At 38.9% G+C, this 288358-nt stretch overlaps 1 protein-coding gene across 3 annotated transcripts; it reads right to left on the bottom strand.

Annotated features, from left to right (window-relative positions):
• Positions 1-134879: 134879 nt before the first annotated feature.
• FUT8 (fucosyltransferase 8) lies at positions 134880-257641 on the bottom strand. Of its 3 annotated transcripts, XM_062635907.1 has the most exons (12): positions 257419-257641; positions 233514-233590; positions 208256-208350; positions 195213-195638; positions 187975-188090; positions 187681-187849; positions 180668-180782; positions 172842-173079; positions 149723-149969; positions 148318-148494; positions 140753-140903; positions 134880-135934 (listed from the first exon to the last, which is right to left on the bottom strand). In XM_062635907.1, the coding sequence occupies exons 4-12, from the start codon at positions 195413-195415 to the stop codon at positions 135617-135619; spliced, it is 1734 nt and encodes a 577-aa protein (XP_062491891.1). In that variant the 5' UTR covers positions 195416-195638; positions 208256-208350; positions 233514-233590; positions 257419-257641; the 3' UTR covers positions 134880-135616. The 3 variants fall into 3 exon arrangements, with proteins under 3 accessions (XP_062491891.1, XP_062491890.1, XP_062491892.1); XM_062635906.1 differs by lacking the exon at positions 208256-208350; XM_062635908.1 differs by lacking the exon at positions 208256-208350 and having other exon boundaries at positions 187681-187846.
• Positions 257642-288358: the final 30717 nt, after the last annotated feature.

The following is a 288358-nucleotide window of genomic DNA, read 5'->3' as shown; positions in this document are numbered from 1 at the left end:
TACCAAGGGCAATTTTATCTTATAGTGCTTAAAAATGCAAAAAAAATAAAGTGAGAATTTGACATTTTAGAAAGGGCACTTGCAAGGTTTTTATCATGTTGCTCCAAATGATGCCACTGATCCTCAGTTGGAGCTGGGAAATGGTCAGGGCAGCTAAGAGCTGAGTGCTGATTTTGACAGTAGCCTGTTCCGAGCTCATCTCCAAACCCAGTTTAGAACAGCCATGTCCCTATCTTAAATGGGCAGCTCTGCAACACAGACCACTGTGACAACCCAAACTCATGTAATAGATGTCCTTGCCATGTCACCTGCATTCTCTGCCAGCTGCAAGGAGGTGGTTTGGCATAAGAACCAAGGCTACCAAGGAACTCCTAAGCACATCCCTTGCATAAACTTATCATCCTTCCTATTTATTAAAGAGCACTGTGCTTTCAGATTAATCAATGGCCTTGTAATAAAGGAACAGGAATTATTCATCCCAGCTGTTGTGCAGACCACTGCAATCTCCCTGCTTGAATGTCCCTGTACCTTATGCTGTCTGCTTTGACTTGTCAAGAATGTTCTTGTCTGCCTCATCCTGCATCACTGGCAAGCACTGTTTTGACTGTCTGTACAATGTTGAGAGTCCCAGCCGTAAGATTGTTATTATTTACACTTTTAGACTTTCTTATTTTTGTCTCTGTAGCTTTACTCTGAACTTCTTATGCTGGGCTCTCTGGATTATCAGCTTCTTGTTTTCAGCAAGGATATTTATTCTAGTATGCTTTGTGGCAATAGCACAGGCCAGCTTATGGATCCCAATGGGAACATTCACCTGATTAAGGTCATTCATTTGCTTACATATTTGGCTGAATTGATGTTTCTCAGCATTCTGTTTATCTTGACCATTTGCATAGAGTTGAGCACACAGTCCTGGATTCATTAGTTTGACCAGCAAGTTGATTAGAGCATTTTCCCTGTTGCCTTAGCCCCTTTACCTGACTCCAGATTCACCTGGGAATGTTTCCAAGAGACATATGTCTACACTGTGCTGTACAGGTCTTGCAGCTTCAGCATAAGATATATACCTACATTACACATTCCTGGCAGCTTACAGAATTAACATTTATTTCTGAGCATTGGAAATGAAGCAAGTTAAGAAAAAATGCATTTTTTTTTTCTTCACACTTTGACCCATACTCTCTTTAATTTAGAAATGCTTTTATTTCATTTTTCTTTGGCTGATTAACCAGTGATAGGAATGTGAAAGCAGCACAAACACACCTATATATGTAATTGTCTTCCTATACTCCCCTCATAAAACCCAGCCTCACAACAGTTGACTTGCTGTTCATCACAGGTAAGGGGTAGAAACCCATGGTAGGAACGTGGGAACAAACATCCGAGTTTCCCCATCAGAAAAAGGTTCTATTCAGTTAGCTCCTGCTTCTTCCTTCCTGCCTACTCACCCTCTGCTCGCCTCCTCCCCAAAGTGACTTCTTGCCTTCTCCATGGAGGGTCCTCCTCCTGCATTTACACAAAAGCCAATTTATTGCCGTACACGAGGTAAAAGGGGTGAAGGAGGGAACAGGAACTTCTTAAAATGATTACAAGAGAGTAAACTATTTGCCACTCATGAAAAATGAACAAGATAATCTAAAATGAAGTATTGTTGTTTAGATAAAAAGACAAATGTGTACAAGTCTGGTATTTGTGAAGTGTAAGCAGCATGTTGATATATTTCTTACCAATAAATGATTTTCTTGTTCATTTTGACAACCAGCTACTGGTGTATCTTGAGAAATCAGTATATTCAGTGTATTTCATAATGGTACTTCAAGTGGTCAGCAAGTATATTTTTTAGTCCACCTTTATTTCAGAGAACACAGTACTACCTAATAATATTTTCTTGTGATAAGTTTTAGTAAATCTTCAGGGCTACCAGAGGGAGCTCTGAGATGCAATTTCAGTGTTTTATCCAAGCATTTTAGGTCTGAATGTAATTGTTAAAACACTCTGAGTTTCAGAGTGCATCTTTCTACTTCCATTTCCTTATGTTGCATCATCTCCGATGAGTGTAGTGCAGTTTCCATGTTCAGGATGTCACCATCTATAACTCAAATCCTACAGATGATAGAGGTATGCTAAAAGATTCATTGCTTTTGGCAAATTTGGATGGGGAGATCTAGGAACATATCAGATAAAAGCACTTTTCCCTTTCATTATTTTTATGTTCATTAGACTTTATTGCTGGTTATGAAATATAACCACGATCTTATTCTAGCTTTTCTGAGTCCCCCAAGATTTTTCTCCCCCAAGATTTTCTCATCTCTGATAACAGAACAGACCAGCTGTGTCTGATAATTTTATTTACTTCTTTTTTCAGTTTCCTGAAGAAATGCTATCACCTTGGGAAAACCATTTAATTATTCTGTATCTGAACTACTTTATCCACAGAATGGGATATTTCATACTATAGAGAAGCGCTCAGGAGATGCGGCTGTTAAACATATTTATGGTGGGAGCATGAGAATCAAGAGGTAGGCAGACCATTCTCTTTTCACTTTTTATTTTAGCAGCCTGACAGGAGAGTTCAAGAACACAATTGATCAGCAAATCTTCAGCAGCATTTCATGGAAATCTTTATTGGATATAAAATGTTTCCAATAAAACATATTGACTAATGTTTCTAGCATGGAAACACCCCTGGATTCTTAGTAGGCTGCTGAGATCATGCTGAACACAAACTGCGTGCACTGGGACTCAGCTTCTAAATTCCCTTCGAGTGATCTAACACTTGAAGCCTGAAAGTGTTGGAAGAACTTTCCAGAGTCTGCACAAAAGCCAGTTGGAAGCAGAGGAGTCCAGTACTTCCAGGACACTAAATTTATGAGCAGTCAACGAAATCCAAAGTGCGGAGGTATAAAGATGTGGGTTGCACTTCCAACCAAGTCCTGGGTGGAAAGTTCTTCCAGGAGGCAAGCAACAGTCTGAGAGTTGGTTGTATTAGAGCTGGAGAGGCTGGGAGCTTCAGCCGTCATTAGCCTGACATTAGACTGACAAAAATCTTAATTTGGAAGCATATTTCAGCATTTTATTAAAGGCATCCACCATCCAAAGCCCTATTTCTGTGCTGTAAGAAATATAGAATATTAATTTTATTAATTATCTATTAAATCAAACAGGAATCCAAAGAGATTGTCTAATGTTTTTAAGGTTCTTCTAACTGTTTATTGTTTTTAATTATTGACATCTTCTGATTTATAACCTTCAAGCTGCATTTCTGTTTATGAGCTCATAAAGGTACAACTAATCTAATTTGCTTATGTCATTATCTTCAGTGAATATTCCAGCACTGCTTTCTCATAATGCATCAGAGATTGTCATGGCTTTATCCAACAGCAGCCCTGTCACTCAAATAGTTTTGTATTAGTCATGGTTTTATGACTTTTCCTCACAATGAAAGGGTTAGATCGACCTACTCCTCTTAAGTCAATCTCAGAGACAGAAGAGGATGAGCAGGGCAGAACCTCTTAGGACCACTATTAGCTGCTTCTCCAGCACTGATGTTCAGTCTTTATCTGAAGGAACTGACCAGTACTACAGCAAAACTTCTGTAATAGTGTTTAAATGCACTGTTGCTTGTCTGAGGTCAGAAAAAATGTCACCCAGGGTCAAGTTGTTCATTTTGTGGTTATTCATATATAATCACTCGTGCTGTTATAGACTTTGTCCTGCTTCCAGTTAACACACAAAGCAGGGTTGAAGAAAACATGTGCAAAACAGTTTTTAAGGCGAACCATGTTCTTGTACTGAACTAAGAGGGATTTGTTTCAAGCTAGGAACAAGACATAGAAATATGGCACTTCATGTGGCATGTCTCAGATATTTCCCAGTTCTTGTACAGCTTGATATTTAATCCTACATTCAACTACTGCTGTTTCTTCTACAACAGTTTGTAAGGTCTATAATATTCTTTCCTCAAACACCCAGTGTGTAACCTTTGTTTGCCAGCACAGTAGTTACAAACATTATGTATATACCCCTTCACATTGCTGTCGTCATGAGTTGATGTATCTTGTGCAGGAATTGCATTCTTATCTGTCAGAGAGCAAAACCACGAGAGCGCTGTAAACATGGCAGTGTGGTGATATTCAGCATTAAATATTGATAAATAGATGTAACTCAGCTTTACATGACTTATTCAGAATTAACAAGCAAAAAGAGAGAACTAGGAAAATGAGATATCTCTTCTCACGTCCAGGAATGGGGGTTACCCAGCAGCTTCCATGCCAGAATGGCCACTATCAATCACAACCCCAGCAAAAGGAAGGCACTTAGGCTTTTTCACTGTCACATATTCGACCAACACTATTACACGCAGATGCAAAAAAGGAAAAGAATTTAAGAGTTTACATAGCTCTCCAGGAGGTATCTGGCAGTAGACAACCAACAGATAACCCACTGGGTTAACTGAATCACTATTCATTTGGGATTTGTCTTGTTTATCCTAAGAAGAGATAATGAAAGCAATTGCTTCTGTTTAACTGGCAGCTCCAAAAGCCAACACAAGATTTCTTTCTTATGTTTATTTGGGGTTTTGACTGTTTACCTAAGAAACTGTTGCCTTAACTAGTTAAATACAGAAAAACCTATTTATTCTGATTCTGAAGCTCAGAAGTCTTTAATAAAAGGTTTTTAAAACCCCTAGATCATGGTATCCTAGAACTAAGGAAGCTGTATTTCCTATAGATTAATACCTTGTGGTAAATTAAGTCTGCTCTCTAAAAGTTTGTGAGTAGCTACTACTGGGGATGTTAATGAAGCTTCTCTCCAATGTGGATTGCCTGGTGTTAATAAAAGGTCACTTTGCAGCAATTCTTTGCAGAGCATTAATGCTTTCATGACATTTTTAGGTGCCTAATTACATTTGTGCTACCTAATCTTCTCTTAAATGTGGTTGAAATCAGCCAAGTGATTGCAGGAAGGTCCCTCAGCTTGATTACATGAGGGAAAATAGAAAGACTAAAACTGTTATCTGTCGGTATGTGTTGCTGTCTAACGGTGTTTCGTGTTGCCTCAACAGTGGTGTACTTACACTTACCAGTACCTCACCAGTACCAGAACCTCACAGTGACACGCTGGACTACAAGTACAACAGGTCTCAGCTCAGGGACTGCAACCAGTCACAGTAGGGCTGTTGTGAAACCTAAATCCAGCTCACCCTCCTTGAATAGTATTGCACTGTGGGCAGCTATACAGAGATTAAAGCTGAATGATTTTTACTTCATGGGCAAGCAGGCGTTTTACCAGACTGTCCCAGGAACAGCAAAAGGGACAGGTGATGCCTCAACAGCAGTGATGGGCACATGTGTAGCTTATTGCCTAATCAGCTTTGATCACGAAGTAGAAACAGCTTTTACACTGAGCTCTGGTGCTCAGTGAAATCAACTTTTCAGTTTGGAGCAGGAAAGTGGAATATTGTCACAGGTTTTTTTGTTTTTCCCTGGTTTTTGAGCTGTAGATGAAGGAATCTTTTGGAAGCCAGTCCTGGAGCCTAAAACTGAGTTGTTTCTTCATTACTTTCTCTTGCCCACCAAAGATGGCTGAGCAGCAATCCAATTTAGAGCATGCAGGTTATGGGTAATACAGAGTGATTCTGTACTGAGAGCTGCTTGTTGCCTCTCTTGCTGTACTGGCAATTGCACAGAAAAAGTATAGTTTCAGTCAGAATACTGTGTCATAAAATGTTCACCAACTGGACTATTGTCCAATAAACACATTATGATTACCCTTACTATAGGACCTACCTTGTGGTTGCACTGTATCTGAAATGATTAGACATTAGCTAAAAATGCCAGCACTTTCTCCCTGAAAAAAGACGTGTGTGGCTACTCTGATGGGAGTTTGAATGCTCTTGTCGTGTGCTTGTATTGTTGTAACACCTAAAAGCTCTAATAAAATCCATTGTTCCACTAATCACTGACCAGCTCTAAAACAAAGCACTGTTCCCTGTCTGAAGTAATTGCAGTCTGTGATAAGAGAATGAGTGGATTTGAATAAAAGAGAAAGAGGGTTGAGGGCAAAAATTTCTTGTCAAGTACGCAATGAACAAGTACAGCCTGTGTTCAGCCCCGTTAGAAAAGCAAACAGAACTATACCTGCAACCATCCCCAGCTAACATGCTGGAGTTCTTTACCTATATCTCTTAATAACTTAAACTATATAAATTTATGTAAGTGCTACTCCAAGACCACGGTTCTCTACCAGAAGATCATATGTTTCATCTTGCCATTGTTTCCTACCCCAATGCAGAATAATCTAAAACTGAATAAAGTGCCCAGTGAGCAGTGGGGATGACCTGGTCATTCAAGGTCTTCTGAGCAGAAGCTGTTTCTAAATCAACAGCGAAAGTCTGTGATTCCGCATACTTTTGATGAGGAATTTCGCTAGGGAGAAATCTAGTTGGAAGAGCATATGTAGGATGGTTGTGTCTTTCCTGACACCCTTCCCCCAGGTCTGCTGTGGTCCCAGCAACAGTAAGAATGGGGTTTAAATAACCAATATTTGTGCTTAGAACTACATGCTTCTAAATACAGTTCAGAAGAAACCATGAAGTAGCAAAGAACTTGTGAGGCGCTCTAATTCTTGAAAGATCAAGAAAATAACCTCTTATGTGCTGTAAATGGTTTTCTTTGCACAATGCTTTTAATGTGACAGATATGAGATTTATCCTGTCCTATTTTTGGAACTGTTTAAAGGTCAGTTTGTATATCTCAGGTGGTTAAGAAATTAGGCTGAAACACACTATGGCTATATATCAGTCTTCAAGCTCCGCTTGTGGTTGTGAATGTTGATTTGATTTATAAATGACACTGTATCATGGGTTCTGTCTGGACATTTCTTCCTGCTGGATTGTACGGTGCTAGCTTGAAATGCAGACTCCGCTTTGCTGTCCTTGACCAGTGAGTTAGCAGCAGCCTATGGGGGATAGTTGGGACATAGGTGGGCTGCAGCCAAACAAAAATATTGATTGTCTTGTGCTGGGAGTGGGAGAAAAGGTCACTAAGAGCATCACTGAAGGGGAACTTCAATAATAGGTGTTTCAGAGAGATGAGGAGGTTTACACAGGAAAATAAGGGAGGACCAAAAGGAATGAAAGGGCTGCCTACAGTAAAGACAGGGAAAGGTGGTTACGTTTGGCTGTTTATTTTCACAGGTCTAATTATACCGTGTGTGGTGTCCATGTGTGAAGCATGATTTATTTTAGGAATCCCATTGGGAATATCCTCCAAGTCATTATTTTTAATTGGTGAGAAGCTAAGCCCCGAAATCCAGGAACTGGGGAAGTGTGCAGTTGCTCCTGAAAAGGGTCTGGAAGAATAACACTTTCATGTCACTATGGGCTGTCAGACTGTAGAGTCCTAGTTTTCAGGAAAGAACAAAAGTGAAAACATCTGAATCCCAAAAAGCATGATCAGAGGCGCAGAGCTTGTGCGATACCATCGCAATCTCGTTACTTCCTGCAGTTTAAGGGCACGAGATATGCAGAGAAGAGAGATTCTTGCTGAAGTATGGTAAGCATCTCAGTTGGGTGCCCACTAGGACTGTAGAAATAATGCTTCTGAGTTTCATTTGTGCAATGCTGCCTTCTAATTTTGCTCTTCATAGAGCAAAGATTTTTGTCGTCGTCCCGTCCTGTCCCCCCCAAAAGAAAATATTCTGCCTGCATGGGTGCACAGAATGTGTTTTCTTGCATTCCTGCTAACAAGCATCTTCTTTAATAGTAGCTTTCTGTGGATATTTAATGTATATATTATGGAACTGATTCTAAGATACATCTTGTGAAGCCCATGATTGCAAATCCTGAGGTATGCTGTGCATTTCCTACTCTGAGCAGCCGTTTACACTTGGACTTTATTTATTATCTGATGTTTTAAAAATTTACACTCTCATGCTTTTTTTCCTACTGTTCTTTGTCCGCTGTAAGTAAAGAGGTTTCTGGAATTTCCAAGTTTTCTGTCTCCCTCTGGCTCTTCCAAATAATTTACAAGCCCCTCAAAAATATCCATGGTTTTGTGTGTGGGTATTTGGTTTGGGGTGTTTATTATTATTATTAGTCTTTAGTTCTGGTTTGTGAAGTTTTCTGAACTTAGACCTGCCTATTTGAAGTTCTCTTTATGGACAATTGGCATTTTGTATATGGAATGTAAAGATCACATTTGTTTGTGATCCTAGTAGCCTATTACAACACAAGCAGAAAATGAACAGTTTGTTATATGCTCTTTATGAAACATGTGAAAATGGGATATTGTTTTGATGAAAGGCACACTGGAGGGAAGGGATTGAGCTTTTACTTTGTTTCTCTGCCACTGCTTGATTATTTGGGAAGGCTTTCTCTAAATCTCTGACACTGATGAGAGCCATTTGAGAAGTTCCACTTAGGCAGGCCAAGTCTGGGAGCACCAGCACAATTCCATTATTTCAGCTGGATTTTATTACTGGAAGCATCTTACCCAGCTGCATAGCAGGAATGTTTAACCAGAACAAGGCAAACTTCCATAAGCTGCTTAATTCTGACTTGGGACTGTTCCTTCAAATCAATTGATATTGAAATAATTACTTCTCAGAATCTGTAGAGGAAAAGGACGTAAAAAAGAAAATTAAAATCTAATTAAATGGAGGTAGGAAGCAGTGTCTGAGTAGACAAGTCTTAAGCCTTAGCAAATTTTCAAAGGTTACATTATCCTTTTTGTCCCTGGAAATCTTTCTTTTTCCTTTACTCCCCTCCTCTTGCACTTCTATCATTAGTTTTTAAGTGATAGGAAAAAAGCATTTTGGTTTTGTTGATTCTTTTTATTTGATTGTTTTGTTTTTAAAAAGATTTTTTTATCTCTATTTACATTATTAGGATATTAAAGTGCTTTATGTATTTATTATTTTTTTGTATATATAAAAAGAAGTGATCCAACAGAGCTGACTGAGCTACTCAGGCAGTGTCAATGTCTTGAACAAGAGTAGAGCATCGCTGCTGTTCTCTCAAGAGCACAGGTTTTTATGTGTAGTGTTTGCAGCCAAATTTCACAGCTTAGGCAACTGTTCTGCTTCCTCTAATGCCCTTTTTATAAACTGTGTAGTTGTTCTCCTCTTCATTATTAAACTGCAGGCCTGCATTATAAATTCACTGTGGTGGATGAAATAACTTTCTGGAGAAGAAGCTTAGCCCAGACTGTACATTTCATGAATTTTATAATAGTTTAACTACTTCTCTTGATGGAATTGTACCTTCTGGATAGCAGAAGTCCTGATATTTTGGGGGGTGGCTCCCTTGAGAGTGCATATTTATAATATAGAGATAAAAATACTTACAAAAAGAGCTTTGATTTGTCTTGAGGATGGGGAGTTATGTTTTAAGTAAGGTTAGATATGAAATTGGAAGTATGGAAACTTAGGTTTTTGTTTAGTGGAAATCTAGCTTGAAAGCACAGATATTGAAGCCCATGAGGCAGGAGAATAGGCTCCAACTTTCCCTGGGGGAGATAGGGTGTTTGCTGGGGTCAGGGTGTTTAAAAGCACTTTTCTGAAGTGAAGCAGTTAATCACTCAAACAGCAAAAATGAACGGCACCCATATATAAATATCGAAGAAAAAGTAAAAATGGGCAAGCATTTACAAGGCTTGATACACATGTGCCAGCCCTCTAAACCTCTGGCTTTATTCTGTTCAGGGGATTTCCTGGTTCTGCTGTGGTTTGCGAGTCTGTTATTTGATATATAGAATCATAGAATAGTTAGGATTGGAAAGGACCTTAAGATCATCCAGTTCCAACCCCCTGCAGTGGGCAGGGACACCTTACGCTAAATCATATCACCCAAGGCCTCGTCCAACCTGGTCTTCAACACTGCCAGGGATGGAGCATTCACAACCTCCCTGGGCAACCCATTCCAGTGCCTCATCACCCTAACAGGAAAGAATTTCCTTCTTATATCCAATCTAAACTTCCCCTGTTTAAGTTTTAACCCGTTACCCCTTGTCCTATCACTACAGTCCCTAATGAAGAGTCCCTCTCCAGCATCCCTATAGGCCCCCTTCAGATACTGGAAGCCTGCTATGAGGTCTCCACACAGCCTTCTCTTCTCCAGGCTGAACAGCCCCACCTTTCTCAGCCTGTCTTCATACAGGAGGTGCTTCAGTCCCCTGATCATCCTCGTGGCCTCCTCTGGACTCGTTCCAACAGTTCCATGTCCTTTTTATGCTGAGGACACCAGAACTGCACACAATGCTCCAGGTGAGGTCTCACGAGAGCAGAGTAGAGGGGCAGGATCACCTCCTTCAACCTGCTGGTCACGCTCCTTTTGATGCAGCCCAGGATACGTTAACACCCGATAGATCTCACCCCTCAAAGCATTTGTCCCGTCTTTCCTTGAACCCATGTAAACATCCTTGCATTCACAACTTCCTTCAGCAAGGTATTCCAGGGTCATGCTACCCTGTGCCTTGTTGGTTATTTTGAACATGGCTCCCTCCAGTTTCATTTATTGGACTTCTTGAAAGGACTGTCCATCCCTATCCATCCTTCCTATGTCACTCATGGTTTTGCACACCCGTCATACCCTGCCTAAATCCCTGCAACAGACTGGAAAGTTTTGCCTACCTGTTGTCCCTCATGGAAGCCGCTTCATGCTTTTGACAATCCTTGTTGTCTTCTTTCTGAATGCTTTTGTTTTTATAATGATAGATGATTAGGTTTCAAGCCAAGGGGTTCAGCAATGCACATGCTGTTCACAGGTATGTATATATATGTTCAGTAAGGTGACCTGTCAGTTTAAACAGCAGCATAGTGACCTATTCTTCAGTGTTTTCTTAATTCCAAGTGTTTCTCTAGTTTTTTTCACTGCTATCTAGCACTGGCTTGTTACATTGTGGAACCAATTATTGATGCCTCCAATTCCTGCTATAGTAATGGCCAGCTCAGAACCTTCATTCCACGTATAAAGCTGAGATTCATTTTCCTTGTATGCAGTGCTTTATGCTTATTTCTATTGGTTTTCACCTGCCACCTGTATTATTGGACAGGTTTGTAAGGTCCTTCAGTTCAGTCTCATCTCTACTCCTCTGTATACACTTTTTTTATCACTGGCATACATCTTTCAAGGTTATGTATTACTAAAATGAACAGCACAAATCCAATAGATTCCACTAATTCCCTTCACTGCAAAAACTGACATGTTATCAATACCCTATCTCCTCTGCCTTCCATCCTTTAGCCAATTGCTTCCTCATTCCTGGGCCTTCCCAATTACTCCGCTGCTGCTTAGTTTTCTTAAGAGCCTATGCTTAGGGAGTTAGTAAGAAAACCTTTTTGTTATATCAACCATTTTTTCTGTTCTTGCTGGTTAGGGCATTGGAATTAGATGATGTTTAAGGTCCCTTCTGACTCTAGCCATTCTATGACTCTGATTTCTTTAAATACTTCAAATAATCAGAATGGCAAGACTACCCTCTATAGAGTATTTGTGTCTGATACATAGATCTAAGGAGATTTTATTTTTGTAGTTTCCCACTAATTCTACCTAGTGGAAATTGCTTTCAGTTCCTGATTTGATTTTCATCCTCTGACCTATCATTTACCTAAGGTAAAGAACTTTTACATTTGCACGGTAAGAAAGACTATTGCAAAGTGTGCGTCTTCTGCACTCCTTTGGCTTTTTCTCATCTATCAGTTTGTAAGTTCACTCATAGTCTTTGTTTAAAGTACAAGCAGCTTGTCCCCCTTACAGCTCTGATGAAGTTCAACTCTCTTGTGCAGGCTTCTTCCAGATGTGTACCTAGGTAGCTTTATAAATTGAAGAAAACAGCTTCTTGGAGTTTCATGCTTCAGATAAATTTGTACTGGCTTCACGTTCCAACTATATCAAATAGAAATGTCCTAGGAAAAGACACACTTTAATCACAAAAGATTGACTTTTGCTTTAATGTGAAGAAGAGACGAGTTGTCACAATTGAAAACATTTGAGATTGGGTTTTGTGTTTAGTGCTTTGTTGAAGAGATCTCATACAGCAAAAAAACATCCCCAATTCTATATTGATTTGTTTGTAGAAACATGAGATTTCTTTCTTTTTAATTTTTATATTTTTCAATAATAAGATTATAATGGATCAACAAATTTATCCAGCTTCTGCTTCTGAATTTTTCAAGTATTAATGAATATATTGAGCTGATGATGGGGGTTGGTGATGCATTGTAGAAATGTTGAAACGTCATATAGTCCTGCTCTGTTCATATAGCTATAATGACGAAGGCTGTATTATGGATAATTTAGATAATCTGCAGGGGAACTAAACCAACGCCTGTGAAGGAGAATGTGGTGTGTTATCCCCCTAGGCCATGGAGCACTCCATTTGCTGGAATTGCTTCTAACTGCTATTTAGTGGGCAGCTAGTAGAAAATAAAATTGCTTTAGGCAAGTGAGAATCCTATTCTTTATTATTAATGTTTGCACTCTGGGTGAAGAATAGGATAAACTAACTCCATTTGTACTAATGGGAGAAAACTTGAGGCAAAAAAGAAAAGGAGGGAAAGATCAGTATCTTCTTTTAGCAAAATTTCTTTTGGATGTGGGGGATTGTTTGGTTGGGTTTTGTTGAGGGTGAAGTGAGGTGGTATTGCTGGTCAGTAGAAGTGGTAGGTAGGACATCTGTTGCTGCTTTTGTAGATGGTGACTTCTGCTGTCTAATGGTCACCCCCAAATGTCTTGTTGATCGAGATGATAATCCCTGGTTTGCAGGAACTTCAGTTATGAAAAACTGAAGGTAACAGAAGAGCATTTTGTGAGGGGAACATTTCTCACCCTAGAAACTGGCTGAGTTCATATAGAGTGCTGAAATCCTCTGGCAAAATGAGAACATAAATGGTGTACGCTAGAAAGCGATGGGATTAACAGAGTAGGTTTTCACTAGGGAAACTTGAAAGTTTTCCAGTTCTCTGGATTTGTTGTTTTTTTTTTTTTTTTGGGGGGGGGGGGAAGACAGGTTTTTCTTTTGTTTGGGGTTTTTGTTTTTGGGGGTTATTTTTTAGTAAAGAAACTAAAAGCCAGTTTTATAGTGTTGAGATTATGAAATGTTATTAATCTATACAAATATGATCCAGAGGAGCTTGTTGATCTGGGAATCCATGTGTCAATTTATACCTAAACCTTTCAGAGGCATACCTGAATATGATGGTGAGAACAAAGACAAAACAGTGATGTATAAAAGATCCTGGAGTCCATGAGGGCTGTGGGAGGAGTTCAGCAGGAAAACATTTCTTCCAAGTTCCCCACACAGTAGCCCTGGAGGAGATTTTCATCTCTTATAAAATAGATTTCCCATAATGGTGTCATCTGCTGCCCTTAGGATAGAGAGAGGAATGTTTTGGAGACTACACAATGTTTTCGGGAGGATGGTATGATGATCTTGCCTCAGGCAAGTTTTTCTTTCCCTTCCCACTCCAGCTCTGTGTCAGCTCTTTTCTCAGCGTGCCACCTGCTCTCCTGCAGACTGGATGATGCACATATGCAGTGCGTATGGTATAGCCCTTCTTGGAAATAACTTCCAAACTGTGCATGGCCTTCCCTCCTGATGCTTCTGAGTTTTTTACCATATTGAGTAAGAGTCTCCACGATTTAATCAAGAAGAGATAACAGTATGGTTTAGAACATCTGAATGAGGGAACTTATTAGCACTCCAATCCAACATGTGAATAAACTCTTAATATCCTTATTTAGTGCTATGTTTCCTTCCCGAACAAAAGTCATGCTGAAATCACTGGGTTGGAGTGGGTGGTGGTGTCTGTTTGCTTGCAAAAAAAGCACATATCCTGCTGGGCAGGCACATTATCCTAGAGAGCCCTCAAAGTTTTGCAGAACCAGTATAAATCTTTGGAAATATTTTTGATCATGGTGTCTGGATTGAATCCATAGCTCCCACCTGCAGCGTTTAATTCTAAATTCAGTGTGATTAGTTTTTTATATTAGAGCGTATTGACTGGGCATATGCAAGTGTTTAAATTCGTATTAGCAGATGGTAGTTGGAAAACACATGAAATGAAATTTAGTAATAAATCAAAGCTGGAAATCTGTATATTGGGATTGCTGGGAAGCCACAAGCAGCAAACTGCAACTTCTGTCAGCATCCTGACTGGTTTTAGGTTTTGTCTGGGAGAATGTGGAAGGGGAAGATAAGAACTCTGCCTCCAAAAGCCATCAAGAAAAATAGTAAGGTGACAAGTGAGATAACAACAACATGTCACTATGAGAGCTTTTCTTTGGTTTCCCAGTAGTTTAGCTTTGAAGCACTATATATAGGCAATGGATATCAAACAAATGTTTAGATATGAAGGAGGCATTAACTGGCATGATTTTCTCCCTTCAAACCCTTGCCACCACAGAGGTAAGGCTGTACTGTCTAATTATTCCATTGCCACATGATTTTCCATTTGAGTAATTTCCTTTGCATTGGCTGTGGTATATTGTGCTATTCTACAGCACCTAATTTGTTGTTTAAATTTAAATGTACTTACGCATATTGCTGGAATGGAAACAGCTTGCTTGAAAATATTCATCCATTCATCCCTGACTTTCAGTACTCCCTTCTGCAGTCACACCTTTGATATTGGTTATTGGAGGTTGTATGGTTTCTCATTATGATGCTTTAATAATTCTGTTTGGGAGGACTATTCCTGCACTTATTGCAGTTTATTTTAATTCCTAAAGCCTTCACTGATCTTTTATTTTTTTCCTCCTCAATTTAGCTCTATTGCTTTATTGTTAGGATGTTCTGTTTGGGTTTCTTAGAATCACAGAATCATAGAATAGTTAGGGTTGGAAAGGACCTTAAGATCATCTAGCTCCTTCTTTAGAGGACAGAAATGTCTTTAGTAGAATTCCGTGGCATAATACCACTTCCTAGCTGGTGTTGCCTTCTAAAGCTTGATCTTAGCCTTTGGGGAGGCCCACAGATTTTCTCCCCTCTGTTTCCTAAACACTGTCCCATGGTGTGCTGTGTGACCAGTCAGATAACGGCCAGCTGAGAATTCTCAGGACTGAAGCAAAAGGAACAGACATAGCTAATGGTGGTTCAATGAGAAATTAATCCACTGTCTGCTGATAAGGTTTACCTCATCCTTTTTCTTCAGGGAAAAATTGATCCCTGGTGTTCTTGATGCAGCTATGTCTCTAGGAATCAGATTGCTGTGAATGAATAGCATTCAGTGCTAATGAACACAATAGTTGTATGTACATTGACTGTTCCATGTCTCTAATTTGCTTCGAAAGCGTGGAGGGGCATTGCTACTTCTTGGCAAATGGAAAAGCTGTTTCAAAGATTAATGCTTGACTTTCTGTTTGGAATAGGTCTCCAGACCTCTTGAGGTAGGTTATGTGGCTGAAATCATGGCTAAAAGTCAATCTGCAGAGGCAAGAATCCTATTCAGCTGATATTGATGGAGGAGAATTGGCTGGTCCTGTTTTTTTTAGCCACAAATCCATCTTGGGCCTTTCTGACAAGACAAGCTTCTGCCTGTCCCCAGAAGCAGTCTTGGGAACCCTCAAGAGGCATTAATTATGATGCTGCGGAGGACAGGAAATAAACTACTTGGCTATTGGCTTTTCTTAGGTTTCATTTTATAGGTTAACTTTACAAGGAACTGTTGGTTTTGTGATGCTGTTGGGCTTGTTTTAAACTGAAATCTGAGGTTTTCCTTTAAACTGCTAAATTGCACATTTAGCATCACATGAGCATATCTTTGATGGCTAAAGACCAGCTTTGCTCATGTTGGGTATTTACTAACCATTCTCTCTTTCCATAGTATCACAGAATAGTTGAGATTTAAACAAACCTCATGGGACTGTCTAATGTAGCCTCCCCTGCTCACACATAATCAGATGGAGAAGGTGCCCAGGACAGTGTGCAGTTAAGTTAGGAGTATATCCAAGCCATTGGAGACATTACAACCTCTATGGGCAATCAGTTTCAGTGTCTGACTTCTGCGCTCACATGGAATTTCCTGTGCTTCAATTTGTGCCCATTGCCTCTTGTACTCTCAAGTGGCACCACTTATGCAAGTCTAGCTCTATCTTTTTAACACCTCATGTTAGTAATTTATGCACTTTCCCTTCCCCCCTTTCACTCCCCTGAAGTTTCTCTTCTTCAGGCAGAAGAGTCCAAGATCTCTCAGCTTTTCTTTGTATGAGACACTCCAGTCCCTTTACATCTTGGTGGCCTTTTGCTGGACTCATCCCAGGAAGTCCATGTCTTGTGTTGGGCACCCAGAATTAGAGACAGCAGTCTCAACAAGGCCTCATGCATGCCAAGCAGAGATGGAATCACCTTCCTCAACCTGCTGGCAATGCTTTTCCTAATGCAACCCATTAGGAAAATGTTCAAACTCTCTTTGTGGCAGTTGAACAAAAAAATTACTTGCAGAAGGGAGTAAATACATGTCTAAATGTATTTGATTTCAGTAAAAATAGAACACTGGTGTCACACCAGGTGAGACCTTCAGCACTTGTAGTTTAGAAACCAAGAGACACATCTATGATTATCAAGACCTGGTTCACTAGCTGAGGGGATGTGCTCTTGCTGCATACTTTTAAAAGCAGGGTTGGGGATGGCCTGCTTTTTGGGTGTTCTGTGAAAATGTGCTGCATTTGAGCATTGTCGTGTTAGAACTGGGCATGTGGACTTAGGTAAAACTGGCAAGCACACTACAAGGTCTTTGTTATGTCAGAAGTCAAATTCTCCCTGGATTCCTTGTGGGATACCACAAAATGAAAACCACACTGACTTCCCTTGATTCTAGCCTACAGAGACAAGGAATACAGGGTTGTTGGGCCAGTACTATCCCATTACATCTGCTAGTCACAGCGAAGATTCAGGATGTAGACACTGATATACAAAATTAAAGTACAGAGAAAGAAGGGATATAGTCTGGTTTTTATTGAATCATGGTATTTCAGGTTTGAATTCACGCTTTATTTTTGTTGTTTAAATAATACCTAAGAACAAGAAGTACAATTTCCATCCTTGGTAGGGTTACCAACTCTTCTATTGTCTGCAGTATGGGATGTGCAGTCTCCTTGTTAGTGAGAACAGAGCGTCATTACAGGATGATCATACCGGAAAATTATGCTGGAGCAGTTCCAAACTGAGAGTGTCCTGGTATGGTGCAGCATTCCTGTCTGAGTGTCTTAAACTCTTAACATACAAAATATTATCACTGTACTAACAGAAATATCAAAGAAAATATCTTTAAAATGTTAGCCTATAGAAGAGCCTTGCTGGGGGCAGGTAATAGCCAAGAGACTGTGGCTATATGATCTGTTACTTTTAGGCAGCATGCAGTGACTAATCCACTGGGCTTTATGGGTCTATTTAAATTAGATATATGCAGGCAGTGCGTTATTTATAACCAAATGCATGAATAATTCAACATGCCCACTCCTAGCAGGTATCCAGCTTGTGCCAGAAGCCTGCAGTAGATGCTTGCTTTCAGAATTATGAAGAGATTCAGATACAGTCTGTTTTACTTGTAAGCTCCAGTTTGCTCTGTCTGCTCTTTCTTTTGTATCTTCATAGTTTGGCTCTATCTTTTGTCTGGGGAAGAAGAGATGATGTATTCTTCACGTTATTCCCTTCACCTGGAGATGACATACTATGTCTAAAACAAGTTCTGTAAATCTTTTTAGGATCCATGCATTAACTTCATTTCTGTTTCACTGTGATGGAAACAGAGGAATGTTCGAGACAGGGGACTTACAGTCAGCATGGCAAAGGGATAGTACAATTCTGGTCTAACAAATCTAGTCCACTGCACTGCACTGCACAGCATGGGCTCAGCTGTGTCCTGAGACTAGTTGTGGCCCCTACCTTTGCAAAATGTGTGTCACAGCACCCTCGTGCTCAAATAATTTGGTCCGTGTAGCTTAGCCTAAACATGGTAGGGACGGTACCTGTGTAAAATGTATATAAAGACTTGGACACCTGATGTGGAAATACTCTGTGTGTGCAGACTGCAACCTAAACATTGCTAACAAAAAAACCCAGGCATTCAGACCACTGTATTGTACAGTCATGCAAGGCCATTCTCAAAGGTGTCAGTGCAAAACCCATCGCACTGGAACACAGAAATGTGGTTATTACCAACACAAGTTGTTATTTCTCTGCCAAACTTTCCTTTCCTTCAGTCCCACCTTTAGTGATATCTAAAATCCAGAGCTGGAGAAAGAATTCAGGCTGCCTACTCTCTGGCTGTTGCCTCCTTACAATCAGTAACCTCAATTAGGGCCTTCAAGTAGAAGGTTTGCTGCTGCTTGTTGTTCTTTGACATTCAGACACCAAGCCCAGTGCAAGAATACAGTACACTAAACTTATCTGTCCATCAGTATGAGTTTCTATGAGTGAGCTTACCATATTATTACTTGTTTCTGCTTAATCCCAAGGGCAACCCGTTAATTCAGTTTTATTTGCAAAGCCTAGACATCCTGAACGGTTCTGGAAAGAAATAATAATTCTTCAGAAGACACACTGGCTTGTTTCACACAGAAATAAATGCAGCAGGGATCTCAAGATTCCCTGCAGCTGAAAACAGAATGCAAGTGCTTTAGCTGTCAGCATCATTATAAAATCCTTATTTGACTGTTACTGAATCATTGAAGAACTGTTGAGGTGCTTTGCTGGGAACTAAAAATATTGATTCAAGCTCCCTGTCTGTGTGGCTACAGGTAATTCATTATTTTCTGTATCTCGGGTCCCAATCTGTACATCTGCACAATAACAACTCCCTAATCAAAGCAGTAATATGAAGGGGAAAATGCACCAAAGTTAGTGAGGCACTTGAGTGTCATGGTTTGGGAGAGTTGGCTAAATATGATAAATACAGTACTTCTCCTGCAACAGCTCCAGCGAGATCGCTTCTGTAGCCACTAAAATACAGCAGTTAGAGAGTACAGCCAATTTAAATAGTGTATAGCAGCATTACACAAGTTTAGGTGCAAACTGGGATTAAAGCATCCTGTGAAGATGCTGCACAGCATTGTTAGATCCGGTGCTTCCAACAGCTCAGGGTGAAAGACTGCAAATGTTCAAGATCTTGGTGTGTCATAGGACCTTTAACAATGCAAGATCTTAGTCAATTCTTTGCATAAAGCTGTCGGGTGTTCCTTCAGGACTAAGGAAGAGATATGTCATTGATATGTACCTAGATGTCTTCTAACCTCCCTTCCCCACACCCTCCTAAATCTGTTATCAGAGCACTGATATTAGCTGACATGGCTTAACAGAAGAAAATATATGACAAAATCACAGAAGGGATAGAAAGTACCTACAGGAAAAGACAGTATTCTTTGGCAATATGGTAGTATTCTTAACTAGGAATAAGCAATAAGATCTGTTTCAAATCCTATGTAAAAAATCCAGACAAACTTGTGTGAGTTCTTCATATTACCTTTTTCCTGCCTTAGCTTCTTAATGACTGCTTTTAATTCCCCTGTGCATATTCAGTCAGTCAATGACAGAATTGTTTCGAAATCTCCTGTTGTTTTGCTCCATTAGAAGACAGGTTCTGTGCTCCAGTGTGAGGATTGAGCTTACTGTGGTAAAAACACCAAAAGATGAAAGCCTCACAGAACTGTGGTATGCTGTCTAGATAAAGTTCTTGATGATGGTATCAGGCTAAGAATGGAAGATTTTTCCCATGTACAGCAAATGATCAAAGAACTAAATTCACTTCACAGTGTGTGGTCTGAAGCTGAGGTGGGACATAGGCATAAAAGACTTACAATGGAATGAGAAGTATGTGTTGTAGCATATAACTTTGGTCACTGAGTGACCTCAGTGATTCTGCTGTAGGTTCTGCTTTAAGATCCTCCTGTCCTACACCCTGATCAAATAAGGGGGAGAAATTGTAGTCCAGTGATGGCAAGCATATGAAGTTCATGGTCTGACAAGCAGAATCTGAAAGTCTGTTCATGAGAGGAGGCCTGAACTTTCATTAAACCTTGTTAAAAGTTCAGGATGGCCAATGGCAGCTAAAACACTGATGTGAGGTTCTCTGCCCATGTAGAGCAGTGCTGATTGATGCACTCTGGAAGTCAAATCTCTGGTAACTCTGAGCTTAATTTCCATCTACTGCCTGTTTGGGGTTTTTTAAGGTACTTCTAGAAAACATAAGTCATGTGCAAGTGATGAAGGAATGTGGGGACTAAAAGCTATTTTGTTTCCTGCTATTCTCCACAAACTTGACTGTCTGCACCGTAGCCAGTGCCGGTTATTACCTGCTTGGAGGGGGAGAGAGGGAGCTTTTCTCAAAACTGTACTTGCAGGATATTTACTGCTCAAACTCCTGCTTCTTATAGGCACTTGGGCCCCCAGTAGCATACTGTGATGGATTTGTATGTCAATGTTGCCACCATAAATCCAGAATAAAGTTTTGTAAAGAACTGAGAAGGGAAGAGATGGGGAATTAAATGTATTTGTGCACTGGTTTGATTTAGGCTATGTACATTTAGCATCCTCTGATTACTACAGAATGAAAGTAGTTTTTTAAATAATGGGATATTTATTCCCATAAACCCTATCTGTAAAAATGAGATAGTGCTCCTCTGCTTATCTGGGGAACCAAGGCACAGCAAGATTAATGCAGAAATTCTTTGAGTGGAAAGAGCCTGGTTTTAGCATGTGTTTCCAGGGTAGGCTTCATGGAATATGAAGTATCTAGAAGGCATCGCAGACAGAGATTTGTATTAGGCCCAGTAAAATCATGCCCCCGTTTCTACAGTTTCTGACACATATGAACGATCAGGTTACGTGTAGAAGCAAACAAGTTGGAAGATACCTATGCATAAATGCAAATGAAAGAGGAAGTGTATCTAGATGACTAAGAACTATAAATGAGTAGATGAACACAGCGATTCAGCAAAGTTTCTGCATCTGATTTCTTTACTGACAAGAAGAACTGGGTTGGATATTATAGATGAGAAAGCCAGTGATTTGTGATATTACTGTATCAGATAATCCTGTACCAAACAGAGATTTGTTTGAAGTTTCTGAATGAAAAATCTAAAGCAAAGTATCAGCTGAAGCCAAAAGTTTTATTTAAAATGTAACTGCTTCAATTTTAAAGCAATTGCTTTAAATGAAGGAAAGAGTTCTCCATTTTTTTAAAAATGTCAAAACAAAATATTTAGGTGACTTTAAAATGCTTTCAAAATGAAAACTTAACAAAACCCACTGAAACTCAGCCTTCCCCACCAAAAATCTCTCTGCAAATCAGTGAATTCCCATGAAGCATTTTATGGGAATACTTTCTGACCCGTTTTAGCTGTCCTTACTTCCTCCTGTGATGGTCATCCTGGAGCAGTATAACCATTTTAGCTTCACATATGCCTGGTTAATTCCATTTTGCATCAAGCTCTGTGGGTGAAGAATATTAGGTGCATTGATATAACACAGTGAGGGGTCAAGCAGAGCTACTTGTTGCAGTTACAGTACCAGCAGAGCTGTGTTAGTGCTGTGCTCTGCTTTCTGAGCAGAGCACACTGGTTTGTGCAGAGTGCCAAGTTAACAGAGGTAGGCTCTTTCTGATACCGCAGGTGATGTGCAGGTATTGAATACTCACTTGTTCTGTGACAGTACATCCTTTCTTTGTACAGTGGGAGACAGCTGAATCACAGCTTTGTATGTCTGCAGGTATGAGGAAAATTTGAGCTGAAATCAAGTAGGGTTCCAGCTCCCTTCTTTCAATGGGTATGCTGTTTAGCACACCTTGAATTTCTTGATACATGCCAGACAGAACAGAGCCTTCTCTTTCCCTGTTCTGGAAAGTATTGTGTATAGTTGCAGTACAGTAACAACCACGCTTAACAAACTGGCACAAACACAATACTTACTGAAGAATCACTGTCTAATGCTTTGAGAGAAGTGCTGGGAACCCCCACCTAGGAGGCGGCAGGGACAAAGCCAAACAGCACAAAATGATTCTTCTATTTAGCAAATGGCAGAAGACTAATCTGCTACGAGGTACTAAACAAAAGCCATGCCAGTGTATCTGGCAGCACCGGGTCCTTGGAGGGCTGGAGTACACCAGTAGTACAGTGGCCATTTTCAGAAGGGTTTGTGGTGTCAGAACGAGCTGCAGTAGACTGCAGTGAAATACATGATTGCTGTGAGCTGAATTCAGACTGGACTTCTAAAATGTAGCATCATTTTCCTGTATTTACCTAAGACTGGCTGCATCTCGCTTTTCTAATTCCTTTCTTGTCTGCTGGCAGCATCTATTGAGAGCTGATACGGCCAAAGAGGGAGCCAATGAACAAAAATTGTTCAGTTCTCCCATTTCTCATATCTCACCAAATGAGCAGAAATGAGGAAGGCAAGAGACTGAAGACACTACTGGGGTCTAAGTGTTGCACAGTGGGGACTATGATTGCTGGGGGCCATAGAGACATTACTCAAGCTAGTACTAATATCTATCTCTTTGCAGCAAGAGAGGTTCTGAGGTCCATTCACCTTAATTGACTGGTGTTCGTTGGACTCTAGGGATGTTTTTGTTGGGGTGGGTTTTTTTTTGTTATGCCATGATGCCAATGTCGTGGTTTAAACCCAGTCAGGCAATTCGTTCGCTCACTTCCCCCCCTTTTCTTGCCCTCCCCCTGCTCTCGGAGGGACGGAGAGGAGAATCGAAAAGAATGCAACTCCCACGGGTTGAGATAAGAACAGTTTAATAACTAAGGTATAACACAAATCACTACTGCTACCACCAATGATAATAATGATAAAGGAAATAACAAGGGAAGAGAATACAACACCTCAGCACCAGCCGACCGATAACTCGCCCCCCCAGCCCGACCAAGCTCTGACCGATACCTCCTCCAACCCTGCAGTCCCCCAGCCCTTCCGCCTAACTCCCAGTTCCATCCTGGCCATGACGTGCTGTGGTATGGAATACCTCTTTGGTCAGTTTGGGTCAGGTGTCCTGTCTCTGCTTCCTCCTGGCTCCCCCTCCTCCCTGGCAGAGCATGAGCCTCACAGAGTCCTTGGCCAAACCAAAACATCGCTTGTTATCAGCTCTGTTCCCGAGCTGAAAGTCAAAACATTGCACTGCACCAGCTACCAAGAAGGGGAAAAATGACTGCTACAGCTGAACCCAGGACATTATCCACCCCTTATTCCATACCACTCACGTCATGCTCAGATCCCACATTTTCAATATACCATCACTCTTATCTCGGTGCACTCTTAACTTAGTGCATGGACCAGTCCCTATAAAGCTGCTGCGTCCATCTGGTCCATGTCAGGCTCCATCTCTTGTAACAGTCTTCCAGAGCAGGAGAGACTGTGTGCAGTGTTCACACTTGTGAATAATCTGGGCAATAGTGTCCATTGCTAGGTCCACCCCTTGATCATGAGTCCATCTCTGTGTTGCATCTCTGCTCTGATGGCCTGAAGTGCATTGGGCCCACCAGGCTCAAAATAATTCACTGTCCCCTTAAGCAGTTTCTGCAGCTTGTTGCTGGGGACTCCACACAGCTGCCTTCCATCTCCGGTGCTTCCAAAGCACTGGAGGGGCCCAGTGGACTAGATACTTGCCCATACTGTCCCACACACCCTGCCACTCCTGGCTGTGCAGCCTTGGGGAAAACCTCTTGGTCCCCCTATATCCTCGTCTAACCCCAGACAAGACCCAAACCTCACTCTGCTTAACTTTTGAGATCAGACAAAATGGTTGTGGGTAAAACACAGTCTGTGTGTGTGCCAACATGCTGATCCCCATCACAATCAGCAGGCAGGTCCCAAGGATACCCAAAGGCCATTCAAAACCTTCAGAACTCTCAGTTGATGCTGCTGTGCTTGTCACTGGGGCTGGTGTAGCTGCTGTACTTGTCACTGGGGCTGGTGTAGCTGCTGTACTTGTCACTGGGGCTGGTGTAGCTGCTGTGCTTGCCGGCTCTCCCACCGCCAGCTTCTCTTTTCCTGAGTCCAGCTCTTCCTCCTCTGCCTTGCTGGGAAATGCTGCGTGGTCTCCTGCATCCTCCTGGGGCTCGGCGGGCGGCTTCCGGGAAACGCTCTCGGCCGTCGCGGGGCTCGGCTCGGCCGCGGGGCTCGGCTCCTCCGCGGGGCTCGGCTCTTCCGCGGGGCTCGGCTCTTCCGCGGGGCTCGGCTCTTCCGCGGGGCTCGGCTCTTCCGCGGGGCTGGGCTCTTCCGCGGGGCTCGGCTCCTCCGCCGCCTTCTCCCGCTGCTCTGCAGCCCCTTCCTTCTGCTCCTCGACCGCCCCGACCTCCTCCACCGGCAGCCGTCCCCTCGCGGCCTCCGGCCCCGCTCCCGCCGCCGCTTGGTCCCCGGGGCCGCTCTCCCGGGCCGCTTCGGCTGCCGCCGGCTCCCGGGGCCGCTCCCCCTCGGCTCCCCGCAGCCTCACGAAGATGGAGAGTAGGGTGACGGCCAGGACGGTGAAGAGCAGCCGGACGGCCAGGTACAAGTCCACGGCCACGTCCGTCCCGCCCTGCTGCTGGAGCCCGCCCGTATTACAAGCCATTGCCATAAAGCACAGTGAGACAAGAACCTTAGCCCAGGCCCCACACTTGATAAACACTATCACAGCAAATACCGGCTCTACGTAAGTTACAACATTCTGAAGCTGTGAGATCAACAAGAACAACTCTGAGAGCCAATAAATCAGCATTGTGACAAATGACTATTAATCCAGTCAGATCTGTCGTTATCTCAACCCTTCGTGCCCCACGTTGGGCGCCAAAAAGAACTGTCGTGGTTTAAACCCAGTCAGGCAATTCGTTCGCTCACTTCCCCCCCTTTTCTTGCCCTCCCCCTGCTCTCGGAGGGACGGAGAGGAGAATCGAAAAGAATGCAACTCCCACGGGTTGAGATAAGAACAGTTTAGTAACTAAGGTATAACACAAATCACTACTGCTACCACCAATGATAATAATGATAAAGGAAATAACAAGGGAAGAGAATACAACACCTCAGCACCAGCCGACCGATAACTCGCCCCCCCAGCCCGACCAAGCTCTGACCGATACCTCCTCCAACCCTGCAGTCCCCCAGCCCTTCCGCCTAACTCCCAGTTCCATCCTGGCCATGACGTGCTGTGGTATGGAATACCTCTTTGGTCAGTTTGGGTCAGGTGTCCTGTCTCTGCTTCCTCCTGGCTCCCCCTCCTCCCTGGCAGAGCATGAGCCTCACAGAGTCCTTGGCCAAACCAAAACATCGCTTGTTATCAGCTCTGTTCCCGAGCTGAAAGTCAAAACACTGCACTACACCAGCTACCAAGAAGGAGAAAAATGACTGCTACAGCTGAACCCAGGACAGCCAAACATCTGGCTTTGCACAGTGAGCTGTCTGGCAGAACCCCTGTGTTCTGGTCTTGAGTATTTCTCTGTGTGAAGTAAGGTGGGAGAACAGGGGTAGAGGAAGAAGGAATAACCTTAAAACCCTTTGGGAGTTGGTCATGTGTTGATACGTTTTCCTTCTCTTCTCTTTCTCCTGTGCTCTGTCCTAGTAGTGGAGGCACACTGGCACAAAGTGGCTCAAACTGAGGTTTACCTATGTGCATACAAAGCTTTTTTACTTTGAAAAGTAAACACAAGAAAGCTGACTCTTGCCCATAAGGACCTTAAGTCAATCTAAATATCTGAAACTTATTGATATCTTCTATTACTATTGCAGTGAAGTAAATTTCTTTTATGTGTTAGCTCTGATACTGCAACAGCTTGTGTTCTACAGGATAACCACAGGATGCTGCACGAAGCGCTCACCCTCTTGTAGGTTAGTCAGTATTAGACACTGATACTGGATTGAAATGATGAAAGGCTCTGATGGAGGACAGGGTTATTAATAAAAAATATGTAATGTTTCTGTCACCACAGCTCTACTTGGATCGGAAGTACAGAAGTAAGTGGTGGAGGGGGTAGGATAAAGGCGAGCAGGGGTGAAAATTGAGTAAATGATTGGTTTTCCTTTCTTGTTTCTTGCTCTTTGTTTCCCAGGTTTTATTCTGGTTGCCAGCCTTGTAAAGAGAGAAGACACAGAGCCCTATACAAAGGTTTATATAACAAATGTGATTTTTAAAGCTTCCTTCAGTCACTTTGACCCACGGCTCACAGAGAGTTGAAGTGATGTCTCATTGCTGCGACTTGGCAATTTTCTCATGGTTTTATGTACCGATGCTGCATGCTGTTTAGATCAGTGGTACCCTTGTCCTTAAGCTCAAACCCTGGCAACACTGATGATGGAAATGCCAGTATTGCCTCAATATGTCACTTCACATTGGTCTCCTGAGACAGGAAGGCCACTTGTTTCCAGAAAGGCACAATAATATGTGTCAGCTCGTTAAGCTGGCATACTGCTGATTCAGGCACTGAACTCTAACAGAGCACTTTGTCCCAGCTCTGCAACGCCCTGTCCCTTGCATTCCCTAGGGGGTAACTGAGGTAAATTCCTGGAGGAAAAGGTCAAAGAACTCAGGAAAGACTGTTATTGTCAATCCGAATTAAAACTGATGTTGGGAGAGTTGAATACATCTTTGAACAACTGGAAGTGAAAAATAGAATCTATGTCAGGCAGTATATGTAAGTGTTAAGTTCAGGGCAGACTACAGTTTCTGCCTGTATCCAAGTCCCCTGGAAGGAAGGATTTAATAGATTAGGAATGGAACTTGACACAGCTTTATTAATTAATTTTCAAGACTGAGATATTAAATCTTTATCAAAAATACCATAAGGAGAAACTATTAAGTGGCCAATGCAAGCTCTTAGGCCAAATAATACTGCAAGAGGCAGTAGATAATACAAAGAGCTGATTCAAAGAGGTCAAGCAGAACTAAGTTTTGAAGGATTTGTCTGTGGCTTTGGATGATGTGCAATATTAGGTGGCTTCTGGAGAAAGTATGTAGGGCAAATATTTGGGATGGTGAATCCTGGTGTGTACTGCTTTATATGACTAAGGAGGCGTGGGTGCAGGGTTTTCTTTGCACTTCTTACGTGCTTAGGTTCATTTAATCTGGTTGCTTTTCATAAGCCAGAATAGCTGAGACGAGGAGAGTGTCAGAGGGGAGAGAGCAAGTTTGTCCCTTGTGAGCCAAAATGACAGTGAAGAAATCTGGACAAGATGCCTCAATTTTGCAGAGAGATCCTAACATTTCAGGATTTAGGGGTTTCATTGATGGGAAGGAGAGACTTGCTTCACAATAAGATTCCTCTTGATCTCTCTATACTAAACCCCCTAACTTTTGTAGACAAAAACTGCAGCACCACTTAATGTGCTTAATTGGATGAAGGACTTTAATACAGCTGTAACTTTTATAACTTACCTCTGCTTCACCTGCCTCTTCACCTGCCGTTTTACTTTAAATAGTTGCAAACACGTCTGGAGAAGCTGAAAATGGTCTCACCTTTCAGTTTTCCTATTAACTGGCAAATTGAAGCAACTTCCACCTTCGGAGTGCTGTATTTTGCTGACCGCTTGCCTCACTTTGGTAGTTCAAAAGGATCCATATAAACCCCGCTCATTGATTGCAATGATACAACTATTGAGTCACGCTTCTATTTTTCTATACCAAACAAAAAGCCAAGGAGGTTGAGCAGCTTTTGTTTGTGGGTTTATACACCTTTTTCTTTGGTGTAACCATGAACCAGTTAGGAAAACAGGCTTTTGCTTTTATTGCAGAATCAGTTGAAACTGAGTAACCATTTTGGGTAAAGAGCTGTTGCAAAACAAATCCTGAATTAACTTGGTTTTGAGATTCATGGTTCCATCCTGTGCCTGCTGCGCCAGAAACCATTACTTTGTTCCACTTACACCTACAAAATGCCAACCCTGCTTCTTTCTGGGACCAGAAAGTCCAAGATACCACCAGCAAAAGTGAGTTGGGCAAATTTTCCCAACTTCTTGCCAGAGTTACACAGGAAAGTTGAGATTTCTAAATGAATATATCCCCAAAATCATTCAGCTGACAGCCTATGAGTTAGTTGTTCTGAAAACACATGCAGAAGCTAGTGACAGTCATCTCCTCCTGTTTTGAACTGCTGGTAAAGTTTACATTTACTCTATGGAAGTTTTGGTCTTTACAACCAGAAAGAACTGCTTTTACTAGACCTTGATTGCTACAGCAGCATCATTAAATCTTCTACAAATTGTTTCTGACAGCGCTAGTGGATACTGAATGGGCTTCTAAGTGCCATAAGTTTTCTTAGAGGAAGTGTAACTGAAGATATATAATGCTGTTTAAGCCTCTTCTAGATTCCTACACAGTCCACACAGAGTTTCTTTTCCTCCTCACCTCTCACCCTAAGAAGCAATATGTTTCCCTTGCATTTTGTATTGAAAAGATATTGGTGATGTTTCTTATGCAGTGTTTAATTTAAACAGAAACTTCTGACTCGACAAAGGTGATTCTTCTGACATAATGGACTTCCAGTAAAAGTAAAGGGTGTCTGATATTCTGCTTTGTAGGCATTTGCATTACTTAGTTGCTTTAATAGGTATGTTCTCAGCACTTTGTTGCTGAATGAGTCAAATTTCTATCTTCTCTACTCTTCATTTAACTCTGTTCTTTATATTTTAATAGCAGACACCTGTATAAGCCTTTGAGTAGCATTCGATTGTTTCATCAGTTAATAAGTTTGGAGTAGCTCTTAATCTTTGAATTCAGGCATGAAATGGCCTTCATGAGCAAATTCTGGAAATGGATATATGCCCTGTAAATACTGACTACCCTTAGCAAAGTGACGGAGGAGGCCTTCCTGGTCCTAGCACTAGATTCCACACAGAAGACAGGGTGGTCACCTGTATGTCTTGTACAATGGACTATGTTAAGCTTGCCAAAAGCTGTTAGAGGTGGTGCTGCTGTGTGCGTTATCTCATAATCCTTAAAATGCCTACCAGAGAGTGTCATGTGCCCTACAGCAAAGTCCATGTTAAGTGTAGTTTTCTCTCTGGTAGTTGCAGTGACTGGAGAAATCAAGTCAGAATTGAAGTGTTTTTTACAAGGTCTTCTGATTCTCATGGCATTCTGTTTTTTTTAAAAATAAATATTCTTAAATTTACAGATATATTTTGGTTTCTTTGTTCGAGATGACTGATTTAGGTACTTCTTTTATAGGCAAAACCACTTCCAAACACCTTTTTAACACTTTTACACTTATTTCATGCAGTGAAATAATTGTCTGGTGATGCTATGTAACACATTTTGATCTGTCTCTAAATTGGTGTACATTAGCATGTTCTAAAGGTTGAACAGGATTTTGCTGGGGCAGAAGCATCTGCTCCATACTCTGCAGAACTGTAATTATAGGTTCAGGTTTAGATTAACAGACTCTAATGGATGTAATCCTGCAGAAAAATATAAAGATTTTTCACTCAGGGCCATTATCTGAATGTCTCTCTACCTGGGGTTGAAATATTTAGTAATGAGATAAAAAACATTCAGAAAAACTCTCAAATACTGGATATAAAATAACTTTAATCATGTTATAATAGACAATATGATGCAGATAAACAGCTTTACTCTGTTGAAAGGTACTTACAAAATTTCTCTTCTGGCTCATGTTGAGAAACCATCTCTTTAAGGGAGATGATTATGGAAGCCTACCAGTAGCAGATGATTATGTGCAGCTCAGTACTATCATGTATGGATTTGTTAAAATGGTTAAAGTATCAACAGTCTGTTTTCAGGTATGAAATTGGACTACAGATCCAGATGAAAGCCCAAACCAATATGTTGGTTTCCAGCAAAAGGCTGAAATTACTATTAGCAAGAACATATGCTACTAACAGTGAGACTGTGTGTAAAATTGACATTCTGAATCATGTGCATATAAAGTAAATATGCTCATGTCCCACTGCAGTATTCCTCATTTTTCTAGTGAATTCAGAAGGATTAAGACTTTTAATTAAAGAAACCAGAAAAAGGAATATTTGGCTTTGTTAGTGCAAATTAGTTTGAAAGCAAAGCTTCTGCTACTCCGTTTGCTTGTTAGAATACAGTTTGATTTAATAATTTCCTTGAGACAAAGAATTAATACTGCTTTTAAGAGGGGAAGGGGACACACAATGTGTATTAGCTGCATATCCAAGAGGCAACAAAAATCTTCTCTTTGGGAAGGGAGAAAGGATCTGATTAAATTCTGTGTCTTTGCGGAGGCAAAAATATCTAGTATATATGAGAGCAAAATTGTTGAGTTTGTTCCTCCATGGGCTAAACAAGGTTTAGCCATTTAGAATTCCTAAGGGGTGTTTGTAAATTTGGGAAGCTATGAGTGTTTTGTGTGACACTGTTTTTCTGTGAAACACTGCTCTTCACGTGCCCCCAGCTTTGTCAGGTTTGAGATGGTAAAGATACAGTGTGATTTAAATTCGAATAAATCTGGATGCGTATTTCTTACCTTAAGCTTCTCTAAACACAGTGCTCAAAAGTAGAGGAATTAAAGCAAAATGTTTTTTTTTCCCTGTCCTTTCCATAGATTATCACTGTTCAAATGTTGGTAGAATTATGCCGTTCCCTAGTGAATTTAAAAGAAGCAAACAAAGCTTTGGGTTTATCCTCCATCTACATTCTAAGATTAAACTGGATTTTAAACATACTGAGACATCTAATACCTCATGGGGTCTTAACTGACATTTGTAGCAATGCAGCCTTCATGATAGAAGGTGGGGAGGTACAGTGTGGCTAGCAGTGAAGTACAAAGCTCTGTAGTCTCAGTTGGCACAAACGAGCATTCACTGCAGAGGGGCTGCTCTGCCTTGCACTTACTGAGGATTTATGTAGAATATTCTCAATCAGATGTTACGTTCAGTTTTTCAGGTAAATAAGAACAGCAAAGCTAACTTGAACAATAAGAATTGGTAACTTGTATGTCATTTTACAGCAACAATGGGAACTTCGTTTTTTAATGCAAGCCTATTAAGAGGTCAGGGTAACTTTTCAGGTTATCATATAGGAAGGCTGCACACTGATGGGATTACACCAGAAAATTCACCAGGATCCTTCCTAAGCATGTTTTCTTGAACTGTTCTTTCCAGACCCAGGCACCTAACCTCATAGCTCAGGAATTATCCCATCCAACTTCATAACTGTGAGCTTTCTCCTGAAATTAGGTTCATTATAAAAAGAGAGATGGGCACCAGTGCCTCACTTAGATTTAATAGCTAATACCTAAAATATACATATGGTTGGTGAGAGACCAAAATTAATCTTTCTTTGTTTAACTTCAGACAATGATAGATGTATTGTTCAGGAGAGAGAATCCTGCTCCAAAACGTCATGTGGTCACTGGCTAAGCCTCTGCCTCTCTAGTATGATTTCACAAGATGCATCAAGAGTATTACTGTATAGTATGTTTGTTTGAAAGACTTGTTTAAAAGACTAATTGTTTGTCAATCCACATTTCAATATGTTGTGGCAAGTGAAAGAACTTCTATAGTGATGCTGAGATTCCACTGAATATCCTGAAATTTAGAGTACGCTGGGAGAAGAAATGGGATCTTTACACATCTTTTTACTTGGGATTAAGTTTTAACTTGTCTCCTATATGGAGATGGAGAACATTCTCTCTATTTCAATACTAAAAGTTTAAGGTAGGATGCCTTATTTTGCTATGCTACCTGTGAGGAAGATGTGCTCTCGAAATGGCAAATATTGCAGAGAAGTGTGACATAATGTGCATTCCTGCCAGACAGTTGCAGCAAGATGAAAGCCCCTCAATTTGTGTTACTGTGTGTTCGCTAGCAAAAAGAATGAAAAAAGAGGACATAGGGACATACAGAACTAGTGAAAAAGAAACTCATAGTAGACTGACCCGTTTGCAACCATAATCCTTTGCACCTTTCCTTTGTTTTCTTGTTGTCTATGCATACCTAAAAAGGGATGCTCAGGTTGAATTTTAAGTGACAAGACCCAGTCTGTACTGTAAACTATCGGTAGCTCAGTGTTTTCTTGGTTGAAAATTGGCAATGTGGTATGCAGAGAGCCATGTTGCTTCTGCTTCTGATCTGGCAAAAAATAAAATAGACCACGAGTAGTAGTTCACTTGAAATGTGGTAACAATCCCCAGGCTATAACTAAAGGGTGTGTTTGGAAGGGACTTAATTATACATGCTGTATTTCCATTTGAGATTTTTGTGGCTATAACACACTGGCAGATACTTCAATATTACACTTAGGCCGAGTGAATTTAATTGAATAAAAAGAAGCTTATTTCTAAATTATTGTCTATAACAGGGTCCAGTATGTACTAAATGTAAAGCTTTGGAAGTTCAGCTTGGTTCTCCCCAGAGTTTCCTCATGCAAAAATCATCTCAGTTACTCTGTAGTAAGGTGCTCAGCAAAACAGGGTGCCTTGTTTCTGGTCAGCTCTGAGAAAACTACTATAATAAATAAAATAAATGCTAATAAAAGACCAAACAGCAGAGGTCTGGGCTCCTGAGATTGCTCTACTAATCAGACATTCATAGTCCTTTCCCAGTTATATCAGTGCATCATGGCTGATGGACTTTATGGGCACACTCAACAAAATATGCATCTTTTAAGTGGGAAACAAATGCATCTGTATTAGTGTATGCTAGGATATTGGTTTCCCAGACAATTTCTCTGGAAGAACTCTTGCAAAGAGCTGCTGTGGCATGGATCAGATTTACTTAGTTATGGCAGATGTGTGTATTGTGTGTGTGTGAGCAGGAATACAGTTGTGTGCATGCAACCTAATTTGGGATTTCATCTGGCTATGATTCAGTTGTGTCACTTAATTACTATATCCTCAGGTCTTCTGTAATAAATGCATTTTCTTAATCTACAGTCTCTAAACTGCTAGACTAAGAATTCTGTTATAATTGAAATGCTATTTGGGAACACTCCAATCTTTTCTTTTTTCCAAGTGAAAACTGCAGAACAGCATACTAAGAAGGCAATTTGTTAAAGTCAGAGGGGTAGGTCACTCTGTTTCAGAGTGTCAGTGTGGTTTCAGTAGGTTTGGGTCTTTTTGATTGGGGCTGGGGAGGTGATTGGCACTTGTTTTTCATGGATCCTGTAGGAGAGGATCTGGTTCGAGACCATCTTAAGAACCTGAACATACACAAGTCCATGGGACCTCATGAAATCCATTCACAGGTCCTGAAGTAGCTGGTGAATGAAGTTGCTAAGCTGCTATCCATCATATTTGACAAAGCATGTGCCCTGGGTTAAGCAGTAGCTTAACAGACCAGTCAGTCTCACCTCTGTGCCTGGCAAAATCTTGGAGCAGATTCTCCTGGAAGGCGTGCTAAGGCACATGAAAAACAACAAGGTGCTTGGTGACAGCCAGCATGGCTTCACTGAGGGGAAATCCTGCCTGACCAGTTTGGTGGCCTTCTATGATGGGACTACAGAACTGATGGACAGGGGTAGAGCAGTTGATGGCATCTACCTGGACTTGTGCAAAGCGTTTGACACTGTCCCACACAACATCCTTGTCTCTAAATTGGAGAGACATCAATTTGGTGGATGGACCACTCGGTGGATAAAGAACTGGCTGGATGGCCTCACACAAAGAGTTGTGGTCAATGGCTCAATGTCCGGCTGGAGACCAGTAACGAGTGGCATCCCTCAGGGATCAGTGTTGGGACTGTTGGTGATGACACCAAGCTGTGTGGTTCGGTTGATATGCTGGAGGGAAGGAATGCCATCCAGAGGGACCTCGACACGCTTGTGAGGTGGGCTGATGCCAACCTCATGAAGTTTAACCATGCCAAGTGCAAGGTCCTACACCTGGGTCGGAGCAATCCCAGGCACAGCTACAGGTTGGGCAGAGAAGAGATGCAGAGCAGCCCTATGGAGAAGGACTTGGGGGTGTTGGTCAATAAGGAAATGAACATGAGCCTGCTTCAGTGTGCGCTCACAGCCCAGAAAGCAACCGTATGCTGGGCTGCATCAAAAGAAGCGTGACCAGCAGGTCAAAGGAGGTGATCCTGCCCCTCTACTCTGCTCTCATGAGACCTCACCTGGAGTATTGTGTGCAGTTCTGGTGTCCTCAACATAAAAAGGACATGGAACTGTTGGAACAAGTCCAGAGAAGGGCCATGAGGATGATCAGGGGACTGGAGCACCTCCTGTATGAAGACAGGCTGAGGAAGTTGGGGCTGTTCAGCCTGGAGAAGAGAAGGCTGCATGGAGACCTCATAGCAGCCCTCCAGTATCTGAAGGGGGGCTACAAGGATGCTGGGGAGGGACTCTTCATTAGGGACTGTAGTGATAGGACAAGAGGTAACGGGTTAAAACTTAAACAGGGAAAGTTTAGATTGGATGCAAGGAAGAAGTTCTTTCCTGTTAGGGTGATGAGGCACTGGAATGGGTTGCCCAGGGAGGTTGTGAATGCTCCATCCCTGGAGGTGTTCAAGGCCAGGTTGGGCAGAGCCTTGGGTGACATGGTTTAGTGTGAGGTGTCCCTGCCCATGGAAGGGGGGTTGGAACTGGATGATCATAAGGTCCTTTCCAAACCTAACTATTCTGTGATTCTATGACTTCAGGTTGTGGGCTATTTCAATTGAAATACTCACTGTTCACACAGCAGTTGAGTTGAAGCATGTAAGGTACATGGCAGATGTTCATACAGAATGCACATAATCTAAACATTACAATAATGCAGAGAAGTGTTGTGCAATGGGATCTGCTATTTTCTGCCTCTTCCAAAAGTCAAGAAAACACAGAAAAACAGTTTGTATGCCCTTGGGATATGACTTCACTACTCATCTCTAAAAACATTATAAAATCTGTAGTTTTGGGAAAGGCACTCTAGCATGTAAACATGTTTTATTTTCTTTTCAGCTCTTACAGTTCTAAGCAAGAATCTATAAAATTAAGTGCCTTTATGGAAGTAGGAATTTAAAGATTTCCCTTTATTAGACAATGAAATCCGTGTAAGTACAATTTAACCTGTAAAAATGATTCCTATATTAATTATGAAACCCTACTTTGGGAAACTGAAAATGTTGGTTTATAAAAACAGTTCTCAAACACATTACAGCTACAGCATGGCTGGTGTGACACATTAAACAGAAAATCATAACATCCATATTTGAGAATAGGGAGAAACAACATTTTGCCAAGCTTGCTTAGTGATTTGCATCCCAACGGGTAGTGGTTGTTCCTTGATATTGGACACTAATATCTGGACATTGTCACCTGATTCACTGCTTATTGCATGTGTCTAGAAACTGATGCTGGTTGTGACTCAACTTTGTTTTGTGGCATTTATCCTTCTATAAGTTGTTAAGCTGTTCAGGAGAATTTTGCAGATGGAAGATTGAAGTCATTGGGATTTGAGGTAGACACGACTGAAAAGCAGGAGATTCACCTTTTTTCCATCCAGTGTGTCCATCCTGTAAAATGCTGTTCTGTGTGTAAAATAGTAAATCAAAAACCATGAGACAGAAGAGATGTGGGGCCCAGTTGCAAAAGAGCCCTCATTGGCACCCCAGTTTAGGTGCTGTCCAACATGCCTCTAGGGGCAGGATTGATCTTGCATATTGACACGGGGCTGTATGCCTTGAGGAGGGCTGATTAGGAAGACAGCATGAATCATGGTTGTCTTGAGAATGGGACAAAAGTGAAGCATACTGACTTTGATAGCTGAAGAATAATGAATAGTACGTTCTCTTTAGTGAAAGGTGACTAGTTCTCCAAATTGTGTACAGGAGTATGTTGGTGACAGAAATAATAAAGCAAAGGAGAATATCACAGCCAGCATGTCTTTTCTGGGAGGTCAAAGGCAGCTGGAGTATTTGAACCAGGAATGTTTCATCGGGTCATCCCTCAAGCTAGGAGGAGGAATGTCTAGGGTGGAGAATGCCCCAGCGTTAGACACCAAGCATATTTACCACCACCAGGGCCCTGGCTGTGCCTATTGGAAAACACAAAGTTTAGTTATCTCTGAGTGGCAGCTGAGCAGGGGTGATGAGGATCTAAATTACGGGTTTATGTGTTTAAAGTGGTACTTAATTTGTTGGGTCCCTGTGTGAATCTAGCTGATAGTACACTAGACTTTGATAATGTTTACATTACAGCCTCAAGAGCTTAGCATTTGACACCTTCTAACTGAACTAGTTTCCTATGTAAATTTACTACATAGGAAATATAAATTATTTTCTATATATGTTTCCCTATGTAAGGGAAGAGGAGAAATAAAGAATGTGGGGTGGCTTTTCCTTTAATTACCTCCTCCTTTTTCTCCTTATTTGTAAAAAGCAAACAAAAGCTTACTGTAGAAGTACAGATTTAAAAAATATATACCTCTATATACTTATTTTCAGGATACATTTGATAACAGTAAACTTTAAAATGATGATTTGTATGAATTTATATTTGTGATTATAGTTTTTTGGAACAGCTATCTAATGCCATAAGTATGAAGCTTTTGTAAATAAAAGGAATGGGAAGGAACTACAGGCTTTTTCTTAGTAGGAAGTTTTATGACTTCTAAAGAATATGTTTTCTTACATTTCCAAACAGAAGGTGTTACAGGCTTGCTGTAAACTGAAATTCATGTAGGGAAGTTCTGAGGTCTTGGGCAACAAATTCTTTGGGTTTAGATTAAAATCAAAACTTGTCAACCCTGTTTGACCTTTTATGGATTTTATAGAACTTTAGAAATTAATTTAATTTAGGCATGTTTCTTTGGACTAAACTCAAAATGCTCTACTCAAAAATGTCAAATAGGATGCTTTGAATCTTCATCTATCTTGTGTTTCCAAAATAAAACTTCTTTGAAATAGCTTAAATATAAAGACTGATGAAAAAGTTTTCCATATGAAAGCCAAAGCTGTCAAATCTTTCAACCAGTTCTCTCCAGAAAATTTTAGTCTTGCACTGTTATTTTGGCATGGTTTTTAAGGTCATAAAACTACAGGGAACAAAACCATAATGTAGCAGTGGGGGATTCAAACTCAGTGAAACAGTTCTGCAGCACAACTATAATGCATAGTGTAATTCAAAGAACATTCCATAATGTGTGAGAATGCTTGTTCAAGGCTTTTCATCACCTAGGCAAAAAATAACTTTTTCTCTTTGCATACGAGCCCATCTACAGGCTAGCAAACTTCAGTTTGGTAGTGATGGCAGAGTGATGTCCAGGAATGGGAGGTAAGCATCTCTTCGCCTTCTATACCTTGCCTATTCCCTTCCTTGTAATCCACAGCAGGTGGCCCTCTTGACAGGTATCACAGAACCATAGAGGATGGAAGGAACCTCTGGAGATCTAAATTCAACCACTAGTGGATTAAGCAGGGACGGCTAGAACAGATTGCCTAGGATCCTCTGTCTGTGGGTTTTGAGTATCTCTGAGGATGGGGATGACTCAGTCTCAGGACAACCTGTAATAGAATTATGGAGGGATTTTTAAAGGTCATCTAATTCCAATTAACTGCAATAAGCAGGGACATCCTCAACCAGATGAGGATGCTCAGAGGCCTGTCCAACCTGACACCAAATGTTTCCAGGGATAGGGACATGGACCAACTCTCCAGGCAACCTGTTCCAATGTTTTGCCAACCTCATTGTAAGCAAATTCTTCCTTATATCTAACCTGAACACTCATCTAGTTTAAAACCATTGCTCCTTGTTCTGTGACAACAGGCCCTACTAAAAAACCCGTCCCTGTCTGCCTTATAAGCTCCCTTTAAATATTGAAAGGCCACAACACCGTCTCCCTGGAGCCTTCTCTTCTCCAGACACGACATCATTCAATCCAGCACTGACCAGTGTTATCTCACTGATCTCCACTGTGGCATGGAGATAAAATCCTTTGTTAGCAAAGCAACAGCTCTCCTTAAAAGGCTGTTTTCTTATTACAAGAATTTATTATCTTGGCTGGGGTAATTGTATTTAAACAGAATCAGCCTTAAAGTAATGATTCGTTTAGTCCCATTAAAATACCTGTTAAAAAGTCAGTACTTCATGGAAGTTTGAAACAAACACCCCTCACTTCTCCTCCCTCTCAAAAAATCACATTACCTACCAATCACATAATCTAAATGCAGTCAAAACAGAATTTTGACTGGTATCAGTTCCTGCAGAGACAATAACTTGTCATCAAATCTTCCATTGAATAGACTGAGCCACCAATTATCACAGACAGCTCAAATACTAAGTTTAGCATCAAATTTGTGCCTACACATTTTTAACAGAGTTTTAAACCAGATATTTTGCTTATTTCTTGAATTTCAGAACAGGGAGAGAATCAATTTGCAGTGACTGGCTCTAGAATTATACCTTGAGCTCCTGCCTGCCCACCTGTACTTCCCCTTTTCCCTAGAAAAGGGGCTTGACCCAAACTGAGTCTCAGATACGTTTTTAAAATGCAAACCAAATGCCAAACCAAAACTAAAAATGGATTCATGGCTAAGCACTTCTTTAAAGGATGCTCTAAAGAAGTCTGTACATATAGAACCCAAATCCAGCCTGAATGATTTCAAGGTTGGTGGAAGTTTGATGTATTGTCAAAGCTGAAGGGTGATTTGAAATGTAGTTTCGTCCACTGACACGTAGAACTAACTAGGGTGAGATTTGGGTCTGAATTACAGTTTCCAAATTCAATTTTTTTCCCAGCACGTAAGACTACATTTGTGATTTACTCCCAGCAGTACTGAGGTCAACTCAGACTTGCACCAAAACCATCATATGGTTCATTGTGAGGACTTGTTCTTAAATCCAAACCATATTGTTTTCCACTGACGTTTGCTTTCAGATTTGGATTTGTTTGGAACCAAAACCAGAATGAGAAGTTCAGGCAAAACAGATTTTAGAAAGCTGCTCACAGTGTGAGGATAGAAGCTCAGAAACAAAGGAAAGTGCTTTATAGATACCCTTTAAATGTAGAGTTTATGCTGTAGAAATAGAATGAACTGCAAATTTCATAAGTCATGCACAGAATACGCATCATGTTGTTTACTAAATTATGTTTATAATTACAGCTATGTATAGGTATTAAATTACAGTACTACAATTTGCTCTAACCTACACTATTTTGCTATTAAGAAGAAAGCCCAAAAATCTAGAAGAATGGTATCATTAAATAATTAAATGCAATTCTGGTGTATTTCCAAATGAAATCCATTTGAGGAATAATGAAGTTAAGAAGAGAAGCTTATTTTTCTGTGGAAGAATAAGCCCATGAGATGGTAAAACACTAATGAGACAAAGCAAAAGACGTTCCACTGTGGCTGACAAGGGACAGACAGCACCAGAACCGTTCACGGCTGCCAGAACAAGCCCAGATCCTTGCATCTGAGGCTTGTAACATCTATCCTCATTAAATGCTTTGTGATGACTACATTTTACGTATGAAATCACCATGCTGCTGCAGAAGGCTAATTAAGTTGTGGGTTTATTTCCTGTCTTTTTCACTGGCTCTGGTTTTGTAGGGTTTGTTTTCCCAGTATAGCTCTACTAACTTAATTTGAGTTGTTCCTGACTGATGTGGGAACACAAGGAGGGGTTTTATTCTGAACTGTGGATATTAATACAGACATTAAAAACTCTATAATAGGAACACATTAGTCTTAGTAATAATTCATCCTGATGTAGTGACTGTGCTGTTACAATTATGATAATCAAGCTGACAATTTAAACTTGTGATTAACACTGCAGATCACTAATAATTAACGGTAAAGGTTATCATTAATAAAATTATTTCCTTCCAATTGTCAAGGTCCTATCAGTTACCAGGAATACTTTTCAAACAGTGGAACTTGGGCCAGACTTGGACCAGTTCTCACGTGCTTTATAATTTTAAGACTTTGATGAAGTTACGAGGAGAGTCTGTAAAGGCAGAATGAATACAGAACCTACCATAGTTGTCAATAGTGGCTTTCCAGAACAAGTCAGAAGAAGTTGCATGTCCTTATCAACTCCAAGCATTAATTTTGCTAAAAGGCTTCCCAGACTCTTGTATTTTCACCACAATTAACAGCTCATGTGACTGTATGCTCTAGGAGACACCTATAATCCAGTAATGGAATCAGACACAACTGGATCACTCCTATTTGCCCTTGCCAAGATGTTAATCTGTAGGGTTTGAAATTCACCTAAAAGCCCACAACTAGGGCAAGGCCAATCTGTTACAGATTTTAAAACCAGATTACAAGTATTCTCCAGTGATCCTATGGGCAGTGTGGTTCTCTAGTAAAGAAACACCATGCTGATGATATTATTTAATACAAGATCAGAAGCTAAAGGGAAATTACCTGAGGTGAAATTAGGCAGAAACCAAAGCTACTGTAGGATATCGAATAAATGGCAGATCAGGAGCAAAGTCATACTTCACGAGGGCAGTTCTGCAGCAATATCACATCTCCAGGCAAAGCGTTTCTGACTTCAAGTGTGACGACTGGAGTTGTCTCCTCTTTCCGTATAGTAATTTTGGCTTGGCGTTTTGCTTCTGGGTTGGTGTGTTGCTTCTTTTTCCCACAGTGACTAAGCATCTAATTTGAATCAGCTGTGGGAGAAGACAGGACTGAAGGTAAAGTAGTGCTTTTTATTATTCAGGTTATTGTTAATTGCTGTTTTCAGTTCACAACATTTAAATGAAATATTTACGCAATTGGACCAGCTGTAATTCACTCAGAAACCCATCCAAGTACCCTGAGGAATCCCATCAGGGCTCCTTACGCAGCAAGAAAGAATTCTAATTAGAAATGTGAAATAAGCTTTTCTTCCAGTTTTGCCAGGAACAAAATGGGCTGATGCTTAGTGTCTCCATATGGGGAATTAAAGCCTTTGCAAAAAATCACCACTTAAAGAAACATCTAGATTTTAATACTGTGATAAATAAGTCTATATTTACACTTTTTTGGTAAGTCCTAGTGAAGAATCTGAATGTTTTGCACACACATCTCATAGAATCACAGAATGGTTTGGGCTGGAAAGAATCTTAAGATCGTTTAGTTCCAAACCCCTGCATGGGCAGGGGCAACTCACAAGAGACCATGTCACCCAAGGCTCTGTCCAATCTGGCCTTGAACACAGCCACTGATAGAGCATTTACCGTTTCTTTGGACAAAATGTTCCAGTGCCTCACCACCCTCACAGTAAAGAACTTCCTCCTTATATCTAACCTGAACTTCCCCCGTTTAAGTTTAAACCTATCACCCCTTGTCCTATTGCTATCATTTCCAGGTGCTACTACTGCTGTGCCTATCTGTATTTTAATTTCTCTTACTGATACTTTTATCTCTGAAAAAATAATGAATTATTTAGTTGCATACATGGCTATCTCTGAAGATGCAGCTAGTAAAAAAAAAAAAAAAAAGGAGTTAGAGAGCAATTTAAATGGAAAATTACAATGTAGGCATTTAGACAGGTCACATGATGTTAGTCCTGAGAGGTAGTTTGAACTGTAAGAATTCCAGTAAGACTCTTGTTCCAAGCCCATGGCAAGAGATATAGCAATAGGGCCAGCTCCTATCATTTAGAAATCATGACTCTTAAACTCATCACTACTTTAGAGGTGTATAATTCACTGTAATAAACTGGGAGAGGATGGCAGGGGCAAGTTCCTTGACTGCATTAAGCAGCCATGGTGTCAATCAGGCTTTCTACTCTTTAGTGACCTTGATAGGATGGAAACTATCAGAACTGGTTTTGTTCAGGAAATTGTGCAGCATTTGGCATCTACCATAAATGTGAGTACAGTGCAAGGCTTGACTCTTCTACAGTAACACCTCTCTCCTTACTCCTAAAAGAGAGCAACATAGTCAGTAGATCATAGACTAGGTAGTCACAAGGTGTGGGGTGTTTGGTTGGTTTGGGGTTTTCTTTCTTTTTGTTTGGTGGTTTTTAGGCTGAGGTGTGGGAGGTTGTTTTGTTTTCATTGAGGATTTTTGGTTTAAAGGTTTGTTTTGGTCTTGCTTAACAGAGCTTGGAGGGAAACGAAATAGCCACTTCACCTTAGACTGCTTTTCCTTTTGACTCCTGACCTTCACATCCATGACTTGTTTTCCTTCTGTTGTTATCTTTGTCCTGGGTTCAGCAGTAGCAGTCATTTTTCCCCTTCTTGGTAGCTGGTGCAGTGCAGTGTTTTGACCTTCAGCTCGGGAACAGAGCTGATAACAAGCGATGTTTTGGTTTGGCCAAGGACTTTGTGAGCCTCATGCTCTGCCAGGGAGGAGGGGGGGGGCAGGAGGAAGCAGAGACAGGACACCTGACCCAAACTGACCAAAGAGGTATTCCATACCACAGCACGTCATGCCCAGGATGTAACTGGGAGTTAGCCGGAAGGGCTGGGAGACTGCAGGGTTGGAGGAGGTATCGGTCGGAGCTGGGTTGGGCCTGGGGGGCGAGTTATCGGTCGGCTGGTGGTGAGATGATGTATTCTCTTCCCTTGTTATTTCTTGTATCATTATTATCATTGGTGGTAGCAGTAGTGATTTGTGTTATACCTAGTTACTAAACTGTTCTTATCTCAACCCGTGGGAGTTGCATTCTTTTCGATTCTCCTCTCCGTCCCTCCGAGAGCAGGGGGAGGGCAAGAAAGGGGGGGAAGTGAGCGAACGAATTACCTGACTGGGTTTAAACCACGACAGTTCTTTTTGGCGCCCAACGTGGGGCACGAAGGGTTGAGATAACGACAGATTTGACTGGATTAATAGCCACTCATCACAATGACGATTTATTGGCTCTCAGAGTTGTTTCTCTTGATCTCACAGCTTCAGACCGTTGTAACTTACGTAGAGCCGGTATTTGCTGTGATAGTGTTTATCAAGTATGGGGCCTGGGCTAAGGTTCTTGTCTCACTGTGCTTTATGGCAATGGCTTGTAATACGGGCGGGCTCCAGCAGCAGGGCGGGACGGACGTGGCCGTGGACTTGTACCTGGCCCTCCGGCTGCTCTTCACCGCCCTGGCCCTCACCCTACTCTCCATCTTCGTGAGGCTGCGGGGAGCCGAGGGGGAGCGGCCCCGGGAGCCGGCGGCAGCCGAACCGGCCCGGGAGAGCGGCCCTAGGGACCAAGCGGCGGCGGGAGCGGGGCCGGAGGCCGCGAGGGGACGGCTGCCGGTGGAGGAGGTCGGGGCGGTCGAGGAGCAGAAAGAAGGGGCTGCCGAGCAGTGGGAGAAGGCGGCGGAGGAGCCGAGCCCGGCAGAGGAGCCGAGCCCCGCGGCCGAGCCCAGCCCCGCGACGGCCGAGAGCATTGCCCGGAAGCCGCCCGCCGAGCCCCAGGAGGATGCAGGAGACCACGCAGCATTTCCCAGCAAGGCAGAGGAGGAAGAGCTGGACTCAGGAAAACAGAAGCTGGCGGTGGGAGAGCCGGCAAGCACAGCAGCTACACCAGCCCCAGTGACAAGCACAGCAGCTACACCAGCCCCAGTGACAAGTACAGCAGCTGCACCAGCCCCAATGACAAGTACAGCAGCATCAACTGAGAGTTCTGAAGGTTTTGAATGGCCTTTGGGTATCCTTGGGACCTGCCTGCTGATTGTGATGGGGATCAGCATGTTGGCGCACACACAGACTGTGTTTTACCCACAACCATCTTGTCTGATCTCAAAAGTTAAGCAGAGTCAGGTTTGGGTCTTGTCTGGGGTTAGACGACGATATGGGGGGACCAAGAGATTTTCCCCAAAGCTGGACAGTCATGAGTGGCAGGGTGTGTGGGACAGTATGGGCAAGTATCTAGTCCACTGGGCCCCTCCAGTGCTTTGGAAGCGTCGGAGATGGAAGGCAGCTGTATGGAGTCCCCAGCAACAAGCTGCAGAAACTGCTTAAGGGGACAGTGAATTATTTTAAGCCTGGTGGGCCCATGGCACTTCAGGCCATCAGAGCAAAGATGCAACACAGAGATGGACTCATGATCGAGGGGTGGACTTAGCAATGGACACTATTGCCCAGGTTATTCACGAGTGTGAACACTGCACACAGTCTCTCCTGCTCTGAAAGACTGTTACAAGAGATGGAGCCTGACATCATGGACCAGATGGACTCAGCAGCTTTATAGGGACTGGTCCATGCACTAAGATAAGAGTGCACTGAGATAAGAGTGATGGTATATTGAAAATGTGGGATCTGAGCATGACGTGAATGGTATGGAATAAGGGGTGGATAATGTCCTGGGTTCAGCAGTAGCAGTCATTTTTCCCCTTCTTGGTAGCTGGTGCAGTGCAGTGTTTTGACCTTCAGCTCGGGAACAGAGCTGATACCACGCGATGTTTTGGTTGGCCCAAGGACTTTGTGAGCCACATGCTCTGCCAGGGAGGAGGGGGGGGGCAGGAGGAAGCAGAGACAGGACACCTGACCCAAACTGACCAAAGAGGTATTCCATACCACAGCACGTCATGCCCAGGATGTAACTGGGAGTTAGCCGGAAGGGCTGGGAGACTGCAGGGTTGGAGGAGGTATCGGTCGGAGCTGGGTTGGGCCTGGGGGGCGAGTTATCGGTCGGCTGGTGGTGAGATGATGTATTCTCTTCCCTTGTTATTTCTTGTATCATTATTATCATTGGTGGTAGCAGTAGTGATTTGTGTTATACCTAGTTACTAAACTGTTCTTATCTCAACCCGTGGGAGTTGCATTCTTTTCGATTCTCCTCTCCGTCCCTCCGAGAGCAGGGGGAGGGAAAGAAAAGGGGGGGAGTGAGCGAACGAATTACCTGACTGGGTTTAAACCACGACAATCTTCTTTAAAAACTCCTTTCAGTGAGCACAGAGAACAGAAGTCTTTTCCTCACCTTAGAATACAATGGCTTAAAGTTAACACTTGCAGAGCACAGTCCAGCTCATTTTGTTATGTTTTTTTGAGCTTTGTTACCTTGGAAAGCTAGTGCTTTGTTTATACCACTTGCATTAAATGAGTGAGAAGCACAGTATGATCCCATTTTGGAGACTTCTCAAGGCCGTGTGCTCAAGGCTGCTCAGTTTGGCAGTGAGATACAGGACTTGCACTGCACTTCTAATTTCCAAAGCAGACAATTGCTCCAGAACCTCTAGAAGGGCAGGTGGGAAAAAAAAATATGGAATTATATGAGGAATCATTAGCTTATCTAAATTGGCAGTGGCTCCATTGACTAGACTTACACTACCAGCTGCTGATTATTTGGATACTCTCCAAATAAGAAATAGCCTGGTGGTGTAGCCTTATCCCTAAGACAAGTGTCTTTTCCCATGCTCCAATATTAAGTGTTTGAAATCAAACTTCCACTTGGAAACTTTTCCTTGCACTGCTAAGGATCCCTAGACCTCAGTTAGGGTTAGGGTGAGCCTGATTATATGCAGGATGTGTCTGAACATACAGCTGAAACAAAAAAAAAATTGGTTCAGCACAAATAAAGGCTTCATTTGTAGAGTGGGCTGGATTTGGGGTGTTTTTCTTCCCCCTTCTTCATGCATTGTAAGACTTGCTGGCACGTGGGCCTCAAACACACACTCATGAAAGTCAGGAGCAAGGTCTTGTGTGAAGTATGAATTACAGTATTTAAGATATTAATCTTGTTTTCATGTTTACAGAGTTTCTAGTATAGCTGGATAACAGCTGTTACATAAAACGGGGTTTTCTGACTAGAAGTATTCTTGTTTCACAAGGATCATGCAGCTTGGTTTTGGATAGAAACAATATTAGCTAGAAAAACGTTAACCTCTTGACTGAGGAATTAATGTATTTGTTTGGCAATTGCATCGATAAACAGAATATATTTTCCTTCAAGGCCATCTCACTGGTTTTACAAACAGTTCCACATTTGATTCAGGTTCTTTGGCGCATGTTAACTCGGACACTTCATGGAAATGACTGCACAATGTTTAGCAAGTTGTGCTTGAAAATCAGCGTGTTTAGCTCTCCCCATATCAAGAGACTTAAGATAGTACTGAAATGGTAGTTAAAGTAGCACATCATTTATAGCAGTCTGAACTACAGCAGGTGTCCCAGTTCAGTATTCAGAGCAGATGATCAGGTCATAATCACTACTACACTCCAAAGGCTGGTTTTAATTAACAAGAGCCAAGTGATTTTAATGAAAAAGGGGAAAGTTTATTTAAACAAAAGCTTTTAAACTAAAAAGAGTTCAAACGTTATAATCCCAAGGGAGTTCTTCAAAATCCTTAAGGAAATAAAGAAGAGAACAGGGTTCAAGGGTTTAAGGAAATTTTCTTCTGAAATGTAGCACTTTGTAAAAGAAAAAAAAAATGACAGTTATGGAACTAGAAGTTCTCTACTTGTTTTCCCTTAGTCAAGGACCTCTTTTGCTCTTTTGCCTACCAAGCATCTCTGTTTCCTGCAGGGGCTCTCTAGATTTTGTAGAATGGGAATTTAATTACAATAGTCTGCTATCAGAACCGTCAGTCCCTGTCAATTATACTGGTGATTTAAGAAATAAAGGAATCCTTGTGAAGGATCTCTGACTGAGGGAAATGAATAATTGGCTAAAAAGACAACTTGCATCTTACTAAAACTGGAGTTTTAGTCTTTTTCCTTAACCTTTTTATCTGTAGTACAAAATGGTAACACACACAGTGTTACAGTTAAAATCATTGCAGGTTCCATGGGTATTGGATCAATTTGCTTTCCATCCTCACACAGCAATGGCTTTTCATCCCTACAAGAGAGATAGATTCAATGTTTAGCTGTATATGAGGCTACAGGATATAACTACATAAAAGGTAAACATTATTGTTACTTTTGGATCACTGCTTATCTTCAGATAATGTGATGTGACAAGTACTCACTTTATATGCAGAGAAAATGCTATTAAAGTAGCAGCATACTAATTCTGGACTGGATTTTTTTCCAGCAGCAAAACCACTTTTTAGGCTGAATACAAAACCTTTTCTCTGCTTAGGAAACCTTAAAAAAGGGAGTAGGTTGTCAGTTCCTACTTTCCTCAATATATGTAAAGTCATAATAGTGATATGCCTAGAGATTATCATACAGGGATTTCTTTGACAGCTGGGAGCAGCTACACTATAAACAAAGGGCACAGGAGTAAGGCTGTTTAGCTAGACCGATGCACACTGTGTGTTCCCTGGAGAAACTAATCTCTTCTGATACTTCCCATTGCTCAGCTTACCCAGCATGTCTCAAGTCATATCCAATTACCATTTCTAACTCTCATTCAGTCAAAAAAGAGGCACTGTTATATCAGACAAAACATACATCCTATTTCTGTGTTGGTCATGTATTACTTCTTCCCCTTCCATCTGAGCTCTTACCAAATCTGTTCCTTCAGCTGTATCTCACTTGACTCGGAGCTTTGCATGTGAACGCACATTTTCAGCTCACTGAAGTAGCTTCTGGTGTGTCCTAGTGCTTTCTTACAACTTGGAAAACATGCTTACTATTTGAGTTTCTATTATTTTCTTACTACTTTCCATTTTCTCTGCTTTTCTTCCTCACCCTGTCACTGGTTTAGAGATATTGTAGACACGAAAACTTGAATTTACTCATTTCTCTTTCTATTTAACTATGCTTTTTAAGTGTGGCCTGTACAGATGTACACAAGCAGCAGCATTTATGAAAGAGGAAATATGCTGAGTAGATGTTCCATCACTTTATTTTTCTGGCTATCCTCCAGTTGCTAAACCTACCCACTTTACAAAACAGCATACCTGTTCTTTCAGAGATACTTGTTTGAGAGCTAGTTGATGTGAAGGACAGTGCGAGACTAGGATAACTGCATTTTGAGGTCTTGAACTGCCAAAGCTATCCAGTGTACTGCTTCTATACAAACCTGCAGTTATTTGCTATGATTGAGAAAAAAAATAGATGAGAGAGAACACCTCTTTGCACATCAACTGCCTTGAATCATTCTGGCTCTGGGCCTGGGTCACCTTTCATTATTGTGAATTCAGAGTGGGCAAGTCTGAAATACCTCACATTAAAGACAGGCATACAAAGCTCTGTCATTGTCATTGAAAGGAACGGGTATTAATCTTCTCTTTTTGAATGCCAGAAGTACCTTCAATGTCCTGTTTTAGCTGTATTTAGAAGGAAAATGTCAGTGAGGAGGATCAAGAAGAGACTGGAATTAAAGTAATTTTAGGATTTCAAAGAATCACTGGCCCTGGAAAGATTCTGCTCTGAGTTACTACCAGGAGGTAGATCTATAACACAGAATAAAAGCAGCCGATCTCCCATACTGAAATACCTCCTTTCTTCACCATATCCAGTGTTTTCTGGAAAATTAAAAGGAAGTAAGCCTGCGCATGATGATATTTTCAGGCTATGAGCCTTCTTTTCCTAAAGCCAGTCTGGTGTCTCCCAAAAGATGCAAGAAACCTTCCGGCTTTTTCAAGGAATTAAGAGTATCATTTAGTTAAGCACTGTAAGTTTCAACTGTAAGAGATCTCTGCATTGTCTTAGGTACCTGAAAGGGCTGTAAGCAACTAAAGAGTCAGCATGAAGTGTATTAAGCTGCATCTTCCATATCTAGCTTATAATTTTAGAAACAGCTATTCATTATTTTTGTGAAGTTTTCATGGATTGTGAATCTGAACAATGAATTACTTTAACAATGACACTTGATGCCATGTACACTAGGAGACTTCTTGATCTTAGGAAAACACATAGACTTAATTAAGACTCCTGCGTACAAAGTCATCTTGCTCAACTTCACCATCTTAATCTAGATATCTGGTCTATGCTATGTCCTGTAGCCTCCCTTCATGAAGGGAGACAGACTCCTTAAACAAGTGTCTCAGACCTGGAGGTAAGTTATTAAGTCTCAAAATACTCTGTACTTGTGCTAAGTGACATAGCTATGGACCACACTCCGAGAACGCTCGATGCTTTCCTGTATGAAGTTGGTATCAAAGATGAACACTTTTAGGTAAAGAAATATACCACCCCTCCCACCAAAAAAAGAAGCAGATGTTGTAAATGTTTTCTAGCAAACTTTCACTAAACTTGATTAGTACACAGTGTTTCTGGAGTGTTAGAATGTTTTGATCAAAGGAAGGTGAAAATTGTGCATGGCAGTTTCTCGTGTGTGACAGCTTTAGCCCAGCAGTTGCTCACAGCTTTTTTTCCTCTTTAAGGTGTAATAACTTCCTGTACTCTTTGGTAGGTGTAATAGCACCATCTAAGTTTTCATTCTGCAGGTTACTGTATTGATAAGTCATGTGGATTGCACTTCTTTCAGTCCTGTTTGGACATGGTTGTTCCTTAAAACACTCTCCAAGAAACAGTAACTCTGCATTCCCTGTCACAGATGAGTGTGAAATGTTCGCCGACTTCTGAAATTTCAGAAAATTCTGTAAACTTGTACTTTTCACTTACCTTAATAGTTCAAGGAGTATCTTGAAGAGATGAGAAAGGTGCGTTGATGAGAAAGAAACTAATGATTGATACTTGATCTCCAGAGATAGCTGCTCTTCAAGCCACACTTGATTTCAGCAGGATTGTACTAGCTGATGTCTTGAATAGCCTTTGGAAAGGAAGGAAAATCAAGACACAGTATGTAAGGAGACTTCTTCCTAGATGGATGCATATCCCCACCCATCCCAAATTGGTTAAAATATCATGACATACAGAAGATATTTAAGACAGGAAAGTGGAGGCCCATGGTTGTTCTGACAGTCCCTGGATGGACCCAAACTGGTAAAATTTAAGAAGGGGATAGAGATATGAAGTGTGTATCTGTCCTCTAAACTCTGAAAACCAATTGATCCTTTCCTCAGTGCAAAGAGCCGTCCATCAGTTATCATGAGGTCATCTTTTAACACAGAGAGAACTAAGGTAAGGTAAGGAGTCCTGCATTTAGTGGGTGCCATAAGACTACATAGTTCTTACAGGTCTGTGCTTTTTCCTACACACATGCACTCTTTGTGCCATTCCTTTCGTAGCACCATGGTCAATCTGTGGCTGTGGAGGAGTGAGTCCTAGAAAACTTTTCAATGGGGGAAACAAAACAGCTGTCTTCAGAGCAAATTTGAAACACAGTGGTTTAATTCCTCACTGAGGTTTATGCACTAAAACCAAAACACCCCCAACCTCAAGATTTAGGAAAATTTATTCCCTGTTCATCTGAAACTTGTTCAAAAAAATTTTTTTTTTCCTCTCCCCCTCAAAACCAAACCCGACTTTATAATAATTACAAGTAAATCTGCTACGTGTTCAGCAGCCCCATTTGGATCTTCCACTGCATTAAGAAGATGCATCTGCTCATAGTTTCCTGTACTAGAAGGAGTCAATTACAGAAGGAAATTAGAAGCTGACTTAAAGGTCAGAGAGTAGGTGAACAAGGGAAGGGAAGTTCTGAAATTACACAGCTATTGCAATTAAGGTCTGATAGTCGTTCTTCTACGGGTCGTAGGATTGGTGGCAGTTTTGATGAATGTTTTAACTTCTATAAGGATCTATCAAGCACAGCAATGGCAGAGGAAAAAGTTCTTTTTACAAAATCACTTACAAAAAAAAGGAGTCAAAAAGTTCCTTCAGCTTCCTTAACCTCATTGAGTCTGGGTAATTCGACTGCCACTCTCAGCCTCATAGGTCTTGTTCTAGGAGCACTTCTAATATTTGTGAAGCTACCGGCTAAATCTATCTATCTATATATATACTGTCACCTTTGACAGATGATTTAAAGTTTCAGATTTCAGTATGAGTAACCCTTGGTTTAGGATGCAAAATCATAAAAGCATTCATCACATTAGATTTCATCTAGGACAGATTTAATGAAAATCGAACCCTATTGAAATTCTAAGCCTTCTTCGTATTCAAAATCTTCATATTTCAGTCGTGTGCTGTGTAAAACACTCCCCATGTTCTAAACAAATAACTAGGCTCGCTCTGTTTATAAGCAGGTGAAGGGACACCAAAAAGGTGATGTACAAGACAGTGAGATCAAAAGCCTTTTAAATGATAAAAAGGAATTAAAAATAATAGCAGTCTTACACTATTATGGTGGTCTTAGTTTGCATTCATGTCACTACTGAAAGGAACTGGTTGCTGGATCATATAATAAATTATGGTTTTCCATTATTACAAAGGCTCCTGACAAACAGAACTCTGGATTTCTTTCTGAATGAAAAAAGAAAAGGAGTGGAGGGTATAAAGAAAGGATTCCAGTTAAAGAAATCCTTCCTTTCCCTTGTAGCTGAACAGGATAATCTGTGCATTTTCACAGTAAACTGTACTCACTTTTGCAGGATTGGTGTGTGGATTATGCGCAAATCCCTTTCCCAATAAAAAGCCAAAAAAGGAAAGCCTATCAAGCCCAAATAAAGCATAAGGTGTATTATTGTAAGACAAACAACTAAGGGAAAGATCCTGACTACAGTGAAAGAGAAGGCACAGAGTGGTTACATTTGTAGATTTGCCATCTGGAGGGCAACTGATTTTTTGTAAAGCATCAGAAAGTAGAATCAGAGGAAAATGTTATAAAATGGTACCTAAAAGTCTTTAGGATACACCAAGCATGAAAGGTAATGGCTGCTTTGAGCAAATAGTTAAGATTCCTGAACATGGAAACAAAGAACAGGCAGGCACCTCTCCCACCTCCAAAAACCTCACAGAACAGGAGAAACTGGCTCCCATAAGAACATAGACTTGGAGGAGGAACACAAATGGAAATCTTCACTGTCTCCAAGCAAAACTGTTCTGGGCAAATAAGAATTTGGGATGAGAGCAGAGTCAATTGTTTGACTATACCATTCAAGTCCATTTTCTATATATGTCCTGTAGCTACCACCAGATGAGAACTCAACAAGCATGACCTCATAAATACCGTATGGCTTTAGGAATATCACTACCATTCTTAAACTATGTTTTTCATACACTCGTCCACTAATGCATTTAAACATGTCCTGCAAGAAGAAATGGTGAAGAATTAATCCCATGCCTTTATAAAATTATCACCCCAAGTGATTACTGGTAAAAGTAAACTGGGTATAATTGTTTTATAGTAAGTATCTAAGTTTGTCATTATATCCCTTTATAAAAGCTTTTTTTATCATGCCTTCAAATGTTATGACACAAGACGTAAGCTTAATTTGTACTCATCTACACAATTATCCTTTTTCTCACATCTGTATCTGTCCTACTTAAATGTATAGAGAAATAGGTAAGAAAAGTCTTTCCTTTGAACTTGAGTCTTCTTAAGACCCACAACTAATGCATAGAATGATCTCTCTTAAAAAGTTATTTTAAATTATTTAGTGATTATGACTTATTTTAAGTAAAGCACACTTTGTGTGTTTTACTTCAAAGACAAAAGACAAAACACCAATCAAAAAACATCTGTCAGAGAAAGATGTGTCTATGTACAGCAATACCTCTCAAATAAGATTTGTCTGTGTCGTGTTGTAACCACCACTCATATCTTCATGGTTATATTCTGTGACTAAATAGGAATAGAATAAGGTCAGTGCCTTACCAATTGGCTACTGATGCACCTTCCCTTTTTGCCATGTTCTGTTAGCCTCTCCACAGACACTGTCTTTTGACTTGACCCTTCTGTGTACCAATGCTGAAGTTCTCATAGGTGAAACACCATGCAGCATTTCCCACAGAACTTACGGACTCCTCACCACTCACCAGAACTATCTAGATGCATCGACTACTTCAAAGAGCATTGAGACCATCTACATTTAGTTGTAAATGCTGGGTTTCAAATGTGTATGATCCTCTGTGGAAGAGTGATTGAGAGTCCTTGTGTATTTGTTTATAGAGACCATTCTCCTCTGAAGCAGAACCTCTGAGCTGGTTAAGTCCAAGTGCCCCAGTTTCTTGAGGCAAAGCCCCAGAACTGCATTTTCCTGATACCTTCCTTAATGTTCTGAGTGAACACTAGAAGACACTACACGGCAGAAAGAGCTCATCTTCAAGAGCAGTTGCCGTCTTAAAAGCCAAAACACGGGAAAGCGAAAAACCACCTTACAGCTGATTTGGAAGGTCAGCTGTCAAGTCTATGGAGACTCTTCCGGTTCATGGTGTCTTTGACAGGTAACACACAGAGCATTTAAAAGCCTCCTTTCTCTCGCCATTAGTCTGCATGCTTGTCCCTAGAGCCCTTTCTCCTCAGGAAGATGGTAACAGTTTTCTAAAGCCCTTAGACCACATTAGAAGAGGGAGATCAAACATATCCAGTGCGTGATAAAGCCAGGGGCAATAAGAGGACACTTTCTGTCAGTGGAGCCTGCAGAGCATCCCACTAAGAAATCAAACAGGGGAGTAACACAAGAAACAAACCTCATTTCACTGAGATGCAAACACCTTAGAGCAGGAGGCACAGCAGATTTGGTAGTTGCTGGAAAAGTTAAACTGAGGTTCAGGAGATAAAAATGCCTCCTGGACTAATTCTAACATTCCAAAAATATTACCTAACACAAAAATATATCAGGGCAGAATGATTCTTCACAAGACTGTGTTATCCCCCCACCTCCCAACACACACCTGTAGAGAGATCTGATTTATGCAATGAAAAATTAAGAGGGGAGTTTCAGAACTAGAGAAGGATGATCATATCCCACACTCCTATGGCAGCCACATGGATATACTCAGTATAATGGGAACGTGCAGGGATGAGAGAAAGTGTTACACAGGCACAGCTGAAACTACTATTAAATAGGTCAGATTTCCACATATGGGTTGGTCAGAATTTTTCGTTCTACATTGGAATAAACCAGTTTAATTCCTGCACAAAGTCCTAATCCCTCCTTTTAGAACTTGTCTTGGCCATGGCACCTCAGCCACCAAACCTGTCAACAAAAACTTTTAAAAAAGCATCATTCTATACCAGAAGATTATAGTGATTCACTAGGTACCAAGTGCTCTCTGCCATTCCCTGGTACCTAGTTTAAATTGTGATTAAACAGAGAGATCCTCATTTTAGATAGATCCTTCTTTGAGGGTTAACTCTCAAAATGAGTTCTTCAGTAATATGCAGGCAGAAGAAATAAACATTGAAATAAAAAGCACCTTGTCTGTTAATGGGTTAGTATTCAGAGCCCCACATGAGGCATATACAGACCTGAACAGTGGATTTCTCCACCTAATCTTGTATTTGACTTTGTGATGTGTCAATCTTGTTTCAAAATCAACCCTGTGCAATTAGAAATGGTTAAATAGCGTAGATTCCTTTGCTGGCCCAGGACCAGAAAGTCACTTCTCATCTCATACAGACAAGCCCATTTTGTCAGCTCTGTAATTCCAATTAAGATTTATAGATATTAGTGACAATAGAAATAGGATGAGGGCAGGGGGAAAGTACTCAAACTACTGTGCAAGCCTCCTTACCAAGCTCTAAATATACCCAGGCTCACATAAAAGCATTTAATTTACTGAGTGAATGAATTCTCATATATGGCTCTAAATTCTAATTCAACAAAAGCTGCTTTAGGGTCCAGAGTGGCAGCACTAGAAATGCTTTATTCTCTCTACATTCTGCAGAGGTGGGAAGCCCGCTGAGGTCTGTCCAAAGCACATAGCCTTCCCACGAATCAAACTTCTTTGTCCTGCGATATTGCTGTCCTTCAATCTCAGATGGGAGCAGTACATGTTTTTCTCAAAGCCTTGACATTTTAATCAATAGAAAAACATAGGTTCGATCATGACTACGGTGCCATAGCAATAAAATCTTCCATGAGTAATAAAGATTTCTGTTTCTGTGTTGAATGAAGAAACTCAGAAAAGAAAAAGCAATGTGAAGCAAACAAGATTTTGTTCTCTGGTTAAAAGTAAGATCATTGTGCGTCTGAGGGCTCACAATGGGGAAAGCAGCAGAACAGACAGGTGCAGATGTGACAACTGTTAATATTTGATTAATACTGCAATTCCAAATGGAAGAAACAATAAAAAGGATTAAATTAGTCTCAGTGGATCAAGAGCCAGTAAAATAAAGTACAGCCACATTTTTATGAATACTGGCAGGAACCCATCATTCATACATTTTTAACTGTCCATGGATGTGACAAACCTGTGATGAGGTCTAACTAACTTCATAACTAAATATATAATATATAATATATATAATAAATATATAACATATATAATATAATATAATATATATCTTCATAACTAAATGATATGAAGATGTTATGAAGAAAAAAATCTAAAACATAACTAAATGTTATGAAGATCATTCTGCCTTTAAAAAAACTCCAATAACAAAACCCAAACATGTCCAACTGAACAGAAAGAGCGTAAAGAGACCAATATATGTTCTTGGAAATAACACTTAGTGTATCACAGAAAGCATGTAAGCAGCACATGCCATTGTGTTCAATGGGTAAGCTTTATGTAAAGAAAAGGGAGGAAAAAATTCATGTGGATGAAGGTGCATGAAATGTGAGCACTCCAGCAACCATGTTCTGCAGTGCAAGATAATCAAAACAGGAAGGATATTACATATCTAACTGTAACCCCTTCAGTCTGTCTCAAACACACCCATTAGCCAACAAGTCCCTGATCCTCCCTTGCCAGACTGTATGGTCTTACTGCATTTGTCAATCACAGTAAGGCCAGCAAGATAATACATACACCACTTTTCAGGCTTCTTTCCATGGGGATCCATAATCTTAACTAGAAAAAACTTCTGCTTTCCTTCAAAAACAGAGTTTATTCAATGATCCAAAGGATCCATAAATTCTGAATATTGGCTTAATACAACAGACCTTTACACAAAGTTTCTTACAAAAGCTGTCTCTAATGATAAGGTTTCACTGTAGTGACAGGACAAGGGGTAACGGGTTAAAACTTAAACAGGGGAAGTTTAGATTGGATATAAGGAGGAAATTCTTTCCTGTTAGGGTGGTGAGGCACTGGAATGGGTTGCCCAGGGAGGTTGTGAATGCTCCATCCCTGGCAGTGTTCAAGACCAGGTTGGATGAGGCCTTGGGTGATATGGTTTAGTGTGAGGTGTCCCTGCCCATGGCAGGGGGGTTGGAACTTGATGATCTTAAGGTCCTTTCCAACCCTAACTATTCTATGATTCTATAATTTGGGTAAGATCAGCTGACTCACGCCTTTGGCTTGAATGACAGACACTTGCTGTTCCTATATTTCTTTATTACCTTCAATTTGCTCACAACCTGTTTGTTCCCTTTCTTGTTCAGTCAGCATCTGCAGTCACTAGGATCTCTCCAACCTGGGGTTTGGTGCAGAAATGATGCAGAGTCAGGAAAGGCTGCTTCTAATCAATATTTCTCCTGTTGTTTTCTAGAGCCTTGCTATGCCTTTCCTTGTGATTTTCTATTTTAACTCCTGTCAGCTAAGCAGACAGCCCAAAGGGAACAGGATACAGCAACATGGTTCTTTTTAAGTGTGCATAACTTACATTCCCTGTAGAGGTCAAAAAGTACAGACCAGACATACAAACCCGGCAGGCAGTAGGGCAGACTATAGATTTCTGCATACTCTGAAGAAAATGTGCACTTAAACTAGCAACTGTTAAGCATATCAAAATACTCTTTCCAACAGCATTGCAAAAACACATCTAGTTAGACGCATTTGGCTGGGAAGTGAGATGTTACTTTGTCAAGCTTAGCAAAGCTCAGTGTTTTCTCAGCTGGAGCTCTTAAAAGGAAGTACTAAATGGATTTTGGACTGTAGAGTTTTATGAACAGTGGCTCTCTTTTGCAATCCTATTTAAAGACATTAGTTGTTATAAATACCACTGGGATTATACTGATTTCCAGAGATGTTTCAATAGAAACTGTTGCAGGTACCTGAATGATGGTTTGTAGGGGAGTGACTGCCAGAAAACTTCCATTACTGAAGAAACCACACACAAAACATTATTCACAACAAAAAACTGTGGAAAGAAACACCACGATCTACAAACATTTCCAAAACAAATTAATAACAGAGAAAATACCATTCACTGTGACATTTACTAACATCCAAAACCTGCAGGTTGGATGGGCAAAACCCAAAGTTACCCCTACTTGCTTAGCAAGTTGTGGTCAGGTGTTAGCCCTCTGGAGATGCTGTTTACAGATACAGTATGCAAGATTCAAAGAAAGAGCAAATTTAGCCTTCCTTGGTGGAAAAAAACCAAAGCTTTTTAGACAACTGTCAAATTATATCATTAGAGCAGGAGTGAGCAAGATTACAGAAAGCCTTTTGAAGGTACAAAAGAACAGCACAAATATTGCAGTACTAGAATCTGAAATAGTATATAACCCAGAGAAAAGGCTGGTCTTTAAAGAGGATGCATTATGGACAGGAGTGGAATAGTACAATTGGGGTGGCTGCTCACATCTACAACACACTAGACACAGAAGTAAAATTAATTGGAGTGAAAATCTGTGCTAACTAGAAAGAGCTTGTAGCAGTACCACTGGGATAAACATTTCATCAGAAACTTATGCCCAAATTAAATTAAAAGCATTATAAAAAAGGCAAACCATTGAGAGTAAGATGAACTCCCCTCTCTGTTTAGAGGCTCCAAAGAACATGCAATGGATGCAACTATATAGAGAGTAATACAAAGCAAGGGGCAGTACACATCAAGCAAAAACATGTTAGCCATCATTTGCTGTACCTGATTCAAGCTTTTGGTTTCTCTAGCTCAGTATTCTAAAGCTGACAGACAGCAACACCAAATGCTTAAGAAGGAACATTAAAAAAAACTGAATAACTTTAGTAACCAGATATAAGATTATCTGTCCCTGATGCATGTCTCAACCTACTCCCTAACACCGAAGAACAGGTTTAGACTAGCTACCAGCCTCAGGGTGTCACTGGTTGACAATTAGCAATGACAGCAGTGGAATCAGAAGTATGAAACAAGCCTTCTGCCTTCCCTCTACTTCTCCCAGATATACTCTTTCCTTTTAAATTACAATACATTATGGATACAGCAATAAAATTCCCAGCTCAATAGGCTAAACAGGGTGGTTTTTTTTTATCTTTCCTGAACTGATATTTTTAATTTAGGCTCCTATAAGAAATACTAAGAGTAGGTCATAGACAAGGATATCATCAAGCAAATACGATACTCTAATGAAAATGATTTATAGCACATCTGTTATTACAGTTGCCTAAGCTCCAGCTCTGCAAGAAACTGAAAATGCTATTACCACCTTCCCCATGCATCATTAAGGGCCATTCCTGCAAACATTTATTCATTTTAACCAAAATCTGCACACAACAAACCAGAGTTTCTCTCTTCTTAACCATAAAAATGCCTCAAGTAGCATCTAGGTGCCTAGACATCATTCTGGCTGCATCATTAACTCTTACAAGCATATTATAATAGTTTATACACAATTCACACCACACAAAGAGGGGCAGCAGAAGATGAGTTAAAGTTATTTATGGAATCGGCACCATCCTTTGCCATTCTGCCAGTCCATCCAATAGTCTACCCGGGTCTTGTTTGATTCAACTTGAATTAAATCTCAACACCAAACATTTTTTAAGGGTATTTTTAGCTTTTAGCTGAACAGATAATGACAGCCTTAAATGAAACTTAAAACATTCTGATTTTCCTATGCATTCATGGTAAAGCAGTCTTACAGGGCATAGGGAGGTTGGGAGAGTTTTTGAGGGTTTATTGGGTTTTTTTAAGGATTCAAGTGGCTGTGAAAATGTAAGACAAATATTTCCACATCATTTAGACTTTAATTTTGAGAATAAATTTCTTCAGAGACATCCTTGTTATCTGCTCTTTTTTATCGTTCCTTATCAAAATGACAAAAGCCTAACTTTTGTAAATAGGTAGAAGTGATGGATACTCCTTCCCATGAAATGTCAGACAATTTTGTTGTAATAAAAAATATGAAGTTTTCTTGCTTTCCTTGATAGCTGAAGAGAGAAGCTGCAATTCACCAAGGAGCTGAAACAATATTAGTTGATCAACAGACTTCTATCTGATGTTGCAAAATTACAAAGCCTCTTTTCAAAGGCTTAAATCAGCAAAGTGGGAAAACAGAATAAAAGAGCATGAAGAGAGACAGTAACTACCAAAAGCACAGTAATTAAAACCGACCTGAGATTGGTTGAAGCAATCTTGAATACATTGGCCAGAACAGGTCTGCTAGGACAGATTCATTCTAATAAGGGTTAACAAATGAAGGGAGAGAGGAAGTCTGCGAGGTAAGCTCAGCACTGACATGAAAAATCTGCTATGGGAGAGGAGGGAATTGAATGGTTGGGTGTACAGCGAAACTCTGATTTATGAGCATGAAAACAGTTGCAGAAAAGTTCCAGCACAGGGTGCCCAGAGAAGCTGTGGCTGCCCCATCCCTGGCAGTGTTCAAGGCAAGGTTGGACACAGGGGCTTGGAGCAAGCTGCTCTAGTGGAAGGTGTCAGGGGGTTGGAATTGGATGAGCTTTAAGGTCTCTTCCAACCCAAACCATTCTGTGATTCTATGCAGCGCAGTACACCCTAGGACCATTCAGTAACTGGCACTCACCTGACATGTAACAAGCAGAAGAGAGACAAAATTATTTAATAAAACAGGCATCATCCACTTCCCAGTTATTATAGGTGATAGATTCCTTTAGAGTGGGCAGGCAGGCTCTGTCCTGCCTATACTGACCATCCACCATCTCTAGATACTCATGGTTTTGTACATATCACCATTTCACCCTGGTGATCCATGTCAGGATTTCCATGTGTGTCATTTAGTTGTGTAAGATTTTTGCCTCATAAGAAAGGGAGGGTTAAAATGAAATAGTGAATGAATGAATAAATAAATAAATGAAGTTCATGGGAAGTTAAATGTTCCACAGGATTTCTGAAATGTAGCTTAGCTGAAAAATTTTTCTTCCCTTTCTGCATATTGCCCATATGCTGCTCTCAAAACAGATTTTACTGGCAGTGTAGAGACGTGCATACTGAGTATATGCGGGCAACATATACCAAGACAGTGCATGTTTAAGACCTTAAATGCTGGAGATGCTATAGGAAAGTAAAGAGAAAATTCAGATGGTTTAGTTCAAATACTACCTGTCTCACAGACAAAGCACTACAATAGATGTGTCTCATACTGTTTATGCCTCATTTTGCCCACCAAGAAATTAAAACCAAAACCCAATAACCTCTTACTAGCCTTGCAATATACAAAACAAACCCACTAATGTTTCCAAGGTGAACAGATTCTGTGAATACATAGGATGCATTTCCTTTTTGTAGTGACTATTAAGCTTATTGATTTTAGTGATTTTTAGGCTTATTCATTTTAGGCTACCACTGGCTTTTTATTGTGATAACAATTGAGAGCCAATATGGCTAAGGGAAGTAAACTGAAGTGAGTTCTTTTTGACCCTGAATCAATGTAGCTTTTTGCTTTCAGGCAATGGAATGAGACAGGTGTTGGTTTTAGTAGGACAAAAAAAGAGTCTTTTCAGAAGTCTTATTTAGTTCCACACAAGTCTCTAGTGCATTGATGGCGATACATATTTTACACATAAGAACTATTGAAATTTAACACTGGACAAACTGTGGATTTCCCTCAGTCAGCTAAATACACCCGAATTGCCCATCACTTTGTCTACATTAAGATTTTTACATAAACAAATGTTTGGTGAAAGTAGGAAAAACCCCATACCTGTTCAACAAATAGGTAGAGCATTAAAGGGTCCAAACCTAGGGAGTGTGCCTTTGTAGCAGGTGAAAGCCAGAGAAAGTTCAGCTTGAACATTCAAAGAAACAGCAGGAGAAGGAACCTTTTTCTAAACTGAGCATATTTCTCTGAGAAATAACAGGCACAGAAACCTTAAAGCACAGGCAAACTTTGAAGTTTTATCCAGAGAACCTATACACAAAAGATACGACACAGCCTGGGGTAGCAAAACCATTCTGCTTTGCCAATGCATGATTCGCCTGCGACCATCAGAGTGGGCCAGCACAGTTCTTCTGCTGAGGGATGTTTCAGGCAGCCCCACAACTGCTGCTGCCACCTTCATTTGCAACCCCATAAGCACAAGCAGAAAGAAAGCCTGATTCTCCAGGACCCTCCTGCAGAATTTCATCTTTGCCCTGTCACTTAGAATCACAGACTGGTTTGGGTTGGAAAGGAGCTTAAGACCTAGTTCCAATCCCCCTGCCAAGAGACACCTTCCACTAGACCAGGTTGCTCAAAGCCGCATCCCACCTGGCCTTGAACACTGCTAGGGATGGAGCATTCACAACTTCCTTGAGCAGCCTGTGCTAGTGTCTCATTACTCTCATAAGTAAAGAATTTCTTCCTTATATCTAACCTAAATCTCCCCTGTTTAAGTCTGGCTTCATCACACAATTCCTACTTGCAGAAGTGAGGAAAAGGGCAGGGGAGAAAAGGGTATGTAGGAAAGAGAGAAAAGAGAGTAACACCCCACCCTGCTGACTCCTCCTTATCACCTTCCAGACTAGCTATTATTAAACATTTTGAGTCACCAATACCTTTGCTAATCCCTGACATCCTGCTGTAATGTCCTAGCTCTGTCCCTGCACCAAGCTCCTGTGGTTATGCAGCTACCTTTCCCTTGCCCAGGCCCTGCATCCACCTGGAATGCTGTTGAACCTTCCTGTTAATCCTCCACCCAGCCTCAGCAGCCCACTCCTCAGCCACCCTGGGGAGAGCAAACCCGAGTGTTGCTGACCCTACTGAAAAGCTTCCTGCTGACGCTGGCTTCATCCTCTCTAGATTTCTTCTTTAAAAATTAAATAACTATATGTATTTCTTTAGCTTTAAGTCTCTTTAGGTTGAAGAGCAGCTTCAGAAGGTAATGCATTTTTAATGAAGGGTAGAAAATTGACAAACCATTTTTAGACACAGCTGCAACAAATATTTTTATCTTTTCAAGGTTTGGGATTGGGTTTTTTTGCTGCACAGTAACTTTAATGCAGTTGCTTTTACAGCTACATACATATTGGTATACTAAGTAGAAAGAATTAATTTCTGGAAGAATATTAAAAATGAGATTCATTAGATTAACGCAGGTTTCCGCATCTTTTTTTCCCACTATTCGTATGATAGGAAAAGAAGATGGAGAAAAACCTGCATTTTGAATGTGGACCAGCAGAAGCAGTCCCTAGACTGTAGTTGTCCTGGGGCCAGTTCTTTCCATTTTTGTGGATTACCATAAACTCACAGACTTCAGTAGAAACCACATCTGCTTGCGTCAACTGAAGATCTAGCCCCTGCCTTCTATGCTAAGCCATATTCCCTTCACAATTGTACCAGCATAACTCTGTTAATTGGAAATAAGCTTGTTCAACTGAGCATACCAGTGGTCCTACTGTATTTATATTTCCACCACAGGAAAAAATATTTCTGGTTTCCACCCCCCACATCCCCCCAGCTCTGTTTTCAAAGCTATTCTGCTTTCATTGCCTGTTTCCCAGCTAGAACATGAGGTTCCAAGTGGAACCTGGCTCTACTTTGCAAGTGCATGGTGAGTCCGTGGTCATTTCCAAGAGTTTTGGAACAGAACTGAAGTCCTGTGTCCAACTCTTATATTTACCTATCAGCAATCACTTGCTCACCTTTGGCTATGTTAAAACAACCACATCCAAATATAAAGATGCATCTTATTTAAAATGCAGAAAGAAACAATACATAAGAGAAGCAAAGGTTATTAGGTTGCTTGCCTGTCCTCCTGGGCCAAGCAGAGTGCACTCCCATATACTTTGACCACAGATACACAAATGCAGCTAATGTAGCACTAGTGCTTGAACCTAAAAGCTGATCGTAAATAACTCTGCCTCACAATTATTCTCCCACTGCATGGGAGCTCAGCCTGGTTATGAGCCAATGCAGGAATTCGATACAGACAGGGTACTGGGACTGTTGATCTATTATACTAATTTCTTGCTTTCCTTACGGACTAAATCAGGCTTGGCAATTCACTCATGTAGAAGACAGATTTGGTATTCATTATAAAGCAAATGTTTACAAAGAGCAAAACATTTCCTTTTAACTTATCCCACCTTCTCCCAACGGGGCCCATCCGCCGCTATCTTGGCTGTACAGAGCGCGTGCACCAGCGGCGAGTGGTTTTGTTCTTGCTGATTAACCAGATTTGCAATAGAGGAGGAGTCAAGATGAATGGCTGCTTTCCTGCCACCGTCATTCAATCATCTGGAAATCTAATTTGTATCTTATTTGGCAGGCAAGCAGCCATCTGCTCCAAGGATATGCTCCAAGGGCAGCTGCCAAATACTGAGCAGGCTTTTTGCCATAGGGAAAACTACTTGCCTTTATTGGACTAATACAGGTTGAGAGCTAATGATAGAGGATGTTTCTTCACAAAAGAAATAACTATATTTTAAAAACGCCATACTTCTAAAGAATTACATTAACTTCTATAAGAGCTAAGCCTTTCAAATGACCGACATCCATTATGACTCAGTGTTGTGTGGGCCAGAGAAGCAGAGGAGGTTGTCAGCCCCATAGGACTATTTCTGCCCTATAAATGCAATGTGCGTGCGCAGATGCACCCTGCCTAATCTGCAGCCATAATGCCAGTGGAAACAGATTAGTTACACACAGAACACAGGCAGCTTGAAAAACATCGCATCCCATGAGAGCATTATGTGGTTTACATCTTAGATCATCTGCTTTTGGGACATCCAGTCTCAACCAGATCAGAAAATGAAGTTTTCTTTGTATTGCAACACCGTTCTTTGAGATTTTAAAAGTATTTCCATTCTGCAACAGAATGATAATGGAGTTTTAAAGAGAGGGGAAGGAGGAACAGGGGGGGAACCCTCTCAAATATAGTCATCACATGGTTAAGTTCATCATATGCAACAAGCATGCAAAACTCAAGCAATTACTGCAGTCTCAAACCCTCCCTGGAATTCATTCTGATTCGAAAATATTCTCGGTAAGTTGGAACAGAACTCGTACATTCCTAGAAATTTCTAGCTGTTCTAAACAGAGTATTTTTCCAAGGAAACTGTGGGGAGTAGGAAACAAAGGGGGGACGGGGGACACGCAGGGGAAAAATCCAGTTTTAATCACAACACAACCCTCACTCTAAAAATTCTTTTTCTGTTTAGGGGAGATACCCAAGAGGTCATTTGCTATTTCCAGAAATGCTGCCTCATTGCCTACATGTCGTCAGCCTTCCACCCACTGTATTTTCCAGATACAGCAACCACTTCCTTCATGACTCAGGAGCTGTGTGAGGCATCTAATGAATCTAACAGGCAGGATAACTGAAAAGTATTTCTCTGCATTTGTTCAGTGCTGTCACTGATGAAACTCTGAATAAGCAGGGACCAGATTACAGAATAAACTGTTCACAAAACATCCTCTGCTCTGAACATTCCTCTCAAACTAATGCTGCCAAAATACCTGGGTGGGCAGTTGTAGGACCTGCCGTGTTTTACTTGTCTGTGGCAAAAGATACAACATGGTGACCTCATACCAGCCTTCTAAGACCTGAAGGGGGCTTACAAGGATGCTGGAGAGGGACTCTTCATCAGGGACCACAGTGATAGAACAAGAGGTAATGGGTTCAAACTGAAACAGGGGAAGTTTAGATTGGATATAAGAAGTTTTTCACAGTGAGGGTGGTGAGGCACTGGAATGGGCTGCCCAAGGAAGCTGTGAATGCTCCATCACTGCCAGTGTTCAAGGTGGGGTTGAACAGAGCCTTCGGTGACATGGTTTAGTGCAAGATGTTCTTGCTCAGGGTTAGAATGGATGATCTTAAGGTCCTTTCCAACCCGAACTATTCTATGATTCTAAGATCTTAAGGTCATTTCCAACCCAAACCATTCCATGATGCTATGGCTATTTGTAGTATCTCTAAAAGGGTTACAAATGCCATTTAGCATCAGTTTTAAGGTGCATCTTATAAACTGAGTCAATCGAATCTACGACGATTGCTATAACAATCTATACAGACATAGACAAAGACATATAAAGGTATACCTGTTAAAAATTCCCCTAGAGTCAGTAAAATATTCATGTCTCAGATTCCAATAGCTATAAAGCAACCTTAAGGATGTCAGAGGGTTGTTTATACCAATACTCTTAGAAACACACATTGAAGAGGAAGGCTTCTCTTGTAGTGAAGACTTCTCTCAGTGGTAATGACACCAGAACCTCGTGGAGGATAATATTGCTTTAACAACAAGGTGCTGACAGGCAAGGGTATGCACTCCAACAAACACAGAACAAAAGAGCTAGGGAAAGAGCAGCCCAGAAAATGTGAAAGGGGGAATAAAACACTAACTTCAAAACTGATAGAAAGCAGGGAAAGGCATTCTGTAGGTGACTGCTTTTTCTCCCACATACCAGGCAAGAAACTTATATCCACAAGCACTACCATCTTTTCTACTGATTTCTTCCATTACAGTGATCTTTTCCTTACATATATTTATTACTGGTAGGTTAATTTCATCTCTAGGCCCTTTAGTGGAGGAGGATGTTCCAATTACTACACACAGCAATTATTTATTTCATCAGCTTCCGAGTGTTGCAAACCACAAGGCAAAAAATTATGAGCCACACTCCCCCTTACACATCATTGCCAAAATATTGTGAAAAAGCAACAGTAAAATTTATGCTATACAGTTACAATCCAAAACCCAAAAGTTTGGATCCTCATTCCTCTTTTTTCTTGGAATTTATTTTCTATAATTCATCTTCATATGGCTCTTTATTCCAATTATTTCTAGGTTTTAGCCTAGAAATTAATTAATTGGTGCTGTATATGTGTTCTTCTGAAATGAAGGAATTAAAAAAATAGAGAGGTAACAAGAAGCATTTCACACACACTGACTGCTATTTTCGTTATCTGCTCATGTCCTTTGGTGAGGGCTAAAGTATGGCCAGTGTTTGCTATTCTTGTTTTCCCTTGTTGTACAATATCCACTTAAACCCTAAAACCTTAGGGCTCTTCACTCACTTTGCCATAGCTCTGCAAGACCTTATGGATGGTTCTTGAAAAACTCAGTGTAGGATCAGGGATCAAATTATAAATCTCTTTGAATGATGACCTAGAAGTACCTGCAAAATGCCATATGTCTCTGTAGCACTCCTGTGATAGTAATAAGACCGTTGCTCAAAGGAGGAAAGTATGAGTTATTCTCTTTAAAAGCAGATGACCTCTCTGTCTCAAAGAAGGTTAGATAAGGACACAGGTTAAAAACAAAAAACAACAACGAAACCCCAAAATTAAATGTCACAGCAATATTTCCTGGAAGAGTCGTGTAAATGTTATTTATTGTGCCAAATACATTTCCAAAGCAGAAGTCTTCCACAATCTATTTTACTCAGCCAAATCAGAATAAAACAGTTGCAGTTTCAGCCTTCTAGGCAGTCTTACAATTCACAGGTCTCTGTAAGGCCAGCTCATCCCAGCACGAGACGAGTAATTTGGCTTGTTCTTCCGTGCTGCCCTTCAGCCTTCCCTCAGCGATACAACATGCCTAGTCTAGCACAAAACATAGCTGTTTGGGGCACAAAGAACTAGCCTTTATAAGTTAACAGATAAAAATAAAGCTCCAAAACAATCTTTCCCCAGATGAACAAGTCAATTTACAAATATTTCTATTTATAATAATGATGAAGCTACGGGATCTCACTTGCCAGAACTTGTCACTGTCACACATACCATTGATACATTACAGCTTCCCAACTTCTATAAGTTTGCCTTCTTGACTGAAACCCAGTTGCTACATAGATGTACAACTGATCAGCCTTTGAAATTACAATCTGACAGCACAACCAATAACAGGAAGAATTTCATTTGTCCACTGCTAAGAAGCTTCAAGATATGTTACGTTCTCAAGAGCCTGAGCCGAACTGCGCACCGTTCAATAATCCTCTAATCTGAATAAAGGTCCTCATGGCCACTGTCAGCCTGCAGGCAGGCACTGATACAGCACCAGTGAGCATCACTGTGCAGGGAAATGGTGTTTTTTAATTTACCACATCAACAGTGAAGTCCCAATGCAGCAAGGCGTACAACTCTACCTTATTAACTGTACACAGCACTGGGTGGAAAGTCTCTTCCAATCTGATTAGACTGTTTTTCATTCTTTGCTTTACAAATGCCTCCTCTCCATCTTGGTACGTTCCCCTTCAGCTTTGCTTAAGCCTGGAAATTGTAATATAAACTAACAAAATATAACATTTACCCTGAATTTAGCTCTAAGGAAAGAGCAGTGATTCAACTCCTCTATTCAGAGTCTCAACTACACAACTGCGTAACACCCAGACATAGCTCTTCTCATCTGTGTGTTGGTGCTGCTGTTGTAGAGGGCAAAAAGAGAGGAGAAAGGAACAAAAGTTGTTTCTACACGACATTGAGTCCTTTAGCACAGGGTGTTCAACCTTATTGAAGGGGTTTTTTTGCAACATAGACTCCAGACCAGCCTTAGCTAGGCCAGATCCACCCAGTCATTTACAGACACCACTGAGCTGCCATCTCAAGACAATACAGTTTATGCTTAAGAATGCAGTGCACATTATGCTAAGAAATAGAGCAAATTGATTGTTTTCAAGTATTGCCAGAAGCAGCTCAATTCAGTTCAGTCAGAAAGACACTGACTGCAGCACAGCATTGGTCACACTGCAATATGAAAGAACATTTCCCCCCACAAAATAGTTAATACCTGCTAGTTCTCCTCTCTCATTTTATTAATCAACAACTTCCGTTTCTTCAGGGCTAAATAGACATACTTAGTTACATCATCCTGCACATAACACACATGGTTAAAAGCTGAACATGGGATTTTTAGATAACTGAGTGGCAACAGAATCTCTCTGAACATCTTTTCTCTCTTGACCTCCAGTTTAGCTCCATGTTTCACATTAAGATCTATGCTAGCACAAGAAAATACTTATCTCCAGGCGTCTCAAAGCTTATCCCTCACTTTGGGTTGCCCTTGAACTGTCATTCAGGCAGTCTTACTACAAGCAAGCTAACTTAGGAGACCTGCCCGGGCTTTCGGGAATTTGCATCCTCATGCTGTGCCTAGCCTGTGGGAAGCGAACACAGCCAAAGACTTGGCTGTATGAAGAGGTGATCTGTGCTGAGCATTGCACTCCTCCTTGAGGCAAAAGACAATTTTGCAAACGCCTGTCAAGATACACTTGTTTTCCAGAAATACAGAGATATTTATCATCAGTTAGGAGGAATAAAAGTATTAAGAATGGTGCACTTCTGAGCCTGCAGCTAGAACAAAGAGAGTGCTGCAGAGTTAGCTTTGGGCATGGTGAAATATGGCCTTGTCTTTTGGATACCAATTGCAAGATGAAAGTGTTTGGATGATGTTATAAAGCAGCCAGTGAAACCCTGCGGATCAGCTGCTGGCTGGTTTCATGAAACTCGGATTTGAATAACTTTGCTAAGGCAGAATATATTACCCTCAGTATGTCAGGGGCTGAGGTCAAGATATGCAGTACTGACAACTGAAGATGAATAGAGATGGATATACCACCCTGCTCAAGCCCATCTTTCATGAGAACCTCCACTGAAGAGAGATTTCCTGTTGCACAGGATCTCTCCCATCCTGAATAGAATGAGCTGAAAGAACATCAGAACAGTTTAATTCACTCCAACTTTCAGATTAAGTGAAAGCATTATATGCTTTTGTCAGACCAATCCAGACACTGTAGAGATGTTGATGCTCCTCACTACATTGTTTCCAAATGGGATTAGCTTTGAATACAACTGGATCCACAGCTAAGCAATTATCCTTAGGCATTTTCAGGCAGAACTATGACAAGGGTATGCAAGCAACTGAGTGTGATCTGAGATAGCAGTTTCCCAGGAAGAGGTAAGACAGAAATACCAGTGTCTGTCACAAATTAAAATCAACTTTTGTCTAACAAACTGCATGCTTGCAGTTTCCTTGAAACACCAAGGACACACTTGGGAGTGTTTGCTTAAGCAGGGAACCTCCTCAGCCTTCCAACTGAATTGCATCTCACTACAATGGCTCTATGATGTTCATGTTTCTGGGTGTCAGAAGCATCACTGAGAAGTCTAACATACTTATTAGAGAAAGCTTTAATCCTTATATTACTTATATCCAGTCAGTCTCAGTACCTGAGTCTGAGAATGGTAATTGCTGCTCTGAATAAGGCAATAAAGCACCCTTAAGACTATGTCCTTCTTTTTCCCTTTCCAGTTTCCAAAGCTCAAATCTTGTTTTTCTTGACACTGATGATGACATAACATTAATGCAACAGTTTCTCTAGCAGCTTAGAGCAATCTTGTTAATAAGCCTGACAGCGACAAGCCTGGACAGTGCCTGACCACAGTCACAAAGCAAATCCAGAACCCTGCACTAATAGAGTGTTTCACTTGATGGGGTTTAATATAAATGGGACGCCAGAATTTGTGGAAAGCATTTTATAGAAGTCCATTTCTTATGCCAGCTTTGAGTAAATAATCACTCAGAAGCAGACACCAAGAATTAAATAGCAGAAGTCTTTAACCACCACAGAATAAAGCACTAGAAGGACTCTTGTAAATTCTTGATGAGGGGTTTGGAACCACAGTGCATCCCCCTGCACAGTCTGTCAGCACAAAGCCAGAAACCTGTTGGATACAGCTGATAGTAAGCATTGCTTTTTATTTGAAATACTCATTAGAATTACTGAGCCTCTTAGCTGAGGGTTGGCCTCCTCTAATAGTCAAATGCCTTTCAGAATATGGGAAGCAGGTAGTGAACATCCCAGGTGAGACAAATGAGAATGACAGAAAGCTAAAATACACCACCTGCAAAGAGCGTATTAGGCAGGTAAGCACTGTAGAGACCAAAGGCAAGCCAAAATTCTTCAACTGTAAGTATGTAAAAGGCTTCTGCAACCAACACCCTCAACTCACCCTCTTTCTCCCCCCAAAAAGGGCAGTAACATGCCCTCAATAACGCTCTAAGCCTGTTTTTCTTGTCCTAACCATTATTGCAACATGAATAATTGAGATAAAACACATTTTTTTTTTAAGCACAGGTTAACACTGCAATAGCATGCTTAGGCTGCTGGGAGGATCTGTCACTGACAATTTAAAGGACAAGTTAGACAAACATCTCTGAGACTGATAAAGGAAGGTATCCCACCACATGATGCAAGAGATCTCTCATTTTTTTTCAGCTCTATGATTATTTATCTGTCTATACGGTCTATAGATCTAGATTTGAATTACATCTCCATTTAGTGCTTTTGCAAGTCGAACGTCTGGCTTCATTATTTCCTAGGTGCCAAATGCACAAACCCATTAATCATCTCTGATAAAGCATTATTTAAGTGAAAAGCTTTGTATAATACAGAAACAGCAGTTGAATGTAGTTGTGCAGAACAGTTTTGAATTAGTTGTGCAGAACAGTCATAAAATAGTTTGGGTTGGAAGGGATCTTTAAATGTCATCTAATCCCAACCCCGTTCAATAAACAGGGATATCTTCAACTAGATCAGTTTGCTCAGAGTCCCATCCAACCTTTGACTGTTTCCAGGAATGGGGCATCCACCATGTCTCTGGGCACCCTCTTCCACTGTTTCACCTTCCCCACTGTAAAAGTTTTCTTCCTTGTATCTAGCATGATTCTACCTACTTTTTTGCTTAAAATCATTGCTCCTCATCCTGTTACACATGCCCTGCTAAAACAGCTGTCTCCATCTGTTTTATAAGCCCCCTTTAAGTGCTAAAAGGCCACAGCAGTGTCTCCCTAGAGCTTTCTCTTCCCCAGGCTAGCAACCTCAACTCTCTCAGCCTGTCCCCGTAGGAGAGGTTGCTCCATCCCTCTAATCATTTCCATGGCTCTCCTCTGGACCCTCTCCATCAGGTCATGTCTTTGCTCCGCTGAGGGCTCCAGAGCTGGTCACAGGACTGCAGATGTGGTGTCACCACAGAGAGGGGTTCTCTATCCTACTGTCTGTCACTGATGACGATGTTAAGCACTACTGATCCTAACACAGATCCTTATATATATATATACACACACACACACACTTTTGTTGCCTACTATAGCAATGCTCCATTACTACCCCCCTAGTTCATCACTATATTAGATAGCTGCTGTGAATAGGCTCATGCAATATGACACAGGACAACAATGTTAAGAGAAATGCAATTAAGGATTACCTTGTGAAGGATGTATGCCTACAGGTGAATTAAGGTTAGTAGCCATGCTTCATTCTGGAAATATTTGTGACAGGTTTGGCCATGCAACTTTAACAGTGTTATTCAACCAGACTGCTGCTGCATGTTCGAGGTAATGTTATTATGCAGTTTACTGTTCCTGCCCTTCTCTGGCTCACTTGGAAGTTTCTAACTCTGGTGGAAGATAAACTCATCTGCTGCCGAGTCCAGGATTATTTGCTTGAAGGGTAACCTGGCCTCTCGCGTGGCCTGCTCTTTACTGAGGAGCACCGAAGATACCTGGAGAATTGTCTTGGCAGCACTTGGTTGTTTACAGGATTTTGCAAGATTGCACGCAGTGATTTCCTGCTCCCCAGTAAAGTTATTGATTTCCCCTCCCTCTCCTTCTCCACGGGAGGATTTGAGAAGACAATTTCTGAAAGGGCTAAGGCTAAGCTCCTCCATTTTTGTGAGCATGGTTTACTTAAGGCTGAGAGATGAAACGGCTGCCTCAGAAACCAGATGCTAATGAAGACAACAGTGTTGGCACCTCTGACACACAAAAAGGGAGAGCTGGGATTACAGATTTTTCAGATAAGGAACTGATCCATCTCAGCCTTCATTTTGGAGCACTCTGCAAAGTCCAGCAAACGTAAGGGCAGAGAGGTGGGGATGAGACAGAATGAGGGGAGGATCAAGGAGACGTGATTTGTGTATGAAGGGAGGGCATCAACAAAGGGGTTAGCTAACTAAAGAGCCCTAATAAGGGTAGAGTAGAGCTGAAAATAGGTTGAGGGTTAAACAGTAAAACCAGTTGTCAGCAATACCTGCATAGAAGCAAAGACAACCATAGCAATAAGCTCAAGACATGTTGTTGCCCCAGAGGCAGCATGAGAGGGGCACCCCTATACCATCACTGTTGCCAGAAATAGGCTCTACTAGAAATGCCTATAGTTTCCTCTTAGATGGGCACACTACAGTCCCTAAAAAAACAGAGAAACATACATTTAGTTCCCCGTTTGACTGCTCCCTCTGGATAAAGCAAGCTTTAACTGCAAGTGTTCAGGTCCTTATCACTGTAGGACTGGGGTGAGGGAGGGGTTACAAGTGATAACAGGCAGGAACACATTAAATTTTGAATCAAGTCTTTGAGTTGCTATTTGCAATTCATTAAGAGCAAGAACCAGTAGCTTCTGATGGCTGGAGCAGCCACTCTGCCCATCACACAGACCCTGCCACCATACACAGGGCAGTGATTCACTCTAGTTATAACAGAAAGATTGCTGTCAGCTTGGGAGATATCACACAGTTTTAAAAACACCTATGAATGCAGGCTGCTGATCTTGGGGTGACTCATCACCCAAGGGTGGTCACACAGGACTTCTTGTTCTAAGTATTTTGCTGGCTCCAACCACCAGAGCTATATAAGGTTTTCCAACGCAGTACTAAGTGTTAGGGTTATAACCAAACAACAGACCTCCAAGCAGTAGAGAGCAATCAGGCACACAGCAGTGGTATATTTTACGCTTCTAGATCAAAATGAGCACAAAGCTTAATTGAAACTGATTTCACCCATTAAGGAAGAGGAAAACCAAACACACAGTTTTCAAATCCTGCAGTGGCAACGCACAGGCTTGCATTTGCTTTATTCCAGCAGAGGGCAAAAGCTACACAAGGAAGAGCATTTGAGAAGACAATTATATCCCAGTAAAGAGACAGGTAAAGAAAAAGGTATCAAGATTCTTGTCAGCTAAACAAAATTTTTAATAGCATTGAATAGAACTTTTATGCAGGTTTGCATGTTATTGTAAGAGCTGGATGAAACAACAACTACTAAGGCTTCTGTTCATGCCTTTAAAAAAGGCAAAAATGTAGTAACATCACAGTAGTTCCTGCATCACTTTGATAATACATAATTCCCACCTACTCCTCAGACTGCATGCACTCATTTGTTCCACTAAGTTTACGGTGAACTGTTTGGTAAGATGATCTGAACTGATAGTAATTCCGTTGTACAAACGGACAATGCTGCACACCAAACCTGTAACACATACACCTCTGAAAAGCACACACAGAAGAAATACAAGCAGGTTCCTTCAGTTCAACACTCAATAAACAGTGATATAAAGTAGCAATTTTGTTCTATTTACTGGAAAAATACACAGGAACATTGGGACCTTATGATTATTGCTGCATGTGGTAAAGAAACTGCTGGTTTTGCGGACCATGCATCCCTGCTTAACCATAAAGGAGGTAGTGAAGGGTCAGTTTGAGCTCTTGAGCATTCCTCAATTATTCATGCGGCACTTACCAGTCTCCACTTTGGTAGAAATATCTGGATGGCCACATTAATAGTAATACAACCCATACTACTCTTTGGCACACCTCTCCGATACATAACATTACACTGAAATGCGGTCACTGTCACATTGCCTTTGCTTCTGAGCGAAATATTCAAGCTTCCAGCTGCTAGTTAAAAGAAAATAAAGGTCTTTTAATCTCTAGGCAATTTTCAGGGTAACACTGGTTTATATCAGGTCCTGCTGTGGCAGTTTATATCTGATAGCATATGCCAGCTATAAAAAAAAACAAAAAGGATCAGAATCTACAGAGTGAATCAGTTTTTACACTTACTTTACCACAGAATTTAAATATGGCATCGATTGTACGTTGAGGCTTTTTTATATAAATGAATGCCCCCATTTAAAATTAAAGAAAATTAATATGAGTGAAATTAAGGAAACTAGAACATGGTATGAACATTTGAAAAAAACCCAAACACTGCCAAAGAAGAAATATCTAGTGAAATCTTCCATCTCTCCGTTCCTTTAATACAAGGTCAGACTACCCCTGAGAAGCCATTATAGGGAGGGCAGGGGAATCCTGTAACAGACCATGGGAATGAACTGACACGTTCTGTCTACACCAATCTTTTCTGTCTTTAATTGAGGTAATTCTGTGGAAATGCTGTAGGCGAGATTCTGGATGCAAGCATATTGTTAGTACAGCAATTAACACATAAATATTCAGCTGTGACATTTCTTATCAGCCAAGTAGAAATTTCTGCCAGGCTGCTTCCCTGCAACATTTGGCAAAGGAAACCCTTTTGATCAGAAGGTAGTTCATTGCACACCGGATTTCAGTGGGTGGGATCACTGGAAATGATGGATGAACAATCAGCAGTTTGGGGAAATAATAGAAACGGGAGCAAATTTACACACACAGATGACGATGACACCCCTAACACAAACATTTGCATGCAGTTTTTTTTCTATCTACACAAATCACAAGGACTGATTAACCCAGGGGACAATGTTCTAAACAACAGGAGCACAGAGACTGACGGGCTCCTGCTCCCACAGGCAGCTCACTACTCTGAATGAAGTGAGTTTCCAAAATACTGAGTAAGCATTCTTGTGCTAAGAGGGCTTCAGGCTATCTACAGTGCAACCCAATGCAGATTAAAACTAGCTCGTTTGGGCAGGGGTAGCTATGCAGTTATAACAGCATGGATGGCAAAATTAGCATAAAAAGCTGCATAAATCCTCAGGGAACTGACCCAGGGCGGCTGCAACTGATTTAACACCAACTTTGACTGAAGCAGAACTATATTTGTACGAGCCTAGCTTTCAAGATGCATTCATAGGCCAAGAAGCTCAGCCTAGGCTGATTTCCAGAGTACCGCATTAACTAGAGGAAGTTACCAGCGGGCAAAAGATATAACTTTGAAAAAGGGTGCAAACAGATAAAAGTCCTGGATACGCCGGTGGTTTGTTGAGCTACCTTTGAGTTTTTTCTATACTTGGGGTTCTTCTGGATAAATATATTCCCACTTCCAACACAACTGCTTTTAGAGGCTGATTTTGCCCAGTGAGCGCTCTGCAAGTGAAACATGTTGTGCTGCTGGTAAGTGCACAGCAGTAGTTGATTCAAACTTATTTGCTGTGAGGAAAAAACAAACTTGCATAAATATTGCTACAGAGCTCTACAGTTCACAAATACACAGACGCTTGGAGGACAGAATCACTTGTAAAGCTACCCGGAAGACAGTAAATTGCTCAAGAAATTGTGTTCAGATGATGCAACCACCTGGTGCTGTGGCCTCCTCATAAATTTACCAGGAGACAAATGCACCTCCTATTGACCCTTGCCAAATCTTTCAAACACCTTCGCAGTCTTTTCCAGCCATCTTCACAGAAACTCATTCCTTCGACGAATGCAGCAACTGAGTATAACCAAAGGCAAAAATGTGTTCAACCAGACCAAAGGAATGAAAGTGCACGAGATAGACATGCCCAGAGCACAGCCCAGAAGCGATTAGTTAAGCCTCCAGGTTCAGCATGAACAATCTTGGTCTATATGAACAGCCTAGGAGTTAATAAAAGTCAAGTAGCAGCGTTTCTATTTATATTTCAGCTTTTAAAATACCTAAACACAAAGGAGGCTCCAAAGACCACTTAAGGGTTTCTCCCCATTGCCCCTATTAAGGAAAAAAAACCTGAACAGTAAAGCAGTTGAGAAGCATAAAGATACTAGGACATGAAATCACCAAAAATTTCCTTAGACACTGGAGAATCCTGCAGAGAAAACTCCCACTGGCAGCATTGTATTTGATGGGAGTCTAAATCAAGACGTAGGTGTCATAGAAGCTGTAATCCTGATCCAATAGACATATAAGTAGAAAGAGCAAGGGCTTTTCTTTGATTCCAGTAAAACTAGCCTTGACTGTTGCTGGAGAAAAGCCTATAAGCAGGGATGACTTGAGTATTCTTAGCAATGTTAAGTACCACCAGAGAAGGAGAAGATAGGGCCAGGTTACTTTCACTACCAGAGCAGGTATAACAAACTGGGATGAAAAGCAGAATTAAACATTTGAGACGAGCAACTTTTCTTCTATTGATTCTCCATTACCTTGTTTTTCTCAGCCAAGTTTTGCTATTGACCTACAGTATCCCAACATCTCTTTTAGCAACAGCCACTGCCACTTCCATGAGGCCTAATCCTGGCATAAATTCAAGAAGGCAACCACACTCCCTTTTGCCTTTGCCTAAAATTAAAGCTAAGTATGAGCAGAAGAAAAATAGAGAGCTGTTATTCTGAGGAAATAAAGGAGGCGGGAAGAGGAATAAGGAGCAACGGCAAGGACAAAATAGACTTGAAACCTTAAGCTTTGCCTTTTGGAGCAACTAAGCAGCAAGTCTCAGGTTGATTCCCAGGCCCCCCCTCTAAAGAGATTCAGGATTTCTGGCTCTCTCACAATTTCTTACACAAGCCTTTTTCATACAAAATATAAACATTGCCTTGACCAGGGTAGAAACAGTTGTCTTAAAGACAAGCAATGAAATCAAAGTCAGAACAATGCAATATGATATAGGAAACGCCCCTTCACTGACGTAGCAGGTCTGCCAGAAGAGAAATTCAATGCTGCATGCCTTCCTGTAATGGAAAGCGTATGCAAGATCGCCATTTAAAAATGATTATGCACCACAGCAGCTGTGCAGAACAGCCACAGCACATTAACAAATTCTTAGCATCTAAAAGAAACAAGAATTCAGAGATAGCACTCCTTCCATTTCAGTAACATCACCATATAATTGCCTAGCCAAGGAGACTGAGCACCTCCAGGCACTCACAGGCTCAAGAGAAAAGGAACTTTGATTAAAAGAATATACTGACACGCACAGTAGCTACCTGCAAAACATAAAAACAGTAAAGAAACACCATACCTCAAAAATAGCCCAGCAATTACTTACCTAAGTTAGAGCTGATACAGTTGAAACAAACCAGCAGTCCTTTCAGGAGCTAATACATCTCACGATGGCCCATCTCTTGAGTTGAAGGAGGCAGAGAGATGCAAATGAGCTAAACATAAGGAGCAGGTGTAGACAATATCAGCTTAGTATCAGACACAGCTAGAGAGGGCAGGTTCTCATTTTCATTTGGTTTATGGACAGCTAGTCACCTGCTGGGAGAGGGGGCTTTATTCTTTGCACCTGAGGGCTGAATATAAGCACTCCCATCAACCAACTGCACTGTGCGCTTTGGATCTGTATCCTCCCTGTCTCCACACCTTATTTGCTTGTTCTTTTCTTTCCCTGGTGCTCATCTGAGAGTATTTGTGCATTTATCTTTCCAGGGCCCCTAGAGGAGAGTTTCTTGCAATTTAAATATATATTACTTTTAATGATTTTTTGAGATAGATATATGTTTTTGTTTTCCTACAGCTTCTTTTTAGATTACACTCCTTTACTTTCTAACCAATATCTCTAAGCAGGGTGTGAGATGGTTTTTACTTGTCTTATGAAAACTGACCATTCCAACTTGAGCTGCTGCTGCATTACTGCCAAGGAATGCAGTGCCGTGAGGTTGGTGTTCTTACAGACCACTGTAAGGAAAACATAAAGGAAACTCAAAGACAACTCAAGGAACTGATGGTTATTCTCAGCATGAGAATTTAGCTGACCAAACACAGCAGAGTAAAACTGGGATCACATAGTCAGGACTTTGTTTAGGTCCTCAAGAACCCACAAGAATTGTACAAACATTTCTGAGGCTTCATTGTTAATTCAATAAAAGCTGCAAAAAGGAGTCGTGACACAGATTTTATGGACCAACTCTCTGTGGTTTTACACCGATTTCATGGAGAGAGTCCCCACACTTGCAGGCAGTTAAGTCACAGTTTTGTTTCATGAGAATATAGAGCCAAAGCCAGTGGGTTCAAAGGATGGTATATACAGAACCCGTGCATGATGACCAACCTGCTCCTTTTCTGGATGAATCATAGAATAGTTAGGGTTGGAAGCTGCAGAAGAACTGAGATTGAGGCATATTCAGATTCACCAAGGTTCTACACTCTGGATAAACATTTACATCACTGCAAAGAGGAGATACAAATCTACTGGAGCAGTATCATATTTTACATTAACTCTGTGGAGAGGCAGTTGACTATCTGTAGCAGCTGGGAATAGGAAACAAGGCTGTTGCACATGCCAACTACGTGTCCTGTGGATGATCCAAGTTTTTTTGCCCCATGGAAAGAATAGCTTGAGAGCTCCCAGGTTCCTGACCTGGAGGATTGTGTAAGACACCACCCCAAGGCAGGAGCACAACTAGCTGGCTGCCTCTTCCCCTGCACACCCAGACAGCATGAAGTAGAGCAGTGTACAGTATCACCTCCTTGGTTTTGACAACATCCCACTACCTTTTCAGAGCAGAAAATCTCCGTTTACAATGCTTGCAGGAGCTCAGCGGCACACACTTCGGTGCATGATGATCTACACTGGCTCCCAAAGTAGCTGCTGGTCACAGGTGAGAGGAATCACTAATCCTGTGATACAGCAACTTAGGCCACACCATTTCTCCCCCACTATGTGTCAGAGTCTGGGAGCCCCATCTGAGTCTTGAACTCACCATCAGACAGAAATCCTTGCCTTTTATCATGCTCCGATTCTGTGAATCCTTATTTCCTAACTTATGCCCAAGTGCACACTCAATAGTCACTCCACACTCAGTAATTTTACCCCATACTCAGTAACGTTACTCACATCTCGCCTGTTTGAGGGGAAGGCTGTGCTCTCCCTGTTAGCAGTGACCTCGCTGGACCACAGCCCTGCGGTGCGGTTCTGCTGAGCTGGGAATCACTTTGGATGTTTTCAGCACAACTCTCAGGTCCCTAGAAAGTGCAGCCCATTGCTCATCTTTTCTCTTGCATGTCTAACAGCATAATTCACTTCTGTATCCCTCAGATTTATGAATAAAACAGTGTTATGAACGTATGACTTGGTTTCAGCTATGACTCATGTCAAAAGCTTCTTAAGTGGAGAGGCCCAATTAGTAGGTACCTGTGCTGTTTCTCATGGCTCACATTTAAAGACACCTTTAAGATATTTTTGAAAGGTATAGTCTTGTTGCAATATTGTCAAAGCAGCAGCTTATTGTAAGGGTGAAACACAGCATTTTTTCTTGAGGCTTGTTTTTCTGTCCTTGAAACACGGTATCTTCTGTCTCCTCTAAGCACTTGTCACACGTTCCTCCTTAACATGGATTTTCTCCTACTGGTGAGCCTACAGCTCTGAGAAACCCCTGCAACTTCATGAAGAAGATAGAGCAGCCGTTTGTGTTGGAAAGACCTCGGGTTTAAATGTGAGTTTTCAAGCAGTATCCCCTAAGAGTTGGTGGGCAAGACCGGCTAATCCTGAGGCACAATTTGCACTACCTGTGTCACACTGCTGCTCCTGGGGCAGAAGGTTCTAGAGGATGCTGTGGTCTGTACACAATATCCACAATGTGATAGAAAGCAAAAAAAATCCTTTCACTGGTGATTAAAATTCTCAGCGTTTAGGCATTTTTCTCCACATGTAGTACATTTACTAATTCCTAGGGATTTCATGCTTATTTAAGTCTTTCAGGATTTGATTATTCTCTTCCTGCAAAAAAGCTGAGAAAACCCACTTTGATCAGGTCCAGAGGGCAGCACTGGAGAACAAAACAGCAAGCAGACTACAACACTGCTGTGCATGCCTCCAAGCTCTTGTTCTTGCACACTGACAAGGACTGCACTGGAGATGGCGTTCACTGCTCAAGTGAAGTAGCTGCTAAAACGCACCCAAAAAGCTGTCTCCAAAATAAGTCCCCTCTCAGAACTGCAGCACCTACACTCTCACTTGCTGCACTTCCCAGTCAGACAACTCCATCCAGTCTTTAATCCTTAACTGCACATGTAGAGATGAGTATCTTGGGTCTGACAGAAAACCCCTGGACAGGCTATTGTAGCACATCGCTTCTCAAGTGTTTGAAATCTAACATATCCTCAAGATGGCAAAAACAATTACACATTTTTAGTACAATAAACTGTTAAGACAACCTCATTTAATATCAGATAGACTTTTTTATTATTAATACTTTCTGAATCCGTCACTTTGCTTTGATGTGAAGAGCCGGGGGCTTGCCCGTAACTTATGCTAAAGCCATTATCTGTAACAAATGCTCAGATTTATCAGCCATCACAACCTTCATCAGCCTCAATTACTATGCCCTGTGAATCAGGGTATGTCCACCAGGCACTGGAGCCCTGGAAGTGAAGCTTTCCCTTGGTTTAGGTGCACTGGGCAGGCTGTAAAGTGCTCCTGAGAAGCAAAGCAGCTCCAGGCAAAATTCCTTGCAGCCATCATCAGCTTTATCTCTGCGAGACAGTACCTTGCAGTGCAGATGTACTTCAGTTTCAGGCAAAAATGCTTCCATGTACTGGGCCCAGGCTTTTTCTGTGTTCTGTTAGCTGCTAACTCCTCTGTGCATGCTCTTTCTTTCCATAAAACCCAGTGTTGCCCCTGGCTGGATGCTCCTCAGCTCTTCTGACAGCTCCCCGCCTCTTCATCTGCTACTTCCCTGCACACTGCTGAGAGCTCTGATTACAGTATGCCTCTCTCTTTGCAGGTGGTACTGCTATAGTAAGCTGGTTACATGTACAGAGTCATGTCTCCACATGTTAGTATCTCCATCCTTGGTACCTTAACTCAGATAAGATTTTTGCTTACCCATATAATGAATGGGAAGAGGCGTAAGCTGAAATACTGATCTTGAGTTTTGTAACATGCTACTGCCTGTCCTTGGCCACATGGACCAGAAAATTAGTCATTAATCTGTCCACACTTTTCTGATTAATGTTTTATACACCACTGCAACTCAAGTCCTGATTTTGAACCTCTATGCAAAGATCTGGGACGTTTAGAGACATTCAATTATAGATACAGCCGCCCTATCTTGACCTGAGCAAAACTCCCTTGAAGGACAAGCACTGAGCAGAACTGATGGCTCTCATCAGCCTCACATACCCATTACAGTTGTAAAGGGCAGGTTGCTTTGCACTGGCCTTCTGTACCTGAGTGGAGCATCATCCTTGCTAACAGACGTATTTGTAGGGAATACCTTTTTCATGTATAAAGTCAGAGGCGGAATGGATCCTGCCCATGGGTGAGAAGAACTAGGGAGGTAGATGATCTTTTGTGATCTGTAATAGTTCTTTTCTTACTAGCTACTCTGAGCTTTGAATTACTTATGTACAACCCAAAATCATTTAAGTAATGTGCAGTTAAAAGTAGACTGCTTTCATCACTTTGGGAGAGTAACCAAAAAAATCCACATCAATGTATTTATTTTTGTTCCTTGGGCCAACATTCAGCACAGTTAAAATGCTAAAAAGCCATTATGAACCTTTTGGAAATATTTGATATTAAATATTCAATATTGAAAAATATTATTCTTATAGGATTATATTCTGTATTTATATTTATCAACTTTGTAAAAATAAGTTGTCAATATGAGGTTATTTCCTGCCTACCCACAAAATCTCACATTGTAGAAAAATTGTTAATTCATCTTTGTTCAAGACATCCTTCCCCCCCTTTCAATTATCCCCAGAACTCCCCAGGAGGGAAATAACACTTCAGTTCTGTCTTTTTAACTTGCCTGATTTACATAGCTCTAATGATGTTTAAGTGCCTTTGGCTGCACTTTCCTTTTCTTTCTCTGTTCCTTTACTCCCAAACTCTCAAGGCAGATGAAGTAACAGTTGGCAGCGTCTTGCTCATTACAGAGTTGCCTGTGCTTTTCTCAAGTCACTCCACTGTGGTTGCAGCTGGCGGAGGGGCTCAGCAGTCCTCCCATGAATTCCAATTTTCTTTTGGGAAGCCACTTCTAGGTGTCCCCCCCCAAGGGGGGAACACAGCTCCTTGGAGTCACAGCATTCTCCCAGCAGCAAGGGCTGGAGGAAAGCAGAGAGGTACAGTAGATCAGGCTGGTTCTGAGTCAAGTCTAACCTCTTCTCTTGAATAAGTGATGGGGACGCATCCTATGAGCCTTTCACCTACACCATCCATGCCAGGTATGAGAAAACACAGATATCATTGACCAGTGAGGGCAAGGAAGAGAAAAACTAGAACAAACCCTGATAAAAGATAACAAGACTGAAAAGATGCAAAAGAGGACAGATTTGGGGATTGAATTTATAGTTTAGGAAAGGGCAGATGTGGAGTTGAAGAGTTCCTGCTGACAGGATGACAGGAATCTCAGTACATACATGTGATCTTTAGCTATGATAGTCTCTCTCACCCACTAAGGGTAAAGCATGGGGTGGGCATCCCAAATAATGTCTTTTAGAGATATAGACTCATATTTCAGTCTTCAAAGACATCAGCTGATAGCTGATCTTCCTTTCTGTTCAGCTCTGCTTTCTGTTCCTATTTTGCAACACCACCTCTTTTCCATGTTCTTCCTGTTTTCTTTTCTCTCTGTACACAAAGGAAATTGAAGGATGGGAAACAGCAGTAACTGTTTTTCTTCACTGCTTCCCTGATAGTCCATGTGGGGAAGGAAAAAGTAGAAAAGTAGAGTGCCAGCAGTCATGCATCTGCACAATTTCTGCTCTCTTTCTAAAAAGGAACTGGAGTTCTCTCTGCACACACAGCCAGATGTGGATAATGACTCCTTACCTCATGAGCCCTTGTGATCATCTCTGAAGTGATGGTTTCCAAATAAGCATGTGGACTGCCATTGATTTTAAAACTCTTTAAAGTGTCATGCAAAACACCCACAAAAGTGCCTAAACCCTATTTTAATCCATGCTGCCTTCCTTTTGGCTATGACAGCCACATGACATCTTCTGCACTGATGCCTGGCACAGTGTCGAGAGCTTCACCATGATAAAGCACAACTCTCTTCCCATGATGAAAATCCATGCAAATTTGCATGCAGGAATGCTACAACTATAGAACTCTTTGCTTCACACCGAACAGGTGTAAGAAGCTCAAGCTTGCAGAAGTCCTTACTCAGGATTTTCTCAAACAACAATGCCATTAAAACAGAAAAGCCATCAGAAAGAGTTATGTTCCCATGATGATCCCCTATCACCAGTCACAGTGTACACTCCATCTGTTGCTCCTACTAGCCACCCCCCTCTTCCCTTTTATTTACCTTGGATTCATCAAGAAACATTTAGCATTTTGCCAAAAGCATACAAATTGCTTTGTTTTGAACTAAAAAAATATATAACTCAGTTCCACTGCTTTCAAGCAACTCATCAAAATGCTACCTTCTAACAGAAAGTGACAGTCTTTCATGTAGAAACTAATAAAGATAAAGTCTAATATATTCCTTTTATGGGTCACGACATCATCATCTAAAAATTTGTGAGGACTGGACTACTTTGTGTGATTACATTTGACTAATAAAATCATTTAAAGGGAGCACCTATCTCTCTCAGCAGTTTAACTGGAACAAGACCCTGCAGGGTATTCATGATATTACCTTACTGGCCGTTGTGAATGTACTATTTGGTTTAGAACAGATTACTGTGGACAAACATCTTTTTCTGTTTTAGATGAAAGAAGTCTGACACCAGTGCAGAGTTGGCACTAAGGAAAGCAGAATAATCATGTAATCAGCCCTATGTATTACTGTGTGACTGTAAAACCATGACAAAGGCACAGCCAAAACCACCACTGTGTGCTAGAGGAGGGAGTGTCCACATAGAAAAGAGGCTCCTAAGGATATATCTACATCACCCAACTTATATATGGGGACTGTAAGTCTCCCTACGTGCATGGCATGATCTGCAGACTGCCTTTTCCAATCGTGAAAAGACCCTTTGGTTTAACAACCTTTGTACTGGTCTATGTTCCAGGTCAAGGTAAACCAGCAACCACACTCTGCGCTATGAAAAATGTTGTTTTGTTTTGGTCTGCTTTGTTTGTTTGCTATAAAAATATGGTACACTTAACAGACAGCAACTGTGTGCACATCCTTGGTTATCCCTGCATCGCCCACACTGTAATCTCCACAGCTCTTTGAAATAGAAGCATTTTCTTTATCCTGTCTCCCGAATGAAACACCTTCTTGTAACAGCAGATGGCAAGATGCTGCCTGGGTACAGACTCTACCAATTCCTGCAAATGCATGAGCAATTTTGATGTCTGGAAACATAACTGGGTCTAGGCAGAGCTTTCATGAGTAGCCTGAATATAAATATCAAACCTTTTCCCACCTCCAACTTCCTCACACCTTCTATTGAGAATTAATACAAGACAGCTTCATGCCTTTCAAGGAATCCTAAAGGCTCCAGCACCTCATTTGGCTTTCAAAACCGTTGCCCAGCTTCCTCAGTGCAGCATGCTGTTAGTACCATATGGTCTGACCCCACACCGATCCCATTGTCTACTATGGCTAACATAGCTCACAGAGAATGGTTTCTGGCCCAACCAGAACATTTAAGCATCTATGGATCATAAAAGTGAAAACAAAAGAGGCTGAATCTCTGTTGACTGTACAGTTCTGCACCAAATGTACTTCCACCTCCTCAAACAAAGAGGAGAAATGCTCTGGAACTGTACAGACCAAGTAGTACATGCCTTTAAGTATAGGCTTATTGCTCCTCAAAGAAAAAAAAAACCAAAACCTAGTTATTATTTGTATTATTCCAAGACCTGGCTAAATTCCATCACATTCTACTACAATACCCCTGTGCTTTCATTCAAATAGTAGTTTCTTCTTCATTTAATATCTCTATTTTTTTAAGCAGCTGCAGTGGAACATGTCAGAAATTGATGCCCATCCTCAAGGATAGGAGCAAAGCGAGTTTAGTCAGAAAATCTTTAAATCCCCGTGGGATGGATGTTACCATAGGATTGGAACACAACGATATTTTTAACAGGTTCTGTTTTGTAATTAGGGAGAAGGATTTTTTTTTGTTTTCCTTTACTTCATTTTCAGAGCAGTATCATAATAAAAATCTTCCCCTGACGCTTTTGTTCCTGGAACTGCAGCATCACACAAGCCCAGCAGGACAAACTGTTCTTGTGAAAAACTGATTTATTCTCTCATCTCTGACAATCTAAGACGGAAGGATTAAGCGATGATCCTCTGATCTTCCTTTTCCCTTGTCTCTATGTATACACTTTGCTCTTGCTTGCTTGCTGACCAGTCTTCAAATATATTGCTTCAATGGCCCCATTCCATTAGGGATCTGACATCTCTTGCTTTAGAGTGTTATTAATATCAGTCCTTGAGAGCATTTAACCAATGACAATCTAACGTTAGCTCACAATGGGATTTAAAGACATTACGGTTCATTAATTTATGGTTTAATGCTAGCTTATACCAATCTGTTGTCCTTTTTCATTACAAACTGCAAAAATACAAGCTATAAAATCCTCAGTATCCTGCAGAAAATGCTGCTTAAGGCTTTCATTTATTTATTTATTGGTATGATTTAAATGTACAAATCCAGTCCTTGTTTTGCAATTCAGTTGTCAAAGAATAACTGCTGGACTTCTGTCAGATACTATTTTTGTTTAACCTTTCCACTCCTTACCATTTATTCTTCCTGCACAGGCAATTTACATATTATGTTTTCCTCTCCTATAAAATCTCAGTAAAATGAGAAACATAACACACATTTCAATCAAGCTGAATTGAATAAATAGAAGAGTGTTATTTAAACCTTTTGAGTGGATATTGCTGAGGAGGAGGATAGGTTAGCAGCTACACTGATTTAAGTAGTGCAGACAGAATGATGTTCAGTTCTGTCATAACCCTAGTCCTTTGCAAAATGAGATGAATGTAACTGAGTTTTAATTGTTCAAAGGAAACAGAAGGACCAAAAAAAAAAGTCAAGATGTCTTGTTTGGAAATTGGAATAAAATATTTCATGTCTTCATTTCACGATCTGAACTTTGCAACATGCTTCCTGGCAAGCAGGAAAGAAGCTGTGCTGAATAGGTCCTGGGAGCCTTGGTGGATGCTGTGCTTAAGTGTGCTCTGCCAGCAAAGAAAGCCAACAGCATCCTGGCAATGCTAACAGCAGTACAGACAGCAGATCAAGGGAAATGATTACCTGCCTCTGCTATGTGCATGTTAGACCACATCTATAGTACTGCATCCAGTTTGGGTTTGCCAGGCAGGGTGAGCAAGGTCAGCAGACAGCCACCAAGATGACCTGGGGGCTGCTTGTCCTGTGAGTAGAGGCTGAGGGAGCTGCTCTGGTTCAACTGGGAAGGAGGTGGCTTCAGGGGACCTAGCAGCAGCCTGTTGGGACCTATAGGAGGTTATGTTAAAGGCTCTTCACAGTGATGCATGGTAGGACAGCAACGGGCATATAAGGTGAGCCAAGAGAAGTTCTGGAGGTCAGGAAAAGCCTTTCCCCATAAGGGCAGTCAAGCAGCAGAACAGGCTGCCCAGAGGGGCTGTGCAGCTTCAGATTTTCAACACTCAGCTGAGCATCCCAGTCCAACCCTATAGCTGACCCTCATCTGAGAAGGAGGTTGAAAAAGGGTTGTGCTCCCTTCCAACCTGAATTGTCCTGTCATACTATAAACATAACTGACTTCTCTTTCCAAATCCTATTACATACATAGCACTGATCAGCCTCAGGGAAAGCCAGGCTTGGCACTAAGAATAAATTTCTCTCGCATATTGGTAAGATAACTATGGTTTTTCAAGATCAGAAAAAGGATGGAGCTATCCTTGACTACAAAGTGTCTTTTTTTTCTCCTGATTTCTTCAGTAAGTTTTGTGTATAATTACTGTGTTAAAGATTTGGGGATTAAAACCCTTTTTCCAATTTTGCAGTGTTTGAATTCTGGGGTTAATATTCTTATATTGTAACAGGTAACAAGGGATGCCACAGATTATTGCATGGCCTGATTTTAACCCCATGCCAGGAAATATATTAGTATGTTAATATAAGCATTAGCAGCCATCAAAGGCAGAACATGATCCCTGAATTAAGATGCTTACTTAAGCATAGCCAAGATTTTTTTAGCTTCATATTAAAGCATAAAACAAACAAATCAATATTACTTATAAATATATTTAAACATATTTTGTATTCATATATGTCTGTAACATTATGTAAATCTCTCCTGCCAAAACTAAATAAAGATAACATTTTGATTGGAGGAAAGAGTTTATTCAGCGAGGGTTAGATGTGGGAAAAAAAAAGTGAATGCTGACATGGAACATTCGAGTAACTCTGGACCATTCATAAACTGTCAGCTCTGCTCAAACCTTAAGTTGTTCCACAAGAGATCAGTAACATGCACTGCTTAATGGAAATGTGGGGTTTTTTTCCTAATAAAAAGAAGCAGAATATGTCTGTGGGTAACTTTGGGCAATTTCCTAGGCCTCTCAATACCTTAGCAAGAATGGACCCAGGTTTCAGTGCCTTTATTACTGTTTTCTTTCCTGTTTATTGTCTCCTGTTCTGATTGAAATGCACAAGGTATAATGAATAATTTATAGTGTTACAAATTTACTCTTCCAGAAAATGCAAATCATAACTGCATCTATATCAGTGATAAAATAGGTAAGCAGATACACTAAAAAGAGATATATAGCAAATGCTTACAGAGCTTCACCCAAATTACCAGCCATCCATCCTCTGTAACTGTCCTGCGCTGCTCATCACAGATCACTAATGCTTTAAGAGCCACAGAGCTATTCAGATCCATCACTGGAGATGCTGTGACCAAGCCAATCTCTTTTGAAGTGAAGTGTATGAACACAGAAGAAGTGAGATGGTAAGAGGGAAGTTTTATTTTTTTTAGTAAAGACCTGTCTGTACAGAGAAGCCTGAGGAGTGACTACAACTAAGGTACTAAGTGACAGGATGTCTTCCCTTCTCCCTTAACAGCTAAACAACAGATGTATTTGTTTCTTTGTGGGTGATTCTGAAGGCTATTTTCTATGCGAAAGAGATGACCACAAAAGAACAAGAAGGAAAAAAAAATCATTTCTGTGTTTGCTAGAATATATAGGATGCCCAAAGGCAGACAGGCATGAAAAACATGAAAAACCCAGTCTTGGGGAAGCGGAGTCAGGTCTGTAGTGATGCATTATTGCTAGGCTTCCCAACAGCTTGATAAAACAAACAATACACATTGTAGTCTACAGTAACAGGACAACACATTATCATATATTGGTATTTTGATAAGTGCTGTCCCTTTTATCTCTCCAGGAACCATTTTAATTGACCCTTTTCAACCTCTCCTGGGTTTATAAGACTCTCAAGTGTTTGGTACAAGCCAGCTCTTCCACAAGCTTCATATTAAACTTCCTCCCTTATGTATTAGAATGAGGTGGAAAGTTCTCAACAATCTGACAGCCCCATAAAACTTTTTAGTATCCTAGGAATTAAGTTCATTTTAATGTGGAAATTAGGTTAAGGTATCTTAGGACCAGTCACTTACTGTGATGCAAGTCATGACGACAGACCAGCATTCAAACTCAGTGGTCCCTTGCAGCAGTGAAGCTGTACTTGGCTTTTCCTGATTCCACAAATAACATTTTTTTCTGTCTCCCAGCCTTCTTAAGCCAAATTCCTTCAGATTCCAAACATTCCTGGATGCCACACACAGCCCCAGGTTTGTCACACCAGTTACTGGTCCAGTCACACATTAGGTCTTTATGAATATACAACCTCACTAATCATTTCCCATCAGACACTACAAGTCTAATGCAGCTTTTTTAGAGAGAGAACTAAATATTTAAATTGAAACTAGTTACAAATTAAACAGCATACAGGAAAATGCTCCAGCAAATTGATGAGTTAATCAGATGCAGTCTAGAGAAATACGGATTATAGAAGCTTAGTTACTGTTTATATTGAAAATAAAATGCAGGGTATGTAACATGTCTAGAGTCAAAAAGGTTCATCACTGAAAGACATTGTTACTTGCAATATTAACAGAGCTTGTTCAATGAATATTTTATTAATTCCTCCCTGTAAAAACCAATCCAGAGTACTGGAAATAGGAAATTAAAGCTTTCTTAGTTTATCTTGCTGACTCAGATCTGATTAGTTTGGTACTGATTCAGCCATCACCATCTAATTTTATGCACATAAAACTTCAACCAAAAAAAAAAGAAATATTAACTTTACTGTTAATATTTTAAGGTGTCAAAGAATGAATACTTTGCATTTCTATGGTACGTCCTATTCAAGAAGTACTTGCTGTTGACAGGAGGCAAAAATATTAAATCTCGTATGTTCTCTCTCAGTTAGGTATCATGCAAGGAGTAATACTAAGGAAAACTCATGGACTTGTTGAAGGTTATTTAAGGTGCCTGTAGCAGGGTAAGGTACTGCACTCGCCCATTCTGATTCCCCACCTTGTCCTTCTCCTACCAGGTCATCCTGACTGAAAGAACTGTTATCTCTGCTCCTGTGCAGTCTGTGAAACCTTCAACAAGGAAATTCTCTGCTTCACAGAAAGAATCTCTGCTTCACATTAAAATGGACACGGGTACGCTCCAGTAGGAAAGTCAACATGTTCTGGGTATCTGCCTCCATCCTGTGTTTGAAAGAGCACCAAGGTCAACAACCTTCCTACTGGCTTCCCATAATAAATTCAGATTCCCCCTGCTCTCAAATGCAGTGAATTACAAAGGACATACTCCCTAACTTCCATATGCTGCTTAAATAAATGCTATAATGAGAAAAATGTAGTTACTCATTTATCATGTTATTTAAGTGACTGGAGAATCAAAAGTAAAACAAGAACTAAACAGTGACTAAAGGGAGTATGAAGAGGATTTTGGAGTTCAGCTTTTCATTGGGGATTCCTACGCAAGCAACACTGACTTAAATGCTCTTATTTTTTGTTAATAAATCTACATGCAAAATGCAACTGTTAAAGGTAATAATTATTTTCCAGTCTTGGGATCGTGCTAATCCTGACTTGCTATCCACACGGTAGTCCATGATTTCATTATCCCCCTAGGATGGAACATTAGGCTTGAATTGCACAGTACCACTTTCAGGACTATAATACTTATGAAGCCATTTTTACAAGAGGAAGTGTGAACAGCCTGCCTAAGACAAGTGGGTACCACAGCAAAACCCAGAACTGCATGGGCAGGTGCAGATGAAGATCGCGAAGCAGATGCCTTAAGGAATACACAAAAGAAAGTACATTTTAAAAGCAATGTTTACTGACTTTTATGCTGCATTTGTACATCTGGGAAAATACATAATGTGATAGCAAAGAATATTTACTTATCATTAAAATTCTTCCTTAAACTGCAGAAACTGCTAAAAAGATACTGCATTCATGCAACAAAATAAAGCAAGAAAATCTGCAAGCTCTTCTGCTTCACAGAAGAAAGTTCACACAAAGCAGACAAAGGAGAAAAAGAGATGGGAAATAAAAAAGATGATGGGGAAAGGAAAGGGACTGACTGAAAAGGCATTAAAAGATGAATAAAGTAGAAGGAGTTTGAGAAAAGAACCTCAAAGAAAAGGAATAGTCTCTTTTGGAATTAATCTTAGCCACAGATGATTTGTCTCAGATGAAGGTGCAGTGAAGCAGCTCAGTGAGGATGCTCAATGAACAGCTGGGAGCTGCTTGAAGGACAGGCCAGAGCCAAGATTTTTACCACCTTTTCAGTCCCAAATAGAGTATCCCAAAACTTTCTGTGAGAAAGTACTAATTTGCAGAGCTCCCTAGACTTTTTAATTTTAAATTAAGCTACTGCAATTACCATTTCATTGCCCTCTTATGAGTTAGAATAACAATTACGAATCACCAGGCTGAATATGTTTTACTCAGCTGCTATTATCAATGAGGATATCAATTTCATAACCAGATAGGAAACATAACACTACTTTCAAAAACCAATTACCAATTTATAGGTACCAAAATGAATTAAGATATGAAAACAGAAAAATACAGAGATTAATTATTTACTATTTCTGGAACACTGGATGACCTTGAAAGTTTCTAAATGTCAGACTGTACCTCTTGATTGTTCACTTTCTTAATAATGAGTTTTGTATAAATGGTAAGTATGAAATTTCCATCATTTCTTTGGAATTTGTTTGGAATGCTGCTGCATGAGATTACTTTAGACCATCAGTTCATGTAGTATCTCTTACAAATGCAGATACGCAGTTTGGCTCTCTACCTTGCATGTTCTTAAGCACAAAAAGACAGGACATTCACTGTTCTCAAACCTTTTTACAGATGTGACCATTTGTTAATTTATAAGCAGCAAACACATTTAGTTGACCTGCTCAGAGGAACAGAAGGCAAATGCTGTCCGGGTCATGATAGTAGAGATGACTGTGTGGTATTATTTGTTTGGAATCTGTTTGGAATGCAGCTGAATGAGATAATTCTAGACTATCAGCTCATGTAGTATATCTTTACAAATCCAGATACACAGCTTGCCTCTCTCCCCTACATGTTCTTAAGCCCAGGAAGAGACTTTGCTTACTTCCTCGACAGATTTAATATAAATTCACACTACTATTAGTGAGAAACTCTGACACAACGTAATGATCTGGCAATCAATAGCAAAAAGGGGGAAAAATGAAGCACACATAAAATAGGCTTTCTGAAATATTTGGGAATCAGTCCATAAATGCTAATAGTGAACTCCTGCATACTACTTATGAGAAAACTAGGGTTATAGAGAGGTTTAGTAACTTGCCTGTGCTTCCCTGAACACTCATCTTCAAACGGGGTCTGCCTGTGTTGGGGTCCCCAGGTGTAAAGCATCTCATCTCTTGGATCCTTTTAATATAATATACATATAATTAATGCTGAAGAACTTTATAAAAATCTGAATTTGTAAAGGAAACAACAATGTCAGTGAGAAAAACTATCTTCAAACTGATTTAAATGTTCTGTGTACACAGGTCCTTGGTTAAGCTGTAGAAAACAATGACACTATACATATGTGACAGATACTTCTAAAAATAGAGACTTTCTGGAATCCTTCATCCAGCAAATGAATACAGCATCAAATGTTAGAGCAGCTTTGAGTTTATTCATTTACCCATTCATTATCAGATATTGTCCTCTGATAAACTAGGAGTACCCAGCTAAAAGTTAGATACACTTAATTCATACATGTGTCTACTGTTCTCATTTACGTTGTTTACTTCATAGAAGTAGACAATGAAAATTAAGGAATTCAAAATTATGGCATATAAACCATGTTTTTTCACTTTTTTTCACTTCTGTCCTACAATATTATTTATTGTATTTTATTATTATATTTTAATAATAAAAATAGTAATGGTTAATACTAGTCTCATTCTCCATTCACTGTCCTCAAATCTTTTTACAGGTATGACCGTTTGTTAATTTATAAGCAGCAAGCACATTTAGGTGACCTGCTCAGAGGAATAAAAGGGAAACACTGCCCAGGTCATAACAGTAGAGATGACTATATGATAAGCTATGTAGGATACTAGAAATACTCCTTTAATGTGTGTGTATTGAATACACAAAACTACCTGGAGGCCATTTCCCCAAAACTGATCATGCTAGAAAAGATGAAGACCATCAAAGCTGGTCGTGTTAAAGAGAAAGGCAAACATCAACCAGATTAAACAGTAACTGTGGAATTACAAAGGAACTTTGGAAACAAAAGGGGAATCAGCCCTGACTCTGCCTGCCCGAATTGCCTCTCTGATGCACAGGGAGCCTGCGTACAGCTCATGGGTTGACATTATGGGATGCATCAAGGAGGGACCCACATGTGGGGTGTGCATACATGAACTCATGGGGTGTTTCATCGCTAGCATGTGCATTAGTGGATTGTAGCAAGTGGTATGGGTCCATACAAAGGCAGAGCCACCACATCTCCAACAGAAAGGGTGAGTACATTAGGAATACTTAGGGGAACCCATATGCCATGAAGAGGGACATGTGCCTGTAACCCATGCAGCTCATGTGCACCCACCCTTTTTGGTGGGTGGGCAGAGGGCATTAGAACTTTTAGCATTAGCTAAAATGTATTTAGGCATTTGCAGATGTTAATTTAAATTTTTAAGTGCCTGATATTGTGTTACTTTGCTGATACAGCTCCTGAGCGTGTACTTCAATAATTACCTTTTAACTACATGTCATTAATAAATCAGCAAACCGCTTCCATCCTATTTGATTTAAACTCTTTGAAATGAGCAGTTTTTCCCTTTAAAAAACACACATAATACCATGCCACTACAACACCGTGTTCCTTCAAATCCCATTTCATGCTGAAGACAGGAACAGCTTTTTCACTGAATGTTCTGTTTCACTAAACAGTTTTCAGTAATTTTTTTTTACAATGTATGAAATAGAATGATGGAAAAGCTGAACCATGCATGTGGAACTTTCTGACACACTAACTTGATGAAAAGGTAAACTCAAACAAAAGCTTAATGACAGCATTTTGGCTTAAGTGTAATTCTTGTCTAAAAAACTCATCAGAAGGGAAGAAAAGTTCAAAAGGATTCCATTCACCAGCATGCATTTGACTTGAAATACTTCTTGTTTTGACTTCAATGAATAAAATTGCAGTAACTTTATTCAGCTACTGGTGGCTTTACTAGATGACTGAGGCAATCATATTTAGTGCTACTGCCAAGAGGAACCATGTCTCCTTCACTCAGTCATGTCCTCCTTTCTTTCCCACTTGCCAGCACTGATCATCCGATCCCCTGCTCAGAAAGCAGATAGTTTCTGAAGAGGAAATCTGAACTCTTTGATTTTTTCCTAATGAGTTTAACTCCCCAAAGCAGCTCATTGTGGGATACTGAGAGACTCAATAATGAGGCTGAATGTTCCTCAGGAGCCTTGTAGGAACGGATCCAATTCTACATCCAATTCTTAATTCTATTTCTTAAAGTTTGGGAAACTCACTCAGTTCCATTCCTACCTCAAATGTAGCAGCTGAAATAATATTTTCCTTGGTTCAGCAGATCCGAACAGACTGCGGACTTGCTAAGTGATGATTTTGTTAAGGCTGAGTTTCAGATTAAACTCAACTGCAATTGTACCTATAAAGTCTTAAATGAATTGACATAAAATTGTATTGAAACGTGTTAGTATAATTTAAACATAAATTCCATCTTACAATAATTGGATTGAAACTTGGGAATACTTAAGGGAAAATGTATGACTTGTTTAAATTAATACTGCTTCCAATACTAACTCCTAAATTAAACCTTTGCCCCTGAGTGTTCATTTTGTTGCTCCTTTCCATTTCAGAGGATGACAACCTTATTCCACAGATGCATCCGACCTAGCCCTACGTGATAGACATATTCAAAGTCTCTGCTCCTACCTGGAAGGTGCTCAGTGACCGTGCTAGGTGCTGCCATCTATGAGAGAAAGACCAGGGCCAATAGTCTACACACAAAAGAAGAGCTCACCACCAAATGGGAATTTCACCTGTGCAGAAGTCAGAGGGGTTTTAGCAATCGTCACAGCGCTGTGCCACCACCTACCAAAGAATGGAAGACTTATCACAACATTACCATTTTCCATCCAAACTGCCAGGTGCAGATCTGTTGCCTTCCTTCTCTCAGGAAAACACACTATAGGACGTACATTTAAAGAAACAGGACAGCTTTCCCCCGCATGAACAGAAACAAATCACGTGCATGACTTCCACCTCCCTCAGAAAGGATTAAAGAAAAGCATTTGTGCCTGATAGTCTTGTTACCTAGCGTAGTGTGAAGGAATATTAGCTGTGACTAAAGTATTGACATCATGTCGAGAGCAGAACAGGTTACCATCCCCATGAATTTTAGATCTGGTCAAGGAAACATGCATAGAATGATTTGCCATGCTCCTAGGAAGTCACTGCTCTTCAAAAAATAAACCTCAACAGAGTTAACTTTCTGTGTAATCTCATTTAGGGCCATTTTTCACCCTCATGAACAGTTGAAAACTCATCTGATTAAAGGAGTACCTGGCTTTAGCTGTACTGAAGCCACACTTACAAAGCATTTTAGGTTTGGTCAGTAAATTGATAATATAGAGGATTTTTCTCAGTTAAAGGACTTATTCATAAAAAATCTGGTACATAACAAAGCCTGACATGTTTTATCTTTATGGAAAGCTATATCTTTAAATTCAACCCTTAATCAGAGGGTATAAAAATATCTCAAAAGAGCAGTGGAGATTTATTATCCACTGCCAACATTTGGAGAAGGTAAGGTGAGGTGGATTTTGTCATGATTTTTTCAGTGTCATGTTCCAAATCAGTGGAAAAGCAGGGACTAAAACACAGTGTCCTAAAATTCAGAACTCTTACATCAGCTATGATTGTATTATACTACTTATCTGTTCTCTGGTCTATCCGTTAGAGCAGGGTATGGAATGATGCATACAGTCACCTTGCTGTTGTCTAACAGGTTACCACAACTCCACGTATCCACACCGTGTGCATTTACCCTTATTTTGCTTTCAATATGAGGAAATCTAATTCAGTTTAAGATTCCGTCATTGCTGACTGAACTAAATCAAATTTGCTTTGGGTTTGCCTAAAACAAGAGCTAAGAGCAAAGTCATAAACAAAACTGCAAGTCAGGCACTATGCTGTAACTTGGTAAACCACAATAACTTGGTTAACAGGATAAACCCTTACTTTGGTGAGGTAAATCTCACTTTGCTCAAGACCTAAAAAACCTTAGCAAAGCACTAACATTTTTTATATTGACTGATCACTGACTTATCCATTACTGAACATCACTATTTTGATCACTGATCTGTGCTTTCCAAAGTGTGCATAATATGAATATATATATATGCATATTGTACATACATAATGTATAGACAAATATAATGTATAATGTACACATCACCACATCACTGGAATTGCCAGCCCCAGGTTTTTATGCCCCTGCATCTTGCAACCTTACTGAACAAGGAGACATTCTTGCAGAGGGTAAATATCAAGGGGAGCATACAACACAAATATTTGAACCTTCGAAACATCTATGCAGAGACAAGGAACAAAAGCAGATTTGAACTCTTTCCCTTCTGCCTCCCCAGTTCACCTAATTCCACCTTCTGGAACCTGTGTTACTTCTCGTACTAAAGGATATAAAGAACTATTTTCTAACTTGTCCATTTTCACCTCTAATAAATATGCCTGTTACCCATAGTGTCAGATTGTAGAGGACTCTCCACAAGGAAGCAAAAGAAATCCTGTTTCTTGAGCAACAGACTGGACGACGAACTACAGCACGTATTACAATGGCTAAAGAAGATAGACTGAATAGGATGTAGGTCTCTCTGTGTTTGCATTTATGGCAGTATGAGTTGGATTATTTCATGTACATGATGCTTTCTATGAGCAAACACAAACAGATGTCAGAAGAAAATGCATTTCTGTTCATGCAGTAACAGCAGATGGAGGATCATCACAGAGTCTGCAAGGTAGGGCATTCGTTTAATACTGGCTCATACTTCCTGATCATGCTCATGCTTACTTCATATTCCCTCATCCTGTGTTTCTCTTACCCCATTTGTTTGCTTGGAATCATAAAGTGTGAATACTTCAATGTGCTAACATAGAGACAAGCCACAGACAGAATAGTTTTCCATCACTTTAATTAATGTATACCACACTGTCTGGAGTTCCCAACAGTCACAGTTTCTATTTATTGGGAAACCTTTAACTCTCAGTGAGGAGGATCATTATCCGATACTCTACAAGTGAAGTGTCTGATGAGAAGAGCATGATTAATCAGAAAGTATTCTGAACAGCTAGGCCCTTGGTGACAGGCCAATAATCAAAGAGGCAATAAGGATGTGCACTAAAGCAATTTTGTGATTAACATATACGTGATTCTGGACACTGCTGCATGCAAAGCAAAGTGTTGAGGACAAGTGGACAAAAAAAGGAACAAAATCCCTTATTCCCATCATTTTTAAAATGAAAGCTGAACTGAGCAGGAATAAAGCTGCAATCACCTTCTGCCTTCAGCCTATGAGAGCAGCTGATGCACAACCTACTAAGTAATGAGTTTCCTTATTCCTAAATCCAAACCTACTGATAATCCTTATTCATTCCCTCACAGCACAGAATATGTCATTTAGCAAGATTTTAAGAAGTTTTATATTTAGTTGCATGAAAATCTGGGCTCGGCATGGCAAACAGGCAATGATCAGCATCAGCCTACAAAAAGTCTCTGCAGAGATCTTCTTGACAAGTGACAAAAAGTACTTTTTCTCACTGTGCTAACTTGATGGTTTTTCTGTTACCGTTTTCTTTGTTCATTTCCATCTATGAATTGAGATGGCAGTTTGTCTTGATGTGTCCCAGGCACCCTAACTGGTATTCATGACAGGGTGGTGATTCGATTCACCTATTAGGGACACTTGGAAGAGATCCAGAAGGTGAGCGTTAACGGTATGCTCACATCCAAAGGCTTCTCTCGTAAGGAGGAGAAAGCAGGTAAAGCACCAAAACCTGTAAATTTTCACTTCTTTTGGATCACAGATCTCCTGTGTGTTCCTCATCATCCCTAAAACACCTGCTACAGTATTACTGCCGGAGACGTAAAAATATGTGATCACTTAGCTTATAAAAATACATGAAGGTATGAAAGAGTTATTGCAAAGTTAAGCTAGGCTATTACTTTTTATATTTTCACAGTAAATAACATGCACTCTAATCCTTTCTCACTGGCTACATTAGGATCTAAAAGCATACACACAAGTAGCTTTCTGTGAAGTAGTGCCCTGCAAGTTTGTACCTTAACTAACACCACAGCAACTTTTTGTGTGCCGTATGCTAAGAAGGGGACCGGTGGATATATATAAGTACTTCTACTCTTGAATTAGTAGGTCTATGCCTACAGGCAAACGCATCTGGAAAATTACTTGAGACAGATTCTCCATTTCTGTAATCCTTGTAGAGCCCTTCACACTGGCAGAGAGTGGGTATAAAATACAGCAGCAGTTTCCAGCCACTTTGTCTTCATTTTGTACAAACGTAAGTGACTGCAAAGGTGCAGAGCAATGGAGAACCTGGCACTTTATAAATATTAATTAGCAAAGAATTACACTGCCCCTTTGTGGTGCTAAGCGTTATCATTCCCATTTTATAAATGGTGCTGCAGTCGCAGAACAAGGTTAATTTACTGGTTCACAATAGCAGAAGACAACGACAGAGCCAGGAATAGAACACGGGCACCTCTCAGCTAGTTGTTAATCCCGTGAGCCCCACAGTTCCACTTTCTTTGTGTTTGCCTTTCTTACTGTGTCTGTTTCCCAAAACGGCTAAAATGACATCATATTGTTGTCTCTCTACCTGGGGAAAACATGTGAAGATTCCCTGCAGCAAAAAGCTGTCAGTGTCACAGCACAACACAATCAGAGGGGATGGATTCCCCTGGGACAAGAGGCATGACAGCCAACAAGCAAAGCTAGCAGCTTTAAGGGGGGTGTGGGGGGTGTGTTGATGAAAGGTTGCTTTTAAAATAGGTATTGTCATGTTAATTGTGGTATTTCTATTAACTCTCCAACATTAAAAGGCTTAAGACCACAGCCTGTACAGTCTAATCACAGAGTTATATTATAAATTGTAGACAAAACTTGAAGGATTCAAAAGGTTGATGAAACACTTCAAAAGGATGATGAAGCACCAAGGAACTGATATTTTAATGAATAATGGGTTTTTGTGACTGGCAATGTAAAGCTCTGCTGCGCTGTGGCCAGAAATACTGGGGTTCAGGGAGGTAAATAAATATAAAAGCAACTTCTCAGAAAGAAGATGTTCTCAGTATTTGACAACACCTGTCACATCAAGGCATTTATCTACAAAAGAGACACTGAAAATGAAAGCTTTAGGAACAAAACTACACAACTGTTCTCCTCCAAAGACCAAATCACATTCCTCTTTTAGAGATGGTCTGTGTCATTTTTATTTCTTCATTTGAATAGACTGAAAATTACCATACTAGAATTCCAATACCAGAAGTCTCTGTTAATTTGGAAAGCACAAGGACATTGGTGCTTCCAGATTTTGTTCAGCAAATCTCACAGTCACACTTCTCTATTACAAGGTAGCTCATAGAATAGAATCATAGAATAGTTAGAATTGGAAAGGACCTTAAGGTCATCCAGTTCCAACCCCCCTGCCATGGGCATGCTACAGAATTTCATGCTGATGCAGAAATCTGAAAGTTCAGATGAAAGGACACCACAATTCATGAACAAATACAGGAGCTTATCCCAATACTTATGGAATAAGCAAGAGGACACTATTCTAAACACAATTTGTTGTTCAAGAGAACTGTCTGATAAATTCTAAATGGCCAAAATTCAATGATCTGGGGATGTCTCAAAATACCCACTTATCCTTACCTAGCATGAACTGCTACAGATGCAAGAACAGAATGAGGAGCAGTTTTCTTTCTTATCTCTACGGGTGGTAATGAAGTATCAGCAAGGAGGTCTACAAGTACTTCTCCTTTTCCTGCAGCAACCAGAAAAGAGAACTAAATTTAACATTACTCAGTCGCAAAGTAGTCAGGTGAAGAAAGAAAATCAAATATAAAGCAACAGCATTTTGTATCATAGCAGCATTACCTAAAAGAAAACTCTTACAGGAATTTGCACAAAATGCTGAAGTGACAGATCTGAACATTCACTTGTCTTACCTAGCCACTGCAAGTCTAAAATCAAATATACTGATATCAAATTGTTTCTCTTGATATAGGATTGCATCAGCTCTCCTTAGGTTTGAGTGATAAACCATAGTCACTATGAAGAAAATCTGAAGCAAATTGATGTGAAGTAAAACTGAGGTAAATTGAAAATTGGCTGAATGTCAGGGCCCAGAGGGTGGTGACCAATGGCACTGAGTTGAGTATGAGGTCAGTAACTGGTGGTGCACCTCAGAGGTCATAACTGGGTCCAAATTGTTCAACACCTCATGAATGATCTGGATAATGGGGTAGAATATACCCTCAATGAGTTCACTTAGGACACAAACTGGGAGGAACGGCTGATAAGCCACAGGATTGTGCTGTTATTCAGAGTGACCACAAAACCTTGGAGAAATGGGTTGACAGGAAGCTCATGGAGTTCGACAAGAATAATAAGTACTAAGTCCTGCACGTCCAAGGAACAACTCCAGGCACAAGTACATGCTGGGGGACACCCAGCAGGAAAACAGCTTTGCAGAAAAGGACCTGGTGGTCCTGGAGGAAACAAAGTTGAACATCAGCCAGCAACGTGCCCTTGCAGCAAAGGCAGATAATGGTATCTTGGGTTGCATTAGACAAAGAATTGCCAACAGGTCAAGAGAGGTGACTACTCCCTGCTACTTGGTACTGGTGCGGCCACATGTGGAATACTTGTGTGCAGTTCTGGGCTCCACAGTAAAAGAGATCTGGACATACTGCTGTCAAAAGTTCTTGGCAGCTGTATGGTCATAAGTGGTACACATAGCATGAAAAGATAATAAAGCATGAAAAGCCATTATTTGACTCTTCAGGGACATCAAATAAGGATGTAGAACCGAGGCTTAATTTTTCCATCATCTGCATATTACTTCCTGTATTTGAGAGGAATAGGGTACAATGTAGAGCTATTTCAAGTACTGATGACATATAACAGTCTCTTTGATGGTCCTCCACTTCCTGGGAATAGCTGGGACTTGCTAGACAAACAAGAATACAACTGTTACACAGGAAGAAACCCCAGCTACTCTACCTTAAGTTAGGAACATCGCTGCTTTCCAGCCAGTTACAAAACTGGGGCATAATGAGCTTTAGTATTCTCTACTGCATTCATCTTAAATAGAATTTCTGTTGGCACAAAAGGCATAATGCTGATGTGCCTGATACCACTGAAAATCTTCCTCTCAACTAGCAGTGATCAGGTACTACGTTTCTGAAAGTGACATCTGGATGACCATATCAATAGATTTGGTGGATTCTTGGTTCTACAGTTACACATGTCATTTACTCAGTTTTATGCCTAAACAAACAAGCAAGCAGACTACACAGAATAATGTATCTCATCCCTGGTGTTATTTACCTGGGATTCCCAGACCAGACATTAGAAGAAATGGTTGGTTGTTTCACGACAAGATTCAATAGCTAAATGTCAGCTGAATGATTAGAATTTCTTTGTTGATCATTAAGTAGTTTTTGAAGATGATGGAACATAGTGAATAATCTGCAACATTGCTTTTACTTCTAAAATTCCTGTAATGAGTCAATAAACGTTCATCTGAAAAGGAGTAGGGGACACATGAAAACTCCAGCTAGGCATTTCTTAAAATAAACAGGAACTACAGTACAAAATATGAGATTAACACTGGGGGGCAACTCAAAACAATCAAAGAAACACACACTTCCAGTTTTTGTCTTTTGCATCTAGTATTTGTTTAATGCAAGCCACTGGATCTGCTATTTACCTCATCCAGCTTTCACCTCAAGCAACCTCTGTGGTCTATTCCCTAGGTCTCCGTTTGCTTCTTCGACCTGACAGTGTGAAAATACAGCAATGTTATTCTGTGAAAGATCTTTCATACAAAATGTATCTCAAAGCAGCACTCAGAATTAAACATTCCATTGCAACACAGAAGAAAGATGTTTTGCTGCAGATTTAATCTGAAACGCAGTAAGAAAACCTGTATGAGGAACCTGCATGTTTACTGTGTCTTGCAACATGTATTAAAAGCTCTCAGTTTACCAATAAAAGTGCACATTATTCCCTGATAAAACTAGTCCTGCTAAATGCATCTGAAAACTAGCTTGAACGATGCACTAAACTGTCTTTTCATATACACGAAACACACCTGCACTACCAAGTGAAAGAAACAGAAGTAATGGGGATCTGGTATGGTTCTTTACACATCTGCTAGCGAGGATCCTCTGTTGAGAGGAAGAAAAAGTTATTTTGATCAAAAGTAAAGATCATGGTCTGGTTCCTGTCAGCTGCCAGAGCTGTGCTGTACAATGATAAGACACAGTCAGAAAAGCAATGTAGCACACTTCATGGACTGTAGTTCTAGAGCAAATCAATGTCAGTTCTCTCCCCAACACAGCCTACAGAGGCAATAAATTGAGCTTTGCCTACACTCTCAAATGCAGGTAAAAAACCCAAGGTGTGTATTGGTACTTCTTTTACTAAGAGCCATATCCTATGGTCCCTGAAAATTACTCCCCAGCTATCACATCCTTAATAGCAGCTATAACTCTATTAATGTCTCTTACTTATCATCATTTATTCATTATTAAAAGATTAACACCTACTTAATGATGCCAATTATCTTTTACAATTTTTTTTTATGATTCCTCTAATACTTGAGCCTTTTTTAAATGTCTACAAAATCTTTTCTGAACATTTTTTTCCTCTTTGTTATGCCACATAAATCTTCACTTGAATTTAGCCACTAATTCTTATGTAGTTTATTACATCCTTTCCACCTCTTGAACTTCCCTCCCTGCAACACCCATCTCTTTTCTTGTACTTAGAATTGCCCTTTGTAATAGTGAACACATCTCTGATCACAGTTTACCCTCTTCAGGAACATGATGACAAGCATTCAAAAGAAAATGAGAAACTGCAGGTTCTGTAGGAAACATGATTGAAACTTCTCTTGTATTTTTCACTATAATAAAAATGAGCAGCTGGTTAAAGCAAAAATCAGTCAGACGTATAAACTGAATATAACACAATTTCATATCAGAGGGTTAAATAACATCATTGCTACAAGCACAACAACAAAGGAGAATGTAGCTTGTTTAATCATATTGCTTTGTGCTGTGAGGTACCATCTTTTGCTAATTCTTTCCCAGGAAAAGTGGCAGAACTCTCCAGTATTTCATTTTTCAGGCTCCCTATTAATATCCATTTCAAGAGTGTTTGATTAAATCAAAGGCTAATGATTCTTTAGTGGAGATTGTGCGTCTCTCCAAGCTGATTACTGTCACTTACATTCCGACTTGGACAAACTGAAGCTCAGTTGCTCTGCATCTTTTGTAGTCAGTGTTCCTGCACAAACAAGATAGTAAGTTAGAAAATAAATATGGTTCTGTTTCAAACCTCTGCAAGGAGAGCGCAAATGACCATACAGAGAAGTCGCAGACCCACTGTATCAGGAAGCAGCATTATACCCTGTGTCGTAGAAGATGCTACATGAGGGCCAGTGACTAATATTTTACAGGCAATACTTTTCTATGTAAAACCACATCAGTGCATTCACAGAGCTGCGATACAGACGAACAGTTTGGGCTGTCACATCTTCAAATGCTATAAACTCCCACTATTGGTTTCAGGATTTCACAGGCTGACAGCTTTTCTTGTGTCACTAATGGGCACAGAGCCTCTGGGATAATTATTCACTTCATGCAGGCTCTTTCTATTCCTGTAATAAAGATATTAAAAAACAAACATTGGCTGCAGATGCACTTCATGTAAGAAAAAACACAGTCCTTGCCTTCACCCAGAAGCAGAAACAAGCAGATGGTGACCTCAGTATTAATGGCTCATAGCAGGCAAAATTCCCATTGGCACAGAGGGGTCTGTGACACTGCAAAGAGCACATGGCACTCCATAAAGCCAGTGCTGAGCACCATAACAGCATCCTTCCCTTGATGCTTAGAGGAAATTCATCAGCCCAGGACAGTGGTCTAGGTGTAACACCCGTGTGTTTCCCAGTTCATGATCCCATTTCTCTCTTTCTTGCTCCAGTGTGTGAATGCGGGCAAGTCTCCTTTTCTGCACACACAAACTTAGAGCCTCAACAAATGCTAAGCAGCAAGAGCATTCTAAGGCTGTGGCTGAACTGATCTACTTTACACCAGTATTTCACCCAAAAGCAAACTGAGAACTGTGGATCTGACACTACAGTCCAATACTGAGAAACACAGCAACCAACAGGAATAAAGTACTGTGTAAACAATGCATACAAACATAAGCAACAGACTTTTGGAAACAAACCTCAGCAACTGCAATTGCTGTTAATAAGTTAACTCTGACAGGACCACCTTGCCTACCTACTGACAGGTCAAGGAAAGGAACAATAATGCTGTCCTCCTGCTTCTTCATTCTTCAGCATGAATTACACCTATTCAATATTCAAATATTATAAGCCTTTTTTCCTGCCTCCTTTAAATGTCATAATATCACTAATACAATGTAAAAATGGTAATAGGCTTCTGAATTTAACTTGTGGTGCTGGTGTTGCACAAATATTGTGACTAAGAGACCATGAAGGAAGTAAAGGGAATTTTATTTCAGTTAAAACTAATTTCAATCTCTCACAGTCTTTCTCTTATGGATTTAACTCATTCATTCTTTTATGATCATTCATTCCTATCCATATATTCACAAGGCCTAAGCAGGCAGGCCATGATGGACAAGGACAGAAGTGTCAAGTCCTCATAATGTCTTCCAGGTCCTTCCGACACTGGAGTTACTGGTTTAATGTTCGCATGTGCCTTGTACATCCTTAGCTTACAGCTTTTCAACCTTACAACTGACTGTTAAACAGTGTCTCTTTGTATTGTCCTACCTGTCTGAATCAACAGGCAAGGCAACGCTGATGATTTACTCACTGTGTTTTGTCTCCTTATCAGGGTGTTTTACAGCTCTAACTCTTTATCTTCCTGCAATATTTTCTTTAGGTGAGAAAAGCCCAGCAAGAATATACTGAAAGATGAGGCCCAGCCTTTTTCAAAAGGTCCTGTGAAGGGAGCTTTGCAGAGAACAACAAAAACCAAGCGTCTACATGCACATTGCTACAGCTCATGAGCAGCAAATGATTTGAAAGGAGTCAGGGTTGGACAGATCCTCAAGCTGCACTTTCTGATTTGTTAGCAATCAGAAATGGCAGTCTTTATGCTGATGTGGTCCCCAAGCACTAGAGCCAGATGCTCTGAGCACTTGTAGTTCTGAGACCACCTGCCGGCAAAAGAATAGAGGTATCATTTGCTGGACATGGCAAGGGCACCTGCTGATCAGATGCACTTCTGCATAACAAGTGACTGTACCACATTCCCTAAAGCCCTAAATAATGCCATGAACTAAAAGCCTATTAATTTTTCATGAAGATTGTCTCACTTGGGTGTGATTGTGAAGTCTGTGAATGCTAAAAGTGGGTGGGAGAAAACCCAGAGCTGAGCAGCAAGAATTGGAATGAGCGTGGAAAAAGATCCATCTTACTCCTAAGCAGCAATATATGTACTTCTTTAGGCCCACATATGGCTGAGAAATCTACCCTCAAGACACTAGACTCTATTTCCTCTCACAATCCACACATCCTAGCAGATCTTGTGAAGCACGGGAAGAATCCCACTGCCCACAGTTGGTCAAAGTCAACTGTATTTCTTAGGTTTCTTCCCACTTGCACCATAAAGAATGGAACTGCATATTTCAAACAAGCTGAGTCATCAAATGCTTTACAGACGTAAGCACATAAGCAGAAGATTAGCTGAGATTTCCAAAAAAGATTTCCATAAAAGGAAAAAAGAAATGCATTTTCTGTGAAAGTCACTGAAAGCTGACACAGCGACAGTGTAGAAGGAAGCACTAAGAGAGCAGAAGCTGCAGAGCAAAGCTTTCACTTTCAGGAAGTTATTGCTAGCTCCACCACCATGCTGAGCCCAACAGAAAGCCACGCCAAAGATCAGCTGAGGGTGTCCTTTACAGACAGGAACTATACAAATAGCAGATTCCCAGAAATTATTGATTTGTAGGGAACTAGCACTGGTTAGAGATTTGATACGGATCTGCCTAGACCTTCTTCTATAGAAAGATAACATAGTAAGACAAAAGGCTTTTATACTGAAGAAGGGACAGGCTATATAAAAGAAACAGATGTAACCCAGTTTTTAGGTTGCAAAAAATTCAAAGTGACCACATCAGACAGAATGAAAACAAAACAGCTCCATAAACAACTCTCCCCTCTGCTCATTGTGTTCTCGGAGACAGATCCTTGCTTATAGGCATAGCCTTGGATAGCTCAGTGGCTTTCTGAACTCCACCGAGCTTGCTCCCTCTCCTCTGATCCCAAGCAAGTTCACTCGGTTACCTCTGGGTCCTGCTGACCACCCCTCTGAGCAGTCTCTATCCCTATGGGCTGCAGCAACCCAGGCTGCACTGTGACTCTCCTCCTGCCAGCCCTGGAACCATGTCTCCCAAAGAGGCCTCGTAGCTCCCCAAAACTGCACCCACCCCGTTGCCCTTTCCAAGGGCTCTCCTTTTCCAGCTACTTCTTGAAAAGACACAGCATGCAACTGAGAACACGCACACAAAACAAATACCATCTGTCACATTGGGGAATTTTAATTTGTGTATGCATTGACCTGAGACAAGCTCTGTAGGCAAGAACTGAACTACATGCAATCTCTCTGTCTGAGCTGAGAGGAACAGTAATAAATTTGTTCCCTCTAAGCTACTTTCTTCAGATCTCCTAATAAATACAAGAAGAAAATAGTTTCTGCAGATCATGTACTCTACAATGGGGTGAATTATATTTGGAGCAAGCAAGCCACACAGATGGACAGAAGCACGATCTCCTCAAGCATCCCCTCTTACATAGGTGAAGTCACACAACAATTACACTAAAAATACCAGTCATCAATTCCATATTGATCACATGATGGATATGGATGGATATCACAATATGCTGTGTTGATCATGTTATACGCACACATCTAATGGTGCACTGAGAGTTTCCCTGTGTAATGGCTTGACAAGCAGCCTTTTCACATAGCCAAATCAGCCCCCATCATTTGAACTGCAGTTGTAGGATGGCTGTCACATCACCCATTGGTTGTGTGGTAGCCATGGGAGGAGTAGAGGTTATTAAGGAACAGCATAGAAACATAGAATAGTTAGGGTTGGAAAGGACCTTAAGATCATCCAGTTCCAACCCCCCTGCCAGGGGCAGGGACACCTCACACTAAACCATGGCACCCAAGGCTCTGTCCAACCTGGCCTTGAACACTGCCAGGATTGGAGCATTCACAACCTCCCTGGGCAACCCATTCCAGTGCCTCATCACCCTAACAGGAAAGAATTTCCTCCTTATATCCAAACTAAACTTCCCCTGTTTAAGTTTTAACCTGTTACCCCTTGTCCTATCACTACAGCATAACAAGCAATAGACTGCCAGCACAAGTTATCTCACCTATAGGCCATTGACTCTTATGTTCTGAGGGGTCCCTGAGAAGGAGACTGATGGTGGCAAGCCAGATTAATTGTTCTGGTATGACAGGTTTGATCTGCATGGTGGAAGCTTCTCACCTGCCCTATGGTGAGAATGGATGTGCTATGGTTCAGTCTGAATTCCCTATACCATATTTAATCACAACTGCTCCCCATCAAGTGATGAATTCAATAGAGGCAGCGATGTGAGGAAAAAGCCCAGTTGCACCAAATCACTGACAATCCTGAAAAGAAAGTAAAAAAACAAATCCCCCAGATTTAGGAGTGTCGTGGTTTAAACCCAGTCAGGTAATTCGTTCACTCACTTCCCCCCCTTTTCTTGCCCTCCCCCTGCTCGCGGAGGGACGGAGAGGAGAATCGAAAAGAATGCAACTCCCACAGGTTGAGATAAGAACAGTTTAGTAACTAAGGTATAACACAAATCACTACTGCTACCACCCCACCAATGATAATAATGATAAAGGAAATAACAAGGGAAGAGAATACATCATCTCACCACCAGCCGACCGATAACTCGCCCCCCAGGGCCAACCAAGCTCCGACCGATACCTCCTCCAACCCTGCAGTCCCCCAGCCCTTCCGGCTCCCTCCCAGTTACATCCTGGGCATGACGTGCTGTGGTATGGAATACTTCTTTGGTCAGTTTGGGTCAGGTGTCCTGTCTCTGCTTCCTCCCGGCTTCCCCTCCTCCCTGGCAGAGCATGAGGCTCACAAAGTCCTTGGCCGAACCAAAACATCGCTTGTTATCAGCTCTGTTCCCGAGCTGAAAGTCAAAACATTGCACTGCACCAGCTACCAAGAAGGGGAAAAATGACTGCTACTGCTGAACCCAGGACAAGGAGTCAGACTCCTGTAGGCCTGGCAGGAAACCTGTTATAAATTTCCTGTGCTTAAGGAGTGAAAGATGCCATCTTTTCTGGAGAACTGGGATAAGAAAGCCAGTTCTTTTTTGGAAGCTGTAGCTGGGGGTACACTTAAATAGTTCTTAAATTAGGAGATTAAAACTTTGGCACACTCTACTCCAGCCTCTGGGCAATGATGACCTACTACTTCATCTTAAATGCTTTCAAATTCAGGCCAAAACTGGATGATCATTGTAGGTCCTTTCCAACCGAAATCTTCTCTTCTCTTGTCTGGATCTAAGGTTGCATGAGTTTAAATCTGTTTCAAGGTAAAATCTCCCCCTTTTGTAGGGAGCCATACCCTGATTTCACACTAAAGAACTGAATGACAAAGGGATGACAACTTCCATTATCTGCGTGATTTGTGACCCCTGGCATGTCCTTAGCAAACAATCTTGGTATTTTTACCTCAATCAACTCTTTTTCCACATCCATTGGCATTGGGGTCTTCTTCCACTTTAAAATTAGAAAAAAAAAAGAAAGGAAAAGGAAACAAACCAGGTGGATGACAAGAATAATGAGGAAAACTCCAGAGAGCATCACACAAAATGGAACCCCAGCAGTAAAGACCATTAAAAAATGTTGGCAAAGGAATAGTTCCAGCAAATGATCTGCAAATCTGGAGAATACAGAAACTGCTGGCACCGTTGACTTTGTGCTTTAAAATGCAGATGTGGAAATATGCCAATAATGTAGATGCGAAGAGGAACTGCAGCTTGAATTGTGAGAGGATCTTAGTCTTCATTTCCTCCTAGAGTCTCTACTGAGACAGTTGTCTATGACAGCGTTATGTTTCATAGAATCATAGACTAGTTAGGGTTGGAAAGGACCTTAAGATCATCCAGTTCCAACCCCCTGCCATGGGCAGGGACACCTCACACTAAACCATATCACCCGAGGCCTCGGCCAACCTGGTCTTGAACACTGCCAGGGATGGAGCATTCACAGCCTCCCTGGGCAACCCATTCCAGTGCCTCACCACCCTAACAGGAATTCAAGAAGGGAACACAGTGTTTCTCTGGGACAGAAATTAATGTTTTCATAGCATTTTACCAGAGACACCTCTGAAAAGCTGAGAAATAAGCAACACTGAAAGCAGAGAGTCTTTCAGTCTTTTTTTCTTCCTTTGAAATTGAAGATATTATGATACAAACAACCACAGCAGAGGAAGTGTTTTACTAGCGTGCCTCTTCAAACAAGCACAGCTTTATTAATTATTTGAGAGCTCAGAAAATGGGTGAGAGATGTATCCGTTTTGATCAAGATATGCTATGTGTCAATTTTGTAATTAATTGCAATTTTGTCTAATAACCTTTCTGTCTCGAGCTAAGCAGCTGTGCAAATGGAGTCGCAATACTCTATAGCCAACTAAGTGCCTCCTCTTTGAGATGCACGTAATTGGCATGTCACGTGTCAATGTGATAGCTATATTGATATTACAGCCAGAAGTGGTACAAGCGTCCCTGCAGCTAAGACTGCCTTTCTCTTGTTACCCTTTATATTGAACAGGAAGTCAAAGAAAGTCTAAGACTGTGCTCCTGGCAATGAAAAATTACAGACTCATTCAGCAATTTCTTAAAACTCCAGCAAATTGTCAGCACAGAAATCTAGCAGGTGGCTTGGCTATCCAGCTCTCATTAATCTGCCCTCTGGCATGTGTCAGTGCTCTGAGAGAATTTGGTATTATGCTTTAATAAAGCCTTTCAAGACGTATTGAATGCGTAAGTAATTTTTCGCGGAAGGACGTTTGTGTGGTAGTCCGTAGACAAGGGCTAATTATTTTTCCCTTGAATGTTTTTTAAAGAATAGCTGGCTTCAACAATGCAAGAGTAATATTTCGTCAGCACTCAGACTCCTGTTGTTAGATTACCTTGATGTTTAGAGGACAGTAAACAATACATACAATTCCACTTAGACATTTAATTCAACCAACTCCTCTAAGTCATCATTCACCTACAAATTCCAAAGTATTAATGAACAAGAACAGGGTTGAATTAGTTAGAAGAAGCAGATAGGTGCCTCAGTTGAAACTCCAAAGAATATATACATGGTAACGTTACTCTTTATTTCCATAGCTGCTTCTCTACTAAACAGTTAATCAGTATTTCGAAACAGTAAAATATCACTGAGAGGAAGGAGGTGGGAACAGGACTCTGTCCCCAGTACATCCATGTGGGTGCATACGGTATTTTTAGCCCAACTTTGGACTTCCCTAAGTCTAATGTAACATCTATTTTTGTCCTCTTTCCATACCATTAACTGCGTCCTGTTAGAAGAACCCTAATGGCACTGCTTAGAAGTGTTCCACTTCCATGATTTTCCTTATTAGAATCACTGCCCTCTGCAGAATTATTGCTGTGATTCTAATTAGCTCGCAGTGCCTTCAGTTAGACAATCCAGAGTTGCTCCAGTTAAAACAAATGCTGGATCTCATCACTTTAAAGATTACTAAAGCCTCGGTATTCTGACTGCTCATTTCCAATATAAATTACATTTTATATGGAGAAAGGAGAAGGGTGAAGTCACAAAAACTGTGCCAATTCAAATGCCTATGGCACACAAATGAAGTGCCAGTTAAATAGGTCTGATAAATTCCAGTGTTTCAGAAAGGTCATCTATTTTGTTTTTGCTGTTCATGGGCAGTTTGCCTGGCTTATTTAGTAAAGAAAAAGCAGGTCATATTTTACAGAGTGAGAACCATCCGAAGAAAGGAATAACCATTTAGCACATCTGCCAAGCAGAAACACCAGAAGGAAACATTTTCATGATCTATTGCATACACTTCTCTGCAATTATATTTTCCTTAACAGGTGCACTGCAAGACAAAAGTATTCTGTCAATTCACTGTAGATGAAAATCAATAAATCAAGCACACCACAAATTCTCTTCTGCTTGCTTTGTAGATTTTAAGGAGCTATATAGCTACATCTGAGTCCTTGCTGCCTCCCTCTCAAACATGTTTTGTCTTTCTTCATAAATGAATCTGTGAACAAATTTTATGCTTACTCAAGAGAAGCATGTCAGGCTAGAACATGACTGTCAGAAGGTTTATTGTGCAGAACTGCGTCCTTTAAACTTCACCACAGCTAAATGAAACAGTGCATACCCTACCCGCGCCACACACCTCTGTCCTTCAGGCAGACGTATCCTAGAAACTATGACTGGTTACTACATCTGTCTTCCTTTTCCATATTCCTTATGATGGAACTTTTGAAGAACTAATTTCTAGATTCTTTTACAAATTTCTCTTCTTTTTCCTCTATTAGAGATTTAAGGCATGGGGGATAGTGGCTTTTTTTGTTTGTTTTTAACATATGATCCAAAGACTGAATCAAGTGAACTCTTGTCTGTCTGTCTGCCTTCCATTCCTCTATATACTAAAAGAAGTTTCAAAAGACACTCATTTTCCCATTTCTAATTTCCCATTACTGTCAGCAAGCACTGTATCCTACCCGGTACTGTGAAGTTGCTACTACTGGTTGACAGTTTGAGCAAGCAGAACTGTAGTTCTCTTTTATGTACAAATGTGCCCTCAAAACTCCACGGAAAAAGAGCTCTGAAAAGATTTACACATTCCCCTGCTTTTGGATGACTTGAGAAATTCTTATCTACATATCTTGTAATTGTTGATTTGACATAAAATGTAACTTTAGGTGAATATGTGAATTATAAACATTAATGCTCTCCTACTGTCACATACAGAGCACTAAAAGCCCCACAGAATAGTTCCTCTCAGTGTGACACTAGTAACGGTAGCCAAGAGATATACTTGATCTCTGCCCTGTCAACTGCTGTTCTTTCGGGCATGTATTCATTACACAGCCCTGTGAACACAGGTCTGAAATTTACAACAGAATTGGAATAAAGGGGTCTGAATAGTTTATGGTGGATTGAGGGGGGGGATATTTTTCAACTTTCACTGCTGCCTTTAAACAATAAATGTCCCATCTTGCCTTCTTAATGGGATTGGTTCAGATACGGTTTGTAAACAAGGTGCTCTCATGGACCTTGTCTACAAAAAAGAGGATGTGAAGGCTGCAGGCTGCTTTGCCTGCAGTGACCGTGAGATGATGGAATCCAGCACCCTGAGTGGAGGGAGCACAGCAAAAAGCAAGGTCACAGCCCCTGAGTTCAGCCTTTTCAGGTATGTGCTTGACACAGTGCCATGGGAAAAGGCCCTGGAGGAAATAGGGGTCCAAGAAAGCTGGTTGATAGTCAGGGATCACCTCCTCCAAACTCAAGAGCAGTCCATTCCAATGAGCAGAAAGCCAGGCAGAAATAATTAATGAGGCCTGCATATATGAGCAAGAAGCTCCTGGCAAAACAAAAATGAGATATATGGAAGGTGGAAACAGGGATGAGTAACCTGAGAGGAATATAGAAACGCTACCTCAAGCATGCAGAGGCACAGTAGTAAAGCCAAAGCCCACCTTGCATTGAACATGGTGAAGTCTTTTACAAGTGCAGAAATGGCAAAAGGGAGAGTACGGAATATGTGGACCCACTGTTGAATGGGGCAGGGGCTCTGGTGACACAGGACATGGAAAAGACCAAGGTACTGAATGCCTTCTTCACCTTGGTCTTTACAGGTAAGACCAGCTTTCAGAAATCCAAGGACTCAGAGACCAGTGAGAAAATCGAGGGCAAGGAATATTTACCCTTGGTGGAAGAGGATCAGGTTAGACAATACTTAAGCAATCTCTTCATAAGTAAGTTCATGGGCTCCCATGGGATGAACCCAAAAGTGCTGAGGGGTCTGGCTGATGTTGAGGCCACTCTCAGCTACCTTCAAACAATCATGGCAATTGGGAGAGGTGCCCATTATCATTATTGTCACATTGTGCAGTCACTAAGTTTTTAAACTACATGACTCAGAGAACATTTACATTAAGAACACTGGAAGGGGAAAGATTTAGTAACAAAACCAGGATTCCAATGACTTTTAGGACAATTAACTTGAAAAGGTTAGAAATATTACATTGGCACTACCACATTGTCTAAAATCCAAGTCTGTCTAAAATCCAAGCTGTTGGAATCAGTATTCCTGCTTTCTAACTTTTCTTCAACTCACTCACTGAAAATTCTTAGTTTCACTGAAAATTCTTAGTTTTCTTCAGAAAAAAAACCTGAACACTTTTGGAACAAGAGCAGAGAAGATGCATCAGGTATAGGTAGGTAATGATGTTTATAGCACTGCTGTTCTTTCTACACTTCATTAAATTTTCACATTTATAAGGTCTCATATGGAAGAGGATCAATTCAGATATGGGCAAAACAAACTGGCTTCTGTTTTATAGCTACTACAGATGTTTTACATCCTCTAAAGACCGAAAACAAAGCTGTTACAGTCTAAACAACCTAGATGAAAGCGACATTTGCTCAGAGGACAGGTATTTATTATGTTAGGGGTACAATAATCAGGGGGCTTAAGAGAACAAAGGTTAGTATCATGATGCTGAATCTCAAAAATTGCACATAGCAGGCATCCAAGAAAAACTAAAATCAGAAGATTAGAAAAGTTTTCTTCTTACATCAACCTGATGCATGAAGCATTCCCATTCTTAAGCTTAAGGTTGGAAAAGGGTCTGTCCACACAGCTGGAAAGCACTGCTGGGACTGTCCTATATACACAGACTGACAGAATAATGGTATTTAATCAGCATTTTAGCTCCCATGCAGGCCCAAGGTGCCTAATCCTATGTATTATCTTTGATAATGAGATTCTTAGCAAAGAAAAGTAAATTATACTTATTTTTACTTAGAGGGATTTACCTGTAAAGGTTTATCTTCACTTCCCATCAGAAGCAACTTTGCAATCATCTTTGACACTTTAACTGGGATACGCAACAGAAAAATTCCTATTATTGTCCCAAACAAAACAGTTGAAAGGACATTCAGAAAAAGAATTTAAGGGAAAATGTGGCTTCACTCAACATATTCCTGTTGGTATTAATGAAACCAGGATTTCACCCATTGATACATCAGAAAATTTAATATCTGCGTATGGCTTTGCCCGGGATTATTGTGTTTGCTATATGAGAGAATATAAAAGGGGATAACATGATATCTTGTGGACACGATATGGGATTTTCAGGTATAACTTAAAAATCCTGCAGAATTTAACTAGCTTATTTTCAATTAACGTTTGTAGGTCTCTGATATCCTCAAGTGGAAGATACAAAGAAACACAGCACATAATATTGTTTACACAGAGTAAATATTTGTTGATTATGTGTGCATTGTGCATGATATTGTTATGGCATATGATAATTAATATATTGGATTAAATTTTAATCCAGTGAGGATAACCAAGGGGCAGAATATTCAGCAGATCCTATTAAAAATGTTCTTTCTTCAAAATCTGTGTGAGGATAATATTATAATTGCTGGGAGTTATTCCATTTATCATTAGTCCTCCCACAGAAAGTGAGTCTGGGCATTCTTAGTGTATCACTAGTGCCCTGCTGTGACAATTACACTGACTTGATGGGTTTGAACAGCAGAAAAAGAAATTATCCTAAAGTGGATTTAATGTGAAATACATAAGTCATTGCAGTATCAGCAGCAGTTTATAGAATTCATGTCAGGGAGGCAATGGCAATGTAACAGTTGTTTATGTTTAAACAAGCTCATATATTCAATTATTTTGCCCAATAAGGCTGATGCTCACGCTAAGCATTTTTGCATAGAAATATACACACTTAGATCTGCACCTTTAGTCTAATTTAGAAAGTAAATATGTTTAAAGTTAGCAGGGTGTTTTTTCTGTTCAGGTTTGACTTTTTACTTGAGGAGTACCAATAGATTACTTTTGTGGCAAGAACAAATTTAGGAAACATAATTATGTGACAGTACTATCTATAATCATATGCAGGCAGAACCTATGTAACTCTCATAACACACATAGACACACTGAGCTACTATAGTCCATGTTTTTATTCCTCTCAGACTTCAAGCCAGAGCTTCATGCAGCCCTGATAATGCATATACTTGTGTTCTGACTTAAATTTATAGATCATCTTCACAGAGACTCTGAAAATTAACCTCAAGAATGAAATATATATCCCTCCTCTCTTCCAGCTGAAAACAATACACACAGCTTTGCTCCATGGCACACTAATATCCAAGTCCTAGGACTACTGCAGAATGTGTATGTCAGATGGAACAAATGACATGATGATCCTCAGAGGCAGGCAGTTAATCATCGACAGCTCTGTATTAATACCAGTGTATTAGTAAACAATAAAGAATAAAACTTCAAAACAATATATAGCTATTGCTGAGTATAAAACAAATTCAATATAAAATGTATGACTAAAAGCCCACTTAAGGAGCTGTTAGCGTACAGCATTAGGCCATTTATGTACACTGCATTCTTTGCTTCTGCAGCCCCTCTCTCACCCAGTTTCTCTTCTATAGAGCTTAGTGGTAGTTCAGTTATGCCCAACCAAGCTGCAGAGACAGCATAGTAGACATAGTTAAAATAAGCATAGATGCATACCAGTGTATGCAAGGGTTAATTGCATGTCTGACTGACTACCCACGCACATTTCTTCCTTTAACATTGCGAACTGTATCAGGAAGTGTTTTCAGTCCATTTGCCTACTTACAAATTTGACCTGTACCATACCATAACTTCTGTATATTTCAGAATCTACAAAAAAATAAACAGGCCACAGAGAAGGAGAAAAGTTATTCACAATACGCATGGTTAACAAAATAAGGGGGAAAAAATCTGGTCTCCTAAACACTGTCCATTTTTAGGGCCATATTGTCCTCCAAAGTTCACAATAGAGCTTGAAGGCTGAATAAGACAATGCTGTGATGTAGCTTCAGGTCATTGTCATAAATGCTTTGGCATTCGCATTCTGAGCTGCATAACAGAAAGCAAAAAAAAAAGACTTTATGCATCAATAATTCAACGTTCACAGCAACTGTGTCAAAATTAGAGGTAAATGTAAATTTGCCTTGATTACTGCAAATGGAGTATTATATCAAGCCTCTCCACGTTTTGTTTTCTCTGCTTAGATTCCACCAGGCATTTCACACATGTATTTCATTAATCATAGAATCATAGAATAATTAGGGTTGGAAAGGACCTTAAGATCATCAAGTTCCAACCCCCCTGCCATGGGCAGGGACAGTAGGTCCAATATGATCAAGTAAGTAAACATGGGAATCCTGACTTTTTATCCGCTGCTTTGCTTTCATTCTCTGTTTCATAAACACTAATACCAGCAAATGAACTTGCAGATAAAGGTACCCCCCGCCATCACTCATTGGTCTTACCCAGTGACCACACTTACCTTCTGAGCATTCTCCAGCCTTTCCAGTCATGGCCTCAGTCTTCTGTGCTTTGTAGCTGTGGATTATTAAAAAGGTAGTAAATCAGTATTTGATTATTACTTGACTCCTGCAAGTATTTCAATGAACAGATTTTTAAATAAATACCATCAAGATGTTATGATATATATTTATCTACGTTTTGTGTAGATTTCTGTAATTTAGAACTACCTGCACTTATAGTCATCAAAAATTAAGATCCTGGTATCTATTTTATCTAATGTCTGAATACTTGCAAATTTTTATAATACTGATTTACCCTATTAATTCATCCCTTTTTTTAAAATGCTCATTGACTGGTGTTTCTTTTCTTTTAATTCTCCATATTTCTTTTCCTTGCCTCCAACTTTATAAACTCAACAGATTTCCCTTAGCGCATCTATCTCTTTCTACATTTTCACACTAATTCTGTGCAGTTCTAAAACTAAAAAAGCAGCAAGTAAGTTATGCATAATGATACCTCTATCAGCTCAGGTCATCACACCTCTAGTCTATTTTCCTTTTGGAAAGAGTAAAGCTTCCAACTGAACAGTGACTCTTCTTCCTGGAAAATTATGGTTGGTATTTTCCTCAGGCTGACTCTGCCTTTAGAACTGGTATTTTAAACACCAATAATAATAAAAATAGTAGTAATAGCAGTAATAGTCTATTTACATTATTGCTTCTTTAGGTTAGATGTTGTATTAAAATAAAACCTTACAGAAACAAATCCTCATCAAGCTTTAATCTTTTGCCTTATGTAAAACTCTCATGTATCGAATGATGGGCAAATCTTGTATAACAATAGTGTGATCATGTAATTAACAACTGTATTGCAATATAGATTTTCAAAGGAAAAGAATAACATCCACATGAGCAGCCATGATGGTAGAATAATGTCTAACAACATGACTTTAGAATCAAATGAACATTTGCTTTCAAACAAAGGTTTTCATACTCGAGTGGGAGATGGGATAGTGCATCATGTACTCGGTCTGGTAGAACAGAAGGCAGCACCTAGATCTTTTTCTCCCCTTCAAGAAGCCTCAGGAAAAATGGATGTATTGTTGGGTCAGATGATCAGTCATGAATCAATCACACCTTGCTTTCAGCATTACTCCTTTCTGCTGTAGCCGTTCCTGCAGGCCCTGAATGTTCCCAATACACATTGTTCCATCACAGTGGCAGCATGGACCTGTAGTCTTTATATTCAGTCATTTTTGGCAGCTACAAAAATCCCTTTCAGAAATGCAGATAAAGTAAGGGAAATTGTAATTTGTAACATCTTCTAATTCAATGAGAATTTGAAAAGATTTACAAAAGACCTGTCTCTAGCTGTAGGTCTTTGACCCTGACAAACTTCAAAGGTTGGTGAAAACAATAAGGTATTAAAGCTTTGATGAAAAAAAAACTTCAATGTACTACAAAACTCTTACATAATTGAAAATGTCAGGCAATCTGAAGAGAGGGTTTGCTATCAGCTCTCCTTATAATGATTCCACATTTCTTATTTCTTTCCTTTCACAACTAAATTAGGAGTTCAGTGTTCATTTTTACTTTCTGGCTAATGAGGTCCATTCTTCCCTAGCAGTTAGAAAAACTGAAAGTCCTTTAGAGGCTTTATCAGAATATCTCTGAGCATACATACTAGCTTACAGTACAGACAGAAAGAGCTCAGGCTTTTTGATCTGACAGTTAAACATGCAACTGGTGCAATAAATATGCTTTTGGTCATTATAACTGCAACAAAATTCTCTCTATTCTGAAACTGGGTTTTTATACTTTTCAATAGGGTTTATTTGAGGTTTCATTGAATGAGCTGAAAGCTTTTAAAGGCATTGGTATATTTTTTTGCGTATGTACTGAGTTCCTACAGCCCTGAGGGCAAGCTTACAATGGTAATAAAGATTTAAAAAGCCTATACTCAATGAGTGCTATGAACATGCATGGGTATCACACAAAGCCTTTTCCATTTCCCTTCACTAATCTCACAAATGCCATTATCACCATTTATTAATATGTTACTTTAGTTATCCATTGAAAACATCATTCTCTGTTTTCTACTTATACTTCTTGGCAATTGTTCTGGCTTCTATTACAGGAATACACAGGTATATCTGAAGTTCTACAAATTAAATCACAAGTCATATGTCTAAGTGAAAATGACATAAACACTAAGATGCATGCTAGAGAGCTCTCTGTTTCTTTTGCATGATCAGTTTAAGTTTTAGCTGAAAGCAGACAGGGAGAAGATAGTTAGCACTGGAACATTTACTCTGACTAAAATAGTGAGATGAGTGCATATGTTAATACCATTGAAGAAGCAAACTTTGTGAAGTGGAAGGGAACAGCAGCTCCATGAGGCTATGTAGAAGCTCCAGCTTTAGATAATGATTCAAGAGCTTAGGATTTCTGGCAGAGGGAGGCAAAAAAAAAAAAATATGCTACAAGAGATGTCAGAACTGCTTAAATCTCTTCTCTCTGACACATTATGTTCAGTACAAAGGGAAATTTAGGGCAATACTCTTGTGGTCAGCAATAGCAGTAAGAGTAAAAAAGCACTGCAGATCCACAGAGTAAGTAAGCTCGTCAGATGCATCACTCAGCTAAACTCAGGAGCAACCTAAGGTGGAACTACATACAGTTAATGTGTGATCACACTGCACAAATTTGGCTATATACGATTCTTTTTGTTGACTGATGTCTTTCCATGACCATGGATAGAGACTATAATTTTTACTACCTAGCTATTTTTCAGGACTATACTGGGGAATGTATTATGCAAGTCTTCATCAGTGACAATTGCTTTTAGGCTGGCTAGCATCAAAGGAGCTTTAAGAGTGAGGTAAATCTCCTAAGTGACCTTCTGTGAAACACTATGGATCACAAAGAGCTGCTATGCTTACAGAGCAGGAGCAAGCCATCACTGACATTGTTCTCAACAACTGTCCTACGATGATTCAGAACTTTTCCAGACTGTTTCTGAAGACCTTCCAGGTTGTTAAGAGCTTTTCTACACCTGCACAGGCAGGTGTCACTGTGTGTCTCTTGTTTAGGAAAGATACTCCTTTTGCTTTAAAATATCTGTGCTTTCTTTTTTTCCTTGTATAATCAAAACACCGGGTAGGTTGTTTTCCTTAAGCTTAGCTTACAGTTTTATCTGCGCTTTTATTTATGACAAGTAACTATATAAAAGAAGTCTTTTTCTCTAATTTCCAGTGTATAACCAGCCTCATGTAACAGTCTCAATGACTAAAGTAACATCTTAATGTTCTTTACTATTATCAGTTTTGCAAAGGGAGTTTTTAACAGAAAAAAAACCCTCTCTATTGAGCTGTAAACAAGATATGGAATATTTAAAAATCCTTTTCAAATTATGCTACTTCATGCATCACTAGCATCAACAGAGTTCACATACATCTTTCTCACTGAAACTAATTCATCAGACAGAAGGCGCTGTACTTCCTACCCCAAAAATGGTTTCATCATTTATTCACAAATTGACACAACATAACACAGACACATTGGAAAATAAGCACAGAATTCTGCATTGCTATTTCTAAATGCAATAAGAGAAAATACAAGAGTATTTAGATTGGTAGACAGACTCACGAGTAGTTGAGATTGAAAGGGACCTCTCAAGACCATCTAGTCCAATCCCTTTGCTCAAAGCAAGTTGCTCACAACCGTGTCCAGACAGGTTATTAATATCTCTGAGAATGGAGTCTCCACAACCTCTCTGGGAAACCTGTTCCACTGTTTGACCACTCTCACTGTAAACAAGCTGCTTCTTATGTTCAAATGCAGTTTCCTGTGTTTCAATCGCTCTCCGCTGACTCTTCTCCTGTCACTGGATACCACTGAGAGGAGTCGGTTTTTCTCTGCCCATCACCTACTTACACACATTGATAAGATCCCCCCTGAGTCTTCCCTAGGACAAACAATTCCACCTGATTCAGCATGGCAGATTTTTTAATCCTTTAATCATCTCTGTGGCCTTTCCTGGACTCCCTCCACGTCTATATTTTTCTTGCACTGTTGAGCCCAGAACTGAACGCAGTACTGCAGATGTAGCTTCACCAGCGCTAAGTATGGGAATATAATCACTTTTCTTGAGCTCCTAGGAATGTTTTTCTTAATGCAGTTGAGAATGCTTTTGGTGTTTGTTGCTGCATGAGCTGATTTATACTCAGCTGCTTGTTCACCAGGAACCCCTAGTCCTTTACTGCTGTGCTCTTTTCCAGACAGTTGGTCCTCAGCACTGCTCTGGTGCATAGGGGTGTTCATCCACACGTGCAGGACTTGGCATTTCCTTTTGTTGAACTCCGTAAGGTTCCTGTCAGCCCATTTCTCCAGCCTTTGAATAGCAGCACAACCATCTGGTGTGTCAGCCTCTCCTCGCAGTTTTGTATCACTTGCAAACTGGAGTTCATTCTGCTCCCATCATCCAAGTCATCAGTGAATCTGCTGAAGAGTACTGGTCCTACTATCGGCCCTTGGGTACACCACCAGTGACTGGCCTCTAACTGGACTTCATGTCGCTGCTAAAAAATCCTTTGAGCCCAGACATTCAGCTAATTTTCAGTCCACCCCATTGTCCACTTCTTTATTCATAAGTTCGTAAGTGTGTCTAGAGGATGCAACTGGAGTGTGTCAAAAGCCTTACTAAGATCAAGGTAAACAACATTCACAGTTCTCCTATCAGCTACTGAGCCAGTAACCTTTTACAGAAGGCTGTCAGATGGGTCAAGCATGACATTCCTTTCATAAATGCATACTATGTCAAATCACCTTGTTTCTCTAATATGGTTAGAAATGGTTTCCTTGATTATTTGCTCCATGGCTTCCAAGGGACTGATGTAAGGCTGACCAGTCTGTAGCTCCTAAGATTCTATTTCTCATCTTTATTGAAGATAAGACTGACACTTGCTTTCCTCTAGTCCTGAGGAACTTCTCCCAAACACAGTGACCATTCAAAACCAATTAACCTAGCAATGACACCAGCCAACACCATCAGCACTTGTTGAGTCAGCTTCAGTCATGGATTTGTGTATGCCCAGTTTGTTTAAATCTCCCCTAAATAACTCTCCTCTGCCAAAGGCAAGTATTCCTTGCCCAAACCTTTCCCACTGGTCTCAGAGGCTGGGGAGAGAGCTCAGTCTCAGAGAGCATGTTTTCATTTTAAAGTCAAGAAGGTATGACTTTGTTGAACCTGATGAATGAAGATACCAGTACTCACAGTAGCTGTCTGAATTAACCTTGAATGGGGACTATGCTAATCCTTTCTTGTTTATGCCAGATTAATCTGAATGATGAATACATCAGAAACTGAACATGTTCATCGCAATACCATTTGAGTGGATGGGAATAAAGCAGGAAAATTGATTGGCACTTCTGTTTCTTCTGGACTGAGGAGATTATGATCAGGAATTACACCCTCGGTGTTTAATAGTGCAGAAAGCATTTTCATGCTCAAATTATGTTACCTCAGAGGACTCCCCACTGAAGTTATAGAGAGGAGTATCACTAAAAGAATTTTGCCCTTGTCAGGAAAGTACCATAGCACTGTTCTGCAGGGAAGCTGTACAGCTTAAATAAAACCTAAATAAGTATTTAAAAACTTGAGAAAAAAACAGAATGTGTCAGAAGTCAGATCCCTTCTGCATTGGCAAAGTGGAATACAGCCTTGCCTAAAAATGTATCTATATATATTCCATCTACAGGGTGCTCTGTTCTACAGCAGAAATTGTTTCCATGCTCTCAGAATAACCATAATTAACATTATTCAAATAGCAAGCATCTGAGCAATTAGAAGAAGGGATATTGGAGCAAGATGAAAGTTTTCACTTACAAGGCATCCACCACCAAGGCAGAACAGGTCCAAAATGACAGGTGGCAAACAAAAAGAAAACTTCTTATTCTATTACCCCTTATAATTGGAAGGGTCACAGGAGGATGAAGTACATACATGGAGAAAGTTTCTACTCAATCCAAAATAAAACATCCATTAAGCAACCTTAAATTCTCCCTCAGAATTTGTATTTCTAGTGAGACAGATGTCACAAGAACACAGACTTGAGAAACTTCCTGGTTTTCAATCAGAACACTGACTTAGGATCTCTTCAGAGGACACAAAGCTTGTTGCTTGCAAAGTTCATTCGCTAAGATGTCATTTTTCTTTCCAGGAAGAAAAAGCAAACAAAAGACTCCCCCATGGTTATGATGTGTTAATTAACCTATCATTTCTAGAATATAATAGCTTGCCAGCAGAAAAAGCTGACATTGTGAACTGACTTCAATAAGGCTCCCCATTCCATATGATACGTACCTTTAATCATCATTCAAGCACTATTAGGTAGCCATATTTGGGTGGTCCTAATAGCTTTCATTAGGTTTGATAGTCATTAGTTTAAAAAGTATTTTACATTAATCTTAGCTTTCAAGGCATTCTCAAATGAGGAACTAGCCAGCTCTTGAATGCAGTCAGCTTAATCATAATTTTTTTCAAGTGCATCTACAATTAGGACTTCAGTATCTTGTAGGTATGCATTATGAAGAGTTAAAACAAATGCAGGTTGAATTATGCTATGATGAGTTTCACTTTACTATTGCTAGATCGCTGCTGTTATCCTCACTGGTGTGTTAAAGCTATCTGAAGTATGCCCAACTAAATTCCCCTGGAGTACAGGTAGCAGACCATTGAGATACTGACATACATGATGATCAGGACTCTCCTACAGCTTTACCATCTTCCAGCACTTCTGGACTAAGGCACAACTAAAGCAAAACTCAATTAATTTATAATTACCCTGCAATAATGATTATGTTTTCTTTTTCTCTGAACATCTGTCACGAAATGTTTTCATTTTCACTGAACATTAAACACCCTCTTCTCTGAGCTGTGATGCTGTGGGGAATCATTCTCCAACAGGGGGTCGATACGTACTGAAATGGGAATGAGAATCTGTGCCTTTAATTAACAAGGAAAAATGTAATACAAGAAAACATCTAACACCTCGTGGAAGCTGAAACTTAAGCATAAGTTCTCTTTCAAACTAAATGAGATGAGCCACTTGAAGCCATTTCAAAATAAGAACCGAGAACCAACGACAAGGTGTTTTTATCTGTTAGAAAGTACACTGTCATTAATTTCAGAATCCTTCCTCCTCTTTTTTAATTGGACAAGTTTCATTTTCTATGAAATCAGGATACAAATAGAACAGTTAAAATGCTTTCCGGGTGGGTTTTTTGGCCATTATTCGAGATGTGCAATTTGGTCTAGATTTCCTATTCTCATTTCTAATATATAAATACTACCTCTTTTTTACAAGATAATATCAATTATTTGGATTGGACATAGGTTAAATGCACATGACTAAGCTTAGATAATATTTAGTGTAATGAAAAAATTGTAAAACTATTAATGTCAATAAACGGCGACACACTATGAACTCAAACATGAGTTTCTCATGTTTCACATATTTTAAAGCTTGTATTACACACTGGCAGGTCGCAAACTGAGTTAAGTCCTGCTTCTGCTCTAATCTAAATGGTGTCAAGGCAAAGGCAAACAGAGATCACCACCTGATGACATTTTTAGTAGTAACACTCAGGTCAGTTCCTATTAGCCTCAGTTCAGAATATTTATGCTCAAATTAGGCTCATTTCCCAGTCTTATCAGTGTCAATTTCTAGAGACCAATGTGGTTTCTGGAAATAGGGAAATGAAGAGAGAACCACAGTATGCATAAATGATAATGCGGTTGAATAAATGATACTGGAAAAGTGGTGAATCAATTTGAATGCGAGAGAGACTGTGATAAATTCAGTCAAGAAATTAGCAAGCTGCAATAGATGGCTAATACCCTACCTGCAGCATACATAAAGAGAGGTTATACATACTTCATACCACAAATCTCAATCTATTTTAGGCATTTTATTCGCTAAATATTAACAGCTTGCTTCAGCCATATTTACTCTGTCACCAGAGTGATATGCACATTGCCTTTGTGCTTAAAGGCAGGGATGGTTAAGTGACTGACCCCTCTGTCTCCCTCCTGTTCCCGTATCTGCTTCCTGCACTTGAATCTATTTAACACTAGATTTTCACTTTAGACATCTTAACAACACATGCAAAAACCTAAGGCCCTCAATTAAACATACTGTTAAATTTCAACTACAATTTCAGATACCATATTGTCTAAGCCGAGTCTTCTAATAAAAGACTGTAATTCTAGCATGATGTATGCACAGGCTACTGATAAAACCACATGGAAAACAAATATGTGGGGTTTCTTCTCTAACCACAAGAATATAGGGATCTGTGCTGGATGTGAAGGGTTTCTGGTATAACAAGCAAAGGGCTGGCTGAGTTGCATTTAGTACATCTCCCGAGACCTGGATAAAGATTAAACTAATTTTTACCTCCAAGAAGTTAAATTCTCAGAGATAACTGCCCGAGTCTCACCAATGTGCATTGCTGAATCCTGCTGAGCCAGAGAATGAATTCTGTGGCTTCTCTCAGTGATATGACTACATTGCATTAATAGCTACAGCTAGTATCTAGCTGACACTGATGCAGACTAGATTCTGCAGTAGTACTACAATCACTGCAATTACTCTAAGCAACAACTGAAGCTAAACTTTATATCTAATCCAAAACCTTCAGCTCTGCAATTCAGGTCTCCTTAGGACCTCATAATAGCATTATTTCTAATTTAATGAAGAAGGAAATCCAGTATTGCTTTCAAGGATATAAATGATCAGGCTCCAAGTTCTGGCCAGATCAAAAGATAAAGCTATAAGGATTTTGAAATCAAAAGGATCAGAGCTAAATGGTAATGAACATCCATCATTTACACTGCCAGCTGTACATCTGGAGCAGTCACCAATGTTTGTGAATAGCTAGACAATAAGGGAACAAATCCTAGAATGAGTGACTTAAGGTTTCTCAGAACAGCACTCGGTCTGCTTTAACAACAATCTCTCAAAATAAAAAGCCTAAAAATAAAGTAGACAAAATGATATATATTCTGGAACATTAATAAATAATCCTAAGTCAGTGACAGCTAAAAAAAGAAAAATGTCACTATGAATTTGAGAACTATGTATTTGGGGAAAAGCACTGCTAGTTATTCCATCTCTTAAACAACACTGTGAAGGAAAGAATTGACAGAAGACTGGTCTGCTCTTACTGACCTAAACCCTTAAAACCAGCATCCAGAAGAGCTATTACAGTCCAAGAGTGTAGAGGTTGATGACCAAAAAATCCATGACAAAACAAACTGAACACTACAGTAAATATGCAAAACAACTATTGAGAGAAGAGCAGACGCACGACTCTCTCAATATTATATCCTTAACAATTAAATAATATATACCTGTATGGCAGCTTATGTTTCCCAGATATATCATTACCGAGTGCATTCCACTGGGGCTGGGTATGCACTCCTGCACCTAAGGCTAGAGAATTCATAAATACACTTGAGCAATTTATACACTGTGTGAAGAAAACGTTCTACTCTTACTTCTTTTTTTTCCCCCATTATAGACTATATGAGGTATAAAGAAATCAGAAAAAAAAAGGCTTGTTTCACTGCAAACAGATACAGATCAGTAGCTAAATGATACTACTGCTGAAAATAGGTATCACTCATCTAGAGAATTTCCATTTTTGATTCCTGGGAAAAAGTTTTCTGCACCTGCAAGCACGCTAGCTATACTGAACTTTAGTACTGACATGGTAATCTGATGATGCATGCATGCATCAATTCCAGAGCACTACTAAAAATGTATACAGAAGGGAAAAGCATTTGGAAATTTGGAAAACTCTTTGGTTTTGCTTATGTAGCATCCTGTCATTATATTCTCGCATACAAACACAATCTTGACAAATGTTAGGAATTCTGAAAAGGCATATGATCAGAGTAATATAAAATTAATAGATCTTCATACAAGTAGTATTAAAGAGAAAACGTGAATACAGAGTACTTTTTTGATGCTCAGTTCAAAAGCCAAATCTTCTCTAGACAGACTATAGAACACAGACTTTCTCTGAACTAACTATGAGCCTTTTTACCTAATAACTTACTCTTTTCACAATTTAAGTGATCTGGGGAGTCTTCCCAAAGCAATTTGTTTGGGTGCTGGGTGGGACTCTACTATCCTTTGAACCTGTCTGAAAGAGTAAAATGTAGTTTACATTCTTCATTATTCAGTCACTGAGTGTGTGTCCAAGCTGCAGACCTCAAACTTAGACTATATGGAAACCTGTTGTTAGTCGTAGCTGTTTTCTTTAATGAAAACATCCCAGCTGAAATGGACAATGATTTCACATATTATTTGTTAGCCATACTGCTATGCACCAGTGATACAATTTGCCTATCCTATAACTGAAATTAAAATTATTACCATGACATATCAACATATTACCTTACGCATAGACAGCTGTTTCTACACTTTCCAGATGGATACACTTAAAAGTTCTATCATTCAAGTTGTATATCACCCACTAGAGGTTATCTGAAAACCTCAAGATGCGAAAATACTATGTACTATAACAGAACATCAAGGTAATTTTGAATTAAGATTAAAAATGCCTTGAGATAAAATTTCATATACTTAGATCATTAGGAAGTCTGTCTAATTCAGCAGTTGCAAATACTGTTGAGTCCTCACAGATAAGCATCAACTTAGATGAGCTAGTTAAAACAATAGGGGAAAACCAGGGGAAAAATATACAATCCTGTGTATTTCTTGCTCTGGCATTTGGAGTGATCTTTCATACACTTCTGCTTTTATGTGTTTAATGGGATTTCTATTTTTTATTATGTTTGTACTAGGCTTAAATGATCCATGCTTTTGGAAAAGCTTTACTCCTTCTAGAAACCTCTTTGTTTATTTATTGTTTCAGGATTAAGAAGTTTGAACAATAACAAAATCTTTTTTTCTTCTGAGAAGTTAAAATTTAAATATATGTAATATATGGAAGATCCATTTGATGAAAGAAACCCAGATGTTTAGATAATATAACTACATCTAATTTTCAATGGTTTTGTTGTGGTTTTTTTTTTTGCACACATGCAGGTTTTTATAGAGATCTTTATGAACAGAGTGGAAGACTATTCAATGTGGAAGAGGGAGACAAGGGAGAAATCAGTCTGAAACAAAGAAATTAAGTTGGCACCAGTGGTAGGGAAGTTGCTGGAGAAAATATTGCATAAATGAAGAGATAAATGGACATTGCTGTGCCTTCTACCAGCAGAAAGCTTAGAAAACTCATTTACAACTGGTGTTCAAACACAGCCAATACTATTATAACTCCAAGATAAACTCTAAAACAAAGTAAAGGTAGGTAAAACACTTAGTAAGAAAAGGTGTATCACGTAAAATTAGCCCCAAATAGATTTTGTGACTTCCATACCTCTACTGTCAGAGAGTCAAACTCTTTCTCAGTCAGCAATAAAAGCCTGAAATACCTGCAAAGGCTTAAAGCTTACTTTCAACAACAAACTGTTGGCTACAGCCCAAAGTAGTAAACTACTTCCCACAGTAAAGAAGTTCAAATCTACTTTGTGGTTTTGTAGGCAAATTATAGGTATCTCAGAAATAAAACGTCGGACTCACATCAGCAAAGAATGGTATAATTTTTTTTTTTTTTCAACCATTGTGTATCATTTTCCCAAAAGCAAATGCTTCAAGGGAAATTTTGAACAGAGACCAACATCAACTAAACACTGCACTGAGAAAATTCAGGCAATTTTACTGCAGAGGTAGTACAGCAGCACACCTGCATTAACAGGATGCGTCTTGTTAGAAAGGAACAGCATGTCCTGGAACAGGTATCCATCCAGCATGAAACTGTGACAAAATAAGGTATATCTGGTAAACCTGAAGGGGCAGCCCAGAAAGAAGAGTAGAAAAAGTCTGTGTCAATCACATCAACAGCTAAAGCAAAGACTAGAACACCTTCATGTCAAGCCGACCATTACCTTGGTCATATCCTCATCTTCTAGAGGTTTCTTCAGGCTCTTCAACAGGTTTTATCCCTTCCTATCAGATACATAACTATGTCGTATGTGTCTGCCTCTCCATAACATGCTCCTGAAATGTCTTATCTTTAGAATGAAAGAGCATGGGTAAGCTCTACTCAGATGAAACTCTGACAACAGCCTAGTCCAATAGTTCTTACTTACTCTCCTATGTTCAATTCTAAAAGCACAGAAGGATACACATTCATGTTCACTGCCAAAATTCTTACTGACTAATATATACTAATCAGCAGTGGCACAGATATGAACCTGTATCAAGTCACATTGGAATAGATTTGGCATACATGAGGTCTGTTACTAAGTCCCAAGAGAAGAACTGTGAGTAAAGTACACAAGGTAATTTCTTAAATGTCTGTGCTGTTTCAGAAACAAGCATACAAATAGACTATCAATAACAAAGGTCATCAGCATGTAGGAATGAACTAATACTTTCTGAATCCAGCTTCCACTATTTGGACATGGGTTTGGATTTTGGTGTTTGGGGATTTAAGAATTTATATGTACATGATGGCAAATAAGGAATATGTAGAATTAATGCAACACAGATAGAAGCAAACACTACAAAATCATACTGAATTTAGCATTATAGATTAAATGTTTAACCCATTTTATGAGCAGTGTTATTATTTATACTACCGTTCTATCTAAGGATCCTACTGAATGATGAGAATCCCACCTTGACAAGAGTAGTGGAAACCAAAGAACAGGAGGCTCCTGGATCATAAATATTACGATCTACACATTGGACAAAATGAAGGAACAACATACTTGGAAACATGAGCTAACGTAAGTATAATAAAGAGTAGTCATAACATATCAGCACCCTAGAGAAATAGATGTTGAGGAGGCAGATACATCCTACCATCTATTAATATTTAGAAAGCATTTTTTTCTGTTGTATATAAACAAGGGATAATTGAGCAACCAAATCCATCAATTGTAAAACCATTATGTGCAGGTTCCTCAGCGCTGGCCTCTGTATAATCTCTAGTGACACACAGGTTAAAGAAGTGGCTAAGCCAGCCTAACCAGATTTGTTTATTGTGGCTGAGTAACTGAAGTTAAATCATAAGCTAAAATCATTTTAAGAAACGTTAGTGCACAATGAATTCCACCTAAGGCAAGAAGAAACACTGTCAGCCCAATCCTGCAAATCTGAACTTAACTCCTTGTGTATAACAATTTTATTCTCAAGTTAAAACAAATGTTATAGATGTTACAAAATGACCACAGGTTTAAAATTATAAACTCATCATGGTTTATTCTCCAGCGAAAAGCTGAAATAGTGAAGCAAACTACTCCCATGAATTAGTGAATTGCTCTCCAGAGTCTTGGCTGGACATAACAGATTCTCAATACCTTCTCATTGACAAAGGAGGAAGATTTCCTGGTTTTCAGCCTCCTTCCATTCTTCCAGATTGCTACCGTTTAGAAACACATCAACAAATATACTCAGCTTCTTCCAGAGACAGGTCTTCTGTAGACAACCAATTTGGACAGCAATCTCTACATTCAGTGGATCCCCAGAGCTCAGAGGTAACATTCTTGTGGCTCTACTTGTGGCGGAGTAATTGAGAATTGTACAGCTGTATTAACCAAAAAGGCTTGCCAAAGAAAGAGAGCAGGAATACTAAAACCAAGCTAAACCAAAGGATTCTATGACTGAAGGGAAGAAAATGACCTGCATCTTACAGTACTGTAAAATAACTGCATTCAGGTTGTGCCCCTATTGCTTGCATATTAAGCTGCAGGCATTAGTCTGTAAGAGCTAGCCAGAAATGGATAGGGAATGCTAGGAGAACAGGTCGCACCTGGTCAAGGAGATTGCCACAGTGTGAGCTGTAAATCTTATTAGATAAAGAACTTCTACATCTTGTAAGCCTCCTAAATACTTATTAGGCACATCTGATTATAGTGTTTTCTCTTTGAATCCTTGACTATAGCAGTAAGAGAAAAATACAAAAATGCATTTAAAAAAACTAACATGCAAGAAATACAATTTCACATGTTATGGAAAATCGAATATGGACACTTGTCTCTTGGACTCCTGGTCAAGTAATGACCACTAGCCACGAGGCAAGGAAACACACTAAGCAGGAGGTTCATACAGCCATGGTAGATCAGGCTCAGTTGTGAATAAGCAGTGGGGCTAATGGAAGAGACGCATCAAAATGCCTTAGTCTTCAGGAAACCTAGATAATTTGGTACAAACAATTGGCATGCCTTGGGATTAATCTAAAATTGCTTGCAGTGGCAACAGGATTCTGCTGACAAGTAACTTGAGTCGAAGGAAACAAGCATACAAAATAAAAGGTGGCTCCACTGAATAGCAATCATCACTGGCATTGGTAGGTATTTGTATATAGTACCAAAAGGGGTAAAGACCAGCAAACACATCAATGGAAGGGAGTCTCAGATGCCTGTAGTAACACTGGAAGACCTCTGTCCTATGTATTCTGAAATAACCTTGTACACTGTGAGTGCAACCAGTGAGTGACACAGGCACTAGCAATTGTTGTTTACAGGCTTAAAAGTTTTATACTATCTTCTTATTTTATCATGTATTGCCACATTTAATGCTTTTTTTGAAATGAATAGGATACTATGAAGTCTAACCCAACCAGTTTGTGGTTGATATTAATGCATAACTTTCTTTGCTTCGGTCTTGCTCACAATAATCTTGCAGGTACATATAGGGGCCTCTGACAAAAGTGTGTGGACTACAGTTAGAATTCTAGTGGTGCCTTATGGACATAAAATTTTTGTGAGTTTTAAATGCAGTTTAATTCAACATGAATTAAAACATGAACCAAATTTGAGCCCTCTGACAGCCTGCTCCCAAGCCACCCAAATATGAATGAAATTTCAACATAACCACCACCAATCATCAGAATATGACCAGCATGATGTTTGTACACATGACTCTGACTGCTATTAAGCATAATCAAAAGAGAGGTAGCAAATTTTAAGTATTTCTAGCAAAGAGCAGAATGATTTTGTGGCACAGGTCCTAAACACAGCATGGAACGGGTCTTTTTGTGGCTTTATAAACCGATACACATCTTATCATCAGATCCTCTCCCTCCTACCTCCCAAACTAAGCAAATGATTTTTACCTAGATTCTTCAGACACTTGAGAGATTACATTGCAAACAAACTTATGACCTGGAAAAAGAAAAGTTCTATTCATTGATTTGAATTGAAATAATCTAAATCATAGAATCACAGAATGGTTTGGGTTGGAAAGGACCTTAAGATCATCAAGTTCCAACCCCCCTGCCATGGGCAGGGACACCTCACACTAAACCATGTCACCCAAGGCTCTGTCCAACCTGGTCTTGAACATCGCCAGGGATGGAGCATTCACAACCTCCCTGGGCAACCCATTCCAGTGCCTCACCACCCTCACAGTAAAGAACTTACTCCTTATATCCAATCTAAAAGTAAAAATAGTAGGTTCTGCTCCACTGGCATGAAGGAAAATCTCCATCCCCTTATCAAGAATTTGTATTGAACATTTTATATGCTGTTACGTTCCCATTTCAGAACACAAGACACTTACAATTGCATACCAAAGAAACATAAAACCCATTATGAAGCAAACTTTCACCTTGTGAATATCTTTCCATAAGAAAGGTATCATCCACTCTCTTTTCTGAAAAATTGGTTAAAGAGAGAAATCTTTCTGGTAACTGCAACTGTAGAATTCAGTGGTAGAAGGGGTAGGCCAAAGACATCTCTGAAGGTAAATGTTTTAAAATAAAGCATCATGGTTCATGTATAAATCCATCATACTCTGCAGTTCACAGAGACAGTATGTTGGCAAAGGAAGCTTGGGAATCCCACGCATCTGACCATAGGCTGCACTGAAAATCAAGGGCAGAACTCAGGTGGGTGTGCTTGTAGTGGTAGCAACAACTTGTTGCCATGACCCCAGTCTCCAGGTGCACCAATGTCACAGAATACCAGTTAACTGAACTACTCAGAATAAATTTCTTAGCCCAGCTGGTAAGATGCAAGTTGAATATTCAGTTTCCAGAGACTACAATGACCCGGCAAGTAAATTATTACAGAGAACGCAACAATGATAATGTAAAATAGCAAAGAAGGAATGAGTACTGATCATATCCCTTTCTATGAACATGCACACTCACACACACACACAAATGCGTCTTAAAGATGAAAGATTTAATTAAACAGTCACTTGTTTAAAAGAGTATGAGGGCTTTGCTTTATGGATGACAGACATGGGTTGGTACGAGGCAAAAATTACATGACTGGATTGTTGCAGAGCTACAAGGTGAAGAGAAGGTGGAAGATGCATACTTGCTTGTTTGCAAACATTCTGGCTAGTATCTTGAGTTCACAACTTTCAAAAGATTCAGCTTTCTTTCAGGTATTTAAGAAAACAATTTTATTTCCTGTTATTTCACTTTTCTGTGAGCTACAATAAAAATCTGGGGGTCTCACTCATTCACCCATGAGTCCTTCCATACTACCTGGATACCGCTGTAACTCAGAATAAAGTCTCTAATATTCACTTTGTTTGATATAAAATAAATTCAGTTTTAATGTCCCAAGGTCCCAGGATTCCAAAACATGAACAGATGGTAGTCTTAAAGGAGACAAATCTCTAGTAACATATGCATCTTGCAAGCAACCTATTGCTAGGTGTCTTCCCCGGCATTATAAGCAATAGAGAATCATACCTCCCAGGGGAATAAGGTCATAGCATCTACATTAGTACATTTCTTAATTATTAACAATAATTTTATAATTTCATATCATTTAATGATCATTTCCTCAAAAACGATGAGCTAATTATTCATTAGGTACTTAAAATATATAAGGAGGCACATGTACGTTGTCAATATTTTGTCAGATAGAATCTGTTGAGAAATTGCAATGTTATATACTTATGTCCTCTGTAACATCAGGGTTTTCTCTCGTTAATACCTCAGAAGATCTTCTCTTGCCTTTGGGATCATCTTAGATGTTCTGTTATTTGTCTTCTTTAGTGATATTTTCAGTTGAGTTACCTGACTATGGAGGAATTTTCATACATTTGAATTAATGTGAATTTCTGCTTCACACTCTAAGAAGTGAACTGGAAACTCTGAAGCTATAAGTAAAGAGCTTAAAAAATAAAACATTTTCAAAATCTATAAATATCAAATAGAAAATGCAGTATTCGTGGAGTAATAATTGAATTACTTTTCCCAAAGATAAAATGCATTGATCTCATCATTGAGGGAGAAATATTTGTGGGTTTGGAGGTTTTTTTTTCCAAGTTGAAAAGGAAAGTAGCAATAGCTACTTTCAAATTTAAGTAAAAATAAGTTATAATATAGCCTACATTTGTGCCTCTGAAATACCACAAGCTTGGCTGCATTAATGGAAAACTTATCAGAATTACTTAGACAGGAATCTAGCATTGAACAGCTTCCTTAGTACCTCCAAAATACAGAAACACCACTTAAATCTAGATATCTTTTGTCACAAAAATTCATTGTATTTAGCATTTCTCAGCCACTCATTTACCTTTATCCTTCAATCCATCTTTAAATCTCATTTGATATCTATGCTCATTTTTACTGACATGTCTATTTAATACTACTAACAGGCAACTTGTTTTCCACAGACATTTTCAACTTACTCTTTTTTAAGACAAAAAAATCATTTTTTTGTTGAGGAACGCATAACTGAAAGGGATCTAGCAGATTAGTCGTGCAAGTAATGTCAGAGAGAATCACTTTGTTAATTCCTTTACATACCAATGAAGTTCCATCTTACCACTATTTCAATTGGAAAACTTTTGTTAAACTTCACACCAAAAGCATTTTCCTTTTACTTTGAGGTCTAGAATTTATTCATGGTCAAGTGCATCCATTCATCATGCCAACACTGTCCTTGGCCTATTCATAAATATAATTAAATAGCCTTTTAAATTTTGCTTTGTTAAGGTCAAGCAGCCATGCTTTTTAAATTGTTACTCATGTGGTATTTTCTCAGTGTCTGAATAGTAAACATCTTCTTCACTTCCAGTATTCCAGATTGGATTGCACTAGATCCTGTATAACACTATTAACATCCTTTCTATTTGGAAATTATCTCTTGATATCTTGTACATTTTTTAATATATATATATATACACACACACACCCCCAAATCTACAAATCTGTTTGTAAAATTGTTTTGCAAATGATCTCTTTTCTTAATGGAGAGCAGACTAGCAACATATTTCAAAACACTAAGTACTAACAGTTTTATGTCATGCATAAAAATTTATCCTTGTGTATATTTTCTTGGAATCTACTTTTTCAGGTAAATTGTTAGGGTTTTTTTTTTTTAGAGCGCTCTAGATTGACAGGTTCTATAAATGGGATAACCCAAAATATTTTACTTAGAAGTAACTACATTCAATGCCAAAATGATGAACGGCCATCTATAATAATACCCTAAAAATATGTTTTCAGAAGAGAAACACAGAAGGTAAAAAGAACAGTGCTGGACAATAAATGCAAGAAATTGAGCGAGTGAAGTCATCCTGCTGAAACCCACCATCCACAGAATGGAGGAGCACTGTGCCACTGAGCAGTTGCTGCACTACCTAATGAGTGTGTAAAAACTCAGTGAAACTCCAGCTACTTTTTCCTTTGTGGGTTGCGTGGTTTGCTGTCCTTTCCTCCCCCCGCCCCAATAAAACCCAATGTCCAGAAACATTACCAGTACTAAAGAATCTGTTCATGGCATTGTTTTACAAAGTTCCTAACAGACAGTGATTATTTTATTGTTGGATGTATTCTTTATTTTATTAATGATGAGAAGTAATCAATGGAATGCTAAAAAGAAACTTGTAAAAGAAATCTAGTCTGAAATCGGAATCTGTTGTTTGAAGCAAGTTCAGTGGTCATGGTAACACCAGTTGAAGATTGACTCTTACCCATTGTGAAATAGCCATGGCTCTTCTAAAAAGGTCACAATTTTTTCAAATATAGGCACCATGTTTTAAATTTTGTACATACAAAATATGTTCATGTCACTCAAATTACACAATGTGGCAGTGTTGTAAGTCTGAACATTATTGTCAATTAATGGCAGAGAAAAAGAGCCCAAAGCTCATGTAAGACTAATGACTGGGACGAATCTTGAAAAGAGACAAAAAGTATAAAACAACAGTTTCCCTGTTGTATGTGGGTTTGTGTGTGCATGTGTGAGAGTGCATGTAACAAAAACTGTTTAAGAGTAAGTTCAGATAACAGCCCATCCATTTGTTCTCAGCTTCTTATCCAGTTTCATTGCTAAAAGCTTTGATTTTAACTGCATGTTAAAATGCAAATTCAAATCCCATAGAAACCATTAGTTAGTGTGTTGACTGGTTCAAACCAATCAAAATTGAGAATTACTGCTGATGATCTTCCTTTCCATCTACTTGTCAGCTTCTGGGTATGTAGGATACTTGACTGTCTCAATTTTCTCCTTAACTTTGTATGATGGGTACAGGCCTGTTCTTCCTAATTTCCGATTGATGCCTTTTGAATAACCATCCCAGTGGTTTCCAGCTACTCCAATTACATCTCCAGGTTCCATAGGAATTTCATCTGCAGTTCTTGGATGGTGAGCATAAATAGCAATCTGGTTGTGGGCATTCTGTCCCCCAAAGTAGTAGATATCATCCAAAGAATGGAAATACGCTGAAGCATCTGGATGCAATGTCTGCATAATTTCATAGGCAACTCGACAAACCTTAGGAAATAAAAACGAAGGAGAAGTCATAAATATTGTTTGTGCCTGCAACATACCACAGGAGTCAGCAACCAATGTGTAACAAATTTCACAAGACAATCAAGGTTTGGAATGTCCAGATTAAAAACCAAAACCAAAACTGAACAAAACAAACATAGGAAAATGCACAAACGCTCCAAAACACAACTAAAAAAACCCAACCAAGCAACAAAAATAACCCAACAAAACACTCAACCCCCTGCATATTTCTAACAAGAAGCACAACATTTTGCAGCAGCATTTTAATGAGTACTCTGGTGATCAGATTCGGTAGATAAATAAAGCAGCTAAATAAAAAGATAAATAACAGCCCACTTTCATGAAGATTTGAAACATCTATATCAACACTTGCCACCCTGCTTTTTAAAATTAATGATATGAAGCAAATCAAATGTAGAAGCAAATTTGTTTTCCTTTTCTACTACTAATAAAAACTGTATTTTACTTCCCTTTAAACCTTTAGAACTTATATTTTCATAATTTATTCTGCAATAATGAGGCTTTGCGTTTACTTTTCTAAGGAAAGCTCCAATTTTCACAATCGAGCAGTTCTAGAAATCCGAGGCTTTAAAATGCTGTTAATATTAGAACTGTTGCAGAATTATGACTGCTGGCAACTTGGAAGACACCTAAGTGAAACTGAATTCCAGCAGGATAATAACAATGTTGGTGAGAAGAAAGATGCATTTTGAAATGTCATTGCATAGCATTCTATAAAAGGAATTTTCTTCAGACTGAAAAACAGGTCCCCACATCAGAATCGCGTTGTATCTCTCAGAAATGCTAGAAACACAAAAGGCTGCCACTGTATTAAACAAAGCTCTTTTCAGCAACTGGCTAAAAAGCTCTTCTCTGTCAGGTGTCTGATTTGAACACTGTGACCTTTCTGGCTTCTAATCTACATTACTGAATCGTTCTCTGATTTTAAGTAAACTTGACAGAGCTTGATAAACTAACAATACAGGGGACTTCAATATGAGGAAGCATTTCAGATTTTTCCTAACTTTCACTCTACATAAATATAGTAAAGCTTGATTTTACTTTTCTCCATATGAAGACAGGCTGAGGAAGTTGGGGCTGTTCAGCCTGGAGAAGAGAAGGCTGCGTGGAGACCTCATAGCAGCCTTCCAGTATCTGAAGGGGGCCTATAGGGATGCTGGGGAGGGACTCTTCATTAGGGACTGTAGTGACAGGACAAGGGGTAACGGGTTAAAACTTAAACAGGGGAAGTTTAGATTGGATATAAGGAGGAAATTCTTTCCTGTTAGGGTCGTGAGGCACTGGAATGGGTTGCCCAGGGAGGTTGTGAATGCTCCATCCCTGGCAGTGTTGAAGATCAGGTTGGACGAGGCCTTGGGTGATATGGTTTAGTGTGAGGTGTCCCTTCCCACGGCAGGGGGTTGGAACTGGGTGATCTTAAGGTCCTTTCCAACCCTAACTATTCTATGATTCTATGAAGTTATGGTGAATAGAACTTTGATCAGTCAACAAAGACATATTTGTACCTTCCTATCTTTGCAAGAAGCAGTCGCTTTAAAAAAATGTAATAGGATTTCCTTTTATCCCTCTCCATCTGATCTTTGAAATAACTTTTCAAAAGTACCTTTCAGAACATCAGGCTAAAATTAATTATTTCGAAGTACTTGTTATACTGCATAATATAGAAATAAACTTGATTACCCATACACTGGCAAGAGATTATTTATTTTATAGCTTCTGTGACTGTTTTGATGTTTTCTTCTCTGTGTGTGTGTGTACTTCAGGGGGAGAATACACACACACTGCAGGAGAAATGCTTTTCTGGTGAGTGTCCTGCATATCTGACATAAAACATACAACATCTCCTCTCATCTGGGTAACTAAACTGTAAGCTGCTGAGGGCAGCAGGCAAAGAATCCACATGCAGTATTGTAGTTAAAGTCAGCCTCCCCTTTTTTATTCACACATGCACTTATTTTGCAGCCTGTATACTTACACGTACAATGACTAATAAATTCTGGAAGGAAATGAGATTATGAAGACAAATATGTCAGGCAGAGGGAGCTACAATTTCATCTGAATGAAGACTGGAGAGACAAAAAAGCTTTTTGTTTTAATGTGCAATTTTAATTCTGCTCCTGCGTTATGATTTGTGTAACTACCATCTGTTTTTTCTATACTTCTCAATTAATATGATTTTGCTGAAATGCAGTGCCAATGTAGGTTGTTTCCCTTGACTTCACATCACTTGATGGGCCTAATTTCTTTTAACAGTATTGTAATGAAATACCTATCCTTAAGCTTCTATCAGTATTCATTTAGTTTTGGTAGCATAATAAGATTTAATACAAGGGACTTCATAAAGCACCTGATTCTATCCACATATACTATAATTTTCTCTTAATACCTCATAATGAAGTTTTGACTCTGTCTGGCAAGGAAAATAAAATGGAAAAAAGTCAGCATGCAATTGATTTATGTGAAGTCCAAAATCACACTGGAAATTAAGACTATATTCTTATCCTTACTTTCTCTTCATGCAGATTGGACAAAAGATACTCATTAACAGCCTCATTTTGCTTACAGTCAATGCCAAAGTAATTACCAAATTGTTCATTTCACTGATGAAAGGACAGGGATACTAGTTCAAATGTTAGAGATGAGAGGATCAAGTTTTAAAACCATGAAAGAGAAATCTTTGGGAAAACTTGCATCAGGCTTGAGAAATCAGTGGGAAAACTTGCATCAGACCTTAGAAAAGCCCAATGTATATCAATCACATTGTTGCCTGACCAGTAAAACTGGTGCTATATGATTTTTGAAGAGTTTGAATTATTAAAGCTGAAGAAATTGCCCAGAATAAATTAAGTAGATGCTCGGACCAAATTCATAGTCCCAGCTATTGAAAGTAATGGTTTAATACAGGATTTCCTAGACTTCAGTAGAACTTAATGCAACTCTGGAAATCCAAATACGTCATCCAGCAAACAAGTCTAGTGTGAAATGCAGGGAGACGCAGAAGGAGACTGAACTCAAAGATACCATGTACTTCAAAGGTACCCTCAAAGGAGGTTGTACCAGATGACCCCCAGAGGTCCCGATCAACTAGTATCACCTTAACTATGTCAATAAATATGACTCCAACATGTACAATTCAATTTCAATATATTCTGTCCACGCCATTTGTACCTGTATTTAAACTATTTTTTTATGTTTATATTGAGTATTCTAGTTAAAGCCAACATTTACCATTTTTAACAGTTATGTGAATATAATAATAGCAGAAAACGTTCTAGATTTCTTGTTTTTACCCAAGACCACGTTACTCTTCCTGCAGAATATGAATGGTCTCTACACCAATGCATGTGTGGCATGTAAGCTGATAATCACCCCTTTCACTGTGCTATGCATTCAGTGGACATACTTTAGCTGAATCAAGCATTATTATAAAAGTGAATGGCCCCTCACAAGCTTTTCTTAGTGAGGTTTTTTACTTTGGAGTTTATTCATGTCTTGGTCTGACTTAGGCTACAGTAACCAAAGTATGCTATAAAATGTCATTTTCTTCACAGGGTTTAGCAAACAATGAAAAAAAAATGTACCCACAAGCCTGACTGGGGGATAAGAGGCTTTCCTATACTTTTCTGTTCGGCTGCCTTCTTGCCATGGTAACGTTATTAAGAATTCTGGCTGTCAGGGTCAATATATCACTGTATCAATCATATAACAATGTTAATATTATGCTTGTTACCTATCAAATTGTCATGGCGGTGCAAGAGACAATTTACATTTGAGGCTGTGGAAAAATCTGGGTTTGAAGTAAATTTTAACTTTCAGTTTTGTCTTCACCTCCATGTGACTGTGTAATCATGCGTGATCACAATCTATCACTATAGCTGAATGCTTTCCTAACCAAGAGTGTCACCTAAGAGCATATATGACAACAGCAGGTAAAAAAAGGTACCCTTTGTTTGATTTCAATCATATTTTGCCATACTCGAATTAGGTGGATCAGCGTATCAGTCCCAAAAAACTGCTTTCCAATCTGAAACCAGCTTTTACAACAGCTTTTCATTATTGAAATTATTATACAACATGACATAATGAACAAGAAAATGCCAACGATTACAATTATATGACTCCATTTTCTAATGGACTCCAACTTGCTTCATCAAACCGCTCAAGAAAGGATATGCTTGTAGGATGTAATTATCCGCAACAGGAAGTCTGTACGGATTACAGTGGTCAGAATTCACATTTATGGAGCTGCCACTGCATTGCTAGAAATGTAATAGACTGAAGAGAAATTAAATGTCTGCTTTCTTAATTCTTTTTCATTGTCACAATCAACTAAAGCAACAGCAGACATTTTTGAACAGTAGTGGAGTGCAATGATGTGTAGAAATGGATAGACACAAGTTATATATTAACTTTATGCAAAATTATGAAGCATTAAACATGTTTAAAATTGGCTTTACTTATTTCAACTGCCTAACTAAGCTGCACAGAAATGGATGGATACCAGTCACACATTAACATTATGCAAAACAAGGAACTCTTCGACATGTTTAATATAATTTCTTGCTCATTTCCAATGTCTTAATTAAGCCAGTAACTTCAGTGGAAAAGTAATCAGCCAGTGCTTACAGTCCTCTAAATGTTCACATACCGTACTGAGCCTTTAATTCTTCCCTGAAGTTTTCATGACAGACCACTGAGAATAAGGTAACATGAGCATGAAGAAAACTAAGATTTAGAACTGGTACATATACTCTATATTGTATTTGTATTGCAGTTTACCTGGGATGAAAACGTACAGACCAGGAAGTCTGCCTGCGACAAGAAGTGAATATCCAGAATAACACCTCTTAGGGAATTTTCAGTGTAACGGTTATGAAGTCCTGCTGACCAGGATATGGAGTTATCACTGATAAATTCATAATGTGGATACCTGTGAAAATACAAGTCACGTTAACAGCAAAGTCTTTTGGTTTTTTTAATTTCATTTTTTTCTTAGGAAGCATCATTTATGCTGCAAGATAAGGGTGTTAATTTGTTTTGCGTCTCTGCTTTACAGGGAATGCATTATAATTTTACTGAACACTCTGGAATGTTGCTGCTGCTTCCAAGCATGTCCTCTCTTTATCCAGAAGTCTGTCTGAGACCTGACACTGTAAAAGAAGCGGAAAAATGTCAGGAAGTATACGCCACATTCTGCTAATTTTACTGATTTTTCAATGAAATAAACTCGGGTAACTTAATTTCTCTACTACTAAATAGAATATGGAATTATGTTCTTCCTATACTACATTTTGTTTATTATCATACTCTCTGTTAGACAATGATCATGACACTGTGCAAGAAAACTCCGTCACCTGTAAAAGGGATGACAAATCGAGACAAAACCCAACATTATCTTTACCGTTATTAGGACCACATGGAGAAAAATTCTGCAATTTATTAGCCAAAAGAAAATAAATGTAAAAATTCTTGACATATTATAAACAAAATGTTGATACTTTAGGTCAAAATATTTTTATTTGAAATACAAACCCTTGGTTTATGTTATTTTCAAAAGAACATTACAAGTTTTTAACAGGAAACAACAAATTTTAAAATAAAATAAGTACTTTTTAAAAGTGTTGAAAAAAGGATGGTCTTTCTCAAAACATTTGTAATTCCTTTCCTGGGGAACTGAAATCTGAAATAAATTATGAAAAGTAGCAAAAAATAATTAAGTTTTTGGTCAGCCTCCTTCCAAAGATAAGTTTTATATGAGAAATTCCAGGTAGGTGTAACAAAGATGATAATTATATTGCTGCTACACAATAATTATATTTCAATCATGAAGTGCAACTCATACGAGTAACTGCCAACTAGAAAATTACAACTACAGGGCTAATTATAAAATAATTCAAATAAAATCTATTTTTTAAATATACAACTTCGTACCAATTATAAATCAGTATCTTAGATAAGATAGTAAGGCAGCTAATATTACATTTTTATGAATTAATCACTCATACGCTGTTCAAGAAATTAAATAGCATAGAGTAGGCTGTAATGCTGGAGCCACAGTAACTCAGACCTGTAACTATATGCTTCAAAGCTTGACAATTCTATGCTGAATGTAGCTCAAAATAAGGTTTACACTCATGAGTTACCGTAAAGTTACTGAAGTTAGCATGCACTTGTACACCACGCAGTGTGTGCATATACTCTGGACGCACACTAGACATGATTATGACAACCTCTTAAAAGAACATGCCTAGTTTATTCCACTTTAATATCGAAATACAGCAAGTTTCTTTCATTTAACGTTCTCTAGCTGCAACTACCAAATCCAGACATTTAATCGCAAGAGTGAATCAAAAACCCACATGGAAAACTTCCACATTTCAGGAAGAATTTACTTTCTCTTTACAGTGATTTTCACAGAATTTTATGTTCTGTTAAATAATTATGTAAAATACATAGTAATTATGTAAAAATAATAATAATTATTTTATAGTTATGTATGAGCAGAGAAACACCTGCTCGAACAAAAAATCATGGGTGTGTGGTAAATTTCCCAAAGATAGGATGACAACTTTAAAGAGCGCATCTGATCATTAATGTCAGGGGAAGTTCATGTCACATTGAAACCAAGACAAAACAAAACAAAAAAAACAAGGGAAGAGAAGGCAGAAATATTCATCTGGAGTAACTGATTTGACCTCTTTTGAAAAATTATAGAAGTGTATATAAGAAATAGTTTTTTCAGGATTAACTCTATCACAATGATAATTTTCTTTCTTATCTTCGTAGGTCTAAAATTAACATCAATATTTAACCAGCTCTTAAAATACAACAGATGACAACAAAAGATTTGTGATTTATTCTATTTCTATTTCCATTGTTTGAATCGTATTAGTATGTTTTTTAAAGAAAAAAGTGCAGGCCCAATGGAAATGTGTCATACTCTACTGTGTAAACCAGTGGAGGAACAGTGATGGGCATCAGTGATGCAAAGGGAGCAACACAAAGAATGTTTAACAGAAGATGTCATTTCTAGGGACAGTGAATATAGTGAAGATATCTGCACACCCCTTTGCAAGTTTGTGGCATAAGGAATACTAGTAAAATTAGTAACTTCAGATTTTGAAAATCAGAACCCAGATGCTGAGTAAAGACAAAAGAACCTTTCCTGAAGAATCTGATTTCCTACTAGCAAAAGATCAGTCTAACAACTTGACAAAAGCAGCACACCAAAAATTGTGCCATATTGAATCTGTTCGAAAAACCAAAATACGAACCCAAACCAAAAACCCCCAAACCCAAACAATTATTCACATTTCTTTGCATGCACGCATTTAATTTTTTCTCCTTCCTCCTTTTATTCTGCAGTCTTTGAGATGCTTTTAAATTTGGTCTTCAATGACATTTTGTAAAGTTGAGCCAAATTCACTTAACCAACAGTTTCAGAACCCATTTCTTCAAAGCAATGATCCAAGCTTAGCGTTTATTTACTCACATGTTTTAAGTTTTCAAACAAGCACTTTTATGCTGTGCCACTGCTGTGGCACAACTGTTACAGCTGAAACTAGGTCAACCACACACACATATAGCACATACTGCTATATTCATGCTTAGGAAAAGAGGTTTCTTTTAAACATCCTAAAATGGGAATATAATAGCAGCCATACTCAGTGTGACCAAAGAGTCTTCTAGCCCAGCATCCTGTCTCCAACACAGACTGAAAGCAGAGTTTAAAGAAAAATACAGTAAAAGGCCAAACCTGTGTTCCTCTCATAAGCTTAGCCTTATGTGGCTCACTGACTTCCTGCATCAGGCGAGGTTTAATTTTCCTTCCCACTCACTACAGTGCTTTAGATTCTATTTAAAGCTATTCTTACACAATGACTACAAAGAATAGACAAAATAAAACTTCTAAAGCTCTATAGTTAGGTCTTGCTTCCTTCTATTCCCTTTTCTGGCTGTATCTATATTGTGATTAATGTAATATATATTGTTATAAGCTTTTGGGGATTTTTTTTTTTTTGGTAAGCAGAACGCAGACATGATCCTATTACTATGATTCCTGACTGCATTGTAAATGAATAATAAATACTAAGATGTCACATTCTTACTGACAGCATTGCCTAAATACAGTAGGATCCCTTCAAGCTTTCCAAAGAAATTACCCACACACTCTCTTCTATATACAGGAAAGGAAAAGACTGTGAAGATCAAACAAAACACCATAATGCTGGTTTCTCTGCATCAGACTATATATATGTAGCATATCTCCTCAACATATCTAAGAAAAATATAAATCTAATTCTTCTAAAGCTACCAAATATATTCTTGAAACTCATATTTAGGCCAGAAAGGATTTTTTTGTTTCTTTTTTCCCTTAGGAAAAGGGGAAAAAAAGAAATCAGAACAAGGCAGGGAAGAAAGAGTTTAAAATCTTTCCATCCTGCAGCTACCAGCCTCAGATAAGGATACAAACCAAACACAGTTATGAGACTATTTCAAGTTCCAATTGGTTTTAGAGGCTGATTAACTAGCCATGTAACTATAGCTTATCTCTACACTGTTTAGCAGGTACAAACCAAGGTGAGTCCCATGCTCCAGCTCTCAATTTGCTGCAACTGGGAAAGTGTCCAGAAGAGGCAATGTAAATTTCCTTCCCTCTAAAGGAAGAGTGTGAGCATGTGTGTAAACAGATAGGGTAAGAAATAATGTGTTTGCTCAGGTCTTGCTCTAAAATGGATTGGAAAATATATGAGCTGTTCACCAGGCTCAAGAACTTTGAAGCTTTACTGAATTGTAATGTATCAGGAATACTATGATTCGAGGCAGGGAGAGTTACACCAGCTAAAATGGAGACAGCATACAGAGAGAAAAGCCATTAACTTGCTATTGTGGAAGTAAATAGTGAAATACTGAGGGGGAAAAAAGCTTTCATAAGTGCTAGAAAAAACAAAACCTCATAAGGGAGGAAAATTACTGCAAAACCATTGAAGAAGCAAAATACATATAACTTGACAGGTAAATATTTTAAAAGGAAGAATGTACTTTGTTGAATTTGAGTGCTTATTTACGTGACAGAGACCTAAACAGATTAAGACATAAACCAGAAAGGTATTAAATGTGGTTTCTTAAGAATCTGTGCACATGTTCAACGCATTATTTTCAATACTTTGCCTTAAAGAGAGATGCTGCATATGATACAGGCTATGAAACACATATACTAGAAAGTTAAGAATTTCTATTTAAAAACTATTAAATCAGCCAAAGAACAAGCAAGTCACAGCATCCCTAACTTAGATATCACTTAGCTAAGACAAATGCCACAACCTCTCTTTACCAGAAGTTGTCAAATGTTGGCTGACAAAAAGCACGACATGACCTGGCAGTGTGTTCTCACACAACCATGTCCTGGGCTGCACCTGCAGTCCTGCATTCAGCTCTGGGGACCCCAATACAAGAGGGATGTGAACCTGCTCAAGCAAGTCCAGAGGACACGAAGAGAATCAGAGGGCTGAAGCACCTCTACTATGGAGGCAGGCTGAGAGAGTTGGGCTTGCTCAGCCTAGAGAAGAGAAGGGTCTGGGGAGAACTTAAGAGTAGCTTCCAGTACCTAAAGGGGGCCTACAAGAAGTCTGGAGAGTGACAGGACAAGGAGGAATGGATTCAATCTGACAGAGTGGAGATTTAGTTTAGGCATTAGGCAAAAATTCTTCTCTCTGAGTGTGGTGAAACACTGCACAGGGTGCCCAGAGAAGCTGTGGCTGCCCCATCCCTGGAAGTGTTCAAGGTCAGGTTGGACAGGGCTTGGAACAACCTGGTCTAGTGGAAGGGGATTGGAACTGGATGAGTTTAAGGTCCCTTCCAACCCAAACCATTCTATGATTCTATTAAGGGCTTTAATCCCATAGTTATTACAGCTGTTGAACTGTCAACCATGCTCCTCTCTAGTCATCCTAATTCTGAAAATAAATTCACTTCTTTCTTTCTTTTGGAAAAGAAAACAAAACCACTGTAAATACTGATAGTACTAACTCCACTACCATACTTGCAGTTGGTAGACATCTGACTGCAAGGGAAGTTTCTGGAACTTCAGTCAAAACATTTCTGTTTTCATGACTATGAATAGTTTGAAATACTTCTCTTAATAGAAACAAGCCTGTTCATGTGAATGTTGGCAAAATTTTATTTAAATGCCAACAATGTTTGACAGCCAATCACTCTCATGTATAGACAGATATAATATCTAGCTAGTACTCACTAATATTACAGCACCCAATAATGAATGCAGCATAAGCTACTGTGGTACATTGTGACAGCCGTCTGTGCCAAAGCTTGGTAGTTCAGTGTGACTGGAACTTTTTTTGTCAGAAGTGTAATCCAATTTGTATTTTTCTTCACAAGAAGAGGATGAAAAGATTCTTTATTCTCAAAACCTGACCTTAACCTGTCTTCAGATGTCTTTAACTGCTGAAACATCAAACTGCATCCTGCCTTCTATGAAATCATGGGAAGTTTCAGATGCCTTCTACTTGATTGCAAGCAACAGTAGGGTGCAAGCAACTGTATGTTTACATAGTCAGTGCATCTCATTATTATTAACACTAAAGTATACTGTGGTAAGGACTGAAAGCTGAACACAAATAAATAAATGCATAAATAAGTTTGCTATAGCAATCTTGAAATCTCTTATATTACAAACAGTAATTAAAGTCGTTTAAGCATAATGTAAATGAATTATTATAACCTCAGTTTTTTATTACCTGTCTTTTCATTGTTCAGATTTGCACTTTCAGATTTGCACTTTAAATGTTATGTTATCATAATTGTTTCTGCTATTGTTCTTGTCTCTACATACACAAAAAAGGAAGGATTAGATTGCCATCATCTGGAGTTGTGTGGATTCATTTAGTTTTTTCAAAACTCCATAATTTTGAACAGCAGCCCTTTGTAGATATGAAAAATAGAAATAGCACAATCAAAACACACAGGCTTGCAACGCTCTACTACAAAATAATATTTTCTGCTTATCTTATGCCCAAACCAATTTGTAATCCAGAATATAATCTTATATATTTTTCCAAGTATGTCTGCCAAGAATAAAACAGTTAAAAAAATCCTACTTTGGAGTTACCTTCATTTTAAAATTCTAATTTCCTTGCTTTAATTAAAAAAAAAAATAAAATTTATGTTCAAGGGAGAAAAAATTTTGGAAACAGAAATAGGTGCTATTCAGTAGACAGAAAAATAAGTAGTACTCAAAAGGAAAACGTGCTAATTTGTGCTCAGTAATGAATACACTTCAATTCAATGGTTCTGATATAGATATCCAAGTTTCCACTGTCGTGGCAATTAGCTTTTGTGAAATTGCTTATGTACCGTAAGCACCATAACCCAAAAAAGAGACAGTTAAATATGGAACATTATTCTTGCATATGTACCTACTTTCTTTTACTAAGCAGAAGGTTTTGCCATCTCAGTGGCATCTTGCAAGACATGCAAGGTGTCATTCTTTCCCATAGAATATAACAATGAGATTTTACATGAAAATACAGGCTGCATTAGCGGTAAATAATTCTACACTGTGCATTTCCAGGTTTGAACAAAGCTATATTTTCTGTGACAAGCTGAGATATCCTATACCTAAGGTAGGTTGTTAAACCCATGTTCTGGAGAGCTAGAAGAGGACAAGAAGCAAATAATGGACAGTGTTACAGATTGAGAATCCCACATATATTTAAGGACAAACTTTAAAATTATTCATCATGTAAGGTGAAAGTCTTCTAAGTTCACTATATGGGAATCTTTCTGAAAGAGTCATCAAAAAGCTGTCAACCAGCTTACAAAACCTTCTCTGGCAACCTGCTTCAGCAGGGGGTTGGAAGAGATGATGTTAAGGTCCTTTCCAAACCTAACTATTCTATGATTCTATGATCTCCACAGGTCCCTTCCAACTCCAACCTTTCTGTGATTCTTTATAACATCTATGTTCTACAGAAAGTTTGGTGTATTTATTATTTATATTTTTATTTGCCCTTTATAGCATTACAGGTTTGTTTTTAAGTGGTCACAGGTAGCTTGCTCAGCTCTTCTGGATTTTTAACGTTAAACTTTGAAAAGCATACTTGCGGGGAAAAAAAATCATCCAAAAGAAAAAGGAATGTCTCAGAGAAAAATCAAAATCACTGGAAGCTGAAATGCAATCTAATATATAAATTATAACCAAAATAAATTAATTGCTTAAAAAAAAAAAAAAGGCAAAAAAATCCACAGAATTGTGCACACAATAGTCAGAAATTGTGAAGCTAACCAGAAGGAACAAACTGTAATACAAACATAGTTCATCTTACTTGGATTTTGCCTCTTGCAACAGTGAAGGGTCATCTGTAGCCAAATACACTCTTTTTTTATCAACATGCATTCTGCGAGCAAGAAGTTCAAACCGTTCCTCAACGTGTACCATATACTCTTCAATGGGATGAAATGCTGCTTCTGTTCCTACTTTGTCTGTCCTTCGAACATGAACACTGGAAAAAGGCAGAAACTTAGAATTCAATTTTCAATAATTCAGCAGCTGAAATTTTAACTTTACATTTCACGTGTGCCCTTCTAGAATGCATATTAAAATGAATCCCTACATAAAACAAGAAAGGATTAGATTCATCGATGTCCATCAAGACACACTGACAACATGAACTTAGCTGTCAGTCTGTTCTTGAAAGCAATATAATACTCTTGTAAGGAAGGCAAAGGGTAACCAAAAGAAAAGAATGAAGGAGAGATAATTATAGCATACAAGGTATTCTGTTTAGGCAGAAGGTTATCTGGTGTCATTAGATAATGCTTCATAAATACAGTCCAAAAGCAAAATAGGAGTATTCGCATCATGGATATATTGTGACAGAAACTGCAATGGAGGGTTTGAATGAAGCAAGTTAAAATGCATCTTCCCCATCTGCTTCAAATCTTACATATCTTCAGTGGTGAAGTGGCTTACTGACTCAATGGTCAAAAGCCAACTAACTCTTGGACAGACCTGTTTTGTACTCCTACAGAAAGAAAGATTAAGCATTGAAGGCAAATTCTGGCAAAGGAAGCAGTGTTTGCAGACTCTAGTAGAGTAACAACAACATTTTTCATGTTATATGACAGTAAAACCTTTCTTCCACAAGCTGTTTATTGCCTATAGATGTTTTCCTTTCTTCTCCCCATATGGGCCTTTCCAATACATAGTTACTGCTAAGAAACAGCAACAGTGGAAGCCTCAGCAGAAAACGGAAAAGCACATACCATGTTCAGGTGCACTCAACAATAAAATTAGTTGTGGGTTGTGGCATATAAAATGCAGGCTTAGCCTTTTTTCCCCAAATGTAAAGGCTATAGGCCCTTAAAAAGAAGACCCAGACAGAAAAGTGTCTGGAATACAAGCTGTAAGGCAATTACATGAATGAAATTCTGTATTACACTACTAGGTATAGAAGGACATTTTAAAAAAACCACAACCAACAAAAAAAACACCCTTCCATTGAGCAATATCAGTCAAAACATAGGTGGACAAGTATGCTGAAGAAATACTTGTAATCAACTTGTATTATGCACAGTTAAAAAATAATAGCTTCATCTAGAAAGCACCCCTTCTCCCCATAAAATGCTAGAGGCTCTTGGGTAACCATCATAAAATAATTTGTCCTGAACACAAAGCACTATATATACATATTAAAGCACAGAGAGTGAAAAAGAAAACTAAATACCCACCCGATCACTGGATGTTTGAAACCAAGTTTCCTTGTGGCTTCCTCTATTTCTTTTTCTAACCAAGGCTGTGGACGTATCAAGTATTTCACAAACTGCGAGACCCACCACACAGCAGGATCCCCATGTACACGAATTAGCCTATCAGCCAGGTCTTCAGGGACAGCCAAGGGTAAATAGGGTGGCCGTGGGTGTAAGCTGTCAACAATGGGAAGTTCCACCACCTGAACATCCTTATCATTAGCCTCACCTGTTTAAAAATACATACTAGGATGAGTCAAGGAGTTTATTAATAAGCTTTACTACTGGCAAGTAACATCCCAAACATATCAGCTAAACTATTTTCAAAAGAAGTACCTAACCCTTGCTCTACTTTTTCAAAATAGCATTAAAAAAAATAAATGGATTTACATACAAACTGTATCTGACAATCCACTCCAGTAAAACAAACTTGAAGGTCCTTAATTTTTTACCAGCTTGTTATTAATAAAATATTATAAGAAGTGTTCCTGTTTATGTATTCATGCTTTTTTATATACAACTACATCATCACTTTGTGCTAAGGCTGGCTTGGAAAGACTTGCTATCTAAAATGCTTATAATTCAGTTACTTGTTTAAAAAATAAAGAAATATTTTAAGTCATAAGAAATTGTTAAAAAATAACTATACAGTGCTGCTGCAATTTTGAATACACTTTACTGCAGTAAATCTCAGCATTTCAGACATCATTTGGACCACTGAATTAGCTCCTCTACTGACAGAAGAGGAGAAAGGACAGAAAGAGACAATTCCTGTCTTGAAAAGCTTAAAATATGAAGATAAGCACCAAATTAAATAGATCAAGGAAAACAGCCAAGCACTAAACAAGCATGTGATTTACATATAGGTAAGAATTTGTTATATGTTAAATACTAACTGAAGTGGAATATACAGATGTTTTAGATGGGACTTTTAAGGATCAGGAAACCACTAAACATTTTTTATAAGAGCTCTTACAAATTACATGAACATAAGTGTCTACATAATTGATAATTCAAAGCTAGTTTCCTATACCGCAATAAATTCTAATACATGACAACATGATACAAAGCATTGCAGTTTTGAAATATCAAACATTTCAGGTGAGACTTCTAGTGTGCTCATTTCTTCCAAAAGCGTATTTTCATTGTCTGCAGTGTTTACTGGCAAAGATAGCTAGCTGTCTGTTCAGTGCTCACCAGCCATGACAGCAACCTGTTTTAAATATCTGCAAATGAAGCTCATATAAGTTTTGATTACCAGTTAAACCTAAAGAATGAAAAATTCAATCCAGTGCAAGGACAACGATTCTTACTTTAAGAACAGTTAAAAATCCCTAAGGTTAAAACATGCACTAAAAATAATTTCAATATAGTTATGGCAAAGTCCTAGAAATTTGACAAGCATATGCTGCAGTCATACATTGCCAGAATACTACATTAACACCAGTGAGCCTACTGAACTAGTCAGATTTCATCAGTAACTCTCTAAGAAATGGCTGTTTAAATAAGGAATGTTTGCTGTGATCTGGAATATTTTCAATTAATTTTTAATAGATTTGGAATATCTGTCCTCACAGCTGTATCTATATGTTGATGTTTCATCACTGCACTATATAACACTGCAAAGGGATCTTTTAGAATAATTTCCCATAGAATATGTACTGCAGGTATGGATGATACTTTTTAATTCAAGAAGCCAATTCATATTTTTACCATCTATTATACTGCACTTACAGGAAAAGATTTAGTAAAAACCTATAAACTTAGTAAAAACACTGAGCGTTTAAGTTTTCTTATAATAAGATGGATAATATTTTATCAGCATTTCTTAAGAAAGCTGCAATTAAGAAAAGCACCCTGAAACCAGAAAGTGCTAAATCTGGTGTAGGTGTCAAGTATTAGTCAGAAGTCTAGTGACTAAAGAAACATTCAGCTTGAGTATTGTATGAAAGAATGCTAGGAAGGAAAGAAAACCCAACTGTTACAGCTGAAACCAGAACAAGGTTCCATCCTTTTTATACTTTCACCCTCAACTGAGAGTGGGGGAAGGAAGAAGATGGTAAAAGAAGCAAGAGCAATCTCAGCCAAGAAAAGAAAAAAAGACTCCAAGCCTAAATTAGAGGAAGAAATTTGCTGCAATTCTGCGAAGAAAAAGCAGAGATGCAAAGGTGCATATAAAAAGATGAATTTTTATCAAGTCTGGTATTGCTAGCAATTTCTTAAACTTCATGGAAAAATATGTTGTGTGAAAACAGCCATTTGGAAAGTCTTGTCGTTGATGAAGCTGATTGAGGGACCTAACCTGCTATTTGGCATTCTGGCCCTGAAAAGCACCCTATACATAGATCCATACTATTTAAAGGATAAGACTGTGAGCCCAAAAATTTCCATAGGCTGTCTTAAGAAAACAAGATTGGCCAGCAATAACTAGAAAAGCTCTTAGCATACAGCAAACTAGACTGAAATATACCAAAATCACAAGAATACCAAAGAAGACTATGGAGGAGGGAGAACAAACCAAACCAAACATTTTAGCTTTCGACTGTATGTGATACATTGTTTGAATACTAATGAAGCTGCAATACTTGCTGTGAATCAAAATCAGGAACAAACAAAATATATTTCATTGAGACAAAACAAGTAATTTGGTTATGTAAAATTACCTACCAGGTCAAGTGTTAATGAGTGCACTTTGAGATATGAAAAGCTACTTTCTGAGAAGGAACTGAAAACATCATATGCTTACTTCACAGAGGAGATTAAGAGTTTCTTACTGCACAGTAAGAGACCCAACATGGGGACTGTTACTGAAAGTATGGGTTACAAATAGTAAGTCATAAAATGAAATATTCACAAATACAGATCAAAGAATGTGCTGTTAATGCAACTAAAAAATATGCAATGGTTACAGAAGCCCCTCGTGCTTCAGAACTTTTGCCTGTTATTGTTGACAAATAGTTCTGACACACACAGTGTTATGCTGAAAATATGTATATAATTAAAAAAAAAACAACCAAACAACTATCAGTATGGTCATTGCTATTTTCAACAATGTTCTATTATGTTATCAGTTAATCTAAAATTAGAAGACAGCAAAGGGTGTAAGCACTTAATCCAAACATACAAACTTCTGACAAAGCACAGCAATATGACACCACTGCTGAGAACATCTGTGCAAGCAATCGTGCAGATGTGTGAATAATCCTAGGAAACTTTCTCACAACTTTCCAGCCTTTTTTACCTTTATTATTGTCCTGAAGAAAAAACTCTGTTAGACTTCACTCACTTTAAAAGGTATGAGCTAGCAGATGCAGTAAAAGGAAAACTTAACAGCAACTGTTTGCTTTTGTACTGGACAAAACCAGTGAAGAGTGACTCTCTAGTAACCTGATGGAGTAAACAACCCGCTGCAACAGCCACATAGGCAAGTGACAGCTTTCTTATCCTACTGATCTTTTTTCAGTGTTCACTTTAAGATTCCTACTAGGCAATGATCTTGTCCTATTTTCAACAGATAGAGTTTAAAAAACTTTCATGGAAATCTTGGCTAGCAGGGTATTGGTTTAGTTACTCAGAAATAAGCTGTAATCAAAATCAATGATACATTCAATACTCAAACCTCAGGTCAGATTGATAGGCAAAAACATTAAGTCACCTTTTTGACTGATATGAAATGTAGCTATTCAACTGAAGATAATGAAGTTGGGTTAAAAATACAGAATGATCTTTTTCTCCAGACATTTCTTCAGTTTTTAGCTATGTATTCTCTAAATTTTAAAACAGTTCAGTTCTTACACTGCATTTTGTTAAATAATAGATAAGCCATAGAAGGTACCAATCCATGCTAATACTTGTATCTCTTTCTCACCCTGGTAGCTCAAAACACAGTATCATCATGTCAATCAGGTCCAATACCCTGCTTGCAGTAGGTCCAACTTTGACATTTGATGACAGAATTATTTAGGTTGGAAGATACCTCTAGAGCCATTTACCTACATTGCTATAGGTCGCTTACATTTCATTTAAATACTTTAAACTACTTCTTCCAATGTGATTTACATTGCTTCTACAGTTGACAACATTTGCCTCTATAATTCTATTTACAGCTTGTTCAACTTTCATACTATTCCAGGTGCTATTTCGTCATTTGTATTGACCTAAATAATTGTCCTCCAATGTTCTGCAACTTTTATCCATTTTTCCTTCACCGAATGTTTTTTTTAATAGTCAATGTACTGCAATATTGATAACACTCACTCCTTGATCATAACATACTCTGGAGGGAAAAATCACAGACAGTAAACAAGTTTATTTTCACTTAGATAACCCATGCCAATTGCACCACATAGCTCTTACTCATCACCATCTTCTGCCTATGTTCATCACTAACAGATCAGTAATACAGTTTCAATTTCCAAGTGTCCTAATGATTACTTTTTAAATACTGAAATGGCCTGTGCTATAAAAGCCATAATTTAGCTTCCCTGCAGTATCCCAATGTACTCAGAAGCTCACAGGACTTAGGTAATTCTTCATGATTTGGCATAATCTTACTGCCTATTTCTCAAATATTATCATTGTCCTCCTAATTTGAAGCCCATTTAGAAGCTTTTGCTATTTATATCTTTCATAGACTCCTTTGAAGCCTGAAAAACGCTGTTTGGCTTAAAATGATCTCTGGGATTCATCATTTTGCCTTACCTTCCTTCCTACCCTCTGAACATTGGCTCAGATCTGCATTTGGATGGGTGTTCACTACATACAGCAGCTTTGTCAGCATACAGCAGAATGTCAGCTTTGTTTCAAGTAACAATCAGTACTATTAGTTAATGTTAACTGAAAAGCCTGTTTAAGAACTTAATTCATGCTATAATTTCAAAATTCATCACTTAATTTCAAAGTATTATTTCAAGAAGTTGTCCTTCGAAGTATGCCAAGGAATACTAAGCTAAGGACATTCCTGTTGTGTAAATGAGAACTTCCAATTTAATTCCAGTTTGTGTTGCTAGAAATATAACGATAAACTCAAAAATGGAATAGCTTCATCACTTTTCTGTCTCTATAATATAGACTTCTTTAAGCTGGTATCAACTTGCACAGACTAATCACCACACTACTAAACTAAGCACTACAACTTGAAAGACTGTCAGCTGAGTTACTCACCCAACTGAGTGAACAATTCTAAATTCAATCACACAAGATATCTCAGAGTGCCAGGAATGCTGTTAGATTAGCACTGTATATGGTGCTAATGGGTATGAGAGGGGCTGTGCTGAAGGCTCCTCATTGTGTTGCTATTGCAAAGACAACAGGCTCATGGTTTAACTTCAATTATATTTTAATGTTTTTCTTTTCAAAGCAGACAAAAAGTGGAAACTATGCAAAGCTATGGTGTATTATGCTATTTATGAATTGTCAACTAGTTCATAAGAAAGAAAAAGTATGCCTTCATCTGTTCTCCACTGCAGACTGCATTTCCTACTATATTTTGGACAGTTCCAAACATTATTAAAGTCTCCACATAAGGACTTTATAAAATGGAATTAAAATGAGATAAAGAATCCTATTTTTCTTTTAAAGTAGTCAATGTAAAATAGAACTGGTAAATTTGGTGCAATTCAGTCTTAAAGAAACTGAAAATATAGGTAGCATGCCATTTGTCATCCCAAGAGGCTGATTCTTGATGGCTTTGGTCAAATTTGGCCAAAATTTATCTAATATGCAGAACTTGTACCAACTTAGGATAACAAAAGGAGGAAACAGAAAGGTACAGCATGATGACAAAATCTTGCTCTCACAAGAAACATGGCTAAAATAATTTTCTACCAGAGATACTGTTTTATCAGCTCCCCCCTCCAAGAAATAAAACTTTGATGGCAGTCTAATTTCTGTTCCAGCAAAACCCCTAACTTTCAGAGCTCCTGAACTACCAACATGGGTTTCTAACACAAGATCCACTGATTTTCAATAGTATTTATTTTCCCATATCACTGTGGTTCTTTGAAAAGCCTACACATAATCAAAAACACAATGTAAAGGTAAAGTGCTTTTACTGTCCCAATAAGTAATGAGATTACCATGAATGTTCTCCCTCTTGGACCTAATGAAAGCATGAACTGAGTTTATTGATTTCTGAATTTGAAATAGCCACGTCTCTAACGGAACTAAAACAGTAGCATCCACTGATGCATTTAGGGCCTTGAAACCATTTTAAATAAGCTCAGATGAGCTGCATTATAAAGACCTACATTTCTGTTTCATTCTATTGAAAACCCATCACTTATTAGAAGCTTTTTATGGCAATTGTCACCTCACTTTAAAAGAACATTAAAAAGTAATGATTTTTCCCATGCTCAATTGTTTAGATACCCAGCATGATAGCTGGAAAGTTTACCAATGAAGTGTGATTGCACAGACTGACTCCATATAAGTTAGTGAAGACATTTTCAGCAGACTGTTAAACTAAGTAGAAATCAAGGAGTTACTAGTAACTGATTTTTTGCTTTAATATTCAAACTGCTTTTGAACAATGCCCCATTTAATCTGAACAGTCTATATGAAAGGGGTACATGTCTAAAAAGAGCTCCAGCTCCCTTACTACCAGAAAACATCATGAAACGTATTTGCAAAGGCAACTGCTATTATAAATGCAAAGGAGTTTTGCCATGATATCCCAGTTTAGTCATTCATGCGAAGAGTAGCCAGAGTTGATGATTTAGGGGTATCCTTATGCAAGGATAGCTGAAGTAACTTAGGAAAACATATAGAAAAGACCTTTACAGCAATACAGAAGAAAATGTAATTTTTTTATTATACTTGAAATAATTCTACCAAAGGTTAATCTCTATTTTGGTCTAACATTAATTACTACACGCCTGAAAATACTTCCAAATACTTCCTTTGAATATTAGGTTCTCTTTTCTGGAAGAGAAGATAAACAGCTTGCTTTTATAATAAACCCTCTACAGCTGCAGGGACTTATCTGCAGGGATGATCTCTGGCATGTATGTGCGAACTGAACATATGTATGAGCCCGTAACAAGCATGTATAAGTATGCAAAAAAACAAGACCACCTCAATACGATATTTTTTGACACCTAAAAGTTTCCAATCGGTCATGTGAATGGAGTTTAATTTTCAGAGCTGGCTGCCCGGCATCTTGTAGAGAAGGGCTCCCAGGTTAGATAAGGCATTTACTGTCTTTTTGATCTTTATAACTCAAGTTTATAACTTGAGCTCCCAATCTTGTCTTGTTCTTACGTGAATGCTCGGAATATTCTTCTTTCAATGAATTAGTAAAAACTCCTTCATATGCAAGTCCAGCTGGAACACAACCCTCAAGGTGCGTGTAGACAAAAAGACATTTTAGTTAGCCATGAATAAAACAGCAGAGAGAATAAACCTGCTATGCTGTTGGAAATACAGAGCAGTGATGCCCACTTCACCTTAACAGTGCATCAAAAAGAAACTGAGAGAAACAGGGACACATTCTACTTCATACGGTCTATTAATACGAAAGGGGAAGAACAGGAGTGTAATCCTGCAATAATGGAAAAGGAAATTTTTCTGGTCTTCAGTCATACCATATATGTCCCTTTCCAAGTGGTATACCTGTCATCTGAAGACAGAATGTTGTTATTTTCCAAAGCAAAAAGGGGAAAATTTAACAGAAGAATCAATAAAAAATCAAGTCATATATAAACATAACAGTTTTCTCCACAACTACTCTAATAATAATGTATTAATTTGCACACTATTAGAAACTTCAAACCACTACTGTTCCTTATAGGAGTTAAGGATACTTGCAAACAAAATACCTGTGGTTTTGATATTTGCCCCAGGATTTATGTAACAGCAGATAAAGGAAAACAGGTTCTAATGATTTCTGTACAAAACATGTTAGATGGCACTCATGGACATATAATGCCAAAAATGTGAGGTTGTAGTAAAGGTGAGGTTTTTTTCTTTGAATAATAAACATTTATTGTTTCATATGTAAGGTTAACAAAATACACGCATGTCTTCCATAGTAGGGAGAAGACCAACGTAAGAAAATGCAGGTTTTCTAATTTTTTACCTCTTCACAACACTAGGAAGAAATCAGTGGTCTGAGGGCTTAAAGATTGAGAAACAGAAATATAAAATGGAAGAAATTATTTCTGCCCTAAAAGTCTTGGTATAGCTTTCAGTTATTTCATATGGAAATAGGCATACATTTGCCTACTTAGTTGATTCTTCACATCTAACAAAATATCTAGCAATAAAAGATCTTTTCAGTATGACATTCTAAGTCTACAAAATAGCAGCAGTGCTTCAACTTTCTCTAATCAAGAAATGTAGGGAAGTAAGTCCCTACTATTTTGAAAATAATTATTTCAGTGGACAGATTTATTCCTGAATAAAAATTCCTTGTTCTAGGTTACCTTCATTCACTTGAACATACTTAAACAATTCTCATTGAACAATATGATATTCTGCTTATGGTCCTGGCCATGCATGGAACTATTATCAGCAGTCAACTGCATTTTATACAGACATCAAATATTACTCTGAATTAACAACAACATAAGGAGAATTCAGTCTGTAAAATGTTCAAATTTTTGAACATTATTGGATAGATACTGCAATTATATACACCAAACATTAAGAAATATATAGGTTCTTATCTCTACCTCTGGAAAATTTACTTAACAATGGATGCAATTAAAAGCAATTTATTCCACATTTATCTCCCATCCTGCTAAAACATGCTGCCGACATTGAAAGCAACCTTTAAGAACAGCATTCCTTTACGAAGACCAGATTTACTGGAACTCCTTATACAATTAAATAAGAACCAATGGTATGCTTAGCCTACATAAATGGTTTAATCAGAATCAACATTCGATATTGGGGCTTGATTATTTTGTGAAAGAGCAGACATGTATTTTAAGAAGAACTTACTAAAATACAAACGGATTTAGTTTAGTTTGTCAGATTACAGATTGCAACTTGTGTCACACGTTGTAAAATGATGTTGAAAGTATTGCTACAAAACAGGAAAAAAACCCAAACAAACCCCAAACAAAAAAAACCAAACCCACTGAAAGACCAAAAGCAAACATTCTTCTATGTAAAAACAAAACAAATAAAGCTAGTTACGAGAAATTACTGCATCTCCCTTTTCAGATCTAATTTCAGATCATTAGATCTGTCAAGAATAAGCAGAACGACAGCGTACAGCTACTTGACTTCAATACTGATCACATTTAGCATTCTATGTGAAAAAGTTACAGCTACCTATATACTTTATATTTTTCTAAAAGAAATAATGTGAAAACAGCTGTGCAGAAAAGTAACTCATGTAGTTTTCCACTTACACACAAAAAATGCAAAATATCAGCAAAACGGCCACATGAACAATGAGGCTTTACTGTGAACTTGTGAGAGAGTGGGCAATAGAATTCAACTTGCTTTGTTCATACAAACTTTTGTGCTTCTGGAAAGGCTGCCAAAATACAGGTCAAGAAGTCCATATCCTTATTTCAGAGATGTAACCAAACACCCAGTCAGACTGGTTTTGAACCACAGATATGGAAGGGAAAATCTTATTCTCACTGTACATAAATTGAGCTACCCAGTTCTTTTAGTATTACCATTTAAACAGGCACTCTCTAATACTGAAACTGAAATCCCGAAAAGCAGATGTTATTCACACTCTAAGTTTAAGCACGAGTTTTTAGGCCAACATGTAATACTGTAATGACTGCTGGATGTGCTTCCACACTCCCTAAATAGCAATACATAGTTAGCTCTCACCACTGAAAGTATATATAGTTCAGACTTGTTCTTTCCCATTATTTGGTCTTTACCAACACAGACTTTTACCTGCCATCTTATCTGCAGGCACTACTGCAAGAGCCTTCTGTAGCTCTTCATAAGGAATTTTCACCTTCACTAAGTACATTCTATCTCTTTGCCAAATCATATATGAACATGTTGAAGCCGAAAGTTTGCATCAGTCTCTGCTGCTGACTTACTTTAATGAATATTAATCATTAATTTCTACTCTTTCCCTCTGAAGTCTCTTTTAACCCAATTTTATATACATCAGGAGCGTCTATCTGATGGTAGTTTATATCAGGGGAAGCTTTCTGAAGTGCTTTCTTGAAAAGCAAAATATTAAATGAACTCAGTCTTCCCTACTCACTATTTGTCTCTCAAATCCACTAAATTAATGAGATGTAATTTCCTTCTATAAAACTTTCATTTGCTCTTCTCCATTGCAACATATTTTAAGGTTTATCCCCTAAATTGATTCTTTATTATTATTTCTGTCAATTTGTCCAATACCGAGTCCATGATTTGCTGGAACCCTCTCTGAAAACTGATATTCCTTCAGCCCCATTCCATTATTCTGTAGGAAGGCAATTATAATCAAATACCAATATAAACAAAATGTTTTGTTGCCAAATGCTTTCAGCAACACTTCCTTGAGAAGGAGCATCCAAAGTGTCCCTAATGAAGAAAGATTCCAGCATGGGAGCCTCCCAAAGCTGTTTTATAATGAACATAGATATGAAAGATTTTTATAGGTTGTACTACAGTCAAGTCTTCTTTTAGTGCTCATTTCATGCCTTGATCATCTCTTGGCCCTCCAGATTTTCTGGCAGGCTTCCTTATTCTGATGTGCCTGAGAAAAGGATTTATTATCAATCTTTTTGCCTTTAGCAAGCTTCTCCTCAAAAATCTCTTTTCACCTTCCTTACGATTTAATTTGCTAGGAATTTTATTCTTTTTTTCATTTATACAAAATTTGTATAAATGAGATTTTGGGGGGTTGTGGGGTTTTTTTGGTCTTATTATTTTGTTTGTTTGTTTTAAAGGCATTTTAACAGTATCAAGCAACTTCATAAAGTTTGCCTTTAAAAAATGTGGGGGAGGTATGAGTTTGTGTTTTACATAATCTCCATGCTGCATGAAAGCATTTAGTCCATTTTTACAAGCAGTCTGAGTAGCTCACTTTTTAACACGAAACATTTTAAGGGATTGTTTGGATTCCTTTTATTTATCAAAATATTTGTTACTTTAAGCAGACATGGCTATACCTTTGCTGCATGACACCATCTCTTCTTTTCACACAAATTCCTGTGAGTACTGAAACATCCTGTAAGTTTCTGATATGCTGTTCTGGCTACACACATATTTCCAATCAGGAATTTTGGCCTCCCATGCTATTTGTAGACTTCTGTTTCTTCTGGCACGTTCTTATACCCCTAGGAGAAAACGTTGCTCCACAACAAGAGCAGAACTTCAAGCTGAAGGCAGAACAAATCTATAATATCAGTGAAAGATGCAATTATGTTTTCCTCCCCTTTTTCTCTCAGTTTCATCCCTCTGGAAGAGAGTTCTTTGTTTCTGAGGTCTGTGGCACGCACACACAGCATATAACCTTATAAATGATACACAGTGTCCTAAAATGAGAAATCCCTACCCTCATGCAAGCTAAATTTGATTTACCTAAATTCTGCTTTCTGTGATTTCTAAGATGCAAAGGTAACTTTTCTATTTTCTCTTAGATAAATGGATGGACATTTTAGATTTTTTTCCTCTAAGTTCATTTACCTGGTTTCTCTGATTTAGTCTTCCCATCTAACCAAACTTCCACTGGAGCTAGAAAGTGTTGAACACTGGTATACCAATTAAGAAAGCCAAATGCCCTAACACATTTCCCCTGGAACACATCACATGAAAAGTAACACAGTAACACCAGTGAGTTGCATCTAAGAAGTTAAAATTCAGCATCTTTACTTACAAAAGGAACTGCAATTTAACATGTTGAGATGGCATTCACAGATATGCAATGACAAGAAATATAAGACTATGTGATAAAGATTCTTAGAACACTAAATCATTATCGTGAGACCTCACTTGGAGTATTGTGTACAGTTTGGTGTCCTCAACATAAAAAGGACATGGAGCTGTTGGAACAAGTCCAGAGGAGGCCACGAGGATGATCAGGGGACTGGAGCACCTCCCGTATGAAGATAGGCTGAGAAAGGTGGGGCTGTTCAGCCTGGAGAAGAGAAGGCTGCGGGGAGACCTCATAGCAGCCCTCCAGTATCTGAAGGGGGGCTATAGGGATGCTGGGGAGGGACTCTTCATTAGGGACTGTAGTGACAGGACAAGGGGTAACGGGTGAAAACAAACAGGGGAAGTTTAGATTGGATATAAGGAAGAAGTTCTTTACTGTAAGGGTGGTGAGGCACTGGAATGGGTTGCCCAGGGAAGCTGTGAATGCTCTGTCCCTGGCAGTGTTCAAGGCCAGGTTGGACAGAGCCTTGGGTGCCATGGTTTAGTGTGAGGTGTCCGTGCCCATGGCAGGGGGTTGGAACTGGATGATCTTAAGGTCCTTTCCAACCCTAACTGTTCTATGATTCTCTGATTACTGATTCATACAGTATTTTAATAAAGGTAAATCCTGCAGTTATATCTTATGTTTTGCATCGTTTGAAAGGGGTTTAAGCAATTTTCATAAAAGTTAATGGTGTAAACAATAATAGCATGTAAAAAATTGCGCTCTTCAATAAAACGCAATTTCTAACTTGACTTCTTAAGCACTTCTTACATTTTCAATCCATAGCTAACATCAAAATCTTGCAACAGCCATTACTATCCACAACTACAGCTGGAAATATTCATTACATATCAAGCCTATGCTAATAAATGGGTGTTTAATATTCTTGTTATTCTGTTGAATTATTATTCAGCAACATGCTGCCAGACAGTGCTATTATGGAGTAACGAATGATTCCATTCTAATCTTATTTTCTCCTTTATCCTTCTAGTGTTTCATCCCAGAAGTAAGGGAAAATGAGGAAGGTGTTTTAAGGACAGGATAATTCTAATTGCGATGCTGGCCATTAAATTCGCTGGAAAATGATCCTCAGTCTTAAGGTCAGAGAAGTGCACAAAGTGTATTTTTACATAAAAATTAATGCTGGACAACGGCTAATGACTGCAACAATCTAGATGACTGAGCCTAAAAAAAGAAAGCAGGAAATGAAGTGCTGCTACTGTAATGCAGGTTGCAACAACCAAAGATAGCATCTATAATAATAAATAAAGCTAACTTTTTATGTTTTCTTTATAAGGTATGTATTCTTGAAATTCTTACTCTACTCATAACCAAAAAAAAGGACATGGATAAGACTTCATTACCACAACACCATCTTCCCAGCAGTGGTAAGAAATTCACACCACAGAAGCACCTTGCTATGTGTTTTTCAGTTTTCAGTCTCTTGTTCATTTTTGATATAGTGTGATGTTTTTAATGCATGGAAACATTTAAGGCTGACAATGCAAATAATATGATAACATACAAAGAATCAGTAACACTAAGTTAATTATGAATTGTTAAGAAGATATCTAAAACCTGTATGTTGATACAGCATTTAATTTAATGTTATGGTATCATTCAGGCATTTTCTAACACTTCTACTCCTTTTGCCTGTAATCCCTTCAAACCAGAAGTCCTTCAAGAGTTCTTTTTTCTTCTCAGATCTCTGAATAGAACAGTGCTGTTCTTTTTCAAAAGCCTGCTTCTGTATTTTACTACTTGATCCTACTTCCCACCAGGTACAGAAATGACTTTCGCAAGTATCTTCATTTCTCTGCTATGCCTGCAATAAATGCCAGGCTATTAAGCAGCAGGATGGGATTGTAACTGTGAATATCTTTGCTGTATACTGTATTTAAAAACCAAGCCAAGAATTAAATGTCTTCATGCATGTTCCGCTAGCTATAAAATTGCTCACCCTACTAATATCTTCTGCTGTGTCTCTTATTGGTCCTAATTCTGCAAGATTTTACAGCCTATAATATCTATCTCCCTGGAAAATACCTGTCGCAACAAGGGTTTTAGGAGCTTCTCTAACAGATAATTACAGAAGATACCATTTTCCAGTTTTCAGGTAATAAGGCCATACTGGACAGTCTTGGGCTACATAGCCTAGTGTGAGGCATCCCTGCCTATGGCAGGGGCTTGGAACTAGATGATCTTAAGGTTCTTTCCAATCCTAACTATTCTGTGATTCTATGATCATAGAAATGTAGCTATAACAATAACTAATAAATTATTAAGATGAACTCTAAATATTTCTTTTCCGATTTTTGACAGACATTTTTATAACTATCAAAAAGCTATTGCAAGAATTTCACAATGCAGTTTGGGGCTACAATTTCATTTACTTTAGGACTAGAGGAAGCCTGGACTACTCGCTGCTGCTGCAATGGGCAGATTATCTATAGAAGTTAATCATTCTTAAAGAAGGACAAAGGGGAAAAAAACACAGGGATATATTTAACAGTTTTCTGCTTATTACACATGAATATTGGAACTGAGTTCAATTACATTACCACGTATTTTCTAAATACAACTTTCTTTACAGTTTGGGTTTGGTTTTTACATATATGAAAGGAACTTACCTTTCCAGAAACTATTTCCTACATAAATAAAAGTTTGTCAGTTCACAGAAGGGGAAAAAACCCTACATTCTCTGTCCATGGTTCAAAACAGGATCACAAAGGGTGTTTAACCTACATATAAAGCTACCCCAAAGGATGCTGTTCAGTTTCTTCGAGAACCAGAAAGCATCAACTTATATTTTATAAAGAATGCAAATTCCATAGAAAGCAACATTAAATTCTAACTTAAAATGATGGAAAAATGTTGTGTTCCTACCACCTCATCTATGAAGTGGTAAGTGGTAAAGCTGAAAAAGACGCACAGTGCTGTACGTCCAGGCTGCTGGTGATAACATTAGCATAAACACAGGACAATTAAAAAAATATAAATTAAAAGAAGCCAATTTCTTTTACTTATGTCTCATGGCACATAACTCCTAACAGGAAAGGATGTAATTACTTCTGGAATATAGTGAAATCTTTGCCCCATTACCCTCTGTGTGATTTTGAATTCACCTCTATCAGTTTCATTTTTATTTCTGAGTATTTTGCAAGCAGAATATTTTTTACTCAGACTTCTAATCAGAAGTGGATTTCAAAATGTTCCAAGGCACCTTGACTGTAAAATTAATTTTTAACCATTAGAAAAGATCTTTTTCAGAATTTATAACCATCTCTAACTCATGACAGATTTGCAATGACCTCAAAGACATTATGTATAGTAATGTAGGCTCAATAACATAAATCAATCTCTCTCCCTCTCCATCCTATCTCTTTATGTAAAGTGAAAGATCAGCTGGTTAAATGAATTTGATTACCATTTGTCTGTAAGACTTAGCTACTTTTATTCCACTAACGGTTTTGTGCATGAAGTTAAGCACTGAGCTGATAGCTGAAAGCTAAAAAGGATTGCCATGTGCTCAAGGACAACATCTGGCTCTTTAGTTACACCTTGTGTTTCTTTTCATGGATTGACCCACCTCACTCAAAACAGTAAAATATACGTTAAAAAAATGTTTACTTATTTTTCCTTTTGTTCTGCTGCTGCTCCAATGTCTTGAGCAACAGTGAGTAAAAAACTGTTTAACATAAATGACTCTGCTTGTGCTCATACAAGGAATAGCCACTGCTGCTGATGGCTCTATTCACCCTTCCTATCCTAGCCTGCTCACTGTATACCACACTGCAGCTTCAACTGGGTTACTGAAACCATGAGAACTTTCCATACCACATGTGAAAAATATGCAAAGGGAGATAAACCACATTTTTCATGAACACAAATAATCCTGATGAAATGAAGACTAATGGAGAATCTATCATATTCCCTGAATAAACTGTTACAGTAGTCAGCCAATCTTTCTGTAAAAAAACAGACTTTATCTCCAATCTTACTTGTCCAGCTACCTGCTTTTGTCTAATAGTAGGATTTTTTTACCATATAAAAATGCCTCTAAAACGTGTCAGAACTAGCTGTTTAAACTTGCTTCATTTTTAAACTGAATTATGCTCTTTCATTTCTTACTGTAAACTAGACTTTTCTGGCCTTGAATCAGTGTAGTCCTTTCCGAGAACCCTTTCATATTTACCAATACCCATTCTGAGGGCCAGATAATGAAACTAAACAGCGTGCTCCTGCTGGCCATTGCTCTGCAAGGTGAAATAAACTTGCTGATACTTCTCAACAACCCATCACTTAGATATAAATAAGGATCACACTTTGCTCTCTAAGGCTACTGCACTACTGCATTGCTCTGAAAACCCAGACTTGCCCCATTAGAATTCTAAAGTCTTTTTAAGAGTTATCATTCTCTAAATATTCTTTTCATGTTTACATACACAAATGTCTTCATACAGAGCATCTTACAAAGCACCTTCACAGAAAAAAATCTACACAATATTAGTAGCCTGATTTCAAGATTAACAGAACTGAAACAAAGGGAAAACACAAGCCAAATTTTGTTCTGTTCTCTCAGATCATTATTCCCCATTATGCTTCACAGTAACCGAAATTTGCTTGAATTAAAATTTAAATAATGAAAGTCAGCGTGTAAAAAAAAAAAAAACACATTAAAAATCAGAAGTAGAAATGAATCCATTTCTTCTGCAAGGTTTTATACAGAAGAGTGAGATACAAGACCAAAACATTATTCATACAATTACATGAAAGCTAAAGGGGGTTTTAGGCTCATACTAAATATTCATGTGATTTACATAAAAGGCAAAATACTGTCAAGGAAGATCTAGCTCATGGAATGAAACTTATTTATTGCAGCTAATTCTGCAGAACTCTTTATGGCTTGAGTGTGCAATTTTCTTTTAGTCCTTTTGATTACCGTTGCCTGATCGGCTTTGATAAATTAAAAATTTAGATTGTGTACCCACAGTATTCTGTTTCTTGAATTATACATATAAACATATTAGTTAGTTCATATTTTAAGATTATAGCTTAATGAACACTTAAAAGCTGGCGCTACCACCAAATGAAGAGCTCTGCCATTTTTAACCCTCTGGGTACCCCTGCCCTAAAAGCATTCTTGCATGAAACCATGGCTAGAGGCAGCAAAGTCAGTATTCAAAGGCAACTGTAGGAAACTTTGTTTCAAGCTTCTTTTTTCCACTTATCTTTCATCTTCCTCGTTTGCAGGATTATGGGGCAGGTGCACACTTAAGTAAAACACGTAGATGGCTTCTTTACCACTGCAACCCTTCATTGTCCATCATGAAACACAGATATGACTTCTAACCATATATTAATCTGTCTTTTCTCCTGATCTGTTTTGTTTTTTCCATTTATTGACCGGTTCAGGGTTTTTTTTATCTAGCTGTTTTATAGTCCTCCTTTAGTGTATTATTGGGGAATACCACCAGGACATCATAAATCAGCAAGTGAATAAAGATAGAAAGAGGCCTCCACTGCTTTAGCATGCTGCAATGATAACAGAACGTTATGACCTGGCAATTAAAAATATTCATGCTCGACATAGCTATTTAAAAGAAAATTAATTTAATGATAAATGTGTCTTCACAACTTCTCTCTATTTTGATTATTACTAGAAAGCCATACATGCTTGTTATAAGAATTCTTACCTAAATTATTAATGAATAATTTGGCCACAGGTATCAAGGAAAAATTAACAAGTAAATCACAATGCAGGCATGATATAATTTTATAATTGAGAAGAACATGCATACAAGCATCTCTTATTACAATTTTTTGTCTCTAGAATGACAGTATGAAAGGGAGTGAAACAAAAGAAAAGGAAAAATCATGCCACAGTGTAAAATAACTGCTCTATTTGAAAAACCCTGTAATAAAATTCTAAATCTTTTAACACATTTAAGCTAGAAAAACAGAACTTTACCAGCAGGAGTACCATGTAAAACAGAGAGAACAACTCCTGCCAGAGATGACAAGAGATGAGATGACCTCTAATACTTCACGCAGATGAGAACATGCTTACTCATCTTTCACTATCAGATTAATATCAGCTTCCTTATTAAAATTCACCTACTTCCCAAATTCCAAAAACATGCTAATTTCTTCCAAAACAGACAAGCTTAGCTTTTATGCCTAGTTAAGAGAAGACTGGACCAATAATAGTTTAAATCTACATATATTTTCAGCTCATATAAGCTCTTTAATCCTTTGTAGAAGACATGAATACCTAAATTGTTTTGCTGAAGACAGACTGCAGAAACCTCAAACTTTTATGTTGCTAATACAACTAAAATAGAAGTGTCAAGCAGAGGCAACTTAATTAAGAAGAAAGTAACTGTACAGATTCAAACCCTTCTTTCCAGGTAACACAATTTACTAATTTACTATCTCTGCAGGTCTACAAGTTAAGTAATTTTTTAAAATTGTATCATTTTCTGACTTTTTGGCCTATTTCTGTAATTTACACTGATATCTTCTTATAAGTATTTGCTTGCATGAGTATTTTTGATACATAATCAAACCCAACTTTTATTGAACTATGCAGTAGTAAGATTTTGTTTATGAGAAATGAAAAATTATAAATGTCAATGCAATTTTATGTTCATTTTAAAAATCTAGAAAATACCACGATAATTTCAGAAGTTGTAGATAAAAAATAAAGGTGTGGGTTTGCAGACAAACTGTTTATAGTTACAGTTAAGAATTTCAGACTTATTTCTCTCTGTAAAGGTACAGGGAATAAAAAAATCTATGGAAATTTAGAAAGACACAAAAAACATACAGAAATCATCAATGGGACAGAATGTCTTTCAAATTTACTGGCAATTAAGTATCCAGTGAAGATTCCTACTGAAGTCACAGTGAAGCTAGTAACAGAGATTGACTGTTAATATCATTCTTCTTTAGTGATCATGCCATTGCAGATGATCAGAATTTAACACAGTCTATAGTGAGTGGCTACCCAGTAGGCTAACCATGGAAAGACTGGTTTTTGCAGCTGAATATCTTTTATCTCTAGAACATCAAAACTCAAATTAGTGGCATTCATTAATTCAAAAAACTTGATCACATCAACATTTCTCATGCATTCAGCCTAATTCCTGAATTAGAAACTGATAAGAAAAAAAACCAACCCCTCCAAAACCCCACAACTGTAGGGAGCCAGAAGGAAATATTTGTACTTTCATCAGCAAGAGCCCATATTGCAGGAAATCATGATCTATTTTAACAGATTTTTAGGAAAATACAGTCTTTTTAAGCCATGTGTGCAGAACTGCTCCAGAACACTCTTTTAACAGCTCATTATGCTAAATGCAAGGCTCACAAAACTGCCTGCAACTAAATTCTGTGGTCACATAGAGCAATCTGCCCAGAACCATGCCCAGATGGCCATTTATGTTGCTAACTTTGCCAAACATGAATGCAACTTCAGCTGAAGTTTTCAATGTCTGTTTTCAATTTCTACTTATCATCTTTAAAAAACATTCAACCATTTTAAAAAATTGAGGTTTCTTTAAATTCTCATTCATAAAACTTGCTAGAATTTTCAAATGAAAGTTTTGCAGCATCTTGAAGTTTTGAAGAACCGACGTTACTTTAATGTGCAAACAGTGTTTCAATGCATAAGCACGCAATAACGCTTGCATGCTAATCTGTAAATTGGATTTTGTAAATCTGAAAAAGTTAATTTGAGATCTCTAAGACTTTAATAGTTAAATTCTTTAAGACACCAGACACATTGGGTATGCAGAGTCCTACAGAAAATACTTAACATTCTGATAGGTTCTATCAACCACACACAAAGATGTAAGGCTCACCACCATGTATGAGGATTCATATGTGTAACCAGAACAGGATGAACTGACCCCTTGTAGGAATTTCTCTTTGACACTGCTTACCCATTATTTGCCTGCTGCTTTTGTACTTCCACCCTGTTGTTCTGGACAATGCCAGCTCATTAGGATAAGACCAGGTTATTATCAGTCATAATCAACACTTTCCACAGTTGGACTCATTTACTGAGTTTGTCCAAACCACACAGTTTACAGGTCAGGAGGACATCTGCTCCAAACTTCTGCTCAAAATAGGGCCAGCCATGAGATCAGAACAGGGCTTCAGGGCTCAGGGCTTCAGCCAGACACATCTTGAAAGCCCCAAAGATGGAGGGAGACTGCACACACATTCTAGGGAACTTGTTTGGCTATATTCATCATTAAAAGCTTTTGCTTGCAATCAGCAATGTTCTTAGTGTAGTATCTAAACAATGACTTGGAAATGTTCTTTACATCCACAGAAGACAAAGTACTAGCTTACTGAAGTATAGATGTGTGCTTGCTTTGGAAAGGCAAGTACTGATTCTGCATTTTATCCTAAACTACAGTTCCCTGTAACACTCCCCTGCCCTGCCTTCCTCTAAACTCAACAGGATTACTCTATCTGAACCTTCTAACAAGCCACAAAAGCTAATTGAAGGTATATTGTGAAGTGGAAAAAATACTTGTTAAACCCTCTTCAAAGAGACAGCGATGCAAACTGAGATCTGGCTGACACACATACACAGTATGTTGGAGCAAGGAAATTTCTGTCAAGTTTAATTCTTGTTATGACTGGACTCAAACAGGCCTTGGACTGAACTGTCCACTGCATAAGTAATTCTCCTTCCTTTACATATCCTCCAGGGCACACTTCCCCACTAAACTGCTGATCAGCCAGATAACAAAGATCCTCAAGTACGACTGCATGCGACATGAGTAAGAAATGTTACTGATTCTCTGGGGAAAAAAAAGGAACACAAATGAAACAAATAATACCCTGCTGTCAAAAAAGCGCCTCAACAAACACTATCATACAACACAGCTCCCAAGAATTTGCAATAGGAAGTAAAATAGCTAAAAAGCATTCATTCCAAGTAGTACAATAGTTGAAGATACAAACACTTCTACTATATGTAACTAGAAATTCTTGAATGGTATCAGTTCTGCCTATTTGAGAACTTAAGTAATTTTGGCAGTATTCAAGGCTGGGTTGGACAGGGCCTTGAGCAACCTGGTCTAGTGGAAGGTATCGCTGCTGCTGGCAGGGAGTTGAAGCTGGATGATAAGGTCCTTTCCAACCCAAACCAGTCTGTGATTCTATAACTTAAGAAACTGTGAGAGGCACAATGACTACAGAATGACAAGGGAAACCTGAAACACTTGTCAGAACAGGCAGTTTTTCCCTGTCTAGAAACAGGTATGGGACTGGCCAAAGATAGAAAACAGATGAAGGAATGAACATCTACATTTTCATTTCTCAGCATTGATGTTAGTTTCAAAGCCCAGTGACTAGCTGAGGGTTCTGCAGAAATGAAGGAAGGGGAATACTGCTGTGACTCTAGGGTAGCCTCTGATGACTTACAAGATTTGGCCGCTCTTCCATGCCTCAAACTTCAGACATCATCCAAAAATCTGTGAATCAGAGGTAGCCAGCGGAAGAGAAAGAAAGAAGATTGGCAGGGGGGAACCAGTTTCTGTCAACCCAGAACTGAAAAGCCCTGTTTACTATCCAAACTGAAAAACTGTTTATTGTCTCAATGGCACTGGGATAGTACTGGTCTGCAAAAGTCATGCTGTAGCTCCTGTAGTTCTAATGAGAACACTATGCTAAAACAACAACTCATCAGTGCACTGCATCTTACTGATGAGTGTAATCTACACAATCACCTACTGAAAATCCCTACAAATCTTTTAAATGTCCCAATGAAAACCAAGTCACAGCTGTTGCTGCCAAATGCATCCTTCAGGACATACGGGAAAGAAATTCTTGAGTCTGTTCTTGAGTCTATAGGGACAACCAGCATAAATAATAAAAAGTATCAGTCCTTCTTATATATCCTTAAGCAGAAAGTAACTGAGCCACAATTCATCTCTGGGATAAGATTAATGTGCCACATGCTAACAATCAAAATTTGCATCGGTGCTGATAAATAAAACAGCTATAGCCTGAAAAGCGGCACAATATTTCCCTTGCTGTTTCCCACTCTAAATTAGTTTTGTGCATGGCACAGCCTGTTTTCTACCCCTTGTTAGTTTACCTACTCACCCAATAATTATTGTGTGGACTGTAACTGTGAATAATACAAAATATTATTAAAATTAACATTCCATCTCTCTCTAACCCTATTTTTTAATTATGCTTTTCCCATTCTTTTATCAGACACCCCACTAAATTTATCTCGTCTTGTATTTCTTTTGATCAACTGTGTCTTTCTAGCATTTACTGTAAGATTTATGAACTCCCACCAGTTACAGACCTAGAAAAAACAGGTATGCTGAACAAAAGAGGAAGAGTCAATAAAATCTGTTTTAAAAAGTTGACAATTGTTCACATAAAAAAAATCTGCATAGAAATTTAACTTTCTAAAATTCTTCCTATTATTTACCGTAAACTGAGAGCAAAAAGTTGGCATATTGTCAGCCATCTCCAAACGTGCTGTATACCTACTCCATTTTGACAACTATCATCTGAAAATATTATAAATATATAGAAAAAACCTATAAAACCATGGAGATCTTAATAACTCTTCAAGACACTGACTGCGAAAATTCCGTTAAAATTAATGCTGTTTACTCTGAGACAAAGCTATCTGATCCTCCAAACATGAATGTCCACCCAGTTATTGTAGCAAAATTCTTCAGCCTAGTATAAAAATTAACTTCCTGGTCTATAAATAAAGAGATATTAAAGATTGCCACTGTTTTCACAGCCTGAATTTTGAGTCAGTTCACTTTATATTAAAAATTATTTTAATCCTTTAATTACTTTTTTGGTGTGTGAATGTCTTTGATACCATTTTCATTATATTTCTCTTGCTTTATGTTTGAAACATTCTTTATTCTTTTAATTTTTACCAACAACAGCCTCTATTTAATGTTCTTTTCCCATAAAAATTGGATTCATATCTGGCACATAACAGTGGTAGTCTGCTGAATAATTACAATTTAAATCTGAAATACAAAATTTTTGTATTAAAAAATCTCTGCCAAAGCAGATATCTTCATAAGGATAATAAATTTATTTCAATACAATGCAAAAATAAGACTTAAAAGACGCTTACGTATACAATTGGAGTCATAGTTATTATGCTTCACATAACATTAAAGAAAGAGGTATCAACATAATTCTACATGAATGAAGCTGCAAAAAGAAGATGATATGATTTGAGTTATTAAATCTTACCTGACCAGTGTCCAGTGGTGGTACCTGATCTGTCAGTACATGTCTCACTTACAGGCCTAAATACAGTCTCCCAGCCACCAGTAGCATAGCGCCAGTTCTGAGACTCTAAAATGAGTGTTCGCTGAGTGCCATAAGCAATCATGAAGCAGTAGACTACATGATGAAGTTGACAACCATAGCCACAGCCTTTGTTGATATTACACACAAGTTTCTTAGCTTTGCTGCAATCCTTCGGGTTCTGTAAGCATGGATGAAAAAATGAAGCTGAAGAGAAGATATACACAAAAGCACACTTCTTTTGTGACAAACTGACACATGTCAAAAATCACAGAAGCCATCCTGCTATAATACATCTCATGTTCAAATGGATGAGTAGGATTCAGCTCCATTAAAATTTTATGTGATTCTTCACTGTGCACATGAACAGTTACTGAACATACTTCACTATCCTAATGTAAAATAGAATACCTTGAAGATTTTAAATTACTTTCTCATTTGTAAATCTGTCAGAATAAGCTAACATTTGGGCTCAGAGTTCACATTTCATCAACATGATTCCCACTGTTGGAATGCTTTTTTCATTTGGCATTTCCCCAGGTTTGTTAGTTCTCTTTCAATGAGTATGCATGTCACACAACGAAAGGAAATTTCCACCTGCCTACAGGATTCAGAATAAAACAAATGCTTATTAATGAACTGCTTCCCAGACTGACTACATAGCAAATACAGAACACATACCTAAACACAGTAATAAAAGGCAATATTTTAATCTGCATGTACTCTCAATAAAATAACATACTGCTCTTCCAGAGTCTTGGAAACAACAACAAAGGAGGCAAATGTCTACATGATGTGAATGCTGTGTTTAAAAGTATAAACTAATAAATATTTGAGGTATGTGGACAACATAACACACAGAAGTTTTTCTTTCTGTAAAATATAGTACTTGGCTGTACACAGCCTCAATGTCTCTAGACATACTTCTGCATTCCAAAAAGGTTATTTATAAAATCTCTAGGATGAAAAGTTAGATTTCAGTTAAGCTGCAAGAATATTGATATTTCAGCATCGATATAAACTCGTTCCTCTCCCATCTAAACAACTTTAAATAAAATTTTCTGTACATTTGCAACAAATCAGGTTTCTTCAAAACCCAACAATCACCATCTGGAGAGACGAGATCTCTTCATCAAGCGATCTTAAAGATAATCTAAATATTCTGAGTCCTAAAATACTTAATAAAAACTTTAATGTGCACATTCAATTTTGAAAAGAAGGGAAGAATAGTTCAGATCTGGATGAAAAAAAGAAATAAAAATAAAACAACAAGCCTCACAACATGTTACTTCAGCATTTCTGTTTTCCACTTAAAGGAAAAACCATCTGATTCAAAGCCCAGCTAGCAATGAAAACCAACAAATGAAATAAAATTTCTATTCTTAATTTTTGTTCCTCAGACCCATACTCCTGCTATCACAACCTAACGGATAACTTGAGCCTAAATCTAAAAGGTATCTTGAAGGCTATTACAAATCTACTTCCCCCAGGCTTTTAGGAGAGAAAGAAGGTTTTTCTAGTATGGTGTACAAGTTCACAAAGACAGAATTCCATGAAGAAGCATCTCCCCCCTAAATCTACAGACACATTTACACAATGAAGTGCATTAATAAGCGGTGCAAGAAGAGGCTTTTCCTGCTGTTAACTGTAAATGTGCAGAAAAGACATAAGCTCAAAAAAAGACAATAAGGTACATTGCTATGCTGTTGTTTTCTTTTTTTTACACTGAAATATTAGACTAATAACAATGTAATGTAAGAAGCTTCTTTCTGCCATAGACAATTGTCAGCAGCAGACACAAGTGTTTAGTTGAAGTTTTGTGCTTATCTGGTTTACTTCCATTTTTGAAAGATGTGTCTACATTTAACTTCTGGTTAATAATAGTAATTCATACTTCATACAGACTATCTTAGAAGAGTTTTAATACCATTGTGTGATGTACTATAACTAGATTGTAAAAAGAATTATTATGGCCAAAAGGAAGCCATTAGCAAAATATGCCTAAGACTTATTCTAGCTGGCACAGAAAAGACTGCATCTATGCTATTAAACTTTCTAAACCTCTTAAAACAGGGTTGCTGCAAACAGTAGATTTATGAAGAGTGTCTTGTGGTAAGGCTCAAACATAGCCAAAGAATTGCTTGGGAAAAGCATGCCAGGAACTGTTCTAACAATTTTAGCATTTAGAATATTACATTCCAGTGCCTGGGAACATTCCCTGTCATTGTTCAACTACAGTAAAAACTGTTGTTGTGGTTTAAACCCAGTCAGGTAACTCGTTCACTCACTCCCCCCCCCGCTTCTTTCCCTCCCCCTACTCCCAGAGGGACAGAGAGGAGAATCAAAAAGAATGCAACTCCCACGGGTTGAGATAAGACCAGTTTAGTAACTAAGGTACAACACAGATCACTACTGCTACCACCAATGATAATAATGATAAAGGAAATAACAAGGGAAGGGAATACAACACCTCACCACCAGCCAACAGATAACTCGCCCCCACAGCCCGACCAAGCACCGACCCATATCTCCTCCAACCCCGCAGTCCCAGCCCTTCCGGCTAACTCCCAGTTACATCCTGGGCATGACATGCTGTGGTATGGAATACCTCTTTGGTCAGTTTGGGTCAGGTGTCCTGTCTCTGCTTCCTCCCAGCTTCCCCTCCTCCCTGGGAGAGCATGAGGCTCACAAAGTCCTTGGCCAAACCAAAACATCATTGTTATCAGCTCTGTTCCCAAGCCAAAAGTCAAAACACTGCACTGCACCAGCTACCAAGAAGGAGAAACATGACTGCTACTGCTGAACCCAGGACAATTGTTTAGGACTATTTCCTGGTCCCCATCTTCCACTTCTTTTGGTGCTCAAAGAACCTTCTTCTCCAGGGCTCTTGGCCAGCCTATTCACAGAGTTAGTAGGATCAGATGGGAAAATGTCAGAAGCGCCATTTCAATGCCTCACCAACTTCCACTGTTTTTAAGTGTGCAGTTAGCCATCAAAACACATGACAATCTGGCAAAAGTAAACTCTGCTGCTTAACATGCACCTGACTATAACAGAAATGACTGTGTTGTTTGTAGATTTTAAGAAGTATAGAGAAATGTACTCTCACCCAATGAATCAAGACAGATTGGAGTGGAGTGGGCAAGCAAACTGCTACAAATAAACACAATATGATGCTCATGAACAGAGTGTTCTTTTTTGTATTTTCAATAACAATTCATTCCTTAATGCTACACAGTCCACTGGAGAAGACAGTCACACCAAATTCTGTGGAAAATTCCTCATTTTTTTAGAGAGAATGATGTTAAGGAAAAGTGGTTTTCATCCTAGTTATCACAATCGTAATTCACGCCATCTATTTGTGATGCCACTTGGAATGGCTCCTCTCAATATTTGGTGAGGGTAGGAATAATTTCTTCCAGCTGCTGGAAGAAAATTTTCTTCCTTGCCTAGCCAGAAATACTGCGTATTTGCTTTGAGAGACATGAAGCTTTACCTGCCTCTAATGTTAATTCCTCTAGCTTGCACCTAGCCTCCTCCAGTACACAAGCTTCAGCTTTAGTAAAACATCCCAGCATGTAGCTGGACTAACCATTCTATGCTCCTCAAGCCACTATATAAAAATTCTAGAGAAAACCTCGTATAGATATCAGCAGTGATTACACTTTATTAAGTGGTTACTATCCTAATACCATACTTTCAGATCCTGAATTTACAGTAAAGATGGTTCAATACACAATGAAAGAATCTGTTCATATAAACCATAAGAGCCAGAGAAAAAAACCCACTGATCACTCACTGGACAAAATGTTCAAATTACACATGTAGTCACATTTAAATTTCAATCCACCAACGACTTTCAGTAGGTAATTCAGAACTACTAAAATGCATACAGTAGGAAGATAGAAAAAGAAAGAAATGCATATTAAAATACAAATATTCCTGAGAACACACCAAAAGTGTAACTAAACCTCTCAATGAGTAGGGTTTGGGTGGCATGGGAGGGTGAAGGGTTGGGCACAATCCTGCAACCAGTGAGGAGAGCTAATGGGGTTTGTAAGAAATTTTTAGTTCAAGCCTGAAGTAGGCCAGTTACAGAAAACTTATTTGACAAAATGTGCTTTAAACACAGTTTAAATTTTTATTAACTATTTAAATGACATAAATTCCCAGGACAATTTGAGTCATTCTGGAAGTACCAAAAATAATCAAAGAAGTTTCCTATGCATTTTTAACTAGCAGATCCCTCCTGTGTGGATTCTTCACTGCTAAAGAAGGATAAGTGCAAACTGCTGTCTTCTCCAGTGCCCAGAGCCTTTTTTGTTGTCATTTTAGCATGAGCACTTTTATTAAAAATATATATCATTGATTTTAATGGGAAGGAGATCCCTTAAGGCAGAAAAAAATGACACGTTAGGTCACCAAAAATACTGAGAAATCCAGAAACCTCAGAATAAAGTCTTGTCACCAACTTTCTCCTCTTTGCATACATACATAACCCCAAGTAAATAGTGTGAACATGGTAAACTATAAGTATTTGCTGATGTGGCTGAGTACTTGGTGATGTCTCTCACCTGTTGATATTTTTAACCTTCAAAATTGAACAAAATATTTTGAGGTTTTTTACAATTGGAGGCAAAAATATTCTATTGCTATTGGGACACTGCATGCTGCTGAATCACTAACTTTCTAAAATAAAATAGCGCAAAAATAAGCACAAAAGGAAATCATCACACAATCATTTACTCACTATTACTTCCAAAATATACAGCTCTCGTACCATAGGAGCCCCTGCCTGCCTTCTCTTGCACATTCTCTTCAATTGTTTGATAATGAGCATCGCTGAAAATAAGGTCTGCTGCTTAAATCTAAGCTCCTAGCTTTTTAAGTGTTGCTCTAACTACAGGGAACTAGCTAAATGTAGCCTCATTAAATCAAATTTATGGTAATGCCATCCAAATGAAGTAGCAGTCATCACTACTCACAATCATTCAGCTAAATGATTTCCCAGGGAGATGTCCCAAAATAATGCAGCTGTCACTGTTCAACATGTATCAGAAAGAAAACTATTCAGTACTTCTTCACCAAAAAAAAAAAAGAAAAAACCCCAGAAAAAATTATGTTCCACATATTTCATTTTTTGCATGGAGTTGGGGGGAAGGATTGTTGAATTTTTTAATTTTATTTTCTTTTTTAACACACTTATATTGTGAATAGTGGTGTGTATATATGTTATTTCAGACACGCACTGCTTTACATCGCACACTCGCAGTCAGCCCTGTGCTCTTCGAAATCCTGAAACCCACGCTGTAAAACAAGTCAACTTGACTTCCAAATGTGTAGTCACAAACATATTCCTGTTTTGGATGATTACTTGCAACAATCAGAGCTCCAAAAGCTTATGCCTGGCTCATAGGCATGTAGACAGGAGAAAGGATCCTCATTTTTTTCCAGACAGAAAAATGGGAATAAAAAAGAAAAGAGACATGGCAGCAATTGTGTATGTGAATGGCCCATCTCAAAGCCTGTAACTACTCATAAGAATGAATCAAACAAAGCAGTCATGAAATAAGGGACAAAGTGCAGTCAAAAATCAAAACAGATTATAAAAAGGAGCAAGAAATGGCAAACACACAGAGAAATGGCCTCTAGTTATCTTAGTGGGACTAGTACTTTCATGCATGAAATATGGAAGAACTGGTAAAAGACAAAGCCATTAAATTAAATGTCTAAGAAATATTAAATCAGTCAAGCATAAAGACTTGACCTGGAATTCATGACTTGTCATGAATCCATGACTTGTCATGAATTCCAGAAGAACCTAACCAAAGTAAGCATGACTCCTGATAAGTGAAATTTAGTATTGATAACTAAATTTCAAGTAAGCATAGTGAAAAAAAATCACTAAAGTTTCAAAATTCAGCTGAAGTAAAGATCGCTGGCACCATTTTCAATAGCTCCATAGGGACATGAACTCAAGGGAGACAGATTATTAGCTAAGTAACACATGAGACTGCATGAAAGTCAAGATAAGAAAAATAATATATTGTGGTGCTATTCTATAAATCAATAGTCTATTGTCATTTATCTGCTAGTGGATGTTCACTTCTAATGGTCTGGTGAGGAATTAGTGTCAAGGGAAGACATCAGGAAGAAAAAAATGAAAGCATCATAAATTCTCACACATGAAGAATGATCAAACATTTTAGGTAGGTTTAGCCTGAAAAGTGATTAATGAAAAGAAATACAGTAAGTATAAGAAAGAAAGAACAGTTTAGCGAGAGAAGCCTCGTCACATTTCTGTTTCACATTTCTGACAAAAACCGAGTATACAACACAGCTAAAATGTTTCAAATAACCAAAGGCATACAGAATAAACAGGGTTATATTATTTGTTCATATAATACCCAAACAATTCTTTGTATATTGCTGCAAATTTGCTAAACTGAAGAATTCAGTGCTATTTTTGGTAACCTGCAGACTTACAATGCTAAAAATATTTATCTATCAAAGCTAGAATTACATCTTTTTGGAAAACACATATCACCATTCTTCAACTTAAAGCTCAAAGGCCATTACTAAGGAAACACACATCCCTTCTGTATAGTTCCTAGCTCCTTCCCTGTGAAACAGACACACTGAATTCGATGTGCAGTATTAACACATTTATGTGGTTTAACTTCCATAATCAGTGCTGACTTTTGTTATTCATTGTAAGCACTCGGAGGTCCTTATGTTGAAGTAAGGCCCTGAACACTGTAAAAAATACTATAGGGAAACAATCACTCTTCAGAAACACATACAAGCTTAGGTAAGACAACAGATGGGTACAGAAAAAAAAGAAGAAAAGGTAAACAACAGCCATATTTATCAGCCTGAAAAGTAGTTATGGCACACCATTGCCAAACAGTGACATGCCAAAGGAAAGAATGAGGAACAGTTCTCAAGAAGCACTTGAAGAAAGACAATAAAGTTATGTCTCCTGCCTAATTTACTGGGAGGTTTTTTCCATAGAAGGGTGTCTGGTTTCCATTTAATAAGCAAAAAATGCATAGTTTGGTCATAGAAGAGAAGGTTCCAGTAGCTGAACTGTGACATGTGAAACAATGAAAATCTGAGAAGCAAATTTGGCTATTTACACAAAGAAAAGACAAGACATTCAGGCTGACCATACACAACAGAGCAGTGGGGTACACACATGCAAGGAAAACCAAACCAAGTACAAATAAAACAGGCTATATCAAATATCTTTTTGATCTCTATGTAAATAGCTGCGTGCTTTCTTATTTGAATTCAGGCCTCAAAACCTTCAAGTTCTATTTAAATTTTATAGACAGATACAAGCATACACATTAAAAAGCACTCACAAATATGGGCATCTATGAGAAGTATCACACATGTTGAAACAGTTTAGGTCTGGGCAATATACTATACAAGCACTTCAGTTTTGCATACTCATTTTTTTTAAAACGGGCTGCTTTTTTGGAAGTTTCATACAAGAACTTTAATTTTTCTATTTTTAACACTGTGCTAACATATGTATGCATTCTGACACTCTAAAGAACAAAAAATAGAAACCAGGGACTTATTTTTTATAGTAAAACAAAGAAGCCAGACATTCTAGTTTCTTTTGTAAGTAATTCATTTGTATATAAACATACACTTAAACCTGTCATGTAATTAGGCTACTACAAGGGTATACTTAAGTGCTATATATATATTTTAATAAACGAAATGTTTACCTTGATTTAAAAGCTCTATCCTCTTACCTGTAGATAAGTTATTCTCCTCTGTACCAAATCTGTTAGATCTTTGGCCTCTTTTTCTCTCCAATCTCCTGCTCCATCTGTTTGACTGAGGTAGTACAAGTCGGTCATTATCGACCTGTGAACAACCATGGAAAACAATCTCAACATTACTAAAGTGGAGGATTAGATGAAATCAAAGACAAATTAAACAGATCTTTCAAATACAGCCTCAAAAACATTTTGTTCACGCCACCTCCTACCCCGCAATTCCAACAGTAGCCAAGAAATACTGTCCTCCATTTAATGTACGTTTCATACATATGAGTAATTATAGTACTATGCCTGTATAGAACATAATATTACAAATGTCTTTATCACAGCTACAATAGTAACCCTTCTATTTTAATTAGTGAAAACCAACTACAAAATATTATTGCAAGGTTTAGTAAACAGTATCTTCTATGGCACGGAGCTGCTGACTCTGGAAGAAAGTAAGCACTCTGCCTGCTTGGAATGCCTGCATCCTACTAATACTCAAATGGCCAAATTACAAATCTAGACAACACAAAGCGAATTTTGAGAATTTTCTAGGGGAAAAAATACAAAACCAGGGGCAAACTATTCGACATATTTGTAAAAAAATTAATGGCTGATCTACGAGCAACACGTAGCCCAATTCAGAACCAGTAACTTCAGAGTTGGCCTTACAGACTGAGAATATTTAAAGTTGATAAACACTTCTCCATAATAATGCTGAAGGTTTAACTTTAAACTGGCTTTCTCAATTTGTTTATCTGAACTTCAGATGCTATAATTTTTTGCCTGACATTCTTGAGAAGCCACAAGTTTGATCCTTAGGAGGAGATGCAACTCAACAAAGGCACAGAAATTTGGCAAAGGGACAAAAAAAAGAGTGTGAGAGGAAGACAAGCATATTTCCTAATGACCTTTCAAGTGGTGTCATCAGTGAAGTAATACAAGACCATTGCTGGCAGCACTTGCTAGTACTGGAACGACAAATCTAGCTAGCTGAGGGTATCCCCCTTGTAAATAAGCCTAGCAAGTAAAAAAGGAGCGAATAACATATCAACATTAGGTAACTACTTCCGATAACACAATATTTAAGCAGTAATTTCCGATATAAATCAAATTGGGTCAGAGATATCTTTATCAGCAGAGTTATCGACAACCTTCTCTTGACAATAACTGGTTTTATGGATCTATATATTTCCATTCTCATACACTCATACTGGTTTTTATACCCATACTTCTGCACAGGATAACAGTGACACAGACTTAGTACATGATCTACTCTTGCTGTAGTAAACATTATACCCATCTTGTTCAGCAGCAGTGATGTTCACCTTCTGTCAATCAATTGGAAGCACCATATTTACATTCTAATCTCAAACCATGTAAAATGGATTTTCTTTTACAAGTTAAACTTGAAATTTCAAGTATCATCACATAACTACCTCCAGATCACTATTAAAGACACTATGCAGAGAAACATGCAAACACAGTTTAGGGACAATCAGAAAAGAATTAATGATGCAGTAGATCTAATACAATGGATTATATACAAATAACTGAAGAGATAAAGAGTCTGTTCCTCTTAAAGCAGTGGTTTCCAATGTATAGAAAGCATTATAGGGTAGTAGGCAACTTAAAAAATGAAAGCCATGCATTTTCTTGGGAGTTTAAGAATATTGTTCTTCCCAATCAGGATGCAACCATGGTGGATGTTTAACAAGAATATATAAAATTCAGATATAAACATTAAAAAGAATAATAATAAAAAATCTTCTGCTACCATTAAAAGCAATCCCTTTCATTTAATAGAAATATATTTCTATTAAATCTTGGCATAAAATAACTGAAAATACGAAGCCTATCAACTAAAAAAAAAAACAAAACCAACTCTCAGCAGTTAGGTAATTTTTCCTGTTTCTAAGGAAAACAAACCTGTTGCCCAACTTTTGTTTTTTACATTATTGGGCATGGTGACCATGACAAAACAAAGACAATAGGAAGGTATAAATAATTAGCCTTACAGATGAAATGTAATTATTTTCCACCATCTCTAAGACAAAAGGAATTCTGAGAGAGTCCTTACACAGCCTCAGTGACTCAACACTTTAGGGAAAGGTAGCTTTGCTCAGCACAAATCATAAAGAACATATAATAATCTGTGGAAAAAACTATGAATTAGCGCAAGACTTTTCAGACAGTATCCACAATACTTGAAAAAACAGTCTTTATTCTTAGAAGACTCCAAAGCAAACCAGGAACTGGAAAATTCACAGGTGCTATTGCACAGAAATGATTATAATGCTGGCAGGACTTGTGACCCCACAGGGGACCCACTCTGGAGCAATCTATTCCTGAAGGGCTGCACCCTATGGAGGAGACCCACACTGGAGCAGTTCAAGAACAACTGCAGCCTGCGGGAAGGAGTAGTTTGTGAACGACTGCCTCCTGTGGAAGGGACCCAATGCTGGAGAAGGGGAAGAGTGTGAGGAGTCCTCTCCCTGAGGAGGAAGGAGCGACAGAGACAACACGTGATGCACTGACCAGAGCCCTCATTCTCTGTCACCCTGTGCCAGTGCAGGGGAGGATGTAGAGAATTCAGGAGTAAAGTTAAGCCTGGAAAGAAGAGAAGGATGGGGGGAAAGTGTCTTAAGATGTGATTTTATTTCTCATTACCCTACTTTGATTTCATTGGTAATAAATTAAGCTGATTTCCCAAATTGAGTCTGTTCTGCCCATGACAGTAACTGATGAGTGATCTCTCCCTGCCCTTATCTCAACCCATAAGCTTTTTGTTGTACTTTTTCTCCCCTGTCCAGAGGAAGAGGTAGAGGTGATAGGACAGCTTTGGTGAGTACATGGTGTGAGCCAGGGTCAACCTACCACACACACCTTCAGTCGCTTTCTTTCTTTGATTTCTATTGCAGGGAAATGTGCATTTTTTAGGTTTCCATCTCCTAGGTTCTTTTGAGCATGACAGACCATCATGATGGCTTATTAATACAGGTTTACAAGAGACACAGACTAATACCAAAGACCAGAGCTAGGCACCATGTCGATACTAAAAAGTAGATGGACCAGTGATCCATGAGCCCAAGATGGCTAAGTGCAGACAAAAAATGAGCATGCACAGGATTAGTAGAGGGTATGCGGATGGTAAAATGGCAGAAAGAATGTCAGGCAGTGGCATTGCAGACATTTAATGTCAAACTTGGTCTTTCATTGTGTTACTAACCAACAATATCAATTTGTTGTTATTTTTATTTCATATCATAAATTAAATCGTGGAGCTGCTCTTAAAAGCATTTTGCTTCTGGAAAGCAGAATGAAGAATCTGGCTATATATTTCATCTCCATTTGATTGTCACAAATAAAGGGGGAGGGCTGGCATCTTAACACATTTTGAAAGATCAGTCTAGACATTTATTCTAGCCGTATGACAAAATTACATTTAAACCTCCTGGAAGATTTACATCAACAAATAAAAACTCTAAGAGGAAAAAAAAAAAGTGATATGTTCCAACAAATTCAAAGGAAATAATGTGAAAATATGCCCAAACACTATGCATCAAACCTTGGCCAGCTACCACAGAAGCCGTGGTGACAGCTGGTCCCCAGGAGAAAAAAGGAATGAAACTAACTCGGTAACAGCCACCCTGCAAACAAGATGATGGCACACAGGAAACAACCATGACAACTAGAGGATTCATCTGTTCTTCTTTATTAACTATGTCAAATAGCCTTTCTACTGTTAAGATGAACTTACTTTCAACAGCCATTTTCCCTATGGCAACAAGAACACAATTACACATTCCATAACGCAGGAAACTGCACTGGGCTACTTTGTTTCTTGAACAGAATCAGCAGTGAAATACTGGACAAAAAAAATCTGCCAAGATTGGCAATCTCCACGAGAATATCTACACAACCCCTAGGACACAGCTAAGAAATAGCAATTAAGGCATCCAACAGAAGAAACGCTATCATGTTAGTAGACCATGTGCATAACAGCACCAAGATTAACAAACAATACTACTTATCCAGAGTCACAGAAACTGTCTTTATCATCTCTTAAAAAGCAAGTCTTCCCTGTAACACAACAGGCTTTCCTCACAAACAAAAACAATTAACTACTTGCTTTACATACTTACCCCATCGTTGGATCACTACACAACCCTGTATTTGCTTTCCCATGAGGGCATAAAAAACTGCTTTAAACACTTATAATTAATATTTCTAATCCAAATAATAGATTTTAATATATATTGAAATGTCGAAGATACATTTATATTTATATATAAAAATAAGTAATACCAGCTTTACATGTAGTGTTCCAGTTATGTAAGACCCATAAGTAACAACTTTCTAAGACATCACTATCAAAAAGGGCATGCAGCAGCTAGTTAAAAGCCTTAAAAAAGAAATCAACAAGTGCACATGTATTTACATACCAAACAAATCAAAAACCACAACAAAAAAACTCAGCAATAACAAAAAACCTCACCAAAAAGCCCTGATTCTCAGACCAAATGAGAGCATCTGATTTGCTCACTCTAATCTGTGTTCTCTTCAAGAGACCAGATGGACTTTGTGGAGATAAAGAAACTGTTGTTTCCCTGGGGAGCTACTGTGCATCCTAAGGGAACAGAACACCCCAGAGACTCCAGTGTATCACACGCCAAAGGATGTGCACACAAGGAGCTGGGAGTTTTCCTACAACTCATGTACTAAAGGAAAGAAGATGACAGCCTAACCTCAAAGGTGAAAGAGTGAACTTCTTCGAGACTAGAGGCAACCAAGCATTCTGTAACACAAGACAATTATATTGCGGGAAGCCAATGTTGTAAGTACACCAAGAACAGAGGCTGAATATTGTAGAAACACTTTTGTATCTGTTTTCTCTTATGCAACTGCTTTGAATTTCTACATTGTAAAAAAAAAAAAAAGTCTACATTTTATTTTAATAAAACCTAGTTTCTGGCTGTTTGGTTTTAGATCAAACAACTTTAGTCTTCTCTGGGGACATCACCACACAGAAAGGTCTACACTACTACTGAGACTCAACAGACTCTAGCATATTCTGCTGTTGCTAGCTACTGTGTCAGTCTAAAGAATACTTTTATTCAACAAGAAAATTCTTAAGAAAAGAAAAAACCAGAGCAGCTGTGACTGCTTGCATCGCAGACAAACTTCTTCCAGTACCACATTGTTTTCAAGACTTCCACAGTGGGATTCATCTCCTAACTTCCAGAGGTCCAAAAGGCAGACAATGCTAACGACTATGCATTTTTATTATGGGTTTTGCCTCATCCTGTAGTACAGAGACGTGAAGACAAGGCTGCCAGAAATACAGAACTTGCAAGCTGGTCTTAATTATTTAGTAGTCATTCATGTAGGCAAGAAAGGAGTAAGAAAATGATGCATCCTGGGAGGAGGGCACACAAAACCCTTCCGACATGAAACAGACAACATTATTCAGATGTCCACTGTGGCAACTGCTTGATGTGATCCTGGCTACGTAAACAGCGCAGTCACATGTATTCAAGTGATTTTGTTCCATCAATGGACATCAGTACGTTTGGTATTGGACTACTTGCCTCAGTCTCAGCAGAAAGTCTAAAAGAATCATGAATCAATGACCTGAAGTCCAAGAAACCCAAATGGAAATAACTTCTCTGGAGAACAAATATTTTTGAGTGGAAGCAGCTACTGAAACAAAATACCCGGGGAAGTGAGCGCAGAGTGACTGATGAGTTGACCGTTTGACTGAAGATCTCCAGCCTTTTGTAAAATCCTGTTTCAGCCAAGCACTACTTTTATTTCAGTCAAACATACATAATAGCACTCAGCAGAGAAATAATTGGATGAAATCTAATGGTTTATTTTACATAGATAATAACTCTCGATAATTGAATACTCCCTCCTTCTCACTTTAAACTCCATCAATCTGCAACAAATTGGGTTTTGAAATTGCAGAATATTAAATTACAAAATTTAATGGACTATATTATTTGCACACATTAATAATCAAACTCATATTATTCCAGAACTACATTTTAAATAGTATTTACATTCTTCCCAAAGAATCAAAAATTCTTATTATTTTTAATTTTTACTACAGTATTATTACCAAAGGTTCATGCTTTACTACTTTGCTCACTCTTGAAGAGTTCAGCTTTTTATGAAAAGGAGACTTGTTTAAGGTAGCATATTTAGTTAATTCAACAATTTTCTTAAGACTGTTTACTAAAGAGACAAAAATTGCCATTGTGCTCATGTTGGGAACAGAATTATAAAAGATAACAGCTTTACAGATAGATTCCAATAAATTTTTAACACTTTCTGGATCAATTTTGTTCGGCATCAACAAAACTCACACAGAATGTTTTAGCATAATACAGAAAGTATTTCAACAATGTGAAGGCCAGAAGACCAACAACAAAGGAAACTTAATTCCAACACAGCAACAGTGTAATTAAAGGTGATTTCTATCTGAAATACTCTGCTAAATTCTGATTACAAAAAGATGTTGTCAAAATAATTGTCAGAATGACAATTACTCCTGAAATTAAGATATTACCCAATTATAAAATATCCCAATGATCAATGTAACAAATATATTCTAGTATTTACAACAGGCACAACCATATACCTAAAATATTTTAAAGTTTTTAAATGGTTTAGTTGTATGTGCATATATGCACATATGCGCATATATAGACAGATGCAACTGAAAAGCAACAACTGTCATCCAGGACCCAGGTCTTCTGATAAAAATTATGATAATATATCAATTTAAAGGGTCATACTTTAAGCTATAATGACATAAGCTGGATATATACTTTATGTCCCATGAAATACAAGTAATGATTTTATATTCATGCTTCAGATATATTTAAGCCCACATACCAATTATTTATCCTAAATGACTTTTAAGCAGTATATCAGTAGTTTACTTAAATCAACCCATAATCCTTAAAACTTATATGCAGAATCGAAAGTACCTTTCCTGATGACCCAAATCAGACAGAAATTCATCAATGCGTCCTTGCAGTTCATTTCCTTCTAGATTTTTCAGCTTCTTCAATTCACTCTGGAGGAAAAACCAAAGTTCCTTAGCCCCATTTTCAATCCTCCTCCTCAGTATTTCATGGTCTTTTCCAAGGCCTCCTACTTTAATAAAAAAAGGCATAAAAACATCAGCCCTTGTAGCTGAATTATTTGTTAAGAAACCAATACATTTCTGATACGGAATACCAAAACTTGGTTTAGAAGTAAAATAAAACTTGTCTACCAACCATCTCCTGTCCGCTTCTTATAGTTTTCTATCTGTTCTTTGGCCTTTAAAAGTTGCTCCTCTAAAGCATGTACCTTTCCTGCAGCTGGTCCCTGATCAATAGGGCCATCTGGTATCCTAGGATATAGAAAATAAAGAAATTATACGATTTATATGTATAATTGTTATTTGACAAATTATTTGCACTAACAGTTCATCTCTCTCTTTTTGTTCCATATTCTTTTGCTGATAGGCCTTCTTGGCATTTTCTTAAAACCAGAAGAAATTAAACATACTAAAATAAAGATTTTTAAACCTCAGTCCTGTAAGAGGAAAACAGTACCTATCAGAGCTGCAGCACACAGATCTAACGTGGTGTTAAACTGTGGTGTTTACAACACTTCAACTCACTGACAAGACCAATCCTAGGCTCTACTTGTGAAAACAGTATTTGCAGCAGCTTAACTCAGACCATTTGTTGGACTGACTGGCACACAAGCAAAGCCTAATTGAGGTATGTGCCTTCACAAGATTCAAGTTTTGGCTGCTTTCTATATTCACACATGAAATACATTCTGGTCTTGAATGCTGGCCAAATATTCTTAGAGGACCAGAGCTGCAGCACTGTGACTCTGCTTTTAAGTTAAGTTTTCCTACATACAGGCACAAGATGATTTCAACATATTTTCTGGATTCAGAACAAGATCCTTGCTTCTTAAATGGACCCCCTTGGTAATTTTTTATGACAACTCTGGTATTCTAAACTGCTGGTCACCTAAAACAACAACAGCAACTGTATTACCCATTTGTGAAACCTCTGGTATGTGAGCACAGGAGAAGTACGGAAATAAGCATCCTGAAATCTATAAGCCCTATGTCCACCCTAAGGGTATTACTGAGGCTACTGAGGCTTGTTCATCATCTCAACTTGAACCCACATATAAATAAACTGAAACTGTAAAAGTATAAAAATCAGATGCTAACTTCTATTTGTCCCACAAATTAAAAATTAATGGAGGGAAAATAAAAACTCCTTTTATCTCTAGAGAATAACACTTCTGCTGGATTCAAGGGCTAAATATTATTCCACCTTTTATGAGACTTTTGTAAAAGACAACCCTGAAAAGGAAAAGGAAACAGATGTCTAAAAGTCTTGAGAACTGTAAAGAATATAGAACATAAAGATGATTCTTCATTCATAATGGAATATGAGGATAAAAAGAAAGGGATATTCTCTCCACACACACATACACAGTTTCAAAGCACCATATGGAAAGACCCCATGCCAGATGAAAAATGCCTCTAGCATAGAGAAAATAGCAGTTAGAGGGAGTATCTTCACCCTAAACCAGAAATGACAGCAGTCTAAAGATCCTACTGGGATGTCACTAAATTTAATGTCTCCCAGATCTGCAGATTTAAACATCAACAAAAAATTAGGAACTGATGAAAAGCCCATTTTCACTGGAGTATTTGAAGGGAATAAAAACCTAATACGAGCATCAGAAAAGTGTATCACGCTAAAATAACAGTTAAACCCCTTTTTTCCAGCAGGGGTAGGAGAGGTAAAAGAAGCAGCTATGTAGCCTGACAAGTTGAGTGAAAAGTTTTGCTCTCTTAAAGCAAATTAGCGATAACTATTGCAAAATATGTATTTGTGGTTTAAAGTTACTATGGCAAATAAAAAGGAATTATCAATAACTGCTCGTATACCTGCTTTTTTATGTACTGAGGGAGCAACCATGACAAAACTGAGAAAATAGTCCAACCTTAAGCATGTGCACTCCCTAAATATACTCCCTCTGTATGAACAATCCATTTGTGAATTTGGTCCTGCAACAGATGTACAGTATTATATCATACTGACATACGGTATTGTATAGCCATGCACAAGACAACACAAACCTTTAAAAAGCATACTGAAACACATTTAAGCTCTTGCACTAGTTTAAAACCACAACGTTGAAATATATCTGTGGTTTGCCAACTTGGCATCACAATTGTGACAGGACAACTAACCACGGAATTACCAGGAAAAATGGAATGGCTTCTCCTGCAAAAATCACATTCCCTAAAGGTAGAATTTGTGAAGAACAATAGGGTAAAAGTATACAAAGTCATTACCACAAGAAATTTTCAGGCAACACACGGATCCTCTGAACATAAGGAAAGTCTGTTAAAAGTACCAAGTGCAGAATCCTGCAGAAGGATGGGTGTGGATGATACAAAAGAACCTCAATTCACCCTGACCAACTGATATAACTAAGATTTTCAAAAACAAATGTACATCCCATTTAATATTCAGTTTGCTTTGGCTTACTGCAATAAAGACATTTACTACAGTTGTTAGATAACAGGAGCTGGGAGGGGAGTGGGGGGGCATTCTCCTAACCTAGTTCTATGGATTTGCAAAAATGACATCATTTAAGGATAGAACTAAAATAATTTATTCTTTCTGCAGTTTTGTCTCTGCATCTGTTACCTCATCAGACTTGGAACTGCTGTCTTCCTCACTTTCATCCAGTCTCAAAATTAAGGAAAAGGTTCTTCTCTGCACCCAGCACAGCTTGCTTGTTACTGCCCTCTACAAGTACATCAACTGAGCTGGAGATAAGGCAACATTTGAGGGAAAAGCGTTTGAATCAAAATCCTCATCTATACTCATTGCATCATCTATGTAGGTAGCTTCTAGTGCAGAATATCCTAGTAATAATGTATACTTATGAAAAAGAATTCCTATTGAAAAACATACAGAAGTTTTCATAACAAGTCCTGACAACACACCTTCTTCTTAAAATTTGAGGAGTTTAAACTAAGTTTAGAAAAACTATGATGATTCTGATCAACAATAAAAGAACATGTCAGTAAGCATCTAGCACAGAATATCCTTCACTTATTGCTACGACAACATTGTAAATTGAATTATAAACAGTATTCATGCACATAATTTCTAAAACTTGGGCAATACAAAACACCTTTACTTCCATTTACCTCCTGCATCACTAACATATCTCTGTGCCTCTTTATAGCCCATAGGAAGGTTTTTACAAAGCATCATAGTTGCACAAGAAAAACTACAGTGACTTCTCACTGAAGGCATTTCAAATGCACAGTAAAAACTAAGTGGTGCCTGAAGTCAAGTCATCGGAACTGCACCACAAAGTGTACTTACTTCCTAAGGGAATATTCTTATTTCAGGTGATTTTCAAAAACAAGTGACTGTTCCATCTTGCACTATTGCAGAAGTGCATATTAAGAAAAAATAACTCCACCAAAAATCCTTACAAAAACATAAACTAGTCTTAAGCAATATGGGAGAAAAATGCATCAGAACAATGTGCTGCGCTTTGTGACATCAAACATACAAACCTTGCAGGGGAAAAGGAAAACACCCCTCCAAAAACCCCAAACATCTTACGCCCTAAAACCTTAATTCTACTCCTCATGCATCCTTTGTTAAAAAGAAGCAACTGGGGGGAAACTGCAAGATCAAATATGATTTAAGTATCATACAGCAAAAAAAAAGGGCTAAGCAACATTTTATAAAGCTTTGTCTCAGATATGACATTTCCCAGCTTTGGCATGGTTGACGTTGCATGCACATAAGGTGTGTTTCATAAGACGTATTTTTGGTTTGCTGTTTTGTTGTTGTTGCTGTCTTTGGGGATGAGGAGCTGCTACTTAAATTGGCAGCAAAAGAGCATTGAAATCTCAGGGTGGAAAGGTCACTTCTTGTTGTGTGCTGGCATTCATGGGTGGCTGGATGAAACTAAGCATAGCACAGCTCCTGTTTTCAACCATCCCAGAGGACTGGCACTTTTGTCAGGTAAGAAGGAAGTCAGAGAAGTCCCAAGAACCCATTAGAATGGGAAATACTAGGCAACGGAAATGTATTGAAACATATTTTAGCATATAACACAGGTCCCAACGTAATTCAAGATGAAATGCAATTTTCTTTAACTTCAAAATGGAAATTGTTACAACTTACACTTTTTACTAAACTACTGAATTCTTTTAACTATACCTTCTTTCTATCTTTTCCTCTCTGCCATAACTAGCTATTATTAATGGCACAACGATGTATTATAGTAACTTCCTACCACTCACAAAGCCTCTCTTTCCACTGAGATAATTTTTGTTAACTTGGAGGTTTTTGCCATCCAGAAGTTTTATCTAATTGTCAAAATACTTCAGTCTAGTTAATCAGATGCCTGTTTATTGCTACAATTATCCAGGCAGGCACTCTGGACTCAATTAAACTCCTCCCAAAGTAACCTCAAGAGTTATCATTTAAATAACAACTCCACCTAAAGCCAGATTGAATGGGCTTTTGAGCAACCTGGTCTAGCAGAAGGTGTCCATGCCCATGGCAGGGGCATTGGAACTAGATGATCTTAAGGTCCTTTTCAACCCTAACTATTCTATGATTCTATAATTAAGGTCCCTTCCATATCTTCACTTATTACAAAAAGTGTGCTTCTTTTCTGTTGGAATAAAAAAAAAAAAAACAAACCAAACTCTCTAATTCTCTAGATATAAAATCTTAGTGGAGAAGGGCAGCAAAACCAAGTTTTTACCTCAGTGTAATAAAATCCAATTTCACAATAGGATTTACCTTCACAAGCTCAATGATTTAAAGACCATCATGTTAACCACTCAGATTTCACAGCCATTATCAGTAATTATAGTTTTCGGTACAAACCCAAAAATTCTAGCAAATAAATCAAATTCAAGTGATAGTTCCAGACTTTCTGACTTTGATCAGTCCAGCCAAAAACAAATTATGTTTTCACTTTAAGATGTTAACTGGAGCAAAAGTAATCTTTTCTGTCTAATGTTAATTCCATTTCTGAAGTTAAGGGGTGTTTTGTTTCTTTAATGGATGCTCGTAGCAGCAGAGAGCTCTTCCAGGACATAGATACTGAATCCATGGACTGTTGGCTAATATCTCATTTTAAATAGCCATATTGCTATAAAACTCTAATGGGACCATTTTAAAGCTAACAGTTATTTTTAACATCACTTGTTCTACCTGGCAAACAAAGAAATGAGAAACTGAAATTCTGTATTATATTTATGATTTAATACTCTTATGCTGCAGGTTGACCAGGCTATTTCTTTATAGAAATAACCTTCACAAATACATTTTAAACAGTATCATGGATTTTGCTCAATAAAAATAATGAAAAGGCTCTACATTGGGATATATCACTTCCCTCAAAGTCTAGTACTGCAACATCTCAGATGAGTTCCAGCAAAAAGCTAAAAATATAGCTTAGCCTGTGTATCAGGGACAAGATATGCATTCATATGCCTCCTTCTTGAGAAGGAAAAAGTACCTTTTCATCAGTAAAATCAAGAACATTTACTCTCTCCTAGTGACTGTAATTTGAACTGGTTGTATTTCAGTGACTGTGCAAAACACCACATTACCATTTATTCAAGTCAGCCAAATATGGGTGGCTGAAAGCATGGAGGGTGGTAATCTTTACAGTCAATGCCAACTGTTTCCCCCTCAGAGGCAAGAAACCCTAAGGTTGACTATTCTTGTCTAATAGTAAAGTATATTAAAGGTATTGTATATATTCAGATACACAATCTTACTTAAGTTTCTTCATTATTCTGCATTACACTACTTTTTGCCAATGCAGTTGTTACTATAATTTAATAAACAACTGAGTATAGAAAACTACAGCCCACTCAAGGCCATATTACTTAAGGTGAAGATTGTCTGCGCTTAATGCGGAGGGTACCTAGTCAGCGGCATTTCTCTGCCTCAGTGCAGCACCACATGAATGCCAAGGTACTTCTTCAGAGTTGAGATGTGCAAAACTAAGGTATTTGTTTTTCTAGGCTAAGAAGCCTCATCAGCATGCGGCCGTATCTATAGAAACCAGGAAGAGTTCAGTGAAAAGAAACTTCAGTAAGTCTACCCAGCCTACCAGATCAAAGAGCCCTGGCTACGTGTGAAAAGGAGAGAATGCACGAGAAGAAACATCAGAACAGGGTTCAGGGGAAAGGTATTAATTTCACTGCTACAGAATCCATATGTGTGATTTAATTCAAATGAAGGGGAGAAACAAACTGACTTCAAGGTAAGGTAACAAGAACAGGACTAGAACCACAAAACATGCTAGAAAGGAAAACAAAGAGATTTGTGAAACTTGCTATTTTTTCCTATGATTTAAGAGGCAAAACAGCAAGGTATAAAATCCAAAATGGCATCTGCTCCTAAAGGGTATTAAAAAGCAAGGTCAAAATCAGTTTCTCCTTGCCAAGGAAGAACAACCCAAGAGACATTATGAACACTCAGCTCACAGTGCCTCTTTCTCTCCATATTCTACATAGGAGTTGCTGGCCAGACCACTGCTACAGATTTGTCTTGGTGCTTGTGAGTATACAGTTAGGAAAGAGAGAGTAAGTAAAACTAAACATCACCCTCCCACTCTGTAAAATCCTGTATTGAGCTTTGCTCTTTTACAGCTTGAATAACACACGAAGCCTCTGCACTTGTTCACATCATCCATCAGGACTTTTACGTTGCATGTGGTGATGTCCACATACTTCGGGGTCCAATCTGACTCTGGCACACATCCTGCCTAAGAAGCTTTCCCTTACAATTTCTTAAGAAAGGAGATATCATAAGTCTATGTTAAAACCTGTCTGTCTGAAAAGGTGAAAGAAAACACTTTAAGTTGTAATTGTACCCACCTATAATGTAACAAATAATCGTAACAAGGGAGATGATCCTATCATTTTACAATTATTCTACAAGCTTAGCAGTAAAGCAAGGAAAAAAACTCAGTTAAAAGAATTCATATAGCGCCGCAGTCTGCTGCAGCTCATCTTCAGCAAGCTGTATGAATGTTTTCAACACTTCTAAAATGAGCTCTATCAGACACTGCACGCAGAAGTGTTGAAAAGTCATGAGCTGTTCTATCTGGCTTGAGCATCATAATTATTGCACTCGAAGTTGCCATTGAGGAGTTAATCACCAAAGAACTCTGCTATTGTGGCAGTGACATTTGGACACCATTAAATAATGACTCTTAATTAATGACTAGATTAGACCAAAAGTAAATGTGTATTATCTGTTTAAAGGTCTTGCAATATATTTTCAGTCAGTTACGAAATTGATTAAAACACTTTTGTGTATTTTTAAATGTTAAGCGTGATTTTACAACAACAACAAAAAAAATCACAAGCGTGTTACATACAGCAATCCTTTTCTGAAAAGTTTTAATTACTTTTGGATCCTACCTGAGAGATTCTGCCATCCGCCTTAAGTCTTCATTTTGCTGCTTTAACCGTTCAAGTTTAGCAAGTATCTTGGATAATTCACGACTAGAGTGATCTGGGTGCTCACTGTCTCGTACCAGGTGTCCACCAATATAAAAGAGTAAAGTTCCCCAAGCAAAGAGGATGAGCATGATCCAACGCCAGGAACCAGTCCATGGCCGCATTTTCAGAAGTTCAATTCACTCCAGAACTGCTTCTGCTCACAAAATAATGAACATTTTAAGTCCTTATACTGTACAAAAGTGGACAATTCCAGTTCCTTTGCTTCACCACATTGTACCAGAGAAAAATTACTCTCAGTGCTTGCCTTACTGCAACTCCTTAGAGATGATCTTTATGGGTCTGCACATAGAAAGCATTAATATCACATCATTCTTCATTTATATTCTGTGAAAAGAATGAAAAAAAAAATTACAATTCTGAGATATAAAAATATATTGAACTGCAACTAAGACAAATGTATTGTCATTAACATTCAGGAATAATGATAAACAGTGCTACTACTTTCTGTCAAGTAGAAAAAGAATAAAGCTTTTAGCTTTCCACAGAAAATATGCGGAGTTCATGAATGAACCGTATAAAAAATACGCAATTAATTCTATGTTTGAAATGGCCAGAAGAAATGTTACATTTTATAAGACAAATATTGACCAATTTGTGTTTCATTTCACACAATAGAACAATTTAAAAAACATTCTGTGGTAAACTTAATAGTCTAGTTTAGAATCACCAAAGAGCTTTTATTCAATTACAAATACATCTTCATTTTTTTCCACTTTTATGAACTCTCTTCTCTATTTTTATCATGGCTCCCACCCTGTAACAGAAGAGTTATGGCCATTCTAACAATATATTCTACTGTTTGCAAGTAGATTGGCCTAACAGCAGCTGTAATATCAATTAAGCAAAGTGCAAGCACTGCAGAGTGCAAGCAGTAATTCCTAAACAAATCCATTTATAGCCTACCCTTAAATTTACAGTCACCTCTGAAATTCCCATTTAAAATAAAACCCAAAATTGTATTTCTTGCTTAAAATTGCAAGACAACACTTCTCTCTTTACCCTTCCATCGCATTTGCTAAAACAGATTAGAACACTAAAAACTGAAGAGGTAGAAAAGAGGGAGATTTCAAATAGAACATACATAGCACTGCTATACATCTGAAAGTCAGGAATGACTTTAGAAACCTGATTTTTAGGAACATTTTTCTTCCCCTTTAAAACTATCAATCCCATCTTGGCAAGTGTAATTACTAAAACTATATAAATGCAAAAAAAATACTCAAAAGTCAAAATCTTCTATCATCTAAAGATACTGCACCATTTAAAAAATTACAAAATCACCTCACCTCATTTTGTACCTGGCAAAACATCATTTAATGAGTATAAGAACCTCCTCATTTAGAACTGATCTGAAGATTTAACTGATCAGCATATCCAAAATCTTAAGTACTTCTCACCTCTTTTCCTCCTTCTCTGCAATGTAACTTTTCTGCCTTTTGTAAAAGGCACATATGTGCTCTTTACACTCCATTTCCAAAATAACCTATATTTTCAATTCTCAAAACTGTAAATCCACCATATTTTTTCTCTGAGATTCTGTCCACATCCACCTTCTCCCAAATTATTATTCTCTGTTTAATCCTTTTTTCATCTTATTTTTCATTTCAGTTAGGCTTTTTATTCTGTTCCAACTCATTTCAAGTTTAGAGAATAGACTTTCCAACTTGCAATAACTTCCAAATTCACCCAGTCATGGACATATGCCTGGAGCATGCACTTCCAGATAGAAAAATTCTAACATAGTATTAAAATACTGAAAAAAATCTCGTTATCTTCCAGAAGGGTTTTTTTGTATGTTTGAAAGAGGCAGAAAAATTCCACTTAGGATTAGCGACATGGTACACAAGATAAACTATTTGAAATTGAATATTACTAATTAAATGGAAAACATTTGTAGTAACTCTCTCAGGCTTTTCCATCTAATGTATCTGTGACAAGGCGAGCACAAGCAGATCAATTTTCTTTGAAAGTAATGTCGGAATCCCACACGAGGAGTATGCCATTTTCTACAGATCTCTAGGAAAACTATACACAGCTTTTGCTTTAGCTTGGCAAAAGTGTGGGACTGCCTTCAGGAAGACAGTGGTTTCTTCATCAACCTTTGCAGATCTCAGTACGAGTTAAAAGAATCCATATTATATATGGGCCCCTCAGTTCAAGAAGGACAGGGAGCTGCTGGAGAGAGTCCAGCGCAGGGCAACTAAGATGATTAAGGGAGTGGAGCATCTCCCTTATGAGGAAAGACTGAGGGAGCTGGGTCTCTATAGTTTGGAGAAGAGGAGACTGAGGGGTGACCTTATTAGTGTCTATAAATATATAAAGGGGGAGTGTCACGAGGATGGAGCCAGGCTCTACTCAGTGGCAAACAATGATAGGACAAGGGGTAATGGGTACAAACTGGAACACAAGAGGTTCCACTTAAACTTGAGAAGAAACTTCTTCTCGGTGAGGGTGACGGAACACTGGAACAGGCTGCCCAGGGAGGTTGTGGAGTCTCCTTCCCTGGAGACATTCAAAACCCGCCTGGACACATTCCTGTGTAACATTATCTAGGTGTTCCTGCTCCGGCAGGGGGATTGGACTAGATGATCTTTCGAGGTCCCTTCCAATCTCTAGCATACTGTGATACTGTGATACTGTGATATGAGACAGAGTAAGCCATTGCCAACCCCCCCAGAGAACTGCTGCTCTAAGAGAAGCAAGCCTAGTTACCTGAAGAAATGATTAACATAAAAAACCCCCATGGACTGACATTTAAGGTTTAAGTGTGAAAGTATTCTTAACATCTCTACTACCATCACCCAGAAAACGGCTGATGTGGCTGCAACATGCCAAGTGAAATCACAAAGTCTGAGGCAGAGGAAATAAAATATAGAAGGTGTCTTCAAATATTCCTCTACTGATGAGCTAAATATTATACTGGGAAATGTAATGAGAATAAACAGGTGCTACAGACATCATGAAATTACTGCTTAAGAGAAAAGCTACTAGGAAAAACTTTTGAGTTAATCATAAGCAGTTTGCAGAACTTAGGTCAGAGAGTATCTGCCACAGGACCACTTTATAGCAGTCTGCATAATATATCAGACATGATTTCCTTCGAGGAGCAACAAAGTAAAAAAGCTCTCTATGACTGTGATTAATTTCAAGAAGAGGAACTGTTTTAAAAGAGAAGTGGACTTCATGCTACCTGGAAAGATAATGGTCTTAATTCAAACAACTATTATAATTAGCAAAGAAAGTATTCCTTCAAAAAGTTACAAGCATGCTCAAACAATTAGATAAATTCTGGTACATTAAAGAGAAAAATTCCTGGAGACTCCAAGGTCAACAAATGGTAAGAGTAAGTAAGAACTGTTTAGAATACTCTGCAAGGGAAATACTGACTTCCATTTTTTCAATCTGTTTTTCATAGCACAGGAACTTAGGTAGACTCACAAATCAGTTACCATCTTTATAAGAGGAAGCATCAGTGTGTCTCAAACAGCGTTAGTAGAACAGGCTATCAAACAAATCCACAAAATTAATATAACAATTTGTCAGGAACAGATGGTATTCTTCCAACAGTTCTAAAGAAGATAATGCAGTAGTTTAATTATTAACAGTAGTGTGTAATCTTTCACTTACAATCACCTTGTAGCAAAGGAACAGAAAATGAAAACTGCAAACCGAATTCTCCGCAAGGGCTACAACAGGGATCCCTGCAACTACAGGCCAGACAAAATTGATATTCCTGTCAAGCACACTGGCAGAAGTAATCAGATGAAATAAAACTGCAAACATAAGGATGAACGTAATCAAAGTCAAAAAAAGTACTCGCACGGCTCTTGGAAGGAGAAATTGTGCCTCATAAACTTATTAAAGTTCTTCTGAAGATGTGAACAAACACACAGGCAAGACAGAACCAGTTCCAATGCTACGCAGTTGACCTAGTGAGTGTGGATTTCCAAATTTCAACAAGGGCCTCAGAATATTTCAAAGAAACTAAGGTACATGGAAGAAGAAAGTTCGTCATGTGAGTCACCACTCCATTAGAAGAAGCTTACAATAAGACTAAGCAATCAGTTTAAGTGGAAAGAATGATCATGGACTTCACTGGGACTCATCACAGAGCTCATACAGTTTAATATATTCATAACTGATTTGGAAAGCAAGGTGAAAAGTAAGGTAATAAGCTTTGCATACAGAGAATAAAAGCTGATAGCAATGAACTGAAGGACATCAAGACACTGTCTAATGAAGAGATAAAATGTAAGATGAAAATTCACTTTATATCAGTGTGTGGAGTTGTGTATAGATGACTTTTGAACCTTTACCCATCAGGAATGGACTTTAGCTGTCAGAGGTAATTCTATAAAATGGCAGCTCAGCATTGGGCAAAAAGCAACCGGGTCCTCTCAGGTTTAAACAACAACAAAAAAAATTGCAAAAATCATTAATGGTATAAGACAGTAAATGGCACAATCAGTCATTTGTTATTACTTCTAGTACACGGGAATAACAAGTAAAACTTCCTGGTTTGAACAGGTTCAAAACAAAATCAGGTATCTCTCAAAGCAGGCAATTCCAGCATGAAACTCATTCTGATCAAACACCGTAGGTGTTAGAAGTTTACATTTCAAAGGCCATTAGACCATTTCAAGGAAGATTAAAATTTTCATCAAAGGCTACCCACAAAGATAGCACTCAACATTCTCAGAATCCCAAGTCACATATTGTTAGAAACTGGAGGATGTACCAGCTTAGTATCACCATAGTTTCCTGGTTCTTGCAGTTTTCCCTAGACATCTACTACAAGCGAGTCTTGGATATACATTAGGCTAGATAAGCCTTTGATCTGATACGGTGCAAATATTTCTACGAATTTAAAATGTTAAACAAACACTATTTTTAAGAGTTATTAAAGGTTTTATGCTATCAAACACAAAGAGACCACATTTTAAGAGGGCTAACAATCCTACATTTACTTGATAAAAAGACATTTTAGAACTCATTATTAATAAAAAAGTAACTTTTTGAGTGTTTGGTTTAAAAGGATACACAGAAACTCAGACAGAAGAAATACCAGACAGCCTTTCAAAGGAAGAAAGTGGAACGATAACTTCATCAAGTACTTGACTGTGTTTGAGGATAAGATTGGTTAAGTACTTCTGGCTCTCAAGAGCTTATATTATAGACACTTATAAGGTCACCCCTCAAGCCCTCCTTCTAAACTATAAAGACCCAGAGGGGAGATGCTCCACTCCCTTAATCATCTTGACCTGAGGGGCCCAGAACTGGACACAATATTCCAGATGGGGTCTCACCAGGGCAGAGTAGAGGGGAAGGAGGACCTCTTTCGACCTACTAACCACCGCCCTTCTAATACATCCCAGGATTGCAAGTGCATATAGGGAGGAAAAACCCTTGTTATTTATGCCCCTGTACATCCGGAACAATTAATGGTGTGATTATTTTCAAGTACATTGTTCTTGTAGCACCTTCACTTTGCTTTTATATAAATGATTGCAAAGTACTGACAGTTTGAATTTAACATTCTTTAAGAGCGAACCTGTTCATACTTCCTGATAATAAATAACATTATTTCTAAATCAATTAATGATCTTACTATTTTAAAGAACAGAAAGTTCTTCAACTACTCTGAAGAATATTTCATAGTATGCAAAAGATCTGATTCCTATGAATCTCTGATGATATCACTGTTCTTTTTATATGTTAGGTCACAGTACAGCTGAAGTTAAAATAAAAATGCCAAACTATCAGAATAAATAGGAAGAACATTCTGAACTAGCATTAAACAGTCAGCCTGTATGTCAAATGTGGTGTATCTAATTATACATGAGCTCTAGCTACTCTTAACTACTGGCTTTGTACTGTAATGTGCCTTTTGTATTTTTTCTTCCATTTCATACTGTTCAGGGAATGTAAAATGTGAAAGTATTCCAGTATTTCAAGGTCCTTACAAGACATTTAAATAAATTAAACTCTAATAAATAAAACAGTAGCAAAAATCAAAGAACAAATAGGGAAACAAAAAGGAAAAACTATCACACACTGACATTACATGTAGATGTAACGTCAGTATTTATCTTTTTTTTAATTTTATAGCTGTTCATGAGTTTTCATATTGCAATCTAAGCTCAGGACTGCAAGACTGAAAGTACAAGTCTGAAGTTAAGAGAAAACAGCAGCAGCCCACAAACCCAGTAATTCAAACCTGAGATTAATCATTACATCTACGGTCATTAGCATCTTCTGATCACAGAATTACAGAATCACAGAATAGTTGGGGTTGGAAAGGACCTTAAGATCACCTAGTTCCACCCTCGCACTAGATAACTGAATATCAAAATAAGAGCCCTCCAAACCTAAAGGTGTGGAGAGAGCAGTACCAATAAATATATTTTACTAAGCAGGAAATAGGAAAATACCTGAATAACAGTGTTGTTATTAAATTATGTTATTATACAGTGAAGATCCTAAGACTACGGTGTTACATTTCTTCTACCAAAGGAAGCTGTGTTTTTTAATTTACTAGTTATCCCCTGAGATTTACCATGATTTCTTGTCATACCTTTACTGGATTTACCCATAACCTTGCATTTTCCAGTGCATAAGCACATCAAAACATAATATATTGACATCTAGCTAACCAGCATTTTTTTCCTGCAATTTTAGATTAGTGCTTGCCTCTATTCTAGGGGATCTTCAGAATGATTAAAGCATCACCTTCTAAAAAAACTTAATAAGGTATCTCTTTTATCTCTTTGAAAGAGCTTACCCTGGGTGTTTGGGGTGAACAGGACTGGATTCCTCTGTTCTTCCCAGCAGCTCTTAGAATTATCTCTACAGCCATCTTTCAAGCTAATTTTAATTTTCAGAGGGCTTCAATCTGATCTCGCAGGGAAATCACCTCTTATGAATAAGTACCCGGGTACCCACATAAATCCCTGTCACAGCACTGATGTAGGTGCTAAGTGTTAAAGACAAAGCTCAGCAGAAGCAACAGCATACAACAGGACAGTGGCATAAGAAGCCTTTAATGCCAGTATTAGTATGGGGCTTGAGACCATCAGTATGGGGCTGGAGATGCCACGGTGAAACTGGTAACCTTCAGGAATTCCCGAATAAGGATTGTAAAGACACAGTGTTTAGCCATTGTGAAATAAAGCAGTTTGGACTTGCATTAAGTAGGGGAAAATCTTTCACATATGAATGCAAAGGGTCTCCTGGTTCCATATGAGACTAAAGATGAGGAGACTATACACAGCCATGAAACCATCTCAAAATAATGAGAAACAAATAGATATCGGTGGTAATCAACACCAAGGCTTTTCATACTTAAATGTAGGAGTTTTCTGGCACTCCTTATAAATTGATTTGTTATTTTAAACACCTGTTTCAGCTACTAAAGAAATCAAACCAATATCTGAAAAAAGTTTCGTAGAATAAGAACACAGTAATGTTAAAAGCAAATGCTAAGCTGAATGCAAAGTAAGCTATTTCCCAGGTTTAATTTAATCCTGTAGCTCTTCTATAAAAGGTCAATACAAAATATGCAGTATCATTCAATGAAGCAAAAAAAGTTCTGATAGGTACTTGCTGTTATAAATCATTAGGAATACACAATCCCTAATGCATCAGTTGAACGGAAAATACTACTGTGAGAAAGGAAGTCAAATTAAAATTTATTTGCTGCTAAATGCATAGCACAGAAAATATGTTTCATTTCACTAATTTATTTAGACTCCATTAAAGAGAAGACAGAATATTTACATAAAAATAAGGATCTGCTTCAATGCCTTAATCAGGAAATCAAATTGCGCACACCACACATACACGCCACAACTGATTGTAAGCATACAAAAATGTGTTGTTGCCAAATCAACAGGGAAGATTGGGTTAAAAACCATAGCTTTGATGGAACACAATGCAGTGTTTACAAAATGACTAAAAGAAACCATAAAGAGAACATTAACTTAATTAAAATTATAATTAAAAAAGAGACTGAAGTATAACTGCAAATTCATCAGGAGAAATAATGTGCATACATGTTGAAGTTACTTTGCTATAGCAATGAATGAATGAAAAAATAAACATTTACTATCTTTCCTCACCTTGTTCCATAATGCCTTCTGGTTATTTTAAACCTTTAAAAGGTACTCACAAATTAGAAACTTGAACAGGCGAATACCATCATTTCAAGGACATCTTGCATGAATTAAGTAAGTTCCTTATTAAATTGTTATTCCCACCATGCTTTCAGTAACAAATTCAGTGACGGAAATGAGAATTTCTCAGTGTCTATTTCAGCATGCTATTCAGAATTATGGCCCCAGAATAGTGTTATGTTTTTTCTTGGCAATGTACAGTTTCAAGTTATTTTCAGTTCAAGATTCAGTTCAAAGCAAGCTAAGCAAGTCTACTTTTGGCTCAACCACCTACTGACCTAGATTCACTCAAAAAACAAAGTGTACCTTATGTAAGCCAAAAAGAAAACAAATCACTCAGGAAGGAGTCTTCAGCAGTAGTGATGTATGACTTTTATACATCCATATAGCTAATATAAACAGCATTACATTTATTGGCATTTATATCACCTACAATTCTTTTTTCATAATATGAAACATGAAATTTACTCCACTGTCAAAGGCTATCACAATGACTTGTCATTAAGTGTGAATCACTCAAAAAGCAAGTTACACTGGATGCGCAACTTAGATTGAACCTTCCCATCACCATCAGTTTTGATTAAAAGGAAGTAATTCAAGTTAGTATTTTTAAGATTTCACTGACTACAACTATCTTCTTAGGAAAGCATGCTACTGTAAGGAATGTTAACCTGTTGTGCTAGAATAAAAACCCAAACAAAAACAAATAACTTCACAATTCCAGGTCCCATGTAACAGTGATCTAATCCTCTTGACAAAGGATTAGAGCTTGAAGAAATAATGCTTTTAGAATATGAAAATAAAAATTAGGATGAAAGGACAAAAAAATAAACAACTAAATGTCTCTGTAGTGTAACCTTAAATCTTAAACTAACAATAGCGTGTGCACCTTTAACACAGTAGAATAAACCAAACTGTTCTAACTTACTAACACGGAGAGAGAAAGGAATGTTTGGTTGATGGGGGTGGAAACATCATGGGATTGATAACAACTAAGGAGACAGTAAATAAGATCAAGGATGCCAGCCTTCAAGACAGCAGAGTGGCGTCCAGCGTGGAGTCAGACGAACAGAACAGAAGCAAGGACATATCAAGTGCTAACTCGGCATTAGGAGAGAATGGAATGTTTGGTTGAGAGAGAGAAAGGAACGTTTGGTTGATGGGGGTAGGAACATCATGGGACTGATAACAACTAAGGAGACAGTAAATAAGACCAAGGATGCCAGCCTTCAAGACAGCAGAGTGGCGTCCAGTGTGGAGTCAGACTGGAACAGAACAGAAGCAAGGACATACCAACTCATGCTAACTCAGCAATAGGACCTTGCAAGCTTGCACAAGCACCGAGGTCATTCAATAAACACAGTGAGGAAGACTACCGACGACCACCAAAGACCCCCACTTAGCAAGAAAGTGCGTGCATAATTAGGATGCAAATATTATAATTAGTTACTGGGAAAGCTATGAATATGCATGAATATGCTAAATATATAGCTACTGTCAGCAAGTATTGGGGGCACTCACCTTTGCGAAATGAGTCACTTGTGTTCCCAGCACTGCAATAAAGAATGCTGCTTTCTAGAACTCCAAATTGAGTTTCTCTGACCAACTTTTACAATAACAGTAGTGTTTGATACAAATAAGCAGAACTTGCAAATATTATTCACAGTGTGCACAAGGCATTCTTTAACAAAAGCTTATATATTATTTGATTAACTGAACCCCATCTTCATAAGCTGAACTAGGTCATATGGGCAAGATTTCTTCAGTCAAATGCTGTGTTCTAGTATTTCAGGTAACTGTGCCATAGAAACCTCTAAGTTTCACCTAACTACAACAAAAAAAGATGGACCTCCTTTTTTCCCCATTATTGGAAGGCTGCTTAAAAACTCACCCTTCCAATGCTTAAAATTTCAAAATTAAATTTATATGTTGCTAATTTATACTTGTGTTTTCTTGAACTAGTATAAACTCAGAGAGCTCGGTTATTGCCCTATTTTGTCAGAATACAGAAAGCAGCCTTACACCTTCCCACACATTCATGCTAGTCTGAGTCTTATATGCTAACTTAAAAGCACTTCACTGTGAGAGGCTTACAAATTCTCCACATCTTGCACCAGCTCCCATTCTGATTAAGTCTTTTAGGAAAATCACGAACCAGAATAATGTACATAACACACAAGGTGTTGCCAGTGTCTTGTCTGAACCAAAGACTTGCTTTTCTCTCTTGGACCCACTTTCTGCGATAGGACTGATTTGTCTTTCTCCTAACCACATTACTCTGGCAGTCCAGCAAGCATTTTGCAAGGACATAATAGCTCCAGTTCTTTTTGCACCTAGGTCTCTTCAAATTGATATGCTCCCATCTCCCATACAGAAATTCTGGTTTTAATCCTTTAGTGTTATTATACTTTATCCCATTCTACTGCTCCAGCATCCCAAGTAAAAAGTTCTTGCACATTTTTTCTGACCCCCATTATAACACTACTTTGTGACCTAGATTTTGTTATAATCTATTATCTTTTTATGACATTGTCACTACTGAAAACGCCCAAGATGAATAACAGATGTAATCCACTGCATTAATGGTGTCTCTACTGCAGCCTAATACTCTTCCTCACATCACAATTTCCCGCCACTTCATCCCTTCAGCTACTTCCTTTTCCACTGAATGGCTCTCCTTGTTACCCATATTTTCTATAACTCAATATACAATTTTTTATGTGCCAAGAAAATGCTGGAAGGAAGTCTGGGAACAGTTTCTCCCCAGACTACATTCCATTAGGAAATTTACTTTCCTTCACCGAAACAGTTAATAAGCAAACCTAGACTAAGAGAACAATCTCTGGCAAACCCATGTTGCATTTATCTCATCTTCCCTTTTCATCTAGCTCTATTCTGTTAATTGTCTTTTCTTTCAATATTTGTCCCCATGCTTTGCATACTATTGTGTTCAAGCCACAGCTAGTAATTATTTCTAATTCTAGCATTCATCTACACTAATCTCAAGAGACTTCATCCAATTTAGTTCCAAACCTTTTAGAATATTGACTGTAAACAATTTAGAAAGCATTTCATTCATCCATAACTTTTTAATTACCTTTATTAATATACAAATTATATATATTATTTTCTTCAACCAGAAAACTGAAATCCGTTAATGGAACATGTTATTAATGTTTGTGTTATGAAAGTATCCAAAATGACGTTCCTTTAGCTTTCTATTCAAGTTCATTGTTTTCAGTTATATAGTTTTATTTTTCTATCCATAAAAACTATCCATTCCCCACTTTTTCTGGAACAAGGACATAAATTTTGTAGTATTCCACAGGCATACTTAATTATTGTGCCAATTTACTTCTTCTTTCTTAACTTCTGTTCACATGGATTACAAAACGTGAGATACAAAATCATGAGACTTGCTTACTATTTACTCCTACATCCACACCTTCATCTTCACTACTCTTACTCCAAGAGCTTATTTTTTTGTCTGTATGGATTGATCAGAGCAATTTGGGTGATTTTTCTCTTCATATACTCCATATAATTATACATAAATAAATATGATCTCCTCATCTGATATAATCAGCAGATTATTCTCAAATTAAACTTCTCTTAATAGAATTTGCCACCCTTTTCAATTTCATTGCAAGTGGAGATTTATTCAGTACTGAAGCCTTCATATACTATAATTTTGGCTCTTCATCACAGAAAACTCCCTGGCAGGAAGAGACAGTACTAGGGGACTTCCTTCACTACGTGCAAGCTACAGGCCCACTCATTTCATTCGGTTAGGAAACAAAATAAAACCAACAAGAACAAACTTAGGAGACAGATGCAATGTTATTTATCCTTCCTGAAATGCGGTTAGAGCGACTCTGTTACTGAATGTGGAAGCCTGATGATTTTTCACACTTACAAAGCTTACGAAGAAGGTAAATTGCCAGCAGTGAGGAACTAAAGCTAGATTCTAAAATAAAGATTACCAACTTGAGAAGAGTCATCTTAAGATTCATTTAGAAGTAACAGCAGAATACATATTGTAATACAGAAAAGAAATTCGAAACAGAGGAAAAATGAACCCTAAAAGATCTTGGGATTATTTCCAAGTTTGTAGTGTGTATTCAAAATGCTCAGCTGAGCAATGCAAAGACTTTTTCCAATGTAACTGCATAAAAAACTTATAGCTGAAAATACCTTTGCAGAATTTTAAGAAGAAAACAGCTTCAGAAAGGAAGGAAGAGGAAGAAATAGACAAATATTGTGAATGTCCAGTAAGCAATCTTGTGCCAGACTGTTGTTCTTTTAGGAAGTCAAAACATAAGGATTGCTTGTACAGAGGTAGTTGCTCTTTATAATTAATTTTATCCTACAATCGTAGGTAGTGATTGCAACCAAAATAAAGTCAGCAAGAGAAGATGAATACATGTAGATTATAAACTAGAACAGTCTGGGCAGGTCAGTGAAGTCTCCATCTCTGGAGACCAGACACAGACCTGAGCAACCTGCTCCAGCTGACCCTGCTTTAAGCAGTGGGGTTGGACTAGACCATCTCCAGAGATACATTCCAAAGTATCAGCTATTTCGTGACTCTGAAATAAGAGAACTCCTCAAGAATTTAAACAGCGCTTTTAAATACTTTTGTTGTGGGGAAAGAAAAGCAAAAATCTAAAATGCATAACATCCAACTGTACAAGGTGTATTATCTTTCACACAAACAGAAGTACATTTTTAAATATCATAACCTCACAACAAATCTCAAGAACAGCTTACCCTCTCCGTGACTGCAGGAAACAAAACACAATTGCATCATTGGCTTGGAGGTTAACAAGTAATTCCACTAGCCCAGCAACCAGGGAAATTAGTAACTGTTTAAAAGAAAAACGAAGGTCTCTTTAGTTTCAGATTCAAACGGAAGTGCTTCACATTCGATAAGAACATCTTCCTTTTGATTTTCCCTTGCATCCTAACATTGAGAAAGAATCTAATTCATCTTAAAATATCACATTTTCTACTTTTTATTTAACTCATTATGGATTTTCCACAAAGATCAATTACTTAATCAGAATATTTTTAACTAACATCTTTCATTATACTTAGATTAGATACAAGGTAATCTAAGGTGCAATCAAAGAATTAAATCAAAGAATATTTTAGCCCCTGTATTGATCTAGTAACTTGTACAAGGCAGTCTCACCAGACTCTAGTTTTCCTGGTATCTGCCAACCCCAAAATGATGTATAAAGTTGAATTTATTAATATGTACAGATACTATCAAACTTGCAGCTGAAATATGCTATATATTTGGAATGCAAGATATAAATCTGCATAATCAATTAAAGCAATTCAGCCTTTTAGCACTTTTGTCAAATAATTCTTTCCCCATCTCTACGCATTAATCCTTACAAAACACCAGTCAAAACTTTGAAATGGGGGAAAAAAATACCAGGGATGGAATACTTATTTTTAACACTTTTTTAATTAAGAATATTTATCTATATTATTTTATTATATATAATAGATATAATATTATATAGATATAATATTATATCTAGAGATATTGAGAAAACATAACTCAAATAAATGGAATAGCCTTTTTAATTAGTTCCATAGCTGAAGAATACAATTCTCCAACTTTCAAATAAATCTTGCAATCTTGCAAACAAACATCAGCTCTCTTCATCTATTCTTAACCTAAAAAAGTAATCCAGCTTTCCTAACAAAATATGTTAATTTTAGTATTTCTTCGGGACAACACACATACTGTTCCAAGCCCTGCTTTTCGTGAATTCTAGTGACATCTTCAGATATGTATAGCTTCATATTTTTTAGAGGAACCTTCCATTCTTTTTTACAGTACTGGGGGGCAGGAAGCATTCTGCTTGCTTGTTCACAATCATTTTAATGCTTCTTCAAGATGAAGGGGCCAGGCAGGGCATCCCAGAGAAAGAGGGAATATCTGCATTCCTTGGAGATACCCTCACCATGATCAGGTCTGGGAGGTTCAAGAAACTATAAAGTATGGCAGTCAAGAAAATCCCAGTACAAGAGCTTGCAGCCCAAGCACAGAAATTGCAGTAAGGAGTACGGAGTGGACTACCTGACCTTACACATAATAGGAAAAGCTTCCAGCAGAGCAGAGGGCACTGTGCACTTCTCAGCTTAAATCACTGAATTAATAGTAACCACTGGAATTAATCAGTGGAAGTAACAGTATACTCACAATGACAATGTGGTAGGAAAAAAGGCATTAAGAAAAAAAATGTTTTTCTCTGTCTTCCCTATTCACTGAGGTCGCAATACTTAAAATGTTAATTATCATAAGTGTTAGCCTAATAAAACTTGGCACTTTTTTAATTAAAAAAAAAAAAAAAAAAAAAAAGAACATTTAGTCTCCTTTCAGGAGCTATTTTATAAGGAAAAAGCCTAAGCAGAAACACATCAAAATAATGGCCAACGAAGGGTCCCATGCTCCTGCAGTTATTAAATTTACTTCTATTGAAAAAAAGCAATGTAACCAAAGTTAAGAAGTTAAGTACTACTACTGATCATACTTTAACCATATAGCTTCTGGCGAGAGATCAGAGGAAAAAAAAAGACCAAAAAACACCCACAATTTAAGTGATTCAAGTATCACAGACCAGACATCCTCAAAACGATGAACAAACATCCGTGGTTCAGAGAGATCCAAAACCACAGCACTTGGGTTTTTACTGAAGGTAAACACAGAGCACTGACCTTGGAACCCTTTCACAGGAGGTAAGACCTAATCAGAAGTAAGAACTTTTTTAAACTGATAAAATTTTTACATCAACAATACAAACACATGGTATTTAAAAATACTAAGCACTCCTTTGTTTTAGATAGGGTAATAAATACAAGTGCTTACAATTGTTGTAGCATTACATTACAAAGCTTGAAAAAAGATACATTTTCTATTTTTATTTTTTTTGACATCTAAAGCAATTTTAAACAAAAGAGGGAATTGTACCTTGAAAGGCAAAGAGCAGCTTACTTGTCAAATACATGCAAGCTTTCCTGTCAAACACTTAGACAAAAAGTGACTAGTGATTTCTAGTTTTGGAAAGATAAAAGAATTAACTGCAAAAACAATATACTCCTCCATGGACTACATGGACTCATTTTAATAAGCAATGGATAAAACAGTCTGCAGCTTTACAGTCCCTTTTAACTATTAAGATACTAACCAGAAATACAGTAAAGTGATGTCACTTTTTGTCTTATATGGACTAACCAAAAGAGAGAAATTACCTTGGCAAATGAACAGGACAATTATATAAGAGTGAAGGTTTATTTATCCTCATTTACTTACTGCATTGACTCCATGCAACCCTAATCTAATACAGCCACAGTCAAGAACGAATAATAAAAATTCAAGCATCAACTCTAACATCAAGCATGATCTTCCTCCAGAGTAGTAAGTTAATTATCTACTGCTAGCCCTTGCAGAAACCTCACTCCAAAAGAAAACAGAAGAGTGGAAATCTGTAGAAGCAATGTAGTAAAAGAACAGAGCATGGAAGATAGCAGGACATAACATGTTAAAAAAGAAAGGATTTCTGACATTGCATTGCTTCTTACACTTGCAAGGCATAACAAAATCCAGCAATTAGGAGTTTAACCTAGATAAATTCAGCTCATGAGGAAAGGGAAAGGAATTCTTAAACCTGTAAGTGTCTAACAGCTAAAGGAATCGGCCATTGAAACAGACGATTTAATGAGGTAACGGATTCTTGGTCTCACATTCCCTTTAAATTGAAGCACCAAAATTCTTACAAAAAGTAGTAGCTCAAACAAGAGGTTGAAAAGAATTGTGCTTTCTGCCCATCATTAGATGAGAGCTGATGAACAGAAATAGCCTGTCCCTTTCTTAAAAGAATTTAGAACTTATTATGATCTTATTAGAGCACCAAACTTAATACCCCTAATTCTGTGAAATACTTCTGGAGATCAGTAATAAAGAACAGAGAAGGCTAATCTTCTTAGTCCTTCAAGTCGCATACCAAAATCTTAACATGGTCAACATCCACACAGCGTATCACATATCCTGAAAGGACAAAGTGCTCAGAATCCTCCCTGAACAAGACTTGGTGGAATATCCAGCCAAAATTCACTGCTGCTGGCTGACTTGGTTCAGGAGCTGGGGTCTTCTATTAACCGACAGTCACCGCATCAACATGATCCCACTACTGGACGCATTGTGTGATTCTAAAATGTGAGCTGCATTTAAAGTGCACGTAAGCTACAGATTTACCATCACTTCTCTAGAGGAATGGACATCAAAGCACTTTGGCATGACCTAGTTCAGATGTATTCAAACATACTTACTGATCTTGCTAATCATTCAGACAACCTTTCAGATACAATGGCCAAACTTTTTTTTTCCCTTAAACCCACAAAAAGGCTGATTTAAAATTAAGCTTTCCAAATTTTATCAGATATTTCTCTTTAAATTAAGCTGAACTTACTAGAAGCTTAAAGAAGAAAACTGCTAATTTATTAACATCACTTAGAACACATAAAGGTAACGACTTTCCTACTTCATGTGGTTGCAGAGCCCAGAAATTCACAAAGTAGAGATGTTTCTCCACCCCCAGGCTAAGATGTTATTTTGTTCCACAGTTTTGTATCAGAATCCAAATTTATTAGAATCAGACATACAAGTGTTTTTGTTTCACTGCTTTTCTGGGACGAAAGCACGTCTGCCACTTCTGAATGGGGCAAAAAAGGATGCAAAAACCTCCAGCTAATATTTGATCTTTCCATTCTTCTTGGTGCTGAAGCTCTCCACTAAATCTTCTTTTCAACCAGCTTACCCATGTCGTTCCTTAATGGCTGCAAACATCAGAAGCAAGATCAGGTCTTTCTTCTTCTGGCTGGCATCAAAGCAACAATCAGAATCTAATAACCAAGAAGATATCATCAACCTGCTCACTACTCAGCTGGATCTTTATAAATCAAGATGAAAAACAAGCAGGAGAGAACTGCTGAGTTTGTAATAGTTATGAAAAAAAATGTATGACACTTTGCAGCCATAAGAAAACTGGAATGCTATTTGCAAACAGGACTAGGTTATTTGCAAACACAAAGCATAGTCAAGGCTATACAGTATTCAGTAGCTGGGGAACAAAAAATAGTGTCACAGAACTGAGCTAAAAGCCTTCCTTGTCACACTTGGGAGGCTTGGAGACTGGGTGATTTGACAACCTAGTAACAGAAATGCCAGAATACAGTTTTGAGTGGGCCCCATTAGAGAAAGAATGTCTGAGGTGTTCATTATCTAAATAATCATACTCACTTTGCATCACCATTTTCTAATTTAAATTGAACTGTGTTTTCTGCAGTGCTTTTATTAGAACAAGACAAATTTTACTGAAGATTGTAAATACTAATATCGCCATACGATGAGGAAGTATTTGCCTTAATTCTAATTCCACTGTGCCACAATATATATATATATCATAACTTGTAAAAATTCCCCTTGGCATTTAATTTTCTTTTATACACTATTCTGTTTTCATAGATAAAAAACTTCTACTTTAAGACACTTTGGCACTTTACACACTACAAAGCACAATAAAGAGATCTAATGGGCTAATTCAAGTATGGGAACCAATTTATGCGCATTAGCATCTAGGTTCCTGCTGTCTAATTTGCACCAATTTACAGCTTTCACAGAGCTCCATGCCACCAAAACTTGATTGCTTCCTGTATCTGATCTTCACCATCACCACGGCTCAAGTGAACTGCTGATCTAAGATCTATTCTTTTATTTAAAAATGAAGGAACTGAAAAACTCTTAAGTGCTTTGTACGTACTAAGGCTATGAATAAAACAGGATTGTGAAAGTTGCAAGACAAAACCTCACATAAAGCTGCCAACACCTTTTCCTCTTAAAACTGGTACGACATATTAAGCAAAATGACTGACAAGTTTAAAACTTCCTGAGTTTAAACCATCTTTAAATGCATTAGCTTTCTGTTTAACTCCTTTTATGTCAAGTGTTAAGATTACACTGTTGATCATAATTTCCATATTTATTTATAACTATCACTAATTCATAAATTTGCTGTCAAACCATGGTGTGTTTATCAGCCTTCACCGTGATCTATTTTCTTTATTATGCAAGATTGAAGTTGTGTGTGTCTGTACGAGTACTCATGTGTGTTTCTATTTATCAACAGAAACAAAAGGAAGTTGCTTGATTTTTTTTAACAAAGAATATTTTAATTGATCTTACTTTTACAATATTCATTTTATAATCTTTTCATATAAAGTTCATAATTCTTAAAACAATGTGAATACTACATAGTAAAAAAGGAATTAAAGGCTAAATTTGCATACTTTCTCACATGTAATTCTAGTGAAATCCCATTCCTGTATTTCAGACTAGCAATAAGGGTTTGAAATACTTCTTTTTGAAAGGCCAAACACTAGAAAAAAAACCTAAAATCACGTGGTTTTCTTTCCATTTCCTAGGCAAGCTTGCAATACTATCCACAAAGCCATTAATTTCATAGAATTATTGCATATATTTGGGAGAAAAACAGTATTTTCCATTGCATTGAACACTTCAATAAGGATGTGACTGTATCATGGCCAGCTGCTCCTATGTTTAGCAGCCCTTTAGTAGTATCACAGTTTCTTGAACTTGCAACTGAGGCTTTTCTCATCAACCCCCTTTTATACCAGCTCTTATCTTCTTGTTCATACTTTCAGTGTAAGGGGGATTTTAGCCCTTCCCCTAAACTTCCTTTATTCCTGAATAGCTCAGTCTAAGCCTAGCAACTGTATCATGAGGCGGAGCTCTCCATGGTCCTCAGCAGCCTCCCCTGGCAGTCACAGCCCTGCTAACTCTCCCTCTTAAGAGTCTGGCTAAAGCTCAGCCACAGATAATAAATTCAGTGCCAGTCTGATGGATTCTTGTTTCAGCAGAGTGAATCTCAGGAAAGAACAACTGAGAAAAGTAAAGGGGAGTCTGGATGGCAGTAGAGTTCAGCTCCACAGGAAGGGAAAAACCCCCTACAACTATCAATCAAGGAAACAATGAAATCAGTTTACTACCTCCATTTGAAAATTACAGACTTACAATTAAAACTAACATCTCAAACATTATGCGCTTGCAGCCCAGAAAGCCAACCATATCCTGGGCTGCATCAAAAGGAGGGTGACCAGCAGGTCGAAGGAGGTGATCCTGCCCCTCTACTCTGCTCTTGTGAGACCTCACCTTCAGTACTGTGTGCAGTTCTGGTGTCCTCAGCATAAAAAGGACATGGAACTGTTGGAACAAGTCCAGAGAAGGGCCACAAGGATGATCAGGGGACTGGAGCACCTCCCGTATGAAGACAGGCTGAGGAAGTTGGGGCTGTTCAGCCTGGAGAAGAGAAGGCTGCGTGGAGACCTCATAGCAGCCTTCCAGTATCTGAAGGGGGCCTATAGGGATGCAGAAGAGGGACTCTTCATTAGGGACTGCAGTGATAGGACAAGGGGTAATGGGTTAAAACTTAAACAGGGGAAGTTTAGATTGGATATAAGAAGGAAATTCTTTCCTGTTAGGGTGGTGAGGCACTGGAATGGGTTGCCCGGGGAAGCTGTGAATGCTCCATCCCTGGTGGTGTTCAAGGCCAGGTTGGACGAGGCCTTGGGTGATATGGTTTAGCGTAAGGTCCTTTCCAACCCTAACGATTCTATGATTCTATGATTCTATGTACATATTCTTCATCAGGGACTGTAGCAATAAGACAAGGGGTAATGGGTTTAAACTGAAAAAGGGGAAGTTCAGGTTAGATATAAGGAAGTTCTTTACTGTGAGGGTGAGGCACTAGCACAGATTGCCCAATGAAGTGGGAAATGGTCTAGGGGTGAGGCGTCCCCGCCCAAGGCAGGAGGCATTGAAACTAGATGATCTTAAGGTCCTTTCCAACTCTAACTTTCTATGATCCTATGATTATCTACCCTGAGGCATTCAGAAGTGAAGTACGTTTTGAAGTTGGTTTTGCCATTATCAGAAGATTTCAGACAGAGAGATGCACTGAACAGACTTTTAAAGACCTCAAGCAACTCCATCTTCCGCTCACAAGTCAAGGGGCAATAAGGAAGAAAATTTTGAGAGAGAAATGGTTCCATAAATCTGATAGCAGATGATACCAACATCATTCTTAAATGGGGATTAACTTTTTGATGACAGGGATTCTAAAGGACAGAAGAAGGCAGGTTATAACCGTGAGGCATTAAAATACCACCCTTTTAAGATAACAAGCTGTTTAATGCTATCGAAGGCTCTATGGTGACCTGACTGCTAAGTGCAAAGACAGAGGATTTTATAAGGAAGCTAGAAAGTCTTTGAGAAAATGCTGGGAAGGAGCTGGTGACTTCAACTCCACACCCACTCCCAGAAACAACACAGAACATAGCAGAAAAGAACTCCTTGAAATACAACTTAAATTGCTTTATAAAAGATTATAATGACCTGTATTTTGCTCCCAGTGACACGTATTAAACCAAGCAGAGAGGTAACTGTGAAGCTTAATTGGAAGATACTAAATTGGTAGCATGAAATTCTTGAGAAGCGAATTCTTATATGCATAAAAGCTACAGCAAAACTTTCTAAAAGCACAACAGAACTAAAAGACTTGACAGAGATTCTGTAGGGCCAAATGAAGTTTCAGTTTTAACAGCACAACTTAAATACAGGACCACAGCAGGAAAGCTAAATTAGGTGTATACATTAGCAGTTACTAGAAAGGAACTGAAATCAATCCGTACGTACACTGAAATCTTTCTTCACAAAGATTACCAAAGAATTTTTGAAGCTTAAAATGACAGTAAAATGACCAAAAACAAATCATGAGGAGTAAACTGTGAAAACTTTGTCCACATACCTATTCTAATGGAACTCAAGTAACGCAAAACCATTAAGAGTTTCACAGTATCTTATCACTTAAGATTCCATAACAAGGAAAGAGCATATGACCATCAGTTTTTCAAAATGGCTCTAAGACCTGAGAAACAACAGATCAGTAAATACAACTGCTGTATCAGGTTAATAATAGGAAACTACAATACACATCAGAACTAACAGGCACATGGATAAACACCAGATAGTGGGGGAAGTAATCAGCACTGGTTTTGTGAGGGAATTCATGACTCAGAAGGTGACTAAATTTTATGAACAATTAAATTAGCATGAAATTAAGGAAGACCTGGTTGATGCAACATATTTGGATTTTCAGAAGGCACTAGTACATTGTGAAACACTGTCATTAAAATGTGGTTTTTTGTTGTTTGGTGGTGTTTTTTTTTAATGGGTATGTTAAAAAATAGACTTAAATAGAAAAATACACCCATGGATATTATACTTTCCCTGTCTTAGAAGGACCCAGCTTCTGGAAGCTCAGAGAGTAAGCTAGGAGCATGGCAGCTTGCTTCCACTCCTTCCACAGATAACTGCTACTGGCATTTCAGAAGGACAGGAAAGAGTTTCAGACAAAAGCTGAGATGAAGATTATTTTACAACTGACTTCTTCTGTTTAGATCTTAAATAGCCGTAGTCATTGCTGAAAAATCTATCTAGATAAGTGAAAAACAAAAGTGAAGGAAATTGCAGCAAAATACAGTAAATCAACGCGACCACAGAATTCAGCCCATTTTGATACAGTTTTGGTACAATTCTTAAGAGTCTTTGAGATAGCAAATACAATGATCATGAACTTCTGAAGCACCAAAGTTAGAAATTGTTGTAACAATTTCTTTCACATTATTCTTTTTCATAAAAGCAGCAGCAAATCATAGAAAGAAAGAAGCCAGAATGCAGCTTCGTAAAAACAGATTAAGATGAGGGGACATCCTACAGCCTAAGCATTTCCACAGAAGAAACATTATGAAAGTTCTTTGGATGGTAAAATAAAACACAAAATATAACTTACCTGTAGTTATAAAATGGCTTATTTGTAATAGTTTGTTCCCTGTAAGCCCCTGATACTTACAAGAAACATTCTGTCTGACAACTTTGCTCTAATTAGAGAATCATAGCAAATTGATTGAAAAATCTCAATGATTCATTTTGCAAATACTATGTAATTACTATGCTCTTCTATGAAATAATAGGGCATTACTGGGACGAACACACTTAAGGGCTCCAAAAAGCAAGCAATTCAGGAAACAAAATCAAAGAAAATTTGTAATTGTTTATTTCCAATTAGTAGTTTCCGAAAACATTGTATCCTTTGAAACACAGAAACAATCTGAGAACATTAAGTACTACAGAAAATATACTGAGTGCTTGAAACATTACTATTTCTTCCTAAACAGTTCCTATGGTCAGCTTCAAAATGTCCTTTCTGTAGGCATGCAGTCCCTTGCAGATACATCAAACCCTTCTGTTCATCACAATAAAATCAGCATGCATTCAAATTGATGTCATGTTTGAGCAGGAAGGATGGATTAGTTGGCCTCCTGACTTACAAGAGCTAAACTTATTTTTATGTGATTTTTATATCCTAATGAGACCCGTGCATGTGAGCACTATGTGTTCATGTTTTAATTTACAAATCACACCATCTCATGTGTACATTTCCTATTCTGAAATAGTAAAGCCTGCATAGGCAGACTGCACTTTTCAAAACAGTGTACTAAATAAAACCGTGCTCACAGGGTGTCACATGCTGCTACTGGTATCATAGAACCATAGAATGGTTAGGGTTGGAAAGGACCTTAAGATCATCCAGTTCCAACCCCCCTGCCATGAGCAGGGACACCTCACACTAAACCATGTCACCCAAGGCTTCATCCAACCTGGTCTTGAACACTGCCAGGGATGAAGCATTCACAACCTCCCTTGGTAACCCATTCCAGTGCCTCACCACCCTAAAAGGAAAGAATTTCATCCTTATATCAAATCTAAACTTCCCCTGTTTAAGTTGTAACCCATTGCCCCTTGTCCTGTCACTACAGTTCCTAATGAAGAGTCTCTCCCCAGCATCCCTATAGGCCCCCTTCAGATACTGGAAGGCTGCTATGAGGTCTCCACGCAGCCTTCTCTTCTGAGGCTGAACAGCCCCAACTTTCTCAGCCTATCTTCATACGGGAGGTGCTCCAGTCCCCTGATCATCCTTGTGGCCCTTCTCTGGACTTGTTCCAACAGTTCCGTGTCCTTTTTATGTTGAGGACACCAGAACTGCACACAATACTCCAGGTGAGGTCTCACAAGATCATTCAGTCTTTCTGTATTCAAAGGATTTATTGTTCCTGCTTTGCACCCCTAACTTAGATCCCAATCCTGCAACTGGCATTCACAGAAGCATCCACTCATACCTGAAGTATCAGTTTCAATTATTATACAAGTATTCTCAGAAACTAACAAAGCAGAATCCCTGACTACCTATGAAATGTCATTTCACACATTTTAACTGGTCTGAGTTATTTCTTTTCAGAATGATATTCAGTCACCAATTTGCAGAAGACCTATTCATATTTCCTTTTCTATTTAAATGCTTTTGTGTAAATGATGTCAATAAATAAACTATTTATTAAATTCATTTACCAGGGGCAGGAACCACAGATTACAAACATCACATTCTCAGTGCAATAATGCCTGATTTTTGTAACCATGCTACATAGAGTAAAAGACTGAGATTGCCAAAACATCAAAACCCACAGGCTTCATTCAAAATTTAAGTGATCATAAAGCATTACATTTCAAGTCTGTCAGGGGAGAAAAAATAGATTAAGACACTAAAACTTGTTTTCAAAGTTCAGGGAACACTATATGCTTTAGATTCTAAAAAATCTTAATATCTGCTGTTCAAATATCCCAGAAGTGCAGTACATAAAGAAACAGAGCCTGTTAAGTAGACAAATAACACTGACAAAGTGGCAACTGATTTTCTCCCCACTCTTCGTGCATCTCTGCAATTTTAACGATACTACCAACATAACAAGCACTGGGATCCTTTCTAAAGATTGAAATTTTCAGATATACCAGTTCTCCAACAGCTTTTCCCCTCTGCAGATACAGACTTTATAAAGACTCAATCAAAATTCTAACTGAATCGTATTTTATGACCTTGTTGTTCTCAGCCTCCTAATGTTGTAAACATCAACTCATAAAGACATCAGACTCAAAAAACACCTAAGCACTTTGTTACAGTATCTCAGATGCAATTCCAACTCTGCCTCTTCTGCTCATAGTTATTCAAACTTGAATAAACTTGGACCACATACATCTCCTGTTTTCATAAAGGCATCAACTTGAAAAGGAATGGAATACTAGTTTGAATAATTTGTTCTGCGAAAAACAGTTTTAGAGTTTTTTATGCCACCTTTTCAGGTGTAAATTAATGCCACATAAATGACTTCATGACTGTTAGTAGCTGCCACTGCATTTATTTGGAATAGAATCTTAGCCTTTCCCATTATCGACTTAAACACACTGTATGGCAAAAAAGAACACTCACACTGAATTTCTTTCAATGTCACTATTTCTTGGCTTCCTCTTTTTAAACCATAAAAGTTTCTCTAGGAAAAATGCTCTATGCAGTAATGAATGGAAGAGAAATTACACACACTGAGTTTACCTCACTGTGATTTGCATAGATGCCTCCAGAGAGAAATAAAAGATTTCAGATCCAGTTCTTATAAATCCAGAAAACCCTAAGTCTGGGGATCCCTATTTCAGTCATATACAAGAATCTGTATTTTAAATATACCAGTATACCATGCTTTTTATAGTGGTGATGGTAGACAAAATTTAAAATAGCATTTAGTGATCAAAAATTCAACTCCAGTAATTTTCAAAAAGCCACTGCCCTGATTTGCTTTTAATGGATCTGTTAACATTTTCCAAACTGAAAAGGGATTCCTGATGACAGCAAAAACAATGGGGTACTGACACCCAGATTTACAAATAGGAAGTTATCATTATTTAGTAATCTGAAACAAATGAAAAGTTTTTATAGAAACTCAGTTATGCACAAGTATAAAAACATTTATGTGTTATCAAAAGCCAGAACAGGCTCTAAAAAATATTATTAGAATATTTGTATTATAATACATAAAATTATATGTGCAATAAACAGCAACAACAAAAATTGTGCATTACAGTAGTTTTATTTAAGCAATGCATATTAAGATCATAACCAAGAAAATGGAAACATTCAAGGCCATTCTTTTGAGTTATACCTTTAATGCAGTGAGTTGAATTTATCTCCATCTAAAAAACTCACCACAAAACCTTAAGTTTTCCATGAACCAGAAATGAACCTAAAGCAGTGTTTTGATATATGTTAAACCTAAACCAGAGCAAATGGAACTAAACTGAAAATTTGCTTGTTGCTATTTAAATGCATATAAAACAGAATCTGTCAAATATAGAACTGAGGAGGAAGGGAGAAGGTGTGTGCAAAACCTTCTCTACTACCAAATGCAGCTTTATATTTATGGACTGTAAAATAATTTTTTTAATCTTTTCACACAGAATTGTACTGTATCTGTATCTTCATTAAATGTTACCGGCACAGGTCATTTCATACAATGACCACAGGAAGACCATAGGAAGACCTCATCCCAAATCTCAACCTGTATCATTTCTAACTTTCTTCACTCCTAATCGATGTTAGAGAAGTGCAGAAAAAATGACACTTTAAATGTAACCATTATGTCGAAATTATTTAGAACCAAATATAATGCTAAAGTTTCCTATAGAGATTCTATTCAGCAGGGCACAAGACTCTGCTTTCCAGATAATTTATTCTTTGATGAACTACATGAGCCAACACAGACCCTTGAGCAGGAAAAATGAATCCTTGCACTAAGCTGTTTCTATAATGAAAAATAACCACATATTCCTGGTTTTCTATTCCTTTACAAAGTTTGACAAAATTGACAAAAAAGACTGTTTCTCTTCTCCCAGCAGACTTGCGTTTTTCTAAAAGTGATTGTTCAAGAGCTTTGCCCAAACCAGGCAATCCAATTACAGTTTATTGATCAGGCCATGCCTACAATGGCTCTTCTTCAATATCCCATACTTAAACACATATCCAATAACTCTTTTTCTTTAGTTTCTCCAGATTTGCTTGGTACAGACGTTAAATTACAGATGTTTTGCCTCAAAGACCAACTTTGAAATTCTTTTAAAATAAGGTTCTCTTGAATAAATCACCTTCTATTTTTCTGGACAGAAAGCAATATAAGCAATAGTAACACAACAAAGTCAGCTCTGTTTATACATATGAATAGGATTTGGTCCTATTATAGAACTATAGCCAACTAAGATAAAGCTATATCCTATGAAAGAAGCACATTACCAGGGAGCAGGGTAGGCCATCATTTCACAGTTCTGTTGAGAAAGTTTTCCCACATGCAATAGAAGCTTTTGGAACAGTTTAGCAGAAGCTTCTTTCAATTCCATTTGGCTTTGGTTCTGTTGGGGATTTTTGTCAGTTTGCTTCTTTGTTAGCGTGTTGGTTTGGGGCATTTTACTGTTTTAAATCTTATGCTTTCTCTCTTATCTTGCCCCATCCTCCCAGGTTTTCTCTGCTTGACAAGAAAGTATATTATAGACCAAACCCACTAAACATTAGGATGCAAATAAAAAGGCATGAAACCCAAGAAATCATTACAACCACAAACCATCAAAACATTCTTTCCATATTCATAGTTCTTATGATTCTAGAAATGAAGATCATTTAAAAATGTTCTGGAGACCATTATCAGCAATAAAACGAAGGACTGGGGATCAACTTTTTCTGACAATAAAGAAAGAAAAACTAGGATCCCCCAAACACTTCGCACTGCAACCGGTTCTACCAAAAATGATTTCAAAATAATTCTCTTATTTGATATCAAAAAATAAGATAAAATAAAATTATACCAATGACCTAGTTCTTATCTTATTACAAAATAACTTGTCTTCCTTGCTTGCTTAGGAAAAATGTATGTTTTATTCATTATAAAAGAATATATAAAGAATTTCATTTCTTAATCTTGTGTAACTAAATGACAGGTAGGGAAAGATGAAAAACAAAACAAACCACATGCAACAGAAAAACCTAAAACTCTTTCTACACTTTGACTGCGTGAACTGGCCCAGAGGAAGAGGGGCAACAAAATGGCAAAACCCTTCTTGCCTTGAAGAACTCTGAACAAGCACTCACACTGAGCAACTTAGCTGCTGGAGAGAGATAATCAATTCATAAACACAACAATCTTTCTACATGAAAGAAACACTTGATTACTCACCACAACAGGCCAGGAATTAGATTAAATTCAAAGGAAGTTACAGCATCAAGCAGAATAAAAGAATAAATTGCATTTCAGAAAAAAAAACACAACATCCCACAACTGCAGGTGTGTAGAAAAAAGAAAACAGGAAAAGGTGTTTGTAAATATCCCTGCTGAAAGAATATAGATTAAAAATGTAAGGAAAAAAACCAACACACACCTCTCCTGCATGCATATGGACACATTACATGCTTTTGAGGTCACTAAAGAAATGGCCCAGATTAAGATCCTGTTGAAATACAAAACACTGACAGAAGTATCTGGCAATGACTTGGTGTGTACAGTGAAAGGAGACTTGGAAGAAGCATACATGCATGGAAGTACTAAATTGCAACAAAGTTCTGATTATTTTTGTATCAATTACCACTTAACTTCTGAGGCTTCCTTACAGCCTGTTTTGAATCTCAGTATATGCAGAGCTGGAGAAAATCCATATATTTCAGGAAATCACATAGAACCTACTGATTATATTTGGCATACACTAGGAAAGACCTCATGCTCTCTGCCATCAGCTCCATCTCTGGATGATATGTTTACAACCATTACTAGATTATGAAGATGTTGATGCAAAGGAATAGAATCACAGAATCATATAATAGTTAGGGATGGAAGGACCATAAAGTCATCTAGTTCCTGCCATGAGCAGGGACACCTCACACTAGACCATGTTGCCCAAGGCTCTGTCCAGCCTGGCCTTGAACACTGCACAGGGATGGAGCATTTATCACTGCTTCGTGCAACCTGTTCCAGTGCCTCATCACCCTCACAGTAAAGAACTTCCTCCTTGCATCTAACCTGAACCTAACCTAAATAAATTAAATGCAGGCAACAAGCAGTCCTCCAATATAAGGCAAACAGGGAAAACCCTCAAGAGCTGCCATATTTGAGGGATTTGCAGAGTTCTGGCCTGAAAGATCACTCCTCAAAAAAGGCACGTTTGAGAAATAAAAACAGAGTGAGGGGTGAAGAGTGTATGTTATTAAGCTACAGTCTGAAGCCATTAGAATGTGTGAACTGCATCCCACTAAACTGCTGAGCAGAGCTGGATTTTAACTTTCTCTTGACCTTGCCTTGTGTTATGCTTCCTGCTGTAGTAAGGCATCAAAATAATAATCCACTCTAATATAGCTTGCTATAAAATGCTCCCAAACTCAGAGATTATTTCACATCAGTCATTCTGGCAACTTGCCCTGGACTAATGCTGTTATACTCAACAGCCAAAACTAAATATAAGCCACTATTTGAAAAATCCAGGGATGAGTTTAATTTTCCCAACTTGGTGATTTTGTAGTATGCTCAGAACACATGCAATAACACTGATTTTTTATGTAAAGGGTCAGCTTCAGAACAGAAGCAGTTTTTGGAAATGCACCACTTCAAATACATTGTAAAGCACTGGTGTAGAATGAATTTTCAGGTTTTGCAAATAACTTCAGAAGTATCAGCATTAATTAACTTTTACCCTCCAACAGAGCTCAGTAATTCAGGTTCATCACAAAAATTGTTAGGATACGAAATGATTTGTAAGAATTATGTATTAGTTAATAGCAAGAATTATGAATTGAAAAACAGAAATTCCAGGTATAGGCAAATTAGTTTTCCAGGATATTCCAGGAAAAACAGGAAGTCACATTATAAATGGCAAGAAAACATGGAGAACAGCAGGCTGAAAACAACCAGATGAATTGTTCGAAAGGAACCAGTGAGACAAAATTAGGATTAGCATCTTTAATCTGGATGTTAACACAAACCTAAATGATTTAGTAACAGAGAAATTCAAACATCTTAAAATACTCAGAGCAAAACAACTTAAGAACCTATTCTAATTATATTTCTACACTAGAAAAAGTTTTCTTGCAGGAAGCATCAGTTGTCATGCTGCTGCAAATAATGGCACATCAGAGAACACACACAATTGTTTTCTAAATATTCTGGCTGCTGTTCAGAAAGTCTTGTAACCACAGAATGGTGCACAAGACTGTTGACATTCCAGAGCCTTCTTTATCACTGCCTAAGATATGATTAATGTATTGCTTTACAGTGTTCTGTGGGATGCTAATCACAGCATTCAAGGAATTACGGAAAGTCAGGAGTCCACTTCCCACAACTCAATTTGTGGCTTTTTAGCATCCCCTTTTTCAAATACCTGTGGCTCACCACACCAGTTTTCATTCTGCCATCCTCCAGAAGAAACATTACTTCTTCCCAGATGAGTTATGCACGCACAACAATAACATGCATAATTTTTCCATATTTGTTTGACTTCAACAATTACCAATTTACACTGAAATGAAGACAAAATAGTCAAGAAGAAGGGCTACACAATACAGATGGTGCACAAAAATCACTAACTGTTGTAAGCATTCATTGACCAGCTGCATAGTGATGAGTGGTACTTTTGGGCCTGTGAAAAAAAAAAGCTATAAGATCATTCACTTACGGGACAATCAGCAATCTCCTCACACCCTTCAGATTACATTCATACCAAGCAACTATCACATAACACCACACTGACAACAAAATCAAAGTGATTTGACAATGGCACAAAATGGAATGATCACTCTTCGGAAGTTTGCAATCCCAGACTACTATCAGTCACCACATCATTGACTTCAAGGGAAATACAGAGTAAATAGCTATCATTACATATAAAGAGCCACTAAAAACATGACCTGCACAACACTGCAACTGTAACATACAGGAAAGAAGAACTCTTTAAGACAATGGCATTTCTAAAATGTGTTCAATCAAGAGGAAGGAGACATATAGCAGCTCTGCCTTCCTAAGCCAATCTTAAGCATAGAAGTGAAAGGAGTACTTTTCTATGGTTAAATAACAGAATCGTTACTAACATGGTTCGGCAGAAAGGTGCAAAAAGCAGACTTTGTGAAAACATTAGCATTTTTTCTTGGAAAGGCACATATTCAGTGACAGAATTGCAATGCCAATAATCATTCTGAAAGATTCTACCATTAGCGTGACAGGTAAAATTCTACACAGTGTTTAAAGAGGAGAAAGGAGTGACAAAACGACTGCATAAGAAGATTGAATATGCAGTTGACTGGCTGAAAAGGAGCTGGTAATGCCTTGAGACAAGGACGGATTTCACAGTTTAAAATTCCTGTTATTGTTGCACATTGTATAAAGTATTTGTGACAGAAATGTTACCGGTAATATGCTGACTTTGATAAGGGTATGTTGGTAACCTGCTGGCAGAGGAGTTTGGTGCCAGAATGGAACTGGGATTTCCCTGTAATACTCTAACATGTTTGTTCCCTGGGCACTACAATGTGGTCTCAGTTACATCTTCAAAGCCAATGGCAATCCTTCTTCCTTTTTTCCATCTAATGTAGACATTCTACTGAATGCACTGCCTCTAACAAACCCTGCCTCCCATCTCTGTTTGCCAAGTAGCCTTTTTACCACCACAGAAGCTCAGAAAATCATTTCTTAAGCTTTGTCTTCCCTTCTCCTAATCAAAGTCAGTCTTCCAGGTATCTGATACCTCAACCAAAGGCCAATGACAGAAAGCACAGATTTATTTTTTCATATTACACAAGACGAAGTGAGTGAGGGGAATACAAGTACTATTACATTTTTCCTCTCTCCAAATTAGATCAGCTTGTTTCAGGAGTGGTTTGTCACCACCCTCAAGAGAACTATATACCATTCATCACAGCTTACAGATACTAAAAAACTGCAGGATGAACTGCTGAGTAGCTAAAAAAACAAATGTAGAAACAAGCTCCTTAAATCTCTAAAATGACATTCACTTTCCCAGAATGTGAATGATTCTCATAGCTCCTTTCTAAATACTTTCCTAATTCCTAAGGTTATTTCTGAAGACTAGACATCCAACCTGCCCATAATATACCCACCATAGTGCATTACAATTGCATACAGCAGTAACATCACCTCCCCTACATCCCTCCTATCAGTTGTTTTTATTCTAAAACAGTTCCTCTAAGGGCAGTCTACAGTGTTAGTCTCTAGACCTGGATCACATGCTTGCCCCTATTCAAATACAACTTACAGAATCATAGAATAGTTAGGGTTGGAAAGGACCTTATGATCATCAAGTTCCAACCCCCTGCCATAAGCAGGGACACCTCACACTAAGCCATCTCACCCAAGGCCTCATCCAACCTGGCCTTGAACACCACCAGGGATGGAGCATTCACAACCTCCCTGGGCAACCCATTCCAGTGCCTCACCACCCTCACAGGAAAGAATTTCCTCCTTATATCCAATCTAAACTTCCCCTGTTTAAGTTTTAACCCATTACCCCTTGTCCTATCACTACAGTCCCTAATGAAGAGTCCCTCCCCAGCATCCTTATAGCCCCCCTTCAGATACTGGAAGGCTGCTATGAGGTCTCCACACAGCCTTCTCTTCTCCAGGCTGAACAGCCCCAACTTCCTCAGCCTGTCTTCATACGGGAGGTGCTCCAGTCCCCTGATCATCCTCGTGGCCTCCTCTGGACTTGTTCCAACAGTTCCATGTCCTTTTTATGCTGAGGACACCAGAACTGCACACAATGCTCCAGGTGAGGTCTCCCGAGAGCAGAGGGGCAGGATCACCTCCTTCAACCTGCTGGTCATCCTCCTTTTGATGCAGCCCAGGATACGGTTGCTTTCTGGGCTGTGAGCACACACTGAAGCCGGCTCATGTTCATTTTCTCATTGCCCAACACCCCCAAGTCCTTCTTCGCAGGGCTGCTCTGAATCTCTTCTATGTCCAACCTGTAGCTGCGCCTGGGATTGCTCCGACCCAGGTGTAGGACCTTGCACTTGGCATGGTTAAACTTCATGAGGTTGGCATCAGCCTACCTCACAAGCGTGTCGAGGTCCCTCTGGATGGCATTCCTTCCCTCTGGGGTATCAACCGAACCTCACAGCTTGGTGTCATCAGCAAAATTGCTGAGGGCGCACTCAATCCCACTGTCCATGTCAGCGACGAAGATGTTGAACAAGACCGGTCCCAACACTGATCCCTGAGGGACATCACTCGTTACTGGTCTCCAGCCGGACACTGAGCTATTGACGACAACTCTTTGCGTGCGGCCAGCCAGCCAGTTTTTTATCCACCGAGTGGTCCATCCATCAAATTGATGTCTCTCCAATTTAAAGACAAGGATGTTGTGCAGGACAGCATCAAATGCTTTGCACAAGTCCAGGTCGATGACGTCAACTGCTCATCTTCAACTTCTTCAAGTTCCACTTGCCAAGCAGTTTAACAGTTACTGATCTCTTTTTATCATTAAAATTACTGGATCTTTAAAACTGCAACTTTTAGAGGTTTATTAGCAGTGATATATTCTCCCCCAGAGTCAGCAAAGACAATGACCAAGAAGCCCCTGCCATGCACCCTTAAAGGAACTTTCCTTAGGGTTTGAAATTTCCCTGTCTAGTGACAGTTTTTTGGATTCATTAACCAATTTTAATACAGTTAACATGAGTTACAACAAATCTCCTTAGAAAAAAATCAATCTGATTAAAAGACAGTATCATTAGGATCAAGTTCAAATGAATCACCCTACAATTAACCTGTGTCCTGATCGTCTTTTTTCTATATACTGGCAAAGCATCTCATTATTCTCACTCCCTTTAGACTTGGGTTATTTCAATGTTTGTTTAGGTTACCAAAAAATCCCTTAGACTGAAGTGCAAAAACAATTAAATGAAGATTGTCCTTCCAGAACAGGTTCTGCCAAATTCTCAAGTGTTTTTAGACACCATTTAACATAATCCAAACACAGACACAACAAAGTACCAATGTATCAGTGTAATATGATTACATCATCTAAAAAAAGCAAAGTCAAAACAACTATGGAATACATCTGTATTGTAGATATAGCCCTGGCATTGAGCCACATCCTGTTCTTCTCCTTGACAGCTACAATTTCTTCCAATAAACAACAAATAGCGGGTAAGACTTACACCTTCAGACTATTTTATCTAAAATGATACTAATAGAAAAAAAACTGTAACTCACAGATACTTTCATCAGAATTGGCTATACCAACTCTCTGTATTCCATATTAAAAAAAACCTGCGACATAGTTCCTTGCCTATTTAACTGCAGGAACTTGTGAAGCAGGAAATGCATTCCAAACAAAATACACACCTTGTCTGGCTATTTCCTCTGATAGTGTCTCCTTAAATAATTTGTCAACACTTAGGTTTAGTTTTGTCTAAAAGTCTAATCTCAGACATTAAAAACAGATTATCAATGACATCTGAAATTTGGTTTTCCAGGGATTATAAAAATATTAGTAATTTATATCCAAATCATATCCAGCAGGTTACCATCTTTAATTCTGCCAGATTTACAGCCACTGTTTTAGATTTAGAATCATAGAATAGTTAGGGCTGAAAGGATCTTAAGATCATCAAGTTCCAAACCCCTGGGCAGGGACACCTCACACTAAACCATGTCACCCAAGACTCCATCCAACCTGGCCTTGAACACTGCCAGGAATGGAGCATTCACAACTTCCTTGGGCAACCTGAGCTAGTGCTGCACCACCCTCACAGTAAAGAACTTCTTCCTTATATCCAACCTGAACTCCCCCTGTTTCAGTTTTAACCCGTTACCCCTTGTCCTGTCACTTCAGTCCCTAATGAAAAGTCCCTCCCCAGCACCCTTATAGCTGCCCTTCAGATACTGGAAGGGTGCTATGAGGTCTCCACACAGCCTTCTCTTACATTTGGACTATTTAAGCTTAAAATTAGGTGTATTCAACATCAACAGTAATTTTGTCAACTGGAAAAAATATTGTAGCTAAAAACTTGTAAAAATAATAAACTTACTGTAATCTGCAGAAAGAGATTCTATGCTGTTTCTGAGCATCTTTTGCAAAAAGCTGTACCCTTCATGCTCCATTCACAAGACAGAGCCAATGCAGAGTGCGGGAGGAAGGAAAAAGCCAACTATAAACTAGACATTAAATCATAAAATGTAATAAGGTTATCAGAAGTTTATTAGACCACACCTCTCCTCTAAGATGAGATCACACATATTTGTGTGTCTTACGACATTTTTGGAACTTCCAGAGACATACGCTCTTCCCAGTCTACTGCAGAGCTCCCCTAGCCACATTGCATCAGCCTCCACCAGTAAAAACATAAGCTTATTAGGTTTGTGGTGTTCCAAAAGACCTCTAACAGCAGCACATGCTCTCTTTATTAAATTAGCCTTGACTTTTTCAACCTCTCCTCATAGGTCTTGGATCCAGTGTCCTGACCACCAGTACTACTGTCTTCTGGAGTCTCCAACTTGGTAAAGTAACTTAAATTTGTGCTCACGTATTAAGTGCACGGCTCCAAACCTGCACAAGGAGCTTGTTGACTTCATTTCTACCCTAAATTGAGCAGAGGGATTTACACAGTGTTTTATGACAGCGCTTCCATTTATTTATCCTGCTGTAATGTTACATTTTTAGAACTTTTTTTGTGTATGATGCTGTTGTCAGCTCTTAACTCTCAATCTTTTACTTCAGAACGCCCAGCCATTCCTTCTTCTGTATTTGCCTTTTTTCTTTAATTTAAAAGCTGTATTTTAAACTTGCCCTTAATGACTTGTATCCCATTTTTCATAGATCATTCTAATTTGTTGGTTCATGTTAAATTCTAATCCAATCTTCCAATGTCCCTGCAGTCTCGTAGCTGCTGCCATTTTTCACTGCAGTAAACATGCAAGTCAATGGATACGTTAGTAATCTCTTTTCTTAAGGAAAAAGACATGAAAGACTGCTGTTTGTGCTGCTGCATCAGAACTGACTTATATAGAATGCACTTTTAAAAAAGAACACATTTCAGAAAGCCAGCTTTTAAACAAGAATCCAAGCTAAATGAGTACCAGAATAAAATAGTGAATTGAAGCTGAATGTTAGAGCAAAAAACAGGTTTTGTTGATCCTCAGACGTGGGTGAAAGTAGAAAGCAAGAAACACAGTAGGTACTCCAGAAACACAGAAGGATGGTTAATGGATAATGATAAAAAGGACAGGACTAAATCAGCAACATACCCTTCTGAAAAGATATTTTCCTTTTCCATCAGGAATCATATGTTTATCTATTTAGATATATAGAAATACATAAAATCTATCCAAGATCTCAGGTGCCCCTACAAACTCACAATATAAAGGCTTTTTGAAGAGATAAATTTATCGTCAAAAGCCTATCTCAGACAAATGTAACCTGCAGTATATTCAAGAAAGGATAAGAAAGTAGTTTAGAATGTAATTGTTGATCCTTCTTTTTTAATAAATTACAAAACTGCAGTCCATAGATGGAATGTACCAGATCAAGTGTGAAATATGATTAGGAATAAAAAAAAGAAGGTATAGAATACCATGGGAATGTTTTTACATGTGAGAAGTATCAAGAAAAATATTAAATAGGTAAATGGAATAAACAGAGGTTTTCCTAGCCAGACTCTGATAGCAGAAAATAGTTCTGAACAGAGTTTGTTATGCAATCTGACAGGAAGCAGGAATCCAACACAATCTATAGACTGCATAACAAAGTAATACAGAAAAGGTATCACCTCCTCTCTATTACTTAGTTACTTCCCTCAACCTATGAGCACTTCCTAGATCTTACCTAGATAGTAAGCTCCAATCAGCTTACCTCCACTGCTCAATCTCCTTTAGGAGTTGAGCAATGCATACAAAACCACTGGCTTAAGTACTGCTCCAGACACTGCAGTTTATCCTCTGCACAAATCCTCTTAATGATCCTCCTGCACAAATTGAACAGAAAAGGCAAAAAGAGGTTTCATGCAGTTCTTAACCATTGTGATCCGCCCTTGCTAAAGGAAGGACTGCATCTCTACAACAGATCCAACCATCACCACAGCTTACAGACAAATCAAGGCAGTGTGAACACAGTCCAAAATGAAGTATAAACACCAAGTATAAACAAGCCTATATGCAGGCGTCCGGGCTCACAGTTCAACCAGCCAATTCTGGAAAGAAGGGAGGTTTAGACGAGTCATGCAAGTTCTTCATACATACTTACCGTTCATTCCCAGGGCCTGAAGCACACAGGTATTTCACATGGGGCTTGGCAGAGGTGAATAGGAAGATTATTACAGATTTCCTAGTTATCTGCTAAAATTCTTTCCCTCTGAATCATTGTTTATATTCAGTAGCAACAGGTTGCTCCTACTAACAGCAAGGGCTGGGAGGGATGCGGCAAGATTAGCCAGTTCTAGTCTACACCTCTCACAGAAACCAAATCTGTTCTTCTCCAAAGCCAAATCATCCAGTTCCAGTCTAACACTGTGGTAACACAAGTGTTAACCACAAACTGATGGATTGATCCACTGCCTGGCTGCTGTTTCCCCACTCTTTACTCCTGCCTTCAGATTCTCATTTCTTCCTTTGCACCACTTTAACACTTTTCCTCACACTTATCTTAGCTGATTCAACCCACAAACCAAGGAACAAAACTTACCACCTTTTTGCTGGATTTGTGAGATAAAACAGTTAACTGGTTTCAGCAGGAGTCAGATATGGGAGAGAATAGGGTTCAGGAAAAGGAAACAACCTCTTTCAGTAGCAGTAAGCAGTTAGAACACCCAACCCAGTTTCAAGAAAACTAAGTAGAAATTGGATGTTTGGAAAGCTACCACCTTATTCTTTGTTTTGTCCTGACCATGAAGTCCTAAGCACATCATTTGAAATCCCAGTTTTATTTTTTATATTAAAATATTCATTAAATTCTTAAGCTGAAAAAAGTACTTCAAGTGTTATAACTGTATAAATAAGTCATAATAATTGAGAGTACTTTAGATGTCTACAACTTGACAACCATTACTGCAGTTGGGCGAACAGTAAAACCATCTCATCTGCAACAAATTTGCTTGAGCTGTTAGTCTAATTCAAGAAACTTTCATAACCTTCTTATCTTTACCACAACCAATGATACTGATCCTAACAGTCTTTTTCTACAGTTGCATCTAAAAAGGATAACTTCGTAACATGCTGCCTTTCCACGTTCACATCTGAATTCACGCTTCAGTGAAGTTCACTTCAATTCTTTAATCAACTTCTCAAAAAGAAGAAAGTTACTATTCTTCTATGATTTTTTATGATAACATTTATTTATTTAAATAAGTATTAAGGTACTTGCTTAGACCTTCAAAAACATAAGAATCCATGGTATTAAGGTTTTAATACTCATCACCATTTGAGAAAATCTAGCACTGGACCTAGAATATCCCAGAGCACACAATGGTTTACGCCACAACAGCTTAGTTACTTATAACTCTCAGATAGACTTCATAGAATAGGGCCTGTGCCCAACTTCTACAGTACTCACGATCTTTAAGAAATACATGTAGTATCTGCCATAGAGATGAAAGGGCCCAAAATACTGTCAAAGAATAAGGGCTTTGTACGTAAGATAGAGGATACATAATGAATCTATCAAAGAATTTATCTTTTTAGAGGTGAGAAGCAAGGGGGAGAACGGAGAGAAATGGGCATAAGGAGAAAAGAAAGATGAAATAGGTGTCTGACCCAATTTTGTCAGTGATCTGGCATAAAAGCAAAAGACCTGACCTCTCTTTTGCAAAGTGTGCTTCTTCCAGCAGACAAGGATTTATCAACAGAAGGGCAGTTTTCAGTTGCTGTTTAAGTAGCACAGGTCTTCATCTAGTTTGCACACATCTAGTTTTTGTCTGAGTGGAGGCAACATCACAAAGGAACAGAAGTACTTACTTACCAGCAATAGTTATTGTTCAAATTAATGCTCTGGGGGACTCTTCTTCCTCACTTTCATTTTGAAGCCTAGGTAATTCTCTGAAAGTAGAAGAGGAAAAGAGGATCATTAGTTTTTATCCGTTTTTACTTTTATCTGTTTTTTCATCCTTTGACAATTACATGCAGCATTTAAGAGATGCATGCAAGCACTCATAAAAAGAGAAGACTTTTATCATTTATGATTAGATAACTTGCAGCAAAACTCTTATGAAAGCAGAAATTGATACATATAAACAACCTCTATTTATACTGAGGTCCAAAAAACCCAGAAACTGTTTGCTTCATTGCCAAAAAAAGCCCAACAAAGGTTAAGTATAGACCCCCAAGGCATCTGTGAAAGAAATTAAGAAAGCAAGAGGGGGGAAAAGCAGTGGATTCATTCTTGGGATATATATAGCCAGGCTTTAGGGCAAAAAAAAAACACTGAGAAAAATAAGATCCTAAAACCAGATGCCCAAAATTAAAACAGTAAACTCCTCAAACTGAAATAGTTGCCACATGGAAAAGAATAGGCTCTGCCTTTAAAACAGATGTAACCAAATGTTGTTTTGTACCACTTGTTTATGTTTACACACAACAAACTTAGTAGACCATAATGCAGCAGGTAGTTTTAAACAAAATCTTACTTTTGGGTTATCATGGCATGGAGTTACTACATCATTTTATAACAGTGGTCTCACTAACTCAGAATGGCTGCATGCCACTGAACTAAGTGTTCACTCTTGGCCATATAACAGAAAAGCAATCAAAGCTGCACCTATCAGACTCTGCAACAGCAATAAATTGGATGTTGAAAAAGCTAATTTGTGAACCTGACTTCAAGGAAAGGGATAAAACTGGGGAAGGAAAATAAATATGAAACGAATTAAAGCAACAATAGTACCAGGAATGGGAGTGAAGAGAAAATGATAAATGCGTCAGATAATTGTCTTTTACTGCAATAAGAGTTCTGCCACAAGCGAAGCTTCAGCAGCTGCACTGTGAAATGAACAAGGCGAACTGGCAACTCTAAAAATCTCAAAAGCAGCAGAAGTGACAAAAAAAAATAAAAAAGACTGGATTTTTTATTTTCTTTTTCATATCATAAATTATTCAAACTAATCAGCACCTACAAGGTCAGAGCCCATGAACTTCCAAAAATGGAATGCCTGGAGGAAAGAGTGAGATAGCCTGTTTTCAATTCCATTTGAGATTGATAGCTTGGTTATACATCAGCTAAGGCGGCACTCAATAAAAAGGCTATAGCCTTTCCTGTGATAAAGGATTTCAGAAATCCAAACAAAACAGAAAAAATACAGCACTGTTACCCCATGTATAAAAAGTAACAACAAAGTTTTAGCTGTTCAAAAACTCTAAACCAGTTATTTTATTGTACCTGTCATCAAATCCATTACACTACCCATTTCACAGAAATGAGATGAAAGTACCAGCTGAAGGGGAGTCAGGGAGCCAAGCAAAACTGAACATGGAGCCCACCTTTTCCAAGAGATAGGCCTACAGTGAACCTATTAAAGCACAGTCTGGAATGATGTGTACTTTTCATGTGAAACATTATGCTCTATCATCTTACAAGTTCATATTTGCAACCCCAATCACAGGTAGAAAAGAGCATATTATGTGAGCCATACGTATGGAAAAATAGTTTTAGACAGGTTGGCTCACAGTAAACATGACGTGGACATGCTTATATTTCATGTAATGAAAAGAACTACTACTAAATTTACAAGTTGATTTAGCCTGAGGCAACAGCATTACAGGCAGTACCAAAAGGCCAGAGTCCTACCAGACAGGGCAATTCACCCTGCCCTACAAAAAGTTCCCCAAAATTTCACACTTAGTTAACCTAAAATATATGAAAACACACAGAACAATAGAAAGAAAGCATGATAATTTGGGTCTTTTTTCCCCACACTAACATAGCATCAGAGTGAAGCAGCTACTTAACAGTCATTGGCAAAGTAGAGGAGGAAATAAACAGAGCTCCAATGTAGTTTCTACCTCTGCTCCAGGAAAATTTCTCCACAACACATATGATTAACAAAAACAATAATCATTGCAAACAATGAAGTATATTGAGTTAGTTTAACATAAAACAGTCCAGCCAAGCCTGGCCAAGTCATTTGACGTTCCACTTAACAGATGCTACCTGTATGACAATGAATGTTGTATGACAACAGCCAGCTGGCTGTTTTGCAACCAACTATGCACTGGTTTTAGAATGTTTTCGATAGTCTGTTCAGAGTAACTCACAAAGAAGGTACAAATTCTGTACTGAAGCCAAGATGCAGGCAACCAGTAATTTTTCTCTTCCATCCCTACACCTATTACTAAGAGGAAAAAAACAAAGCCCTTTAAGATCACAACTAATGTAAAGTGACTGTCTATAAAATCAACCTACTCCAAGTCATTCAACTGCCAAAAAAGCTTGCAATTCTCCAGCCTAATATTGTTAACATATCCCTGAAAATGGAATTCTATTTAAAAACACAACTATTAAAAAAAAATCTTTGCCTTTGTTTTTCAGTCACCTCAACAGTATTTACAAATATCACTAACTAGACAGTGGTGCCTTCCAGGTAAGTCTGCCCCTATTGCAGTGCTCTTTTTGGAGATGAAGGTCATGAAGTAACTTTGCAGATAGGAAATTTTAGTTATATGCCAAATCCTGACATTGAAATGCTGCATGTACATGGGACTAGTCATGACCTTGTATTTTTAGAAAAATTAATCTATTTATTAAAAATATATCCTTATAAAGGGCTCGATATCACCTGGAGTGTTTAATCCGGTCTCCTCCATTACAAGAACCCATTCAAAACAAAGTCCAAATACATTTCATCAACACTTCCAATGTCATTTGAGTTTTAAAAAGATGCAAAACTTGACTGTACGACAGCAAGAGAACAGAATTCAAGGGTGCCAGCCACACTGTAAGTGCCTGCAACTACAGAAGAGTAAGATGAATAGGCCTACATAACCTCAGGAATACGGTTGGAGGATATGACACACTTCCCCATCTCACTGGGGCAAACTGATTTCACTTTGTGCAGACGCTAGACCTATATGGCAGCACAGGTTTACCTTCCCAATGCCACAGGAAGAATCAGACACCTCGCTCAAAATCCCACCTTTAGTCAATGGCAAATCGCCTCTGCATCCAAAGATAAACTATGCACCAAGAAGATAAAATAAGTAAATAAAAGATTCCCTTCTGATCTCTACATAGTACACGGGACAGTCATGAAGAACAGAACTTGTAAAATTGGAAACTTTATGAAAAACAACAATCAAATGTTTTCTTGGCTGCTTTATCCCCTGTCTCAGAGATTTCTGTCATTCCATCACTGAGAAATCTCATATGCTTTATTTTTATATGTCTCATTTTTAATTTCTGATTCCACAATCAACCTTATAATCTTACATAGTCTTTTTCCATAAATATATAAAGCATTATCCCAAACCACCAAGTTTCTCCCTCCATTACTGATGTTGCAAAACTAGACCTCACCCTTTGATTTTCAAACAAGATGTGTTACTAAGTTTACCCCTTGGATGTATTTATTTTCAGTTGCTTCTCTCCCATACCCAATAAAGACTATTCTTACTTCTTCCTAGGCTTTACTTGTGGAGTTCTTCCATTCTCCTTTAAAAAGGCAAGTTCAGCTTCAGCATAATCACACTAACAGTCCTTTCGTTTCCAAATGACTCCATCTTTTCTGAGTGTGTCTGTGATCAGAGCTATGTACCATCCTAAATGTGCATCAACCAATGCTTTCTTGGCTGGTCCTAACAATCTACAAACCTGCTGGTGTGTCTTAGAATCATGTTACTCTCCCAAACCCCTATCATCTGTCAAGAAAACAGATCAGAATCATGCAACAGTCTACCTCTGATATAATGGTTTTATACCAGCCTAGTTATACCAGGATTTCTCATCAGCACTCATATATGTGAACTGTCAATTATTATTTTGTTAATTAAACTTAAATCATTTCCTAATACTCCAAACACCTAAATCACCCTCTAAGTACAATAAACCTGCCCCCTTTAGTATCAGCAACTCCAGAAGCACATAGACCAGCTCTTTAGCAAAGTCACTTGCTTATTTCAGCCCTGGCTCTAAGGTTTCCACTAGCTGGCAGAGAAGTGACTGAACCTATGTTAAGGCAAATATTATGAGAAAATAATTTAAACAACAAAGCCACTTCAAACAAACAACAAATTCGGCTACAATGCTACACTGAATGTTTTTTCACGTCTGGCAAAGAAAAGCAAATGAAAGATCACCCCTTCTGTAAGCCAAGTGAAGCTCAGAACACGTGTTTTCTGCTTTTAAGACAAGAGAGAATGTGGTTTACTAATGAAGAAAGAGTTAATTTAGCTTCAAAACTGTGCTTCATCTCCATTATACCCATCAATTTATATGCCTAGCATCATGGTTAGCTGCTGATACTAAGCAAGTTTCCTCAAAAAATACGGTAAAAAACAAACATCACAGGGAAAGGTAACCTTTTTAATACATACATTTTAAAAGAGATATATATGATAATCTGTATATACTATATCTATTTGTAACCATAAATTATATAAAAGGTCTTATATAAAGATATATATAAAGATCATCTTCTTTAGTTGAAGATCCCTTTCTGCTAAGAGTTAAAGAAAAGCTGGCATATACTCAATCCATAACATAAAAGGATCAAAGCCAAATCATCTAACTTCTACTGCACACACAAGAAAGGCTCTCAGGAATTAGCTGGTTTGCAGTGAAATGCACAGGATTCTTTCTGCAGTTCAAATTGTAGAGAAGGTTCCTCTTCAAACAAGCTTTGACTACCACAGGTTTGAGAAGAACGTACAATCGTTCAACGAAATTCTACATTAATCAAACAAGATACAGATTTGGAAGCATTATTTCTCAAAATTCCTCAGAACAAGCCCAAGAGAGATTTCCTTATGCTTGTTTTTCTTTTTCAGGTAGGACTTTGCCACTTTGACCTCATTCTAAGAGTACACCAGTTTTAATAGCACAAATAATAATTAGAAGCAATACTCAGTATCATTATCCTTACCAGAACAAAAACATAAAACGGTTACTGTAAGGTGTAAAGTCCCTTCATGATACTGAAATTCTCACACATAATGGGTATATTAAAGAATTAAATAAGAATTAAATTATTAAATAACATCTAAACACATTTTCAACCTATTCTCTTGATAGGAGGTAGGTCACCCAGAATGTAATAAACCAATGTGACACTGCGCAGTTCTCAAGTTCTTCCCTACTCCCCTCCTTCAAGACACATTGGCCCAACCAGATGACTCATTTTTCCCTTTTGCTTAAAAAAAAAACACATGACCCTAGCTGACACATCCCAATAGTCCCAGAAGACAGGTCACTACTGTTCAGTGCCCACAGCCCCGTATTTTTCACTTCACAGTTTCACATACGCTGCAGGGACACTGCTAATACAGTACACACTTGGATGTGTAGAGCAAACTTGGGGGAGATTTGGGAAAACACTGCAAGCACTGCACCTCTCTTAAATCCAGGAAAACATGTTACGTTTCTTTTCCCCAGAGTTCCACTACTTCTCAGCCATGTGAAGTGCCATCTGTGCTTCCCAGCCTGGCAAGCTAAAAATCTGCTGCCATTCACAGTAAGCAAACTAAAGGCAAAGACTGTCCTCTTTGATAAAATAACAAGACTTACAAATGGCAATCCAGATCACAGCTCCAAAGTGATGAATGGCAAGTGTGGCTAGTCAAAGGGTCACAGGAAGAAAAAGGTGGCAAACAGTAGACTGTCTTCAGAGCTTGCTTCATCTCTGTAAACTAACAGAGATCAATATAAAAACTATGGGGAATAAAATAAAAGTAACCGGAAATCTCAGAAAGCAAACAAAAATATGACTTAACTGACACAACATATTTAGCGTTATTTACTCAGATACTACACAAAGTTAGAGGGTATACTTGGCTCAGGAAGAACAGGTATAGATGGTAGAGGAGGAAATCTTAGTATCTAAGGTTTGTATACTTGTTCTGAGATCCAGGATGCAACAGAAGCCAAACACTCCACATAACATTAAAATGAGAAAGTTACAGTGCAAAGGAAAGTGTGGATACCCTCTAAATTACCAACAAGAAAATTCAAGTGGATGAGGGTCTGGAGGGACTGATGAGAGGCTGGTTGTTTTTTTTTTGGTTCTTTTAGTTTGGGGTATGATTTGTGGGTTTTTTCATACACAGCCAGCAGAATCATTCAAAGCACAAGACTTAACATGCATATTAATGATGCACAGGATAGGCAGTTAACCTCCAGTTAGTAACTGGCTTGACTATTGGCATTACGAAAGTTAATTCAGAACATCATACACATCAGTATACTAACCCTGAAACTTTCACAGACACTGAAATGCAATCATCATGTTAGAATAAGCTCTAAACTACTTTTGATAAAGGCCAACTGCACTCTTCCACTCTCTGAGAACAGGCTGAGGATTATCACATAAGCCTGGAAAACTTTGGAATGGTACTGTGCATGCAGCTACCTCTGTTGAAGGCTGTGTGATCAACAGAAAGGAAAATGTCAGCTGTCCTCAATACCAGACAATGGTCCACTTTATTAGCATTGATGCAGCCAAAAGGGATTTGAACTCAAACCATCTTAAGGAAACAAAAACTAAGTGCAGATAAAGTCTGGCAAAGTATACAAAACTAAGAAAGGGGAAAGTAGTAACCATCTTTAGAAATTTAACCGGAAGAATGAGGAAATTTAGGGACAAGGAGATCACACAGAGAGAAAACTCTCTTTAAAGAGAGACAGGCTACTAAAAGAAAAGACTGAAAAAAGCTGTCAGGAAAGCCCAGTTAAGAGTGATGTTAAGTGAGACAACACAAAGGAGAAATAAAGGCTGAAATGCTGGCAAAACTTATTCTCTTGAAATAACATCAAGAAACTCAGCAGGAAACAAACCTGTTTGAATCTGAGGAAGGAAATAGTTTGTGCTGTACAGCTTCATGATTATTTGTTATGGGTTACAGTAATTAGTTCAAAAGAGAAAGCCTATCCTCTCCAAAGACAAGGCTATGAATACAATGTCTGACAGTCCCAGTGAAAGAAGATCTAAATCTGCAAGCTTCACAGAAGAGAGACAGTACCATGCACGTCACTGAGAAACAATTGCGATGTTGAAAACACAACAAAAAGGAACATGGCTGTAAGCCAAAACAGAAAGCACTTTGTTTCTAATTCAAATTTATATTAAAAAGCTAGAAGGCCTTCCTAGAAATTACGAGGGATTGTTTTAAACTGTGGGATTTAATTCAGCCTATCAAACTTCAGATACAAAAGAGATAAAGAATTTTAAACTACACACCTTACTACCCACTACACATACCCACTAACCCTACAAATACAATTACTCAGTCCTTTAAAGGCAGCAAAATTTATATTGAAAGAAAAGTGAACATACCAACACCAACAGAATTACTAAGAACCCTGTATGTGTTAACTGAAACAATTCATGTAGTAGCAGATTAAAAGAAAGAAACAGCATCTTCTATTGGGCTTTTGATGCCTACCCTGCTCCTTCCTCTTTCTGTTTTCCCTTCTTTCTTGAAAAGGTAAGTTCTCCAAACCTGCCCACAGTGAGCACACAGTTTGATATTGCTGTGGAAATTATACTAGGAATTCATACTTAATTTCATCTTTCATTTTAAGCTTTTCCAAACAACAACCAGTAAAATTCATAGCACTTTACTGCAAAGTCTACGCTCAAAACAACTTGAGTGACTGCTTTTACTAACTGATTGGTCAAATAGCAGTAATGTGACACTAGTAAGACTGTGGTCAACTTCACTGCTGTGATTCAGAAGCAGACCAGCAGCTGTGAAGATTTCAAAGATGGTATCAGTTTCATACTGCTGCCGTTGCTGCTCCGTGGGAAGGCTGTGAACAGATGCAAGCAGCGTTCAGCATCCAGGAGGCTGAAAAAAGAAGGAAAACACAACACTGCTTCCCTTGAGGCAAGACAGCACTGCAGCTTCATGTTTATCAGACACCGGCTAATTAAAGGTAGGTCTTCAAACAAAGGCCGAAAAGGCTATCGAAGCTGAGATTCCAGCAATTAAGATCAAAGAAGTGGTCAGAGATTTTCAATGAGAAAAGTCTGACAGACCTTTAAGAAATTTGTCTTTTAGGGGGATGATGCCTGATAATGAAGGAAGCTGAAAATGTGCATTGAATATAATTCCATTAGCATTAATATTACACAGAAAACATGCAATTTATATATTTCAGTAGACCACAAAATGCCTTCAAAATTACTCCTCAATAGTACATACCAAGCTTTACAGAGCCTAAATGTCAGGGGAAAGCCACATACAAATACTATGGTACATTTCAATTCAAAGAGATTTCAGGTCTTTTAAGTTGCTCACACACGTTTTTGACACATTTTCCTTGAGCATGCTTCACCACAAAGAGACTAAAATAGCATGATATTAAGAAGAGACTATCTCTTAATGTACGCGTGAAGGTTCTTCCTGAAGTGGTTCTGTTACTTCCCTATCTTCCTCTTTTACTATCCATTAGCCAATCGTGCATCCCTCCCTTATTCCTCTGATGCTTAATTTATGAAGGAAATTTTTAGAAAATTATACATATGTTCTTCCCTACGCAGAGATGAAAAGCAAATACCCTTTAAAAAAGTTACATGTTGAATTTAATCAAGCTGAATTTCCTCTTTTCATCTCTTTCCAGCTATAAAGTATGAAATAAAGCAAACAGACTCACTGCAGTGCGTTTACTGTGGGTTAAAGGCTCCACGACAGAGTTCTTCATTCATTCCCAAAACATGTATATATTGGTAGTAATTCATGTTTCCCTACACTTGAATTATGGTACAAACTACCTTACGTGACCAGTATTAATCTAGTATAATTATTTAGTTTTGTATATATGCATATCTATGTATGTATAACATGGATAAGTATAACCTAGTTTTCATATAGCAAAGAACTTCATAAATTATACCAAGCATCACCTCCGTTTTCCTTTGTAACAGCTTCACTTAGCCATAGATCGCCCTTTCCCACACCAGTAAAGAGGTGCTGACAGACGACATGCAAAGATGACAAGGCAGTGCTCAAACACCAAGGGATACAGAATTGTGAAATTGAGTTTTCTGCTAAATCCTGATCCCAGTAAGGGTACAGTAGGAAGGGAAAAGGCAGTATACGGAAGAACTCCAGGAAGCATGAAAGAAAAGATATTGAGACAGTGTCAAAAAACATTGAGATGTAACCTTAAGCCTGATGGAAAAGCACGTTTTGTAGTAGCTTTCACAATATGCATAGTTTTACCCAGATACAGTTTGACATCAGCTCTGGCCATCTCTGAACTCATTAAAGAGCCTACCAGATAAAGAAGAAAAAACTTGTCACTACCCTTCATGCATCTCCACTAGGAAATAGAGAGTCTAAAGATGAAAACAAGCAAGATAAAAGACAACCGAGAGACAAAATGTTTCATTGAGGCTCCAACTGCACCCTCAAGATCTCATGACTCTTCCTTCCAAATACATTTGCTCTACATGCTACACATTCTGCCTGAGCAACTGTCACCAAATACACATATGTAATAAGTGCAGCTCAGGGAAGACAGGCCCCTGCAATAGTATAAATGCCATTAGAAATCACAGCTTGACAATATTCCATTTTGCCGTACCATATCCCAGAAGAAACATGTCACACTAATATATAGGCTACCAATACACCCCAGAAAGTATTTACACTTACTATTCTTAAATACTGTCCCACTGTATTTGGGGGATGGAAGGGTGAGTGTGTTGTAATGTTAGTACATACTAACTGTACACACCTGGGACTATCCTCCTTCAAAATAAAGGTAAATCTTCACACAGCACATCCAAACACAGCTGAAGAATTCTCAGATGGGAATCCAGAGTTCCCAGCACTTGTTTCTCTATAATCACATTTGTCATAACATATAAATAAAAACCATAATCTAGAGTGCTCTGTGCTCTAGATACCAGGTGATGCAACACTTTCAAGCAATAGCCAATAAAAGAACTGTCCAAAGGAACATCCTCTATGCTTCCATTTCAAAGCACATACGATGTCAAAAAGCACAGTTAGAGCCATCACCTCTTTTGATAAGATATGCTGAAGCCAGATAAAGAAATGATCAATCTCCTTGTGGTTGCTGCCAGAGAAGGTAAGGCATTTCAGCAACAATACTACACATTTGTAAGAGACTTCAGGAGAAAAGCCCCTAACAAAGGTTATCAGTCTAAAGATTCCCTGTTTGGTTATGACTTTGAGTACTTGAATAACAGGAATGACAGAGGGAAACATTAAGTAGAAAAGCAGTTCTTTGCTGTCCTAGAAGTCAGATCAATGGAAACCTCCTCAGTAAATGAAAAAATGTACTGTTTGATTGCAGGTGCCACTGAATTACACCCACTATTTACTAACTTCTCAGCAGGAAGCAATAATCTTCAGGAACTCCCAGGATGCTCCTTCACTGTCGAACACAGCACAAGCATACTGCAACATTTCACATCAGTGCCATCAGAAATGTATTCCAATAAATATTTAAAGACTATGAGAGCTGTTTCTGTGTTTACATTAGTTACATACACTTTAAGACGAACAGGAGGGCTGTTCAGAATCTGCATGCACTTTGGAGATAGAACTCTGAAATTAACAAGGTACAATTCTGCTTACTACTTTTCACACTGATGTTCAGAAAGAGCCTTGTCATTGATGCCTTGGTTAACATTTCTGATGGGACATTAACCATAGCTCCATAGAGAAGCTCCGATTCTTAGAAACATAAAAATTTAGTCATGAGCCCATAAAACCAAAAAGCCATCAAGATGAATCATTTTCTTTTCCTGAAGAGTCTCTAGCAAAACTCATTCACATACCAAATGGATGCCTTAACCAACACGGCATGACTTGGCAATACCTGAAAATCTTTACCACATTGTATCATAGCCAATTTTATGCTTGTCTTCTAAAATACATCATTCTTCCACTAATCTCTACTTGAAGGAAAGGGCTCTCTGCCTCAAAAAAAGCAAGATGTTATTTAACCAAGAGCAAACTTGGACTCTGCCATATGAAAGTACTACAGAAGGGATCCTCAAAGTTAGGAAAACCAGTGAAATTTACTTTATACTGAAGGAATAAGCAAAGATCAGTCGGGGGGGGGGAATACACATCACATCAACAAAAACTGCAAGTAAAATGGATTTATATTTAATCTTTTCCAAAAAGTTGGACAAAAATGTATCTTAATGACAGGTGAAACTCAAAATATTGAGTTGCCTACATTACAGTCCAGAAGTAAAAGTAATATTATCCTTAAGGACTGAGTGCAAGTTAATTGCAGGAATTCAGCATAAACCCACATGCACTTAACCTGAGAATTCAGTTAAAACTCCGTCAAAAACTAAACAACTTTTCCAAGTGAACATACAGAAAAACTCTGCAATTATGTCTTTAGGTAAATTAATGAAACTCCTTCATTTAAAAATTTAATTTCAATCATCCTACTTACTTAAACAAGGTTCTATATCATTCCTGTAGAAATGCTGTAGCGCTGCCTACCAGTTCCCTACTTTTGGCAAAGCTGTCACTAGCTCTCACACAATTCACTTACGTATAGCAAATAGGTCTAACCTAGCATAAAAATTCCTTTACAGCTATTACAGCTGATGACAAAAGCATAGGAAAATCACATCCTATTACATGTTAATGTATTTATCAAGCATTACTTCAACAAGAGCTAGCCATAATTGCAAAAACTGCCAACCAATAGTCAGAATTCTGTTACACATTCAGACCTTCAACAATTACATGCCTCAGGCATTTAGGCTAAGAGTTTCGTGCTCCCTCTGTCTTCATAACTCATTTAACCCTTTGTCAGGTCTACCATTTTCCATCCTGCATCTGACATAAGGTGAAGAACATTATACATCCTTAGATTCTTTCTGGAAAGTAAAAAAAAGAATAAAAGCACAAAGCCTTGACAGAGACAGGACAATGGAAAGAACTTGTCAAGTATCAGAAGAAGTTGTTAAGTATCAGAGGACCATTCAATTAAATACAGAATAATTCCTAGTCCTTATGTTATAAAAAAAACCACCTGTAGAAAGCTTAACTGAGACGAAGGAAGTCATTCTGCAATTAAGAGCCATACGCAGCTTGAACTCTAGTGACCTGCATGCTTATGAGATGAGTAGTCTCAGTATTGGTTTTGGCACAACTCTATCTTTTTTGAATCGAGTCTCAACTACAAGGAAAAGTGCTCAATGCCAGCAGAAAAGCACCCTCCTTTGAGAAAACAAACATCAAACCACAATGCTGCAATGAATCACAGAATGGGTGACGTTAACAGGGATCTCTGGAGGTCATCTTGTCCAACCCCTGCTCAAGCAGAGCCACCTAAAGTCAGTTTACCAGGAACATGTCCAGACAGCTTTTGAGTGTCTCCAGATGGCTTTTGAGTGTCTCCAAAGATGGTGACTCCACGACCTGTCAGGACAACCTATGCTAGAAGGTATCAAAGTTGGTCAAGCATCACTCCCCCTTGGTGGACCTATGGTGTCCACTCCTGATTACTTCCTTGTCCTTCATGTGCCTAGAAGTGGCTTCCAGGATTAGTTCTATCACTTTCCTGGGATCAAAGTGAGGCTGACTGGCTTGTAGCTCCCTATGTCCTCCTTCTTGCCCTTCTTGAAGATAGGAGTGACATTTGCTTTCCTCCAGTCCTTAGATGATACTTCTCCCAATTGATATGATCATTCAAAGATTATTGAGAGCTGCCTCACAATGATTGACCCTCCATATACCGTCTAGACATAGACAAGAAAATAACTTACATAAGGAAAGAAAGAGAGCAAGTTGCCAAAATACAAAAAAATGCCTCTATAAAGGGCAGTAGACTCAGGTATGCCCACAATATGAAGCATTTTCTGAGGAAAATAGCATGAGTATGGCCTGCTTAAATATCAGAACTGTAGAGTGAGAGAGAACTCTACAGAGAAAATATTGCCTCATAGCAAAAAGCCTAGACCAACACTGGAGACATGCATCTGGCTAACTAATGCACTTAGGCAGGCATACAAATCTGACAGTTTCCCTTCTATACTCATGACGATTGAGCAAGCCCACCATAAATAGCTACAACATTCAAACAGGGAACATGAGATTGATACAGTTGGAATAGTGGATGTATTCACAATCTACATAAGAAAATGTGCCATGAAAGGCAGAGTCCTGGAAGTCCTGACTGAAAGCATAGCTGGTCACAAAACTAACTGTCCCTGCAAAGCAGAGGCAGCAGTATCCTACCTACTTCAGAAAACAATGGACTTGGAAGCAAGCAAAAAATCAGTATTTTGTGAAATGTTATCTCAAACTCATTCTGTGGATAGTCTAGGATCAGAATATCTCTGGCTGATGGATACCAGCATATCCTGTTAAGCTCAAGACACGGGTTTATGATCTTACTCTCAGATTTCAGTACTTGGGATATTACCTATTCTTGGCCAAATTCCTTGACGCAGCTAAGGGTATACCAGAAACACATATTCAGCATGCCTGAGGATAAAGTGCAAGTGATTATGTGCACACACACACACAGATCTGAGGAGCAATCAGCTCAATAGAGACAATGTTCTCTCAGCACTTCTGTAGCCACAGAATCTGCAGAATTACCATCTATCATTACTATGCATGACACTGCAATACGCTGTACAGGAAAAATCAAACAAGCATTTTAAATTATGCTGAACTCTGTATCTGGTATGTCTGTTTAGCTCCTCAAGAGACCAACATTTCTCTGCTCTACATTATACTGAATCCCTCACCCTGTAAGAGCACTATCTGTTGTAATCAAGTGGAGAAGAATAAAAGGGCTTGCTCATATTCATCCCAAAGTTCTTCCTGCTACTGAAGGAAAATTACATCAGAAGAAACTATCAACAACCTGCTAAGGGACAGCATCCCCTGCTCCCTAAGAAATACGCAAAGCACACTCAGATCTGCAGTTTGAAGATGCTGTCGTAGGGTGTAATGTAAGCTGTCATATTACCCAAATTACCTAGAAAGTATTGCTACCTAGTGCAGTATCATCTCACTGAAGTTAAGGCAACAAAAATTGCAGAGAGAATGTCTAGCAGTTCAACCCAAAATCCAGAGTGCTGAATAGGCATCTGCAATGAAGAACAACTCAAGCAGAACATCTTCCAATGCCGTTGTGTCCTATGCAGTGGGTCATGTCAGGCAAGAGGTGTAATTCATACTATCCTAATAGTTGTAACTTGAAAACACCTCAAGCAACAGAGATATCAAAAAATAAGATGTTGTACTGTTAAAAAAAAATCCCATGGAACAGGCTTATTTAATGAACAGAAATGCAAAGACATGTATCGGAAGATTGTAAATTGTGGGTAAGTCTTTCCAAACCTTTTAAAAAGCTAAAAAACACAGGCAATGGAAAAAGGAAGTGCAAAGACTACCTAAGCAAACCAAGACATGGCACAATACCACAAAGTTGTCTCACTGAAACAAAAGCATAAGTACGGGAAACAATTATTTTTTCTAAACCTATTTTTCTCCCATGAATTCAAACCTTGCCCTAAATAAGGAACAAATGCTTGCCTAGGCACCTGAGATAAACTAAAGACATAACGTGCACTGTCATGAACGGTCTTATACAACTTGTGGTGAGAGAAAAACAGGATAGGGAGAAAAAAGAGACCATCAACACATTACATACATTGCAACAGCAAAAACTGTTCAGTCTCAAGTATATAATTATCTAATGTGTGAATATCCACACTGAGCGTCAACCAGAGGAAGCTACTTGGCAAACACCCAAAAAGAGACAAGATGTAGCTAAGTACAGCATATCAGAAACCTGTATACATGTTTCAGGTATGTTACGTATCTTATGATCGTAAATACCGGCACAGAGCTAAAAAACTAAAGTTCCAGGCAATCTGAAAGCTCACATTTTGAAACAGGTCCCTTGGTGAACAGAAATCTCCTTTTAGGCTAAGAGATTAAAGAAGAAATTTATGCAATTAGATGCACTAATACTTTAAAAATTGGTTTTAAAAAAAGCATCTTTATGAACTGTTCAATGAACAGTTCATACATGCCCATAAACACCTCTAAAACACTAAACAAAACCTCCAAAGTTTGAAAGATGTATTCCTATCCATACAAATCAGATGTACTGTAAAAAGTTATGATGCTGTCCAAGTTCTAAGCAAATTCTAGTGAAGTTCAATAAGTAGTAAACTAAAGATGAACATCAGGAGGTTGTTGGAACAGAATTCTTACTGTTCTTTTACGAAACCTTTAGGAAGAGGGATGCTTTGAAGAAAGAGTTCAACACACAGCAAGTAAGAATTAACTTCTGTAAGACATTCACAGCACTGTTCCACAGGTTTCTAATAATAGTCTTTACCTTGCAGAATTAATAATGTCGTGGTGACATTCATTGCTATTAAATGTCTCCCAAAAGAAATTCTAATATTACAGAAAATTACTCACCTTACCACTATAACGTTATGAAGCAAACATATAATGAAAGCGGACTCCTAAAAAGCATTTACATTTGGAATATTGCTACCATAAAGCAACTGTTGCAGCACAAACTCCATAAAATTCTAGAATGACCAATACATGACGTGTTTCATGTTATTTTGAATGCATTACACCTGAAGATAAATGATGTAAATTATACTTTAGTAATATCTAATATTTGAAGAAAACAAATAAAATGGTTGATTCACTGGAAGCTATGCTTTGCTAGAGAAAACACCGCTTGTCTTAGGAAAGATCCCTAAAGACTACAGGTTAGCAAATACAAATAAAGAGGAAAATCCTCAGAAAAGGGTTACTCAAAGATTTCCTCAGGTAGCATCTCATGCTTCAATAACAAAAATCAATTAAATATACATTTATATTCCCAGCCTGTCATTTAACAGTAGCTCTTTGCTGCAGGCAACTCTTCTGATTTGAAGGAGGTGACTGGTGACAGCCAACATGGCTTCACTAAGGACAAATCGTGCCTAACAAATTCGATGGCCTTCTACAACAGGGAGACAGCAGTGGTGGATAAGGGAAGAGCAACTGACATCATCTGCCTGGACCTGTGCAAAGCATTTGACACTGTCCTGCATGACATCCTTGTCTCTAAACTGGAGAGACATGAATTGATGTCTCCATCACTTAGTGGATAAGGAATCATTGAGTAATGTCTCCATCTCTCAGTGGATAAGGAATTGGCTGGACGGTCACACTCAAAGTGTTGCAGTCAGTGGCTGGGTGTCCAAGTGGAGTCCAGTGATGACTGGTGCTCCTCAGAGGTCAGTATTGGAACTGGTGCTCTTCAACATCTTTGTCAGCAACATGGACAGTGGGATCAAGTGCATCCTCAGCAAGTTTGCTGACGACACCATGTGTGGTGTGGTCAACACACTGGACGGAAGGGATGCCATCCAGAGGGACCCAGACAGGCTTGAGAGGTGGCCAACACAAACCTCATGAAGTTCAACAAGGCCAAGTACAGGGTCTCGCACCTAGGTTGGGACAAACCCCATGACAAATACAGGCTGGGAAGAGACCGGATTGACAGCAGCACTTAGGAGGACTTGAGGGCGTTCATCTATGAGAAGCTCAACATGACTCAACAGTGTGCTCTTGCAGCCCAGAAAGCCAACCATGTCCTGAGCTTCATTAAAAGGAGTGTGACCAGCAGATCAAGGGAGGTGATTCTTGCCCTCTACTCTAGTCTCATGAGACCGCACCTAGAGTACTGCATCCAGCTCTGGGGCCCCCAACAGAAGGATGTGGACCTGCTGGAGCAAGTCTAGAGGAGAGCCATGAAGATGATCAGAGTGCTGGAGCACCGCTCCTATGAAGACAGGCTGGGAGAGTTGGGCTTGTTCAGCCTATACAAAGTGCTGAGGAGACCCTTAGAGTAGCTTTCAGTACCTAAAGGGGGCCCGCAAGAAATCTGGTGAGGGACTTCTTACCGAGGCATGTAGTGATAGGGCAAGGAATAATGGCTTTAAACTGAAAGATAATAGATTTACATTAGGTATCAAAAAGTTCTTTGCTCTGAGGGTGCTCAGGCACTGGCACAGGGTGCCCAGAGAAGCTGTGGCTGCCCCATCCCTGGCAGTGTTCGAGGCCAGGCTGGATGGGGCTTGGAGCAACCTGATCTAGTGGATGGTGTCCCTACCCATGGCAGGGGGCTGGAACTGGATCAGTTTTAAGGTCTCTTCAAGACAAACCATTTTATGAAGGATGGTAGTTAAAAGTCTGCCAAAACTGTTACTGGGCTCCTTGTACCTTAGGACTCCTTCTCCGTCTTCATTTGTTACACATCTCCACTCTGAAAATGTGTTGAGGAGGGAGGGAAATAAGGAAAAAAACAGGAAGAAACAATCATGTGAGGGAACTATCATGTATTTGGGGGCAGCGGGGTAGAATCAGAATTGATTGCAACTCATTTAACAGATAGTCAGAAAATCACCACCTTGAAATGATGCATTATGAGCTACATAATATGAATTTACACACATATCCTGACAAATGATCCAGAAAGATCACCTATTTTTAAGGCTGACAGATACTTCCTTGTAGAAGATTCATTTTCCAGTTTCTTCTAATGCGCCAAAGACTACAAGATAGACCCACTCTGTGCCAGGCATCCATGTCAAAGCTGAGCTACCTCAACATTTTCACTGTATGCAAACCATTTTTCCCCTTTCCAAGGAAAATTACAGAAAAATACACTTTTGCCCCATTACAAAAGACTGTTTTTTCTTGACAAAGTTTAAGCACTTGCATGCTTTTAGCTCCACATGCATCTTCCTAAGGGACAGCAAAATGCATATCTTGACACACAAACGATGCTTTTGTCAAGCTCACTATAACATTACTGTTATTGATTTTGCTCTGATATGTTATAGCTGAGTCACGTACACATTCTGTCTGTACTGACTGCGTTCCAGGCTTCTGGGAATGACCTGTTCCAGTTCATTCCCACAATTCCAGGCTTCTGGGAGCTAAGCATCAGCAGCTCTAGACTCATAGGATAACACAGGTTGGAAGGGACCACTGGATGATTCTCGTCCTACCTCCTCCCTCAGAGTCAGCTGTGAGATCAGACCAGGTTGCTCAGCTTTATACATTTGGGTCTTGAAAACTCTAAGACAGAGATCACACAGCTTCTCTGGGCAGCCTCTTCCACAGCTTGCCTACACTTACGGAAAGTTTTTCCTTATATCCAGTCTGAACCTTCTTTGTTTCAATTTACAACCATTGCCTCATGTCTTCCCACCACACTTCTCAGTAAAGAGCCTGACTCCATCTTCTCAGTCATCTCCTCAAAGGTACCAGCAGGTTATTGTTAGATCCCCCTGAAGCCATCTCTTCTCCAGCTAACAAATGCAACTCTTTCAGCCTCTCTTCACAGGGCAAGTGCTCCTGCTCCCTAACCATCTTGACAGCCCTCTACTGAATTAATTTCTGTTTATCAATGACTTTCCTGTACTGAGGGTCCCAAAACTGGGTGCAGTACTCTAGATGCAGTCTAATAAGCACCAAATAAAGAAGGATAATCACTTACCTCCATCTACTAGCTACATTCCTATTAATACAGCCCAAGATGTTATTTCAGGGGCATGCTGGTGGCCAGATCACCCTAGTTCACAAAGACACCATATTTCTCCAGCAGAGCTGCCTCCAACATAGTCAGTCCCCAGCCTGTTTCACTGCAGTGGTACACTGCATAGACCATTTGTCCTTGAATTTCATAAGGCTCCAGATGTGTGCCCAGCCCCAGTCCCTCTGAATGGTAGCCCCATTCTCATGCATATCAACAACCCCAATTTGGTATCATCTGCAAGCGTTAAAAGCACACTCTATCACTTTCTCAAGATGAACCCCTACAGTACCACACTTGTTACCAACTCCCTATATGACACATTAACCACTACTTTCTGAGTCCAACCATCCAGCCAGTCTTTTGTTCACCTAGCTCTCCATCCACACAGACTAATAATCAAATCTGGACACAAGAGTATTGTGGGAGACAGAGCTGACAGCCTTACAAGTTAAATGAAACCCACTGCTCTTCCCTCATCTGCAACTTCAGCCGTCTTACGTGGAAGGCAATCAGGCTAGTCACGCATGATTTACCTTTGATAAATCCATGCCGATTGTTCCCAATCATTTCCTTCTTCTTGTGCCCAGAAATGCGTTCCAAGAACACCAATGACCTATTTTCCCAGGGACAACAAGGAAACTAGCCAGCTCTGTAGTAACTTGGCCTGTGTTTTGGCCTTTTCTGAAGGGTGCAATGTATGCCTTTCTTCAGTCATCAGGAAGCTCTCCTGGTAACGAGTACGTTTCAAAGATGATGGGGAGGGACCTCCTTGTGACTCTGGCCAGCTCCTCCAACATCTCAGTCCATTTGGCTCCAGTCTTGTATGATTTGAGTTCTCTCGATAATCCCTGACTTAAACATTCCTATATGAAGGGATGCAAAAATTGTTTCTTCTAATACTTCAGTAGTAAAATGCGTTCCTGCCCATGCCAGGGGGGTGGGATCTAGATGATCTTTAAGGTCCCTTTCAATCCACACTGTTCTATCATTCTGTGATGGTTCTATTAATCTCCCCGCACAGCCATTCTGGATCTCAGATAAGAAGCCCTTTAGCAAGAAATTAAGGGTTTACAGTAGGACGATAGGATTGTGATAAAAATTTCAGAATAGGGCAAAACACATAGGGACAAGAAGATATTTAAGTAGATATCACAGAAGGAATAAGCAGAAAAAAAATCAGCTTTCACCAGAACATGCTTATTCCCAGAGCCTGGAATGGAACCCAAGATTCCAGAGTTTCATCACTATTTTTAAATGCTTAAAAATCACAGAAAACCAGTCACAGGCTGTATCATTTGGACCACGCATTAATTAAAAATTACTAGTGTCACATTCTCTGCTAGCTCAAGTGGCAGAAGTCTCATGGCAAAAGGCACAGATTTCAGCCTTTCTGAAGACTTACATGCTATAATGCAATCCCACATGATAGAAGGTTTCCTCCTGTCCATCAGGGTTGCTGCCATTTTTAATCTAGCATGTTGAACATCTTGTTTATGTGCAATGAACTTTATTTTCAACAGATAAGTACCAAAAACCTCTCAGTTTACAAAAAATCAAAACATATTATAGTCACATCACAACAATCAAAAGCTATTTGATCTTGTTCTACGTGCCCATGTGCACAAGGCATTCTTGCTGTATTACTGAACAAGATGTAAAAAAAAACACTAAATAAAACTATCTCACAAAAGGAACTTGCCACACGCATTGCAAATGTTGGTCAATGTACTTTTAATAATATAGGTATTGCAGGAAAAGAGAAGGAATTAATACTGTCCTGGAGAAACTGATTTTCCTCTTGCTCCTTGCAAGCAAGTTATCTTAAAAGAAGTAAAAAAGAACCAGCTTTCAACGGGAGATCTACCACTCTTCATCAACATTTTGGACTAGTACCTGGGGGTTAACACTGCAGCAGATCTCAGTATTTATACTTGCAGTCTAAATCAACAGTCATCCAACAATAAATCAAGCAGTGAGGTCTTTTCTAGCATATGCATTCAAGGATCCCTGTTAAGGGATCTATTAAAAACAATGAAGAAAAGCCAGGTTATTGTTAGTTAATCCCACAGGGAGACAGATCTTTGTGAGAAAACATTCCAGAACATGCAAATAATTAACACATTGCTAGCTTATTTTGAAAAATCATATCATAAAGGCATTAAATGGGATATTCAACACGAAGGGACACATAACACATCTCCAGAGACCTCTGTTAAAGTACTACTAGTGAAACATGCAGGCGCTAGAGACTGAAAGCAATGAAACAGCAAAAGAGGAAATTAAGAAGGTACAGTATGAACAGCACATAACAAATAGTAACGCTCCATGTTATCTGATACCAAGAAAAAAAGATTCAGTATTGCTCACTGAACACAATCCATGCCATCCTATGCTACACACTGAAAGTAACATTGCAGGAAAAAAAGTAACATTTAGCCATATGTTTACAGGCCAAATGACACTTCTTACAAGAGTCCCTAATCCTGGCATTTCATGATTTCGGAGAGCTTGCTCTTCCAACTTCAAAGTTCTTTGAAGGTAGTTTTTGTTGCGTAATAGCAAACCATACAAGCAATTTCCCTAAAAAACACCCACTTCAGTTGCAGATTATGTTCATCACATAAGAGATGCATATTAATGCAATCGTACATAGCATGCATCATACACATTTGTTTTCCTCGTTGTATTAGAAGCATATTCCATGACCAAACAGCAAGCTTTCAAATGAGTCTAGATAAAAATCCAGCCGCGTTTTGCTTTGACACTAGCTCCCCCTCTAGACCAGCCTAAGATTATAGTAATTACTTTTTCATTTTAAATTCTGACTGCAACAATATTTACTCGGGTCCCAGTCTTCTTCATCTTTATCCCTTAAATGTCAATGAACAGACTGATCACATAATTTATATATAAAATAGTCATTTATTATTTTTTCCTGTACATAAATACCCAGGCTTGGGAAAATCATTTGGTTTAGAACAGAACTGACAGATAAAGCAGCAATTCTGTACAGCTACAGAGAGACAGGAAAGCACCAAAACTACATTTTTTCATATTAATCCTCTGAATGCTTTGCAACATTTGTAGTACATAAACATTCCATTATACAATCAAGCCTCTGTTTGCAGTCCCAATGAAGTGATCATAAACCACAGATGCCAAAACAAAACGAAGACCCTATGTGGTTTAGTAGTACCTTTACTAATTCACTTAAGGTGAATTGGCTCCATTCCTACTCCAGCAAGTACAGCTCACATTTTTCTGCAACAAAGATCTTTTCAGTTGCTCAGGTAATGAAACAAAGACACAAGAGTGAAAGACCAAGAAAGCTACAAGCTCCAATCTGACCCTCTGCATTTCCCAGTTGTCAAATGCCCTGGCACCTACAACACTGAATGAGTGAATTTGCATGATTCAACACTTCAGGTTGATTTCTACCCTCCTCTCATTATTAATTATTCATATTTTCTGAGCAAGCAGTTTAATTATACTTCCAACACTGAAGAAAGATTGTCTCATTATGTGTTGTTGGGAAAATACGTAAACTTTGAAATACACCGATCTATCAGTATAAGGTACATACACATATGAATCACTAACAAGTACCAATAAGTATTTGGCAGTAAGCATACCCGTAATAACCAGCAAAACAGATATTACTGGAACTACATCAAAGCACAGTCACCAAATCCTAACAACCAGCTTTCTTTAATAATGGAAGGAATTGTAACAGAGCCTTTTGTAAAACCACTCCAAGCAGAAGCAGCACAGGCAGTTGGCCGGTTCTTTGCTTTTGCAGTTCAGACTTTTCTCAAGTTTTGGACCATTTACAGTGGAGAATGATTAGGAAAAAAAAAAGATTAATACTCTAAAATAAAAAACCTGTTCATGCTTAAACACTCTTTCTGTAGTACTTACTCCACTAGCTTTCAGTTAATGCCCTGACATTAACATACTAGCATATTTTAGCATAAAGAAAGTAGATATATAAACATACACGTGCATAGTGAAACACAGACATTCCAGCTGATGTGTAAGTTTCAGTATACACACAAAAAGGCCCTAAGTGTTAATACAAGATCTCAAAGTGAAGAATGCTCTGAACACATGGTTGTTTCCCACATCCAGGGGCTCACAGTGTACCATGCATGCCTTGAGGACACAAGGACAGCAGGTACTGCTCCCAGAAACTTGCAGCCTCTCAAGAAGCAATTTTTTTCAGCTGATGTCTATGCCCATAGGCTTTTTAGAACAACCTGCACTACGGCATGATAGTCTCTACCTACTCTTGCACCCTCGATCACAAGCTTCTGAAAGCACAGGGCACAGCCAGGTCTTTGGAGAGCGCCTAGAACACAGCAGGGACACGCTGTGTGGAAGACCTGACATTAAGCACAAACTTGACTGCAGGAAAATTCTCCGGAGCCTTATCAGTGACAAGTAACAAGAATCCAAGACCAAAGCAGTTAAATCTGCCGAAATACGGTAAAGGTGGCCGTGGGAAGAGCCCCAGGCAGCACCCGATGGCTCTGCACCCTTGCAAGACAAGCACTTCCTCAAGCTCCCAGGCGGCCCGAGGGCGTAAGGTCCGTCCATCAAGCCCACGTTTCCCGTGTGCCTCTCCCTGCCAAACCCGGGCGTCCCCTCGGGCGGCCGCAGTTGCCGGGACAAGCAAAGTTGGAGGCCGCCCCCCGCGGCCGCGCTCTCAGTCGCAGGACCCCCGCTGCCCGCGCCGCTCCCGGGGCAACGCCGCTGCCCGGGGCTCTCTCGCACGCAGCAACCTCCTGGGCCCGGCCCGGCCCCGCTGCCCACGGTGATGCCCCAGCCGCCCGCCGAATCCCGGCCTCCCGCTTCCCCCGCCAGGCGTACAGCCGCCGCCGCGCTCCCCGGCCCCACCAGCGCCCCTCCGCCGGGAGCAGCCCACGGGGACCCCGGCACACAGCGGGGGACCGGCGGCTTCCCCGCCACCATCACCCCGGCGGCGGCAGCGGTTGCTGAGCAGCGCCGGAGTCGCAACAGCGGCGGCGCCAGGCCCGGGAGAAGGGATGGGGAGCGGCGGCTTGGAGCAGCCCGGTCTCGGCTCCGTACCCGCTCCCCCGCCGCCGCGGCTCCCGCTCAGCCGCCCGCATCACCCCCTTACCCGAGTGCCGCTGGCGGGGCCCGCGCTGCCTTCGCCGAGGGTGCGGGGAGAGGCCGTGGCGAGCTGCGGGGTGCGGCGGGGAGGGGGGGGTGTAGGAAGGATCGCGGGGGGCACCCCGCGGTGAGGAGACGGAAACGGGAACCGGCGGCCGCGGAACGGAGCCGCCGCCGGACTGTGAAGAGACCGGGCGCGAGACGCGGTACAGGAGCGAGGAGGAGACGCGGGCGGCGAGCGCGCGCGCGAGGCGAGGCGAGGGCGGGGAGCGCAGCGAGCGAGCGGCGCTGACAGGCACCAAACCGACGGCGCTCCCGTGCGCGCTCCCGTGCGCGTCCCCGCGGCCCGGGGCGCACTCGGAAGAGCGGCGCCCGCCCGGGAGCGCGCCGGCCGGGGTAAACCGGCCTATGGGAGAGCCCGGTGCTGCCGGCGGCGTGCTCGCGTCACAGAGGGATGGAGCGCGCGCGGCGCGCAGGCGCGGCGGGGACGTTGCCACCCTCACCGTCCCCGCGCTACCGCGCGCCGAGGCTGGGGCGTCGGTGCTGTTGTCGCCCCTTTCCTTGCGTGGCCGTCACCCCGCGGCCGGCCTCCCTCCTGTGGCGGGGTCCGGGAAGGTGAGGAACCGGCAGCGGGCTGCAGGGCAGTCCTTAACCGGCGCTCAGGCCCGCCGGGGAGACGTCTCCCCCAGCAGGGTCGGAGGGGGGGAGATCCCGGTACCGGTGCGGCCGCAGCAGCCGGGCAGAGCGCGGAGAGAGCCGTGGGAGCTCGGAGGCGCTGCGGGAGCTCCCGCTGGGTCTGCTGTCCGCAACAGGCACTTGTTGTCTGGCTGCAGTGCTGTGGCATCTTGCCCAAGGATGAAGCTCAGCGCGGTTTGGTTATTGGGGTTGACATAATGATCCCCACAAAGGGCAGGAATCTGACAGGGTTTTGTGTTAAGAGAGTAGAAGTGCTCCGTGTGTGCTGGGTCAGGGCAGGACACGGGGAAGGCCTGCTTTGCCTTGCTGACTGTGGCTTTAGCATGTTCTGCTTCTGTGGGGCATCAAAACGCATCCCTAAAGTACACATAAACACGTGAGCTCAGGGAGATGTAGGATTTCAGAGCGTTTAAGGGAACTGTGATTTCCTAAGCATTCACATGGGAAAGCTGAACACGTCTTCAAAGTTTATAATATGCCCAGGGAGTGTTTTTGTGTTCTTGGGAGATTCAGTGGCCACGATGGGAAGGCAGCAAGTGCAGTGGGAATCACAGTAGGAGTAAGCTGTGATTTGTGTAAAAGGCAGAGCTGGTAAGGATAGATTTTTTTGTAACCATCACATCGTTTTCACACCCTCTCCCAGTGTTAGAATTCTGAGATAGGCTGTCCTGCAGCATATCAGTGCTCTGCCATGTACTTGTTCACACTTATCTTCTCCAGCTTGTTCCACAAACCCTGGTGGTTTTTTTTTCTCTCTTTTCTTTTTTCCTTCCCAGAACTAGTAAACATTTACAAATGTGCTTATAAGGTCTATGGAAGTGTCTCTTGTTTTTCCTCTTTTGACATCATACATTATGGGTGAGCTGCCTGCTAACACAGAGCTTAGGGCACTGCTGCTGCAAAGCACTGTCTAGGGGACACAGAGTTATAATATTCTGTGCCCATAGCAACCTTCCAGAGAGATCTGGAAACGCAAACATAATTAATATATCTGTTTTCCCTAAGGTTTTAATTTCCAGCTGACAGCACTACAGATTAGTTTACAAATTGAAATCGTAAGCACATTGCCAATGGCTGCCAGGTATTGAGTTGCTGCTGCTAGCCGCTATTACTGTGGTAGTTATAAGTATTACTAATAATTATATTATGATAATGCCTACAAACTTAGCCAGGGATCTGGTTTCCAAAGTGTATTGGGTTAGGTACAATGTTGACACTGGTAAAAGAACAAAATTACTATTTCAAAAGAGCTTAGATACATTTTCCATTTGTGATGGAGATCCCCTAGGGAACTATTGCTAAGGCATGCATAAGAAAAACTAAACTGTCATTAATAATCTTACACTTGGTATCCTACCATCCCTTCATAAAGAAAAATCATCCCAAAACAAACCCAAAAACCAGTGCTACAAATCCAAACATTTGAAAAGTCTAAATACATGCAAAAAAGGCCAAAAGTGCATGAAGTGCAGGTACGGGAAGGAAACTTCCATCCATGGAAACATTCAAGGTTGGACAGGACTCTGAGCAACCTGATCTAGTGGAATTTTTCCCTACTCATTGCAGAGCGTTGGACTTGACCTTTAAAAGTCTCTTCCAACCCAAACCATTCTATGATTCTAAGCTGCTTCAAGATGATCCAGAAACTAAGGCACAGTTTCCCAAATGACAAGGGCAACTGCATGTTGCATTTGCTTGGAGGGTCTCATGTAAAGAAAGATTCCAAAAGAAAATAAAATTGTCCAGGGAGCTTCTCCTGATAGGTCTTCCCTGTCTAGTGAGAAAATAAAGTTTTATAGACATAAATCCAGCTACTGACCCACAAAATATCAGGGTACTTCCAATACAAACAGTTCTGAGATACTGTGTCCACAAACTGAACAAAAAGCAGGGCTTAAATAAATGAGCTGTTTCATTAATATGCATGTGGTGATTTCAGTTGTACTTACTATGGTGTGAAATTAAATTCATTTCAAGTGATTGCTTAATGCAATGAGCGTACTACTGCTGGCTTATTTGCTTTCAAGTCCATGATACTCTGTGCTTTAGGCATATTATCCTAAATCAAGAAGAACAATATAGTACTAGGACTGACCCAGTATCCACTGGCGATACCAGTGGATGAAATGTGATCCATCTGCACATCACTTGTACAGTTATGGATTATTTTTATTTGTATTCTAGTTCTAACTGTGCTATAGCAGTACCTGCTGTCGGCCTCACTTTTTTTTTTTTTGAGGATCTGGTGACCTGAGCAGTGCTAAACCATGATAGAATGGGAGTAAGAAAATTAAATGACTAGTGTGAGAGATGAAGAGCTACTGAGGGGAGTGCTCTTACAGAGTGCTAACTTCTTCTGCATGCTAAATACAGCAGGTGTGTACCTTTAGAAGTAGATTTCCCAAACCAAACTAAAAGGCCAGTAGCTAATTCCACCTCAGAAAGCTCATTTTTAAGTGTAGAACCTCACTTGTGACTCCAACAACTCCTTCATCAGGTGACCAAAGGTCAGAGCCTTGGTCTGTGGATGCTCTAAGACCACTGGGAAGGGAAATTTACACTAGACCATGGGACACTCACTCCTATGATTAGGAAACAAATTATGTTAAAGAATTCTGCAGTTTTAAGGTGGAGTCTTCTAGTTGTCCAGTGTGCATTTTCTCATGCTTAATCTCACAACCCTAATGAATCGCTTTTAACTGATACAGACCAATCTGTTGAAGTCAGGTAATCCTTTCCATTTGCAAGGAGGTGGTAGCACTTATACATAGCAGGTGGAATCTCAGCAGGGCAACTCTAGTTGCACTTTAATGAGACATCCTGCCACCTGTCTCAGAAGTTACTCTAAGCATCAAAATGAGTTAAAATGACAAGTAAAGGTATTTTAACTCTGCCCCCAAATACATGAGCACATACTGGAGTCCGCATTTAACCCTCACAGGAAACAAAACTCTGCTATGGTGACCTTTTTCTTTCTCTATGCAATGGTAGCTGTCTCCTGTTCTTCATTAGCTCCAAACCCAGTGTCATGAAGCAGTCTTAATGGATACCACCAACTCCTATAAAAATACTTTTTCAGTCCAGTCAGGAAAACCGTATGCTTTTATCATCTGCAGAAACACAACCAGAACATAAGAATTAAAACATGTCATGGGGGTTAAAGGGAAATGAAGCCATGATCAGCAGGGAAATTACAGAAACTGCCAATGTTAAATACAACTTTTTTACATATGCCAAAAATATTACCAATTACTTAATATAAAACCAAATTTTTCAAATTCTAAAGAACGTTTTAAAGGATCCATCAGTTTTTTTGCTTTCTGGCCCTCAGAGTTTTTTCTGCTTTTTTCCACTGGTTTAGAATCTGGTCTTGCATTTGTTAAGTCTCAGTTTCAGGTAAAAATTTCAGATAATTGAAATTAAAACCCAAATATGAGTCTGTAATGTTATAAGAAACTTTTTAAGACATTTTGACCAAGTCTTAAATCTGTGTCCACTAAAGAATATCACCAAAACCTGTATTTTCCTTTTTCCAGGAAATGCTATGTGTACAGGCAGTCATTGTAAGTGCAGTACAAGGTAATGGTTTCCTCTCTGTAGCTAAAAGTAAAAAAACTGAATTACTGAGAGGTATTGCTTTTACAAGATGTAAGATAGCGCTTCAGCATAGCACACAGAAGCACTTGCAGCTGCAAAGCAACCCAACACACTTTTCTGGCCTGTTTATCAAAGCACTTTCAGTTTCCAGCTTAAAGCAGGTGAAACCATAACAAACGTTGCACAAGGACTGTTTATCTGTATCCAAAGCATTTGAATAAAGTGTTTATATAAATCAGTGTAAACCCATTCTTCCTTGACACTTCCAGTTTTACAACGCTTCACTTTGAAATCTGACTGGGTTTGATGCGGCGTACCATTTTGATTCTGTCCACACACCGGTTTTATAGCGAGCAAAGACTTAAAGGTCGAAAGGAGTGAAGTGCAAACACTATTAAAATGAGCTGGGCAGGTCACGTAATCAAAAAATGTCATTGTGGATGTTCAATAAAAGACAGAGGTGCCTGTGGTTATGTGGAAAATATTGCTGCACAGTGGTATCTGTTCTGGGTGAATGAAACAGGGACAGCCTCACCATCACAGCAGCAGTTATGCATCTCAGCAGAACAGAGGTGCTGCATTCCTAATAGTGGAAAGGCAGCACTGCAAATGCAAAGACAAAAGGATCCTTTCCATGCATGTAGTTTAAACTCAAGCCACAAGTAAACACAATCACTTGTCCCTGCAGATTGGTAAGTAAAATACAAATTATCCTAAAAGTATGTTTGGGATCATCCAAATCTATGCCCAGTGAAAACTGCCTCAGGATTACAATCTAACAATGCAACTTGCATTACAAGCTGCGCTAGCTGCAGTGTGGACACTGCCACCTGAAGTCGGCCAAGCACTTCCCACATTAAGATCCCATTTCAGTAGCTTCTATTAGAAATACTTGATTTAGAATCATAGAATCATAGAATAGTTCAGGTTGGAAGGGACCTTCAAAGGTCACCTAGTCCAACTCGCCTCCAATGAGCTGGGACATCTTCATCTAGATCAGGTTGCCCAGAAGCACATCCAGACTGGCCTGGAATGTCTCCAGGGATGTCACATCCACCACCTCTCTGAGCAACCTGTGCCAGGATTTTACCACCCTCATTGTAAAGATTTCTTTCCTCATACCCAGCCTGAATCTTCCCTCTTTTAGTTTAAAAGCATCACCCCTCGTCCTGTCACAACAAGACCTGCTAAAAAGTCTCTCTCCGGCTTCATCAGCATTTTCAAAGCTCCATCCCCTTTCTTTCACATGCCTCAAGTTTTGGAGTAAGAGTTTCAAATTTGGCAGATTTATGCTGGTGATAAGAATGTTCCTTTAGCTTTTCCTCTCAAAATCTACTCATATTTAGCCAGGCTATTTGTATAAGGAGCAGGGGGAGTCTACGACCTTAAAAAACAGATTTTTCACACCGTCAGAACTGTCACATAAACAAATCAAGTTTTGCAACTGTGTTTTCCAACTGAATTTCCCAAAGATGCTAAATGTATTGCATACGATCTACTATTTCAGTAGGACCTAATCTGAAACTGAATTTATGGTCTAAGTGTACATGAAGAATAAAAGAAGGAAGTCTCATGTTTCAGATCATCTCCATGCATCTCTTACTCCTGGGAAAGCTAATGCATCCTTACAGACAGAGAAACTCATCTTTTTCCCACTGTAAAGGAGTAGGAGAGGCAGCATTTCTAGAGCTGATTAGTGATTGTGAACATTTAATGTGTTAATGTGGTATTACTAAGATGTTAATTGCAGTATTGCTCTTCTGGACGCCATTTCCCTCTATGAAGGAGATGTGCTTATTCATTCTCACCACATTTGTACATGAAAATTCCTTAGCTTTACTCACCTCCTATTTCTACAACAAGAGGGAAAGGGAAAGTGGTGATTGTTATTGAAAGCTTGACTTCGCAACTGTGTTTCTGCAGAGTGTTCTTTGGTTTGTATACACCCACATGCAAATAAACAAAGCTACTGGATCCTCAGCATATTTATACACCGGGTCACTATTTGCCTTTAAGAAGAACTTGGCCCTTGGATTTGGGATTCTTGCAGACTACCAGTAATTCCTTCCAGACTGACGATTTATCTTTGCATTGGACTGGACCTTGTCCTTCTCGCATGCTAATTTGCTCGGACACTGTAATTCCTACACGCTAATTTGCTTCCTTGCTCAAATCAAGTTCCCTACCTCAATAAATCTGTGTAAATAAATTTATCATGTCTTGTAGGGTTTTCAATATTAAAACTTCAACAATAGCATTATCAGATAATTTCATGTCCCCTGGAGAGCAAGAACTTATCAGAGAGCCCCATCTGTGCATGCAAAGGGGTGTGGTGTCTCTATTAGCTTTCCAAACAATGGATTTCCTGTGAAGGTAAAGTTATACTCAAGAACAGCCCAGTCTGGTTTACAGCCTGAAATAGAAGCATGGAACGCTTTATCTGTGGCTTATAGGGAAAATACTATCATCTTTTCAAATAATGACCCCAGCTGTCTTCTTTCTCAGCATGGTCTTTGCAAAAGGTTTATGCATACACTGTCAAAGGATGATCAGCTAATAGAAGATCTGCCAGAGAAAGAGTCTGTAGCAGCAGCCCGGCATATCACATGAAACTCTACTGAGTTCTGGGCATAAATACTTCTGTAAACCAAAACCAGACAAAACCAAACACATTTTATTCAATGAAGCTTTCATTAAGCTTAATTATTTCATTATGCTGTTGACTAATTTCTTTGAATTTGTTATTACATCAGTAGCTACAACTGAAATAGTTCTTAAATGTCCCAAGGGCATTTCATTGTTATTGCGTCTACCAGTATTTGGCGCAAATGGAAAAACAGCTAATGAGCAAGTAAAATCAATTTATCCATACCATTTACTTATCAGCCTATTCTCAAATCACATGTAACTTGAATGACCAGTTTTTCCTTTCATTAGTAAGTACATTGAGAGAAAGGATCTACCCCCCAGCAAGTGCCAGATAAACCAGATACTGTATTCTACCTGGCAATTAAGAAGTTATATGCAGGGCCTTCAGTTGAATTTCATTCCTGTTTCTAGCAGCATCAGCACAAAGCAAAGACAAACAAGTACAAAGCATGACTTTGTATCTCATAAAATAAAATAACCTCCCTGCAGTCATAAAATATCTATCAGAAATGAAATACAGCCTTCACTTCCACCAGCAAGAACCAGAACTAGCCTTTCTCCTACAACTGAGGGAAAACACCTACTTGCAGCTGTGGAAATGGGTCTTGCTACAGTAATAGATGTACTCAGGCCATTCCTTCTTACTTATCAAACTCCATTATCCATGGAAAAAACTCCAGCTGGTTCAAAACGTACCAGACACTTTGCTGGGAACACGGGGCCGCTGGGAACGAAGGGCTGTTGCGAGCAGGCTGCCTGCCTGTGTTGGTTCTCCGCCAAATGCCAAGGTTGTTCAAGGTTTTGCTGCTAACATCCAGCATTCCCACTTGGTGGCAGCTCCCTTGGTGTCCCACTGTAACCAGGAAACTGTCAGCTAGTTGGGAGAAAAAAAGGCTTTTGTCAGTAACGCTTGGAGTCGCTTCACTCTCACTGGGTTTCGGAACTGGCTATCTTATTAATTTTCTCTGGATTCTTTGGTGATCAGTTACTCTAACCTTAAAGAAGGAAAACAACGTTAAATATAGGTAGAAAAGCCAAATTATTCAGACTCCTCTAGAGATCTTGAAAAATGTTATGTCATGTGATATAAAAGATTGAAACACTTTCATCACTAACCTCTCACCTTCCTTGAATTAATATTCAAGTGATGGCTTCGCAGCATCTCTGACAATCAGCCAGATTTTTTTGGACTTTGGTAATGTACAGTTATGGGTTTTGAGGTTAAATACTTCATCTAGGAAGTATTTAACCATTGTTTAAAGCGGCTTTCCCTTCTGCCATTTGTGCCATGTTAAGCTGTCTTGCTGCTGTGCGTTTTACCAACACAAAAAGCAGCAGAGTACTGTCCAGTTTAGGACCTGGTTACTACAAAAGGCAGTTACTGATTTTGTCACTGATGAAAGAGGGCTAAAAGACCCACTTTTGCTTTGTAGTAGTGTTTTATTTCTACAGCTAATAAGCTACCTACTATATGCAAGCTTTTTTCAGTTCTGAAATTAAACTTGGATCTGAAGCTGGTGCATGTGTGAGATTAAAATTCATCCTATCTAAAATGATAGCACAAAATTCTAACTTGCACAGGGGATCTAGGGAGAAGTGCTTCATTAATATGACAGTTACGCCCAAAAGCATGTAGTATGTAAGTGTGGATTCCTGTCTCATAAGGACTCAAAATGGGTGAGCCTCTTTTTCTGCTCTTCACTTCCCATGTACACTGCAAGCGGCAGATAGGCTGAACTGGAAACATATTTTATCTATATAGAATCATCAAATAGCCTGGGTTGGAAGTGAGCCTCAAAGGTCATCTAGTCCAATGCCAATATAGTTTGATATTATCAAAGGAAAACAAGAATTCTGTACTAATTCCACCTAACTGAATTCACCTTTGCAGAGTGACCACAAAACAGCTGATGGATGGCAATGTGTTTTACACTACACTTTCTCACGGTTAGTGCAGCAAAGCTATCTTACACAGTCTACATGGTGTTTATTTATATCATGTTCAAATGAGACTTGCTATTTGTTTGAACTCTGAGAGTTGCCCCCAGGGAAGGGTTGAAGACAGCTTAGCGCCTGTGTCATTGGAGACATCGAGGGTGAAAAGTTTACATGATTTTGCAAACATATTTTAAAACAAATTGTTGTTTCCTTTTGATGGTTCTATTTCCTGTTGATCCTACAGCGAAGTTCATAAGATAACAGAAATAGGAGTGGCATGAGAGAGCACTGGTGAAAACTAATGTATGTAGGTACAGCTTAACCACTGCAAAGTCAAAAGCATGTTAATGGCAACAGGTTTATGCAGCAGGTTTTAGTCATTCCAGGGTACCTCTATAGCCACTCCATAAAGGACAGCCACTATCCAGGATGACTTCAAAACTGTGAAAATTATTATAAGCTTTATTTTTTTTAATTCTCTCTTTCATACTTGTGTAACACAAAACAACACATAAAATAATGCGATTAGGGAATCAAACAGTCAATTGGATTGTCATGAAGTACATGTACATTTATTTCTACATACTGCAAACATATCAATCAGACAAAACCTGGAAAATATTTGGAGGCATAAGCAACTAAGGAGTGTTTTCTAGAGGCAGAGTCCTAGAAGGTGATCGCCATCACATCTTGCAAACAAATGTGTTTGCCCATTGGGCTGACATTGTGTTCTGCAGGTTCAGGAAGAGGCAAGGAGCTTATGTCCCCACCTAAACAAACAACACAAGGTCAGGTCTCATCTCAATAATTTCTCTGAGCTCTGTGTGGCAGCCAGCCATACCTCACTCTCCAACATCAATACAGCTATAAAAATGTATACAAAACCTTTGACCATTTCACCTCTAGAAATGGTGGGGCTGTTGCCACAAACAGACAGCTTTCTCGGTTTTCTTAATCAGATGCACATGTAGAAAAACTGTTTGAAGCTCTACTGCAATAGTTTTGTGTGTTTCAGAATGTCCACTGACATGAACTAAATAGCTGCTATTGCCAGAAATTCTTACTGGTGGCTAGTGGAGAGAAACCTTCATGCTATTTTGTTACTTTACGTGTCAGTGGTGTCCTTCCTACAAGAAATATGTGAAGTGGCTGAAAGATAAACATGTGAAGTGGCTTTTGCTCATTTTGTGGGATAATCATGCAATCTGCCTTTCAGTAAGACCAACAGCTCCCTTTGACTGGAGTGCCTACCTGATCTGCATCTCCTGTCCTGATCCTTTTTGTCAAGCCGCTCTTCTCCCACTTACTCTGGCCAGTTTTAAATTCGTTTTTTGGCTCCTGTTGAAATATGTTTTCCACTCTTACTGAGACTCACCCTATGGAGGGTGTGACTTCGGATGTTATTGAATGGGTGGAATATTTACTCAGCTGTAAGATTCAGATGTTACTTATTTAATAAGCCTCATACAGGGCTCAGTAAATGACATTTGTATATTATTTTGGAAAACGATCTGGGATCCTGCAGGGCAAACAGCTGAAAATATTGGCTGTTACACAGATGGCGTTGCCTCATAGACCTCAGGTACTACTGAATCGGTTTCGAAGTTGAAAGGGAATACAAGGCTACACTTACACAAGTGCTGCTGTGTACACACCAAGGCAAAACTCCCTGGCTGCCGGTTTTCTTAAGGAAAATGGCAGAAATGGGGATGCGAACAAGGGAACTGTAATCCAAGTGTTCATTAAGTGTGAATGGCACTGAGCTTCATGTAGTTGTTTGCACTGTGCGTGGTCGAATATAAGGTCTCACAGAGGAGGCAGGAGGTTACCCAGCTTACTTTCAGCTAGTGGTATGCTATTGTATGCACTTCTGTAAAGAACGGTCCTATTCCTTGATATCAAGAGGAAAATACGGAACAGAATCCACACTGAGGGGTGTGAGTGACTGTTTAGAGAGCACCCTGTAACCATGCAGAGAACTGGTAGAAAATAATGTTTGATAAATCAGCTGACTGTGTAAATAACTAGTGGACAGCAGCATAGGCACCAACGTCCAAAGCCAGCACTGTGAATTAGCACAGAAGTAGTGCAGCTATTCTTGAGGCATGTTATCCAGCACCCAGTGGTTGCTGTGGCCTCTCAGCATTCCTTGTGTCTGCTGGAAACAGTGCTGAAAACCCTGCTCTGTGGTTCCCTGTATGCTGAGACTAATAAAGCTATTGCAAAGAAGCATACTTGTTCAGCTCCATATATTTCATCTTTCTAAGGAGCACAGGAATTGTACACTATGCACTTGGTAGAAAAGCCTAAGAAGTTTCTGCAACCTGCAGTTACCAAATAGACTGCCTCCCACAGCGTCTCCATTCTATTTTCAGTAATCAAAGGCATTTAATCAGTGAAGGATGAGAGTCCGTATTGCTGATCAACCTCTTAATTTCATTGCTTTGACAAAATCAGCTGGTTGAAACTGGACCTCTGGATCTCCAAAGGAGAGGAAACTGCAGTATGCCAGCAAATTCCTCAGGCTGCCTGCCACCTTCTGCATAAAGTTTACTAGGCCTAAAAGAAGCTAAAATCCATCTCAGGAAGGCACAAAATTTGACTCAAGGGGCAACCAGGAATGCCAGAGCTGTTTAATATCTTAAATGGGAAATATAGTTTGTTTTCTGACAGGTTTGAATATAAAAGTCAGCTGTGTGGCTTGCTTCCTGTTAAATGCTATCTTGCTTGGACTTTGTAAGCGTTCTTTATTGCATGATTGCCTCAGATGACTCATCAAACTATTCAAAAAGTGCACATGTGTAGATCAGAGTTAATATTTATAGTCTGCACACAAGCAATACAAGTGTGACCACCTCTACAAAGCAAAGTAAGCCCAGCTACGTGCTCCATGCCTTGGTTCGTTAGCTTGGATTGCGGCAACGTTTTGCAATGCGGTTATCCCCTGACGCTCTGCTGGCAGTTTTAAGGCATGATGTAACAAGTCTTGTGTGGGTGGAATGCTGCCCAGCTCTGAGGTAGTTTGCTTGGTTTGGTTTTGACTTCTGCATAAACAATTTTCATGTTGATTTTTAACACGGGTTAGTTGAAAAGGCAGGCTGTGCCTACTCCTTTTCCTGTTTCTCCTACAGACTCTTTGTATAAAGCATTTAGTTAGCTTCCCTCTTCTTATTTTACAATCTTTCTTTGTTTCAGTTCATAAAAGTTCACATTTACTTGGAATGCTACTGAATGTTCCTCCTAAATGTGCACTGTTTAAAGGACTTCTCATTTATAGAGGTTACTTGTCCACCCTAGCCGCTGCTGTCATTCTCACACTGAAGCATTCACTACTGAAATATCCATGCAATAAGCTATATAAGGCACTTTTAGGGCATATACTGTTATCCTAATCCCAATTCTCACCAAAGTAGTAGTATCAGAGCAAATTCAATCAGGAAGTAGGCCTAAATTCAAAAGGGAAAAACACAGCTCAACTTTGTTTTACCAACTTCTCTTTATTGTTTAATTCTGTGGAGAGACTATTCTGAACATTTAAATAATCGATTATTTTTAAGGTAGGCTACAAAGGTTGTAAAAGCCTTCAAACAGCTGCTAAATTTAAATCACTGGCAATAAACAGAAAGACAGATCCTGGACCACAGCTTCTTTTGGTCTAAACAGACAGAGCTTCTTTGGAATCAGAAAACTTACAGATTTGTACCAGTTCAGAATGTGACAGGTATACAGGAATATACAGAAATGAAATGTTCCCGTGCAACAGAAATCATGGGGTTAACTGTTCAAAAAGCTACTACATATTTTCTATTATCAAAGGGCAAAAGGGTCCAATACAGCAGGAATGTTGAAAGGTAATAGGAAAGATTTGCATTCATAGAATGATATAATTTAGGTAGGACTCAGGTCTGGAGAAGAGAAGAAACCGGCAGCAGCCAGGTTCAAAGCAAACAAGGTGGTTTTTCATGTAACAGATGGTGGACCTGCCTAACTTCTTGCCACAGAGACATGGATAATAAGCCTCACATGAGCTCAAGGTCTTTAATTGTTACTAATCACCTCAAAACCACATCCAGCCCAAGGAGTGCCAGAGCTGAAAACAGCTCGAGAGCAGCAATGTGTTAGGGGGAATTATCATTCCTGTCCTGTGCTTATTCTTCCCTAGGCATCTCTGTATGGCCAGCACTGGACATGGAGCACTGAGCTAGCTGTGCCTTTCATCTGACCCAGTACACCCAATACAGGTTCTTAGGTGAAAGAAAAACATCAGTGATGCATCTCAGAGTAAATGAAGCCTTACCTCTTCCACTCCATGTAATGTTAACTATCTCTTCCTTACCTATTCTACAGCATCATGCTACCAGATAAACCTGTCTTTCAGTTTTTGACTGTATCCGCTCTCACAATCACAACATGGCAAAATTTGGAAATGCTAATTTTTTAATCAAATAAATTACCTTCAATTGCCAATTTGAAGTACCAGCAAATACCTAGCCAGCAGTCTCCCACCTTTGCAGTATGGCTAATTGATTTCTGTGTAACCCCAAAGAGTTAATCATACTTTATATGATACACAGAATACATTAAAGTTCAGTAATGAAAGGTGTCATCACCTTGAGTTCAGCTTGGTTACCTTATTTTGTGACCAAGTTATGCGATTATACAAACATTGTCAAAATCTTACATGGTGGCGTGGTACAAAATCATCTTCATGTGCTGCCAGGAGAAAAGAGGAGGGATAAATAATTCTAGGAAAGTTTTGGGTTGGTTTGGCTTTTTAAGTGCCCTGAGGCTGATTTTTCAAAGTGCTTCACTTATGAAGTGAGGTGAGTCCATCAGCACATCAGCACAGTGCTCTGGAGAAACCATACACACACTAAGGGAGACTGATGGGCTTGTCCACAAGGGGTAATCAGTGCACAATAAAGCAGGAGATAAATGCAAAGAGTGCTAGCCAGCTTACAGTAGCTATTATGGTTTATTTCCACATGCAGAAACTAATGTCACAGCATCTTGTGCTGACAATGACTTTTTCTCAGTTTTAAGTAAATCACAGACACCATAGTTTCTCCTTTCCAACTGCTGAAGACCTTGTCTCTACTGCCTAAAAATCACCTTTCGTTACATACAGTCTTTCCAACTTCACACAGGGAAAAGACTGTAGTTGCCTATATGAGGCATTGGGCAAAGATAATTTTAAGAAGAAATTCTGCGTATAAAGAAGCATTTCTTCTTTGAAATACATATGCAACTACTAATTTTAAAGTTGTGGGGGCCATGCTGCGTTAAAGTGGAAGAATGCACACATCTTTAAAAGTCATCAAGCTTGTCTTCCATAGACTGTCCTTCCACGAGGAGTATATCCATGCACAAACACAGTGTTTCCTTGGTTAGTAATCTGAGGAAGGAGAATAACAAGAATATCTAGCAGCAGCACCACGCTGAATTGACATCACTAGGAACAGGTACAAGGGCCAGATCCATGAAGTCAGTCTTTGTGGGTGAACTTGCCTCTGCAGCTCTGGATGAGTCTTCAGGGAAGCTGCAGACTCGGGATTTGCCTTCCTCCAGTTTTATGAGATGGACAATTTCCATTCAACACCCGTGCTCAGACACATGTGTGTTCTGAATAAATGGATCTCCCAAAGAATCTACAGTGTCTCTTGCAGGTATCATCAACATCAACTCATCAGCTCAAAATGGAGCTTACACAAAGAGATTCTTACTCACACAAAGTGGTGATACTGAGGCAGATTCAGTGGTCTGCTTGATCTCCACACAATCATATGTTCCTGAACAGTGCAGACACAAGCGAGAACAAAACAAACTGTGATTTAAAATCTTTGCCCTTCTGGTGCAACCTGATATAGACCATAATCTTATTTATAATGATAAGAAAAACCCCCAACAAAAGTAATTTCAGTCATTTCACCTTCCAGTCAGTGTCCATTTGCAGGTTAGCTGTCAAATAACATCAGTTTTACAGAGCAGATCCTGTTAAAAGACTCTGCAAACTAGCACTATATCGTAACTGTTTAAATGGGCTTAGGTAACCCTTGGTTTTGCTTGGAGTGTCAAGTAAAACAGGAACTGACAAGAGATGTAGTGCTATAAAACTTATTATTTTATATATCCTCTTACCAATTTTTAGTCCTAAATTATGTATAGACACTTTGTCTTATTATGGCCCTTTGTAGGATTATCACCCAGAGAGCCCTTGTTGTGAAAAGGTACATGGCATGCAAAGGGAAAAAACTGTGGCTTAAATACTGTGAAGTGCCATTGAATTTACCACATTTGGGAACATGGGCTGCACAGTAGTCTGTAGCAATAGTTATTAGGCAGAGATTACATTTCCTACAGTGTCTCAATGTATTATATTATATTAATGTATTAATATGCATGAAGACAAAGGGGGCTCATTGCCAAAAAGGGTAGAAGTAGTAAGCAAGAGGATAACAGGGCCATAAACTGCTGGGTCACAAATAGAGATGAAATACACACAAGACAGAACTTTACTGGAAGAAACAGAGCTGCATGTAACTACTGCGGGGAATAATTCAGACTCAGACACCCAGACAGTGTTAGTTTGTGCAGTTGGAAGCTCTGGAAGAGAGTCAGTATATTAAGTTTTCTTATATGCACCCTAAAATAAACCATAAGCAATTTTGTATAAATAATTCCTGGCTTCCTCTAACATGCACATTAATTACTGCGACTGTTTTTAATTAATCAATCATTCTGAGTTTTAAATCTGGAAAACATGCTTTATGCAATAATAATGGAGTGCTACGGAAGCTTAAGTTTTCAACTGCTTTAAGTTCGACATAAAAAGGTTGTGTTCCATTTTAATTTCAGGGTTTTGCTATAATTTTGTGCAAACAGGCAATGAGGGACCACTAAAATGCAGCTAGTCCACTGGCACAACTCTGCAATGAATTTAACATAAAGGTCTGTTCCTCTAATGCTAATTTAGTGAGGTTATAAGCTGAAAGCAGAAACAGATTTTAATGAGATAATGGCAGAGGTTTACACTGCTTTATTTTCTGCTGCTGAAGATCTGGGGGGGAATATTCCACCTAAGTGGTTGCATTTCACTTGATTTCCAGGAGATCTTTTATTGAATAAAATCCCACCTACTTAAAAAGAAATGTTAGCAAATTGGAATCAACAACAGACAGACAACTGGAGAAAAGCAAAATAGATCAAAGTGAAGGAAGGTTTGGCATTTAACCCAGGGCAAGGAAGGTTTTGGGGAGACCTAAGAATTTAAGGTAATAAGGCAAGTGTGCTTCTCAAGTGTTTTCACTGGAATAATCTGGAGGAAAATATGAACATTGTGATAACTCAGGTGCAAAATCAATGCTATTGAGATGATACAAAGCAATTTACACTTTCTTCCCGGTAGCTGATTTGGGCTGTCTGCAATTTCTGATGGTTTTTGCTTGAAATGTTGGTATTTGGAAGATTCTCACTGACAAAACAGGTAGACCTTTTTGACCTGGTTGGTTTGTGGCGTTTTGGGGTTTTGAAAACTGTGTTTAAATGTAGCCATAATTTTGCTTTTCCTTTCTCCTGCGTGTTTCATACAATTAATGTTTCTTGTAACTGAAATAGGCACTTTTTAGCTACTTGTCTGTAGAGTCTCTAGAAAACAGTGACCTGAGGAAGGTCTCTAGACTTCATTGCAATTATATAATTATTGATATTATCCCCAATTGCAATCCACTGCCATAAGGTATTCTGTCATAGACTGAGAATCTCATAGTTCCCTACAAGTACTGTGGAAGAAGTAGATTACGACTTAACAGCAAACAACTGCTTGACCAAAACACTGAAGTTTGATGGCAATTACATGAACAGTAGTACACTACAAGGCAGACATGTATTACAAATTTAAAGCTATCTGCACAATAGGCTTTGACACATACATTAAATGACATGTTTTGAGAAGCTTTCTTGTTCTAGCCTAAGTATGACATGAAGACTAAAATCCAGGTAACAAAAATAGTACTTCAGAGCTCTCCACCTATTGGTCATAACTGGGGTTACTGCCTGTCAAGTGTGATGTGCCCACTTCTCTCATGTTAGTGGAAGAGTCAAGATCTGATAGTACACAAGTAAGATGCAATTTCCTCACTCTTATTTGCTTGATTTCTTTTTGCTCGACTAAGGTCTGAAACAGAGCTGTACCTGCTGTCACTCAGGAGCCGTTACTGGCTGTGGAAATGATGCTGTTGCAGTATTGCTATAGCTGCAATATTTCACAGGCTGAAAATTACTAACAGCATTTTCTGCAGAAATTGCTGAGGGCAAAATCAAATTCTCACTTAGTACAGGATCTTAATTTTAATCCTATGCAGACAGTTGTGTGTGTTCTCTGGGATTTATGAACTACAGTGACTGAAAACTGCTGGCAAGATGGCTCTATGTGCTCCTGGATTGAAAATAAGGAGCATCCCTCATAACCAGGCCCACTAGAGAACGCTTCTCTTCGCTGCTGCCTCTCATCTGTCACTCAACTATAAAAGACTTCTATCTTTGATTTCTTCCATCAGTTGTGTTTTTATTTAGGGATGTAAGAAATTCTCTCTGCAAGTGGTTTAGTATCTTACTTCTGAAATGCTGACTTGAATTCATTGTTGGTATTTCTGAAACAATTTTGGCTGAAAGTCTAGGGTGAAAGAACAGTGTATCCTGCTTCTTTTTTAACTTCTATTCTTGTTTTTTACTAGAAGCATTTCCATGCCAAATGTTGATATTCTTTCATTCAGAAGGTCCCAACATCATTGCCCACTATTCTTTTTGTATTAGCTGCTAATGAAACATCATTGAGAATAAAAGAAGCAAAATCAGATTTGTATGAATTGTAAGGCATACAGCCTTTTCATTGCATGAACTCTGGTGCAGAATAACTTTACATGGCTTAGCAATAAATTTGCATCTCAACCTGTATCAAGAGAAAGATTTCCTGTGCCTGTGACAGAAATGTGAACATTTACATGAAAATTTATCGAGGGTGATAAAAGGGCAGCTGAATTTTCACTGTGGCTATGAATTAGTTTTATGAAGTTTCAGAAACATGCTCTATCCTTCCCTTACCTTCCCTCCTGGAAAAATCAGGAGTGCTCAGGGATGATGGCATCACCACCAGCTACAAATCTAAAGAACTGGTATTTGTGAGAAGAGTGATCAGGTAGAAAACAAGAGAAAAGGAAGAAGCATTAAGGGAGGAGACACTGTATAAATGAGAACTTGGAGACACAAAGATTGATACCTTGGAGAAGATGAAGTCAAGATGCAGAAAGAATGGGTTCACAAATGGAGGTCAAACCAGAAACCTGAGTGACTGAAAATTGGTATGAGACATTTTGATTAAGGAAGTCAACCAAAATAAAAGTAGATTTGAAATAAAAAGGAAAGACAGACCTCAAAGTTAAATAATGGAACGCTGAGTATAATGTCACAAGAAAGAGTAAAAATGCATGCAGCTCTGTTCTGCGAGCAACAGAGTTCCTGGTATCTGGTTGCCTACAGATCTGTGTCTGTGATTTCATTTTCTGTTGTCCAGGAAAATGTGACTTCTGAGTGAAGTTTTTCCAGGTGTTGGGCATTAATAATAATTCATAATTGTGCAGTCACTGGATGGAGCAAATGCTGCAGCCTTTCCAGCAGCAAAGGCAGGTGCAGATCTTCACCTAGTCATCAATCTTCATGAAAACTGTAGGCAGTTGGTATTTTTAAGGCCTTCACTCTGTTATCACTGAGGTTTCAGCTTACCAATAGCTTCAAAAATGGGTCATTAGATTTAGATGCTCACATAAACATACACATAGCTGAATCAAATAAGCCTTAAGAAATAAGACAAATTGAGTGGAACAAATCCCAGAGGAAGACGAGCTGTGGTTATTGAGTGGAAATGAGGCAAGACAAAGAGAAAGCTGACTTCATTATGGCTTCAGGACAAACGGTGAAAGAAGAGGTAAGACAGATTGAGACTGCATCTAATAGAGATTTGGGAAGAAAGCAGAAGAAAGCGATTTATTGAAAAACAGGAGAGTAAGGGATAGGATGTGCGAAGACTGGCTGGCAGGTTCTGAAGAAGGAAGGGGAAAAGGAAGCTGTTGCTTCCCAATGACAGGCAACCCAGAAAAGAGGCTTGAAGGCAGGAGAGAGCTCAGTAAACTGAAGGAGGAAGTTAAGAGATGGGAAGAAAAGTGAGCATATGCAGCAGTGGGAAAAACAGCAGTGCCATCTGACTGAAGGGACAGAAGGCAGCAGGCACAGGCAGCCAAGGACAGAGATGTGGATATGGGGAGAGGATAAACTGACATAAGGATGAACTGTGTGAAGAAAATTGAGTAATGGGCATTAGATCACTTTTGCCTTGCAACTGTGTGCCAGGGTTTGAGCAGGAAGGCTGGAAGGGGCTGGCAAGCCTATTCAGCTATTCTGTGTTGCGGATACTGCCAAAGGGGCAGGTGGAGCTTAACTGGTAAATGCTTTCTTCATGAGAGAAATACTGAATTATGTCTGGCAATTATACAGCAAGGGAACTGGAGATAATGATGTGTCTGTGCATCAGTGTCTCTGGGATTATGGATTAATCATCAGTCAAAGCTGGTTGTGAACTCTCCAAGACATGGCTTCTCCAGAGCAGGCTGGTACCAGCACCAGGATCAGCATCTTTGATGAACCATGGAGTGGGATTCCAGGGGACTGCCAGGCATCGAGCCACTGCAAACAAGGCAGCCAGCTGGCTCAGAGGCCCAGAAACTCTGGAACCACAGAGCAATCCAGAAGGCAGACCCATCCCAGCAATCGAGACCTGGGAAGGGAGCAGACACTGGGCAAAGTGAAGGTCACAGCTGCTTGTTCAGGATGTGGGCAGTGCTGGGCCTAATAAGCCCCATACCAATTTCAGCCAGCAGCTGCCAAGGATCATACTTCATTTCAGAAGTCCCATGTGTTGATATTTGCAGACCCATCTTTTCAACATGACTTCAGGCTTAAAGGAATCATCAGAAAACGGTGCCTTTCAGAGTCTGAATAAAACATACACAGCTACAGGTTGGGCAGAGAAGAGATTCAGAGCAGCCCTGCGGAGAAGGACTTGGAGGTGTTGGTCAATAAGAAAGTGAACATAAGCCGGCTTCAGTGTGCGCTCGCAGCCCAGAAACCAACCGTATCCTGGGCTGCATCAAAAGGAGCATGACCAGCAGGTCGAAGGAGGTGATCCTGCCCCTTTACTCTGCTCTTGTGAGACCTCACCTGGGGCATTGTGTGCAGTTCTGGTGTCCTCAACATAAAAAGGACATGGAACTGTTGGAACAAGTCCAGAGGAGGCCACGAGGATGATCAGGGGCTGGAGCACCTCCTGTATGAAGATAGGCTGAGAAAGTTGGGGCTGTTCAGCCTGGAGAAGAGAAGGCTGCGTGGAGACCTCATAGCAGCTTTCCAGTGTCTGAAGGGGGCCTATAGGGATGCTGGGGAGGGACTCTTCATTAGGGACTGTAGTGATAGGACAAGGGGTAACAGGTTAAAACTTAAACAGGGGAAGTTTAGATTGGATATAAGGAGGAAATTCTTTCCTGTTAGGGTGGTGAGGCACTGGAATGGGTTGCCCAGGGAGGTTGTGAATGCTCCCTCCCTGGTGGTGTTCAAGACCAGGTTGGATGAGGCCTTGGGTGATATGGTTTAGTGTGAGGTGCTCCTGCCCATGGCAGGGGGTTGGAACTCGATGATCTTAAGGTCCTTTCCAACCCTAACTATTCTATGATTCTATGATTCTATATATGTATTTCTAAGATTTGGCCACATTGACTTGCCACATAAATTTGCTACTTGCAGGATCATAGGTTTCCTAATCATCTTGAATTGTTACAAGGTTTTTGCACTTGGCAATTTGTGCATCATCCTCCCATACACTTCACTGATTTGATAATGGACATAAAATCTTTCTACCATGACTTGAGTCTTCTGAAATGAAGTTCATGTGAAGGGGAAAATACCTTCTGCCTGACTCTGGGCCGTATCAGCAAAAGTGCAGAACAGACACAGCTACAGACTGAGTCAATAAGCTGCAAATGTTCATCACTGTTATCTAGTGAGTGAATATTTGTTCCTCAGTTCAAGAGAAGTTTTGAAAGTTTTAACCAGCTCCTTACTGCACTTCCATTTCACCATCTGTAAATGAGGAACAAGCTCTGAGAGGCTATGCCAATTATTTTAATATATGCATAGGTCAGAAAATGCCTTTTCTTGGAAACAGCATGGAGGAGAAAAATAATCCTTCATTGTTTGGACGCAGCTTCACAAAAACTCAAACTTTCTGAACATGCAAAAGTCAACACAAAATGAAAAAGAGTTACTTTTCTTCCAAAAGCTTTCTTCAGTTAATTTGTCCTCCCTTTCCCTATTTATAGTATCCCGTTTCTTGACTTGCTCTGCCACGTTTCTCTGTGGTGAGGTTGCTGTAATGTCCTGTCCTTGACACCATCTGAGGTTAGCCACAGTGACGTTACAGCAGCCTGCACAAGGATGATAAAAGCCAGATTCACTTCTCTGTCAAGCACCACTGAAACACAGATGCTGAAAGCTGTTTAAGATCATAGGGTTTGTTTCTTGTAGTGACAAGCTGGCAGGAGCTGCCCTCGTGTTGCTTTGCAGAAAGAAGTTAGCTGATATAACACAGTGTCTCTTAATTGTTCTTTCAGTGTCTGTCTCACATAGACCACATCTACAATGTCGTCTTATCGTATCACATGTTGGAGTTTAGCAAGGAATATTTCTATTACAAGAAAAAAAGGGGGGGAGGGGGGGCCTTCTTTATCTTCTTTTAGGATATAAGCACAAAATGGAAAATACAGAAAAGATATTCAACCCTTAACTGTGAGTACTGTGGAACTGTAAGCTTATCTTTACTACTACCATCTAGTGCCTACCATTATTATCGCACATTTCAGTTATCTATAAATAGATATAATCATTCTTCTAGATAAAAATATTTTCCCTATATTATTTATGTGTATAGTGTTACAGATTGAGATTTTGACAAGGGTTTTATAGCAAGATTCTGGTCTGTGAGAAAACAGAAATGAAGGATCAAGTATACAGTCGCTTGCTCAGAGCTATCTGAAAGAGATGTTCGCTGAAATAGCCACATGTGCTTTGTCTCATGGGTCTCACACTCAATTCTAGTAATGAATCTGCAGCTCTAGATTTCATATATATAGGAGACAGGTGTTTAACACAGAAAAACAAACAGTATTTACTAGCAGTTAGATAGCTCAGAAAAACACAGTGCTGGATGCAGTCTTGACATCTTGTTCAGTACATGGCCTTGGACGGGGTGACTTACCAAGGAAGCTATACTGGCACATCAGTCCGGATGTGAGAAAGAAAGATGTGATGGGTATAACTGGACTAATGACAAAGACTTTTCAACTGTAATTGGACAAAAGCGTTCCACCTGCCAGTGACTCTGCTGTTTTTCTTCCTGTTCCCAAGCAGTGTAAACCTTGTAATCAGTAAACACATAGGACCATACAGATCTTTGGTCTGCAAGAAGCACGTACAGCTGTGCAGGAAGTGGAGGTGGAACAATATAAAATCCCTGCCTAAACACAGTTAGAACCGTGGGTATTTGGATAAACTGAATTAAGCTCCCTGAAGAAAGTCTCAGGTAACTATTAACAAGTCCACAAAATTAAACAGGGAATAGACGACCACAAGCCAATAGCAAGAAAGTGAGTAATTGTGTGCAACCATGACATTTGATAAACAGCATGCTAAAAGAGAATGCAATTGCTAAGTATAATATATTAGTGTCACACCTGCTACTGTCTATATTGCTTTTCTCCTTGTTTTCAAAGTGGCATTAACTGTATTATCTATAAATAAACTGTAGAAGTCCTTTACCTACAAATAGTTCACACATGATTCTGCAAAAAGCATCTTGTTCGTGCTGGTCTGAACAAAAGAGAAGATGATTGTGCAATGGTGGAGAGGATGTTGGTGACGGTGGTTGCTGAGGCTGAAACTTCCATGTAACCAGAGACCTGTGGCAGCAATGGTACAAGCTTGTCTCCAGACTTTGCTATTCTTGCTCCTCTACGTTGATGTGCATGAGATAATTCTGCAGGTGACAGATATACCTATAAACCTTGCCATCTTCTTCCCTTGGTTACCAAATGTGATCTTGATACTACTTCTAGTTTCTAGCCACTAGAAAATGCATTGCCTAATCATATACCAGACAAATATATGCCCTCAAGTAATCTAACCTTAAGAGAAAAATGAAGCAGTTGAGAGCTTACTGAAATATATTGCAGCAGGGACAGGGAGCCATTCCCAGCAATTGGCAAAAATCACTCAGAAAAAAAAGCAGTGTTTACTTTCATCTCACACATATCATTTCTATCTGCACTTTCTGTGATTATTCTGCTTAATTGGGTCTCAGATTCAGCTCCACACAAGAAACCCTAATTGTTCTCTGATAGCCATCATTGTCAGAATGCACAAACCTGTTTGCAGCTAAGTTTCTCCTTAGCAACATTATTCTCTTTCCCAGAATCACACGAGAGGCTTGGTTTGCATTTCAGCTAGCTGATGCCTCAGGATTGACTTTCTCCTTCATCAAAACAATAACATTTGCCTCTTACCCCAGTTTGAAGCAGTTCAGAAATCCATCCTTCCTCTCTTTCTCCTTCCTACCCTGTTTAACCCTCTTGTTCTCTTTCCAGTATTGCAGCAGGTTGCATTCAGAGTCCTGTAGCACAGGGCAAGCAATTCTTGACCTGCTGCACTGTGCAGCAGCCTTTGAAGAAAGTCTTTTTTACCCAGCAGAGTGGTAAAAAGGGCTAAGTTGTGCTCATTCATAAACAGAAACAACATCCACCCCTCCACAGCCCTGCCATGGGGCTGAGGAGAGCTGGGTAGTACCATTTGGGTCAGGCATGTAGCACATCGTGCCTCATAACAGGAGGCAGGTTGTCAGTACAAGATGCTGGGGCTTTGGTTACATGCATCAGGAAAAGGTACCAACATTTAACCTCCCTGCTACCTGCCTCCTGCAGGAATGCTGAGATGAGCTACAAACACAGCATTTGTATTGGTGCAGAATTCTTCTTAACCTTTGTCTCATTGACATTATGCTGTTCTAGAAAGAAAGTTGTATTTATTTTACTGTTTAATTCTGAAGAAAGTCAGGAGAAGTTTCCTGGAGAAGCACAGATACTCCTTCCTTTAAAAAACCTGTAAGAACAGTATGTTGTTACTCGTTGGAACAAGTACTTTCTATAGATCAAAGTGCTGTCTGTTTTTATTACTACATTCATTATGATGCACACAGGAGATACGCTGATCTAGAAAGCAGATAAAATATTTCAGCCATTCCAAAGTAGCAACCTCAATTCATTACTTCTGAAATACATGCAGCTCTTTTATCAGATCACAGCACATAGCAGTAGTAACAGAAGACGTTCATTAGTAGTCAAAATTCTGCAATTAACTTATTCCAAACTAGTTTTTATTGTATTCAGTTTTCCTGAGGAGCATTTACTGAAACTTGTAAGTTCACAACAAGTGTTCTTTTGAAACATGTTTCTGGCAGGCTGTTTTAATTACACTTTCTGGCCAATTCTATACTGCTGTAGGCTTCTCTGGCATGTTACTTCACAGATATGTATGTGAAGAAATCCTCATTTAGGTTTCTCTTGTAATGAAATCATCTGTCCCAAACTTATAGTTAGGCAGTTCACTAGAAGCTCAGCAGCATTTTTGCCCCTTCAAGGCAAACCATCAGTAGCAGCCCTTGTCTCATGCCAGGTTCAAATCCAAGTACTGGGAAGCACCTACTGTCTACAGACACTTCTCTGAAGATGGTGAAGCTCCCAGCCCTTGGTCCTGTAGCAGCTCTGCTCTGTACCTGAAGCATGCCTCCACACTCCCATTAGTACCCATCTTAGAGGCAGGCAACCTGAACTGGAGGTAAACTGAAGCATGAAGTATTTATCCTTCTTAGGTGGTAAACAACATCCTGAAATTCCGGAAGTTTAACAATATTAATGTTCTGTCTGGATGAAGATTTCCAAATTTGCTATCCCTTGCAGCTGGAATAGAGATGCAATCACTGTATCTTCTCTAAAAAGTGCACAAAAGCTGTAAACAAGAGCCTAAATATCAGGACGTGGCATATAAGGTGGAATTCAAGAGACCTACTCCTGCCTACTCGTATCTATCTTCTTGCCCTTTAATACCTGGTCAATATGAACGAAGCAAGCTCCAGTCATATGTGAGGTCTAAACACTCCAGCATGGGACAACTCAGGCTCCTAACACTAGCAGTCTGACTGTCCCTTCAGCAGGGCAGCATTTTCTTTACAAAACCACATTTAAATTGAAAAATTACCCCAAATAGTTGATTGTAAACATTTTAAGCTCTACAGTTAATGTTCGGACTCTTGGAGGTCTTCAAGTGGCCTCAATGCTCCCAGATTCACAGGTATGGAAGCAGCAACCTGGCATAGCTTGAAGCCACAGGTCAAGGTCTTAGGTCTCACAGCAGTCTCACAGAGGAGACCAGAGACAGACCAGGAGTCTGCAGGCTGGGTGTCTGAAGAGCCATATGTACAAGAAGGGGAGCCTGGTGTTTTTAAGCTGTGGGCTGTTTTCAGGGAAGACAACCACAGTCTCAGCAGCCTTAGCAGTAGCTGAGTAGAACTGGCATCCTTGTCCCTTACAGAGAAGTTTATCACTATGAAGGTTTTCAGAGCCCCTGCTTCTTTGACTGGGATATGTCTCTGAATTTTTGTACCTTTTGAGTAACTACTGCATCATTTAAAACCAAGTCCCACTCCAAGGTGAGATTATACTGAAGTATCCTAAGAGGTCAAGGAACTCATTCACTGGATGACAGTTACCAAAGCCTCTGTGTGTGGCTGCTCTTTTACCATTTTTAGGCAGGTTCCCTTGCCTTCGTAAAGATCACTGCAGCTGCTATTTAATGTAGTGACCTTTACAGAAACAATGGTGGAACTGCATAAGGGCACAGAGACATTTTTGCTTTTAACCATTTTGGGAGAGTCTTGTAACAGAGAAACTCACCGATCTGGAAATTAAAGAGTGAGATGATGCAAAGTAGTATTAGCATATTACAATATATAATATATAAAAATACATAACAGATAATATATAAAATATATACTATATAATATGTAATATTAGCATTCTGTGCCCTCAGAACTATGTTAATATGCTAAGTAACATTTTTGTCAGGTCATGGTGGGCTAGGGAAAACTTTATCCTCACTATGAGAAGAGGAATATACAGTCACAAACAGTGCTGAAGGGAACTTTTCCACAGAAAGTCTGTGATAAAAAAAATGACTGGTTGCCCTGAGGTTTTATTCTCAGTTAGTGCACTACTCATCTGCAATTTTACATTTAAAATAGCTTTGTGTGGTGTTCCACTATGAGGTCGTTTAATGGCATCGGTCAGGATTTGTGAGAGGCTCTGTAGAAACACAGCAACATTAGGCCAGCAACTCAAACATCTCTCTCAGACCTATGAAATCTTCTTTTTGCTGATTTCTCATTCACCAAGTAATTGTTTTCCATGCTATTTCATGTAGGAGAACGGGAAGAAACAAGCCACAATTTTAAGACAGTCAATTATTCTTTATATATCTCATAATAACTGTACACAGATTAAGAATCTATTACACTGCTTCCGTACCAACATAATTTATCGTTCCCTTATTTGGGTTAAGAATTAACTGACTTTCAGTTCATAACATCACTATTATATTTACCAGTGTATGAAAATGAAAATGTTACTAAGACCTAGATGGACTGCCAGTTCCTGACATTTTGAGTCTTTGCTGTGGTAGGAACAGCAGTAACACAACCACAGAGTCACCCTGTTGGTATTCCAGTTTACTGCAGTAAAAATATGAGTCAAGCTTATTTCACCCAACAGTGCCCTGGGTCATCCACAGGGTTTTGCCCTCACAAGAGTGAGAGGTTGCCTTGTTACCTGACTTCCTGCTGGGAGAGGATATCACCTTATGAACCAAAAGCCCACTGGAGAACACCCTCCTTGGTAGCCCCAGCCCTGGCCCTGGTCAGATCCCAGGCACTGCAGCACTGGTCTTGTTTTTATGCCCTGAAAGGCAGGGGGTTGATGTAATTCATGCTACAACCACTTCCGCTCCTGGGTGAGGTTTAACTGTCTTTGCCTGGTTCTACAGCTTATGTTGACAGAAGCTGACTTAACCAAGGCTTAAATATAGTTGTGCCTCAGTATGACTATTCACACATGCAAGGAAGGTGATGAAAAATAAATGAAGAGTGCATTATAGTTATTTTACTTTGTAATATATTTAAAAGCTGTCTCCCACTGCTGTTCCCATTTTCCAAATTTGACTGGAAGCTGGGACCTAATTCTCCACTGCTTTGCATTTCACAAGGAAAAAAAAAAAGCTACTATCATGATAAGGTGGGATTCTGCAACTCCCAGTTTTTAAATACATAAATACAAGGGCATCAAGAGAATCAGGCCTAGACACCAAGATTTTTAACTGAAGTCAAATGAGTTCTTGTGATCTACCCAAACTGATCACCTAGATTTGGTCTTTACTAAAAGCTTAATGTGCTTCATGTTTGAACTTCCCAAAGAATCTGACAGTAACTGACAAGCCCAGAGCGGCGTAACAAAGCAGCTTGCACGTTCTATTTGAAATCATACTTAGTTAAGAAAAGCAAATTCTTCATTCATATGAGCTATCCTAAAGAGGTATAGAAAAGCTAATACAAAGAAAATCATGGATAGCTTTTGCCACATAACCATTCAACTGTCACTTGAAGATGGAATCATGTCTAATTATCTCTACAGTGACTAATGATTAGTGTTAAATATTTTCATTTCAGCCTTCTAGATCATTTTGGGTCTTTGTCAATTGTGACAGTTGACTAGGACAATTGACAGTTGACTGTGTCAGTTGTCAATATTAACCAGATATTTGTTCCAAGATACAAGATACCAATGAAGTCAAGTGTTTCCCATTCATAAATACTTTCTTTTCCTTGTTGGTGCTCACAAATTCAACTTAAACGAAGCTTAACCACAGCATCATATATAATGCTTCAGAAAAGTAATTTCATTGTCTGTATATAAGATCAATAATTTCTCAGGTAAGCAGTAGGGCTGAATTTTAACACCACATATAGTTGCATTTTGTATTGCTTTTTTTGGTCTTATCCCATTTACCTGCCCATGGCAGGAGGGCTTGAACTGGGTGATCTTTAAGGTCCCTTCCAACCCAAACCAGTTTGTGATGCTATGATTTTGCTTCTCTGGCTGGGGGAGGAGTGCTTCTGAGGACCTCCCAGTCCTCAGACTATAGCAAGGGTATTCACAGCTCTAGACTATTTTAGGAAATAAAATGAACAAGCAAATCAAGGTTTGTTAGGCTGCAAGGGGTAGTATGAAGCAGATTTCAGAATGCCTTGATTCTAGTATAATTAAAGAGGCATTAGGTGAACCTCAGCAAGACAATGAAATTGGTAAAAACAAAAGAGAGGAGACTCCTGAACAAATGAATATGTTGGTAAATGCTATAAAATGTTTGAGATACAATCAGCTCCCTGGTTGTAAGAACAATTCACTCTTTGGTGACAGAAGGTTTGCTGATCATCAGCTTGTCACAAAGATGCTATTTTTAAACTTAAACCAAACATGGATTTTTTAAATCCAGAGTCTTACAGACCTCCTCCTTCATGTAAATGAGAGAATCTAAAATGCTGCTATTGAGAATTGTACATAATAATTCTTACATGGGTGAAACAGCACCTGAAAGGCTTTATGAAAGAAAGAAGCTCTTTGATTAGTATAAAAGAGGATTTCTCCATATGGAATGGCACACCTAGATGATGATGAAGAAAACATTACCTGTTTAGCTATCAGTGTTAGGTGCTTTATATTTTGGAGAAATTATTTGAGGAGACATTTTCAAATGAAGATCAAAATCAATTACAAAAATCTTATCCTGGAGGGGAAAAAAGCTGAAAAACTAAATAAAAATCATTGCGAGGAGAACAAGGTGAAAATGATCCTTACTATCTCCATGGTTTGATTTAGTTACCCCACCATTATCATTAAAATTCAGAGATACTGAATAAAATTATGAAATAAGCACAATAAGCACAGAAATTGTTCTTAAAAGGTTGTAAGTAACAGTTGAGCAAAAAAACCCCTCATCAGATGTATATTACAGTGCTCTAACGTTGGGCCCATGAAACACTTAAAAAAAGATTGAACACTTGCTGAATGTAGTCAATACTAAAATGAAATATTTTAGCAGCCGTTCACTGTTTCGAGTCAAGAATAACATCAATGAAATATTAAGCCATTCATTAGAACCCTGTGCAGAAGCTCAAGTGGGTGGAATTACCTCCTAAAATCTAGAGACTTTAAAATGAACTTCTTGTCCCTTTCTGGTCAAAGCAAACAAACTGAGCCTAAAAGGAAAAGAAATGGTTCAGAAATATTCCAGTGGCCAAGAACAAACCACAATAACCTAGAGCACATAAAAGCAGGGAGGATAGGATGGAAAACCCAGTGGTAGCAGATTTCAAATAGTACATTAGGGTCCTGAGTATCAGATCTCTGTGGGATGAGGCATTAAGAGGCAGTTATGACTGGATGGTAAAATAGCAAACTGATTCTCATTATAGCAATTAAAAGGCTTTTCCTCCAAAATTCTGGCACCCCTGAAATATCACTTGGTAATTCAAACTGTATTCATTAATTGGTTACAGAAGAGAAAAGCTATTAAGTAAATATATATATATATAAAAATACTTTTATATATTGACTGAAAGAAACTGTATCAAACAGATGGTTTCTTATCAGGAGGTAAAGGAAATGCAAGGGAAAGAGCAAGGGGGGCATTCAGTATAAATGTATACTGTTTGCTTACGTTATTTATAATATTTCCAGACAAGAAACAAACCAGGCTAGCTTCATTAGAAAGTATAATGCAAGGGCTGAAGCTTCCATGATCAAGATTATGTCTAGAACATATGATTCATAGCTGGGTTTAAAAGACAAACTGCATAAAAACTATTAAGTTATTTAGTCTAGACTGTAAATATGAAATAACAGCAAAAGACTGAGATGAGATCAAGCAGATGATGAATACTTCCTTCCAAACTAACCGTCACGCAGGATTCAGCCCTATCTAGTTTACAGAATGTGCATGTCTCCATCGTTATTTCACAAAATACATAATATTGCCCCAAATGTCTATATGAAATGCAAAACAGTCTGGTTTTCCTTCTTACATACAATATGGGAATACTAGCTGGTAAAAATATTTTGAAAATCCATCTTGAAAGCAATATCAAATTGCTGGAGACAGAACTTGAACAGGACTTATAGATGTGTGTACTGGGATTCAGCCCATTCAGGAGATTTAAGATGGGCATGATGAAGCTACTCTTTTTGTTGCTCTTTGTAGGAAAAAACAAAAAAGCAATCTTAAAACCATGGACCCAGGCAACAGCTCCCACTATATATTGCTGGAAAAAATATTAGGACAGCATCTAATAGAGGAAGACTTGACATATTCTGTGAGAACAGTGCCAAGCAAACTCTCCAAAATGGACAAAAATGGTAGTATAAGTTGCAAAGAAAAGACAACACAGCAGAAACACTAAAGTTGTGGAAAAGCTTTGATAGAGATTGTATCAAAGAACATTCCAAGGGAAAAATAACTGAATTGGGTAGCCCTTCTTTAATCATCTATACTGCCTCCTTCTAAAGCATTTTCACCTCCTTCATACTAGCAAATGGTCAGTTCCATAATAAAGGTCTCAGAAAGCTTAAAGAAAAGGTTAAATACTCATAACAAGTTTTGCTATTATTCATATAATTTGAAACAGAGGACAGCTATATTCAATATACAGTTGTGTAATCATGTAGAAAGTTGTCTTAATGCCTATCATAGTAACTACAACAGAAATGTTTTATTGCAAATGACTAAAAAGATATACTTTTATTTTGAAAACA

This window comes from Pezoporus occidentalis, unplaced genomic scaffold (genome assembly GCF_034315485.1).
Source record: "Pezoporus occidentalis ecotype Australia unplaced genomic scaffold, CSIRO_AGI_Poc_V1 ctg46, whole genome shotgun sequence".
Classification (NCBI taxonomy): domain Eukaryota; kingdom Metazoa; phylum Chordata; class Aves; order Psittaciformes; family Psittacidae; genus Pezoporus; species Pezoporus occidentalis.
This window is presented reverse-complemented; position numbering and strand designations above follow the sequence as displayed.

Coding starts and splice junctions, on each gene's coding strand:
- FUT8 (XM_062635907.1), bottom strand. CDS start 195,415: ATGCGGCCATGGACTGGTTCCTGGCGTTGGATCATGCTCATCCTCTTT. Junction 140,904..148,317: donor TTGCAAGAGGCAAAATCCAA/GTAAGATGAACT, acceptor GTATTTTCACAG/GTATCCACATTATGAATTTA. Junction 135,935..140,752: donor TCTGTACGTTTTCATCCCAG/GTAAACTGCAAT, acceptor TTATTTCCTAAG/GTTTGTCGAGTTGCCTATGA.